Raw genomic sequence first — 288,358 nt, 5'->3', positions numbered from 1 at the left:
AGCAGGGTCTGGCAGTAGCTAGTAAAAAGATTCATTTGGCTACCCTTCTGCCTTGATGTTACATCTTACTAGCATGTCCAGAAAAGTTGGCTCTATGTGTGTCCAGACCTCTGTTTTTGTTCCTCAGTGGGATTTTTATCTTGTGTTATTGTTCCTCATGGCCTTGGCTTCCTGTTTTTAGGGCTTATTTTTGTGGAATCCTGTGGTTATTTTTCAGTAGTGCTTCGACTTCTGAAAAACAGTGGCTATCAGCCTTTATATATTTTGATGCCATTAATATTTTCAGAAGCCTGTTTTTTTCAATCACATTGTTCTCGTAGCAGGGCTGTATCTAATATCTAACATGCTGTACATATACGTTTTCACTTGTTTATTGTTTGATTATATACTTGGAGGCTCACACACAGTGACAAAACATCTGACTTCTTGTATCTTATATAAGATAGCTCAGCGGGTTAATGCTTTTCCCCTACTGCTGCCTGTGCTGTATGTTACATGCAGTATTCCATGCAGCACAGGAAGCAATAGGTGAAAACATTACAGATATTTGCATTGCTTGCCGGTAGTGCTTGAAATGGAAAAATAGAAATGCAGGTACTCTGGTATTTAGTATAGTTTCTGAGAAGTGCTGGTACTCTCCAATTAAAAGTATTGTATGTCTCTGTGAGGTAATTGAAATTTTTTATGGTCAAGTATGTCCCCTAACGTGTACCCCAACGTCTCCATGTACGTGCTTAAAGTACATGTAATTTCCCTCCATGACCGAATATGAAGACGCAAATACATTTGCGTCCAACGTTAACATGTCCTCTTTCAGATCCACCATGAATGGATCGATAATTCAGTTCCTAACCATGCCATGCCAACGTCTTTACATGGTACACTTTTACGTTTTTCCTGGCTCTGCTGAGCTAGGCCCTGATTTCTGCCTCCGAGCCCTTTCTGCTTTCTTTTTCCTGAAAGCTGCAGCATGGACACGTATCCCTGACCTCTGCCTTACTTCCTGCCAAGCGAAGTGGTGCCTGGCTCAACCTGGCCTGCCTGCCAAGACAGTATTTTGCCTTCAAGTTATCTGTTCAGCCTCCTCGAAAATACATTCCTGTCTAGTGATTTAGGTAAACATATCCCTGGCTGCAGAGCAAGGAGCAAGTCTTCCTGTCTCCATGCAAGTAATTTACAGTTCCCGTTGCCATAGTAGGCCCATGGCCCCGCACGTAGACACATATGCACGCACTAGCATTCAGTATAGTATAGCCTCTGCCCGAGAGACCTTTTACTCCAGATAATACATCCTCCAAACATAAGATACCAGATATGTTATAGGTCCAGGTCGTTCTGACATCCCAGACTTCTGTCTCCTCTACTAGTATTGAAGTTCTCCCCAGTTACACGTCTATGTCACGTCATGCTAGCTGCGCGCGCATCCGCACTTCTGCTGACTCTGCAGATTACCTCTGTGCATACACCCACTTATGACACTTTCTGTGACGTCTACCTTACGTCCACATTATACGCCTCCGTGTACGCCTATTACACGCCTTCTTTCACGCCCCCTGCTACGCACATGTGTTCTTATCTTCTCCTTTTCACTTGTTACGCCTCCTATATGCAATGCTAATGTACCGTTTTACTATATATATTGTGCACTGTTAATATAACGTTGACTTGTCCTGACATTGTCTTGTCATTTTCCTGAAACCCTATTGACTTGTCCCGTGGCTCGAGCCATCGAATTAAAGCCCGTATGACTCAGATACCACGGACTCTGCCTCTCATTTGATTGAGCTATTCGTTTACTTATCAGAAATTATATGGAAAAACTTGTACGGTAAATTATATTTACCACATAATTTGGCGCCCGAATAGTGACCCCTCTCCCACCCCACGCGCCGGCGATGCGTCGCAGGCCTTGCCCCCTGCCACAGCCGTGACGGACTCCTATGCGCATCTGCAGGTTTTCCTGTATCTCCCTCAGGCCTACGGAGGTGACGGAGACTGCGGTCGACATCCAGACGAGACGGTGAGGAGTGCGGAGGATCCCGACCAGAGCCCAGCCGAGAGTAGCAGTGTCCGAGGTATCCAGAGGCCCACCTGTTCCGATGTGTCGAGGCGCATGCGTAGTAACCAGTCCAGTCTGAGGCCTTCGAGTTCAAGTTCAAGTATTGCTCCCGGTGAGTACCGTTGCTAGGGACGCATCTAGACGGGTGCATTAGTTTGTGTCCGGTCAAGACAGGTCTGGGTACACAGTCCTGGTCCGTACGTGTTCACTTAGGTGAGCACGGTATGACGTGTCTCTTTATGGGACCGGTCTGTACTGTTTGGCAGTGCATCTAGTGTTTCAGTAATTCAGTGATCCAGTATTCGAGTCTTCTAGCCTTATCTTACACGATTCCAAGTATTGTGTATCTGTTCGAAATGTTTTAATGTATTTTATGTCGTTGTACGAATGACTGTTTGCTTTTCATTACTGTGGTTTTTGTGTTCGAGTCGAAGTAATAATGCCACTGTTTCCGAAGTTACGTCAGATAGGAACCAGGAAAGGGATACTTGAAGAAGCAGTGCCCGTTCCGCCTAGGGACACTCCAGGGCACTTTATGTACCACAAGCACGGCTTAGATGCCATACTGTACTTAGACTTATGGGTCGATTACACGAAACACCTAGACGAGAAATATAGATGGCCTGTTTCAGGAACATGGGATGCTGAATTCATCATGAGAGTAGAAGAAGCATTATGGAAAAAGAAATCCAGACAGTCCCAGAAAGATGCCATAGAATTGTGGCGTAAAGAATCGCATAGAAGGACAGAGAAAGAATTCAGGAAAGCAGAGAAACATAGGGAAGATTCAGAAAAAGACCGAGAAAAAGAATTAATAGAAGAAGCTGAACGAGTAAAAGCAGAACAATTAGATCGACAACGAAATGCACTTGTTAATGGCATGTATCCTCTCCTGACCGAGGGCCTGTCTAAGGCCTACCCGGAAATGCCAAGTAATTTACCGCCACCCTTGGTCCCGGCTAAACTCCATCAGACCGCAGCAGATATATTCCTTTCTTCCTATTTAGATGGTGTAGCTCCAGCATATACCAATGTAACCGTACCACCCGGTAACAATGCACAACAGCATGTTCAAGTCCAGGCCACGACCCCTCCACGTCACCAATTTCCCGTGCATGTTGTCACTTCCCCCGCCACAGGTCCGCCTGCCACTGTTCCCCCTGTTCCTGGTCCGCATAATCCGTTTGGCACAACTGCAACACAGAGTCCAACTCCGTTGCATGTACCTCTTCTACCTGCTATGACATCAACAGCTACACCACAGTCAGGTTATGTTCATGCTTCCGCTTCGGGAGGTGCCGAAGGAGGCCACCACCGAACCCCGCCACAAGTACAGCGACTGACAATGAGAGAATTAGCTACACAGCGTACCCCGAAAGCGACCCCTTCTGAAAAGCTTAAACAATATATTACAGATTGTAGATATGATCCCGTACCAGGCAAGACTGGGACTATGATGTTAGCCTCGTTACGTTTACGACGTGTTGCAGATTATTTGATTACACTACCAGGGATGCCCGAACAATTAGACAGGATATATCATTTTATTCAAACTGGAGAAGGCCCTGAATGTATTCGTGAAGCCATGGCATATCAGAAAGTCGAGACACAAGGGTTAATATTACGATTCTTGATTAATGGTTTGATAAGAGAACGAGATCGACCAGGTTTTGTTCAAGAAGAGATGGATGTATTGACTAGATGGAGTCAGAATATTGCAGATTGTAAGCATGACAGAGAGAAATGTATAGATGCCATGTCTAGAAAAATCCGTAAAGAAATAGTAGCCATACATACCCGACAGAATGCCGAAAGGACAGCCGAGTCAGATAAGAATGAATCCTCAGAAGAAGAAGAATTAGAAAGTCCGGAAGTGCAGCAAGATACGATAGCGTGTGTAGGTAGAGCGAAACCTCCTAAACAGTACCCTTTAGGTAATCCTTTTGACAGACCCATTCGTCTAGAAAACAAAAAACGTTTCCTTTCCCCCATTCCAGAACTATGTTCTCTTGAACAAGTATTCCAACAGACCGATAATATACTGAAAGAAAGATTAGGTTACTACGAACTCCATACAATGCATGAACAGAAACTGGCACGGTCCGCAGTACAGTGGGCTGGTGATAGCCACGAATACAATGATGACGCCGTAGCGCAAACATTTTTAAGTCTTTCCCCAGACGAACAACTATTAGTTGGCACGTATATGATCCAACATCTCATTACACAATATGAAAATCAGCATTCTGATCCAGGTCCCTTATATGATTTATTAGACGACTTACTTCTGAAAAGATGGAGAGGCCTAGGTACTGATTTGATTAATACGATTCTAGAACAACGTCACAAATTCAGAACTTTCTTAACTCCACATTTTGTTCCAGTCCCACCCCCAGTAAGACAGCCATATCACCTAGACAGACAGAATCCCTTAAGAGAAGTACATCCAATTCAGAAGCCAGATAACACGTTTCAACGCGTATTTGTATACACTCCTTTGACTAAAATGGAATTATTGGAAATGAAGAAACTAGTACCTAGTCACGATAAAGACCCTGCAGGGTTCCACCGTGAATTAAAAGATATGTTACTGATGGGAGATTACACGTATTCAGACATCCTTAAAATGTTGAAAGTATTGTTGCCAGCAGGGATTTACGAGAAACTAAAAGAGAAAGAATGGGAGGTGGGAGATAAAAAGATTGTATGGGCTGAATTAGAAGACGAGGAAAAGACACGTACCCCAGGTTTAGGTCTTGGGGACAAAACTAAAGCATTACCAGGATTATTGGTACAAGTCTTGCCCAGATTACTAACAGTTAAGAAAGAGGATTGGGATGCAATTTCAGCCTGTAAGCAGAAACAAGACGAGGACACTAGTGATTTTTATTCGAGATTCGAGAAATGTTTTATTATTAATAGTGGCCTGAAAACAAGTAGCGTGTCATATCCACATCTTTTTGTGACCAAATTGGTCGAAAACTCCTTACCCCAGGTTAAGAATCGTGTATTGAAAGTTGAGAGTACGTGGCAGGCAAATACGCCTTCCCAAATGTTACAAATGTTACAGTACCACCAGAACAGGATTAGAGAGGAACATGATCACGAACAGAGACGTATGAAAGACACGAAAATGAAGGTATTAGTAGCCCAGTCAGTTCCAGCAGATGGTCAGAGAAAGGGTCCGACCCAGTCCAGTCATTCGGCAGCTCCTGTTAAAGGGAACTGTAACTATTGTAAACAGCCAGGCCACTACATAAATGAATGTACCGTTCTGAAACACAATATAGCTACAGGTAAAACGAAAGAAAGACCACGTCCGCCTAGACAGGATCAGGTCCAGCAACTTACTCCGCAAAATGCACAGCCTATGCCTATTCCACAACAGACGGTTGCGGTACCACAGCCCCAGCCCATTGCCGCAGCACAGCATGTCACACAGCAGATGTATCAGTATGCACAGTCAGAGTATCCAGATTACCAACAGTATTCATGAAACAGCCTAGAGAGGGAAGTAGGTTTGCCTCTCATCGAGATTCCTGTAGATCAAGAGGGTCCTTATGTACATAGTCAGGTATTAGGAAAAGACAGAAAATGTTTGATTGACACAGGGGCAAGCAGAACTACAATTAGTCATGACGAGGTTCCAGGGGCACCCCTCTCAGGCTCACAGAATGTTTCCCTTGGATTTTCAGGAAAACCGATTGTTAATGAAGTATCGAAACCAGTTCCCCTTGCAGTTGGTCCATTGTCTCGTACTACAGATGTATTGCTTACGAAATCATGTCCAGAAAACCTGCTTGGTATTAAAACGCTGAAGGCTCTAGGAGCTGTAATTTGTTGTTCTCCGGAAGGAGTGAGATTGTTTTTACGTGACTTTAAGGGTCACTATGTGTTGAGAGATTTTGATCCCCGATTACAGAATGTACCACAGCATTTATGGGCACAAGGTCCGACTGATGTAGGTTGTATGCATATTACACCATATCGTGTTACCCTTAGAGAAGGTGTTGTTCTGCCCAGAATCCGACAATACAAATTGCCACCTGAGGCTGTAGCAGCCTTATTGAAAATCATTGACGAGCTTATTGCTCAAGGAGTAGTTGTAGAAACTGACTCCAATATTTGTAATTCTCCAATCATTCCGATTCTTAAACGTACTGATCCAAATGCACCTCCCGTTTACCGACTAGTAATTGACCTTAGGGAGCTTAACAAATGTATCATCCCTCAGTATCCTGTGGTCCCAGATATTTCATCCCTATTGACTGCCATTGATTCTGAAGCGGTGTTCTTTACTGTAATCGATCTCAAGAATGCCTTCTTTAGTGTTCCTATTGATCCGGAAAGCCAGTACCTTTTCGGATTCAGTTTAAATGGCCGAAGCTTTAAATTTGCACGTGCACCTCAAGGGTTCACGGAAAGTCCGAGTATCTATAGCCAAGCATTGAAAAGACAACTTGACAGTATCCACATGCCTGCTAACACTGCCCTACTCCAGTACGTCGATGATCTATTGATCACCGCCCGAAGTGAACAAGAATGTGAACATGCATCTCTGACAGTCCTATATTTTCTAGCCGACAAGGGACACAAAGTGTCTCCTTCGAAGCTGCAATTCTGTGTTCAGCAAGTTGTTTACCTTGGTCACTTGCTGTCCAAGAGGGGGAGACAGCTAACATCTGACCGCATCCAGTTAATTGTACACATGCCACAGCCCAAGACACAAAAGGAGGTACGGGCCTTCATAGGCCTCACTTCTTACTGTAGACAATGGATTCCTCAGTACGCATATCTAGCCAAGCCCCTAATACAGTTGACAACCCAGGAGGCAGCGTCATCGACTGTCCTCCCTTGGACTCAGGAACATACACAAGCTTTTGACGATTTGAAGAAAGCCCTATGTCAAGCACCTGTTTTAGCGACACCATGTTACAGCAAGCCTTTTACACTTTTTGTCACAGAATGCGAAGGTACTGCATTATCAGTTCTCACCCAAGATCAAGCAGGTTCACACAAACCATGTGCTTATTTTTCCAGTACATTGGATCCAGTAGCCCAGGCCCTGCCTGCGTGCTTGAAATCAGTAGCAGCAACAGCTCTAGCAATCAGACAAAGTGATTCTATAGTATTAGGACACCAATTGACAGTACAGGTTCCACATTCCGTGGAAGTTCTCTTAAACCGAACACAGACTCAACTCTTGACTATAGCACGACTGACAGGTTATGAATTGACGTTATTCCAGCCACACATAGAAATCCGACGCTGCAATACACTGAATCCTGCTACACTTTTACCGTTAAGTACAACAGACCCTATGTCACATGACTGTGTAGAAGTCATTACCACTATGACAAAACCCAGACAAGACTTGACAGAGATCGCATTACCAGATCCGGACCTGACCCTTTATGTGGATGGTTCATGTATGAGAACAAGTACAGGAGAGTTAGTGGCCGCATATGCAGTAACCACTGAAACTGAAGTCATAGAAACACATCGTATTGACACCCTGTCTGCCCAAGCAGCAGAACTCATCGCTCTGACTCAAGCCTGTATTCGAGCCAAGGACAAGAAAGTTAACATATACACAGATTCCCGTTATGCATTCGGAGTTGTACACGACTTCGGAGTCCTTTGGCAAGAGAGAGGTTTCTTAACTTCCCACGGTGCCAAAATACAGCATGGTCCCCTCATTCAAGCTCTGTTAGAAGCAATACATTTGCCCACTGCCATAGCCATCATGAAGTGTAAGGCACACACGAAAGTCACAGATACCATTTCCCAGGGTAACGACCTGGCAGATCGAACAGCCAAGCATACAGCTCAGACTCATACTCATACGATTGATATGACAAAGACAGTAGTTCCGACACCTTGCATGACAGTTAAGGATCCCGCACTAGATGTAATTGACATACAGACACATGCTACTCCAGACGAAATCAAGAAATGGACAGATCTAGGAGGGATCCAGACAGAACAGGGATGGATGACGAAGGGAAAAGCCACATGGTTTCTCCCCGACTCTATGGTTCAAGTTATCATTAACACAGCGCATAGCCCTGCACATTTAGGAGAAAAAGCCATGTTAGACAGTATTCAAAACCTTTGGTTCAATAAGCATTTACGAGCAGCAGCAAAACAGAAAGTGCGTACTTGCATGATCTGTTGTCAGTTCAACCCCGGTAAAGGCATTCCCGTAGAACAAGGTGGATTTCATCCTCCTGATCACCCTTTTGAAGTCCTGCAGATGGATTATATCCAGATGGAACGTTGTCGAGGATTCAAGTATGTCCTCGTAGTTGTATGTGCACTTTCCCGATGGACAGAAGCATATCCAGTCCCAGATTACACTGCCGTGACCACTGCCAAGCAGTTGGTTCGCAAATTTTTCCAGAGGTTTGGTTTGCCTCGTGTCATGTATTCAGATAACGGACAGCCATTCTCGTCCGAGCTAATGAAGCAGGTTTCCCTTTTGCTAGGTTACCAATGGAAGTTCCACTGTGTTCGGCATCCCGAAGCAGCCGGATTAGTAGAGAGACACAATCAGACTCTGAAAACTCGTCTTGCCAAGGTCTGTGCAGAAAAGGGTGTGGACTGGATAGTAGCCCTTCCAGTCGCTCTCTTCTATATGCGAATGGTAGCCCATTCTAGGACAGGGCTATCCCCGTATGAGGTGGTTTTTGGCAGGCCACCGAATATGTGGGGGACGCCTCTGCCCCGTAAATTAACCGATGTTGACAGTACTATGCTGACAGATTACCTTGCTTCCTTGATGTCTGCACTACAATCATGTCGTTCACAGGTCGCAGCAGCCTTTCCAGACAACACCGAAGTGAAGCCACACAAGATCATCCCTGGGGACTTTGTCTACGTCCGCAACTTTGACCGGTCGAGCCCTTTGGAGCCCCGCTGGAAGGAACCTAAGATCGTCTTGAGGACCACGAGGACCGCGGTGAAGCTAGAAGGAAGAAAAGGCTGGCTCCATTCGAGCCACGTCAAAAAGTGTTATGGACTTCCGCCAAAAACTGTTTCCCAGGACTACCGCATTCCAACCACTGATGCTAAACTCCCCCTGGTAGAGAAAACTCCGTCCCAGGAGTACAGATTAAAGTTGAGGTCTAGTAAGTCAGACAGTTTAATTGTTTAAGTCCCCCTCGGGTGAAGCGGTTAGACAGGTTCCTGACATGTACAAGATAGACCCACATAGTGAGAGAGATAGACAGGAGATCAAGAAACAGAAATATTGCAAGAATCTCCGAAGCCGTTGTATTGTAACTTTACTTGTCATGTTTTTTCTGAGTCTTACGATTATATGCCTAAGCTATATGTTACACGTATATTTTCCTATACAAGCACATTCTTCTTTCAATGGCACTGCAGACCACACCTTTAGTGATCTGCCCCCGCACGAACTTTCTTATCGACTTGCACTGCGTAACAATTCTTTCATCCGTATTTTACATCTTTCCCACCAGACCAGCAATGCCACTAATTGCTGGGTATGTGGCCGACTCCCTCCCTACCAGAAAATGACGGGAGCCTTGCCTCTTTTTCCTTACCCGTTTACACATAATGGTTCATGTGGTGCATGGTTTACATTAATGTCCTCGTTAGACAGTAAGTCCAAAGTTTCCCAAGGTAATTGGATATGGGGAGACTTGAATACAGTTCTGAATAAGGCATGTTTCCCAAACAAGGAGGGTCTTCCCCAAATGACAGGTAACAATCTAGAAAACGAAGTATATGGATTAGGTAATTTTACACTTAACCTCATGATTTTGAATGTTCAGTCAGAAAATTCGAACTTACCCTCAATTACAGTTTTCCCAGTAAAAGGTGTCCTATGTGTTAGAAAGACTGGTTCAGTACATCTAGGACACAGCGATTGTAATACGATTATTGAGTTCAGTGATAAAGGCAAGTCTACATTCAAAGCTTCTCGACATTCCTATTTCATTTGCGGCCATACAGCTTATATACGTTTACCTCTAGACTGGGATGGTACCTGTTACATTGCATTCCAACTGCCACCTGTTTTTCTAGCCCCACCTGACTACCATAGAAATTCTCATCTCATTCATGTTAGGCCCAAGAGAGATCTCCCGATTGTCGATCAGACTGAAACCACATGGGAACAATATACAGATTTCAATAAAGGATTCTTTCCTTATTTAGGAACTGTCTCAAATAGTAAGCTGATACGTAAATTGACCAGAACCCTTGAAGCAGTAGTGAATGAAACTACTTTTGCCCTAGGTAACTTAACAGAAGAGCAGTCTGCTATGAGACTCGTTGTCCTTCAAAATCGTCTCGTCCTTGACGTCATCTTGGCAGATAGGGGCAGGGCTTGTAGAGTCATCGGATCCAGTTGTTGCGTTTTCATTCCTAATAACGCACCGTCAGTATATAAAGCCATAACTCGGCTCTACAAGATTGCCTGTCAGATAGACCAGAATCCAGGCACCTGGACCTGGTCCGGTTGGCTCTGGAGCTTGATATCAGCCTGGGGATGGAAAGTCCTATCATTCCTTGGAATAATCCTACTCATAGTATTCAGTTGTTGTCTATGTCTACAATGTGGGCCAGCGATTTGCGGCTTGTGCGCCACATCATGTATTCCCCATCCAAGTCCACGTTCTCGTGCCCGAATGAAAAAAGATGAGCAAATGATGTTATATGAACAGATAGATGGACTCATGAAGATTGATATATCTTGAAGGGAACGTAGGGGACAAGGAGGGAATGAGGTAATTTAAATTTTTTATGGTCAAGTATGTCCCCTAACGTGTACCCCAACGTCTCCATGTACGTGCTTAAAGTACATGTAATTTCCCTCCATGACCGAATATGAAGACGCAAATACATTTGCGTCCAACGTTAACATGTCCTCTTTCAGATCCACCATGAATGGATCGATAATTCAGTTCCTAACCATGCCATGCCAACGTCTTTACATGGTACACTTTTACGTTTTTCCTGGCTCTGCTGAGCTAGGCCCTGATTTCTGCCTCCGAGCCCTTTCTGCTTTCTTTTTCCTGAAAGCTGCAGCATGGACACGTATCCCTGACCTCTGCCTTACTTCCTGCCAAGCGAAGTGGTGCCTGGCTCAACCTGGCCTGCCTGCCAAGACAGTATTTTGCCTTCAAGTTATCTGTTCAGCCTCCTCGAAAATACATTCCTGTCTAGTGATTTAGGTAAACATATCCCTGGCTGCAGAGCAAGGAGCAAGTCTTCCTGTCTCCATGCAAGTAATTTACAGTTCCCGTTGCCATAGTAGGCCCATGGCCCCGCACGTAGACACATATGCACGCACTAGCATTCAGTATAGTATAGCCTCTGCCCGAGAGACCTTTTACTCCAGATAATACATCCTCCAAACATAAGATACCAGATATGTTATAGGTCCAGGTCGTTCTGACATCCCAGACTTCTGTCTCCTCTACTAGTATTGAAGTTCTCCCCAGTTACACGTCTATGTCACGTCATGCTAGCTGCGCGCGCATCCGCACTTCTGCTGACTCTGCAGATTACCTCTGTGCATACACCCACTTATGACACTTTCTGTGACGTCTACCTTACGTCCACATTATACGCCTCCGTGTACGCCTATTACACGCCTTCTTTCACGCCCCCTGCTACGCACATGTGTTCTTATCTTCTCCTTTTCACTTGTTACGCTTCCTATATGCAATGCTAATGTACCGTTTTACTATATATATTGTGCACTGTTAATATAACGTTGACTTGTCCTGACATTGTCTTGTCATTTTCCTGAAACCCTATTGACTTGTCCCGTGGCTCGAGCCATCGAATTAAAGCCCGTATGACTCAGATACCACGGACTCTGCCTCTCATTTGATTGAGCTATTCTTTTACTTATCAGAAATTATATGGAAAAACTTGTACGGTAAATTATATTTACCACATCTTGAGAAGTACCGGTACTCTTCCTCTCAAAAGAAAAAAAAGTTTTGGTGCTACGTACCGGACAGTACCGGCCCATTTAAAGCACTGCTTGTTGGTCAATATTCTAAACGCACCTTTATCCTGAGCATCTCTAACAAGGCTGCAGACAAAGACTGCTCTTTAAAGAACTAGCTGAAGTTTGATGCTCCAGACCCACTCAGCAGCTCCTCTCTCCTCAGCAGTCTGTGGTGAGCCACCGCTTCTTGGGGTGCACATGCCTGCGTTCGCCCGACATTCACGTCACTTCAGCATCCACAAGGAATTGAGGTGCTTAAGGTGCGTTGCAGTTTGGGATGCGCCCTCGTGCTGCCTAGGGTCAGCAGACTTTGGAAAACAGAAACCAGGCCATCCCGCGCACACAGAGTTGGGGCTACAAGATTAAATAGATCAGTCGGCACAGAAGGAGTAACTTGAGAGCGCTCACTAACAGAGAAGACACACAACAAGGCCCTAAGAGGAATTCACTTGTACTTTTTGACACAATCTAATTAAACTGATTTCTGGTAAAAGCTGCAAACTAAAACTACTCTCCTCCGTGTTCTTCTGACTGTCTCTGAAAACCAGGGAGCCTTTTGTACTTAGTGAAAGTACCTGGCTAGCAGTGTAAAAACACAAACAGGACCAGCACTTCCGGGATGCCTGGTCCCTCTGTTCTCTCTCCTCCCTACATTCTTTCATCTTCCTCATAATCACTCTGAGCAGGGACTGTTATTAGGCTTAGGGCGCCCTCTGCTGGATTTGGACTGCATCAATGTTCATTCCTCAGTCACGCACGCATCTTCGGTGTGCAGGCAGGATAGGAAGGACACCTTCTATGCCGTCCTCGTCCAATTTTACCTTTTAAACAGACTACGGATCCTCACAGCCTCCTCTACATTGAGTTTCACAGTATGCTTAACTAACAGACAGAGAGCACAAAACACTGGCGGCCGTACCGCTACGACGGAGGAGCGTCGCCCCACTGCTTTTAAACAGTATAAATAAAGTTATTATAATTTTATGTTTCCGTGCTGCTTTGCAGGTAGGGCGGGTGGGGCTGCTCTGCTCTCAGCACAGGGGAGGAGTTGTTTGCCAAGGCAACGTGCATGATGACTGCTCGGCTAGCGCTCTGGGGCCGACCAAAACAGTCATGCACACTTCACTTGTTCTCCATAAAGCTGCATTACAGCCTGTATGGAGAGCATGCCCAGGCTCCCATTCCCTGGCTGAGCGCCGATCCATGGCGTTCAGACCAATCACAAAGAAGCATTGCAGCGTCGTGATTGGTCAGGGGAACCTGGGTGCTTCCTGACGCCGAGGAGATGCAACGGCGATAAGATAAGTTTTTTTTTTTTTTTTTTACATCTTCCCCCCACGCCCCTGCCCCCGCTCCACCACCCCGATCGATGCCGGCTGTTACTGAGGAACAGGCCCGCTGCAGCCTTCTGAATTAGCACACAGTGAGTGCCCCTATGTGGGGCCTGCGGGGAGGGGGGATGGGGTGTCCTTCAGAGCATCTTTTCACACAAGGGGTGGCCTTGGTCATCAAAGGGCGAATGAAATGTCTTGTCTCGCTTCGTCTTACATTTATTGTGACTTAGGTTGGTAACTGTCCCAGCTCTTGCCTCTTCTGAACTATTGTAGGACAGGAAATGGACTGTCACAGATAACAAGCAATGGCAAAGCCATTTGGGGAGAGAATGTGGCCTTATGGCCGGAGCTGCCAACTTTGGAGTTGGGGAACCCGGTTCGAGCCTCGGCGTTGGCTCAGTATCCTGTGATTCTGGGCAATTCACTTACTCTCCCCGCGTCTACCAAAAAATGGAATGTGTCCTTGTGTAAAAGTACCTGGTGCTCATGTAAAGTGCTCCAATACCTTCAGGTCAAGTTTGCTGTATATCATTTGCAAAAATTTGCCTGGTCCCTACCTCTTCACACAATCTGCTATTGTGTGGCTGAAGTGCCATGCCGTTGATGGCTAATGTACATGGCTGGCCCAAGTTCCCACAGTAAATTGTGCTGTCGTGTCTGGTGGGTGTGCATGTTATTTGGCATGTTGTATGTGAGCTTGTGACGTGTGCATTCCCAGTGTTGTGAGTTGCATGATTGTGGAGTTAAGGTGTGTGGTGTGTTCATGTGGTATTTGCCAACTAGCAGTACATTTCTGTGGGTGCCATCCTGGTATCGCAGGTAGATGATGGACTGTCGGAAGGTGTAGGGATCATGCACACTACCTGGGTGGTTGGCGACAACGTTGCTGGAGATTCCCCGGTGGTCCACTATTGCCTTGATATTGATAGAATACGTGCGCTTTCTGTTGCGGTTGTGTGCCATGTCGGCAGGGGGCACAAGTAGGACATGTGTGCAGTCAATTGCCCCCTAACACATGCAGGATGCCAGATGTGGCGTAGATGCCTTGCTTGGCCTCCGGCTGTTTTCCTGCGCAGTGTGGGGGAAGTATAGATAGTGGGGTACCAAGCTGATGGTGTCATTCATGACCGTTGTTTAGGCTAGCTGTGTGACTCCTCCAACTCAGGCGGTTGTTGGTTGGGGGTACCAGAGGCCAACACGTGCAGCACGGTTAGCAACTTTGTCTGAGGTGGGATGTTGGTTGTCCGCTGTGTCGGTACAGTCAACCTGTGGATAATGGTGGTCAGGATGCGGAGGATGGTTGTCCCTTTGAGCCTGTAGTGGGCAATGACATTCTCTGTTGTTGGGTCTGTGAGGTTGGTGCGTATTCTGATGGTCCCTGTCTTTGTCTGCGCTGCCTCTGTGGTGGTCCGGAGAGGGAATATGGGGGGGGGGTACTGTGGGTGTTGTGGCCCTGTTGAGGCTCCGAGCTGCATGATCGTTGGCTCCATGGCATCTGTTGTTCTTCTGGTGTGGCCCTGGCCTGGGCTTCATTTTGTTGTGCAGGCTGCCATCCGACTTCACAGCAGGTCAGAGCGGGTGTTAATTTCCTGCTGCTAACATGCCTTATCAAATTTTTTGGAATCTTATCGCCTATCTGGCTGGTTGTTGAGAAAGTTGTGGAATGGTGGTGTTGCAGCTTATGGCACGGGGACGCCTACTCTGCATCTCATTAGCAATAGTTGCCGGGGTCATCTATGGCAATGTTTTTTGAGGCTGCTATCACAGGTAAACTGGTGATATGGGCTGTTAGCACCACCTTCTGAAAGGGGCGATAAATCTATTGCCACTTTGGCTGCAATAAAGTGCCGTTAACTCAGCGATAACTCCTTGAGAATATGCCCCAAAGTCTTACCTCCTTAGTTTCTTCCCTTATCAATGCCCTTCCATCTGCTTCTGCTGCTTTCCAGGCTATTGCTATTCGCCGTTTGGCCAGTCTCAATGCCAGTTCTAAAAATCTAGTGCCTACTTTCTTGGAGGCCAGCCTTGGATATAGGATACATGCCTCAAGTGTGCGGGGGCTGTTCGCCCAAGTGTGAGTTCTAAGGTGGACAGTATCTCTAGCCAGTAGAGTTGCAAACGTGCACATTCCCACACCATGTGTGAAAAGTCCACGTCTATGTGCCCACATCGAGGACAAGAATGAGGCTCGCTGCCATATGTAGCTTGTAGCCTGTGTGGTGCCATGTAGGTCATATGAACGTAATTGAATTGGTTATACTTTGGAAATCTTTTTTGGCATTGCTAATATTTTGTGCCACTCCGAGTCTGATAGCTCTCGTTTGAGGGCTCTTTCCCATCTGCCCATTAACACATTTTATGGGCCTCGGGTAATGCCAGCAAAGGATCTATAAAACCAAGTCATCAGATGCGTCGTGGCCCCCATGGATACCACCAGCTGTAAAACGTTGAGTGTCTCAGGCTCTACCCCCTCTCCTCCCAATAGGCCCTGAAATGCTCAGGATATTGCTTCATACATGAGAATCTGGCCAGGGATTAGCTCATAGCAATCCATTTGGTCTGTTGGGAACAAGGCACCCTGTTGGCAACAGTCACCCACTGTGATCAATCCAGCTTCTGTCCAGGCAGATAAATGCCTCTAGGTAAAGTAGGTGAGGGGTCTCCTTGAGGCAGTCCTGCTATGGGTAGTGCTGGTGCATACATGGTCGTTCTCACAGTTTTTATTACACATCTGCACCAGCATTTTAGTGCAGTTGCCAACAATATCCCCAGTATGGGGAACACTATGGAGAAGTTAAGTAAGTTAGCCGTCTAAAGGTCTATTTGTACCACCTGTCTCGACTGCCTTATCTCTTTTTGGTTAACCCCGTCCAACCCCAGTGTAATCCAATTCAAAATTTGGAACCCCAAGGCCTCCCTTTTAAATGGGGTGTCTAAGTGTTGCCAGTGACACCATATGACGATTCACATCCCAGATTCAGTCTTGCAGCAGAATGTCTAGTTGTTTAAACCAGGAAGCCGATATGTACACCGGCATGTTTGTAAAGAAGTATAGTAGCCTCAGTACCATCGCCATCTTGGAGATTGCTATCTAGATCATAATAGGTAATTTCAGAGACCGCCAAAAGGGTACCCAAGCTTTCAGGGAACGCAGTGCTCCTCCCAGATTGCTGTCTCGCAAGTCCTCCGTCGCATGGAATATCTGTATTCCTAAGTACTTAAAGGATCTGGGAGACCAAGTCAGATCTGCTGGCATTCCAGAGGTTTCTCCAGTCCTCGGCAAAGAGGTAACAGATGAGTTTTGAATTTATTAACCTATAGGCATGATACGGACTCAAAGCGTTGTAATTGTTCCATAGCTTTAGGGATGCCTACCACCCGTCTCTGAAGTAGAGGAGAATGTAGTCGGCATATACCGAAATAATATGGTCCTGGGCCTCAACCTTCAGCCACGTCCCACCTGCCTGAATTGTTCTGCAAGAGGGTCAATTGCTTAGGTGAACAGGAGTAGGGAAAGGGGACATCCCTGTCTGGTGCCCTTATGAACCTTGTAGTGTGGCGAGAGTGTGGCGCATGTTCTGACTCTTGCTTTTGGAGCCGTGCATAGTAACCTGACCCATTTGATCTAATCCTCCCCCAGGCCCATTCGTTTCATCACTGCAAACAGAAAACCCCATTGAACCATGTCGAAGGCTTTCTCAAGATTCACTGACATCAGCATCGGTTTGTGGTCTTCCTGCATTATAGGGTGGTACATTACATGGTAAAGCCTCCTAAGGTTGTGAGAAGTGTTGCGTGTAGAAATAAACCCATTTTGGTCTGCATGTACCAGTTCCCTCATATGTGGGACAAGTCTGAGGGATAGCACCTTACTAAGGATTTAGAAGTCTAAGTTTAGCTTGGAAAGGTCTGTGAGTCTTGTTCCCTGCTCCTTGCTTTTAGGTTGAGTTTAGGACTACCGCATCTCTAGTGGTCTCCGGAAGGGTTCCCAATCACCAGGATTTAGCATACAGTTGCTTGAGGCGGGGGGGGCAGTGACCCAATGTATGCTGCTTAAAATTTAGTTGGGAGGCTGTCTGGGCCAGGAGTTTTACCTGTAGCCATCCCCTTAACAGATTTCTTGGGTAGTGACAGGAGCTCCTAGCACCTTATAATGCTCTCCAGCTAATTGTTTTAGGGGTATTTGCGTCAGAAATGTATCTAATGTCTCCTCAGTGAGATAAGAGAGCACGGTGTACAGATTCGTATAATAGTTTCAAAATTCCTGATTTATCAATGTAGGAGCTGGTCGTTTTGGGCATGTATCTTTGTGATTGAGGCACCTCTAGATTCTGGTTTGATGAGCCACGCTAATAGCCTTACCACTTTGCCTTGTTCATGCATTTTCATTATGTGTTGCTTATAATCGTGGGTCCGTAATTTCTCTAAAATGGCATTACACTGTTTCCTCGTATCTTGGGCTTCTGTTAGGGACTTTTGTAGCATATCAACTGTGTTATCTAATATGTATAGTTTCCTTTCCAGGGCCTGTAATTCTTTATGTGGCTCTGCTTGGATTCCTACTGTCTGGCCAATACATTGCCCTCGAGAAATCAATGAAAGATCAAGGGTATAAGGGGCGCGTCCTGTTCCCCAGAAGCATACTATGTTTAAACAATGTGGACGGGCCCATTCTATGTGTGTGTAGTTACTTTAGTCACTGTTTGTGGCCTGACTTTGGACTCATTGGGTGCTATTAAAAGACCCCTCACACACCAACCTGGTTGGTGTCATGCTTCATCATTGGGATCCGAACCAGGCGGCCGAGTGCCACCGGTTGTGCTATGACGCCTGATTACAGCGGAGCTGGTGTGGGTGCAAAAATGTGATGTGATATAATACAGTTAAAAATATCTCCAGGAATCCGTACATATTTATTTTGATATTGGCGGCCCAGGGTATCGTTAAAAATATGTGTGGAGTAATTTACCTATGAGTTGGCTTATGTGTGGCGGTCTACATGTTTCAGCCCCCGCTGTGTTATTAATGGGGATTTCTTCAGGACCAGGGCTGTGAAAAAGTGAGTGGCAAAAGGTGTAGCCACGTGAAAAACCGGTGTTATACCTACACACTCGCTAAGGTGTGTGGGTCTGAAAAATGTCGGCTTACTCACAGACACTTTAAAATAGCAGAAAAATTCCTGTTTTGGGAAAAAAGACAAGACACAACATATAGGTTTTTGCAACATAAAATGCAATCTTAAACATATTTATCAGCGTTATGTATTTGTCCTCGTGGAAGGCCACTGCGATGACTAATGTCTGGCTCATGCAGTAGGTATGCGTAGATACTGTGATGCATGCTCTATTCGAACTCAGCACTGGATAGTGACAAAGATCTGGCTTTGCTATATTCAGGCAATGCTGCGCTGCGTGCAGATATTTACAGTGATGCATGATGTGTGAGGGGTTTTTTAATAGCACTCAATGGGTCCAAACTCAGGCCACAAACAGTGACTAAAGTAACTACACACACATATTGGGCCCGTCCACATTGTTTAAACACGATACATTGCCCTCTCATCACCACTTTAAAGGATTCCCACTCATAGACGCTGATCCCTGATTATTAAGGAAGTAATTGGAAACCACCCCTGCTATTGAGTTACAATAGCATGTATTTTCTAGTGAAGCTGAGTTAAGTTGCCACATCGGGGCCGGTGGTCTCTCCCCTGTGGGGGTGAATCGCAGCAGTTCAGGTCTGTGGACCGAAATGGTCCTCCCCAAGTATTCAGAGTTATACTCTGGGACACTTTATGGGAGCATACAAAGCAATCCATTCTAGTGTGTAGGTTATGCACATGGGAAAAATAGGAGTAAGTGCAGTCCATATCATGCTGCGTCCGCCAGGCATCTATCTATCAGTCCCCAGTGTCCAAGCCAATCTCTCAGCCCTTCAGCCAGTTTCCTTACCACAGTTCCTTTTAGGGGGGAAATGATCTGTCCAAATGTATGTCTAGGACGCAATTAAAATCACCTCCCAGTAGGAATGTTTCTGGGGGTGTATTCGTCATATGTGTAGAGAGTGAATGTAGGAGACAAACACTTCCTTGGGTAATCTCTTTACTGTATAATCTGCCTTCAATTAAAACATATCTGCCATCTCTGACAGAGTGAGTTAAATCAAATGGAGTCCCGGCTTTTATCCAAACTCCTGGCATGTGCCGAGTAGGATGTGGCATATAGTTGGCCTCGCCAACTCCGTCTCAGTCTGTCTATCTCAGGCCCATCTAAATGTGTTTCCTGGAGCATGGCAACCTGGACCCCTCTGTGAGAAGTTGGCCTGGCATATGCTGTCCACTATTCTAGTGGGCACCTTGCACCAGTCCAAATGACACTTATTGATGGTAGGTTAAAGACAACCTTAATCGAAAGCTATCCTAGTGGTAGCTGTAGAGAGCAGCCTTCAGACTAAGTATTGAAGGAATGTAAAGCAGCTTGTTTTACCAGTCTATAATCTTGTGAATGACCAAATGAAAGGAGAACCACACCAGGTATATATATAAAATATATGTATTTATTCTAAACACATCCCTCTAGTCTCTTTATGAGGCTAGAGGCAAAAGTACATGCAGTAAACTTAACAGCACACAGTAAATTAGCACAATATATGTTGAGCCCTAGGGGCGTACCAAACCATAGATCAATAAAGTGGTATAACAACCATGACTTGCATAGATACAAAGCCTAGAGCCTTTAGAACCGCTGGGGCCACCAGGAACCACCCAAGGTAGTGACACAGGGGACCCACGGGGGATGCGTACAGTGTCTAAACTCAGCCGCGAATCACCATTAACTCCTATGAAGAAAGTCGCAGTTGGAAATTCAAAGATAAAGGACACTTAGAAGAGGACTCGGAGCAAACCCCCTTAGAAATAGGAGGTTCTAGAGCCAACACCCAATGGTGATCTGCTGCACAGTGCTGCTGGCGTCCAAGTGGAAAGTGTCCAGATGGATCCACGCCTAGATCGGAGATGTGAAGAACCTGAAAACAGAGGGGACAGAGTCTGGGTCACTTGCCAGTGACCAGGAGGACGATAGGCGGATGCCCACCGATGTCAGATGATTTCAGGCGAAGAAGGGGAAGCTTGGCTCTTCAGCCACGAGGTCCCGGCGACGTTGACGACAACCAGGAGCTGGATTCAAGCCGTCTCACGAAGGATGTCGAGTGCTGCGGTGTCGGTGCCCGGTTTGGACCCAACCAGCTTTGGCAATAGCAACCCACGCAGAATGCAGAGATAGGCTTCGGTGCAGACCAGCAAGGTCTGGGTGACTCACAAGTTGGTAGGGAGTCAGGGCACGTCTGGAGCAACCAGAGAAGCCCAAGGAAAATCAGAGTTACCTTCGAGGGGACCCACCAGTCAACGGACTAGGGATTGCGAAGGAGCCTCGAGCGGAAATGCAAGAAGCAGGCCCACGGAACACTCATGGAGTGTAGGCCCACAATCTTCAGTGCAGATGATGCTCGGGGCTTGGGCTACAAGTAACCCAAAGCACAACTTCAGGAAAGATCAGGAAGTCAATGCACTTAGCAAATGTGCATGGCGTCAGGAGTTCCGGTTCCACGTCACTCGTGAGGGCTGTGGGTCTCAGCTTTGCTGGGGACTCCTGTCGGCCTTCGAGAAGTCTAGAACTCCTCTTCCTGGGCTGCAGGTACTTCAGATTCCGGTGGGAGCTTCGAAGATGCAGACCAGCAAATGCTTTGTTGGTTCCTGTTTGAACAGGGGAGTCACTCCTTGACCCCAAGGGAGATTCTTCCGTCCTCTAATCGTTAGTAGAGCGTCGAAGTTCCAGGATTCTGTTTCAGAGTTTCATCCAGGTGTAATCTGAAGTCCTGTTGGCAGGGGTCCCTTTCTTATACTAAGAAAAGGGGTTGGACACACTTTGGGGACCCAACTATGGGAGGGTTTGGAAAGAGGGGTGGTTACACCCATTTCCTTTGTCCAGTTTCGTGCCAGAGCAGCGGCTGAGTGTCCCTGCTACCGGTTTGAACTGGACTATGCACAGGGACACCAAATGTGCCCCCAGTACAGACTTTCTGGCACTCTCAGAGTGCCCCCACCCAGCCCCAATACACTAAAGCCTGTCTGTGACGTGGTTACACCTCCCTGTGACATGAAACCTATTGTCCAGGCCTCCCCTGCCGGAGTTTCGTCCAGCAGCAGGAGGTCAGACGTGTGTCTGTGGTTGCAGCATCCATTTTGTGATACTGGGGCTCGTTTAAACTATTACAGGGCAGACCAGTGTGTGCATGTCTTCTCCCTCTAGAAGGGTGGAACTCTACCACCGCCACCAGGACTGGCGGAGGGGTAGGATTCCAAAGTGTTTGACACCAAACACGACATGTTTTGATGCAGCCATTCCAAAGTTAGCATTTACCATGAGGTTATAATGCACTTAAGAGTAAATGGTCTGGCTGCATCACAGAACAGTCTCAGAGAATAGATTCCAAAAGCTGCAGAGGGGCTCTGCTCATGCATGGGCACCCTCTCACACAAAACCAAGCGCTCTGCCTTCAGGATTGATAAGGCATGCCATATGAGTGACTGTGAATAAAGGTATATATAGGTAACCTATATCTTAGTAAGGGGTGCATGCACCACCTTACCCAGGCTGCAGTAGCAGACCTGTGGTGTCATTTTGGAAGGCTTCCCAAGGGTGGCATAATACAGGCCTCTGGGGTACCTATGCCCTTAGTACCCAAGGTACCATATACTAGGGACTCACAAGGGTACCCCAGTAACCAAACTGGAGTGTACCTAAAGTACATGCAATCATTTTAGAGAGGAAGCAGCTAGGCTGGGGTCCTGGTTAGCAGGGCCCCAGCCAGACTAAAGTCGAGAAACAGTGAAACAGTGAAACACCAGCAAAACGTGGGGGTAACCATAGTAAGCAGATCCTACTCTCCTACACCCTCTTCCCCTGAGATATCTATGGATGTTATGCCGTTAGGAGGGGGATCTCATTCATTGACATTTCAGGACATAAAGATCACAGCCAGTGTCGCCTTAGGTTTCTGCACCATTCCCGTGTGCCATCACATCTATCCCACGTGGTCTCTCCCACTTCCCTTTCCCAACGCCCGGATTAAGCTTGTGCCCCCTATATGGATTAAGGTGTGAGAGAAGAACAAGGAAAATAAAATAACGAAAGGTATAACCAAACCCCAACAACCACTCCCAAGACCCAGGGCAGTACGGCAATGGACTAACGTCGAAACAATGTATTACAACCATACAATTAGAGAATATCTCCTCTGGCGAGCCTGTTTGGGCTTTACCAGTAGTGGTGTGCCAAGACGGGTACATTAACGTTTCCGATACTTGGCACCAGCCTAGCCTTTAGCGAATAGGTTTCAATTGTCCCGGCTTGGAAATAGTTCCACATAATAGAAAGTGCAAGCAAGAGCCCCCTTTTAGCCCATAATGTTATTGTCGCAAATAATTTCAAGGCTTAATCTAGTCTCTCTCGAGTTCTTACCCCTCACATTCTTTTCAATCAATGAGCCCCGGGTACTTAGCATTAAAAAAGCATATCATATTATATCATCTGAAGTCTGTCCAGTTTCCTCCCCTCAGAGGAAACAGAGTTCGATCTCATCGATTTCTGTTTGGACGAGGATTCTCAGTCTTTGGAGGACTGTTGGGCCGACCCTAACTGAGCTACTGCCTGCACTACCACCACCCTTTTCAGTTCTGTCTGCGATGGTGAAGGACCATTCCTGATATTGTTCTGCAGTTTTCTGTGAAAGCGTCCTCGTTTCCCTCTCCTTTGGTGTAGTACTTTTGAGTGCGGCGTCTGAGGTCACCCCGGCTTTGTTGTCCTCTAGCCATCACCAGGCCAAGTCTGAGGTATCACAGTAGCGCACGGAACCATCCACAATGAGTCTGGAGGGAAACATTGTGGAGTATTATATTCCCTGGTCTCGAAGCGCTTTCTTAACCTCCACATAGGAAGCTCTCCTGGCTTGCACTGACGTTGTATAATCCGGATATATGGAGACGTTTTGATTGGTCACTGCCAAGGGACCATCCATGCAGGCTTTCTGTAGTATAGTGTCTCGGTCCCTGTAATGTAGTAGTCTGGCCACTACTGGTCTAGGTGGCCTGTTCAGGGTCAGCAGCCATGACGGGACACAGTGCGCTCTTTCCAGTGCAAAGAAGGGAGTCAGGGACCCTAGGGCCACTTCAGTCTGCAACCAATTTTCTAAGAAGTCCACGATGTTCCCCATTTCAATTCCTTCTGGAAGACCAACCACCCTTATGTTATTGTGCCTGTTGTAACCTTTTGCGTCTTCAGCATGTTTTTCCAATAGGTTAATTCTGTCCCTCAAGTCCAACATTTGTTTGAAGAGTGTCATGCATTCCGGTTGTATTTCATCGACCTTATTTTCCACTCCTAGTCTGCTAGTTTGTGGTGTTCTGCTCTCAGCAAACCCAGCCCTGCTGACACTGCACCTATATCTGGCTGCAGAGCATTCCTGGTATCCGTTATGGCCTTCAATATATTATCTAGCTGTAATCTTATCCGGTCTATGGGGGGCATTTTGTTTCGAGTCCGATTTCATAGCGCAACATTGGCTGAGATCGGGATGAAGTTGATTCACAGTTGGACATCAGGCTATGAATCGGATTTTCCTGAGTAGACATGTGGTAGCTCAGCACAGGTCAAGGGGGAGTTGGCATTGGACCAGGAATGGGTTCCAAGCGTCCGTTTGCACTGGGTAAGGCCACACAGGTAAACATGACTGGGGGCCCCTGCAGAACCTTCTAGCCTGAAGACTCTCTGGAGGCTGGAGGGAGCCTGAAATGGGCCAAAGATCTGCAGCAATGCCTCCTGAAAAGCCTCAATTTGGTGCAGAGTTGCTGATGGCCCGGGAAACTCAAGATGCATTAGGATCAGCTGGGAAATCAGCTCCATGCTCTGGGACCCAGGAGGAGACCAACTAACATCATGATGCCCTCTCCTTCAGCACTGAGTGGAAGGAACAGGGCAAGTCCTAATTTTCTCTTTTATGTTTTTTCTTCAACTTCGATTTGGACTTACTGAAGGACTTCAACCGTGAGGTGGACCTCTTGCAAGAACAGCCAAGCGAATGAGACTGTGCCCGCACCTGTATCCTGGAGGAGGAGAGGGACTTATGTGAAAGTTCTGACTTCTTCTGATGTTAGGCAATGTACAGCTTCACCTACTGGCCCGATCATGATATGTACATAAGGGTGCACTTGTCACACAACTTTGAGTTGTGCGTCAACCCCCATATCCTAGAGAGACACCCTGTATGGGTCTTTGACCAACATCTGTTTTCTGTGATGGCTTCAAGACTGTTGTTTTAGGAGGAGATATCTTTCTATAGCATACTCAATTTTTGAAATTTGAGAAATCGTAGACTGATGCTAGTCCCATAGAAAGGCTTGAAAAGAAAGACACTGACATGCGTGTGCTGGGATGGCCCTTATATATGGCTCTACTCCATCACTTTGGGGTGGTATGGAACCAGTACAGGATCGCAAAGCACCACCTAGCAGTGCATGGCAGTGTTGCAGAGAACATTCCCGGATCCAGTCGGGTGCCTAGGGAGTATTCTTAAGTGAGGAGTCTGAAGTTAAAAGTATCCACCATAAAGTGGGCAGCTGCAAATCCAGGGCCTCAGCTGCCCGTCATACCACAAAAGAAAAGACACAATGTCTTTAATCAGTGGTCCAATGGTGATGTCCAACCCTGTATCAGGGGAGGTATCAAGCGTACTGTCTTGTAAATCCATATAAAAACCTGTCATCATAATGGGGGAGGTGGGAAGTCACCATCCCCTACCCAGCCATTATCTTCTCCCTCTGGTGGTATACCTTGTTCAGAGTCCGCGCTGAGAGGATAATGGAATCTCTGTTGGCGCAACTGACCTGTTAGAGGCATCAGTGCAGAATCAGGCTGTATAATTACCAGTTGCACTTTAGAGATTTCGTAAATAGGCAATGGTCGAATTCAGGCTGAATTTTGTTTGGGAGCAGATTCGGATCCTCTCCCAGCCATGTCAGCACTAGCGTTGATGAGTAGCTGCCTGGCGAAGGTCCTTGCGCTGGAGTAGACATCTGTACCACACTCGGTGCTAGACCTGAAACTGATTCTATGGAGTAGGCAGCACCAGGTATGGCCCCACCTGCAGTATCCTGATTGGAGGCTCCAATGACTCCTTGTAGCTCACAAGCACACCAGAGGGAGGCAGAAAAGCACTGAAGACCAGCAGCATGGACTCTTTGAAGGCCTGGATCTGCTGAGAAGTTGCTTATATCCTGGGATACTCAGGAGTACCGGCATCATCTGGGGCATTGGCTACATGATCAGACACTCCAGAGGAGACCGACTAAGACCATAAAGACCTTGTGCATTTTCTCAAGACATGGAGTGGTGAAATCGGGTTGAGTCTTGTTGTGCTTTGTTTAGTTTGCGTTTAGACTTAGATTGGGATTTACCAGAATTCTTCGAGGTAGACCTCTCTGGAGAACAGCCCTGTGGGTGAATCCGCGCCTGCGACCTGGAGCAAGAGTGGGACTTACGGTAGGGTCTCAATTGCTTCTTATGTTCAGCAAGGTACAGCTTCACCACATGGTCCTATATTGCCTTAGAGAGCTTGAGGGCGCATTTGTTGCATGACTTCCAGTTGAGCCACAACCCCAAACAACAGAGACACACATTGTACAGATCAGTTACTGACATCTGTTTTCTGCAGTCATTGCATGGCTTGAAGCCTGTCGCTTTTAGGAGAGGACATTGTTCCCTATCAGATGTACATGTTTAAGAAATCATTGTAAAACCGATGAATTTCAGAGCAGAGCTCTGGATCCATGTCAGTAGACGAAGTTGCACTTATATGTGGCACCACACCTTCACTTCTGGAGTAGTACGGAATCATTGCAGTGATACACAGGGGTATTGCTGAGAACGTTTCCAGATCCAGTATAGAATATGGGGAGTATTCCAATATGAAGTATAGGCGTTTAGAAGTGTCAATCAAAAAAAAGAAAAAAAATCACAAGCACTGAAGGCGCACTTTTTCCAAACATTATTTTGGATCCTTTGAGACATTAGGTTATGTAATGTCTTCTCCGGTAAGAATGCATGTGGTCAAAGCTTGAACAAAGCCAGAATGAAATCCTGAGTGAGATAACATTCCATCAATATATTTGGTATTAAAAATTGGAATGCTTAGGGAACCATATTATCATTGTGGAAGAAAATGTAAGGTTTATTAGGAGACCAATCAATCCTTGGGAAGTAAGCTTCCTCTTCTATGTCTAGGTTTGCATCTAAGGGTATTTATGTGGTGTAAATTCTGCAGGGAATTAAAGGAGGACTGAACAGCGGGCAAGAGACTGATGGCCATATTTATTAAAGGGTTGCATCGCTTTTGCACCATGCAACCCGGTGCATGCACAACGTAACTCTTAAGTGCAATTTATCAAACCACGTAAGGCCACCTTGCATGACCCGGAGTGGCTTGATAAATCTGGAGCAAAGCAATGCAGTGCAAACCCCTGCATTACATTTCCCGAGGGAGGCATTCCACGGGTGGTGCGGGGGTGTTCTCATGACATTCCCATGGATTTTAGCACATTCCCAGATTTACCATAAGTGGTAGTCCTGGGAATGTGTCAAAATTGCTATACATTCCCAGGGGGGGCACAACGAGGAGAAATATCAGAGTATGCGAGCTGAAAAAAGCTTTGTACATCTGGCACCTTGCCATCTAGTATATAAAGTTGAGCTAAGGTGCAGCAGGGTTAAAAAATCTGCTCCTCCTTACTCGACTGTGACATCTTGAACCAGTGGAAGAACCTAAAAGGTAAAGGGAGAGGTGGATTAGAACAAAGCTAGCATATAAATATGCAGATGTTGGATACATACTTCTAGAGAGCGCAGGTTATCAGCAGACTCACATAAACGGCACAGAGAAACATTTTTTGACTTGCCTAATGGCACATCGCCTCACAGACTTTTCCCATACCCCCAAACCGTAAGCAAAATCTGAAGCTTGAGCACTATCTTATGTGGCACAAACCCCAATTTTGAAATAGTGTTTGCAATATATCACTACTGATTTTCTGTTTGTGTAGTATAATCTGCTAAGAGCATTTTGCGGCATTTGGACAAAATATTGAGTCAAACAAATATTGAGCATTTAATATTGTGATACATAAATATGAAGCAGAAATATTGTTTACAAAAATATAGATTTTTAAGGTAATATCTTTGTCAAAAATATCTGCATTACTATTGTTTACAAAAATATATTTGCAAAAAATATAGTTTTTTAATTATCTTGAAGTATTTTAGTTTATATTTTAAATGTATGTTATAAATGTATAATTGTTGTTAATGTTTTTTAATATAGTATGTCATTTTTTTTGTTATTTGTATGTTTAATTTAATTGTAATTTATAGTGTTGGACCGGGTTGTGATGTTTATAGGGGTACAGGATGGAAAGTTAATTATAATTGATGTATATTTAATCTGTAATTAATATTATTTAATTGATAATTATGTAAATTGTGTAATTAATATATTTATTAAGTTCTATTTTAGGTGCGGGTTGTTGGGTTTGTAGGGGTAAAGTGTGGGAAGTTAACTACGTATACTTAATAAGTATTTATTAATTGTTTGAGAATTATGTTAATTGTGTAATTATATTTTTCAAGATCTACTTTACATGTGGTTTGTTGTGTTTGTAGGGGTAAAGGGTGGGAAGTTAAGTATAACTTATTAATAATACATTGTTAATGGATAATTTTGTAAACGTTTTAATTATTATATTTTAGGTGTGGTTGTTGGATTTTTAGGGGTACAGGGAGGGAAGGTAATTAAGTATAACTAATTAATAATTATTATTGGACAATTTTGTAAATTATTTATTATATTCTTTGTTATATTTGAGGTGCAGGTTGTTGGGTTTTAGGGGTACAGGGAGGTAAGTTAATTAAGAAATAATTTATTGCTAATTATTAATGTATTTATTGATAATGATGTAAATGGTGTAGTTATCATATTTGCTAAGTTACATTTTTAGTGTGGGTTGTTTAGTTTGTAGAGGAATAGGGTGGGAAGTTAATTGTTATTGACATATTTAATTTATTGATAATTTTGCCAATTATGTTAACATTTATTCTTTTTAGGTTATATATTGGGTGTGTTTTGATGTATTTGTAGGTGAATAGGGTGGGAAGTTTTTAAGAAGTAATACATTAAAAATTATCCATTTATTAATAATGGTTTTATTTATTACATAATATGTTGTTATACTTCTTTATTTCAATTACATTTTAATTGTTGGCTGTTAACTTTGTGGGAATATAGTGTGGCATTTTAATTAAATTGATAATATTTGCTTTAATTGATCATTATTAAACATTGCAATAATTATGTATTTTTTTTAAATTTAGACATATTTTTATATTAAGAATTTAATATTTCTGGTTAATTAATAGAGTTCTTAAAATATGTTATTTGTTTGAAGTGAACTACTCTCTCTACTGCTGCACCGAGTGGAGTGGGAATAGTACATTTTACCCCCTCAGGTGTTGAACCCCTTCCCTACTGTTGCACGGACTGGAGTGGGAATAGTACATTTTACCCTTTTGGAGTCCAACGATTTCCCTACTGTTGCACAGAGTGGAGTGGGAATAGTCAATTTTGCCCCTTCAGTGTACAACGCTCTCCTTACTGTTGCAAAGACTGGAGTGGAAATAGTAAATTTTGTCCCTTCAGTGTCCAACACTTTCCCTACTGCTGCTCAGACTGGAGTGTGAATAGTCCATTTTACCAGTCCGGAGACCAATATCTATTTTTCTCAGATGTTACTGCTTTTTAATATTGTTTAAATATATGTAATAATAATATTTTACATATTATTTTTTATATTTCTATATACATATATGTTTCAATCATTTTAGTTAAATGTTGTATTCATTTAATCTGTTAATTTTATGTGTATATATATATATATATATATATATATACACACACACACGTGCATTTTATACTAGTAAATCAAAAAACAAAATTGTATATTGTGAAATATTTTTAATAATAGTTTGTTAAATATATGTATATATAAATATTCAAATATATTTGTGTGTAGGTTTATGTAGGTATATGTTGATATACAGTATAAACTGTTAATTACATTTATGTATTTTACATTATAGTTATATATATTAAAATATTTACTATTTTAACCTATATATTTCTATTAAAAAAACAATATGCTTTTCTTGTTTGAATGATATTAGTGTGAAACAATGTTTTTTCGATATTTTTATACTTACCTACATATGTATAGGAAAAAATATTTTTGTGATCAATATTTTTCACACAATATTTATGTAACACGATGTTGGTGTTCTCTATATTGTCGCTGAACCTCATTTTCCTTTGCATTTGTCTCTCTAACAGGTGAAATATTGATTCCAAGATCTCAGGTCCAGAGCTGAATTGCTGTATAAAGGGATAGGTCTGATCCTGGCATGCTTGTTAAGACCGGACATGTGTGCATTGTGGCTCATTAGGATTTGTAGGAGAGGAAGAAAAGACCTGCAGCAGCTCAGAAAGGTCTTCTTGAGCTTCATGTGGTCCAGATTTGAGTGTTCTAGAGGTCATGAGCCAGATGATGAAAACAATGAGGCTCCACGCAAAAGTTAAAACACTTGACAGGTACTGCATCTTCTTATGGGTGAGGATGAGCTGACCGGCCTCGGTGTAGAGCCAGATGATGCTGATGAATTTTTATTTTCAGTCTTGTGCAAAGGAACTCCCAAATGCATAAGGCCCTGAATTTGTAGTGTCCCAGCACTAACAGTACTCCTTGTGTGGACTTCGGAGGAAGACACTCTGGAGGTGGAAATGTCAAACAAAAGAAAAGTAGCATGAGTAACGTAAGATTATAAAAACATGTTTTGAAAAGGAAAAAAAGACTCAAAAACCTACATTGCCAAAATATCTCCCTACAATAAATTCTACCTCCACCTAATCCCACCATCACTTGCCCAGAAATGAGCTAGGATTGGAGTTAGAACTGTATGGGAAGCCAGTCCTAATTTATGAAGTGTTTTTTTTAGTATTTAGTAACTCACTACAAGTCCAAATGTTTTAGGGAGATATTTCTGTAAAGGCAAACAGTTTATAATTTGAAGTGTAGAATTTAAGCTAATGCCAATACTGTGGTCCAGATTAACAAAGAATTTGCGTTACTTTTTTAATTACAGACCCGTCACAATATCTAGGTTGGTATTTACAAACCAACACAAATCATGATTTGGTTTGTAACAAAGGGTGACAACTCAGCACAATGTATTAACTTGCGTTAATTTATGTCAAGGGGATGTTCGCATGCGAACGCCCATGAGTTTTAACTCAAATCCATATTTATCAAGAGTTGTAGACGGGGATTTGTGCTTAAAGCATAGCTTTCGAGCAGGAAGGGACAACACTACTCAGACACTCTTGCACTACGGTGTAAGGGAGCTTGGGGCTGATTCACAGAACTAACTTAAGACAAAATCCTAAACTTACTACTTTTGGTATTCACAGAAGTTAGGATTTTGTCTTAAGACAGACTTAAGACAGAATCCTAACTTAAGTCTGTTTTAAGACAAAATCCTAACTTCTGTGAATACCAAAAGTAGTAAGTTTAGGATTCTGTCTTAAGTTAGTTCTGTGAATCGGGCCCATTGTGTTGACATGTGGCTGCCAGAAGCATACCAGCTCAGGAAGAGAGCAGAATTGTATTGTTTCTTAGTAGATATGGAGCAGTTCTGCGCTCTCGCATTAACGCAACGTAACTGAACAACTAGATTTGTAGCCCTGTGTTACATGAACTCTTTGTAAATCAGCACCTGTATGGAAGGTGTCAAATGGTTGGTGTTGAGGAGGTTTTAAAACTTAAGTTGTGTACTGTTGTACAGAGCCAAAGTCTCAAAGTAGGCTGTCTAATCCTAGCAGCCTCCGCATTCTCTTCTAAATAGAAGTAAAGATACGCTCTCGACAAAGAAGGGCAGTTACAACAAAAAAAAAGTATAGTAAACACACAAGGGGCCACATTCTAGGCATCTGCACAGACTGCAGGCCCCCATTAGCAAAGTTACATTTTGCTGCCCTGCCTTCTTGAGCGGAATACAAAAGTATGGACCTAGTCGTCTGCTAAGCACATCCAATTTCTTGTAAACATTTTTCCAAAATCTAATGCAGTTGCCCATGACTAACAACTCCACACAAACATAAGGGGAGTCTGATGTCTTTCTGGTCTTTGTAGATAACACTGTTTCTGGTGGATACTCTATTAACCCTAGATTTCTCTTCTCCCAAATATTCTACAGGCATCAGACTGAGTCCAGAAAATTCACAGCAGTATTTCTGCATGTTAGTAGGTGCGGTCATGTGGCTCTGTCCTAAAATTGTTCTGCTCCAGAAGTGATGAGTGGAGCTGTATACAAGCACCACCCATACATGCCGACAAAAAAGTTACTTACTTTTGGTAACACTTTCTAGTGGATACTCTATCTAACTGCAGATTCCTTACCTTGAGAATCCCCGAGTGCCAGACTGGTTCAGGAGATTTTCTTTTTTCCAGCCACTCCCTTGCATGTCATCGGGTTCATCCTGCCTTGGATGTGATGTCAGGAAACCTACATAGCCAGGCCCTCTTCATGCTACTATCAATTTCTTTTTGATCTATGTCCACACCGTTGGATGCAGGGCCATAGAAAATCAAATTCAACCAGTGTGTGGATCTCTGGATTGGAATCTTATTAACATAGACTAGATAAGTCCATTCTGCAGAACGAGAAGGAGGTTGGCTAAGTGAGGAGTCTGCGGTTATCAACCAAAAATAGAGATACTGAAGGTAACTTTGTATTTTGATGAAAACTTCTAAATGTGGATTTTTCACCTTGTGAACAGATACACAAAGCATTACCTTCCCAGGTGGCGGGTCTGTGGAATGGCTTAAATCAGGAAATCCTGCAGGAAAGATTTGGCAAAATGTTCCTCCCGCCAGACCGGGCTATCCAGGCAATAATTTTCGTAAACATGTGAACCGACTCACACATAGCTGTCGGACAGTGGTCAAAGACTGGCACACCATGCACCAGTGCAGTGTTAGCAGCCTTTGCTCTGGTGGAAAGAGTAAAAAGACGTTCTGGAGGCAGTTTCTTGGCCAGCCCATAAATGCGTGACAATCCATATGGAGGTGGTGGTCTTCTGCACAGCTTTACCTTTATCGTCCCGGAGAAACCCAAAAAAGAACTGACCATCCACTTGATCCTTTGTGAGATCAGTGCAGACGCTCAGGGTCCTCTAGGCATCAAGGCCATGGTGTCTTTCTCCCTCTTTAGAAGGATTAAGTTGGGAGGTAGACTGCCCTATCTGGAAGGCTGTGATGACTGATGGTTGAAAAACGGCTTTTGTCCCGAGTATCAGCTTATCTGGACAGAAGGTGGTATATGGCAGCTGGGCAGAGAGCACGCTTGTAGCTCACTCACACGATGAGCTGTCATGATTGCTATAAGGAAGACAGTCTTCAGACCGAGGAAGTAGAGAAACCAGTTATACATTGGTTCAAATGGGGTACACTTGAGATAAATGAGAAAATTAAACTCTCATTAATGCATCACAAAAGGTATTGGCAGGAACATGTGTCAGCCCTTTAAAATAGCGCATTACAACAGATGATCTTAACAAAGATGGTTGATCAGATTGGCATAAAAAGATGCCAACAAGTAACCTTTAACTTTTGCCACAGCAAGACCCTGATGGGTCAATGAAAGACATAATAATGGTATTTCTGCTAGCATAAGCCTGTAAAGGCTGGACGTTGTGGGAAGAACACCACACAATAAACTACCACAAGGATGAATTGTGTCCAGTCATTCCTGATCTTCACGAGAAATCTAGGCCAGAGCTGTAGAAGCAATAAAGCACACCGGAGTCTTTAGCTCCAATTGAAGCAAAAGGCGTCTCTGAGCTAATACTCTCTGCATACTTCAACACACAAAGGGGCCTATTAGGATGACGGGCGGACTTACTTCCGCCCGCCAACCTAGTACTGCTGGGACCGCCCACCAGTGGTGCAGCGGTCTTGCAACAGCAATTAGGATGCCACCGCCACAGTGGCATCCCCCATCCACATCATTGTGGTGGGCGGTGCACACAGCACCGGCCGCCACAATGCTGGGGCTGCACAACGTGGCAGGCACCACGCGGTACCTGCTACGTCCTGCATGCAAATGCCCCATGTCATCCCCCCCCAACATTCTGGCCCCCATCTGAGAAAACAGCATGCCTTTCCGTGGCGGCGAAAGGCCGCTTCACGCATACATTATAATATGGATGGCAGTGTCTAGCAGCCACCCCCACCATATTCAACCCTTTACCGACCGTCCGCCTCGGTCCCCCCCGCCATCATAATACGGCAAGGGGAAAATGGGAGGCAGGTGGGGGATAATGTCGGGCGGATCACCACCGCCATGGGTGGCGATCCGCCCGACATTCTAATAGACCCCAAAGTTTGGAAACTGCCGGTTAACTACGGAGGTGAAAAGATCGATCCAGGGATCTAACTGTTAGAAGACTCCCTGTGTCACCTCGGAATGCAGCCACTACTCATGGTCCATCCGATAGGCAATGTTGGCTGAGTTTGTCCGTCCTGGCCTTTAAAGATCCAGCCAGGTGCAGCACAACCAGATTTCCGGACAACATTCTCAGAGGAGCAGGGTCTCCGGCCACAAGACTCACAACCTCACTGCACCCTAGTTGTTGCAGTACCATACAGCGGTAATGTTATCTGTAAGAACCTGTACCTGTTACTCGTTGATGTTCGGGAGGAACATATTTAGCGCCCTCAACTCCAGCAAGCAGATGTGCATAAACTAGATTCCTTCAATCTCCTTCTGTCCCAGTTGACTTCCCTACCCCAGCAACGATTTATCTGTTGATGGGGCAGGGAACAGGATCTGATACTGCTCTAGTTGCAGTCTAGCAGCTACCACAGCAGGACCTTTAAGTCTCCTCCGAATCCTGAATGATATCCGTAAGGATCCCTTAGTGCTGAGCCCACAGAGTTCAGATCCCACTGCAGAGCCCATGTGTGCTAGCTGGTGTAGTTCACCAGCAGGAGGCAGGAGGCCAAGAAGTCTCAGAGCCATTCGCCCACAGACCCTAGTCAAAGGTTAAAACAGTGGGATCATAGCCTAAATGTCCGGACACCTCGTTGAGTCAGAGGGAAGGCTTAGAAGAGCACATGTCCAGGATCTCTCTAAAGAATGGCAGCCATTGTGAAGGAGTCAGGCATAACTTAAGCATGTTGACGGAAAAGCCCAATGATGTTAACAGATTAGCTGTCGTCTGGAAGTGGCCTACTACTGTTTGAGGCAAGCCCGCCTTCAGCAGCCAGTTATTGAGGTAGGGAAAAATCACTATTCCCAACCTCCGCCGATAGGAAGTGATCACCATCACCTTTGTGAACACTCGGGGTGCACTTGTAAGTTCAAAGGAGATAAAAAAGAAGTGAAATTGTGTTCCGCTGATGGCAAATTAAAGTTTTCAGCGACTGCAGTGGGTAGGGTGGGGGCAATTGGGTAGTAACCTACCCCTGGATGCTGGACCCCCAAGCTCTGCTTGAAAGGCTTGTTATTTTTGAGGTATGGTGGATGTTGCCTCTGCTGGGATCCCTTTCAGAAGCCTCAAAAGGGGTGAGGTTGCTTGGGAAACTGCCATACAGGTGGTATCAACAGAGCGCCCTGTTGCCTTGCTATCTTTAAAATGCTCCAGGGTTGCCCGTCTCAGTAGAGACGTGTGCCATCAAATGGCATGTCCATAAGGGGCTGTTGAACACAGTTTAGAAAACCAGTGGAGCACATCCTAGAATGGCACCAAGCACCACACTGGTCCTGAATGCCCAACCCAAGCTCCATTCTGAATGAGGTGTTGGAGGTTTGGCCAGATATCATCGGGGGCGGCTGGCAAGCTTGGAGGTATCTCCCCAGAAGGCAGCCAGTGTTCACTGACTGATATCAAGGCTGGATTGTGGGAATATTCTTTTAGCTAATGCCTCCATGCATCATCTCTGCTTGGCGGGATGGTCAAAAGCGCATTTAGGATAAGACGACTTGTGGAGACCTGAACCACCAGGCTCTTTGGGGTGGGGTACTGAAGGAGGATGGCAGGGCCCCTGGACGAGTTCTATGGTGCCTTGCAATCTGCCTTTTTACTAAAGAGTGGTCCTGGCTTTGCCCAGGTAGGTGCCTATGAGGAGGGGCTCATTAGAAGGTAGAAAGGATTCCTGTGCAGTCTCTGCTGGATGGACCACTTCTGTGAGGATATCTGTTTTGACCTCAGTGGTTGTTAATGTAAGGTCTAACACCGCTGCTGCTCTCCTAAAGACAGTGGTAAAGGAGGCAGATTCTTCAGTAGCCGCAGCCAGTAAACTGGAGTGGAGGCTGGTGTCAGGAGCAGGGTCCAGGTCACTTGAGTCTTGCAAGTCAAAAATAGGTCCTTTTCTTCATAAAAGTTACTGTTATCATCAGGATCCTACTGCATCTCCGGATGGGAGTAGGAAAGAGCTTGAGGTGGATGTGACGTCAATGGAAGTCACTCTGAATGGGCTTCAGAGTCTGAGAGGAGTATTGACTCTCAACCTGTCGTCAGTGATGTCAACATAAGAGGTTGTGGCATGGGTTACAACTCCGTAAGAGGAGTAGAGTTTGGCATTGTGCCCAAGGTCAAGGATGACCTCTATGGAGGTCAAATGGCACAGTTAGTATCAGGGACAAATCTGCTGGAAGTAGCCTGACTGGAGGCCACTTCAGATCCTTGGTGCTCAAAGGCATTCAAGAAGAAACCAGACAGATACCAAAAATTGTGTCCATGTCCCACTTGAATTTGCGGAGTTGCTGCAGAGTGCGGGAAATCTGGGCACAATGGAACAAAGGATGGAATCAGCTCAGAAGAGAGTTTGCATCTTAGTGGTATTGGAGGCGTTTTATGGCTCCTCATGAGGACGAAGAGGAACCAAGTTTCGACCACTTATGCTTCTTTAACTTACCTGAAGTCCTTGACCTCGAAGAGGATCATTGAGGACAGCATATACGCCTTCGACAGAGACTGTATCTTTTTGGACTTCTGACAACAGGGATGACCTTCGGGTTCATCTTCACATATTTGTCACACAATCTCGAGTTGTGTTTGAAGCCCAGACACCAGTGACAGCCCTTGTGGAGATCCATCACCAACTATTGGTGGCATTCCATACACCATTTCAAAGCGGTCATTTATGGAGGGGACTTTTCCCTCGCTCACTGGTAAAAGTTGTAGTCTATCAACCTTACAGAATTTGAGGGAGCAATCCGCATCAGAAGGTGTGGAAAGAAAATAAATGTCTTCAGCACTTGGAGGTGACAGTTATGTAGGAGCCCTCAAGTCACATCTGGGGTGGGGCAGACTTGACGAGGAGCCATTTGATGACATCTACCAACATGTGAGGCAATTGCTGAGAAAAATCTCAGGATCTGGTTTGAAACCAGGGGTATTCAGAAGGTAAGGAATCTGCAGTTAGAAGTATTCATCAGAAGCTTATTTCTTGGGCTGTCTATGCCCTCAGTTGCAGTATCAGCAGATTGGCATAACAAGTGTGCACATCTCTCTAGATGGAAAAGAGTCAAGTTCACAAAACAGGGAGATGGGAAGGTTGATGAGGAATCTGCAGTTAGAGTATCCACCAGAAAGAGCACTACTGAAGGTAAGTAATATGTTCTTCTGGTGGATACTTCTAATTGCGGATTCTTCACTTTGTGAATCGATACAAGTGCTACCTCCCCAAGCAGTGGGCCTGTGAAATGGCTCAGACCAAAGAGTCTCTCAGGCAAATGCTGCTCTTGACAGACCTGTCGAGGCAGTAGTGCTTTGTGAACATATGCACAATGCCCATACAGCCACCTGCCAAATGTCCAGGACAGTCAATTCAAGGAGTGGGCCTGCACACCATAAACTCTTCTGATTTATTCTAGCTTTAAAGATATCAGTATTCAATTTTCTAACAAAGTTTTGGTGTGCCTTCATGCTTAAGGGATTTAGCCCTATGTCCCTGTGAGATATGAATTTGTGAAACCAAGGCCGTGGAAAACCAAGGCTGTGGAAGACCACAACCTGCATGAAGCACAGCTAAAGACAGTAATGTCTCTACAAATATAAACACACTTCAAATGTATTTATCAAAAGATTTGTGTATTTGTTAATTTGAAATGAATTAACAAAATTCAGTATATTGCCTATTTTTAAAAACAAGTTCAAGAACTTAATCCAAATGCATTTCGGGTTAATGCTAAACCCTTTATCATGGGATATATGTTAAAGTAGTGATAATCAATGAATCTATCCTGGGGTCTTTCGTCCAGATCTACAACACAAAATCAGAATAATATCCAATGAGAATAGGTTAACATCGTAAAAAAACACAATTAGGATTTGCACTCAAAGGGAGTTTGAGAAGTAGAGAAGTGAAAGAATGGGTGTTATGAAACTGTCCACCCGGAATCAATCTGACCTGAAACCACTGTGCAAAAACTCAAGAGAACTCGAATGACCAGTATTCAACAAAGTGTGACATGAATTTATCCCGAACCGGCAACGTAAAGTGACTCTGTGCATGTGATAATATATAAACTGTATAAACAGCATACCCCAGCGCGTCTTTCAGGACTCTAATGCCTTCGATGATAATTATGCTGCAATAACAGAAATAGCTACTGTTTAAACTTTGGCCACATGATCAAGACAGTACTAAAACAAAGCCCAACACCGCAAAAACGTAAATGTCTTACCCGTCGGTAACAGCAAGCTTCCCAAGGATCACGTAGCGATTCACTCCAAGCAGTCCGTCAGTACTCTGTAAAACATCAAGTGCGCCTCCCGTCAGTGCTCCGCAAGCCGTGCCACATATTCAAAACGAAACCCATGCTAAAAGGCCTCCGACACTTACCGTGTGTTCAAACAGCAAGAAACGTCCGTATGTAACAGAGAGACGCCAGAGTGTACGCAAGGTACGCACATGACGCTGTGCGACGTCGCCATTATATTTAAAGAGCCAAGGTAATCGAAAAATAAAGAGGGCTATTATTTTTCTGACCCGACGGAAAACTTTATTCAACCAAAAGCGTAAGACAAAAGCAAGTTGTGCCCCGCGCTACTGAACTAATATGAGATTCAAGCAAATATGTATCACCTATAGCCCCACACTATGAAAGCTCCACAGGCTACTTAGACAATGAATCAGAAAAGTCTCCCAATGCGTGCAACTAACTATATGCCTCATTGCTGTATTATAGCCTAATAGCCCGCCGCTATACCGGCTATTAAAGGCCCGCAGAATCGTTAAAGGCCCGAGCCGAAGGAGAGGGACTTTAACGAGACAGCGGGACTTTAATTGCCGGTATAGCCCGCTACGAAGGGCTAATAAGGCTATTAGAACATTCTGCCATTAGAGGGCAGAATGTTCTAACAAATTAAACAAAGGGTTCTCGAAGCTCGAGGAGATATAAATCCCCTCGAGCTTCGAGAAGCCTTTGTAGAACATTGGAATGTTGCTCTGCGGGCCTTTACCGGCCCGTAGAAGCAGGGAGCACTCCATTGTCTGCAATTGAGCTCCCAACATTCCAATGTTCTAATAATGCCTATACGATATACAACTAAACACTGGACCTAGATGAAACGACTTATCTCTGAAGTATGATAATAAGCCCAGTACGTGAACTAAACGTTATGCTGGCGATGCTGGCGTGCTCAAAGTGTTGTATAAAAGAAAAGAAACGAGTGCAAATCCTTTACAATGACATACTTTGTTACACATCATGAATTGTTCCAAAAAAAGATGCTGCTTCATAAAAAACATAATAGCTCATAATGATCATTGAGCCCCCCTGGAATCACTGTACCTAGATGCTTAATCCAGTAAGTCTCTCTACGTGCTAGAGCCGTATTTATGTCAATCCCTGAAGTAGTGTGAATTTGCTCAAGAATAGTAAATCTTAACTGGAGAATTGTGTGTGAAGCATTTAACCAATGTGCTACCAAGGAAGAATTGGTGTTTTTATTGCGAATCCTACTTTTGTGTTCCACTATGCGTGTCTTAATTTTGCGACTGGTTCTCCCTCCATTCACTAGCCCACACGGGCACTTTACGGCATAAATTACCCCCGCAGTGTTGCAATCAGATGTGTGGTGAAGCTTTATATGTTGACCAGTCTGAGAGTGTGTAAATGTGTCTCCCAGGATTACATTACCACATTGTCCACAGTTGTAACATTTTTTCATGCCTTTATGTTGTGGTTTTGTGGTGATCTGACTCTTATTTCAAAAGTTCCCTCAAATTTTTAGATCTATTGTGTCGAATAAAGGTAAACCATGAAATATTCCAGCAAAATCTGCTTCTTGTTCGATGATGTCCCACTGTTATCTTATGATGGCTTTAATTTGTGGAGCTTGAGCAGAATGTTTCAAAACAAAGACTTCAGTTTTTTTTTGGATTTTCCTTCATTTGCACAAACAGATCCTCTCGTCTTTTGTGGGTGCCAATCCGTTCAGCTTCCTTGAGCGTTTCTTCTGGGTAACCTCTTGCTTTATATCTGTCCAATTGTTCCCGTATAGAGTTCTTACATGCAAAGTCATTCAAGGCTATTCTCTGGATTCTTATCAATTGAGAAATCGGCAGATGTTTTTTGAGAGACTGTGGGTGTGCACTTGTGTAGTGCAATGCATTATTCACATCCGTAGGCTTTCTATAAACTGCTGTTGCAAGTCCTGAAGAAGATTTCCGAATTTCAATATCCAAAAAGTGAATCTTTTCGGATTGGATTTCATGTGTAAATTGTATTCTTGGGTTGCAAGAATTCAATTCTGCAATGCAGTCTTCCAAAAGTACTTTCGGTCCTTTCCTTGCTCATTACAAGGGAACTTACTTTCTGAGATTCCTCTGTGGTCTGCCTGTGTCAGTTGCCTTTTTTGACTTGTCCCCTACGGATGCGTTGTCTTGAGGTATGTTAGTTTTGTCTGGTGGTGACTTTGAGGGTTGACCACAAAGGAATCTCAGGAAGTAAGTTCTCTTGTAATCACCATGAATGTTACGGTCAAAACCCTTGTTTTTTCAATAGAAATTTGGTATGAATAAAATGAATTGGTTTTAACAGTACTATGAGTAGAGCTCTGAGCCTGTATCTATCATTGAAATGTACAAGTTCTGATTCTCGCCAGATCCTTAGTTGCCTAGGAATGGTATTATTGTAAGTCTAGAGGAAGGGGCTCTTAAGTCCTCTGGAGGCTGCTTCTTTGTCAATGTGTAGCAGATCTTAATACAGAGAACAAAGTATCAAGAGATGGCCCACTTTTGCACTGCCTTGCCCTTCTTTGGCCCAGAGAATCCCATAGAGCTGATCATCCACATGATGTTCTTTGGTGCAATCGATATAAAAGCTTAGCGCTCTCTTGGAGCGAAGCGCATCACAGCAGGCAAATTAAATAAAGAAGGCTGATTCAGCAACCGCAAAAAGAGCTGACAAATAACCTCCACCCGCACCCACAGCAAGTCCTTGCTGGAACAGGGACACCACAAACCACAACACTTCAGATAACTTGGCTTGTAGTGGATCTATTTGGCGGTGCTGCACCTGGCCACAAATTTCTCCCAGCAGCTGGCATACACTGATTTTGTACCAGGATGACTCGTCACCAAGATTACATCAACAGCTTCAGGAGAATGGTTGAAAGCTGTCAACTGCTGCTGCTAAGTCTTCAAGCATGGAGATGTACATTGTGCATGCCCAGGTGTAGGACCCAGCCCTGCTGCTGTGACAGAAGATCCTCCAGAAGCAGCAGCTTGATTGGAGGAGAGAGGCTTATGCCCTGGAGTTTGAGGTGCCACACTCTCCTTGCTCAATTTGGTGCCACTGGGGCAGCTTGGTCGTTCCATATCTTCTTCAGAACTTTGGGCAGGAGAGTAAGCCGCAGGAAGGTATACAGGAGTCCTGAGCACGACTCTAGACTTAATGAGTCTCGGAGAGAGAGCCTTTTGAAATTGAGTGTTCTAGGCAGACGAAAAGATCAATCCATGGCGCTTCTCACTGATGTAAGATGACCTGTACCCAGTCTCTGTAACTGCTATTCATGGTCCACTAAGCATCAATGGTGGCGTCTGTCCATCTTAACGTTTAGAGATCCCATTAGGTGGTTCACCGCCAGAGAAATTCCCTAGCACTCGAGCCACTTCCAGAGGTGCTGAGTCTCCTGGACCGAAGGCCTCTCTCCACCTTGCTTGTTGCAGTAATACATCTGATGGTGGGCAAGAAGGCCTTCAAAAGCAATTAGTCTGTGATCTCCACGTTTCCCAGATCGCCTCCTCAACCCTGAAGCGATGGGTCAGTCACCACTGTGAAAGATGGGTTGGGTAAGGAGAGGGGCTTGCCACGGACCCAGTTGTGGTCCAGCAGCCACCACTGATGGTCTTTTGCAGCCTCCTCCGCCCTCGTTTGGCGCCAGAAAGTAGCAAGAGTAACACCCAGCTTCTACTTTTGATGCCTAAACCCTTGAAGCCTGTCTATTGACTCTTTTGCAAAAAGGGCCTGCACTTCCTGCTGCAAGACAGACATTTGGTACTTTGTTAGATTCCCTAAAAATAGTTTAAGGTGCGTCAGGGTGGAGAGAAATAGTAGGGTGTAGCCCTGATGTACAGTTGCCTGAAGTGATCGCTTGCCACCTTGTATTGAAATATCAGATCCTGCCTCCGAAAGGGAGGCTGTGTGCTGTAAGGACACACAAAAGTAGTTTAAGGCTGCGGGTGCTGGAGGGGTGGGGAACTCTGATATCTGCTCTCCCTACTGTCCAAGGTGTTGTCTTTGTGAGCTGTGGCCTACGGCTAAAAAGCCTACTGGGCTGGTGAAGGGGCCAGGCATTTGGTAAACTGAAACCCCAAGTCATATCCATGAAGGCAGTGAAATTGTTGGAATTGTCTGGTGGGGCAGAAAGACCCAAGGAAAGTGGCTTGGCCCCGCCTTCTCTAAATCAATCCAGGGCTGAGTCTGCCTAGTGCCAAAAAGGTCCATCAGAAAACGACTGGTCATCCCCAGAGAAGCCATTGGCCTCATCCAGGCATGGCGCCAAAATATTAATCACTTGACCTAAGCTGTAGATAGTTTCCAAACCAAATCGGATTAAAAACTGCTATGTTACGGCCATCTTGGAAAGCTTGGTTCCTGGATACCAGAGCAGTGGCCTGGAAGGCAGCTTGCATACAGTAAACCTAGAGCAAGACTTGTAGAAGCCAACATATGTTTTCCAAATGTTTCAATTCTTTTGGACTTCAGGTGAGGTGGTAGTGAATACACTGGGATTTACCTTACTGGTGGATGCTTGCGTCACTAAGCTATCTGCCACACGTTGTGTTAAAAAAAAATCAGGGCCCCTTAGTGCTGGACATTGGCAGAGAGCGACCTGCTAATTAACTGGTGGACCGGAACATGGGCTGGCCTAAATGCCTAAGAGGGTATCCAAAAGGACTTCATTAAATGGCAATAGAGATTTTGTAGAAGGTTGCCCAGGCTGGAGCATTGGTCTTCACCTCTATAGTGGGAAGTTGTAGGTATAGTACTTCTGCTGCCCTTTGCATATTAACCCCTTCGACACTCATGACGAGCTGGGCTCGTCATGGTGTAGCCCGCTCGCACACTGATGACGAGCCCAGCTCGTCACGCAAAGTGCGATTTTGAAAAACCCAGCGCGCTAGCGGAATTCCGCTAGCGCGCATGCGGTTAATGGCAAAGGAGGCGCTTTCCTCAGAGGCAGGGCCCAGAGCAGTGTTGATCGCACCTTAGCTACTATACCGGCAGACGCTCCGCTGATTGGAGGCAACCCTGTCTCAATCTTATTATATGCGGATGACGCCGTTCTTTTATCCCGTACCCAGATAGGTTTACAGCGTCTCATCGATAGTTTTATGCTGTTTATACAAAACAGGAGACTCCGTGTAAATAAATCCAAGACCTATGTTATGTTGTGTGGTCAGTCAGCTAATAAACTGAAGTCCAGCTTCTTCTTAGACAGTGACAAAATGCTACAAGTTAAAACATTCTGTTACCTAGGAATCACCTATGCCAATGATGGGTCATGGAAATCCGAGCTTGACAATATCAGGTTGAAAATGACGTGAACTACTAGCAGCGTATTTCGATTTGCTTCCAAGCTCGGATCGAGAAGCATCCGAGATATGATTAATATCTACAACATTCGCTGTGTTCCCTCAGCATTGTACGGGGCGGGTGTGTGGGGTCACATAGATGGCACTCCTCTACAAAAAGACGAAAATAAGTTTTTAAGAAGAGTGTTATGTGTCCCCCATTCTGCTTCTGTTCAATTAATCCATGACGAGGTTGGGGTCGAGTTTATTTCTGACTTAGCAGCCGTTCGTCCACTCTTATTGTGGCGCTCTATTTGGGCTAAGTCAGAGACTCGATTCACTCAAGAAATTATTCTTGATTGTATAGGATTGCGCTTTTCTTCACGCATCCTTTGGCTGAAATATATCCACTTCTGGTACAAAACTTTGTTTGATATTGACGTCCTCCTTGACCCCGAATTGGCGGTCGAAATCCCCAAAAAAGAAATCAAACAATCTTTTTTAATGCACAAAAAGAAAGGGCGTGATGAGGTATATGGCAAGCTGGATACTGTGAAGTTTTATAAGGAACTTAATTTACCATCGGGGTTCCAAGCCTATCTCTTAACAGTCAGCCGTCCATCTCATCAATTTGTCCTAACTCGTGTCAGGTTGGGTATCGTACATCACCTTGTTGCGTTCCCAGTACAGAAACTTAAATCAGAAACTCCCTGCCCTTGTGACAACGTTTCACGCCAGAGTTGCTGCCATTTTTTACTTTTCTGCAAATTTTATCACTTTTTAAGATTAAGGTACTTAAAACCTATTTTTAACAAATACAATATACGGTCATTTAAGAATGCCCTTGCGTTACTATCAGCCCTAGAAAATGTGGACATCTGTTTTTTTGTTGCTACTTTTATTCTGAAATGTACAGCTGCCAGGAAAAGTATTGTATTGCCATGATTTTATACATTCCTGTCTGTACCTATTTGTCTTTTATAGCATGCGGTAAATAATTATGCAAATGCCTTTTTTATCCGGGGTTTGATGTAAAATGTATAGTTGCCAGGATGAGCACATTGTGCGATTATTACCTTTAATCCTGTCTGTACATGTTTGCCCCCCTGACTTTTCGCATCTATAATGGTACAGCTGCCAGGAAGTGTTTAGTGCTGCTATATCTTTACACCGTCCTGTCTGTACCTACTTGTCTTTTAATTTTGCTTTGCAAATTTACAATGTCCCATGTCTTAGGCTTTGGGTTCGCCTCAAAACGTACAGCTGCCAGGATAAGCATTTTATGCGATAATTTCTTTATTCCTGTCTGTACGCGTATGATCCCCGCACCTTCTAGTTATTTTATATCTTCAATCATGTTTCGATGTCTAGCGCTTGTTATTATATGTTTTTTGCCCATATGAAATATTCCGGATTTCCCTTGTATAACCTTGCATTTTATAATAATTTTAACATAATGAATTGTTTTACATGTTTTGCTTGTATGATTTGTATTCACAAATCGAATAAAAGCTTTTTGAACTGGTGGACCGGAACATGGGCTGGCCTAAATGCCTAAGAGGGTATCCAAAAGGACTTCATTAAATGGCAATAGAGATTTTGTAGAAGGTTGCCCAGGCTGGAGCATTGGTCTTCACCTCTATAGTGGGAAGTTGTAGGTATAGTACTTCTGCTGCCCTTTGCATATTAATGGCAAAGGAGGCGCTTTCCTCAGCGGCAGTGCCCAGAGCAGAAACTAGGCCAGTGCCTTGAGAAGTATCTAGGCCTCTGGCATCTTGGAGTTCTTCATACCAGTAGACTTCATCATAATGGAGGACAAAATCATCTCACTCATCAAAATTGTTAATGGCTGAATTAGTGCCGATACATATTAGAATTCGAGGGATTGCCGACAAGCTGCTCTCTGGTAGAAACTGGGAAGGGACTTAATAGAGGTTGTGGTAGATTCTGCTCAGCTGGAATGCACAATAGGCTGTACATCCTTCTCTGGTGTCGATGGATGGTGGGCCGGCATAGTAGATGGTGTTGGAACCAAATTCTTCACCAGAGCAGGAGCAGAACCTGATGCACAGATGGTGCAGAGAGCAGACCTATTGGTAGAAGCCTGACTCGAGCTCCCAGCGAATCGCTGGGACCGGAAGGCACGCAAAAAAGAACTTGTAAAGTGCCAAAAATGTGCAGCATTTCCTCCCTACGGCCTCCATTCGCTGCTATGTTACCAACTGACCTGGGAATTTGGGATGCATTGAAGACTAGATTCAGAATCGGCTGCGATGGAGAACGAGACCGGGGAACACGTTAACGTCCTTGCACCCTCTCTGGAGTTTGAGAGTGGCAGGAATTGAGGATTCCCGCTTTGAATATGCTTCCAAAATTTTCGACCGCGACAAAGATCAACCACGGAAACAACTTCAGGAAGAGGAACAGGACCTTCCTTTTGCCTTAGATTGGTAAAAGCGTGGAGTGTTCTGATATTTGGTGACATACAATTTCGCCTCACAGTCCTGCCTGGCCTTCAGATTCCTCTGAGCGCTGCAGTCGCAGGTTTTAGAATCCTGCTCTACCCCAGGTACCATAAGCATACTTCGTCAGGGTCCGTCACAGATATCGGTTTGCCACAATGCCTACTCAGCTTGGACCCTGTTGGTTTAGGGGCTAACATTTCCCCTTGCACTGTTGTAAGAATTACGAAAAAGAAAAGGTCAAAGACCTAAAAGTAGCTCCAGATCAGCACCTGAAGGTATGGAAAGAGAGGAACTGATGTCAGTGAACATGGGTGGCACTTATATATGGCTCCGCTCATCACTTCCAGAGTGGAAAGATGTTGATGTGAAGCCACACAATGCCACCACCGAGCAAGCAGGACAACTGCTTTAAATTATTCTAATCTAATATATGCCTGGGGAATATTTGCAAGGTGAGGAATCTATGGTTAGAAGTATCCATCAGAAAAATATATTTTTTTAATAATTGGCATTTTTTTATTTCAAAAACCAATTTAGTTACATCCAAGAGAGACTTGTGACTCATGAAAATTTAGGGAATGGCCATTTTATTTAATTTTCAAGCCACTTTACTCGCACTGCTGAGATGTACTTCATGACAAAAAAGAGCTTCTATCATTGTCAAAAGGAAGATAAGCCCTTCACAAAATCTTGACAGCTTGCATCAGACTTTGTGTAGTATTTTAAATGAAACCTGCAAATCACGTGGTCGCCAGTGCATTTTGTTTTGGATCACTGGTAACAAAAAAAGAATCTACAGTCAATGCATTTTGTCTTCCAGTTCTGAAGATGCCAATAATAATGTTTTCCCATGAAACAGTAAATTTACTTCTGCAGACGAGGCATATTGAACCAATACTAGCTCAATGAAGTATGGCTGCATGGCATTCTTATTTTCCCTAGCACTCTATTCTGTTCCTTGGATGGAAGTTCAATTGTATTTAAAAAAAATAAAACAAAAAATAAAAACCCACAGGAAATCGTGTATTTGCAAACAATGCCTTCAGAAGGATGGTTTAGGCCAGTTAGTGTCAGTGAAACTGTATTTAGGGTTTTGAAGAAAGTGGATATTTTGACTCTTCTTACATACAAGTTTACCTTCTAATCCTCACTGCAGTGAAGATGCAGGGCCTGATTTACAGTCTGGTGGACAGGCTACCCCGTCACAAACATATTAATATCCCGTCGGCCATATTACATACGCATCATGTCCTTGCAATATAGCGGACCCGCAAACCGTCACATTTATGGTGGAGTACCTGTCCACCAAATTCTAATTTAGGCCCTTAGTTTGCTTCCTGACGCTCCACAGCTTAAACCCCACCATCCTAAATCTAGAACCCGTGGTGAAGCCCAAACCACACCATCCTGAACCACGGGTGTAGACAAAATCCCAATAAAATGTATCCTGAACCTGGAGGCACACCTACAATCCACCAATGACAGCACAGGGTAGATACGGTCCTCTCTGAGCAGTCCATATCCTGCATTAGAGCTTTAAAATAGCATCCACTTCTATAAATAAAAAATAAACAAATAAATAGTGAAGCTTAGGTTTACAAACATTTTGTGCAGGGTTTGCATTGTTTTTTTTTTTTAACGCAAACCAGTGGTTGGATTTACAATCCAATGCAAATTGCGATTTGCATTGGAGTATAACCCAAATTAGAACAGTGATAATGTTGAGAGCTCCATTGAGTACAATAGACCAGCAGCGCCTATAAATAGAGGTATAGGCCCGCTGCTCCCAACATTACAATGTCCTAATCCACAGCCTCTCCAGAATATGTGGATTAGGAGGAGGAAAATGAGACGGGGGCTGCCAGCAAGCCTTCCCCCTCAAACTCCCCCCCCCCCCCCCCCCACCCCTCACCCCCGTTGCTCAGTGTCCATGGAGCCTTCGAAGTAGGGTCGGGGGGGAGGGGTATTCTGCTCAGCTCCTATCTCCATTGGCTCTGCCTAGTGATGAGGTTGGCAGGGCCCAAGGAGAAAGGGGCTGACTGTTGCCCACTTTTACAGAATGTGCTAGTGCGCGGGGGTTGTAAAATCCTTGCGTCTCCCACAATCTTTTTTTTCCCTCAACTAGAGCATTCTCCCCTCAGGGGGGTGAATGCTTTAGCAGTCTTATAGTCCGCTGTAGCAGGATATACGTGCCAATCAAGCCACCCTCTTTGTCATAGGCCCTCACTGAATGCTGGAGAAGGCCTTTAATGGCTGGTGCAGGCTGCTACAGCGGGCTAGTATGGTTTAGTAGTGCACCGCTGCGTAATGCGCTATATTGCGTCATATGGGCGTTCCATAGGTGGTACATGGGCATTTCCATGAAATCACCCCTGAGTTTTGATCAAATTCCTATCTACAAAGAGTGGTAGATGTGGATTTCTGCAAAAATCCTGTTCATTAAGGCAGACATAATGAGGAGAAATGTTGAAATGTTTTCTCGTTTTTCCCACTTTGCATGTGCGCTGCATTGTACAGCGCACATGCAAAGTGGGAAATCCCTTAAAGCATAGTTTTTTTGTTTTTGTTTGCTTAAAGGGACCCTTTCCAGCACAAAACCTGTGCTTCCCACAGTGCAGACACCCTTGCACTATTGTGCAGGAGTATCTGCGTTGGTGCCTGGCAGCCAAAAATGCGCCAGCAGGGGAGAGAGCCGACCAGCACACTATAGTAGATATAGCGCTGGTTTGCTATCTCCCATTACCGCAATGCCGCGCAGCAACTTTACTTGCTATTCTGCGTTGCGTCTTCTATGTAAATCTGGGCCTATGTCTCAAGCATGCATGCGCTGCTTTAGACACACACTTGCTAATCCTTTTAGCGAGGAGGTAGTGAGTGTTTTGGGGGGGGGGGGGGGGGATACTTGTCAGGGAGTGAATGCCCACAAATTGACAATCTTCCCTTTATCATCCTGGAGACATATTATACACAATGACTGGAAGATTGACGCTATCCGCGTGTTTCAGCTGGGCTCCTTTACCACCTTGGTGTTTTATGTATGCTATGAAAACCTGTAGTATTTGGATTTTTAGGCTGGACTATATTTGCACATACATATTATCTGCACAACTATAATTTTCTGCCGTCCCCCCGTTTTTTTGGTCTTGCCTACACAGCGCATGCACTCTGCTGCAAAGCGCATAGTTTACACTTCAGTAGGCTTACAACCCGCTCACAGCAAATCATTAGATATTTTCATTGTCCCCTCATTTGCAATCATTTAATTGCTTAACTCCTGTAGGCGCCCCTCCCTTCCTTATGTTAGCTTCTCCCTGAGGCATGGACCAAGTACACATTCTTCCTTGTCATTTTGCAACACATTTTTATTTTATTTCATAAGCAAACGTTTTGGTTATTCCTGGACCTACAAGTGCTTTCCTACTTTTTAACACAGTCATACAGCTTCTTATTTATGTTGCTTTTAGTCTATTTGCGGTCTCTATTGATGCTTTTGTTACTTAAATCCACAACTGTTCTACTCTACAGTGCTGCACTCTACTCCAATCCACACAATGTCACTTTACTCTACGTAGCTCGACACCACACCACTCCACACAATGCAACTCCACTCTTCCTTCAATGCCACACTACTCAATGCACTCTTCTCCACTCCATCCCACTGTACTCTACACCACTCTACTAAGAGCCACTTCACCCTATGCCACACCACTAACGTTTAGCCAAACTGCCCAACAGCCATGTTGTTTTACAATATGGCTAAAAGACATTTGCATAGCCATAGCCAATTGCATAGCCAATAGCTCTCACATAGGTGAGACCTATTGGCTTTGCCAATGTGTGTTGTTTTATTTTCTTGTGTTTTTCTATTCCTCCCAGCTTTTTTTAATCATTTACTTTTAGCCTGTTATTATTATTTCCATCTTAATTCTGGGACATTTAATAAAAAAAATAATTTTAAAAGGTTGGCTAAAACATAAATATTTGTATAATCCATTTATGTATAAATAGATTTTAGAGCATTAGTATACTACTATATCATACAATGCGTTGTAATGAAATGAGTTTGTTTGTTGTAAAATGAGCACTGAACACATTTATCATAACAGTGGCAAAGCCATCTTGCAATTCAATATTTTTGTACTTTACAAAGGTTTTCTTTTTTGGGTTTGTAATCTGCGGGTCTTTTTTTTGTTTGTTACAAGTCATGCTGCCTCCTGCTTTCTCTCCTGAGTCTGAACACAATAGCTGTACTTTGCCTACCTGTAGGGCACTTGCCTGCAGATGATTGGGGCCTCGCGGCCATTCCAGGTCTTGACTTTACTACCCTTCCTAAATTCTCCCAAAGTGCGTCCAGCGCAGGAATCCATGTGAAGGATAATGGAGTTTAAAGGCGTCGCCCCTTTTTTTGTGCCTTGGATCCACAAAGGGATTTCTGCCCAAACCCTCTTACTCTGTGTCTGCTAATTCAAATCCTCTCTTGAAACCTTCTCCTTATCTTTTATCTACATACATTCCTTGAATATGTTTTCACGATGCTCAACTACACAAGCAACTTGTGTCTCCTTTGCTTCTAGATGGTGCACTTTAGACCCTCTAAGGGTTATGTGAATATTATTGGCTAGTGTCTTCAGTGCCTTTGAGTGGACTCCATAGCTTTATAGCTGATACATTATAGATAGGCTTTCCTGTTTTCAGTTTCTATTTTTTGTAAATTCTGGTGGGGTTTTTTCAGTTTTTTCAATACCTTAAAAAACTGTGTTTATCAGTGGTTACACATTTTCGTGCCAATAAAAACAACAGAAACAGTGTTTGTCCGGTGTTTATGGAATTTAAATTTAATTTTAATTATTGCTTGCTTTCTGCACTGATAGTGCATGTGTCTAGGTAGCGTATGCACAGGGTATATAAGTCCAAATACATCTTTACTGTACCAGAATGGACTACAAAGTTAATAGCATTCTTCATTAACTCTGAAGTGGGCTCATCTTAGTGACCACGGTGACTCCAGCTCCCATTAGACCTGCATCGCACTCAGAGGGGGCCATTGATTTTCACTTAACGAGATGTTTCCCTTTCAGTATACCATCTAGCAAGTGACAAGGATCTTTTACAGGGAAGCACTTCAGCTCAGGTATCAATTTTGACAGACCATCATTCAACTTTTTCCTATACGTAGCTGAATTACTGCAAATACAAACAATATCACTCCAGTATTTATTGAACTTGGATGGATTTTTTTTCATCAGCATTCCAAGTGACACTGCGTTCCATGTTTACCAAACACCTGGTATAAAATTTTCATGACTATCTCAGATGATTGGTGACAACATTCATTTTACATATACCTGTCACTAAATCTTGCATTAAATGTTTAAACTCTGGTGTTTGGCAATTCACTTACAATCAATACTGACTCACTAGAAAAGGGGGCTGATGTATCAAAGGATTTCACCCATTCTCTGTCTGTTGGTAAATGTGATGGTACATATTAGGAAAGATTCTTATGAAACCAGCTATTTTACCTATTAGTGAAATTAAATGTAGGCAACATTTTAAATCTCACTTTTATATTTCCTGATTCTCGACAGTTTATAAAATAACTAAATAAGACCTAAAACATGCTTCTGAACACTGCATCTTTAGACCGAACACAAAACAAAAAAAAAAGCAGAAGGAAGAAGAGACAATGCTTTAGTGACATTCCTGAATAACAAAATTCAAGCAGAATAATGTTAGCCCAGTCTTTCTTGATGCTACCTTGTATGACAAAGTTACATTGTATTTGCCCCTTCAGGAAGAAATAAAAAGGACTCTTTCACTCATCCTTTGCAAAGGTGTTTTTTCAGTGCTTATATGTTTACACCAGTGATGGCCATTTTCCTTTCGGTGGGGTTTTATCAGTTATTATAGGTTTAAACCTAAAACCAGATAGCCTAATTATAGACTGTCTAGGGTGTTTGTTAAAATCCTTGGCCTGTGCCATCATCACTTTTGGATGAGTCTCAGAGCCATTGCTGAGTTGTAGACTGAACAAAACAAGCATTTGCAATGCAATAGGTCTCGCATTATGAAAGTTTGAGCTATTGGTCTTGTAAATGACAATTTTTTTATTTATGTGTTGGTTTTCAAAATAGCTAAATTAATAGCTTTGTCATTTTCAATGCTAATAGTTATAACTTTCGCAAATGCGACACCTATAGCATTTGTAATGCAACATGTTTTGTATTTACGTGACTTAGATGTATTGATATTACAAATAACAACGGCTTTTAATTTTTTTAAATAATTAATACTTAAATAAAAGTGATTGTAATTTATAATGGCAATAGCTTAAACTTTTGTAAATAAAGTTTGTAAAGATTATGTTCAGTGTATTTTATTGTGATGAAAATCCAAGAACAGAAGTGAAATAACATCTTTTTGTGACATTTGTAATAAAGCTTGAAACATTGAGAGAACATAATTGAAGCAGTTGTTGTTGAATGGTGGCGCCGAGTGATGCTGTGGTGGCGCCGAGTGATGCTGTGGTGGCGCCGAGTGATGCTGTGGTGGCGCCGAGTGCACTCTGCACTCTGCATCTACTAAAAAGGAACCTGGGGGAGAGGGGTCATGATGCCAACCTCAGACGGTCAAAGACTGCGTGATGTAAAACTCTCAGCTCCCTGAGAAGAAGCCGAAGACTCGCTAAGGCTTCTGCTGCTTTCTGCGAGCACACTGCTGTGCTATCAGGAAGAGAAGGCGGTGTAACAAAGGCCCCCGCAGCGGTAAAAATATGTTTACATTTTGCCAAGAGTGGAGGGACGCGGTCTGCAGAGGTGTTTTAAACCCATCTCTTCGAGTCATGGAGTGGAGTGGCCTTGAAGGGGATCGGTTCAAGGGACGGCGCAGGCCTTACGAACCAGCACAGTCAGAATAGACTGTCCGGCCGTGAAATGGATTAAAAAAATATATATATATTCTTGTACACTCAATTTTACAGTGACTATCAACAACTCATTTATAAATGCCAACACTATAGGCAGCAGTAGTAAATCAGCAAAATCCAGGGTTAAAACAAGCTCTTGGCATTGCTGGAGGGAGGAGAAATGCGAGACACGGCCTGGCGGCCGTGAAGTGTGAAGCAGTCGGTGGGGGGAGGAGAAATGGGAGACACGGCCTGGCGGCCATGAAGTGTGAAGCAGTGGGCGGGGAGCCCTTTGAAGTGAAGCTCTCCGAGGGAAAAGCTCATGCTTGTGCTCACGTGAACCTTCGGAAATCCGCCCGATGGTTTGAGAACGTTTTTGCTCACTAAAATTCTCCCCTATCCATTCCTTGCGGAATGGGATAGGCGAGCCCTAAAAAAATGGCCAAACGACCCATTTGGCAACGAGTATAGCAAGGTTTTAAGGCGCTTTCTAAAAACGGCCACAGCTTCAGCTAGTCTCAAGGAGAGGGGAAGCAGAGCCCAGGCTCTAGATCCTAGAACAGAAAGATCTTCCTCTTTGGTTTTCAACCTGAAACCCATCCTCCATCTACTTCAAAGGAGCCAGTGCATCACAATGACCAGGACATTACTAGATGCTTGGAGTTCTCCCATCTCCCCAGCTTCACAAAGTGGCTGGAAAGGCAACGAGGAAGCGCTGTAAGAAAAAGAACATCTTAAATTTACACAAACTATAGGTGGATACCTACTGTGTGTATGTTTGACTTTTCGCTATGTATTAACATTACTACGTACATACGAATGTATGCCAATCCTGATAGAGCTAATGCACGAACGGACTCTTCTCTCAGCTTTCCTGGCAATGAACGAGCCTCTGCATCGGGACCAGTCACCCTTGACATACATGCACACTTCAAGAACGAACACACGCAACAACCAATCAAGTTTAGGTGATTTTTTGGCACACAAATGTATACCGTGTACATAAGGCATCCAAACAGGACATCAAAGCGGAAATGAAACCAATAACCCGTTTTTCAGGTCTAACCTAGAGCGCGTAGAAAAAAAAAGGATTTAAAATAGAGTTCCTTCACACCCTAGTTGGTGTAAAGCGTCGACTCTAGCACAACCACTTTCCCCTTTCTGTGAGGAGAAATCATGTACAATGCTCAGTCAGGCGGTTTATTTCAAAGATGAACGTGCGAGGGATGTACGTGATAACTTCCCGCAGCATTCGCCAGGCTGCTATTATCCGGACCGAGGGCCGGGGCATGAATGAGCCAGGCTCCCTCGATGAATGAATATTCAGCAGTACATTATGTTCTCCCACCAACAGTAAAGCAGATGTGAAACCCAAGCATCTGTACAGGCAGAAGGGCCGTTTCCTGCGTGGACGCACCACGGATTGCACAACCGCGCTGGGCAGTAACCCCTGCGCAGCCCGAGGCGGGGACAGCGGACGCTGGACTGCATGACGCATGCCTGGCACCGTCGAGAACCAGCACCAGCCTCCTTAGAGCCGCCCGGGCGGCACTTCAGCACGGAAACACCCGTCGAAGGAGCCGGACTGGGCAGGGGAGTACATTTCACACGAGCAGCAGAGCTGCGATACATTAATTCTTCAAATTCCACACACGAATCGGGCAAGAGTGCTTTCACTGCTTGCCAGAAACAGAAGCGCGAGCTCACAACATAATATCGAACGAGACGACATGCTGACAGACGTAGAGAAAGGAGAACAAGTCAAAACGAAACCTAAGAGCCGTGCGCGTGAGCTTCTACAGTAGACAGCTCACGTCGCGCGGCTCTTAGGTTTCGGTTTCCAAGGTGCATGGAAGAGTTGCGCTCGCACACATTCACAGCAAACAGCCAGCAGCAAAAGCGCGCTCACAAGGTCAAATCCGAGACTGAAAAGCGCGCGACCGACTCGTGTCCACATATTCAAGAGCATATAGGCATACTAAAGTATACAAGAGGTCCATTGCTACGCTCGACCTAAAAATACCCAGGAGACAGTGAAAAATCATCGAAGCTAGTTTCTATAAGGTATAATCTTTCAGTTTTTATTGGCCACCTGAGTGTTTTTTTTTTTAGGTTTGATATCACATCACTCCAGATTCCACGTCAGAGGAAGCTCCAACTTAAGTTAAAACTTAACCTATCTTACACCAGTTCACGTTTCATACAGTTTGTGTACACTGCAAACAGAGAACTGCTAGGTCAAAAAGCAAATTAAAGTTCTTGTTGCTATATCTCTAGTCTTACTTTGACCCAATAAATCTTTGAGGATGCTCTCCCACTAAAGTCATGAGTGACTGTGGACTTCCCCCTAGGTCGTCACCTACCCAGCCAGACTTCGGTAAGACCCTCCTTCGTCTCTCCATTCTTTCTAACTCCTACCCCATTTTACCCCACCCACTTACCCCTCTAAACTCCATTTATTTTTCTACACTCTTGAAATGTTTTTCTAGTACTGATGTAACGTGTAACTGAAGTAATTTTATAATTTCTGTTGAACCTTATGTAAAGCGTTCTGATACCTCCGGGTCTAGTCAGCCATATATAAAACTTTTAAAAATAAATAAATGTAAGCTGAACTATATTCACAAACTGATCAGCTCTCACAAGTTAATTAGCGATCCTCTACTAACCGGCAACAAACTATCAGAGGAGATGATCAGTGTATGTTGTGACACCCAAGTGATTCCTCACAATCTTTATTTGCAGCACTGGGCAGCACAAATGGCCAGGGGCAGGCTCTGGACATTATTTTCTGTAGCAGCTCACCAAAACGAGTGCCCCTTGAAGGCCAGTTGTCCTGCCAGTGTGCCATGTTGAATCCAAATTCAAGAAGCAGACCATCATACTAAGTGAGGCTAGGATGACAAAGCATACATGCATACATACATACATTTAAAAAGCCTTGGTGCCAGTAACAAATCGCAAGTATAGGCGACACAAATTAGTTTTTGTTTGTATAAAAAATTAAAAAGGTACCACATTTCCTGCAAACAGTGAATTGAAACGCATATTAAAAATAATAAAAAAATGTTATGCTGGTGCTACCATGAAGAGAGCTTGAAAGAGGCAAAACCAAGATGATAATGTCACACAAATGAGGAAGGCAGGAAAATATGTAAAGAAGAGTGTAAAAACCTGTCAGCGAAGAAAACAAAACAATAGACCGCCTTTTCCCTAGAGAAACAGCAAAACAGGGTTGGCCCCATTATGAAAACAAAATAGAAAATTTAAGGAGAAACTGGAAAGAAATGGATAAGTTAGAGGAGTAACAAAAATTCCAACAAAAAAAAAATCCCAAAGAAATTGAGGTCCCCCCGCAGCACACATAATAGAAATTGAACCATCAATTACAAATCCACTGTGTCAAAATATACGTATGCATCACGTTGACCCAATCACCAGTGAAGATATAGATTTGGTGAGTGCTTGCAATGTTAAACACTCCATTCATCATCCCTTTGGTTTTTCTTTGTTCGCCCTAAGTTGGCAGGGTATGCCCAGATGTGGATCTCTTGCTCCCTTTGCCACTGGATTCAAGCTAGCCTGGCTGATGATGGCCGATTAGCCATAAACTGGTCCTAGGATGCTAGTTTCCGGTCCAGGGAAGACATGGCTTGGCAGTTCAGGCTGGACTGTTCCCATGAGGCACAGGGTCAGACTGATTTGCATATGGCCATGTCTGAACTGGAGTGGCTGAGTGAGCTAAAGAATGATGATGGATTAAACCCAGATCAGTTGACTAGGGGTTTGTGCTTGCAATGTTCAACACTCCGTCCATCATCCCCTTTGGATTTGCTAAGTTAGAGAAATAACAAAAATCCCAACCAAAACAAATCCCAAAGAAATGTAGGTCCCCCTGCAGCACACGCAATAGAAATTTAGAAATTGAACCATCAATTACAAATCCACTGTGTCAAAATATATGTACTCATGGCGTTGACCCAATCCCTATTGACCATATAATCACAAGACTCAAAAAATAAAAAATAAGAATTAGTCAGGTAAGGTTCATCAAGCTAGCATTTGTCAGGAACACACAGTTCACCGGGCAAACAAAGGAATAGGCAGGCATTGAACAGGTGCGGGCTGGTCCGAGGAACATGCTACAATCATACAATCATGAACCCCAGCCTGATAACAAGGATACACAAAGAGGATTCAAGCAGAGAAGAATGCATGACATCTACAATCTTAGGGCGGTGAAGATCCCGGACTCATGAGCTCTGTGATAAAACCAAGCAACAAGGTGGCCATTTCTTCAACTTTCTTCAATTTTAGACAAGCGAGGTGCTTCCCAACATGGCTAGACATATTAAGATTTAATAACTCATCACTTCTGTTTAAGGAAAGAACTACATATAAACACAATATGCATTAGAAAATGAAGAATTCATAAGACGGAGGAGTCATAATATACAGGACACTAGACTTGCAAAATATATTATGTCCCCTACATCGTAAATGCCAGAATCTTCAATTTTATTCATGTCAAAATATTCAGGGTTCATAGTACAATAATTTGCAGTTATTAGGGCTCTTTCAAGCTCACATACTATTTAGCAGAGTGTTAAAGGATATTGAGCTCTACTAAATATCCACGTTACAGCGCATGTCGTTTTTAAAATTTTTGGTCTGGCTTGCATCCTGAGCCCTTCTAGGAGCGGCAGAGGGCACACACTGCTCCTAAAATCCGCAGACATCGCTCCAGCACTAGGGCGCCAGTATGGCTAAGGCTCTTGCAGTACAGTACAGTATTGACACTTATGACACATCGAAGTTTCATTGAAACCAGCCGTCTAATCTGCCGCTGCATTTTTCGACCCAGGTACAGGCTTCTGGAGAAAATGCATCACTGCTTGCAGAACTTTGTCGGGGGCAATGTTGTACACTGGGTGAGTAGGTTGCTGTTTAATGACAAAAAGTAGAGAAAATAGGGTTTAGCACTTGACTTATGCCGTTAACTCAATTTGCAGCACTAAAAAAAGAAGACAGTGCAGTTGCAGAAAATTCTGAGAATTGATACAAGGATGTCTTTAAAGTAAACACCAGAGGAGCGTTGTGGTTATCAAATCTGAAAACCACAATGTGGGCAAACAGCCTGACAGCAAAGCAGGAGACGAACAACAGGAATGTGCGACAATATAGGGAGCAATACAGGCAGTAGAACAAGCACAGACAAAGCCAATAGCTCTTTCCAATGCAAGATCTATTGGCTTTGTCCATTGTTTTTAGCCACAATGTACAACATTGCAGCTGCTGTGCATTCTAGAATATGGTATAGTCTGTCGTTGTATAGTACGGTATCACTTGGTCTGTCATTGTACACTATGATTTGGTATCGGCCGCTCACTGTATAGTACGGTAGTGTATTGCCAGTCATTGTGTAGTTTTGAATGGTGTAGTATGGCCTTCCATTGCTTGGAATGTCATTGTACAATATGATATGGTATAGCCTGTCATTGTATAGTATAGTAAGGTATGGCCTGTCATTGTATAGTATAGTAAGGTATGGCCTGTCATTGTATAGCACGATGTGGCATAGTAACAGAGATTGGGGCCAACAGCCACGGCGGGGGGACAAAAGGCACATGGACAAAGGGTGGGAGGGAAGTAAACACAATGAAGGACAGAGGGAGAGGGCAACACAAAGGAATATCATTTCTGCAATATAACTAAAATAACAAGTCCGAAATATGTTGGTGACATGCACTCTGAAAACAAACGATCTCAACAATGGTGTAGCGTGTTTGAAGTAGTAACTAAGAAAGCGCTATGGAAGCAACAGAGTCAGAGGGAAGGGGGCCAAGGCAACATAAAAAGAGGGAAATAAGGTGTTGGGAAGGGAGGCGAAGGCAAATGGATGGAGGATGGGAGTAGGTAAAGGCAACACAGATGGACAGAAGGCAAAACAATGGAATATCATAGTCAAAATACACCTTAAAAAACACAAGTACAAAAATACATACACCCCGAAAATAAACTTTCAAAACTTTTGGATAGTGTGTTTGAAGCAGTGACTGAGATACAGAGAGAGGGTCAAAAGCCACAGGGACAGAGGCAGGGAGGGAGGGGGCAAAGGCAACACGGACAGAGGGGAGGAAGGAGTGTGGGTGCAAAGCCAACACAGAAGGACAAGTCTGTCTTACATCAAAAACAGCAAAATGCAGAAAAATATAACAAACACGTGCAATCCGAAAATAAACTCTATGCCACGCTGAAGCAGGATGGAAATAGATGGCCTACAGAAAGGTGCAGTATTATGGATTCCTTCCTCAGAAATGCAGTATTCTGAAGTGATTCCTCCAAATGAAATGCAAAATAGGACAGTCGTCAAAGCCAAAGCAGGGGAAGGACACTAAATGGGATCAAAATCACTACTTTGGGCTGGCGCCACAGGAGGGACAAACACATATATAGGAAATAAAACTAGCATGTGCTAACCAAACAAAAGCAGGGAAATAAGAGTGATGATGAAGCCAACCAATGCTAATCAATGGGCGGAATCTACTCCCCCCCCCTTCTTTAAGCGAACAAAATGTCTAGTAAGCAACAGCACTTGTGCAATCTCAGTTGAGACCTAAAAAGGAGCTTTTATTGCCCATGTTGCCTTCACTGGTAAGACATCCACTTCTATATTAAAACGAAATTTCTTGCCACATATCCAAAAAGACTGAGTGTCTCCAGTCTATTGTGCGATAAACTAAACAAGTGTTTGCAAAGGAATTTTTTTTTGTTTTTGGGACCTATTGGATTGGTCAATGCTGTTTGCATATGGAAAAACGCCGAAATATATTGCAATTAATAGTTGCATTATTTTGTACACACCCGCATGCCAGACCTTGGGTACATCTGGAGAAGTGTGGCTCACTGGTTAGAAGCGGCAGACTCTGAAGCAGAGATCAGGCCCGGGACCAGGGTTCAATTCCCAACGCGGCAGGGTCTTGGGCTCAATGTCCGCTGACTCAACAATTCTAACCTCGGCACCTACTCTAATCATGGGTCCCACGCTGCAACTCTGGGCAATAGCTTGCTTAATCTCCACAATGGCCCCTACAACACTGGGATGCCTGGCTTCACCTTGGGGGTGCCCAGGAGGGGCATCTCACAAGGAGAGCCAGGAAGGGTTCCACAGCGTTTACAGCGCCGGGACGCCCCGTTGCTGGGGCAGCTGTGCGCTTTACAAGTATACTACATTTACATCTACAGAATTAATAGAAGCACCATTTTCTTTTTGACAGATCTATGATGATCAACAACATTTAGATGAGAAAAAAATGAATAAAAAAAAAAATGTTAACTGCCCAAAATTTCTTTTTACATTTTTTTGCAGATAAACATCTGGCAGCTAATTGGGAAAAAATTAAATGCCCGCAAGGGGTGAGGGAGACATGGAAGAGCTGGAGAAGTGGGGAAATAACAGAAGGGTGGGGGGATTAAATTAAACACAGTGCATGCAGGGTTGCGGTGGCGGATGTTAGGGGGTGAAAAGCAGCACACGAAGGGAAGAACTAGAAAACATATGCACTCTCATGGAGTCCCAAAAGTGAACTGTGAAGAATACAAATCAGCCAAGCAAAAAAATAATAAATATTCAAGGCTCCAGGGAGAAAAAAACACAATAGACTCGGCAAGCCATTAAATAAGAAGTAAGCAAACAAGAGTGAGAATACAGATAAGCAATGGGCGGGCTTTAAGCCCATTGAAAGTTTCCTTCTGTCCACAATGGGTATTTTGCAACCTGGCTGTCTGATACAAACCATGCACGGACTGAAGCAGAAGAGAGAGGAGGTTCCAAGATATAAGGCGGATATTACAGTGAACAAAGGATAAAGGAAATTCAAAATAGACATTTAGATTCTTCAAGCTAGGAAACATAGCAGCAGAGGAAAGTTCATTTAGAAAACGGTCATTCCTTAACACCTTCGCTGCTAAGGGTTTTCCCGTCCTGCGCTGAGAATTTGGAAAGCTCATCATACATGACGAGTTACCCTTGTCATCCGCACAGGGCAGGTAAGCTCCATGACGAGCCCAGCTCGTCATCAGCTTCGAAGGGGTTAAACAAGGTAATGACATGAGACTGGAAGGACAAAAGTGAGCTCAAGAGCAACATTAGAAAAAAGTTTTTCGAAGAAAACACAGAGAATGCATGGAATGACCTTTCAACAGAAGTGGTGCAAACAAAGCTGTAAAACCATTTAGATAAGCACTGGCAAAGGCAATAGGTTTCATCCATGAAACCTACGGGCTTAGCCAATCCATTTTTTTTGGCCACTTAGAATATGCACATATCCATGATGGTCATCTTTGAATGGTATGCCATTAAATGTAAAGAAACTGGCTGCCATCTTGGAAAGGTTTAAAACATACATATATATATATATATATATATATATATATATATATATATATATGGGCCACCTGCCAATAAAGTGGAGGATGGCGCTGAAAGTTTGATGGGGATTAGTGGGAACAAATGGGGTCAGGGGCTTAATTAAAAGGTAATAATAATAAAGAAGGGGGCTCAGAGGAGACATGGGGGCAAAGAGAGACAGAGAGAAAATAGTTTTTCATATACACTGCAATGAAAGGTCTGACTTATCCGACTTAAAGGGTAATGCCTTTCAATCAAGATGGAGTGATACTGAAATGGTCCTGGTTGGAAAAAATACAAGAATAAGGAGGAAAACTATTAAATAACAATCAAAGAGTAATATGGACAAAAAAATCCACTTCCTGTCGTGAGCAAGGGGCTGGCGCAAAGCCCACTCTGTATTCCAGTATTTACACCAGGCCATCGACAACACACAGCTCAATGTGTCTGGAGGCAAGAGCTAAAAAGGGACAAGATACAATGGAGTTCAAAGCTACAGTAACAAGCATTTGCAATGCAATAAGTCTCGCAGTAGGAATGTTTGAGCTATTGGTGTTGTAAATGATTTTTTTTTAATTTATGTGTTGGTTTTGAAAATAGCGAAATTAATAGCTTTGTCATTTACAATGCCAATATTTTTAATTTTTGCAAATGTGACACCTATAGCATTTGTAATGCAACATATTTTGTATTTACGTGACTTCGATGTATTGATATTACAAATAACAATGGCTTGTAATTTTTTTAAATAATTAATACTTAAATAAAAGTTATTGTAATTTATAATGGCAATAGCTTAAAGTCAGGAGGAAATTTGCTCTTGTAACTAAACAAGTCAAACCTTGTGTAAATGACAGGACAAAAGAGCAAATATGAGCTGTTGCAGACATCGGAATGGCTATAGCATGTTCTTCTGCATTCTAAGGAATGGGGTATTACATGAGGATCTGTTTATTAGCCACCCTGTGCTAATGCTAATTTACACAATCAATGTGTAGGCCTACTGCTGTAATCGAGCCTGTGACGTTCATATTGCAGAATTGATAAAGCCTTGATTAGGCCCTTAAGCTTAAGAGCACCATCAATCTGCACGCGTTGATGTACCACTTAGAATGTTCTAGAGGCCACCTTAACATTCTCAAGCCGATTAGTCACATTGCAACCACGCACACTTCCAACCGTGCAAGGTTGCTCCAGTGTTTGAAACGAAATATGATTGAGTGAGCGATTCGACTCGAGAATGCAAAAGTGGCAGCAGTGCGCTATACAAATGTTGAGTATAATATGAGCTTTTGCAGAAATCGGAATGGCTATAGCATGTTATTCTGCATTCTAAGGAATGGGGTATTACAAGAGGATCTGCTTATTAGCCCACCCCGTGCTAATGCTAATTAGTGGGTGCACAATTTACACATAAGTGTTCTAGTTGTTGTTACTGCTATACTTGCCTCCTACTCAAATGTATGTTGATTGTATGTGAAAGTGGAACACTCAGACTCTAATAGGTATTTATTTATCATAATGAAGCCCCTACAATATATGATCTCCACCCAGAACCTCGGTGGGTTTATTCCATGCAAGCACAGCTCAATATGTAGTGAGATGAGCATTTAAATTAAGTATGGAATCTCAAAATGCAATAACATGTTCGAGGTCTACTCATCTGCTGAACATACATCTGAAACCGAACATGAATTCATAATAAACAGGTTTCACTGTGCAACGTCCCGTTTCACCTCTCCGCCTTTAAAACAACTTACAATGTAGAAGTCTTCATAAAACGTAATTAAGGCTCAATTATCGGTAAAATAAGCTCCTCCGCACAACGTTAATCCGGCCATGCAGGGATCTCATTCCATCAGCATTGACGGCAAAGCAGCAGCTGCCGCGGAGCTGGCGGAACGCACAAGTTTGTATTCGAATATCGTATACCACCACTAAAGGTACCAGCCTTTGCTGCAGACCTTCGTGAGGAGGAAAGGAACTAACAGACACTGCACAGATGTAAGGTTACTCTAACGTTTCCTAGCGTTTAAAAATAGATTTTAATTTTAGAAGCCTTGCTTCTCTACCATACAGATTGGCATTTTCTCAAATGAGTATATGACACTCAACAATGCGACTAGAATGCCAAGCTATTTTAGAATATATAGCATTTATCCCTATCTTCTGATGATGTGATAAATATTCTGAAAGAATTATGATAGTTCGCGTTAGTGCTTAAATCCAGACTTTAAAACTATACCAGCTGAGAGGAGAGGCGGTCCGCTGTGACAGCGGCGGCTGGGACAGTGCACGCACAGCTAGTAGCCAGAAGGAGGCGTGCTCGCGACAGGCTGGGGAGCACGCGCACACGTTCCAGGCAGCCATAGAGGCCTGGTGCGCACCGTGTTGCGCGTCGTGGGTCTCGTCCCCTTTTCCTCTTCCGTTTGGAAGACTCCACTCCTGGTAGTGCCACCCGCCCAGTGTGTGCACTGCTGGGCCTGTTTCCTACACTGGGGGCCTGCAACCGCCGCTCCCTGCGATGTTAGACGGCCGGAGTACGAGGAGGAAGAGGCAGAGATTCCACTGACCGCTCCGGCGCCTAACCAGTAAGTACCGATTCGGGGGTATGGCAGATCTCCCGGTGCATGGAGCGGGTGTGTGTCTGCAGGGGGGGTAGGGGGCGGCGGCGTGTGTATGCGTGTCTGTGTGTGCGTGTCTGTATGTGTGTGTGAGTGTGTGTGTGTGTGTGTGCGCAGGGGGGTGGGGGGGCGGCAGCGTGTGTATGTGTGCGCGCGCCTGTGTGTGTGCAGGGGGGTGGGGGCTGGCTGTGTGTGTGTGTGTGTGTGTGTGTGTGTGTGCGCGCCGTTAGTGCATGCGAGCCAAGCGAAAGCAGGGGCTGTGTGTGCGTCTGCGTCTCAGAAGCGCGCTCCAGCGGTCAAATCTGAGAAAGGAAAAGCGTGCGTCTGACTCGTGTCTACATTCCCAGATACGGGTGACAATAGTTGTCGAGCAGACAGCAATCAATGCTTCGCATTGATTGCACGTCTAGGCTCGACCTAAAAAGGAACTGAAAGCTGGAGACCATATGGTGTCCCCAAGATGACATATGACAAAAATGGGAGAAACTGATGGGCAGCCTCTGACTGCCAAACAATTCCAGGTTTCTATTAAGTCTGTGACTTGTATATGCAGTCGTTATAAGCAATGCAACATTAACAAATAAAACATTGTTTACTGAGGGTTCGATATATGAGACTGTGATCAAGGCAGAAAAACATAAAAAAGGGAAAGGTCAGATAACTAGGCTTCCTGACTGCATTTAATGGTGAGGAAAAATATTTTTACTACTGCAAGGATGACTGCATTGGAATCAACACTAAAGACATAAGACATCTTCATGAATACACATATCCCTATTTATTGCTCAAGTGGCGTCCACTGATTGGCTCCGCAGAAGACAATATTCGGTTGAACATACACCAGCATCACTAAATACTCAGTTAACAGGGGTGGCCATTAATTAATAACAAATCCATACATTTCTACTGAAGTTTTTGCTGCTGCAGAGCATTTTCGCTTACTAGAACTGTGACAGAATCGCGTTACAATTAAACAAAGTACGAGTCTCTGGATAACTAGTTCAGAGTTATAGAAGAGATGCCCCAAATTATGCGAGGTTATTCATACGAGATATAGGGAGATTATTCCTCGCGCCCTCGCCCACACCACTTTTCAAAACTCTACAGCTAACTTTCCTGGTGAGTTACCTCAGTGATGCACTGTGCAGAGGGACATTTTAAACCATACTGGCAATGTAGATGCAAAGAATCCCGTTTCCTAAGTCAGTGTCTGGGAGCAAAGGAAAAAGAGCGGTCCATCGGCACAAGCACCTCACGACTTGCTCTTTGGGTACAAGTTTAAAACCTCGAAGCACAGTCTCTCTGGACACATTACCCAAAACAGCCTCACTAGTGCTGCACGCATAAATCACAATCCAGCTCTATGACACACATGGAAGTCAGAGACTCCAGATGAGCAAGAATGGAACATGCACCATGTTAATTCAGACCATGGCATGACGATGAACAACTACCCTGATTAAGGGATTCTCACAAAAATGAATCAATTTGGCCTTTTGCGTTTTGGGGTGTAGCAAACAGATCTATGCGAGGGACTCCCCAAGCTTGGAAGTATGGGTGGAGAACTTAGGGGTGAATTTCCTATTCCTGTATTTGATAACTCTGCCTGCTGAGGAGGTCTGACATCTGAGTGTTGACTCCTGAGAGGTGTTCCGCTAGAAGATAGATATTGTGGTGAATAGCGCACCTCCAGATGTCTTGGGCTAAGTTGGACAGCTGGAGAGAGTGTGTCTCCCCCGTTTCTGTATATAGTAAATAGCTGTCCTGTTAGTTCAAACCAAGACAGCTCTGCCAGACAGGTGATCTTGAAAGGCTTTGAGAGCTAGAAAGATTGCCATCAGCTGTAAATGATTGATGTGGAGCAACTTTTGCTGGTGGCTCCACAGCCCTTGGACTGTGTGTTGTTGAAGATGAGCTCTCCAGCCAGTTAGGGACGCGTCCGCTGTTAAAACGGTCAGTAGAACCGGGTCTACGAACGGCCGTCCTTTTGACAAATTTTGTGTGTTCCACAACTGCAGCGAGAGAGGAGTACGGCCGCTTACCAACACTAGATCAGTTAATGGACCGTCTGACTGGTTCCACTGACTGGTTAAGCATTCTTGAAGTGGACGCATGTGCAAACTGGCATGGGAGACGCCATCATTTCCAACAACTGCATAAAAACTCGATCTGAAAGTGACTGACTAGCTCAAAACTAGAGAATTAACGCCTGAATGTTTCGAATTCTGGCTGCGTAGGGCAACGCCAGAGCCCTTTGAGTATCTAAAGTGGCTCCTAGATAGTTCTGAGTTTTGGCTTGCTGAAGATGTGATTTTAAAACATTGACTGTATACCCCAGCTGGTGAAGTAACTGGATGGTTAAGGAAGTATGCTTGCAGCATTGTTGATACGTGCTGGCTTTGATGAGCCAATCGTCGAGGTGTGGGAAGACATGGAAGCTTGGTCATCTCAGATGAGCAGCTACTACCGCCAGACATTTTTTGAAAACTCTGGGGGCAGTGGTGACTCCGAATGGGAGTACCTTGAATTGGTAACGTTGACCTACTACCACAAACCTGAGAAATTTGTGGTGAGCCGGGTGGATTGGAATATGAAAGTAGGTGATCTTTAAGTCTACAGTAGACAAAGTCTCCCTTTTGCAATACAGGTAGTACCTGTTGAAGTGTTAACAATGTCGAAATGGTCTGACTGTATGTAAAAATGTAGTTCTACGAGATCTAATATTGGTCTGAGAGAGCCGTCCTTTTTGGGAATTAGGAAGTAAAAGGAATAAATGCCCGACCCTTGATGTTGTTGTGTTACGGGCTCTATAGCTCATTTTAGTAGTAGGGATTGTACCTCTTGTTTGAGGAGGTGCAGGTGATCCGGTGAAAGTTTGTGTGACTTTGGGGGAATGTTTGGAGGAGTGTTGATGAACTCCAGTCAGTAACCAGAATGGATAATTTGTAGAACCCACTTGTCTGTTGTTATTGACTGCCACTTTGGTAGGAATTGTGACAGTCTTCCACTCACATGTGTTAGGTGGTCGGGGGGGAGGGGAACTATGGGCAAGTCACTGCTTTGTATTGGAGGGTGAGGTACGTGTGTTAGAACCTCTACCTCTGCCTTTGCTGTGGTTTCCTCTGTAACCCCTTCTGAAGTAATTTTTGGAACCAGAGGGTTGGTTATTGCCCTTATAGGTGGATGCAGTTTCAGAGAAAGTATTTTTGGACCCTGCCCGATAGAAGGAGTACCGAAAGGAACCACGGCCTTGTGTAGACAGAAGGGCTCCCATAGATTTAGCCACCTCAGTATCTTTTTTCATCGTCTCAAGTGAAGAATCTACCACTGGCCCAAAAAGGTGTTCTTTATCAAAAGGTGTATTCAATACGGAGGTCTGAACCTCAGGTTTGAACCCTGATATAAGTAGCCAGGCGTGTCTTCTTAAAAGTACACTAGTGTTTACTGCTCTGGCAGATGTGTCAGCAGCATCTAGGAAGCACCTAATTTGTCTGCTTGAAATTAATTGTCCCTCACGTACCAGGTCTTGCGCTTTAGAGTTATGTTCTTGCGGTAGAAATTGGAGGAGTTGTTCCATTTCCTCCCAATGCGCACAGTCATATCTGGCTAGCAACGTTTGTGTATTAGATATGCGCCAGAAGTCAGCTGACTGGGAGGCTACCCTTTTCCCTGAAGCATCAAGGAGCTTTGACTTTTGGGGTAGAGTGTCTCCAGTAGTTTGGGAGTTTGCCCTTTTGAGTGCATTGGAAACTACTAACAAGTCTATGGGTAATATTCCTTTTATGTAGAATGAATCAGACTGTGCAGGCTTGTATTTGTTATCCACCGAGGGATAAGGATAAGTGCCCTGACAGGATCCCTAAATATGTTGTCTACATGCCTGGTCATTCCTTTTAGCATGGGCAACATATGTGCTGATTTTTGTGTGCTGTACAATGTTTCAAAAAGAAAATCCTCTTCAAGGGATTCTTTATGGAGCTGGACCTCATGGTAATTGGCAGCCCTGTCTAGAAATTCAATATAGCCTACACTGTTGTCTGGGGCAGAGGGTCTGGTAGGATATAGGTCAGGATCATTGTGCGTGGATGAGTCAGTGTTGTAGTCATCCCACTCATCTGCAGGTCCTGGCTGATGATCATCATCATTATTATTATTATTATTATTACCATCCCCATCTCCCAGACTCTCAGGTGTACGTGTTGGTGAGTGCTCCGGTGAAGTTGGCACAGGTAGAAACTGGAGGCGAAGGTGGTGATGGAAGAGGAGGAGGAAGAGAAGGAGGGGAAGGGTTTGTTCCAATATTTCTCTTTTTCAATGGAATAGGATATTCCTCTTCAGTAGTAGTCCTTTTCTTTAGAGTCACTTTAGTTGTAATATGTCCAGTTTTAGTATGTATGTATGTACAACATTTTCTGTTTCGGGTCCGGTTTTTGGAGCGGATCGTCGAACCAGAGCTTTCTAGGTGACTTTGGTGTATCAGTCTGTTTCGGCGTCGAAGCTTTCGGTACAGACGGCTTCGGGGTTGGTGGTTTAGGATCAGAGGTGGTTTTCGGTGCAGAGTGGTGATGTTCGGAGCCAGACTTTGGCTTCGATCCCGAAGGCTTTGGCTCGGTACCAGACTTGGCGTGGGGCTTTTTGGAGCTCAAAGGCTTTTTGGTAGGCTTAGGTGCAGAGCCAGAAGGGGGGGGTGTCGGAACCGTGGTCTCTGGCCGACCGGGGCCTGAGGGGGCAGGTTGGTCCGGAGCCTTCTTTTTCAATTGACTTGGGATTCGGGGTGAGGTAGGGACTGTACTTACAGTATCTTGTCCATGTGGAATGTCTTCATCCTGGTCGGAGCCGTTGTCAGAAAGGGAAATATGTTCATGTTCCTCCTCGGCTCCAATAGCGTCGCCAGCTTCTTCATCAGATTCAGGTCTGAAGAGGTCCGGAATGGAGCCTGTGTGTTGGCTCTGCATGTCGCGTCGTCGAGCTCGACGGACGCAAAGAGTCTTTTTGGAACGGAAAGCTTGGCATGCGTCGCAGTCCTGTTCACTGTGTTCTGGTGACAAACACAGGTTGCACACTTCGCGCGGGAATGTCATATGGCACCGAGGACAGAATTTAAAGGGAGTTTGTTCCATCGACTGCGAGTCGAACAAGGGGCTAGGCACGACGGCCTACCACAAGCTCTGCAATCAAAATAGGGTATTGTTGTCAATAAACACGAGACGTCAAGAATGGAGTACGCGATCGGAAACAAGACTGTCGAAGGGGAGTATTCTGCGCACAGAGGGAAACGAAGGAACGGCGTCGTACCGGAACGCAGCGAGTAACATCCGAACCCAATGGTGGGCAAGAACAATCTGAAGATGGAGTCAATGACCATGCACTATCACCGAAAAGAGGAGTCACCTACTTCGTGACTAGGAAGACTTCTTTGAAGAAAATAAAAGTGCAAACATCCGGGCCCAACACTAGATGGCGATCTATGCATAAGCATGTGATCTACAGCTCACATGCCTCGAACATATATTTATTACCTACTAGCGGTCGTCAGTAGGCAGTTATACTTAGGACCTAGTTTCCATAGGAAAATAACTTTTTGACTTGCCTAGATCTTTTGCGCCGCTAACACATTTTTTGGAAGCTTTTGTGAAAAAGTGTCAAAGTTAGGTCTAGTTGTCATGGTAATTTTGAAGGTGAACCATCAAGCGGGGGCAGAGAAAAGGGGGGTGGGGTGCGGGGACAGAACAGTTAATTTCCCAGGTTAGCTCACAAAGGAATTTTTAACAGGACTACAGTCGGAACTTCTGGACTGAATTTCGCATAAAAGGTAGCTCTAGATCTAGAAAAGCACTTTTTATTATTTGGTGTAAATCCATTCAGAAGTTTTAAAGTTATTTAAGAAAATAAATTGTACATCTAGGGACTTGACCTCTCTGCGAATCCTCCAGATCTTGTGAGATGATCTCATTGGATGCCAACATTTCAACCTGGAAGTGTTTGCAGCCATCTTGGGTCTCAGACTCAGCTGAGTCCCAAAAGAAAAGGTTGAAAAGAAAAGGGGGCAGAGTAGGAATACCCTGAGCCCCTAGCCTTGGTGATGGGGTCCCTCTGGGACCCTGCCAGGGCAAAAAAGCTTCTATTGTTTCCAGATTTTCAGTTCCTGTGCTTGTTTTTCATGAGCCTCCAGGTGGGCCAGGTCCCGGGGCATACTCTTCAGTGTTGACACATGCGCCCCCCCTCCACAAAAGGGAGTTTTAGCCCAGGGACCACCACCTCCCCGGGGTTTATTTGTATAATAGGAGTAGACCCTCAGAGTTTTTTATTAAAAAAGGGAGGTGGGGGGGAGGCGCACAAACCCCATCTTACTTCATAATTTCCTCAGGGACCACCACCTCCACAGGGCACAAAATAACTGAAAAAAAAGGGAGGGGACCACGTGGCCTCCCCATCCGAGCCATATTCAGTGCGGGGGCCACCACCTCCCTGGGGCACACCCACATTAAAAAGGGGGAGACCGCGCGGCCCTCCTCTTGGGATATATACAGCCCCAGTGACCACCACATCCCCAGGCGGGCCCATGAAAAGAAAAGGAGGGGGCCGTGCGGCCTCCCTCCTGGAGCCCTTAATGGCCCCGGGACCGCCATCCCCTAGGGCCAGCTCCCTATGTCCCGGGGTGCCCACCTCCAGGACACAGCTGTTTGTTCTTGCTTAGCTGGAGCTGCGACAGCTCCTGACAAGCGAGAGTAACTTCGCTCCCAGCAAGCAGGAGCTGTCAAAACTGATCCCGCTTGCTGGGAGCAGACTTTTCATCTGTTTCCTTTCCCGCTGTGAAGCGGGCAGGGAAACCGATGAAAGGATTGCTTCCGTACACAGAGAGCTGCATATTTAGCAGCTCCATGTGTGCGGGAGCAATGTAAGGAACCACGGGGGCTTTGAGGCTCCCCCTGTGGTCCCAAACATTACACACTGGGTACCCGGGGTGGCACATCAGGGACAGAACGGCCTGAGCAAAACTTAATGGGGGAGGCGTCCTACCCCACTGATTTTTGGGCGGGCCTGGTGTCCCCATTAAATTTTGCACGGGCCGTTCTGGCCATGATGCTCATTTCACAGACATTAAACTGCAACAGGAAGCACTTACTAATTTAAACATAATAGGTGCCCGAGTTGAAGCTCCACTTCTGAAAAGGGCAAATAATCCTAACTTCCTGGGCTTGGCGCAGCAGGCTACCTGATTAAGACAGGCAGAGTCTTAGCCAGAGGCTCAATGGGGGCTGCTTGAACTGTCCTTTTAATTGAAGTGAATACCTAAACCCACTGGAGGGTAAAAAATTGCGGAAGTGACTACAGATACCAGCGTGCATTCTAAATGAATTTGAAATTAACGGCTTACCGGAGGGCATTAAAGTGTATTTGAATAGCACGCAGGGGACTGTGAGAGTGCTAATTAAATTCCAGCTACTCACTATGGCCTCTGATGAAGAAGAAGAGAATCTTTGAAACGCGTAAGACCACGAGATTGTAAAATGGGATGGGAAGCTTCCTGCCTGCATAAATAAAGGATGTTCCTTCAACCTGAAAATGGAGTGCGGCCTCATTTGCTGGGCAATGTTGGGAAGATAGACACAGAGACACACACAGAGATACAGACACACACACACACCCACACCTCCCCCCCCACCCTCCCCAGGAGTTTGACCAATCTGTGGAAGAAGACAGCAGTGAACCCACTCTGAGCAGCCAGTCATCAAGGTATGAAAACTCATGCATCCTCCGGCATCCAAAGATCGGCAGCGACAACCGCCATCACTATCGTAATCATCCAAGGGGTTGAGGCTGAGGTAAGGCTGTAAGGAGCATTGCAAAATGAAAGTGTTCTAACCTCACCCTGAACCTCAGATAATGCCTATAGGGCTGCAGGACAGGTATGTGAAAGGAAAATGTTACTTACCCTTTAGCCATCTGTTTGTAGCATCTAGTACTATAGTTTCACATGCTCTGCATACTCCCACCAACTAGTGTTGGGCTTGTGACTTTCGAGTCACAAGGTATTGTGATTCCTCCAATGACCGGTGCTGCGCATGATCATTGGCTCAATTGTTTTCCCGCACAACTGGAGAGGATGGAGATGAAAGAGAAAGTGATAAGAGATGACCATGCAAAAGTGTGTATGAGGAGCAAGGAAAGTAGGATATATATATAGACATTTATATATGTGTAGATATAGGCGTCCAGGCAGGAGGAAGGAAGCATGTGAATCTAAAGCACAACATGCCACGAACAGATGATAAAACACAGTAACTAACATTTTTGTACTTGGCATGTGTAGCTGTAGCTACAAATGCTCTACACAGACTGGAAAGCAACTTCCCCCTATAACGGTGGCTAGCCAGAGGATGTTGTGCAAGATTGAAAAAGTGTTTGTAGTACAGCCTGGCCCACCTGGGCTGGTTGACGAGCCAGGACATCCATACACTAGTGCTTAGTGAATGCCTGTGGTAGGTAGCTGCCTTACTGATAGCTAACAGGATGCTTACCATAGACCATTACCTTAGAAGAAGCCTCCATTCAAGTAGAATGGGACCGGAGTGTAACGAAGAGTTGAAGTTTGGCACTGGCATAGCAGGTCTGAATACACCCGACTAGCCAGCACGCCACCCATGCTTCAGAAATAGCCCTACCTTGGTGTTGCTTAGTGTAGACGACACACAGCTGCACAATGATGTGGCTTTCGTCCTCACAATGTAGAGCATAAGGGCCCCCTTAACGTCTAGAATGTGCAGAGCTCTCTTCGCTACAGAGTCTGGATGCAGAGAAAATATTGGAAGTTCAATGGTTTGGTTAAGGTGGAAGGGGGAGATTACTTTTTGCAAAAACTTTGTGTTAGTTCTAAGGACTACCTATCTGCTTGAGCCTTGAAAAAGTGTTCTTCCAAGGTGAGGGTTTGAATCTCACTGACCTGTCTAAGAGAAGTAATAACAAATAGAAATGTTACTTAAGTGGGGGGACCGCGGTGAAACTGACCCATGTTATGAGGTAACAATGCGGGGGCCGCGACATCAGGAGCGGGCCCCCTGCTGCCCTTTCATCTTCCCCGGTGGGTGCCCGCAGCTGGTGCAGCCCATGATCGCCGGATCTGCATCCTCCATCCGCCTGTGTGGCCCGAACGCAGTGTGTGGATGTTGGCCCGTGGCCACACCAGATGGGCGGGACCGGTTACATGACCGAGAGAGAATTTTAATTACATCGCTCACCCCCTACATATGAAAAAGCCGCTAATGCCCCCCTGGGAGAGCCAAGATAGACATCAGCTTTTTGTCGAGCATGAAAGCTGGGTGGAGACCTGGGGATTTGTTTTAACACCCCTCCAGCTAATGACACTGGTGGACTATGGTGCACTGTACAGGAGCATGGGAGCATTTAGACCAGGGATCATGTGTGTGCAGCAGTGGTGAAAGGAGGTGCAAATACTGAAGATGCTACTCCTTTTGACTGTCTGGCTCCTTTTCCCCTCTTGTTCTTCCTCCGTTGGGTTGGTTCCCTTGTAACTTTTGGACTGGAACTCGTGTGCGCCCCGCCATTTTTGGACCCTCTCCTGTTGTCGCTCTTGTCCTGGGGTGCATCTTGCCATGTTGAGATGGTTTCCATCGATGCCCACGACCCGGTCCGCCATTTTGTGGATTCTGGTCCTTTCCTTTGGTCCATTGGATTCCATCCTGACTACCTTCAGTCATTTCTCTTTTGCTGGACTACCCATCTCTTTCTTCCCCTCAGGTCCCCCTCTCTCCTCTCACCAATCTCAGCCTCTGACTCTTCTCCCCCACATACCGCTCTCTACCCCTTTTTATTTATTTATTTTTACATTTTTATTTCTCTTTTCACTATGTGATATATACTTCAAGCCGAATAAAACTCCCTCGAAGAAAGAGCAGAGGCCACACAGGGGAAGTTTCGGAGCCAGCATTTATTCACAGTTCACACAGCATGGCGAATGCATTTCAGCGTAGTAGCCTTCTTCAGCGCCCGGAGTGTGATCAGGATACAGGTTCACAATCACGGGTTTAAAATACCCTGCCCGTCCTGATAGGTGTTCAGATGCTCCTCCCCCAGGTGAGTCACTTGCGCTGATACCTGATGTGGGCCGCCCAGTGGCAGGCGCCTACATGTCCCAAAATGCAATGTTCTTGTTGGGGAGGTATTGCGAGGGGAACAGCAACGTAATTAAGCACAGCCACTCCAAAAGTCCGTGTTTGTGCGAATTCTGCTTTCTCCTCCGGTCCCCACGCTGCAGCGCCCTTCAGACAGCAGGGATCAATTCAGCGTGAGCAAATGTGTAGGTACACATTGCCACGGTGCAGTCAATGACCGCATACACCGCCCCCTGTCATCCTATATTTCAAACACTTGTTTGGTGTTTGCTCGAGCCTCTCCCCGCAGCGGGCTTCCCGGCGGGATCGCCACTCCCCAATTATCAGCACACTCCTGGTAGTTTTCAAGCTCATAAATCAGCCACACACCAGAGCCGGGGCCCAAATGTTCGTTCAAAGTGCTAAATATTTATAAGGGTTTTGTCCGTGTGCCAATAAATATTTAGCACTTTGAACGAACATTTGGGCCCCGGCTCTGGTGTGTGGCTGATTTATGAGCTTGAAAACTACCAGGAGTGTGCTGATATATATATATATATATATATATATATATATATATATGAGTGAGAGAGAGAGAGAGAGAGAGAGAGAAAGAGATACAACTCTAACCACTCGTATATTTAGTAGACCTTTGTACTCACTACCATTCCTATGTGAATCTTAGTATTTATCCATTTGTATCTCTTCCTTGAGTGACTTTACAACTTGTACATTTGCATTTTTTTCTATTTGTCCCTGTGTGACTTTACAACTTGTGCATTTGCAATTTTTGTCCTGTTTGTATCTTTTACGTAACTCATGTAATCCTAAGTCCTTATGTATTGCAACTGGTTCTTTTGTAAAGCACTCTGACACCTTCGGGTAACGTTTGCGCTATAGAAAATTGTATTAAATAAATAAAATAAAATACTATGATAGGAATTGCGGAGGGCTTGAGTAAAGGGGCTTGAATGGGGATCACATCAGTCTACTGAGAACACATTGATGTTCCAGCAAGGGGCTGGAGGCAACCTAGGAAGGATAACCTTTTTCAATCCCTCCAAAAAGGCTTTAATGACAGGGACTGCAAGACCGCTCCCTGTTTTGCAAGTATGCTGCTACCGCAGCCAAATGTAAGCGAACGGAGATGTAAGTCAGGCCTGAGATTTTGCAAATGTAAAAGATGGTTAACAATATCCTGTATTGCAGGCTTAAGGGGATTAATGTGTTTGGGTAGGCAGTACTGCACAAACCTCTTCTGCTTTGCCGCACAGCAGGCTTGGGTAGTGGAAACCAAGTCTGAGTATGCACATGCCATTTGAGATACTCTAACACGTCAGGAGCAAGATTCTGAGATGGATCCGCCTGGGATTATGGTGCCTGCCCGTACCCTGATGCTGAGTGAGAAGATCCAGCCTGTCAGAAGCTTCTCATTTGGGACTAATGACAGCTCGGGAATGGTTGTGAAATATGGCTGCCTAGCCCACGTGGGAACTACCAGTATGAAGTTATTAGAGGAGATGGTGTGGCCCTTGTCACAAGCTCCTGGGTCCTTTAACTATATTGGTCCAGGAGATCCTGGAAATGTTCCCACATCTCATCCCACTGAGCTTAGTTGTACCTTAAGTAGGCCGATCGAGTTGGCTATGAGCCAAAAGGGTGGCAGATTGCGGGGCCACTCTTTTGCCCAAGGTAGAAGCCTAACACTAGATGGCAAGAACATGCAGTGGATGTGCTTCTACAGGTACATATGACATGAAAAAATGTGTTCTGCAAGTCCAGGACACTATCCTATCTCTTGGGTCCACAGCAAAAAGAATGTAGTACACAGGACCTCCGTCCACTGAATTCCTTTCTGAGGAAAAATAAATTCAAAAATGCCCACCCGTTTTACAGAGACCTCTGTCCTTCTTCAGCACATGGAATTAACACAAATAGCACCCCCTCTCTTCTCTCTGAATCCATCACCTGCTTGAGAGCACCATTGGCCAACAAATGGTTGACTTCTTGCAACAAGATTGCAGAATGGCCTGCTGAGGGTTGCTCTTATATGGTTGGACAATGGCAGTCATTTGTCGCTAAATTGTAAGACCCATCTGTCTCATGAACGGTCTGCAGCCAGGGAGGAATATCATAATATGCCTCCTAGTGGGGGGGAGCATATTTTTCCACCTTCTCATTATCATTGGTGTTGTGGAGATGTTTTTGTGCACCATGAACTCTGTCAGTGTCAGATCTGAGTAAGGTTTCTAGACTCTGATAATACTGGCGCTGAGGACTAGAGTCTGGTTCCATAATGAATGGCTACACTTTTGGAATCTTGTAGTGAAGTATAGGCCTGAAGTAGGCCGACATCAGTTTGGGATCGGAGATATGCACCAGAAAGGTGACTTAGGCTGATACTTGTGGAGCCATCATTGGCCCTGAAGAAACTGGTGTGGACCCAGGTGCTAGGGTGGAAGTCTGGATCAGCATCTTCATAGTCCCAGACCTGGGTCCCAAGAAGTTAGCTGGTACCAGGTAAAGACCTTTGGTGTAAGCCCAACTGGAGGCCCTGGTAGTAGGAGCATTTCAAAGAGTTGCAGTATGGCCTCCTTGAAGGGCCACTATGTGCTGTGGAGTTGGCAACAGTTTTGGAAATGCAGGACTGGGTCGGAGTCAAAAGGCACTTGTGGGATTTTATCTTTTGATTGACCCCTTGCACATTCTTACCAGATTTTGAATAGCAGCATGGGGTCCTGCTTATTTTTATTGCATGTGTGCCGCATATACAACCTTGACTTACTGAATACTTTGCCCCAGATAGGGACTTTGCTCTCGACCGGCCACTTGAATGAGATCACAAGCAGCCCTACGACTTGAAGTGAAAATTGTATTTTAAAAGCAAGGTCTTCTGTTCTGCAATGTAGATTTGCCTCCTGCTCCCTGATCACCTTTAGGAGCACCATTACCAGAGCCCAAGCACCAGAGACACACAGCGTGCAGGTCTGTGAGAGAGCTCTGCTTTGTGAAGTCTCAGTGTAGTTGAAATCCTGTTGTTTTTTGGAGCGACTTCTTATTAGCACGCTGCAAAAGAAATATGAAAGCCGTTGGAAGAAGTACACAGTTGGGAGAGGAGCTTTGGCTCTTCTTCGAAGGGTGACGAAAGAAAGAAATGGACATCAGTATATAGGAATGGTGCTTATAGGCAGCAGCACTCTGACTTACAGAGCAGTACGACGTCATCCCCACCTGTCGGTCCGTGGGAGCACTGCTGACGGATTCTCCGAATCCAGTCTGATGTTGGAGATATTCTAAAGGTAAGGAATCTGCGGTCAGAAGTATCCATAAGTACAAGTATTTCTATAAGTCTATTTCAAACATTTGAGAATTCAAAGTAAGGGAACAAATTGTCTACGGAAGGGATTGTCCACTATGTTGCATCAGCCATTCCCTTCAATCCCATAAAAAGCAGGAAAAAGTCTCTCCTGTGGGCAGTAATTTTAAACCAAGGAGTTGCTACAACAGTAGCACTCTTTGCCGATATTCTGCTTGCATATAACTTCATGGCTGCTACATAGCAGTGCTTAAATGTTTGCACTTAATGGGAAATGTGGAAGGGTTTGGTTTTTTTGTTGCCATGGTGAGACTCCTTACCACCTGCGTATGCGGTTTGTTAAGACCAAGACCTGGTCATTATTTAAGCTTGTGAATCTATAATCTATATGACCTGCATATGCGGTTTACCAAAATTGCTTATGATACTTAGTTTGTGGACTTCACTGGTGCCCTTTCATGAGGCTCTATAAGGAAAATGCTACTCACCATTATGCATCTGTTTTTGGCATGTAGAGCTGCAGAGTTGCACACTGTGCATAGATCGCCACCTAGTGTTGGGCCCGGATGTTTGCAGTTTGTTGTTGTCCTGAAAAGTTCTTTGGAAGTCACAAGATAGGGGACTCCTCCTTTGGACCACATTGCGCATGGGCATCGGCTCCATCCCCAGATTGTTTTTCGCCATTAGGGAAATGATGGCGCTTTGCAAGAAAAAGGAAGGATGTCCATGTAAGTTGTATCTAATTAAGAGAATACTGGAACAGACAACGGTAGACGGGGAGGCGGGTGGGCGTGTGCAACTCTGCAGCTCTACATGCCAAGAACAGATGCATACTGGTAAGTAGAATTTTCCGTTCGAGGCATAGGAGCTGCAGATTGCACACTGTGCATAGATTGTATAGCAGTACCCACTCTTAGCGGCGACCACCCCTATCTGTTGCAGTAGTTTGGAATAATGTTTTGAGAACAGCCTGGCACATTAGCTTGTTGTTTGGTTTGCACATCTACACAATAGTGTTTTGTGAAAGTGTGCGGTGTAGACCATGTGGCTGCTCTGCAGATGTCATCTAGGGGAATGTTCCCTAAAAATGCCATTGAAGCCCCTATCTTTCTTGTAGAGTGGGCTTTAGGAGGAACAGATAATGTACGTTTAGCTTTGTGGTAACAAATCTGTATGCATTTGACAATCCATCTACATATCCCAGATTTTGAAATGGGATTACCCTTGTGTGGTGGTGAGAAAGACACAAAAAGTTATTTTGTTTTTGGAAAGGGTTGTGTCCTTTATATGTAGTATAGCAATGCTCTTTTGACATCGAATGTGTGAAGAGCTCTTTCTGCTACTGTCTGTGGTTGCGAGAAGGAAACGGGCAGTTCCACCCATTGATTGGGATGGAAGGGAGAAAGGACTTTGGATTAGTACGCAGAACTACCTTATTATGATGCATTTGCAAGAAGGGTTCTTGAATGGTTAGTGCTTGTAGTTCACTAACTCTCCGCAGAGAAGTAATAGCTACTAGGAACGCAACTTTCCATGTTAAAAATTGAAATTCACATTTGTGTAAGGGAGGTCCCATTAACTGTGTGAGAACAAGGTTTAAATTCCACACAGGTGAAGGTGGTACTCGGAGAGGAATTATTCTTTTAAGGCCTTCCATAAAGGCTTTAATGGCAGGCACTCTGAACAGAGATAGATGTCTGTTTTGCAGATATGCTGCTATTGCAGCAAGATGTGGTCTAATAGACATATAGGCTAAGTTACATCTTTGGAGATGCAGTAAGTATCCTATGATGTGTTGAATAGACACATCTAGGGGATTAATATTGTTGTGACAATATATGACAACTCGTTTCCACTTGGCTGCATAACATGCCCTAGTGGTTGGACGTCTAGCTTCTTTTATGACATTCATGCAGTCTGGAGGACGGTTCAGATATCCAAATTCTAGGATTTCAGGAGCCAGATCTCAAGGTTGAGCTGAGCTGGGTCCGGGTGTCTGATCTCTCCACAGTTCTGTGTTAAGAGGTGTGGAGACAGGTGCAATTTTTGGTGCGGTACTACAGACATTTGTAGCAGTGTGGTGTACCACGGTTATCTGGTCCACGTTGGAGCAACTAGGAGGAGGGTCAGAGAATGCTGCTGTAGTTTGCGTACTACTAGTGGCATGAGTGTTAGAGGTGGAAAAGCGTACGCAAATCTGTTTGACCAGTTCATCCATATTGCATTGCCTTTGGACAGTGGGTGTGGATATCTGGCGGCGAAGCTTTGGCATTTGGCGTTTGTGGGTGGCAAATAGGTCTATCTGAGGTTGTCCCCACATCTGAAAGAATGGCTGAAGAACTTGCATATGAGTTCCCACTCGTGGGTCTGTTGTGTTAGTTGACTTAACAGATCCGCTATGGTATTTTGTACTCCTGGAACATGCTGGGCTAGAAGGAATATGTTCTGAGGTATAGCCCACCGCCTCCCTGCTTCTGTATGTATGTAATACATGGCTGTCATGTTGTGTGTGCGGACTAACACAGCTTTGTTTGTTACTTGCTTGTGGAAAGCTTTTAGTGCTAGGAATATTGGTAGTAACTCTAGATGATTGATGTGGAGTAATTTTTGTTGCGGTGTCCACCTGCCTTGCATGGTGTGTTGCAGTAGGTGGGCTCCCCGGCCGGAGATAGATGTGTGCGCTGTCAAGATTATCTGAGGAACTGGCTCTAGGAACGGTTGTCCCTTGGAAAGGTTTTTGGTGTTCCACCACTGCAGAGAGCGAGGAGTCCGAACGTCTACCAACACTAGGTCTGTTAAGTGCCCTTGAGCCTTGTTCCATTGACGTGATAAGCACTCTTGTAGCGGACGCATTTGAAGTCTTGCATGGGGTACCATGAAAATGCAAGAGGCCATCATCCCTATGAGTTGCATGAACACTCGTGCTGGAAGGGAGTGTTGTAGCTGAAACTTTGTTAGAAGAGTTTGCATGCTGGCTATCCTTGCTGGAGTGGTATAAGCTAGCGCTGTGGAGGTATTTATTGTGGCACCTAGGTATTGTTGTACTTTGGATGGTTGTAGATGAGACTTGGTGTGGTTTATTGTGAACCCCAAGTTGTGGAGCAGTTGGATTGTGGCATGAGTGGGTTCCAGGCATTGATTGTATGAACTGCCTTTTATGAGCCAGTCGTCGAGGTACAGGAAGACATGGATGTGTGGTCTTCGCAAATGCGCTGCCACTACTGCTAAGCACTTGGTGAATACTCTTGGTGCTGTTGTGACTCCAAATGGGAGTACTTTGAATTCATAATGTTGCAAGTCTATTACAAATCTGAGATACTTCCGATTAGCCTTGTAAATGGGAATGTCGAAGTATGCGTCATTGAGATCTAGAGTATCAAGGAAGTCGTTTTGTAACAGGAGTGGAAGGACCTGTTGGAGTGTGACCATATGAAAATGGTCCGACTGTATGTATATGTTTAGCGGTCTGAGGTCTAAAATAGGCCTTAGAGGGCCGTCCTTCTTTGGAATCAGAAAATATAGAGAGTAAACCCCCTTGTTTTGTTGGTGCACAGGAACTGGTTCTATTGCACTTTTTTGTAGCAGAGATACTACTTCTTGCTTTAACAGTGATAGATGTTCTTGTGGCATTGGACGCTGTTTGGGTGGAATGTGGGGGGGGGGGGGGGGGGGGGGTAGGTGTTAGTTCTAGACAGTAACCTGACTGAATAATTTGTCACACCCACCTGTCTGATGTGATGATGGTCCAGGCAGGAAGGAATTGTTGCAGTCTTCCCCCGCAGGAGTGGAAAAATGGGGGGGGGGGGGGGGGGGCTGGGGAGGAAAGTCATTGGGTAGGGGTAGAGGCAGAGCGGGAGTTGTTGGTTTTGCCTCTGCATTTGTTGTGGTTACCAATGTAACCCCCTCTCTGGTAGCCCTTAGTGAATGTGGATTGGCTAGGGGTTTTGTAAGACGTGGAGGGACTTTCCAAGGAGTAGCCTCTTGTGTTGCCTCTGTATGATGAGCACCGAAAAGAACGTCTGGGAGCTTGCTGCTGCAAGGCTCCCATAGATTTTGTGTATCAGTGTCTTTTTTCATTTTTTCTAAAGACACGTCAACATTTAGGCCAAATTTATGTGTCTCATCAAATGGCTGATTAAGGATAGAGTTTTGTACTCCAGGTTTAAAACATGAAATACGTAGCCAGGCATGTGTACGTAGAAGGGTGCTGGCATTGATTGCCCTTGAGGTGGTATCTGCAGCATCTAGGGCACAACGAATGGAAGTATTAGTAATATTTGTACCTTCCTGTATAAGTTCATTGGCCCTATTTTTGTATTTGTCTGGTAGATGCTGCATTATGGACTCCAGTTCATCATAATGAACTATTATATCTTGCCAGCAACGCCTGGGTGTTGGCAATGCGCCAGATGTTAGCTGCTTGGGACGCTGTTAGTTTGCCGGAGGCGTCAAGGAGCTTAGATTCTTTGTCTGGTGGTAAGGCCTCAACTGATGTCTGAGAATTAGCATGTTTACGTGCATTAGACACTACTAAGTAATCTAATGGTGCTGGACCTTTAATATGAACTGGATCTGTAGGGGCAGCTTTATAATTCTCAATGCGAGGATTGAGGACCCTAGCCCTCACAGGATCCTTAAAAAAGTCTGTTGCATGCTTGAGGACACCCTTACGCATTGGCAAAATGGCAGTAGACCTTTGTGTGTTATCAAAAGTGTCTAATAGGAAATCTTCCTCCACTGTATCGGTGTGTAAGTCCACCCCATGATATTGGGCAGCTCTTTGTACTAGTAGGTTAAAATCTAACGTGTCCTCTGGTGGGGAATGTCTGGAAGGGTATATATTGCCTTGTGGGATGCAAGGCACATCAGGGGTGTTCTAATCATCCTATGCATTAGGGACTGAGGGGGACTATTGGTCCCTGCTGGGTCATGAGCACCCCCACCTGTGTCATCAGAGTCTGTGTCGTACTGTACTCCCCCCATACCCTTGAGCCCTCAGATCTGTCTGTTCTCACCAAGGGTTTATCCTTTGTCCCACATGCAAAAGTAAATACCTTTGAACTCTACCGCGATATCCATTCTTTCTTGAGAAAAATTAGGCTAAAAAAGTTCTTCCAACAAAATGACCCACTGGAGTTAGACAACATAAGCAATAACATTGTAGCCTTACCATCCACATTCACTCCTTCTCTGCAACAAGTAGGTCCCGAAGTGGCTATTTTTGAAAAGGTTGTTCTTAAACGGTTAGATCAGGCTTTAAGATTCATTCCCAAACCGAGGTATAATATCTCAAAAGAGGAACATGATTCCCTTGAAAAACTGAGGAATGATAATACAATCGTGATAAAGAGCAGCGATAAAGGTGGAGGTATAGTCCTATTGGACTGTACCACATATGAAAATAACATGACCAAGATGTTAAGCGACCCGACTTTTTATAAGAAGATCAAATCTAACCCAACAGAGAGAATAGTTAAAACAATAAATAAATTAACCACAAAAGCTTTAAATGACGGAATAATAAATAAGAAAGAATTTGAATTTCTAAATAAATCGGACAGAAAGGTATCTTGCATCTATGGACTACCCAAGATCCATAAGGACAAAAAAATCCACCTTATCGTCCGATCGTCTCGACGATTGGAACGCCTCTGGAAGCCCTTTCGAAATATCTTCATCAGATTTTACGTCCATACATCTCACTTTCGCCATCTTATGTGAAAGACACAGGCGATATAATTGCGAAGGTAGAAAATCTGGCATATAACGAATGTAATGACATCTTAGTGACCCTCGATATCGAGTCGCTTTACAGTAATATACCCCAGGTAGAAGAGATTGAGGCCACAATGTGGTTCATCGACCTACACCAGATCCCCTGTTCCAAATCATTCATTAAAGACTGCTTGACCTTAGTCTTAAAAGAGAATTTTTTTGAATTTCGTGAAGATTTATTCTTACAAACCAAAGGTGTAAGCATGGGGGCCTCTATGGCCCCTTCGATAGCCAATATCTATATGATTCTTTTTGAAAGTAAATTCATTTTCAACGAAGTAGCTCCATTCTTCGAGTCTGTTTCCCATTGGTATCGGTACATAGACGATATCTTTTTCGTATGGACCGATGGGGAACAGACTCTGAAGGAGTTTCTTTCATGGTTAAACCTGACAGATGAAAACTTACGTTTTACTGCACATACCAACAAATCCAAGGTTGAATTTTTAGATATCAACATAAAGAACAAAGATGGTGCCCTCGAAGTGGATTTATATACAAAGCCCACTGCTCGGAATACTCTTTTACATTTTAAAAGTTATCACCCGCGATGTCAAAAAGACAGTATCCCCTTCTCTCAATTTTTGAGAGTAAGGCGTAATTGCACAAGCATAAAAGATTTTGACATCCAAGCTGAGATAATGAAGCAAAAATTTATCCAAAGAGGATACCCACATCGTCTTGTTCGAGTGGCGTACAAGAGAGCTCGCTTCTACGATCGGGATACCCTTTTAAATTCTCAAAAACAAAAATCTGACCCCAAATTGGTATGTATAACCAAACATTCAACAATGGACTCTACAGTCAGACAAATAATTAACTCGAACTGGCATCTGTTAAATGTACTTGACAATCAACAAAAATTACCGAAACCAATGTTTGCCCATAGGCGAAACAAAAATCTAAAGGACCAAATAGTTCACTCCCGCTATAAAGGTAACACAAGAAATATTCCTTTTATTCAAAAATCCATTGATGGAACAAATGCGATTAAAGGCACCTCACGCTGTGGATCTTGCCAGTCTTGTGACACCATTATAACCGGTGAAAATATGCAATTCAATAATACAATGATTCAAGCTAAAGAGTTATGGACTTGCAATACAAAGAATGTAATCTATTTGATTACATGTCCTTGTAACTTAGGATACATAGGGGAGACGTCCCGTATGATAAAAACTAGGCTGACTGAGCATAGGTCAGCCATTAAAACACAGAAGCTATCGGCCCCACTTGTGAACCATTTTATGGAATACAAGCACACACCAGAAGAGTTAAAGTGGCGCATCCTGGAGAAAATCCATTTACAGAAAAACCAAGGAGGTGATGAAATACGCAAAAAAAGAGAGGTTTTCTGGATTTTCACCCTTGGAACATTTAACCTTGGCTTAAACCAAGATTTACCTTGGGAAAAAGCGATAATATAGCAGTAACATCGAATTTATTCCGAAACAGTAGACATGAATAAGGCTCTAGCAATAATAACATAATGATAAATTGCTACTATTTAGGATATTCCGTATACAAATCAAAGTAAAGATACGGATGTTTAACCTACGGCTACATAATCAAAATACCGCTTTAAATAGAGGCGGAGTCTAATCTGGGTATAAATAGGAGTAGAAAAAGGACTTTGTATAATCCTCCTTTTCTACACAAACCGCTGACGGAAGCAGACGTATCTCGAGCCACTGAGCGAAAAAAACGGTAAGAGTCCGACAAACTCCGCAAAAACTTCGCAGTATCTAAACGGAACTCCGCGTAGCCAGGTTGCATCTACTTAACGCCCAATTCTAAACGTAGTTTTTTTCCCTGTTCTTCTTATACCTAGCGGGTGTTGTACCTTTAACGGACGTCAATCCCGTTGAACACAAACATCTGAATCATCGAGTGGAGAAAGAAAAAAGCGCGAAAAGTTCTGTAACCATCCGCTTTTCTCCAGCAAACGAAACGGAGGTAAAAAATTTAAAAACATGAAGGCTTGAGTACAGAGAACTGCTAGATGCCCGAAAACCAAACTGTTACTGATAATATCGTCCCATTCTGTGTTTTAGGACCGGCTACGAACCACACCTACACCGGAGGCAGGCCCCCGAATAAGCCCGTTCGTATTTCACACTGGTGCAACTAACCAACATATATATCTGTTTTGTTCCTCTTTGGGAAATCATCGCCTAGTAAAGGTAAATAACAAAAAAGAGGCAATTCTAAAGAATTTCAAAAAGACGAGGGTCTTAAATGTCAATCAATATAAACCCATACTTTCTCTGATCAAACAGGTGAATAACTATAGTAGCGACAACGCACTGTAGTGGCGAAATGATGGAAAACGCTTGAAGTTTCCTTTTTTAAAACCGGTGAGAATTAGATGAAGGTAGAAGCGAGATGGGAGCAGTGAATACTGTTTAAACAGGTAAAAATATGGGTCTTTGAAATTGAGAACAACAGAGATCAGTAAATAGAAACCTTTTTGAATTTTCCTATAAAATAATAAATCGCTATCTCTCCTTTCACAACAGATATCACATGCCTACTCCGAATATTAAAGGAAAGGTGCCTCACTCCCTTCATCAGTTTGTCTGAATGGTTTATATGAAAATTTGTTTTTAGGTAAGATCATGTTTAAGAAAAGTATTAATAAATAAGAAACGAAGATTGATAAACTAAAGAAGATCTTTTGTAAACTGTTCAAGTAAAATGTATCCTCCTTCGACTCCCTGAACTCAGAAAGGACAAGTGACAAGAAATTTGGTAAAATGAAGTTTTCAAATTAATTAATCCCTGCTTTTTTCAAAAGATATTTAAAAAAAATCGGTTCTTTAAAATGTAAAGAACGTTCCTTTAGAAAAATCTCTTTCTTAAACGTAGGTCTGTTAGTATAAAGAACTTAGCAACCTTCAGAAAATTAAATAGGGACTAAATTTAAAATAATTTTTTGAATATCGAAAAGGACTATTAGCGATATAAAACCCGCTCTTTTTGATGTCAAGCATTAAAATGTTACGCCAATTCCCAGTTAGCACTTTATGCGTGTTTAGTAATGTTCATCTTGTTATGTTAACTATTGAGAAACATCAGAGACTATAAGTATTATGTGATATATATGTTTTCCAACTTCTCTTTTTTAACAGTTCGTAGAAAAATACAAGTCTGGCTAAGAATATTTTTATCAAACAAATGATATTTTATCTTAGAATCGGTTGATATATTTATAATTAACAAAGAAGCAATGCACTGTTCCTTTGATGTCATCTAAAACACTGTTTTATTTCATTTAGAAAAAGTGGTTGAATATTCATTTGTCCTGATGAAGACAAAAGACTTTGTCGAAACGCGTTGACATACACAGCCCAATTCTTCTTTATCAGAGAGAATGTTTTATTGTTAATTGTTATGATTTCTTATGATGTGTTAAAGAAAGGTCACACTAAGAATCAATAGATTTTATTGTGTATATCTTGTATACAGATCTATATGTATTTATTCATTTTTTAATATCAGAATTAAAAATGATTTTTGATATCATTACAGTCCATTGCACTAATTTCTTGATTGATGTTTATATAATATGTTTTCTTAGTAGCCAGTTTCTTGTGTTGTAAGTCTGCCTGGGTATATACCTTTACATAAAAATCAGAGTCTGTGTCTACATCATCGTCTGGATTAGTGGATGGTGTAGGTGAATGATGTGGTGTAGGAGGAGGAACATTATGGGAAGGTGGTGGAGAAGGAACCCTTAATGGAGAGGTTGCAATGTCTCTTCTTTGGGGTGGGGGAGAGGTGCTGGCGCCTCAAGTGGTCTTTTCTTGGAGCTGAGAGTCAATTGACTGGCCTTAGGATCCTTTACAAGAGTTTTCTGATTGCGATCCGGTGTGAAAATTTCCTCTGAGTAGGGCAGATCCTTCGGCGTAGAGGTTTTTGGCTCCGTAGGTTTTTCGGCACCGAGTCGGTAGCTGGTCTTGGGTCTTTTGGCTTAGAAGTGTGCCCTTTTAAAATGTCTTTTACCGGGACCTGTTTTTTAGGTTCCGGTGTGTTTTCGGCTCCGAAGCGTATGAATCCGGAGCTTTAGGTGTTTTTTTACTCGGCTCAGAGTGCGGTTTCGGCATCGATGAGCCGCTGCTAGTCTTCGCACCGAGCGCTTAGGTGTCGGAGCAACGGTCGGCGTGGTTGAGGAAGAGGTCTTCTTTGGTGTCGGTATAGGATCGGCACCAGAGATAGGCTGGCTCGAGCCCGAGGCGTGCTGGTGTTCAGGCACGTCGACTTCCTCTTCAAAGAGGTCGTCGGGGATCGAAGCTGACGAGCGAGCCATAGTTCTCAGAGCTAGTCAGTCCCGAATCGTTTTCTTGGAGCGGAATGAGGCACAAGCGGAACAGTCTTTGGCCTTGTGCTCTGGTGAGAGGCAAAGGTTGCACACTTCAAGTAGGTCGGTGTGGGGAAACTTCGACCCACATCGAGGACACCTCTTGAATGGAGTCCTTTCCATGAGCCAGAAAGTAAGGCCTAGGTAGGCCCGAAGGCCTTCGTCGACGACCAGAATCGAAGACTTTGAATCTGTGAATAATCGAGTCGATGTGGAGCGCGATCGAAACAATACCGTTGAACTGGGTGAGGATTGCGCGCTGAAAAAAAATTGGTTCCAAACCGAAGTGCAGGAAACACATCCAAGCCCGATGGCGGAAAAAACAATCTGGGGATGGAGCCGATGCCCATGCGCAATGTGGTCCAATGGAGGAGTCACCTATCTTGTGACTTCCAAAGAACTTTTCAGGACAACAACAAACTGCAAACATCCTGGCCCAACACTAGGTGGCGATCTATGCACAGTGTGCAATCTGTACCTCATATGCCTCGAACATGCCTTTTTCTACAATGTGGGGAGACTCTTAGCTTTGAAAGATTCTAAGGGGGTGGGCTGTTTAAGTTTAGATCACCTTCTTCTAGTTTGACAAGAGTTAAAGGTTGTACATGGTATTATGTTAAATGGCTAAATGTCAATACTGCTTATTTAACATTTAAACAGAGTGTGGGAAACTATGAAATGTACCAATGGTGAACTGTAGTTGCATGCAAGTAACATTTTGTGATTATTTTGTTTTCTCCGGTATCTCTTGGATTCGGCAGTACTACATTTTTCTGGTGCTTTTTCTCACCTATCTAGTATGTAGGTTACATGATATTTGTTCAGCATAGACGTAGCCAAAAGGCAGTGGAGTACTGTGTAGGGCCAAAGACAAGTAGACAGTCAATGCGTAATAAGAGAGCAGCTGGGTTCTGGAAGCAGAGGTGTCTTGTTTCTACATTGTGGGGTAGTGTTTTTTTAAAGAGATGAGTTTTCAACTCTTTCCTGAATTGGAGCAGCGATAGGTGGTCCTGATGAACACAGGTATGCTGCTACAGATCGTGGGTGCATAGATGGAAAATGTCTACTTTCCATCTATAGTACACTATCCAACTCTATAGTTGGATAGTGTACTGCCTGCAAGTGTGCCAAAAACACCAGAGAGGGTGAGTGGTCCTCAAGATAATCAGGGGCTGCAGGTCAGGACTGCTTCGTAAATGATGGAGCTTGTTTTGAAGTCAGTAAGGAACGCCTTAGGGAGACAATAATTTCAATCAGGATGGGGGTGATACAATCACAATTTGTCAGGTCCTGGAAAAGATGTGCTGTGGCGTTCACAATGCCCTAGAGGTTGGCAATGTGAGGTCTATAAGGTAAAAGAATAGCTCTCCCTCCATCCACTTACAAGAGGAGGAGGAGGCTTAAACAATCGTTCCGAAGATGCGTATGGGAAGAATTTTTTTTTTTTTTTTAAGAGAGCTGTTACCAGGCATTCTTTCTTTTTTTGTCAATGTGTTCCTTGAGGGTGTGGTTGGTGTCCCGGGTCGATGCATGGACTTAGCATTTAGGGTTGGAGCCACAAAGGTTCACTTCATAGAGCCAGGTTTGTACTATTTCTTGCTTGTTGTTCTTAGCAAATAACAAATTCTATTTTATGGTTGAACTGCCGTAAGGTTCTTAGCTCTGGATGAAATGCAGGTAACGTTTGAGGTGTGAGGAGGCATTCAAGCAGAGTTGTATACTGTTATATTAGTGATTTTGATGCGGTTATCTTGGAGTAGAGCCCAAGAGGCCCCATGTAGAGGTTAACATCACAGCTGACCATATATTACTCTGGGGGACTACCACATGGCAGGGACATTAATATGGAGGCCACGTGAATGAACTGCTTACAGATGGAAAGGTTGGAGAAGGAAAGTTGGAGAACAGTGTATTCCATTCGAGACTCCAGGGTGTGGATAAGGGTTGGATGGTCGAATGTGCTGAAGGCAGCCAAGAGGTCCAGCTACATCAGGAGACTCCAGCTTCATATGTAGTCAGACAGCCATCATCTGTGATTTGAAATGTAGTGGTCTCTGTTATTCAGTGCGATCTAAAGCCAGATTGGTGGTTGTGCAAGAGATGGTGAGAACTGATGTGATCTTGGAGTTGAGCATAGACTGTTTTTCAATCATATGCTAATAAGGAGTAGGTTAGGGATGTACCATTAGATGTTTAGTTCAACAGGGTCTAGTACAGGTTTCTTTAGGTGTGGGAGGATCTGGCCCATTTTGAGTGCTTTTGTGAAGCTTCCTTAAGAGGAGGTATTGACGATGGTGAGCAATGGATGAGAAAGCTTTCTCAGAGAGAGCTTTGATGAAGGGCAAGGGTAAGAAATCTCCATAGGAAGTGGCTTAGAAGGAGCTGAGTAGGTCGGTAGGATCTGGGAGAGATAGGGCTCTGGGCAGCAGCCACTATGTATGTTGAGGTTCTTATGTCTTTGAAAACTTTACTCTTGTGTTACAAAAGGCACCTCTCTTTTCTTTTTCTCTATACTGTTTCTGTGCCTTCCATTAGGTATGCTTTTTGATCATCCTGTTAATTCTATGCAGACAGTTCCCAGGCTATCCAACCGTCTTCCTCTCTACAGACTCAGATGATTTCTCACTCATTTCATGTTAACCTTACTTAAAGTGAAATCCTCTCTCAGCATCTTCTTCTCATGCCCTTTCCACTCTCTATTCTATATCGTCCAACCTCCCACATATTTTTCCCCATTCCAACGAATTTGTTCATCTCTACCTTTGTGCTCTCTAATAGTAGTTAGTGCTCCTCTACTATGTGGACTTGCGGTCTATTCTCTTACATCTGAGGTCTACCTTTAATTCTTCCCTTCATCTTTTATTTTTTCACCTTCCTGCGGCACAAAGTACTCCACCTTTTCCCTTTCGTTGCTGGCTCCCCTTTCACTCATGTATTATTGTATTGTTTATGGATTTATTTTAACTTATAAAATCTATTCGCTGCCACACTATTCTGGTTTCAGTCTATTCTACTACCTGTAACAGCTGTTGTGTATCAGCTCCAGCTCCTATCACCTTATTCATCCCACTCTTCTGGTTTTACTCATATTTTCTCCTTGACTAGAACTGGAATTGCATCCCTCTCTATCCACTATATAGCTACTTTACAATTCTTTAACTCTCTACTAAAGGAACACTTGCCTACTGCTATGAGTTTATGGGTTATGTAGACAACTAGTACTCATTTCTCAAATCTGTTCGCTACTGCTTCTTTTTTTCAACTTTTTGAGGAAAATACTGTATAAATTGAATACAATCATGATGGAGAAGCATTGTTACTGATGACAAGGTAGAACGGAGAGACAAAAGGAAAGAATGTTCTGAAGCTCACCAGAATGCAAGTACTTAACAGTTTATTTTCTACAACTCATCTAATCCCCACGGAAGAGTCAAGAGGGAATAGAACCAGAGTGCAACCTCGTGATTACGTCATACCACCTTAGGTACTTGGATGCTGTAGGAATCAAGTCAACCTTGTCCATCCTGTCCTATATGTAACAATAGTAGCCTGCAGAGTCATAAAAAACATTTGGGAGGTTGCCTCATCCATAAATTATCATTGCATGCTTATCCATAGGTGACCTCTCACACTGGAGTAGGACAGTGCCACTCCAGTGGACTCAACCAAATAACATTGGGAGCTCTTAGATATTTGTTTTGCAGGACAAATTCACTGGTCCAGATCAAAAGTAAAATATAACTAGGGTTATACCCAAAGGAGATTTCTTTATTAATGGTTATCCCTGGAAAAGGTTAAAATCTGAATTGTGCTATAAGGGTAGAACATAATTGGTTTGCCTAGCCACTTGAGAATACAAACATGTTTTGATCTAACAATAGTGGCAAAAAACGTTCAAAGGATTACGTCAGGGTAAAAAAAGAAAGAAAACTTCTTCGGACCGTCTTATTTGGAATATCCTAACAACTGGAACACCAAGGTTTGAAAAACGCATGTTCTTCTTCACGCGGGGTAAATCCGTAAAAGATGAATTGGTACACACACCGCCCAAAAGAAACATCCAAGTACCTTAGGTGTTATGAAGTTATCCTCTACAACCACATTAAATGCAGATGTGTTGGCTACGGAAAGAAACAGAGATAAGCACAGACACTACCTTCTTTGCACACAAAATCCACTGTGCTCAATGTTATTTCCTTAGTGACAAACAAACGCACTCTTAAAATGGATTACTAGTAGAATGAATCATAGTAAATCATTATAAGACTTTTTTTATCACACCACATGCATCATTTGGTTATAATCACTTGCCATCAGACAGATGTTTAGAAATAAGAAAAAACCCATGTTGTTGACAATTGCAACTAGGTCATTCATAATGGGCAGGGTAACTTTGTTCTTAGCATCCTTGGTAATTTAAGAATTTTCTGATGTAAGAATGCAGAGATCTAGGCAAAGTAAAAAAAAACATTTTTTTAAATTAACATATATATTGAAGCTCTTTTACACTATACGGTGCGCCCTTTACCAGTATTAAATTTAAATACATTTTTAATAGGTAATGTGGGTGTCTGTAGTGCTGGCTGAACGTAAACTCTTGGTTTTAGGCTGTAGATAACCCTCATGGCTGCTTATAATTTCACAGTTAAATCATATAAACTAATTTTGGACAGAACACCACCACTTTCTGTTCATAATCTTTAGCAAAATTACAGATTGCATCAGACCATCTCCAGTAGCAAAAATAAATGCAGAGGTATTGATCGGTAAAGGTAGACAAATCAAGCATGACCACAAAAGCGGATATCAAAATTCTTGATAGTCAATAGAAAGAAATGTATCGTACACCAGATTACTTTATACTACTGATTGCCATACATAGACCTCAATTTGAGCTAACAAGCACAGGTGTACAGAACTCAGCAAAATAGTTCTTACCAAACGGTTCTCCGGTGCACCAACAATAACTTCATGGAGGATCTCACCACCGCCATAGTGCTGAGCTATAGACAACCCACTCAAGCAATAACAGGTGTGATAAAAATCTCTAGCCCTAGAAAAAAAAATACAAGACTTGTTACATCTTTCCAACATGTTACTTCCATCATTTTGTGCGCAACACTGCAATGTGGAGTAGAGTTTGTAGTTCAATAACACATTGACTAATAGGGACAGGTGAAACTCAAAGGTAAATGCACACTAGACATGTTCCCTTCAAATGTAATTTATTGCCCAGGAAGATACCATCTATTATGCCTGGTGTTTAATCAGCTCTGAGCTTGTTCAAATAAGGTGCTTTACTCCAACCCCCCCCCGCATAGATTACCTTTTGCTCTCAAATCATGTTGTTTTGATTGTCATAAAACTCGCAAAAAGAAAGACTATACAACAGTGGGAAGTCATTCACTGGCTTACAGCGAAAGTGCACATGGAATTTGAGATTTTTAATTAATACACAAAGGACTCTACAAGAAAGTCTTCATGGGATAACAAAAGGCTGTCCTCCATCACCTAAATTTAGCACACATTACATAAAATTTGAATCCTTGTACGCTTCTCTTTCGCCACCCCCAAGAGTGCTGGGAACTGGACTATGCGAGTGCCACATTGGGATACTCTCCCACAGACAACGTAAATAAAGAAAAGGTTCTTTATCTGCAACAAAATTGCTATGTTAGAGCTCCTTTGTTGTGTTAGCATTTTAAGTTGATAAACTTTCATAACTTTTATTCGGAGCCTGGTGTGCATTTACCAATACAAGCTGCCACATGCCTGCACCATGCATGAATATTACTTCCCATGTCCAATCATCAGAGGGTGCAAAACATTGGGTTTGAAGGTTTGGTTTGTTAAAGTGTTTAGAAAGTTGACCTTCGGCAGAATGAGGCATGAAACCCACAATTGTCTCAATACAGACTCCAGCTTCAAGCTGTTATTTATCATAAACGGGTTCACAAGCACAAACGCTTGTTCTATCAGTTATATTTCACCTTCTGGACACACAAGGGAAACAAAATCAAAAGTATCATGCTACAGGTCCCTCCACCATATAACAGTCAGCTCCCTTATTATAGGGAAAGGTTGAAGAGAGATGGTAAACTTGCAAGACTGATGTGGAAGGAACTAAGAGTGGACTGAAATAGCTGCAGGATGCTGGAGAGAAAGAGGGCAAAACACTGAAACTAACTGCTCCCAGCTGATGGAAGAAACATCAAGATGGAGGTGGGGTATTTGCTTTATTGTCCTAAGTAAATAATTACTGGAAACCCACACTTACCATAAGCATCTTTCCTATGGATCGGTCACCATTTTGGGTTGGTCCTTTCCATGGGCATGTCTCATACATTGTAACATGAAAAGCCAATGCATCAATCGCAGAGGCCAGAATAACAACATTACAGATTCATGTCCATTTTTAAACACTGTGAAGATCCAAATAATTTCTTTTTCAGCAATTTTGTCATGACACAAATCTTAGAAAGAGCACAAGTGAAGGCCGTAAACCATTACTAGAAGGAAGGTGTGATGAGTATCTTTAAGAGTTCTCAGAAATTGGGACCGAAAAAAGCCAATTTCATAATAAAAGCTCTGTTGTGCAAACTTACTATTCCTGTGACCAGAGCATAACAATTTGATAAATAATACTAAAAGATGGAAGGGCAGTATTGATGGCATAAGGATATCAGTCAGTGGAGGAATTCAAAAGCAAACATATGGTATAACATCTCCTCACAGCATAGAGGCACCAAACCTGCAACTGCACAAATCCAAAAAACTATACAGCAATGTCACTATTAAATATACTTATTGAATCCCCTACTTAAAAGGAGCTGGATCGATTGCCAAGAAGAAGAAAAAACATCTCAATGGAGAACATGAATGCAGTGTATAGTAGAAGTGATAAAGCATGCTACAAACCAATTATCTTGGAATGATTCGATAGCATACATTGTGGAAACATAATATGGTAGAAACACACAGACATACTTCTCAATACTCTACTCAAAGATGTAGAGCAGCTTTATAACTATGCAAAAGCAGCAGCACAGACTACCCTCTACCCCCAACACAACAGGACATCTGCAGAAGTCAAGCACCCAAGTACATACTGAAAGATGGATATACAAGGTAAGAAGCACAAATATGAGCCTGATGAGAGAAAAAGTAACCTATTTTTAGTAATTTCTGAACTACAGGGAACAGGAGTCTTCATGGGTTACAAAGTCCAAATACTGTTAGGTCCTCATCAAACTCGTGAGTGACCAGTATTAGTCTAGGATTTGCGACCAAACAGAACACTTATCTAATAGGTTGACTTATTTGCAACACATTACCATCACAGTGGCTACAAACGAGTCAATTAGGTCTGGGTAGCGAGCTCTAGACCTTTTGATGCCTGAAGATGGAGTATGTTAGAACCATGATAAAGACCAGATTAATGAGGTGTTAGACAAAGTGAGAAAAGGGATGTGGTTCCATTTGATTTCCATTCTTGACACTTTAAAAAAAAAAAAAAAGATTTCTAGTATGTGGGTGTTTGATATATAAAATTGGCTTATTGATAATCTGTTATTTCTTTAATAGATTGGACCTATTTGATGATTAGAACATACCATTCAAGCCTGATAGCTTGGTTTCTGGATTCTGCAAATACTAGATGGCTTGGTTGTAGGAAGCTGGCTCTTTATGTGATATATCAATAATCTGATATACTGTGTAAAGAGTCCAGGGGTTCCCCTAGTAGGGAACCGGGCTTGCTATGCGACCCCAAAGTGCTATATTAGCGGGTAGTGTGGTCGAGCAGCCTTAGGCTTAACACAGAGGAGTGCAAGACATTTGCAAATACTCACAGTGATCAATAAATGACACAAAAGACTCAAGAAAGAGATCTACACCCTTTTATAAAAATACCAAGTAACGTTATGTATGTTTAGGTATCAGAGAAATATCGTTCAGGTGAGTAGGTTTTCAAATATAAATTCTTTTCGCTTTAAAAAGTGGACACTGCAATTTTGGAGTTCTGCAATGGTATCCTATGGAAGGAAGAACAAGGTCTGCAAACAGGTATAAGACAGCGACTTACAAGACCTATCTCTAGGAGGTGAGTGGTGGGCAACGTCCAAGGTACCACTAGCAGTCCACCACCAGCGGTGGTACGAGGCGGGTGCAGGGTCCAAAAGCATCGGGAGCCCAATAGGTTTCAATTGGGATTGGTCACTGCTAGGAAGCCAGTAGGATTGAGACAACGTGTGGGGCCAGGCCTTGAGATGCTTGGGGACAGAGGGAACCTTTGGTCCTCTTCGCTACGGCCCAGGGATGACAGGTGCAGAGTGTCTTTAGGCCTCTGGTTTTCTAATCAGGGAGCAGTCGTGTTAGAGGGGGCCAATATGCAGAGGCTGCAGATGACATCATGGAGTCCAGGAGAGGTTTGGGGAACCTTGCTGGCACCGGAGACCCACTACAGCTCAGGTTGGAAGAGACAGGTGCAGTGTTTGCTTCAGGTGTCAGGTTTTGGCAGGTCCGGAGGCATCAGAGTATCTTCTTCTTGAACAGGTCCACTGTTCACGAGAGGTCTTGGTCTTTATTGAAAGCAGGCAGTCCTCCCAGGGTTTTGGAGGCGCACAGCTGCAGGATGAGATGTCTTTGGCACAGAATAGATGGGAGAATGGCAGACTGATCAGCTGGGGTCAAGTCAGGTGCTAGATTTCATTTTCTCTGCGTTCACGGCATTTCATCTTCGTATGTCGCCAGGATCCGCCTCTCTTGTGCTAGGGAGTCCTCTAAATGGTGAGTTTTGGGGAGTTAGAGTAGTAGCCAATGGGCTACTGACAATTGGGGTCACTATGCCTCCTTTATGACCACTTCTTGTGGGAAGGAGGCATAACTCCGTCCCAGAATACCTAGGAATACCATCATTAAGATGGCTACCTCTGACCAAATTGAGTCCACCTCACAGTTAGCCCACCTTAGGGGTGGTACTAGCCAGGAGGTGGCACGCCTACGTGACTAGCTAATTGTTCACCCCGTCCAGATGCCAAGGGGGATCTGAACAGGGGGAGGTGGCTTCCTCTTGTCATGTAGTTCCTATACAACCTATATAGGATCTGCGATTTTGGACAACATACACTGCAGGATTGATGTTAGACTGATTCTAGACAACCCCCATCGGGTATGTTGGCCTGTGTACCACCTAGCTCACATTGCCACTAGAAACTCCTCTTATCAGGGAGAGAATAGTTCTTGGCAACTATCGAACTAGACAACCATGATCCCTCAGGAACGTGGAAACAATGTACTACTTTTCGCTCAGTCACTTGTGCTCACTTAGTCTCAAGAGAGATACACAGAATAACCGGTATGGACCATTTTCAATAAGCACTTGTTGAACATTCGTTATTCTAGTGTAAAATAGATTGGCTGAAACAACCATTAGACCATAACCGTTATAAATGATTAGAAGCACTAAGAAAGTAAAAGGATGTTAGATTTCTACCATTTTACTATAACCATAAATACAGGCAAGTATATAAAATACATGACAATAAAATGTGTACGATGCTACCCTAACTAGATGTAGCAAAATGTACCTAGCATGTATTTTCAGCCAAGCATCCCTCTAGGATAAAGTCAACCCCATTACCTGAAGTGAGAGACTGTGGGACCCCATCTTGGTCTGGAGTTGGACACCCCGCAAGGGATGTTAGACCACTGCGAGCTGCAGTATCTGCATGCAGGAACCTCAGCGTCTCCGTGTGTGTGTCGGAAGGGAAATCCAGATCTCCTCTGCTTGTCTCAGCAATATGTGATGTTTTTATACCCAGAGGTCTCCCCAGGGGTTCTACCTTGCTGTGCCACTTGTCAAACTTAGGATGGCATCAAGAATGAACTTAATACATAGTTATTATACAGGAGATGGTAGTCCTGCTGAGTTTCCAAAATCCTCACGCATAATGTATGAGGCTTTTACCAGGGAAAATCCTGTGTTCTGTGTGCAGTGTCGTATCTAAGTAAAATGTCAGTCCCCAAGAATTGTTGGGTGTAATGTAGGGAAGGGTATAGGTGAAAGGTTACGATGTTACCTGAGCCTATGTTGGGGTTCCTATATGGAATATAACATTCTCCTGAGAGGGAGCCAGATTCATATTCCAAAGGGGACAACTCCTTTGAAGCTCGCCATCCCAAAGAGGCTAATCAGCAGGTCATCCTGTAGGAATGATTGCTACACCCTCTTCCCACACAGGCTTTAGTTCTGGGTCTCCTGAGAGCGAAGACTCTCATCCTAGGATGTGAGATCAGTGTCTCGGGTGTCAGGCCTGCAGAATCCAGTCAGCAAGCACATCAGAAGCTGGTAGGTTTTCATAGGGGCACCTCTAAGCTGCCCTCTGGCTGCATGTATTGATAAATCTAACACTGGCATCAGTGTGGGTTTACCAAGACAAGATGTTTGGTACCAAACAGCTCTATTTTCAGTGAAGCCATCATGTAGCTTGGGAAATCATTTTCCCCAATGACCAGTACATGTTAAACAAGCATTGGCATAGCCAATAGGTCTCGCCTTTAGGATCTTAAAAGTGATTAGACATGCAACAGTTGATGTGGATGCTTCCCATAATCCAGAACTTGGGACAGAATAGAAAGCAGATTTTAAATCCACAAAAATGACATAAATACCCTTTTTCCAGCAGGAAGGTTTTCCAATAGATCAGGTTAAACCTAAAAATGTTGTCAAGAGTGCTAACTTTCGGGCGAAGGCCCGCCTGTAAATAACTAAATATATACAGTCTCTATTGCTCAGAGTAAAAAGTAGCATTTAAGTGAGGTCAGCCTTTTTGTCCTTCTCCAGATCACTATCCCGTAAAGCTTTTGATATCCAGATGTAGAAAAAGCACATCTCTTTATGCCTCAGTCAGGGGTGGGGGGGGTTCATGTTGAAGACCCTGTTGAAATGCACAAAGGCTGTGTCTGGAGAGGCCGGAGAAAGAAAAACTACTACAAACCAGTTTTAGTAGTGCAGACAGAATCCACAATCTTCATCTCCTGTGACTCTTTAAAAGTGGGACCCACTGACCCATTTGTTGTTTCAGTTCCAAGTTCTTTGCCCTGCATTTCCCCCGGTACTCTGCAGGAAACTCCCTTGCTTGGTCAACCAGAGCAGACTTCTGCCTGGCTGCCAGCTTCCCAGAGGTGATGGGATACCATATGGAGTCTGACTTGTAAAGAAGCTGCACCCTATCCTGAAGCACCTTGAGGCCAATGTGCCGAGAGAAGGAACCCCAACCCCGCAGGAGGTGGGCCTGTCCAGGACAAGCCAGAAGCCATTGACCCCTTAGCTTGAGCCTGTTCACCCGAGAAGGCAAAAGAGGGCAATCGGAGTTCTCCTGGGACCAAGCGCAAAACTGAAACATTGTGAAGTTGTGCTTGAGTGGAGCATGCAGCTGTGGCAGTGTGAATTTCTGCCCAAGGTACCTTGCTGCTGCAACACTGTGAAGTTGTAAATCTTTTGTATGCCACAAGTATGCCTTTCCACTCAAACACTACCATAGTGGTTATATTTAGTTAAGAGTGGGAAAAAACACCATGAGAACGGTTGGGCCAACTACACCTTCCGTCTTGTTTGTTTCTTTATATAAGAATGTACGTTTCCCCAAAATATATGAAGGTACATTTGGTATTTTAAGCAAATTAACCTACAACCTTCAATTATCAACAATGTTCAATGATTATTATTACAAGAAATTAAGGGTCAAACATTATGATGTAAATAAAGATGAAAATTCTTGATTGTAGAATATATTAGATGGTGCCGGGTGCATGAGTCAGATGCCCCGTATTTGCCTTGTTTTTAATGTTGTTGCATACTTATGCTGCTATAATTTTTAAAATTTGCGTGCTACATGATTAATATGTTGCATAGGAATTTTTAACAATTGGCAAAACTGTGACCTTGACTTTGTGCAAATTCGCGCTCCTTACCGCCTCCACACCGCCTCTGCCAGCGCACCGTTCCACCACGGGATATCCCGCTTGTTGTGGAGGGCGCCGGCAAATATCTACCTCCCCTGCCCTGACGCCAAAGTCCCGCCCCTCTGCGCGGACGGATCAGGGGACGGGGTAGACGGGGAGGAGGCTGAAATTTCCACTGGCCCTCGAGTAAGTTTGGCCTATTCCTATCAGGACTTTGCTGCACTGAAACCCACGATTCTGTCCTGCCATCACATTCTCCCCCCTGAGGCCTTCTTTGGGTCTCCCGGATGCCGTTGCTACACCAGAAATAGTGAGCCTAATATAGCTGATATCTCGATATGTGGTCTCTAGCTAAACCTTCTATTACGTCTACCGCACTCTCGGAGGGGGGCTTTCTTATTAATGCAAGATCATTGGTAAAGAACAATATCGCATTTAGCGATTATGTTTCTCTTAGGAAGCCCACATGGGTTTTCATTACAGAAACTTGGGCCTCCGACTCCTCTGGCCCTGAACTTGTGAATGCTATCCCCGTGGGCTATGCGTTAGCCAGGATGGACAGAGTGAGACGTAAGGGAGGAGGACTGGGTATCCTGTATAAGGTTTCCTCCATCTGTTGCGTCAAAACTCTCTCCTCCCCTTTATATTCCTTTCAGGCCATTCATTTCTCTATAACTTCCTCTTCCTCAGTCTCTTTTTCTGGTCTTCTGATTTATAGACCTCCGGGCCCTAGATTTGATTTTAGTCAGAATTTACTGAAAATTCTAGAACCTTATTTTGGTAGTTCCCATCGGACTGTTATGGGAGATTTGAACTTCCATTTAGAGGACTTAGACTCTAGTGAAGCCCGCCTCTTGGTGGATTCCCTGGCCGCATGCGGTCTTCGGCAACTAGTAGACAGCCCTACTCCTCAGGCTGGCCACACATTAGATGGGGTTTTTTCCAACGACCCCAGACTCTCACGGCAGGTCCCCCCATTCCCCTGGTGTGGTACGACCACCTAGCTGTCCCCTTGGAATTTAAACCCCCCTTTCCTTTCACTCTTCCGAGTGATCCCAGGATAAGGGAACCCAAGCGGAACTATAGGAGAATTTCCAATGACACCGTGGCCCTCTTGATGGCCAATGCCAGGATCGCCCCGTGGGGATGTCAGTGGTGCTGCACTGGAGCTCTCCAACTCCATTGCAGGAGCAGTGGATCTTTTGGCCCCCGCCTCATATCGCTACTCTGCTAGGAAGAGACCCTCAGCCCCCTGGTTTTCAGAAACACTTAGGCTCCTAAGGCAGGGCTGTAGAAAACAGGAGAGGCTCTGGCGAATGAGCTGGGATCTCAGGGAAAGGGAAAAACACAAACTCCTTCTTAGAGAGAAGAAGGCAAAGGTAATCAAGGAAAAACAGGCTCACTTCTCCAATCTAACAGCATCCCACACTTCCCCTAGGGAACTGTTTAAAATGGTTGATTCCCTGTGCACCCTGCAAACTCCTGACCCCGTTGTAGGTTCTCAAGAGCTGTGCGATAAGATATCTCTATTTTTTTTAGTCACAAATAGTTGACATTTATGCCACTCTTGAATCACAAAGGGACTTGTTGGGTTCTCCTCTCCCTCTGGCCACATCTTTCATAGAATGCTGTAAAACGGATCCTCATGTGAGCCTGTCCAATTTGAACCTTCCTCTTTCGCCAAAGCAGTTAGACCTGCTTCTAAATAGGACTAAATATGGATCTCCTCTGGACCCATGCCCTCTCAAGAACCTGAAGGAAGGTAGGAAAGTCTTGATGCCCCTCTTCCTCGAGGTGATGAACCGCGCTATGAAGGAAGGCATCTTCCCATCTTCTTGGAAAAAGGCAGTGGTCAAGCCTTTGCTGAAAAAGCTGATACTAGATCCAGAGATATTAAACAATTTACGCCCAATATCTCTGCTCCCGGCTCCAGCAAAGATGCTAGAGACACACCTCCACCAACATTTAACAGCCTTTCTGGACACCTCTGGGCACCTGGACCTGTCACAACACGGTTTACGGAAGTTCCATAGCACCGAGTCGGCTCTCACTGTGGTCGTAAACAACATTCGCACGAAGGTCGACCAGGGCCAGACCACTTTTCTGGTCCTGCTTGACCTGACAGCAGTTTGACACCCTGTCTCCCTCTATTTTAACAACTCGCCTTAGGGAGATAGGGGTGTAGGGCCCAGCGCTGAGCCTTCTGACCTCCTTCCTCAATCAGAGGGAGCAGAGGGTCAAGCTGGGAGAGTTCCTGTCCCCTGCTACACCTGTGCAATGTGGGGTCCCACAGGGGTCGGCCTTGAGCCCCACGCCCTTTAACATATATGTGGCCCCACTTGCCAGGCTAGTAAGATCCTTTGGGATGGAGGTGGTGTCATACGCCGATGACACCCAAATTATGGTGTCCCTCTCCCACTCGGTGAGTACCTCCGCTCTCAGCTTCAGGAATTGCATGGAGGCAGTCTCACAGTGGATGATCCTGAATTCACTGAAGCTGAACGGAGAGAAAACTGAGGTCCTGATTTTTGGTGGAGATCAGGATATCTGGTGAAGCGACTGGTGGCCCCCTTCTCTTGGAGCCTGCCCATTGCCCACGATATCGGCCTGGAATCTGGGCATGATGATTGACACCTCACTTGCTATGGTCCAGCAGGTAAATAGAACGGTCTCCACTTGCTGGAGTGTTATCAGGATCTTGAGGAAAATCACCCACTACCTTTCCTTGCAAGCCTGCAAACAGATAGTGGGTGCCTTAGTCGCCTCATAGCTAGACTATTGCAACGCGCTCTGCGCGGGCATCAATAAAGGCCTGATACAACGCCTGCAGACTGTCCAAAAGGCGGCAGCTAGGTTTGTGCTTGATGTCCCCAGCTTTTCCTCTACCACAGCAGCTAGGAAGAGCCTGCATTGGCTCCCGATTCAGGCCAGGATCTGTTTTAAGATCCTGTGCCTTGTCTAGGGGGCCCTGTCTGGCGAAAGCTCTGAAGGCATAAAATCTCTGCTGGTTCCATACGCTTCTAGCAGAAACCTTCGCTCCGCCAGCAAGAATCTTCTGTTTGTCCCTCGGGTTCGCAGGTAAGCTGTGGAACACCCTCCCCCCTGAACTGAAAGCACAACCCTCTATCTTGCTTTTCAGGAAAGCATTAAAGACGTGGCTCTTCGCCGAGGAATATCTGTAATCTGGCAATTGGCTCCTATATTATAATTATTCTTTGTTAGGCGCCTTGATGCCCGCTGGGATAAGTTGCGCAATATAAGATGTCTTTCATACATTCATTCATTTTAATTTTTTTTTTCATTTCCATAACTTGAAAAAAGAAGGCTTCGATTAGGATTGTACAGCACTGTGATGTTATTTTGTTAATCCATAAACCGCCTTCTGCTGACATAAGGGAGGAGTGTGGCAACCCTGCAGGAAGTGAGACTATCCAGACCAAGCCAGAAGCAGCTGACCCCATATCATCTTGTTCTGTCCACCCAGAATGATAAAAGGGAGAAACGTGTGTGCTCCAGCAGCCAAAGTGCACTGCTGTAACATCGTGAAGTTGTGCCTGAGCAGAATGTGCTGCTGTGACATCATGAACTTGTGTCCAACTGAACCCTGCTGCTGTGAAATTGAACGTGAGCAGACCCTGCATCTCCAACATTGTGAAGCTGTACCAGTGGGGCTGGACCTCGGATTTTGGATTGCACCCGAGCATTCTGTGCACTGCTAACCAGCAACTTAAGCTGTGGCGGGGTTGTGCCGCTGGAAGAGAGCCTTTAGGCAGGCCAGTGACTACCACTAATGCAGCCCACCACCCTAGTTTACCCAACGCCCAGTTGCAGGCTTGCAACCTGTGAGAGACATCCGATGATGCCAGAGCTTACACAGACTTCTAGTGGAGGCCTTCGTTGCTGCCTTCCACAAACTATGTACCTGGAGCACTCACTGCCAGCAAGTCTGCCAGAAAAATGCAAAACTCCACAGTGGTGAATTATAAGAGCAACTGAGTGCACAAACTTAAGAAAGGGGTTAACACTGCACCTGTGGCTGATACCTGCACGAAATACAACACAAACCCTGGGGGATGTGAGTGAGGGGAAGGCAGAAATGGTAGGGGCGTAAATATTGGCCCCCAGGAATGTTGCCCTACATCAGTGAAGCATCCATATCTAGGACCTATGTAGCATTGAGTTTTCTGGTGTTAAAGTGCTTTCTTTTAACAAAGACACACTGGGTTGGACAATCAGTTATTGCGCTCCTGTGAGCTTGAGTTCTGAGCTTGGAACACCCTCACACCAGATCCCTTAGAAGCCTGTGATTGCTCCTCAACCCTACCACAGAGTCAAGTGCCTGACCCAGTCAGCAGGCCCATAGTGGGACGGACCCAGGCACATCATTATTTAGTATACGCAAACAAAGTTTAGATGACTCTGGATGCTGTGTCATCCTTTTCCAACTCCTGCACAGGGAAAATAATAAACTTTTCATCATTCACAAAAATATATCCAGATGCATGGCTGAGAATACGGACACAGTGCATTTGGTATACACATACAGTTGTGCAGATGTTATGAACTGGTGTGATGAGGTCTTGTCTGCTTCACTACGATTACATGATAGTGCAGGATATCAAATAATGCGTGTGGGGGTAAAACCTAAGTGTAATCGATATCCCGAGGTAGTGTTGAGGTAGTGTTGAGGTAGCTTCCAACACAAAATCGCATCAGAACCCCCTTTGAAAGATGAGAGAAACCCGCTGGGAGACTCCTGCACATAGGTGATGTGTGTGAGTGTTTATTAGCGGAAGAGGTATGTATGTGGCCACTGTCCTAACACATCTAAACTACCATAAGACCAGGAATGCTGGAGAGCGAGGCAGAGAACTGTACGTGCACAACTCGTTACTGATGAAGGCTGTGCGCGTGCCTGCCCGCTGGTTACAATTCACGCGAGGCGACGGTTGACCCCCTCAACCTGGTGGAACACGGCTAGCTGCTGAACAATGAGGTACTGGCTGCTGAACAATGAGGTACAGGCTGCTATTACTTTTCAGTAACGTTTGGCCAGTAAACCAAATAAACATATCAGAAAACAAACCATGCATGCCTGAGATTTTATAGGTCGTTTAGGTTTAAACGTCGGGAAGGAATTTGGTCGAAGGAGGGACGGGTGCACTCGGCTCGTCGCCTCCATTGCCCCGCAGTTTCGGTGGAAAGGTGTCATACTTCTGTCCGGTAAAAGTCTCAGAAACCGGTTTTTCTGGTGCACGCTCGCAGATAATCTGTAGGGTTGAGTCCTTGGAATCGAGGAGTTTCTGCTGTGCAACCAGACCGCAGGCCTCAATAATTACTGTTCATGTTGTAAAACACTTGGGTTTCCGGGTCAGTCCCAGGAATCGACGGAGGGTCGGTGTGTTTAATAGGTCTATAATGTATGGTTCCAAACTGTACAAATTTCCAAGAAAGGTTAAAACAGTTGATAAGTCGGTCAGACAGATTTAAACTGTACGAACAATAACGGCTTAATGTTCGCATAATTGGGAAATGGAGCTTCGAACGTGGCCCTCTTCCCAGTACTAGACTGTACCGCATTTGGTTTCTCTTAAAATACTAACACTGTATTATTCTCAACATCTAGAGTGGAGATGTGACAAAGGCAGTTTAGCAAAGGACTATGTACTCAGAATAAACTCAGAGTTTAGGAAATGTGAGAGATAGGCATCGGAGGGCGGGAAACGCCTGACAGACCTAGCGTGCAGGCGAACGCAGGGGCGCAGCGAGATTCAGAGGGTACGGTTCTCAAATTTCACAACGAACAATCGCTGAAAGACAAGTGCGGCCCCTCTTGCATGTACAGTGTTTATCTTGCGGTAGCGAGCGCAATAGTTGCAAACAGATGGCAAAACATGCACAAGTTTCAACAAGAGCCCGGAGCGATTCCAAGAGGTCACCCCAAAGCAGTGCTTCCGTGCTGCATAGGCGAGACCTAAAAATGGCTTCCCAGATCACTTGCACTGGCAGTAATAAGACTGACCATCACAGGGGCATATCTGCCCTTACATATAATATTAAGCACATTGCCTTAGGGCTGTCAGGCCTACTCTGCTGTAGGGGTGACTTACTGGTCCCACTTAGAGAGCACTAAGTGGAAGGGATGGTAGCATCTAGGAGTAGAGAAGACCAATCCGGAGCCTCTTAATTTCTGAAGGGTTTTGGCACCTTCTCCAGTACTGTCGAACATTTAGAAATATGGTACATAAGACATAATGGACCTTCAGGATTAAAGGCCAGAATTGTGGAATGTATTAAACTATCTACTTGACCAAGGAAATTGACTTGTCCCTAAAGAAAAAAAAGAAAAAATATCAACTTGTCCATTTTGGTGCCATGCAGTGATGTGGCAAACTATAATAACGTTTTCATGTGTCAGAACTCCAATATTAGCCTTTCTGATTATGTTAGGGCCTATTTTCTTAATGTGTTTGAATTCTAGCAAGTCTAATTTTGTCGCCATTCTGTAAATTCACATACAGGAATAGTAAGGAGATGGCAGATAAGGGGCTGAAATGCTCTAGGAGTCTACTTCTGTAAACTTTACTGAATTCCTAAAAAGTCAAAACTCTTCAGCAGTGTAAGGACATATACCTGCAGCTTTTGTAACTTTCTTTAAAGAGGTGGGTCCTTAATATACCGTCATGCAGCCCACAATGGTTTTGCACTGATTCTTTTCAAGTTGCACATTTTTGTATTCAGTAATGCAATCTGAGCTCACATCATTTATGAATTCTCACCCTAATAATAAAGGTTCTGCATTATTAAATCTTAATAGAAGTTTGAACAACTTCTACACGTGGATAAAAAACATGGCTGATCGGCAGAATATAGTCTTTCACAGATTTATGTTGTAGTACTCTAAAGTGGCAACAAAGGGCTCCCACTGCAGTGGATTGGGGCAACGTATTCAGGAGACAAAATTACCATGAAAACCTGTGGTCTTTGACCCCAAACAAAATGTGTTGGGTGTCGGGCAATTGGAATTTCCACCCCTGAAGAGTATTAGAACATCCCTCGAGAAACAAAATAAAGCATCTTTAGTCATAGTAGGTATAGTTGTATTTATTCACTTCAGTTTAGACAGGACACCTATACTAGAAGATTTCTGGGCTCTTTCTGACCCACCACGAATAGCAGACAAACCTTTCCACCAAACAGTAGGTCTTAAACTGTTCGTAGAACATTAAGTAGTTGCTGTGCTGATAAAGGTACTGATGAAGTGGATTGCAAAGGAGGGCTGTTGAACTCCAAAGTCTTGGCCAATTTTTCAAGATTTCCTAAAGAACAAGGTAATGCTCTTTCTCATGGATACTCAATCCACCCATAGGTTTCTCACCTTTTAATAAACCCCCAGGAACCAGACTGGAATGCTAATTGGCGAAATGCAGCTCCTCACAAGTTCCATACTGCCCCGGAAGTGATGGTGCAGAGCCATGGATACTTTTAACTGCAGATTCCTCACCTTAGAATAGATACCAAAGGTGGAGGTTCTGGAATGGGCTAGGGACCAAACATCTTGCAGAACTGAGCAGGCAAACAGTTCATCCTGCCGGACTGGTCTGCACGGACGCCTATATAGTAATGGCATTGTCAAAGACGGGTACTCTGGCGGCAAGATCGACATACACAACTTCAGGGGAAAAAATAAATAATCAAAACGTAGTCACTTGCTGCCACTCTATCGCCATAGACTGTTTAGATGCAGGTGGCGGATCCTGCCCTATTACTGAGACAGAAGTTCTGACTGGAAGACACCTGTTCATGACCAGAAGGTCTAGGTACCATACTCTCCTGACCCAATCAGAAGACCGTAGGATGACTTGGGTCCACTAATCCTCCTCTGTTCCAGAACTCGGGAAAGAAGACATACAGGAGTTCCATGTTCCGTGCCAGCCACAATACATACCCCAATTAATCAGGATTTGCAGAGCGCGGCTGCTTCACCCATGTAGGCCTCGAATCACTGTGGGATCATGCTGCCTGTTCTCCGATTGAACATCCAGGTCTTGGGGTCCTTGCTGAACTGCTGGAGCGTTGGTGAGGCTCGAGGTGCAGGGGGAGGTCTTTATGTGCGTCCTAACTGGCTAAGGGTATGCCCAGACGTGGGTCCCTAGCTTGCTGCGCCACTGGATTCAAGCTAGCCTGGCTAACGAGGGTCAATGCCCTAAAACTGGTCCCTGGATTCTGGTTAACGGACCACGGAGGACCTGGCCTGACATTTCAGGCTGGACTGTTCCCACAGGGAGCAGGGTCAGGACTGATTTTAATATGGCTGGATCCAAACTGGGGAAATGTGGCAAGCAAAATAATGATGGATTAAACCCAGATCTGTGACTGGGGGTGAGTGTTTGAAAAGTTTCAACACTCCATCATTATTTTATGATGTTGCAGGGTAAGATTTTCCAGGCCTTAGCAGCTAGGTGTGAGTAGGAGCGGCCTCCACTGTTCGTCCGGCAGATGCATCGGGTGGCTTCTAGAAAGAGGGATCCAGAATGGCGCTTCCTGGTAGGTTGGTGGATATTCAATAATTTTTTTATTATGCCGGTCCTTCGCTGTGTAGTGCCTCGTATGCATGGGTGAGCAGCCTGACCAGACATCTCCTCGCGACTGGTAGCCAGTGGAGTTTCGGGAGGCGAGGTGTTATGTGCGTCCATCTGGGGAGGTTGAGGAGGAGTTCTGGAAACTCTGGAGTTTCCTCATGAGTTGGGCGGTAATTCCTACGTAGAGGGCGTTGCCGTAGTCAAGTCTGCTGGTGAAGAAGGGTTGCAGGACTGTTCGCCTGGTGGGAGCCATGTGAAGACCTTCATGAGCATTGGGAGGGAGAGGAAGCAAGCGGAGGAGACTGCGCTGACCTGCTTCTTCATGGACAGCTGACTGTTGAGGTTTATGGCGATGTTGCGGGCGTGTTCGGTGGGTATCGGGGTTGGGCCCAGCTCGGGGTTGGCAGGAAGGGGCAACACTCATCCTTCCAGTGTGTGTCCTTGCCTTTCCCGAAGATTAATATTTCTGTCTTGACTGTGTGGAGTTTGAGACAGTTGTTCATCCAGTCAGCAACATCTTGCATGCATCTTTAAAACTTGTCTTTGATGGTTCTTGTAGGGTTAAAGAGAGGATAAGTTGGGTGACATCGGAGTAGGAGATATTGAGTCCATGGCTTTCAACGATGTTGGCCAGGGGGTGTTATGTATGTGTTGAAGAGCGTTGGGCTGAAGGAGGATCCTTGAGGTACCCCGCAGATGATGTTCTTAGGAAGTTAGAAGTAGCGAGGGAGGATGATTTTCTGTGTTCTTCCTGCGACATATGATGTGATTCACTTGAGGGCTGCTCCTTGGATTCTGATCTGGTGGAGCCTGTTGATCAGTGTGTGGTGGGATACAATGTTGAAAGCTGCTGAGAGGTCGAGGAGGATGCACGGTATGGTTTCCCCTTGGTCTAGCAGCATTCGGATGTCATCAGTGTCTGTGACTAGAGCAGTCTCGGTGTTGTGGTTTGTTCTGGAACCGGATTGGGAGGGGTCCAGAAGGTCATGGTTTTCCATATGTCTGGTGTCCTGGATTTTGATTAACTTCTCGATCAACGTGGCTGGGAAGGGGAGCAAAGAGATGGGACATTCGTTTTTCAGTTCTCCTGGGTCTGCGGATGGCTTCTTCAGCAAAGTCTTCATGTCGGCATATTTCCAATTCTGGGGGAAGTGGGCTGTGGTGATTGAGGAGTTTAGGACCTTGGCAAGTTCTTTTCTGACGAGTTGATTGCAAAGGTTGAAAGCATGGTGTGGCAGGGGTCTGCAGGGGCTCTGGAGTGGATGGATCTCATGATGGTTGCCGTTTCCTTTTTGGTGAGTGGGTTCCAGAAGGTGAGCTGGTGTGGGTGGGCATCGGTCGGAGTGATGCGGTCTGCGGCAGGAGGTTGGGGTGCGAAGTCTTGGTAGATGGTGATAATTTTGTTGTGGAAAAGGTCCCCAGGGCATCGCAAAGATCTTGTGAGGGTGTGATGCTGTTTCCTATTGCTGAAGGGGTGGGGGAATTCCTTGACTATGTTGAAGAGTTCCTTGGAGTTGTTGTAGCGGTCATTGATGCAGGTGGCTTGGAGTTTTGCTTGGTGCTTTTCAGGTGGTGGTAGCGGTTGGGGGCAGCTTTGAAGCGTATTCGTTCCTAGAGGTTCTTGCTGGCACGCCCTCTCGTTTCAGTCTGTCTACAGTGGAGTTTTCTGGGTTGTTCCGAGAACCACTAGTGGCGTTTGTTTATTGAGGTTGGTAGGTTCTCTCAGGCAACTTAGTCATTGCTTGCTGTGATCCAGTTTGTGAAGATGTCCACTGCTTGTTCTTTGATCTCAGTGGTGGTGGTAGGTGGGAATTAAGGGTGTTGGTCCAGCATTGTTCTGATTCCTTGGACCAGCTGCGACGTGTTTTGCTGGCGGTGGAAGAGGGGGTATTGAGGAGTTTGAGATGATAAAAGTGGATGCAGTGGTGGTCAGTCAAGGTGAGCTCTTCAGTTTGGGTGTATTTTACACTGTTGCTGGCTGCGAAGATAGGGTCGAGCCTGTGTCCTGTGATGTGGGAGGGCTCAGTGACCAGTTGCTGGAGTCTGAGGTTGGCCATACTTTCTAGGTCAGCCGTGTTGGTGTCGTCAGTGTTCTCTATGTAAAAGCTGCGGTTTCCTAGGAAGATGTACAGATTCAAGTTGATGGAAATAGGAGCCATGAAGTCGTGTTTTTGCTGTTCGTTTGGAGTTGGAAGTTGAGGCGCTCCGTGAAGGGGGTGCTGTCGTCTCTGGTGGTTGTGCATTTGAGGGTCTCTTTGCAGATTATGGCTATGCTTCCGCCGTTCCTACTGGTGCGTCTCGGTGCACAATCTTGTATACGGCCTGGGTGGCTGTGGCGATGTCAGGTGCTAATGCAGGGTTCAGCCAGGTCTCTGTGATGAAGATGGTGTCTGGGGCATGGGTGGTGCCCTAGATTTCTGTGGCATATTTTCTAAGTGAGTGTGTGCTGATCAGCAGGCATTTAATCTTTCCGGAGGTGTTGGCGCCGGCCTTGCTGCTGGGTGTGAGTGCATTGGTTTGGCTGATGGACGTGATATCAGTTGTGTCACTTGTGATGCAGGTAAAGCATCAGTTCAAGCAGGAAAGGGGCCTTCGGTGGTCCTGGGTGCAGCTGTTCTAGCGTCAGGAGTCCAGGGCTTGACATTCTATAATCTTTAACAAAACGAATCTAGTGCAAAATCCTGGATTTCTTTGGAATTATGTCCTCGATTGCTCCTTACAGAAGTAGGATTATTTCAGATCATGCCATATCGGTCAAACATCCAAAAGATGTCTTACAGCAAAGAAAACACCTGCACTGCATGTTACAATTTATTGATTGTAACATGTTTCAGCAACTGCCTTCCTTGGACGATCTTGTATTCAATAACAAATATCAACTTAAATAAAGGACAAGATATATATTTTGTGACAGAATGAATATGATTGTGGCATTTTACATCATTTATTGTGAGGCCTGCCCTTTTCACAATAAATCAGAAAAGTGTTTTTAAGCTTAGTGTTGACAAGTATTAGGCAGAGAAGAATCTTTAACTGTCTTGGAGATTGGTTTGCCGAAGCTGAGCTGCAAACATCCCTAGCGAAGCCCATCGGCTCCTTGTAGCCAGGAGGTTCTAAACTCCAGCCATCTAGGAGCATCCATCTTACATGGATGAACTGCAGGGAATATGCTAATTTAAGAATAGTATTGCAGTTGAGCTCTTGGAGTACATCAGAATGCCTTTCATTTGGGTAGTAAAAAACTAATTATTTTCAAGGAAGGCTTGAGTGTGTGTATATATATATATATATATACGTGCATATATGAGGCAGACTATTAGACCAAAACATTAGCATGTGCACCTTAAACATGCCTCTTGCAGGTACCCACAGAAATTTCCTTCCACCATTAATTCTTTTTTTTTGTCACTGAATGGTTATTTATCGTTCCTTCCACCTCTTCTGGTCCCTGTGCATTTTAACCTGTGAAGGTAACTGACATTTCTCCTTCTAACATACACCACTTTCAGCACAATATGCAGTTGTAAAAGTATTGTGAATGTTATTTCAGCATTCCTTTAATTTCTGTGTACAAAAACAACTCATGGCCAGGTTGAGCCTTGTTGGGATGCATCCGTGAGTTGCAGCTTGCATGCAGCTAGCATGGGACTTGCGTCCACAACAGTGGCTTGAGTCTGCTATACTCCATCATGCAGGAAGATGAAGCTAGAACTCTCCCTTTTATGCAGGACCTTCCAAGTATAACCACTGCTAAGCGCACATCACATGCAAAGCAGTCCAATTAACAAAAAGCACCAAACCATTGGCTATTACACTAATACTCACTTGCCAGGTTTATCCAGTAATCCACCAGATGGACACTGACAGCACAGGAGAATGTATTCTTGTAAAGCCTGCTGGTCAAACATCCAGTGAGTTGGACTGAGTGCATTATCTCCTATAGAAACAAAATCGACAAAAGTAATTACTAAACCGATGAAACATTGCCAGTATCTCCAAGCTGCATCTACTTTTCATTTGTGACAACATAGTACAGAATGTTCTGGATAATTTTAACTATTTATTTTGAAAGTTTTATAGAGCGCGAACAAGACCCTTGCGTATATCAGAGCGCTTTACAAACAGGGGTTATTTATACAACAAAGAGGTTACTTATAAAAACAAATAAAGCAGATAGATCAGGTAAACATAACATCTTGTGCAACGATGAGCAAAACGCACAAGTTACTTACCTTCGGTAACAATATATCTGTAAGAAACAGTAGTTAGTATTAGATTCCTTACCTTACAAATATCCCCAGGCGTCAGTCTGGATCCGGAAACTTTTGCGTAGCAGTACCCCTGCGCGTCGGTAGGCGTCGTCTGCGGCTCCGCGTCAGTCGTCGGCGCCGGGATGACGTCGCCGGAGTACATAGATGCCGCCCTTGCGCGCTGACGTCAGTTCTTATACACAGCTTTTCCACGCCAGAAACGCAGAGCCATGATAAAAACCAACACTGGTGCCATGAAACTAGGGCCCTGAGAAGGGATGACCGTAACCCTAGATATCGGTTCGCAGAACGGGGAGGATGGGTGGGGCGGTAAGGAATCTAATACTAACTACTGTTTCTTACAGATTGAATATGCTACTTACCAGTATGCATCTGTTCTTGGCATGTAGGGCTGCTAACATTCATATCTTTGCATTAGATCGCCACCTAGTGTTGGGTCCGGATGATCGCACATTGTTGTCCTGGAAGAGTCTTCGAAGTATCCTGAGATGGGTGGCTCCTCCCCTGGACTACAGTGCGCATGGGCATCGGCTCCATCCCCAGATTGTTTTTAGCCATTGTGGCAGAGGATGGAGTGGCAAGTGTAAAGGATGTCCATGCTAGTGATTAAATACAATAGTATATCTGCAGCTGCGACAGGCACCGGGGAGGAGGGTGGGCGATATGAATGTTAGCAGCCCTACATGCCAAGAACAGATGCATACTGGTAAGTAGCATATTCAGTTCGAGGCATGTGGGCTGCTAAATTCATATCTTTGCATAGAATACATAGCAGTCCCTCCATCAGCGGCGGTTGCCCGTGCCAGCTGCAGAAACCTGAAAAAGTGTCTTGAGAACAGCCTGCCCTACAGCCGCTTGCTGTTTGGAATGTACATCAACACAGTAGTGTTTTGTAAAGGTATGTGGTGTAACCCACGTGGCTGCTCTGCAAATATCCTCTAGAGGAATGTTTCCCAGGAAAGCCATGGATGCCCCCAACTTGCGTGTGGAATGTGCCTTTGGGGGTATTGTTAAAGTGCGCTTGGCTTTATGATAACAGATTTGGATGCACTTAACAATCCATCTGGCTATTCCTGCTTTGGATATTGGGTTGCCTTTGTGTTGTGGTGAGAAGGCAACAAAGAGTTGTTTTGTCTTCCTAAAGTGTTGTGTCCTGTCTATGTAGTACATCAATGCCCTCCGTACGTCCAAGGTATGGAGCATCCTTTCCGCCACTGTTTGTGGGTTCTGGAAGAATGCAGGCAAATCGATAGTTTGGTTGAGATGAAAATGTGACACCACCTTTGGGAGGAATTTGGGGTTAGTACGTAGTACCACCCTATTTGGATGAATCTGGATGAAAGGCTCTTGTATCGTGAGTGCTTGCAACTCACTTACGCGTCTTAGTGACGTAATGGCAATTAGGAAAGCAACTTTCCACGTTAGGAATTGCAGTTCGCACGAGTGCATTGGCTCAAACGGTGGTCCCATCAGCCTGGTGAGGACCACATTGAGGTTCCACACGGGAGCTGGCGGTGTTCTTGGGGGAATGACTCGTTTCAGTCCTTCAAGAAACGCTTTAATGGCAGGCACCCTGAAGACTGAGAGATGCTGCCTATTTTGAAGGTAAGCTGCGATGGCGGATAGATGTATCCGAATAGAAGTGTACGCTAGTTTGCACTTGTAAAGGTGTAACAGATAGCAAATGATGTTAGGGATAGATGCATCTAGCGGGTTTATGTCATTGTCTGCACAGTAAATGACAAAACGCTTCCACTTTGCGGCATAGCATGCTCTGGTTGACGGCTTCCTTGCCTCCTTGATGATGTTCATGCATTCAGGAGGTAGGTTCAGGTATCCAAACTCTAAGACTTCAGGAGCCAGATCGCTAGGTTGAGCTGTTGCGGATCTGGATGCTGAATTTCTCCATGGTTCTGCGTCAGAAGTCTGGGCGTGAGGCGCAGTCTTTGATGCGGGACCACTGAGAGCTCGAGGAACGTGGTGTACCATGCCTGGCGCGCCCACGTTGGAGCAACTAGGATGAGTGTCATGGAGTGTTGCCGTAGTTTCCTCGCCACCAGTGGTATCAGGGGTGTCGGGGGAAAAGCGTAAGCAAATTTGCCTGACCAGTTCATCCATATCGCATTGCCCTGCGATTGGGGGTGTGGGAACCTGGCGGCGAAGCTTTGGCATTTTGCGTTCTCCCTTGTGGCGAACAGGTCTATGTCTGGACGCCCCCACCTTCGGAAGTACGGCTGGAGTACTGATGGATGTATCTCCCACTCGTGCATTTGATGACTGTATCTGCTGAGCAGATCCGCCATCTGATTGTCCTTCCCCGGGAGGTGTTCTGCCATGAGGAAGATGTTCCTCTGAATGGCCCACTTCCACATGCTCTGAGCCAGGTGAGACAGCTGTGGTGAGTGGGTGCCTCCCTGTTTTTGGATGTAGTACATCGCGGTCATGTTGTCCGTCCGGACTAACACCACCTTGTTGCACAGATGTACAATGAAGGACTTGAGCGCCATGAAGATCGCCATCAGTTCTAGATAGTTGATGTGCATCTTCTGTTGCTGCGTCGTCCATAGTCCCTGCACTGTGTAAGTTAGCAGGTGTGCTCCCCATCCCTGGAGAGATGCGTCCGTTGTCAGGATAACCTGTGGCACTGGCTCCTGGAACAGTCGGCCCTTGCAAAGGTTGTGTGGAGTCCACCAATGCAGAGAGTTGTATGCCCGACTGGTAACCAACACTAGGTCTGTTAATTGTCCCTGAGCCTGTGTCCACTGATTTGCTAAGCACTCCTGGAGCGGGCGCATATGCAACCGTGCGTGAGGGACTATGAAGATGCAGGAGGCCATCATGCCTATCAACTGCATGAACACTCTTGCTGGAAGTGAGTGTCCCGGTCTGAACTTCTGGATTAAAGACTGTATGCCGTCTATCCTGACCTGGTTTGGTTGTGCCGAGGCCGTCAGGGTATTGATTGTCGCACCCAGAAACTGCCGGACGTGTGCCGGCTGAAGGTGTGACTTCGGGTAATTCAACGAGAAACCCAGGTCGTGAAGGAGGTGAATGGTAGTCGACATGTCCGCGGCGCACTGCTGTTCCGATCTGGCTTGAACGAGCCAGTCGTCGAGGTAGGGGTAGACATGGATGTTCTGCCTCCTGAGGTGCGCTGCTACAGTCGCCAGACACTTGGTAAAGACCCTTGGGGCAGTTGTGACTCCGAAGGGTAGGACTTTGAACTGATAATGCGTGCCCTGGATAGTGAACCTGAGGTACTTCCTGTGGGACGGATGTAACGGAATGTGGAAATAAGCATCCTTGAGATCTAAGGTTGCTAAGAAGTCTCCTTTGTTTAACATAGGAAGAATCTGTTGCAGTGTAAGCATGTGGAAATGCTCTGACAGTATGTACAGATTGAGGGGACGGAGATCCAGAATTGGCCGTAGAGATCCATCCTTCTTTGGAATGAGGAAGTACAGGGAATAAACCCCTGTGCCTTCTTCCCCCACTGGCACGAGCTCGATTGCCCCTTTTTGCAGCATTACCAACACTTCTTGCTGCAATAAGTGCAAGTGCTCTGCTGACATAGGTCTTTGCCTTGGTGGAATGTTGGGTGGAGTGGACTTTAACTCTAGACAATAACCGTACTGGATAAGCTGTCGCACCCACCTGTCTGTGGTGATGTTGGTCCAGACGGGCAGGAACTGCTGTATTCTCCCCCCGACAGGTGTTAAATGGTCGGGGGGCAGTGACAGAGAGTCACTGGTTGCTTGGGGCAGAGGAGCGTGAATTGTTGCCTCCTTTGCCACGTCCTTTGTTGCTGTTTCCCCTGTAGCCCCTCTTGTTCTGTTTGGGGTACGAGGACTGTGCTCCACCTCTAGGGAACTGCGACTGTTGACCCATCTGTCCTCTGGTGACTCCACGGGCACCTGAGCGACGAAAATTATTGCCCCGAAACTGCTGAGATTGTAGGGCCCCCATCGATTTAGCAGTTTCAGTGTCCTTTTTAATCTTTTCCAGGGTGGTGTCAACATCTGGACCAAACAGTCTATCCGGATTGACTGGTTGATTAAGTATGGTTGTTTGAATGTCAGGTTTGAAGCCCGATATGCGGAGCCAAGCCTGTCTTCTGAGCATGACACTGGTGTTAACGGCCCTAGCGGCTGTGTCCGCGACATCAAGTGCGCACTTTATGGCCGCGTTGGAGATCAGTTGTCCCTCTTGTATAAGCAGTTTGGTGCCCTCTTGAAACTGCGGAGGCAGGTGTTCTACAATCTGCTCTAGTGTGTCGTAATGTGAACGATCATAACGTGCCAGTAGTGCCTGTGTATTTGCAATACGCCAGAAATTGGCAGCCTGTGCAGCCACTCTTTTGCCCCCTGCCTCTAGCACTTTGGACTCCTTATCCGGGGGAGGAGCTTCACCCGTTGTTTGGGAGTTGGCCCTCTTGCGTGCGTTTGCTACCACCAAGGAGTCAAGCGGCAACTGTCCTCGAATGTATGCAGGGTCTGCAGGCGCTGGTCTGTACTTTTTTTCAATACGTGGGTTGACCACCCTCGCCCTGGTAGGCTCTTTAAAGATGTCCGCAGCGTGCTTGAGGACCCCTTTGAGCATAGGCAGTGTCTTTACATTTCTTTCCGAAACTGAAAACGTGTCGAATAGAAAGTCTTCCTCAACTGGGTCAGCATGCATGTCCACATCATGATTAGCAGCTGCCCTCTCAATTAGTGCATGAAAACCTGCAGAATCCTCCGTAGGGGATGCACGTGTACTGAAGGACTGTGGCTCTTGCCCCACATCTTGGTTGCCTTGGTCCCCAATGCCATAATAAGAATCTGGCTGTGCATCAGGTTCATTTACTGGGAACGTGTATTGTTCATCGTCACCATAGTCCCCACTGTCAGAGTGGTCTGGAGACGGTGTTGGGCTCCTTCCCTGAGGAGGAAGAATAGGTTCCATGAGGACCGGGGCGTCCTGTGGAAACTTCTTCTTCTTTAGAGGAATGACGTAGGATTCCACCGGCTGCGAAGTGATCTTTCTCTTGTAAAGGGTCAACTTCCCCGTGTCCGCATTTATAAAACACTCCGAATCCTCCTCGGGGTCGATCACCTGACCTGAAGATGTCCCCGCCGTAGAAGAATCCGACTTCTTTGGCGTCGATTTAGAGGAAAAAGCCTTTGGCACCACCTTTGGAGGTAGAAGGAAGAGGAGCTTGCTTGCCGACTTGTCCGGGACATCTGCCGCCTTCTGCGTCGATGGCGTTGGCGTCGACGAGGAAAGAACCTTGTCCTTAATTCTTTGTAGCGAAGCCGCCACGAGAGATGCGTCGGTGACCGATGACTTTGGCACCGACGGAGTGGACTTGCCCTCGGATGCGACGTTCCGGAGGTCTTTTAGAGGGATGGACGGCGCCGACCCCGAGTCCTTGGAGCGATGCGCCGATGTCCCCTTTGGAGCCGGTGCTGTGTCGGTTGCTTTAGCAGGCTTCGCCGGCGCCGGCGCGCTTGTCTTGTGCGTGCCACTTTTCTTAGAGGATTTCTCCTCTGGCGCCGATTTCGACCCTGTGGAATCGCCGTGTTTCTTCGACTTCTGCGGACCGGAGGTCGACGGAGTCGATGAGGCCGTCGTCTTACTTGTTTTCGCCGTTGCGACCGCCATCTTAGGGACGTTCGAGTCCTTCACTTTCGGTTTCGGTTTCGGGTCGGCCATTTTAGGTGTAGTCGAGACCGTTGCTTTCAGTTTCGGTTTCGAAACCCTAGGCGCAGCAAGTATGTCCGTGGCCGGGCCGACAGGCGGGGCCGTGGCTTGCGCTACAGGGTCTTGGGTAAGGCCGACAGGCGATCCCGCGACCCCCGTGTGATGTTCTTCAACTTCGGGGCATAGCTCGTCCTCTGAGCTATCTTCCTCGGCCCCATAAACCATGGCGTCGTCCCCTACCTCGTCGACGTATTCAAGGCCCTGACCCACGACTCCGTCGTCGTCATATTCCGGATCGGCCTCGACCTCCGTCTCAGGCGGGGAGATTTGAAGATGATGGCTCTGGTCCTCTTCTTCTTGGTCGCCGAAGATGTTATCTGGATCCGGGGCCGCTTGCTTGGCCCCAAGGCGCACCGCACGCCGAATCATGAGAGTCTTCTTCGACCTGAACTTCGCACAGGCCCGGCAACTTCCTTCGTCATGGTCTGGCGAAAGGCATTTATTACACACCGGGTGTACGTCTATATGTGGGTATTTGGACCCACAGAGCGGACAGAGTTTAAACGGACTCCGCTCCATGTCGGGAACTTAGTGTCGAGTCGCGATGAGAAGGCCTCGACGTCCGAAGAGTTGTAAGAAACTCCGGTGATTCCGGCTCCGGGAGACGGAAGAAACTCGAGACCGTACGCAAACAATACCGACGTGAAGAACCCAAAGCCTTTTGGCCGTGAAAAATGATGTTATTTCGGTTCCGACGGAGAGACGTCGAGACCGCATCCGAACCCAATGGCGGAAAAAAACAATCTGGGGATGGAGCCGATGCCCATGCGCACTGTAGTCCAGGGGAGGAGCCACCCATCTCAGGATACTTCGAAGACTCTTCCAGGACAACAATGTGCGATCATCCGGACCCAACACTAGGTGGCGATCTAATGCAAAGATATGAATTTAGCAGCCCACATGCCTCGAACATATCCTTACCGAAGGTAAGTAACTTGCGCATCTGAAAGAAACAGGTTAGTATTAGATTCCTTACCTTAGAATAGATACCCCAGCAATACCAACCCTGGTGGTGGGTCTGCAAACCAATAATCACACCAGAAAGTCCTGGAGAACGGGACGGCCGAAAAAGCCATCTCTCTAGACTTGGCTGTACAGGCAGTAGTGTCTAGCAAACGTGTGCAGCGAGGCCCACGTAGCTGCCTGACAGATGTCCTGCAAGAGGACTCCCTGACCCAAGACAGTAGTAGCCGCCGTGGCCAGAGTGGAATGGGCACGCAGCCCCACAGGAGGCTCCTTTTTAGCCAGAGAATAACAAGCCTTGATGCACAAGACGACCCATCAAGAAATGGTTAGTTTGTGCGCCGCCCGACCTTTCTTAGCGCCCACATAACCAACAAAGAGTTAGTCATCCACCCGGAACTGGCGAGTGCAATCCAGATAGTATGAGAGCGCACGTTTTGGGTCCAGACGGTGGAGCCTCTCTTCCTCTTTTGAGGGATGCGGAAAGAAGGTGGGCAAGGTGATGGACTGCCCGATGTGGAAGGCTGTGACTACCTTGGGCAGGAAAGAGGGTCGCGTCCGCAACACAACTCTGTCAGGATGGACAGAAAGGAAAGGAGGTTGTGAAGAAAGGAACTGGAGCTCACTCACTCTCCTGGCAGAGGTGATGGCAACCAGGAATGCAGTCTTGAGAGTAAGAAGACTAAGAGGACAGGTATGAAGTCGCTCGAAGGGAGCGCACATCAGATAAGTCAGAACAAGGTTCAAGTCCCACTGCGGCATCATGAAAGTAACAGGGGGGGGGAACATATGAGTGATGCCCTTCAAGAACCTATTTACAACCGGGGACTTGAACAAAGAGGGCTGATAAGGAAGCCTTAAGAAGGCGGAAATGGCAGAGGTAGCCCTTAATAGGGCTCAGAGCAGAGCCCTGCTGGGCAAGAGAAAGAAGAAAGAGGAAAACCTCAGAGAGGGGGGCAGAGAGTGGATCCACAGCCTTTGCTGTGCACCATGCCACAAATTTGTTCCACCTGCAGGCGTATACCGATTTTGTGAAGGGAAGCCTGGCTGCCAGAATTACATCGCAGACTTCAGGAGGCAAATCAAATGGCCTCAACTGTCGCCGCTCAATCTTCATGCATGGAGGTGGAGACTGGACAGGTTCGGGTGGAGGAATGTCCCCTGCTGCTGCGACAGAAGGTCCTCCTGAAGAGGCAGACAAATTGGGGGATCGACTGACATGCTGAGTAGCTCGGGATACCAGTATCTTTGTGCCCAGTCCGTAGGGATGACTTGGGCCCGGTCGCGCCTGATCTTCTTCCGCACTCTGGGCAGAAGTGGTATAGGCGGAAAGGCATACAACAGACCGCAACTCCACTCTCGACGAAAAGCGTCTTCAAGCGAGTGCCGCCTTGTAAATTCCAACGCGTAGAACTGATAATATTGAGAGTTCTCTTCTGTGGCAAATAGATCTAACCAAGGTTCTCTCCACTGCTGAAAGAGACCTTGCCCCACGTCCGAGTTCAGACGCCATACGTGATCCATCATTCACCGACGGCTGAGTTAGTCTGCCCTGGCGTTCAGGGAACCTGCCAGGTGTTGAACCACCAGGGTCACGCCCTGATGTTCCAGCCACTGCCAGAGGCGAAGAGCCTCCTGGCACAGGGTCCACGACCCCACCCCGCCCTGTTTGTTGGAGTATCACATGGCGGTGGAGTTGTCCGTGAACACCTGCACTACACTCCCCCAGACAGAGGGGAGGAATGCCTTCAGTGCAAGCCGGATCGCCCACAGCTCCAGAAGGTTGATGTGGAGCTGGGACTCCGCCGGAGACCAGAGGCCTCTGATCTCCGCCTCTCCCATGTGGCCCCCCCTGCCCAGGAGGGACGCGCCCGTCACAATTACGTGCTCCGGTTGGGGTAGGGAAAGGGATCTGCCGCTGACCCAATCGCGGCCCATGTGCCACCACTGCAACTGTCTTGCAGTGCCCTCCGAGATCAAGACATGGTCGGACAAGTTGCCCTGATGCTGGGCCCACTGAAACTTCAGGTCCAACTGCAAAGCCCGCTTCCGCCACCTGGCGTGATGCACCAGAAGGATGCAGGAGACCATCAGCCCCAGAAGCCGCAGCGTCAACCTGACCAAGACTCGGGATAACGGCTGAAAGATCGGAATCAGAGCCTGAATATCCCGAACCCGCTGTTCGGGAGGATAAACCCGAAAATGCGCTGAGAGGGGCACAGGTGGGACTTCGGCACATTCATGGAGAACCCCAGCAGGTGCAGGAGGTCGGCCCTAGTCTGGAGGTGGCTGACGACTGTTTTTTTTATTTTTGTCTGGCGCGAGCCCGCCTTCAACAATCAGTCGTCGAGATAGGGGAAGACGGACACCCCTAATCTGCGCAGATGAGCTGCGACCACCGCCATCACTTTCATGAACTGCCGAGGGGCGCTGGTAAGGCGGAAGGGGAGCACGGTAAACTGAAAGTGCTCGTGGCCTTCCGTGAACTGCAGGTAGCGCCGCTGGGCCAGCAGGACGGGGATGTGAAAATAAGCGTCCTGCAAGTCCAACGCTACCATCCAGTCTCCTGGGTCTAGGGCAGCCAAGACCAGAGTCAGCATCTTGAACTTCTCTTTCCGGAGGACGCCGTTGACGTTCCGGAGGTCCAAGACAGGGCGTAGGCCCCCTTTGCCCTTCTCAGGAACCAGAAAGTAGTGGGAGTAACAACCACACCCTACTTCTGGCCCAGGAACGCGCTCAATGGCCCCCTTGGCCAAGAGGGCCGTAACTTCCTCTTGTACAAGTTGCAAGTGATCCCCCGACACGCGGTGGTATTGCGGTGTCATGGCTGGAGGGGTCGCCTCGAAGGGGAGGGAGTAGCCCCTTCGGACGATTTGCAGCGCCCACCTGTCCGATGTGATGTCACGCCAGAGGAGGAGGTGATGGCGAACCCTGCCCCCCACTGGCGTTAAATGGGCCTGAAAGCTCGGACTAGGAAGGCTTTGAGGCAGATGCTGCGGGGGTGGATGTGGACTGGCCTCGCTGTTGTCCCCTGGCACCACCAAGGTGGTTACCTTGTCCGCCACGGCGCTGGATGTTAGTCAGCGGCCCGTGGCTGGCAGGACGTGTGGGGGTGCCCCTTCCTTGGCCACGAAAGGAGAGAAAGGCAGCAGTCTGCTGGAGCAGGGCTGACAGGCCCAAGGATTTGGCCGTAGCCCTGGTGTCCTTAAAGCGCACGGTCTGCCTTGTCGCCAAAGAGGCGACAGCCATCAAACAGCATGTCCATAAGGGTGTTCTGGACATCAGCCGAAAAATTGGCGGACCTCAGCCAGGCATGGCGGCAAACCGCCATCGTCGTTGCAATTGCCCTGCCTAGCGAGTCTGTGGTATCCAGCCCACATCGAATGGAATACCGTGCCGCATCTCGCCCCTCCGCAAGGGCTTGGGCGAGTTTAGCCCGGACCTCCTTCGGGCATTGTGGCAGCACGTCCTCGACGGTGTCCCACAGAGAGTGGGTATAACGGCCCAAAAGGCAAGCGGTGTGGACCGACCGCCACCCCAAACTAAAAGGGGAGAACATCTTTTTTCCGTACTGTTCATACCTTTTGGATTCCCGATCAGGGGGAGCTGTCGGAATGCGGTCTGGGAATTAGAGACCTGGATAACCAGGCTCTCTGGGGTGTGGTGGGTGGACAGGAAACAAGGGTCGCCCGGGGCCGGGCGATGGCCTCTGGCCAAAATCCTATCTACAGGGGGACCTGTAGCGGGCCTGGACCAAGTGCCCAACGGAACGTCAGTTAAGGCCTCATTGAACGGCAGTAGAGGTTCTGAAGAGCTTGCCTGCGATTTGAGGACCTCAGGGAAGAGGTTAGTCCTCAAGGCCGCGACGGGTAGCTCAAGAGACAAGGCCTTGGCTGGCCTCGTCAACATCACACTGTAGGCAGCCCCTCCTCCGTAGCCACGGTAGGAGGGGAGACAAATCCAGTGTCGGGCGAAGTGTCCAAACCACTGGCCTCCCCTAGTTCACCTGCCCAGTCCTGAAAAGACTGGTTCTCCCGTGCCAGAGGGTCCTCAGACCCTTCCCAATCCGCCTCGCCTTCCATCTCCTGGTATTCAGGCTCAAATGATGGGGCCGGATCATAGAAGTATTGCACTTCTCTCGATGTCGAATGTGACGCCGAAACCGGATATTGGGCGGGGGCGGGGGGGAATATCGGGGACGACATCGTCCGGGCACGGCGTCGGGGGAGACACCCTAGGAGTCGACGCCGGCGGAGGGGTCGTTAGGTCGACCAGCGGCGACCCGGATCCGACGGGGCCCTGCGGCGTCGGGACCGAAGTCAGCGACGGCGCTGGGGCCGAAGCACCCGACCCGCTTGGCTCCCAGTCGAGACCGCAGGGCCTAAAGGCGCCGCGGAACCAGACGGAGGAGTGAGCGACCTCATGGCCATGAGGAAGGCATCGATCTCCTCCAGCGTCGCGTTCTGACCAGGGACCGGCGGGTATGGAGCAGGCTGCGACGCCTGCTGCTCCGGCGGTGTCGCCCGAACCCCTGGCCGTGTCGTGCAAGCGTTGAGGGGGGGGGGGGGGTGATTCAGCAAAGCGGTGTCGCTTCTTCGACTTCTTGTGCCTCTTACCTGAGAACTTGGAGCCCGACGAGTGGTGTTGACTCGCCGAGCTGTGATGACTCCGGCCCCGCGACCTCCTCCTGGACCGGGACCTCGAGCGGTGCGGGGCCTAGTGCCGGAGCTCGAGTCGCTTACGGGACCGCTCCCGTCTACCTTTCGACGTCAAGGCCTGGCAGTCGGGGCATGACTTGTCATCGCGGTCGGCCCCTAAGCAATACAGGCACCGGCGATGAGGGTCGGTAACCAACATCAGTCGGTTGCAGTCGGCACAGGGCTTGAACCCGGGCATCCCTACTGGCACCGATGGAGTCGTTCGACTCGAAAAATAGATCAAAAAGGATCGAAAAAGTTTAGTCAAAAAATTACTAAAGTACCACTTTTCCGGATCGGCGCTTGCTGGCGAGGAAAAAAGAAGAAGAAGAACAGACGTCAGCGCGCGAGGGCGGCGTCTAAGTATTCCGGCGTAGTCATTCCGGCGCCAACGACGGACGCGGAGCCGCAGAAGACGCCTACCGACGCGCAGGGGTACTGCTACGCAAAAGTTTCCAGATCCAGACTAACGCCTGGGGATATTTGTAAGGTAAGGAATCTAATACTAACCTGTTTCTTTCAGATGGTGCAAGACAATAAAGACCCATTGAGTCAAGGCAAAGGCAGCTATAATGCCTAGGTGGTCTAGTTGACCCTTGTAATAAAAGGAATACTGGTGAAAGTGCCATTGTTCTCAGGATTTCCTTAGTCTATGTTCATGTGAATTTTGCCAGGAGAATCGATTTTACTTCCTTTTTGAAGGATGTAGTGGACGAAAGAAGTCTGGTTTCTGGAGGTAGTGTATTCCAGATCCTGGGCGCCATCCCGAAGGATTGTTTATATGTTTTTTTCTTGTTGAATCTTTGTGGTTTCCGTAGTAGGTTTTCTGCACTTCTTGTGGATCTAGTACCAGCAGAGATTGTCAGTTTCTGTGTGAGGTATCTGGGTGCAATGTGATGTATGGCCTTATGCGTCATACATGCAATTCTCAGGTGAATTCTGTCTTTAGTGTTTGATCCTGACAAGGAAGACCAGTAGTCTGTACAGCTTAATGTGTTTGTGCTAGGTAAAGTACACCTATCAAAATATTGTTCATCCCCTCTATCAAAGCATTTGTTGAACTATCATAGAAGTTCCTAATTCTTTATCTAGGTGCTAAAATTCAAAACATATTGGCGGTGAGAGGCCTCTAGTACAGACTTGTGAACAAAAACCTTACATGATTGGTTCAGCACCTATTAGACCTCTGAAAACAAATCTGAACTCTAAAGTAAATAAATGGCCACATATAAGGTAGTATTATACACTTACATGTAACATAGTTTAAAATAGGCATGTCTTCACTTTCCAGTCCTAAGTCTGGACTCCGATCTCTTGTCGGCAGAAGCCTGAAGCGGCACTGGCTGCACCTAAGGGAATTACACTTCATACAGGGCAAGATGTTTCAAAGTTGCGTGTGATATTACAAATTAGAAATATCTATGGGCCTAAGCTTGTTTATATATCAAGAGAAATTGTAAGGCTGAGAACTACGAAATCACAAATGCTTCTAGAATAAAGTTAATGTACCGTTTTGTTATGGAAACTGAGGAAAACCTCATCTAAAATAGGTTTAATCCATGATTTTAGTACGTTTAGAGTTAAAATTGTATTTTAAATGATTGACGTTGGTTTAACATGAATTGGTCTACATGGACCTTTTTGTCTAATGAACTATTATTAAACCGTAAAAGATAGCTGTTCAATCCTGCTAAGCAGGGGATCAAAATAAAGTAAAGTAAAGGTGAAGGTAAATAGGCAGACATTTTTGGGCTCTGATAGTCAGAGTCTCATTAAAACTTCCTGTGGACAAACCTGTGGACAAACCTCATGAAGGAATAAACAGAGATTTGTGTAAGTTGTCTTCCTTCCAAATACATTTAGTCTGCAGTGTTTCTGATTTTTGGGGATAATTTTGCAGGAGCCTAGAGCTTGGGCTGCACTTACGTTTAATCAGATTGAACCTTGAAACAAGGGGAGGTATTTTACAATAGGTTTAACAGATGGAGGCCTGCAATGGGCTAGAAAATGTTGGTTCCAACCAGAGTGTGGTATTAAGAATCCCACATAAGGCATGTAGCTTGGGATTCCTGTGAGGTTTGCAGGCTTTGAAATGGAGTTGATACTTAAGCCAGTCAGTGACACCACATGAATGAATGAATGATAAAATGTATTGAGCACGAACAAATGTCCGGAGGCGTCTTTGAGCTAAACAGGACAAAAGAGGATTGTGCTAATCTATTTCTGTACAAAGAGCCACGTTTTCAAGGTCCTAAAAACAGAAAGCAGGGGAGCTGTTTTAAGTTCCAACAGCATACTGTTCGAGAGTAGGACTGTGGACTTGAAAAAGCTTCTGCCACCCCATGTAATCCGCCAAAAAGCAGGCACCGCCAAATTCCTGCTAGGGCCACACTGAAGGATCCTACCAGGGGTGTATTGCCCAAGGTTGTTCCTAAGATTCAAGGGACCTTGTCTGTGGAGGGTCTTGTAGGCCACAAACAGCCTTAAAGACAAAGTGTTGTCCAACAGGCAGCCTGCGAAGTTTACAGATGGCCCCTTTTGCTGATTGAAATTTGGGAATCTTTAGGAGAAAGCGTGCCGCTGAGCTTTGCAAAGTCTGGAGCTTCTTCGGTGAGCCTATCGGGAGATTTAGGTAAAAACTATTACAATATTCAAGTCTTGTCAATACAAGAGAAATTACCACATTTTTTTTTATTTTTTATAAAAACCTTTATTGCACCTGTATAATACACAGCGGAATGCCTACAACCCTGTGGGCCGGCCGCTAACACAGTTCGTAATTCAAAATGCAGCATTTTAAAATAGTCAGGCAACCATCAGTCTTTGTATTATTCCAAATAAGGCCGCTGCGAAAGAAAGGTGCATCACAGATATCTGTATCGACGCTGGATGAGGTTTTTGATTTTACTTTTTTGTAAACAATAACATTCAACTTCAAACGTTAGGAATAGTATTTCGATCTTGCGTGAATCAACACAGTCTGAGTTACAAGTACCTCTTGTGAGAGGCCTACTCTAGTCCCATACTCATTTACTCGATCGCACCCCACCAATCTCACCATTACATCCACCCCCTGCCTCCCCATTAGCACTTCAAATAGGAAATCCCGTACAGTAACCTCGGCTTCCCTCCTCCCAACAATTCTCACTTAGTTTTACCCCTCTTCCTCTTCCTCGTCGGAGACATCTTGATCCTCTTCCAGCACAGGGTCACAAATTTCCCCCCTGTACACATTCCATTTCGTCCAAATCTTATTCCACTTCCCCAGGCAGGCCCGATTAGAATACACTGCCCTTTCCGTTACCATCACCCTGTCCATATTTAGACACCATTGTGACTTGGTCGGCATTTCTTCCGCGCCCCAGCGCTGTGCGATGTCTCGTTTTGCCACCATTAATCCTACTGTGACCCAGAGCTGTTCATATCTAGAGAGGTCAGTAGGCTCCCATACGTTTAACAAGCACCTACTTGGGTCAGGTAACAGCGATAGTTCCAACGTTTGTGAGATGGTGCGGAGTATCTGTTTCCAGTATTCCCGAATCTTGGGGCATTCCCATATGGTGTGAAAAAATGTTCCTTCCTCCCCACACCCACGAAGACAGTAAGGATGTGGTATCCTATGGATGCGGTGTAACATGGTCCTGGTGTAATAAACCCTGTGTAGTATCTTGAGTTGTACTAGCCGTAGTCGGGCCGAGATGCCTACTTCCTTAGGGGACCCAAGCGCCTCATTCCATTCATGTTCGTCCATTTCGCTAGTGTCACCCTCCCATTTTGCCTTTAATAGGAGTGTCGGATCTGGGAAGTTATTGAGCAATTTCCGGTACGTGAGTGATGTTGCCCGTTCCATCATAAAATCTGTAAGGAGGCGGTCTTCTAACGGCGAGGACTCAGGCAGTGTTGTGTCGGGGGGCAGGGCTGCGAGCAATGCATGTCGTATCTGGATGTATCTATAAAGTTCCCTGTCACCAAGGTCATATAATTCTTTTAGCCGGTTAAAGGGTATCACCCCGTTCCTCTCCCAGAGATCACCCACCATGGAAATCCCTATAGTATCCCAGTGTGCAAAGCCCTTACTGTTTCTCATGTTGCCCAACATCCGAGAATCCCATAGCGGGGTCATTTTAGTGATCTTCCCCTTCCAACCCAGTGCTGCTGTTGCTGTATGCCACATCTGTACTGTCAGTCTAGTGGGCCCCAGTAGAGCACGAACTTTACTGTGATCGTATAATGGACCCAACAGGCTATTCGTGCCCAGATGCGCCCTGTCCGACTGGAACGCTGGCTCAGTTTGAGGCGTGTGAATCCACTGGTTGATGGGCTTAAGGTGTGCTGCCCAGTAGTACAGTCTTAAGTTTGGTAATGCGATACCACCGTTGTACCAGCCTCTGTGCAGCTTGGATTGTGCAATGCGTGCAGGGAGGTTCCCCCATAGAAGGTTAGAGACCAGCGCTGCCACTTTCTGGAAAAACCTAGGGGCCACAGGATAGGGTGTATTTTCGAGGACGTATAAAAAACGTGGCAACGCCATCATTTTATAGAGTGCAGCTCTACCCAGGAGTGTTAATGGGAGACCCGACCAGAACGCAACGTCTCGTTTAAGTCTATCCAGGTAAGCCTTCAGATTCTTATCCATAAATTCCGCTGGATCCCTAGTAACTTGAATTCGCAGATATTTGAACGACGTGCCCGCTATCGCTAGTGGGCACGCCTCGCCAAGGTTCGGGGCCTGTCCCTGCAAAACATACAGTTCTGACTTATTCCCAATTCAGCGTATAGCCGGAAACGCTGCCGTGTGTGTCACAAATATGCAATAGAGCCGGTACCCCGCATTCGGGGTTTGTTAGATAAATCAACATATCGTCTGCATATAAAGACAGGAGGTCCTCCCATCCCTCACTCCATGATATGCCCTTGAGGAGAGGCGAAGTCCTTATGAGGGTCGCAACGGGTTCCAAGAAGATAGCGAACAGCAGGGGTGACAGGGGGCAACCCTGCCGTGTACCCCTCCCCAGCGGGAACGTGCGCGAAATATGTCCATTAGCTACCACGTGTGCCACCGGGTCAGTGTATAATAGTTTGACCCATGCAATAAAGCGGGGCCCGAATCCCAAGCGCTTCAGTGCCTCAAAAAGATACGCCCATTTCACAAGATCAAAACGCCATTTTTGCGTCAAGTGCTAAAATCACCGCTGGTGCGTTAATAGAATCTGCTCTAGCCAGCACACCGTGCAGCCTTCGCAGATTCAACGCTGTATTTCTGTGTGGCATAAATCCGGATTGATCCGGGTGTATAATCGACGACAGATGGGGCAGGATTCTGGTCGCTAGGAGTTTAGCCAAATCTTAACTTCGGCATTTAACAAGGATATGGGGCGGTAAGAGGAACACTCATCAGGTGGTTTGCCCGGTTTAGGAATAGTTACAATGGTCGCCACACGTTGGTCCGGCGGGAGGGAACCCTTCTCCAGACATTCCCTAAACATTCCCAGTAGATGTTCACTGAGGGTTCCAGGCACTGTTTGGTACCATTCAATGGGTATGCCATTGGGTCCCATTGCTTTGCCCGGGTTTAGTGCCCGAATCGCCAGCTGGATTTCATCGGCGGTGATATCCGCTTCCAGCTCATGTGACGCTTCCGGGGACAATGTTTGGACCTCGATCGGAGCTAGGATGTCTTTGGCCATCTCAGGTGTGATCACATGTTCTGGGGTGTACACCCGTTCAAAGTAGGTCGCGAGTAGTTCAGTGATACGTCTTGGGTCTGTGTGTACCGCCCCTTGGTCGTCTTTCAAGCGTTGGATCCCCCTGGAATTACCCTCCCGTTTATCAAGCCATGCTAACATTCTCCCAGCTTTTTCACCCACCTCGTAGATTCTATTTTGAGTGTCGGCCATGTGCCCTTGTACTCGGATGCGCAGGTGATCGTTGTATAGTTGTTGTTGAAGGGTAAGTGCGTGAAGGGTTGATGGAGAGGGGTGGTGTTCATGGGCTGCGGTCCGTTCCTGTAAGGCCACCTCCAGATCAACTAGTTCCTGTGACAACTGTCTTTTATGACCCGTGATGGAGTTAATGGCTTGTCCCCGCAGGACCGTTTTATAGGCTTCCCAAAGTGTCTCGGGGGAACGCACGGAGTGTATGTTCCCTTGGAAGCATTGCTTTGTTGTTCTCTTAAGGGCCTTGCGAACCTGTGGAACCTTAAAGTAGGTAGCGTGAATGGGGTAAATGCGTTTGCGTAATCGTGCACCACGATCTTTAAGAGCTCAAATGTTAGGTATTTCTCAATTTTCTTGCTCAATCTCAGTGAATAAAAGGAAGCAGAGGTGACCCTGTTGACTTCAGCTTCAGCTCGTTATATAGCATTGCCCCCAGAAGGAAGAATTGTTTCCAAATAAGATGACCTCTGTCTTGGATGAATTTAATTTCAAGCTGTTACCATCCATCCATTTGCCAACCTCACTCATGCAATTTCTCAAAGTATCACCATAATTGCCCCCATCTTTGGAAAGGGACAACAATTTGCACGTCATCTGCATATGATGTCAGAAATAGGCCGAAGGATTTTATGAGCGTGGCCAGCGGAGTAACGTACAGGTTAAACATTGTGGGGCTCAGTGATGAGCCCTTGGAACCCCACTTGGCAGCTTGTAGGGTCTTGAAGTAAAGTCACCCACCTATACCACTTGTTGCCTGTTAGAGAGAAAAGAATGTAGGCGAGCAAGCCCGGATCCCCTATCCCCGGCCTCTGCAAACGGTCAACCAGCACCACATGACTTACCGTAGCAAAGGCCGCTGAATGATCCAGTAGGACAAGAGCAGAGTTCCCTCCGCTGTCCAAAGTTGCTCCAATTTTCCCTGTTGCCACCACCTGTACTAATTCGATACTATGACCGCACCTAAATCCGAACTGGTTGTCGTCAAGGAGATGAGTATAATCGATAAAGGCAGCAAGCAGCTTGTTCATCACTTTCTCCACTAACCTGGCAGGGTAGGGAAGCCTGGAGATGGGATAATAATTCAGATCCATTGCATCAAGATTTGCTTTTTTTCTTCTACTAGGAGCGGAAGGGCTGAGGCGGATTTCCAGTGAGAGGGAAAGACTCCGGTTTCGAACATTGCTGTGAAGATATCGGACAGATGAAGTGGCACTGACTCGGTTGCCATGTGTACTATTTTTGGTGAGCACCGATTATGACGTGAGCTGGATTTGATTATAAGGATTAACTTCCACAGTGGTTCTACTGTAGGGGCTTCAAAGGTCTTCAACCCTGAGTTCCCTGTCCATGGGTTAGGGGACTGTGTGTGGAACGAATGAGCGTATTGCTGGCCGTAAAGTTATTAAAGATGGTTGTGACGTTCTCTTCGAAAAACCTTGCCAACAGAACTTTTGGCTATTAGCTGCGTAATTACTCGTTGTAGGTACGGTCAATTTTTTATTGTTTGAGAAAGGGTTTTGTTGGAATCACAAGTGATTTTAATGTATTCAGAGAAGTATGCTAACTTTTCAGCTATAACCGTTTTTTTATGTTCAGCTAGACGTAGTTTATATTTAGCTTTCTCTGACGGCTCATAATTTTCACGCCATTTCCGTTCTTGCCTGGAGGCTCTAAGATGTACGACAGTTTTTTGCAGTCGCAAACGGGAAATCGGCCAGTTTGTGACTGCCTTATGGACACTTCTGGGATATTGCCCACGTTTTGCCGGTATATATGTTAAGGTAATCGCGTAGGCTAGACTGGGAATTGGCACCATTTTGGCTTCATATAGAACCACCTAAACCTTTTATACTGATAGAGGTCATTACTGTCTGTGGTCTAGAAACGTCCATACTACAAAGTGGTATTCCCAGATCAAAGAGTCTTCATATTTGGGACCCTTTACAAATTTGACTCTTTCAATTGTCACTTGATATGACCCAGACTGATTGAATAAGGTGTTTTGCTATGGCTGTGATGAACATTTCTAGGGCCTGGGTATCACAAAATGGTTTGAACAATTTTGTAATGATAGCTTTATAATACACCCCTGGATGCCAGTCGGGGAAATACAAGTACAAATATGTTCGGCTAAGATATCGCTAATTGCTTAGCCAGATTCCTTTATACTGCCGTATGATGCACTTTCTGATATACATTTACAATTCTTTGTTTAATTTATTTTGGCTGTTTATCTGTAGGACTTCAATCTGCCAATTAAAGAAAGGATTCCTGTGAGAAATTATTAACTGGAAGGCGCAGGTTGAAATAAGAATAAGACCTACACATCAATGCATCAGAGCTAGTGGAGGATTTCTGTGTCTTATGCAGTCTAGCAATTCAGAATATAAATTGCAATGCTGACTCACCCTGAAGATGAACAATGTATCGGCGGTGCAAATGGGGTTTGCCAGGGCAATGACTGTTACATCTGGCTTAACAGTTCTGGAAACTCTGCTTACATAACAAAATGGTGAATGCAAACGGTCCACATCATGAAAGAATCCAATGGGATAGACTTGTTCTAAAGCAATGTCACACAACAGCAACTGGCAATTTTCACCCCCTAATGTTCTTCTAAAGCAATTAACCAAATCCTGATCCACATATCTCCAGGATGTTTAAACCCAGAATCCAGAAGGATCCAACACGTCCATTTTGGATACCAGCGCATGCTGCAATTTGTGCAACCACTTCCACATGACCTTTAATGTAAATAACAGCAGAATTTAGTTTCTATTGTAAAGCAGAACATGAATGAAATAATGGGAAATATGATTTTACATAAATCCATTGGTAGATTGTGTACCATACTATTACTAATTAACAAACAGTAATAAGGCAAACATGTTATAAAATGCTGATAATGAAGGTAAACAGCAGTAACAACACCAAAAAAGCATTTCAAGACATCTGAAAGTTCACCTTCAGCATTGAGTGTTCTCTGAATCAGTGGGAGCAATCCTGCCTGCCAGAATGAATAACACCCATCCACTAGCTTATTGCAGCGACCCTGAAATCCACCTTCAAATCGCATTTGCCTGCTAGTAACCCACCGCTGAAGAAGAAAAAGAAAGAAAAGAATGTGGTTAAAACAGGTTGCATGATAAGGATACATGTTTGGAACTTAAACAAGTAAAATTGAAATAAGTAAACAGACTAATCAGAAAGGCTATTTAACATTGTAATGGAAAATATATTGACAAGCATAAAAAAGAGGCACCCAAATTGCAACTTAGTAAGGAAGAAATCCTTCCAAGCTGTCATCATATTAGAGTGTACATTTCAGTCTTTAAGCTAGAGTTTGAACCTCCGAATCAAGGCATATGCAGAACACTTACTAAAAATATCCATTGTGGACAGTCAATTACTTAATGACACCCCAAACTGATTCAGCACCAATGCCAGCTATTCGAGGGATAACACAAAACATTCAGAATAGAGTTGATCCAATGGTGACCTGGTATACATGGAAACAAAGAATGATGTAAATATGAGCAGCTAATTCTAATAAGTAATATGTGGAGAGAAAGAACCCTATTTTATTATAATGCTTGGGGTCCAAGTCCCAAGACATTTTTAGGCATTTCTTGGTACAGGAAGTTTTTCCTTTGAAGGAGAAAACAAACTGATTCAACAATGAAGAGATGCATTTACAAACCCGTGTTAAACATAAACTTGACAGTTTACATGATGGAGATCAAGGGGAATTGCAAAAGTGGATCAATACATAGCCACTTTCAGGAAGCTTCCCCCTTCTTGTAATGTTAGCAATTTTCTTCTGGGACTTTGCCTGACTACATAACGGTTCATTCCAAGAATTCGAAGATTAGAACAGAGTATGGTTAATAGGAGAGTCAAAGTTGGATGAGGTTATTTGTGCTATAAGTGCTATTTAGCAGTGGCAAAATAAGTCATCACTTCAGAGAAGAGTTAAGATTGAAGTGAAGGGGCAAGTGTGTTGTAGGGGTGTGTTGCATTGAAGATACTAGTGGAAAATACATTGTTTAAAATATGTTACAAGTGTGGTAATAGCCAATTTTAAGGAGTGCTCTATAACTGATAAGGAAACTAATATTTGAGGCAGAAAGGTTCATTTCTCAAAAGTGAGAGGAAAGAAGCCAGTTTTAAACAAGCATTGGAAATGCAACAGGTCTCGCAATAGGAAAGTTGGAGCTATTGGTCTTATAAATGACATTTTTTTTATTTATGTGTTTTTTAAAATAGCGAAATAAATAGCTTTGTCATTTACAATGCCAACAGTTATAACTTTCGCAAATGTGACACCTCTAGCATTTGTAATGCAACATGTTTTGTATTTACGTGACTTAGAAGTATTGATATTACAAATAACAATGGCTTTTAAATAATTAATTCGTAAATAAAAGTGATTTTATTTTATAATTGCAATAGCTTAAACTTTTTTAAATATCTTTAGTTAATTATGTTCTGTGTATTTTATTGTGACGAAAATCCAAGAACAGAAGTGAAATATTAACATCTTTTTTGTCATTTGTAAGAAAGCTTGAAACATTGAGAGAACATATTTGAACCAGTGATGCTGTGGTGATGCTGAGTGAGGCTGTGGTTGCGCTGAGTGAGGCTGTGGTTGCGCTGAGTGAGGCTGTGGTTGAGCTGAGTGAGGCTGTGGTTGAGCTGAGTGAGGCTGTGGTTGAGCTGAGTGAGGCTGTGGTTGAGCTGAGTGAGGCTGTGGTTGAGCTGAGTGAGGCTGTGGTTGAGCTGAGTGAGGCTGTGGTTTGCGCTGAGTGAGGCTGTGGTTTGCGCTGAGTGAGGCTGTGGTTTGCGCTGAGTGAGGCTGTGGTTTGCGCTGAGTGAGGCTGTGGTTTGCGCTGAGTGAGGCTGTGGTTTGCGCTGAGTGAGGCTGTGGTTTGCGCTGAGTGAGGCTGTGGTTTGCGCTGAGTGAGGCTGTGGTTTGCGCTGAGTGAGGCTGTGGTTTGCGCTGAGTGAGGCTGTGGTTTGCGCTGAGTGAGGCTGTGGTTTGCGCTGAGTGAGGCTGTGGTTTGCGCTGAGTGAGGCTGTGGTTTGCGCTGAGTGAGGCTGTGGTTTGCGCTGAGTGAGGCTGTGGTTGCGCTGAGTGCATCCCTGTAAATCAATATGTGCATGCAAAAGTGTGGGGTTTTGAGAATGTATTACAAATGTTCAACAAAGGAATACTCATAATGTATTTATAAACACTTGCAAACATCTAATGTGCTACCACTTGCACTTCTGCGAAGGATTACTGCAGGTCAAGGGTCAACGTTTTAATGAGAGTGTTTGGGATGTCTGCTGCCACCAAACAAACTGGAAGCTTGTTTGATAGTTAGAAGGCTGAAGGCAGAAGAGCAACGGAGAAAGCAAAGGTCATGGAGCAATTTCCCTTCTCTGCATGTAATGACCACACGCTGTGAAGCAGCATAACGTAGATACTATGGATCAATACAGCAGATGCCCTGCACATTGTCACCAGTAATATAAACGCAAACAGATCTAAAGTTGCAGTTGTTTTTGTCTTCAATTGACACGACTAATGTGTGGTACAGAGATGAGTTAAGGGATACGTTTTGAGAGACACACAAACCGCATGTGCTATTATTCTTTCTTACTAACGCAGGCATTTTCCTCTTTCCAAACTTCTAATGGCCCATTTTCGCCATTCTATACTTTTAATTGTAACGTAGATGGTTTTACACTGAAATGTGTCTCTTTGCTCTCCTTAAGAATGAAATTACATAAATGTAGCCACTTGCTCGTTTTAGTTTACGTGTGAAAAGTATTGCTACGTGTCACCGTGGGCTGAGCAGACTGTCTTTGAGATGTGACCAGATATCTATTTGTTTTTTTTCGGTTTGGTGTGCATAAAATCCAGAAGTTCTATGGTGGAGTTGGTCATGCTTCTGTGCTCTCAGGTGAGTTGTTGTCGGCAAAGCACTTAAACACAAGATTGCCTCCCAGTACATCTGTGCGGATGCTTTTTTATAACCAGGCGCCATCACTTAGGACCGTTTGAAGAACGGCGTGTACTGGATGTGTAGGCAAAGGTATGTGCTATGGAAGCATGTGTTACTTATGCCCTATGCTTAGAAATGGTTTCCCCTAAGAAGTTATACTGAGATTTGAAACGTTGCTGTCGTTTTAAGATTTAATAGTATTATTGTTCTCTCACATGAGTCACAGTACAGGTGTAAAACTAACTAACTTGTTGAGCAGCAGCTAGTGACGGTGACCAGTGCCGAAGCACTAAAATTAACAGGCAGCGACGAGCGGGAAGTGGTGGTGGTGGAGGGGAAGGCACGGGGATCTTAAGTGACTGCAACGGGTGCTGCAGCACTGAACAATAATAGGCAGCGATGGGCGCGGAGAGGGGGGACCACGGCATGGGATATTAAGTCACAAAGCATTGAAAATAACAGGCAGTGACGGGCGGAAAGGGGGTGGGGCGGCAGAGGGGCATAATTCCTCAAAAGAAGATTTACAGACATGTTTTCAAGCCGGGGCAAGCTTTGCTTTTGATTGCAAGAAAAATCGCTGCGTCCATGAAGCGGGCTGATACACGAGCCGAGGGAAAGAATAACAAGCAGTAGATTAAATTAAACTCCAGACTGTGTTTCTTCAGGCTGGGGACAACTGCACGGACACTCGCCAGGAAGTAGGAAACTGCAATCAAGGAAGACCACTGAACGGAGGGTCACTTGCGAAGGACATAGTTTACCAACAAGCATTGGCCGTGCGGCCGGGCTGAAAGGAAATAAAAATGGCGGCCGTGAAAATGCAGGGAGAGAGAGGGGAGGTGCTGGCGGCTGGGGAGGGGGGAGGAGAAATGCGAGCGAAGGAAAATCCATGCAAGGCAGGCGGCTGGGGGCATGTGCACGCGCTTTCAAGCTCAATGCGCATTGAGCTTGAATTTCACGGGCACTGCAAGGAATCGCCACGATTCCTTGCAAGTTAGTTAAAGAGTGTTTAAGCCCCCATAGTCTCGCAAGCTCGATGCGCATGCGCATCGACAGGCGACACCTAAAAATGGCAGATTTGTGCAGGGCAATTAGACCTTAAGTGGCTTCAAGTGTTGATAAAGGGAGTGCTGGGTAGAGGTTATGGTGTCTGTAGTGAAAGAAGGAGACACCAGCAGGCAGAGAACATGTATCTGATGTGTGAAGTAGATATAATAGGAGCTGGGGTCAGTTTAATGGAAGATTAGGGTTCACTGTAAACAATCTGGAAGGATTTGATTGTTGAGAGGATTTGTTACAAAGGGATCGATTTTATTCAGCCAGAGTGGGCTTTTGATTCATTTAAGTGAGATAAGATTAATCTTTCTGGATGTTTTAAAACAATAGTGAGGTTTTAGTGAGGAAAGGCAAGGAAAGGAGTGTCAGACCACTAGGAGTGGTGTATAAAACTAGATCATACTGAGTGGAATAAATTGTATCTGTAACTGTTAACAAATCCGAAAATCCGTGGATCCGAAAAACTGAAGGGTTATATCCACAGGGTTTATCTCCAACAGGGAACTGTACCCATGAAACATAGCTTATGAAAGCATTGGAAGGGAATGTTCACACTATAGTAAGATCCTACGAGCTGAGGTGATAGCCACTAGAAAGGCAGTCTTGCAAGAAAGATGCTACAATGAAGTCTTGAGAACAGGCAAAAAGGGAGGAACTATTATTTTTATAAATCCAAATTTTGATCTCAAGGAGGAGGCAGTGTACTTACATGAGGACAGGCTTTTTCTGGCATTTAAAAAATTAATACTAACAGGAATCTTGATAAAATGCTGCCCTATCCGGACCTTTCCTGAAAGTTGCATCAGCTGCATGGTGAACCTTGTGGTAGACAATTGAGATTATGATTGGGCCAGATGTAATAGGGATGGAAGCAAGACTTTCTTCTGGCACACAGCAGGATTGTAGCTACTTTTTATGTAACAGCAAACTCTTGATGAAAGAAGTCTGTCTACTTTCAGAATATCCACACATGACTGGAAGATTTAGATGTACATATCTAATCTCAGGATCCAGGCTGCCACATTCAAGGAAGCCAATGTTGGGTGGAATAACTGATATGGCAAGCTGGTTAACTGGTTCTGTTTGCATGGTTTGCAAACACTTGTAACAGAGACAGTTACTACTAGTGTCTAGGACAGCATGAATTCACGAGGGTCATTGTCGCCGGTTAATGCTGGATGTTCAGTATGACTTTGGGGATCAAAGGAATTGCAGGAAAGACAAAAGAGAATTGCCCAACAAGCCTAGCGCCAATATCCAACACACAAAGACTTAGCATTTTAGATGTTGCGAAGAGATCTATCGTTGGATAGCCCATTCTGCAAAATATTTGTCACCCAGAGACCATTTGTGATTTTCTTAGTAAAATCCATACTGGCCACCATTTAAAAGGCTTGGCGATGTTAAGTCAAAACCTAAATGGCAGAATTGCTGTGTTTCCAGTTTTTCCTCAAGGTCAGGGCCTAGTATTTAAACCCTGCAAATAACACTACCTGGTGCATGGCAATGCTTCTGGGTATTTTCTGCTTTGCTAGTTTCCATGTTTTCCCTTAGTTTTGCCTTGTTGTCAGCCTGCCTGCTTGTGGTTCTACTGGGGTGCTGGTGTTGCTGGCAGCTCTTTGGAGTAGTTTGTTTCTGCCACTGTCTCATTCCTCCTGTTGGAAGTTTTTTAAGAGGGCACCTTTCAGGTTCTTGTTCTTGTTCCAGCTGACTGACTGGCAAAGAAGGTTCCGCAGGAGATTGCCCCCTCTTCAAGTCTAGAACTTTCTGACTAAAGAGCATCTGGTATGCCCAGCATTAGATTTTTAAGCATATGCTCCTAGACCGCTAAGTTGGGCTGCTACTAATGCCATGCATTCTGAACAAGTTTGAGGTGCAGATTTCAGACAAAAAGGAAGTACTGCATATCAGTAGTGTGATGTTCTTACCCCAAGTCTAAGGTACATCCTGTGCTTCTTTGTTATAGTACTGAGGAAGCAGGCATCTTGCAGATCTTAGCGCACAATTATTACCTATGCAGGAGGTGAGGAAAATATGATAAAGGGTTGGCATTTAAATGTTTCCCTTTTGATCTACTTGTTGGCCCTGCGCCAATCCATATATTGGTCTAAATTCTGTATGCTGGCCTTTCTGAACCACAAAATATATCATGTAGCTCCTGCTCCCTCTGTCTAAGGCAGGGACTGGTTGGATTACATGCTTCTTTAGCAGTATGGAGGTCTCTTTTCTTATGCTAACAGAATCTCAATGTTGGCTTAAGTGGAAGAAGTGGTATTTTCCCACTCCTTCAAGTGCAAAGATACTGTTCACTCAAATAGAGTGACGACCGGATAGAGGGGCCATCAAGAAATCACTTATGGCTGTTAGAAAGAAGACACTGAGGTGCTGGCAGCTGCATAGAAACATTTTTTTGGATCCTCCTCCACAGGTAGGGGTTTGTCTGGCCCTCCTGGTGATGGCACTTGCAAGAGGATTGAACCCTCAGAGGGTAGTAGAGGCGGTTTCTGTGTTGGTCTTGAGATCTGAACATTTTTTTCTTCTCGAGACCCACAGCCTTCATGGCCTCATTCTTCATCCTCACCATTTCCTCTTGATACGTTGCACAAACAAGAATGAGACAAAGAAGGAGAGGCTTAGGATTTCAAGTTTGCATCGGGCTTCACTGTATTAAGGGGCAATCAGGATGAATGTCACAAGGTGATTCTAAGGCAATACGCTGATGCTGCCAAGTCAGAGACTAACATGGTACTAATGTGTCAAGAGAGTCTTCTAATATCATCTCTTCGAATTCCTACATACCAAAAACATTTTTAGGAGGTCTTTCATAATATACGTGAGACTACCCCAAATGTCTTGCCTGGAAAGCCTTAGGAGGGCAGTGACATTGGCCATCTTAGGAGTTTGAGGAAGAATATGATCACCTGGAGATCTTAGAGGTGACAGATGCAGTATTCGTTTAGGCAACAGTGATATTAGCAGTGAAATAAATCTGTGAGATAGAGGGAAATTGTGAGGCTGCAGTGAGTCTTCTGCAGGAACGATATAACAGGATGTCAAAGACTTGCTGGAGCGGGGATGATGGTGGAGGAGCATCATCATCTTAGATGGCAAGCCTTTCAGTGCAGAGGTTTTCAACAGGGATGCCCTGCTCATAGATCACAACTCTATTTTAAACCCCAAGGGTCTTTTCTGAATTTTTGTTTCTTTTTACAAACTTCATAATCATTTACAGAATGAGATGAAGAAAAACACACCAAACAATCTTGTCTGAAGAAGCTTTCTTTCTCCAACAGGCAGGGTACTTAAAATGAGAAACAGAAAAGACACTCAGATAGGAAAAAAGCCTCCCGAAAAGGAAGAGAAATGTTTGGCTTGCTTGCGAGAAGTAAAAGATATCAGGTGAAATAAAGAGAATTCTAAACTCAAACGAGCTAAAAAAACATACCCGAATGTGTGGCAACTGGCAGAAATGGCATTATGGGGATTGAACGTGCCTGGGACAGATTGATTTAAATAAAAATAAAAACCTCTTACAAAACAACCCTTTTAAACTGCTCTTTTTCTCATAAGTTAGACAAGCAGGCAGCAGTTGTGGGATGGATGCTGCAATGTAGTTTTGTGACAGGTTTTCTAAATTACTTCCTCACAGAAAGTCTTGCCTGCAATATGCTTTTGAAGGGTGCTCTGCAACATCTGGAGATGCTGGACTCTTCACCCTTTTCTATTTATTTGTTGAAGTCAGACATACCGTGATCTGGGTGTCTGCATGGAGTGAGGAATTATTCTGATGTTTGTGACTACCAAAGAAGATCCTATGATGCATACGTGGATAGCCACCCCCTCCATCCTTTTACAAACTACAATACAAATAGCACAATCTTCATTTATTCTCAAACTTGATATTTTTATGAACGTTTATAATCAACCTTATTACTGTTAAAAGCACCATTCAATGTGTATGGATTTGATTAATGCTATCAAGCATGTAGGTACATGTATAAAATATATCTACAACAGTTCAGTTGCAGCTCTGTTAAATGAATAGCATTTCTTTAATCATTGAAATAACTAGGAAATTATTTCAAAAAAGTTCAAACAATAAGTACAACAAATAGTGACCCCACCTGATTTTTTTAAACACTTGTCTGATCAATGACAGGATTAAAAGAGATAGCAAAATGTAATACCATGGAGGTGGAAAATAGTAGCACCTGTGATTTACAGAGTCACACCACCACAAAAGCGGAGACAGTAAGCACTATATACAACATAAATTAAATTCCTTTCTTGTTATTAGGGACCAAAAATGGGTAAAGTTTAGGCAGGCACAACAGAGGTGCTCAGAGTTGAAAAGGAAAGAAAGCGATAGAAGAAGTTTTAAAAGAGAATACTGTTACAGTCCTCTAGGCAGAAAATTGGCCCAGAAAATGAACATCATTAAAAGCGAAGTAGGATGTTTTATTTCTAATCTCAAACCAGTTGCTAGTATAGGATATACAGTGAGAGTAACACCTGTTTGTAGGCTTGTGAACAACTACCAATGAACACTGCCTACATAGGTTTTACGATTGCAGCCGTAATGCTCCTAATAAAAATAAATTTAAAAAAAAAACACAAAATTACTGTATAATCTAAATGCACCTACCAGCAAACATTTAAGATCCAACAGTCGCTCTTTCTTTAGGATGACCAGTGCTGCAAATCCACAGAACGTGTAACCTCCGTGTGCTTCCATCCCAGGGACACCGCCTATTCCACCCTCCCAGTTCTGGCACCTTGTTTTAAAGCCAGGGTATAAAACAGAATTAATTACTATCTGCACTTTGGAACACAAAATGGTTACATGGACATAATGAAAAAATCATAGAAAATTCACCCAAAACAAATAATTTTATCTTAACAGAGCGCGCGTTGTTGCTCGTTAATTCCTTTTGTTTCAGGAGTAATGCAAAATGTAGTTTTCAGTTATTATTAACACCTTGCTCATTCATGTCTCACTCTTACTATCATCATATTGTCGGTGGAATAACTTCAATTATTAACACCTAATGACCAATAAACTTTGCCTTATTAAAAGTAGGAATACAATATACACTAAAATGTACAGGTGTCCTAATTTGTCAAACAAATTGCATTATTTTCAAAACATGATGATGATGTAACCGTTAGATGTAGTCAGTCAGTTAAATATGGGACATGACTGGCCTAATTGGCTTATGGTTTGAGACAAAGAATATTCATCACATGGCCTCAGAATGGTTGTAGATCTAGACACAGTGGAAGCGGTTGCATCACATGGGCCCCTAATGCCCAGGTGGCACTAATAACAAATCTACATCAAACCCAATAATTACCTTACCTCAAAATCCACTCCGGTGTGCCTTCAAATAAAGTAGGGGTAATGATATTCGTTAAAGAAGCCACTGATGCAGCACAATAAGCGCTCCTAAGAATACAAAAATAGACAAATCAGAATTCACTTAATTTTTTTTACTTTATGAAATCAAAGACCATTTAATGAAAAGTAGCCAATAAATTAGGCTACCTAAACCAAGCAAAACAGTTTTACTAAGAAGCCAAGTGTGACTTATATAGAGGAGATGGTCTAAACAATTATAATAATTTCACTTTGCATTCCGCTCAATGGCGCAATTAGCACGGATCACAGGACCATGGACTAGTATTTTTTGTTAACTTGTCCAGACAGGTAAAATGGAGTGAAAGAAGGTCAACATCACATGTGAACCTTGAAGATAATCCAAAGTTGTCAGTCACAGACATTTCACCCATAAATTCTAACTGTGCTGAAGCAAAGTGGAGAACAGACCATTCAACCTGCCAGGATTTCGGTTTCCCGCAGCTAAAACATATAAAAACATGTGAAGGAAACGAAACCACTCAAAAGCTTAGAGTTCCACATTCTACAGACGTTATGCAAGTCTGAATTATACCATAATAGTTTCTGTATTGTTAGCAAGTCTATAAAATGTTGAGTTTTGAAAAATATAATCCAGTGAGCCAGAAAGTAACAAGCATTTAACCCTCCAGGCCAAGAATTAAAGCTTTTTGATTCGTAAAATGTCACCCTTGCTCCTCCTGGCTATCTTTGGCATTAATTAGTGTAGCATAAACATACCCATCTCACAATAGAGACCGTACAACAAAACGTTTAGGCTTCCATCTGTTTTTAGGGCGTCAAATGCCTCCTCGAATATTAATAAAAAAAATGGTGTATTTTGTCATTCAACATAAGTGGCCACCCGTGGCTCTTCACAATTCACAACCTCTTGATTTTCATGTATGTTGTTATATTGTAAAAAAAAATAAAAAAAAATTAGAAGGTCTACTTCAAAGAAGGCCACATTATACAAAGTTAGGGAGACCAATACATATATCACTTAAGAATAGTGCTGGGTGCCTTTATATGCATACGGTGAACAAGTGCAATAGACCTGGTGAGACAGAGTGAAGGTGCTCAACTTGTAGTGAGAGTGGAGACATTATCAACTATTAAAAGATGCTGACAAGGTTTCCGCAATTTGAACAATAAAATGATTTTATTCAAAAGACAGTCATCATAGATTTCTGCAAGTTTCAAGTTTTTGGAGTAGGGCATCTGTATATCTTGCCAAACACTATACACCAGACAACTTCACAAATCTAGTTGTACATCCAGACATGTATGTATTGCATGCTCACAGAAGGAAGAAAATGGCATTAAAGCATATAAATACATTCCAGGGTTCAAGATGTGAATGAGTTCATAAACGTGAGGTAGGATTTATTCCTCATGAGGCTAGAGTTGCACAGTCACAGATAAGTGCTCTGATAGCTACAGCATTACATGAGTGTTCTACAAGGCCACCAATAAAGCAATACCCACAAACAGTCCCAACCAATGCAAGAAGCTTGTGGGTAATTGCTGAGATTATGAAAATGCGCTCACGACAAACTAAACATTAGACATCTTAAACTAGCACATTACTGGTCTGTGTGAAAAGATATAGTCAGAACTAACCGAACATCAACTTCACCACCGATGTGCATGAGAAAAGAGCCATCTGGCTGTTTCAGCGCAAACAAGAACTCCAAAAGCTTTTCCCTGAAAAACAGAAAAAGAACATTAGATTCTAGTGGACGAACAACTTCTACAATAAAAAGGATGGGCAAAGTTTCAAGTAATAGCCTTTTCATTGTACAATGTATATTTTTTCAAATACATAGAGTGAAACTGAAAATAAATTAACATACATGCCTTTTTAAATTAGATAGTCACTTCAGATCTCAAACTATTTTGATGTGTAATCATAAAAAGAAGGCTCACATTTTCTCCTTCAACTGTGTAAGAAGGGAGAGCTGGTTGCTGTGGAGAGAAGAGGAAGCAGGTCCATCTTGACTCCCAAACAGGACTAACATTCCTACAGCAACTCGCTTTGGAATAATTCACCATCCAAATTACTCTTATGTGGGTATTCCAATTCCCACAAATTGATGGACTACAAATTTCTGGTCTAGAAAATTAACACTATTTTACCTCCTCATAAATTATTACAATTCTTAGTTTCAATCGCTGGGAAGTAATTCCCTGGCCATGATTAAAATAAAATTAAAAAAATCCTCTGAAGTAAGCAAGAGTCAGAGGCTCGCGCGTTATTTAAATTTGGGAGGAAATGTGATTGCAAGCAGGGCATCCCTCTCCGTCCCCGTTTAGGGGTAGGAAGGATGAAGGGAACATATGCTTGTTCAGACAGAAATGGTTATTTGCATGGCTTGGTTGAGCAGCAACACTTGCTCCAAGATCTCTTTAGAGCAAGCCTGTGCGTATTAATTGCATCAACGCATATAACAATCACGCACTGCAAACACATTAGTGAACACTGGAGCCACGTAGAGTTGAACGATATTGAATGGACCCACACCTGCATCAGTGTGGGGTCAGACATGTGCACATCCCATTGTATCTTACTCAAGTTAAAGGAGTACTAGTTTAATGTATTCAAAGTGCTATTAAATCAAGAGTAGATTGTGAAACAGCCATCACGGAAGTAGTGTGGCCACATCCATATTGATTACGAGTAAGAAGGCATGTGAACGGATGCGAGGTAGAAAGGTGGCATCATCTTAAGAGTCCATTTTGGAGAATCAAAGCTTTGAATGTAAAGTTCGAAGAACCGGTTTCCAGTGTTGAGGAGAAATTAGCAAATGATACAGTATACATTTATTGTTTGAGAAAATGTTTTGTGCTCTTAATTACATAGCTTTTTTCAACCTGTGTATTGCAGCTTCTAAAATATGTTTTTATCGAAATAAAGCTAATATGACTGACTGACTATTATACAGTATAAAAAGGCTAAAATGTTAAAAGACGTAAGGATCAGGGACCTTAAGTTTGAGATAGGGCGATTGGGTTGGTATCAAAGAACCCCTATTGTTGAAGAAAGAAGTTTCTAAATTCAGAGATTCCATTCAAATTGTGGACTTCGGGGGACAATAAGTGTAAATATCAAATGGACAGTTTTGGAATGTGTCCCGGATAGCCAAGGTAAAAGTGGGTGAGTGCAAAGAAGAAATGTCCCAGTTGAGCGAGTATGATAATGATAACAAGCAAGCTTCAATGTCTCAAAAAAATACATGAAATTTAGTTATGAGGTTAAAGTGTTATGAATACCCAAAACAAGTTGTGATTGGTGATGTAAGTTATGTCTTGAAGAGACTAGCATCTAACAGATTCTATGGAAAATATGTATTCATAATTTTGAAATGTTATATTGTATTTTATAAGTTTTGTTCTTTTGTCCAGTTTTTGTTTTGTATTGGTATATAGTTTGTGTATTTTGTTCTGTTTTTAGAAAACACAGAGCTGTGTGGCATTGGCGGTTTGCCCTTTGTGCATGGAACATTTAAGATGCATTTGTTATGAGTGTTCCCACTGGTTTATCCTATGTTCTTAAAGGGAATGTTAGTTGTGGATTATTGAACCTGGATAGAATTGATGGAGATATCTTGGGACCTTATACCTCTCGCTCTGACTCTACTGCTAAATAATACATTTCTCGATTGAAAAACTAAAAGTGGATGAAGCTTATTTCCTACAGTTCCTTTCGCCCGATGAGAGACAGGAAGGTACAGAATACAGACAGCATAAGACTCTGGTTTGTATTTCTTTCCCTCCTCAAATGGGACACTAGAGAAAAAGAGATGGCATGCATGAAGAAAAAATAGATATACATTTTTCTGTGAAGAGAAAGCTGGTGTTTAAAGGTTTGGATAGATTTACAAGAAGTAATAAGCTTAAAGATCAAGCTCAGTGCTCCAAGACCCTGGCAGAGGAAATGGAAAACAAGAACTGGCTCAACTGCTACCTACAGAGCATGATTAGGTAGTGGTGGTAGCAGGAGTTTTCCCAGCCTTTCAAGCTTCAACTAATTAGACCACATTGGCCTTCGGTACTCTTATCCCTAATTTAAAAAAGGTTTGTGAAAGTTCCTGGTCAGCGAGTTATTTCTAGACACTATTTTTCAGTATTTGAAATAGTTTTATATTTTAAAGTAAATATGTGCAAATTAACCAATGTAGGCCGCCATAGGTTAAGCTAAGGATTTGTTTTTAGAAGAAAATTGCTTTTCAAATGTATATATTAATTACACAATAGTGGCGGACACCACTGTGTGATTATTCGTAAGTAGTATCCCTAGGAAGAGAGTTTATTATTTAGCTAGTAACTTTGGTGCCATCTGACGAATATTCATTAAACTGTCAAAAATCTTTTTTTTGTTATTTTTTTAAAGAGCTCATACACCTCAAGCTCGTTTCTGGAAGGATCAGGGTGATTCGACAAGTGGGGACAAAGAATGACAAGCATTTGCAATGCAATCGGTCTCACCTTTGGGACCTTATATGTATTTAGATATGCAGCACATTAGCCTGGGTGCTGAAACATCTACTGTTCTTTAACATGGAGGGAAAGTAAGCACAAAACTGCTTGACATGTCTGGTATGGGAACACATTGCCTTTCAGCAGGAAATGGATTAGTCCAAAGCTCTGTTTTGAATATAAAAGCAGGGCCTTCAGCCGTCATATATTTGAAAATACAGGATTCAACAAAAATATTACTGTCTACATAAAGGTGCTTGTGGAAGACAATTTCTACGAATTGGAATTTAGAGATGCTGAAGTGATTCTGGTACTTTACTGACCTCTGCTGGTCGTTTTCTATCAAGAAAGTTAAATAGAGGCAGTTGCCAGAAAAATTTAAAAAAAAGAAAGTCCCTCAGCAGAAAGCAATTCTGGTATTTTACGGACCACTGCTAGTCGTTTTCTATCAAGACAGTTAAATAGAGGCAGTTGAACAGGAAAAAAGTCCCTAAGCGGAAGTAGACTAGTCCTAGGGCTGATCTCCAGTGCCCATAAAAGTGCATACACATTTAAGTATATACTAAAGTATATATACACTAAAGTATATACAAGATGTCTCAAATGCTCGACCTAAAAAAGGTGGGATTGGCTTGATACAAAACACTTTTTCCCCATGCAATTTCCATAGAGAATTTTAGATGATACCAAGTAAATGACTGAAATGAATTGTTCCAAATGTGGGTAGAAAGCTAAATCTTTTCTCAAAAGCGCCCTTTAAGTGATTTGGTGTAAATCTGTTTAGTAGTTTGAGAAATTAAGGGTAAAAGAAATAGCAACATCTAGTGCCGCAGGAGTCCTGCGGGAACAGAATTCAAAATGCATTATTCTGATTAGCGGGTGTGGCAAGACCGATCGCTCTGATTGGTTGGCACAACATGAGGAGAATGGCTGCAGCCACCATCAAAGGACTCAGGCGCTCGGCCCCAGAGTCCTAAAACATATTTAAAAAACAATATAAAGGAGTGGGATAGTGATACTCTGACACCCTAGCCCTAGTTCCCACCACAGAACCCTTTCAATCCTTGGCATTTCTGAAAACTAGAGACACAGGGAATCCAAGGTGCATTTGTCCCAGTAGCTTTTCTTAATTCTCTGAGAACATCAAAGTATGGGTTAAAAGAAGGCCATTTGTCTCATATTTATGCAACCTCGAGATCCTGCACTTCTCCCAGTTGAAACATTACCTCCCATGTATGGGGTCCCTAACATCACATTGGAACTGTCCAAAACTGTATAAAGACCTCATCGAAACCACATTCACTTGGGGGCGTGGTCTGGCCACGCAGGAAGATGGCCGCCTGCTAGGAGAGCTCCACCGAGGGACGGAATCCTGACGAGCTTCTCCGACCTACCTGCTTGAGTGGAACGTCTCTTCGACGATGGCGAGGCTCCGGACAGCGTGAGGATTGCGGCGGTATTCTTCTTTCTTGTGCGGCAGCTCTTCATCCCATGGTAGCGGAGTGACGGTGAGGCGGCCAACTCCCACAGCGTACACCTCTGGACTCGCGCGCTTCTGTGGCCGCGCCTCTCTTCAACTGAGGCGGCGCCTGCGCAACTACAGGGCCGCGCCTCATCCGACGGTGGGGGTGAGCTTTGTACACGCTGAAAGCTGCCTTTTCTTTCACGATGTTAAAGTGAACAATAAGCAGCGCCCTCATCAGGCTGTTCTCATGCTCGTTTTTTTTTTCTTCAAAACCTGCAATTAATACTTTTTGAAGGTGAAAGGCACCACCACAGGAATACAGTGAAACCTAACAGACTGGCACACTTGCTTTCCACGGAAATATGGCTACTTAATTACATGTGCCTAGCGGCTTTATCAGTGCTGGGGGGAAAACTAATATTGCCTGAATTATCACTTCTATTTTTTGATTGTTCCATGTGGCAGTAAACAGCGACTATCATTTACAAGGGCAGACATAATGGTACTGGCATATTCAGGTGCAGGAGTACTGGTTTATTTCTCCCTTTCACTTTTACCAACTGGTTTTGGCATTTTGGCTTAGCTGCTTTTTGTGCCATAAGTGATATTTGTGTCAGATTGACTTGACCTTCCCAGTTTTACTGTCTTATTCCCCTAATATGGTACCTTACCAGTTCTACTACTACAGGGAGAGGCAGACGGAAAAGACGGACGGCTAAATTCTCAATTACAGTCACTATTTTCTATTGTAGGCTCATGTGCTTTGTTTTTCTTTGCAGCCATTTACTGTTTTTACATGCATTGCTTATGAGGTAGTTTACATACGCAGGTTTGGTTATAATTTTCCAATTACAGGAGTTACTTGCCTGCTGTTCGTATTGGCTATTTTCTTGCTGTGTACACCCTATTACCTCATTGTTATTTGATACATTCCTGGCTTCACCATTGCCTCATATTCCAATATTTCCTCCATTCGCTACTGCAGACCATCATTGAAGCGGTGCACAGATATGCCTAACAAGAGAAATGGTGGCCGTGGGCCTAAACAGCCACTTTTCAATGAAGTGGTTAAGCAATCCTCTCCTATGGGAGTTAAAGGTAATGGCTCTACGTCACCTCCTTCATCGCAAGTTGATTGCCTCAGGGTGATAAATCCTTATCTGACACTATGCAACGCATTTTGCAAGAGCTATCTGGGGTCAACCGGCGGTTAGAAGGTCTGGACATTGCTAGGACTTCATTGACTGCAGAAACTAAGTCTATCAGGGCAGAACTTACTGCTTTTCACTCCAGGATTGAGGTCATTGACTCTAAAATAATGGACATAGAGGGTCGTCTGGATTCTGTTCAGGGTTCAGATCAAGACTTGCTTTTCCTACACAGTAAGATCATCGATTTGGAAGATCGCAGTCGTAGGGACAATATCCGTTTTTTTGGTTTTCCAGAAAATATTGAGAAGCAAGACATGAAGTCCTTTCTTTGTGATGCCCTTCCCACTTTTACTGGAATTTCTTTTACTCCTCCTCTTGAGCTCCAATGTGCTCATAGATTGGGCCCACCACGTCCTGGATCTTCTGCAAGACCTAGACCAATCCTTTGACATGAGCAAACCAGACAGGTTCTATCACTGGCTCGCACTCGTGGTTCCTTTCTGTTCCAGGGTCATATCATCTACATGGCTGCAGATTGCTCTAAAGAAACAAATGAACGACGGAAGGCGTTTCTTTCCATGCGACCCCAATTACGGCAAATGAACATCAAATCTGGATTATTTGAACCTGCACGTTTTCGTATTACTAGGAATGGAGAGTCCAAAGACTTTCATGATCCTGCACTACTACAGCAGTTTCTGAATGACATCAGGTCCGACGATATGGACACGCAGTCTCCTTCCTATGCTCACTCTTCTCAGTCCAAATCCTCCTCTATGAATCTTCCAACATCTTAATCGTATTCCTCTCCTGAATCTAGACAATGTGGCAGAGATTTCACTCGTCTGCCTCGCTCTCAGGATGGCAAGGAATCTGCTCTACGTTCTGTCTCTTCTCACACTACTACGCAGCAAAGAGACAAATCCAGATCGCCTCTTAAGACACCTTCTGATGCGGACTGATTTTTTTCGATGTCTTAATGTTTCATTACTTTTTCTTATTCTATAAGTGTATGGCAATGTTTACAGTTCATAATGTTTTCACTGCTCGTTTTGCTCACTGATTTTTTAATGAATGATATAATATAATAAGATCCACCCTCCTTAGTGTCCTATATAGTATACTGTACCCTATTGTTCTTCTATATTTACTAATATGTGATTTACAGTTTGCAGTTATTTAATTATTACAGGTTTTGCTTATTATATACAAGACTGTTCTCTATCCCACAAGAGATCTTTCTCTCCTCCTGTTCGCTCCCCTAGCTATGGTGTTCTGTTGCTACGCCTCTCGCCATTTATTTCATGTATTAACTACTCTGGTTTTATATGATATTCTTTGTTTTACTGTTTTCTCGCTTTAAACTGTTTGATCATTTTTCTTTTGTTTCTTCTCTGTAGTATGGCTTTAGGAGGTCCTTCCTCCTCTTCTTTTACTCCCTATCTCTTTCCTTTTCTATGACAATGTTGGTGTTTCTCATTCCTGTTTTCTTCTCCTTAGAGGTTTTCTCTTTTTTCTTGTCATGTTATTCTTGTCTAGGTTTTATTCTAACGGTGTGTTGTTCTTCTTTGTGGTGTGCTTACCCTTGTTCTCCGTTTCATGTTGTGGCTTATGCCTCCTTGTTCTTTTACGTTTTGTATTAGGTGATTGAAGAAAAGCTGCAATCAAATAAATACTCTAAGGGATTCAAAGTTATTACCTCTTTTATGATTGTTCCTTTTCCAATGCATTGCCCTTCCGATGATGTTGTACTTGTTGTTACATGTGACATTATCTATTTCCTTCATTCTGATGTGGATGGTTTCACATATTTCTTTAAATTGCTCCTAATATTTTCTCCTACGTCTATTACTCCACCTCTCTCACGCTTTTTCTTTTTTGTGCCTTATCTCCCCTTTGCTTTATCCTTATTGCTTCTCTTCACTTTTCTCATGTCTTTCTCATATAATCTTTAGGATGCTTGGGGGTTTTGATGTATTGGTTCCTCTTCTTATTACATTTTGTGACAGTCTCCTGTGGGGACGTACAACAGTTGGTCCAGGCTTTTATGATGATATTTTATTTTCTTATGCTTTATATATTTAATGTTATCATTTATCCTCTAGATCCCCATTCTTCTTTACTCGAAGGGGGTCCGATTTCCCCTTGGCGTTGCTGTAAGTGCGCCCAGACCCGCAGTTAACAGTCCAGGTTGCCCTTTTCTCCTACTGTTCTTACTTAATTTTCTTTTTCCTTCTTTTCTTCTCTTTTTTCCCTCCCAGAGTAGCCTTTCTCCTCTTTCTTCTCTCTGCTTTTCCTCACTTATTGTTAACTTAATCCTATTATCATGCCTTCTATCTATCCGTTGTCTGTGGTTTCTTGGAATGTTCATGGCCTCACCCATTACATAAACCGTAAGAAAGTTCTTTCCTATTTACATTCTAAGCATGTGTTGTTGCTCTATTGCAGGAGACTCATTTGGATGATATGGAGTCTGGTAAGCTCAGCAGAGACTGGGTTGGTAAAGTCATTCATAGTTCAGTCTCCAAACCTGATCCCACCAATCCTAATCCTATTCGTAAATGCGGAGTCGCCATTCTTTTTCGGAAGTCACTTCCTTTCACAATTTTAAAGACATGGTCAGATCGGAAAGGTCGGTATGCTTTTGTTAAATTGAAGCTCGGCAATTCCTTCCTTTGTCTTGGTTCTGTATACGCTCCGCTTGGTTCCAAAAAGCAATGTTTTCTTCGACAAATCGTCTTCTTACGGAAATAAATGCTTCTCATTTTCTCATTGGTGGCGATTGGAACTTGGCACTGGATCCTGCTCTTGACAGAACAGGTTGCAATAACACGGTCAACGCTTCAGACAGGGCCATCTTCGGTGACATTCTTTCGGACGCTGGTCTTGTTGACCACTGGAGGCTAAGTCATCCACAGAATAAAGAATATAGGTTTTTTTCTTCTACTCACGGTACGTTTTTGCGTCTTGACTACTTTCTTCTTTCGCAAGATTCAGTCCGACTGGTTACTGATTCTAAGATTTTAGAAGCAGCTATATCTGATCATTCTCCTGTCCTTTTGTCTCTAGATTTGGGTCTTATGAGTCCAGGGCGCAAACCGTGGCGTTTGAATATCAACAAATACAAATCGCCAGCGGGTAAACTTCTTTTGCAATCCCACTTACATGATTATTTTCTCAATAATGCAGACCCGGTTTCCTCTAGACGAACGGTTTGGGCAGCTGCTAAGGCAACCATTAGAGGCCAAATTATGCGGGATGCTGCTCTTCATAATAAAAAGAAGGCTGCCAAGCAGATTGAACTGGAAAAGGATATTTGCCGACTCTCTCAATTATATATCTCGCAACCATCTCTCCAAAACCGAAAGTTATTGGAACAAGCGCGTATGTCCCTCAATACTCTTTTTACTTCTAAGGCGGAATATGCCTTACAAAAGATGAAAGGCCGCCATTATGAACAAGGAGAGAAAGCTGGTCGGTTATTGGCTGCGCAGTTGCGCCAAAGAGAGGCCGCTATGGCAATTCCAGCAATAAGATCAAGTGGTGGTGATATCCTTACTCGGCCACAAGAGATAGTTGAGGAATTCGCCTCATTTTATAGATCTCTATACTCCCCAGGCAGTCAGGTAGATCCGATAGCGATGTCTAAATTTCTGGATGAAGTTCATCTTCCGCGACTCTCCGATGAGGGTAGGGCTCAACTTGAGGGAACTATCACGAAGGAGGAAATTTCTTCAGCTATATCTGCCTTCCCGTACCATAAAGCCCTGGGAGATGATGGTTTCCCTCCTGAATTTTTTAAATGGACTGGTCGGAGTATGCTTGATACTCTTCATGCTGCCTTTGAGGAAGCTGTGGAGGAGTCTTCTCTTGGTTCTATCTCTAACAAAGCCATCATAGCGGTCTTGCCAAAACCTGGAAAGGATCCTCTATTGTGTAGTGGTTATCGTCCTATATCTCTTTTAAATTCTGATGTTAAGGTTCTTGCCAGCATTCTAGCATCACGGCTGTGCAAGGTTCTGCCTTCCTTAACTCCCAAGTAGGTTTTGTTCCCGGTCGTTCCTCCCGCAATCATTTACGTACTCTCTCCCATGCCCTATGGTCCGCTAAACATCTTGTAGATGATGCCCTCCTTTCTTTAGATGCTGAAAAAGCATTTGACCGTATTGAGTGGAAATACCTTTTTACCATAATGCAGAAATTTGGATTAGGTGATCAGTTCATAGCCAAAGTTAGACTACTTTAGGATAGCCTGTCTGCCCAAGTTAATTGTGGAGGTTTTCTCTCTACTCCATTTCCTATTCGACGGGGTACCCGTCAATGTTGTCCGCTCTCCCCTCTTCTTTTTCTTTTGGCTATGGAACCTCTGGCTGCTGCAATTCGTCAATCGGCTGCTGTGGTGGGTGTTCCTCTTCCAATTGGTCATTCAAAAATGTATTTATATGCAGACAATATTCTTCTTACACTTACTAACCTTTCGCGATCTCTTCCTGATCTCCTCCGTGTCATTCATGATTTTTCTTCTTTTTTTCTGGCTAGAAGATAAACTGGGACAAAAGCGAAGCCTTGCCTATGTCCCTTGATACTAGAAAGGATGCAATCTCTGGTTTTCCATTTCACTGGCAGCCTTATCGGATTAAATACTTAGGAATACTCCTCAATAGGGGATTGGATAACGTTGTCACGGACAATTTAACTCCCTTCCACAAATGCAAAGGGACTTCGATAAATGGAAGGTCTTGGGTTTATCCCTTTGGAGACGGGTTCAGGCGATTAAGATGGTCACCTTACCACATTTTCTTTATGTTTTAGGTATGCTCCCTTTGACTATTCCTCTGGCTACTCTTCGGTCCATTGATTCAAAAATAATTTTTTTTATATGGGGTACAGCTAAGCCGCGTCTCACCTTTGATAAATTAAAATCCCACCAATTGCAGGGAGGTTTGGGTCTTCCCTTGATCGAGCACTACTCCCTTGCCCTATATCTTTCCCATCTTTCTTTCATTTTACCTAAATCTAAGGACATCCCTCAATGGGTGCCACTTGAACGCCATTTATTGGCCTCTGGTCCTGGTTTATCCCTTTTATATGGCAAGGGTTCCAGTTCTCTTGATGCCAAAAATCCTATCTTATCTGCCATGTTTAAGTCTTGGCAAAGAAGTCACGTCTCCTTAAATCTAACTCGCGGCTTCATCTTAATGCTCCTATATGGTCTAATTCGGCTATTCGGGTTCAAGGTCGAACTGTTTCCTGGCCTCTATCGCAGGAAGCTGGTATTATTCCCTGGAACAACTGTTCCATGGTGACAATTTTAAATCCTTTTCCCAATTAAGTGAGGAATTTCATCTACCGCCCATACAATCCTGTAAATACTCTCATCTTCAGCAAACTCTCACAAAACATTTAAGTTCCCCACCTGAGTTGTTGTCCGTCGCTCTTATTTTATCCTATCTGAATTTAGGGGGAACTTTTAAGGGTGTCAATTTTGGTCTTTATGAGACTTTCCTGCTCCCTCTATTTTCGCAACCCCTTTCGAAAGCTCTTCAATTGAAATGGCAAACACGCCTATCTGTGACTTGCTCTGACACTCAATGGGATCTCATTTTGGAAGGATTACATAAGGGTGTTCGAGAAGCTCGCCTTACATTTTGTATTTTTAAAATTCTCCACGAATGGCACTGGTCTCCAGTCAAATTACATCAAGCTAAGTTACTTTCACATTCCTTGTGTTGGAGATGTTCTGCTTCCGGCTGTGATATAACGCACATTATATGTGAGTGCCCTCTTATCAGATCATTTTGGCTTTTTATACGAAACACTTTGGCTCATTCTAGGTCATTGCCCTTACCCTTTACCTCTGCAAATATAATTTTACATGACTTTCGTGGCCTTTCCAAGTTTACTAAACCACAGACTCGTCTCCTCCATACTGCTTCAGCCACGGCAAAAATGTGTATATTGAGTCGTTGGAAGTGGTTGGCAACCCTCTAGACTCCCCTAGGTGTTTCGTTTTTTTGAAATTTCTGGGCCTGGTACATTAGCTTGGGTGCCGTCTGGCCCCAAACACTACATCTACCCACATCACCAGGATGGGTTAATTTGCAAGGCAAAATGTTGATGTCTCTAGGTTACATTTTGAGGGCCTTCCTGTCACAGGCAATAAGCCCAACCAAAGACTTGGGGTACCATTTTTAATCAGAAGTGTGGGAGCATAGAATAGTAAAACATTTGTTATTTCCTATTCAATTTCTCTACATTTTTGTCTTCCAAATGTAAGTCAGTGAGCACGAAAAAACACAAATTACCCTCAGAATCACATGACAGTATGGATGACCCCTAATTCAGAAATGTAGAAATAACCACCATCTCTAAAGTCAATATCTTCTGCACATTTAAAAAATTCATAGGTTTCTTACATATCCATTTTGGCCCATTCTTCTGTTTGAGTTTAATCGAAAAATGTAACCATTTCATTTTTAAAATACGCACCCGCTCCAGGTAAAATAAACAGCATAATGAATACCTTATAAAAAGCACTGTGCATAAAATAAAGCTCAAACAAACTGACAACCTTCATCAACGCTCCAACTATACCTTGGGTAAGGGGCCAGTAAAGAAGAGCTAGGCCAATTAACTACGTTTTCAACAGTTTACAGAAGGAAAGAATATCAAGGGCATTTTGCAGCAATGTAAAGGCCTGGCTCGTGTGCTTGAATTTCCCCAAATGTAATCCATGAAGTCACACAGATAGTCTGATGATATGTATTACTTGGACAAATAATTCATAAACAATATTTTTTTCTAATTATGTCCAAGTAATACCTCAGTTGTAGATTTTGAGGAATGTGGTCTTTGTTCCAAACAGATGCCAAAGAGGCTGGATGCCTCTATATAAACATGCCTGCTAAGCTACCAACCACCCATATGTGCCCTATCCTAATTTGGAGTATTTAAATAAAGAATATGAATGAGATTGGATGCAAATAACCTCAAATTGTTACACAAACCAATAGTTTAATATACATAGGTTTTACCCTGAAGTAAACATTTTTGGCTCTTATTTTATTGGGTACTATTTACAAAAGTGCCAGTGTGCTCTGAACAGCGATGCTCACCTTTTAGCAGGCATACAACAAACAAAAAAACTGGAGAGAAGCAAGCAAGTAAAGTAAACATAGTTTTCGAGGTTGATGCCTACCTGTTGATGACATCATATGCTTCCTGTGTGCCGATGATGCAGAGAGCATTGACAGCTGCATAAGTAGGAGCAAGATGAGGGTGCTGTCCTGGTCCACCGCCAAATCCCCCATTTGGGCCCTGACACCGAGCTAGAAACTGGCACACACTGTTAAGGACAATCACAGGATAGTAAACTTCATGTAAATTAATTTGATATGCACAGCAAAAACTCAAATCAAATTATCCCAGATTACTCCAGCAGCCATGACATCAATTAAGAAAATCAGATCCTGGAAACTGGTCATCAAAGCTAGCTTGGAATCAGCTCGGTCTAGTTCTCGCCATAACCTAATTACTAACACTACATCATGAGGTGGTGCAAACTTTAATAACTGGATATCAAGTTCCCTGGGTGATACTGTGCCTTAAAAACCTGCCCCTTGTCACACACAGCTCCTTCAATGAGGTGGTAGACATAGTATCTTACACAGTGTTGCTGGACAATGCAAACTACTTGTAAAAAAAAAAAGAACTCTACAGCAACTTTGCCTGCGGAGCATATGGGTTAAAAGTAGTGTGCGCTAACCACCAACATGGTCTATTGTATCCTTCCTGCCCATGTGAATAGCTGCACCTCGAGAATCATGTTGTTTGAATCCATAGCGACTATTACCGATAATCGTGCTTCCACTAAAGCTTACATAAAAACCTAATACTGTGTGAAGGGTCTAAGGGAAGTTTATAGACCAGCCTAGGTTACAATCCCCAATTATAATATTCATAACAAGAAAACCTAGGGGTCTAGTCTATGAGGAAAAAGGGGAACCTCAAAAACAGAGTAACGATAGCATACTAGTCAATCAATTACCAGGGTGATTTACTGCTGATACAAGTACATAAATAGTACACACAGAACGAAACAGTGATTGTGGGTGAAACCAATATACAAATGTAGGATTCCCATCAAAGTCTTGTTGTGATCAATACTATCATCTGGTCACCCTTCAGGGATAGTGTGTCTCTAGATCATTGAGACATTTATACCAACCTCCGGTCGGAGTTGGGTTCAGACCCACAGTCACTCCTGGACAGTGTAGATAGTATATTATGATGGGAACTTGTGCTGTGCAAAAACCAACAAGCATTTGCAATGCAATAGGTCTCGCATTAGGAAAGTTTGAGCTATTGGTATTGTAAATGACCATTTTTTTATTTATGTATTGGTTTTGAAAATAGCAAAATTAATATCTTTGTCATTTACAATGCCAATAGTTTTAACTTTCGCAAATGAGACAGCTATAGCATTTGTAACGCAATATGTGTTGTATTTACATGACTTAGATGTATTGATATTACAAATAACAATGGCTTGTAATTTTTTTAATAATTAACACGTAAAAAAAGGTTATTGTAAATTATTATGGCAATAGCTTAAACTTTTGTAAATAACTTTTGTGAAGATTATGTTCACTGTATTTTATTATGATGAAAATGCAAGAACAGAAGTGAAATATTAACATCTTTTTGTGGCATTTGTAATAAAGCTTGAAACATTGGGAGAACATATTTGAATCAGTCGTTGTTGAATGGTTGCACAGATTGATGCTGTGGTGGCGCTGAGTGATGTTGTGGTGGCGACAAGTGATGCTGTGGCATTCAGTGATGCTGTGGTAGTGCATAGTATGTTGTGGTGCCCCTGAGTGATGCTGTGGTGGTGCTGAGTGATGCTGTGGTGGTGCTGAGTGATGCTGTGGCGACGCGATAGATAGATAGAGTGAGTGTGATAGATAGAGTGAGGGCGATACATAGATAGATAGAGTGAGGGCGATACATAGATAGAGTGAGGGCGATAGATAGACAGAGTGAGGCAGATAGACAGAGTGAGGCCGATAGACAGAGTGAGGCCGATAGACAGAGTGAGGCCGATAGACAGAGTGAGGCCGATAGACAGAGTGAGGCCGATAGAGTCAGGGCGATAGAGTCAGGGCGATAGATAGATAGAGTGGTATTGTATGGAGTGTGTGTTGCATTCAGTAGAGTGTAATTATGTGGTGTGTAATTATGTGGCACTAAGTGGTATTTGGAATGTATGGTGCTTTGAGTGCAGTGTAACTATGTTGCATATAACTGTGTGGCACTAAGTGGTATTTGGAGTGTATGTTGCATTGAGTGCTGTGTACTTATGTGGAGTGTAATTATGTGGCACTGAGTGGGATTTGGAGTGTATGTTGCATTGAGTGCTGTGTAATTATGTGGCGTGTAATTATGTGGCACTGAGTGGTATTTCGAGTGTATGTTGCATTGAGTGCAGTGTAATTATGTGGTGTGTAATTATGTGGCACTGTTGGTATTTGGAGTGTGTGCTGCATTGAGTGCAGTGTAATTATGTGGCATGTATTTATGTGGCACTGAGAGGTATTTGGAGTGTATGTTCCATTGAGTGCAGTGTAATTATGTGGCGTGTAATTATGTGGCACTGAGTGGGATTTGGAGTGTATGTTGCATTGAGTGCAGTGTAATTATGTGGCATGTAATTATGTGGCACTGTGTGGTATTTCGAGTATGTTGCATTGAGTGCAGTGTAATTATGTGGCGTGTAATTATGTGGCACGGTTGGTATTTGGAGTGTATGTTGCATTGAGTGCAGTGTAATTCTGTGGTGTGTATTTATGTGGCACTGAGAGGTATTTGGAATGTATGTTCGATTGAGTGCAGTGTAATTATGTGGTGTGTAATTATGTGGTACTGAGTGGTATTTGGAGTGTATGTTGCATTGAGTGCTGTGTAATTATGTGGCGTGTAATTATGTGGCACTGAGTGGGATTTGGAGTGTATATTGCATTGAGTGCAGTGTAATTATGTGGCGTATAGTATAGTGTATGCAGCTCATGTGCAGCTTGTAATCTGTGCCTGAGCTTCACCGCATACCTCGGGCCATGTTTATCTTTAAAGCGACTCTGTATTTATAACTATGTTTTATAGCGCATGCTGCCAACTAACTAATTGCCTCTTGGCACATTACTGACACCTAGTCAGTCCTATTAGCCGAAGGTTATCAATTTTAGGACTCGTTTGCTGTCCTTCTGACCAAACATATGAACTTCAGAATGCACGCACGCTTCCTAAGTAGCTGGTCTGCTCACCATGCCTTTTTACTGACTTTGTGGCTATGATTCTTTTGGAGGCGTCGGGGGGGGGGGGGGGGGGGGGAGGGGGAGGCATAGCTACTAGCCCTCTTTACCACCATCTGTTTGCGGTAACCTTGAGGGTAGGTTGCTTATTAGCAGGCCATGCTGTTGCAAGAGAAGATGGCAGAGGTGAGGGTGAGACTGCAAGGCACCGACAGCCATTAAAAATACGGTAGCTAATAATGGAAATTTAATCTGCTTCTCGGCACAGCAGGATGTGACATTGTGCTGCGTTACCTTATTTCCCAGCATGCCATCTCCCCCTGGCCCCCATTGATACCGGGGGTCCCGCCCCCTAGCTTACCAGCTTCAGATGGGCGGCACAGAGGGGTACGCAGAGGCAGATGTGTTCGTTGGCCGGAGACAATCTCGTGCGGCTGCAGATGGCACTGCCTGGCAGCGGGCTTTGCTCCCTGACACCCCGTCTCACTCCGAGTAGTGCTGGCAAAGAGGGGCCCCATCCCATCCTCTTTAAACATGCAGCGCTTCTTTTCTATTTTTTTTTTTTTAAGTGGAAAGGAAACTAGAATTCTGGCTGACTCGAACAGGGCTAATGTAGTCGGCCTACTCAAAGGTATTTGGACGGATGGTTTCCAGCTACGTCGCACACTGTGCTATGGTTTGGCATTTTGCAGTAACTGTTTTCAAGTACGGTGGGGACCCTCACAGCACTATGTGCCTCGCTATCCACAGGTATAGGTTGGGTGCTGCAAACTCGTGCCAAGTTCTTTAACTTGGGAATGTAACATTTAGAAATATCACGCCCCTCGCTTATCTGTTTGTCTACTGCAGAAGAGATTAACTTCCAGTTATTTATATATCACTTAATAACAACATTTAACCTGTTTCTAAGCTTTTCTAATTTTCACAGATAAAGAAACTGAGGCGGAGGGAGTGAATTTCTCAGGATCTCTGCCATTTGAGTCACGCTTGACATTTTGTCTGTGTTTCTTGTGGGCGAGGGCCCGGGGGAGAGATACTGCAAACTTTTTTTTTTTTTAATGACACCTGTCATGTGATAGAAATTTGGGTTGAACTTGTGAATGTCTAAAGACAACAATAATAATAATACAAGCATGTAGTGTCGTGTGCGGCAGAATTAGGGTTGTGAAGCATGATTGAAAACTTCCAGTAGATACGAAGTGACCATTGGTCAATCAAAGCCTGGCTCTCTGGCATGTGCTTGCAGCCGATTGGCTGAACCTGTTTCACACTGGAGCACCCAAGGCTTCAAATCCGCCTGTCGGGAAGGCCCTGCTGAGAAGAGAGCAGTGGACCCTGGCGCGTCATCGAGAGGGAAGGTTTGGGGCAGGGCCTCTACAGCGAGCGGCTGAGCCGAAAGGAGGCGCTGGACGTGCGAACTGGCCCTCGGCGTTGGAGCGCACAGGGCGTCGGGCTGACTGGCGGCAATGGTGAGTGAAACTCCTGGCAGAACGGACCGCACCTTGAGGGCCAGTGAAGCGTGTGTGTTTTCTGCATGGACCTGGACCCCAGCCACAGCAGTGCATTCACATGTGTGAGAAGCAGTGGGTTCAGGGCCAGGCATTCTTACAAGCCCCAAATGGAGCCCTGTTAAATAAAAGTTTATCTATATTGGACTAACGTTGCGGTAGTCTGTACGAGGAACATTGAACCGTAATTGTGTGCTCCCTACGACATGGGTGCGTCTGTCGGTAATGCTGTTTTGCATTTGTACTTGGATTGCTTTATGCATTTTATATTCCTTAGTTTAGCAAACCACCGCATGCAGCTTTTCTGAATTGATATTTCATAGTTACAGAGCGGTTTTCGAAGTTGAGTGGATGGAAACGGAGCGCGCGTGCGAATTACAAAAACGAAAGTGAGATGTGCACATGCGTGTGTTCACGAGCGCGTACACAGACCCCAATCTGCGGGTGTCCAGTCTGTATCACTTGGCAGGCAAGACAGTAATACAATACGTCCTTCTGCGATACCTAAACAAGCACTGTGGGGGAGAGGTCTGCGGCAGTGAAGGTGCCTGCGAGAGGCTCATGTGGCGTCGCAAAAGTGAAAGCAGGAGCGCGAGAGCAGACGCTGCTGACGCCGCCGTACACGCTCACAGCTCATGCCAGCAGCAAACGCGCGCTCACGAGGCCAAATCCGAGATGGAAAATGCGCGCCCCAGACTCGTGTCCACATATTCAAGCATATAGGTATACTAAAGTATACTTGAGGTCCATCGCTACGCTCGACCTAAAAAGGGGGGTGTATGAAAGTGGCGAGTATAAAATAGGATAGAGGACAAAAGAAGGAACTTTATTAGAGATTGGCCTCTTCCTAATTAAAACCAGGAACAGTGCATGAAAAAACAGTTTCAAACAAATAACTGTGTTAGGGCCAACATGTTTCAGCCGTTTGGGGCAGTGCCCTCGGCTTTCTTCAGGGCCTCTGTTCTTTGAATTTCTTATGCTACTGCATGTGTTAGTCACAAAGAGTGTAAAATATGAAAAAAGGATATATATGACCGGATTTATTCTTTTCTCCGTGCCAATCCGAAATGTCTCACACCCGGTTAGACCGGAGACCAGACCTCACCTCTCCTGGATCAGGCTCAGGAATTGGGAGGCCCCGCTCTGTCCGTCGTTGCCTCTGGCGGATCCTGAGTCAGGGGGAGGCCACTAAAGCTTACACAGCAGACGAAGCGAACAAAATATACAATTTAATCAGGGAAACAAAATCATTTGTTGCACAAAGTGACTCAATTACTCAACAACTTTGCCAACTGGAATACCTTACCAGAAGGGAGCTAAACCAACGCTTACACGCGTCAACACTCAGTCAATATCACCGAGTGAAGAGGATTTCTCGAGGTTTAAGACTAGCAATTAGACCCATGTAGTTTAGACTTCAAAGTAACCAACAATTTATGGAGATGTGGTACTCCATTTTAAATAAATGCTCCTCGGACTTGATACTTTTACTAATAAAGGAATTGTCTAAAATTGTCCATGACTTGGAGGAAGAAATTCATACCATCAAAAGCGATTTATCTAAAAGAATGGAGGATGAACCATGGTTGAAATTCTTGGAGGACCTCAACCTAAAACTTGACAAATATGAAAAAAAAAACTACAAGAAACAAAATTGAGAAAATTCAAAAAGGGACACTATTGATTATAAGCTCAACGAAGCTTATACATGGGCGGAGGTATACGCACAAAAAAGATTCACCAAAAGGAACATACAAACATCTTCTGAAGAAAGCGTTGTTTCTGATTGTGACACAGACACATCTAGAGTACCACTGAAAAGCATACAAGCAGACAAAGGAACAACACAGAAACAGATTGAGGAGAGTTCCGCAGCGACTTCATCCAGTGTGTCTTTTTTAGAAGGGGTCAGGAACTCCGTCCATCCTCCGGAACATACACGAAACAAACAAATCAACGTCCAATCAAAACAAGGAGAGAACAAAGAAAAAGAAAAAAGCAATAAAGGCCTAAGGAGTTAAACCAAAGTTTTATAATCAATATCTCTAGTGTACAACTCACTAAATCACAAGAAGAGGACTTGAACAAGGGAACATCATTTGTCACCACTTACAACACCACAGAACTTGAAACGGAAGTGGCATTTTACAAATTCATGAGGACACTAAGATTACGAAATTATTTCACTAATGTTTGTCCAATTGAATCTTCAAGGGATACACCAATACCCGTTTTCAGGCCAAAAAGTACGTTTATGGCCCCTTTGTCACATGAAACTCTTGACCCATTCGAACTACTGATGAAAAAAGATCTTCAAAAAATTCAATATACCAAAAAACACAAGAACCTCAGTCGAGCTGAACATTGCACTTCATCAACACTGGCCAATAACTCTCATTTAGTCTTCCAAAAGGCGGATAAGGGAGGTGGTCTGGTAATGATGGATATAGAGTATTACAAAAGCAAAGTACTCAAACATGTTAACAGTGAACAAGTTTACGGAAGTATGGATCAAGATCCTACCATGGAAGTAGCGGATACCCGAAGAAGAATCCTAGATAAAGCAGAAGAACTACATTGGATTGACACATCGACAAAAAGATACTTTACCAATCAATTCCAGAGGAAACCTAAAATGTATCCATTACCCAAAATACCCAAAAGTCTGGTTGATCCTCAGTTTAGACCCATCGTGTCAGGGTGCGAATCTTTGTTTGAGAACCTGGTCGGTACATCGACGCCCACCTCCAAGCATTTGTACAAAGTTGGGGAACGTACGTTGAAGACACCACGGATTTCTTGCGGAGCCTTCGCTCTATAAGTGAGGAAGTAACAGAACACTGGATACTGTGCACTATCAACGTGGTAGCATTGTAAACCTCTATACCCCACTCATGCGGACTAGAGGCAGTAGAATGGGCACTTCTCAAGCAAGAGAATCTTGAAGCACCTAAAAGCTTCATATTGCAACTACTCGAATTCGGTTTACAAAATAGCTATTTTTCATGGAATGAGAAGATCTTCATTCAGCTAAATGGAACTTCCATGGGATTTCCAGGAGCGCCTGCCTATGCGAACACTTACATGGCAAAATGTGAAAAGGACTATATTTTGACCGATACAACTTGGCAGGAAGGCCTAGTGATCTTCCGAAGATATATTTATGACATCTTCCTTATTTGGAACAAATCGGAGTAATCATTGATTAACAACATACGAAATCTGGTTGATCCAAGGATACAATTCACGCATACCATCCAAAGAAAAGCACAGTCCTTCTTGGACGTTTGGATGGAACTAGAATCAGGACACATCAACATGTGTGCATTTAAAAAACTGACAAACAAAAATAATGCTTTACTCTCCAGCATCTTTCATCCGCCATCTCTCATTAAGAATCTACCTGTTTCCCAGTTTTTGAGAACTCGACGGATATCGTCTGATGACAAGGCATGCAAAGAAACTCTACTTCGAGGGGCGCTAGAGGGCGCACTGCGGAATGGCTGGCTAGCTTGTCAGCTCCGCCGGACTGTCGCGTAACTAGCGGCCTTTAGCCCCTTGAAACCCCACAAAAATAAGCGGCGATTGCAAATATGGGCATCGGAAGGTGAGGCCATCGTCCCGAGTGAATACTGTAAGGCGATTTCTACGGGGAAAGGAAGAATCAGCCCAAAACTCGGACTCCGGACTACAGCATCGCCAAAATGGCCGCTCCGGACACCTGGCGGATCGGCGCTTACCGAGGCTCCTGCTGCAGTGTGACAACGGTGCACGCCCAGCGCCACCTGGTGTGTGGCCACTGACCACCAGCGCGACGACTGCGAGGCTCGAGTAAGCCCCCGAGACACAGCGCCACAACACACGGGCGTGCGTTCCACCGCGGACAAGATGGCGGCGCCCGTGAAACGCACCAGACTGGAGGCGGCGGCGGGCGCTCCCGCCGGTCGGCTTCCCACCGTAAGCTGCCTGTGCAGAACACACATGTGAACCAGCGACAGAGGGAGGCTCCCGGCGCTTACCAAAGTGCATGCCTGACATCGGCGCTGACAGCGGGACAACGCAGGGGGCCGCCAGTGTGACAACCTCGGAGGTGAGCAGACAGTCCAGATAATACGCGGGACGCCTGTATCCTGTACACGGAAGCGCATAGACATCGGCACAGCGCGGGCTCCACCACCTGCACGGGGACTGCCCCCCTCCACACAGCGGGATGTGAGACAGTGCAACACTGCCCTTGTAGTGCCTCAACGGCCCTGACAACGACACCGCCACCAGTGCATGACGGAGGTGACTTGGTTGGGCGCCAACTTGCATCCAGGCGCTAAGTGGCCGATAGATGACCACTCGAACGACCAGGGGGGGGGCGGCTGTGTCAGTGCCTCGTGCTAACTCCTCAGCCAGCGCAACATCGGGCAGCAGCCCAAAATCAACTGAACTACACCCGACCAAACAGCGCCCTGAAATGGGGAAACCTGACCGGAATCAAACCAAGCTACAGTTTGAAAAGCGGAACCAGGGCAAAAGTAACGCGCCTGACCTGGAGGTAGAAGGGGACCAGGACTCAACAGAGGGGGCAGGCATGGAGTCCGTTCTGCGGGCAATACAGCAAAGTTTGCAGGAGATGCACGGGAAACTCGACAACGTGGTGCAAAGAGTCGACAACATGGCGGCGAAAATCGAACAACACGACGGACGCCTCACGGAGGCAGAGCAGCGGATCTCAAGGCTGGAAGATGACCAGAAAGCCACAACCAAGACCTGTGATAGCCTGGAAAAGACAGTGGTACACCTACGAGCGAGGGTTGAGGACCAGAAAGCCAGGTCCAGGCGGAACAACGTACGGATTTCGGGCCTGCCGGAATCCACAAACACGGGGAAGATGGAGACCTACGTAGAAACCCTGCTGAAAGAAATCTTTGGTGCCGACAAACTATCTTCTGTGTTCCTGGTGGAACGCGCGCATCGATCACTGGCGCCTGTGCCGAAACCCGGAGCCACCCCGCGCATGATCATTGCCCGCATGCTTATTACAGGGACAGGGACACGGTCCTAAGGCTGGCACGAGAGATGGGGAAAATAACGCACCAGGGGAACACGCTAGAGTTTTACCCAGACCACACCATGGCGGTGCAACTAGCTAGGAAGGAATTCGCTCCTGTCAAAAAGAAGCTCAGGGAACTTGGCCTGGAATACGCCATGCTATATCCGGCGAAACTAAAAGTCATAACTGGCGGGAAACCAGTCATACTACAAACGGTGCAGGCAGCACAGGACTATGTCAAGCAACAAGGCAAGCGAAGAAAACAGCACGACAGAACTGAACCAACCAGTGACGTGGAATGAGCGGGGAAGAACACTAACCAGCAACGCGGAATTCTGGACTTCCCCAATGAGTTGCGACTAACTACAAACAGTTTGGCCTGCAGACGATCACATGGACCATATTGGCCGCAATGGTGGCACAGGTTGTACGGGATTGGCGCTTACGGACATAATGTAAGTGTGGCCCCGGTGGCTGTACACCCGAGGAAGTGTCACGTCAACTGTGAGTATGCGAAACGATGTTATAATCATGGAGGGACAGGGTGGCCGGCTGCCAGGATGTGGGGCAGCGAACAAGTAGCCATGACCATGGCCGGCCTGGTGGCACAACTGATCTCCATACAGGGGACGTTACACACGTTACGTGGCGTAGCCCAAGTGCACGCTGGAACTGGAAGCGGGGGGGAGTCTGGAATCATTGAGATGTATCACTGTAGAGATGCCATTATGATTAGTGGGCGACAGGGGGTTGGGGGATGGCGCAATCACGCTACACTCTAACACACACTTGCGACTGTCCACATCCACTACGTGGGTGGAGATGTGTGAACCTGGTGACACCCCCAGGCGGGTGTACCCCGTACTCTGTTGGACACAGAAGTTACTGTTAAAGTTAAAGTTGACTCAGGGATGGCTTTGGCAAAGTTTGGGCGCTAAAGTGGGTGGGGGGAGGGTGGGGGGGATCAGAAGCTAACCGACTGCAACCTCTGTATCTGAGAAGCATGGCGAACTCCTTGGGTCTGTGCTGGCATGTATTTACTGTTTGCAATCAGCGGAAAATGTTGTCAATGTTACAAGAAGCACACCATGGCACCACACATACAGGATATAGCAAGCAGACTGACCAACTGCAGTGTGCACATCATCACCGAATACACGCTCATGTCACGTAATAACACGCTGAAAATTCTAACGTGGAATGTAAGGGGCCTAGGAAACCCAAAGAAGATCCGACGACTATTTGCATATTTTGATAGATTGCACATTAACATTGTTTTCTTGCAGGAAACGCACCTAGACCGAAACAGCACCTCCACGCTGGGGGATAGATGGGCTGAGACAGTGGTTCACTCTAACTACTCCACATATTCGCGGGGAGTGAGCATATTAATCAGGAGGGGTACGGGCTTTGAAGTCACAGATGTGCACAGAGACACGGAAGGGCGAAGCATTATGCTGGCAGGCAGACTTAGACGACAGCAGATTTTATTGGTGAACACATATGGCCCGAATATGGACAACCCGGGGTTTTTTAGCAAGGTCTGGCACAACATTGCAAACATGCAGGCACCTCATGTACTGTGGGGAGGGGATTTTAATGTAACATTGCAGGACACTCTAGACAGAGCAGCTCACACTTTAGACCAACATGGAAATGCCAGGGCTATGGTGAAAGAAGTGATGGAGGATCTAGGGTTGGTAGATCTCTGGCGGGTTCGCAACCCGGGAGTGGCAACAGCGACGCACATAAACGCAGCAAACAATAGTTGGTCCAGGATAGATTTCTGGTTGGGCACACGAGAAGTACTCACTTGGGTTGTGGATACCACACACTTGCCACGCACACTGTCGGACCACAGTCCGGTACTTTTGGAAGTCAATATCCCACACTACGACCCACCACCCTTCACCTGGCGATTTAATGCAGCCTCATTGAAAGACCCAGTGTACGCCTCCACTATACACAAGGCGATAGGGGACTACTTCGATCTCAACGCCCCAACCACGGAGGACCCAGGTCTGCTGTGGGAGGCTTTCAAGGCTACCATCCGGGGAGTCTGCCTCAGTACGGCCTCGGGCATCCTAAAGGATATCAGACACCAATTGCACACAAGGGAACAAGCCATTCAAGCGCTAGAACAATCCTACACACAGACGGGGGACACCAAGCTATTAGGGGACATCCAGTCACTATTGACGGAACATGCTAAATTTGCAACGGACGAACTTAACTACGTCACTAAACGAGCCACAGCGAGAAGGTATGGAGAGGGCGGTAGACCCGGCAGGGAGCTGGCCGCAAAGATATGCGCAGGCAAAACACCACATACTGTCACATCCATAACCACTAGCACCGGGGAGATGGTCACGGACACCAAGGGTATACTGCGAGCATTCATGGACACATATGGCACACTATACGAAGCACGCCCCTCGCCGTCACAACCTGACTTACTGACATACATGGAAGATATTGAATTGGCATGGTTGGCGGATGGACATAGGAAATACCTAGAACGCCCCATAACTGTAGAGGAAGTCGCGGACACCATTAGGCGCCTACCCAACAACAAAGCACCGGGTCCAGATGGCTTTGTGGCGGAATTCTATAAGGCATACGTGGACCTCCTTGCACCGCACTTAGTACGAATGTACGGGATGGCACATGAGGCCCAGAAACTGCCAGCTTCACTAAGGGAAGCCCTGCTTATCACGCTACTAAAACCGGGCAAAGACGCTACTAAATGCGACTCCTACCGTCCGTTATCTTTGTTAAATGTGGATACCAAAATCATAGCTAGTCTGCTGGCAGACAGGCTGAAGCCACTCATGCCACTGTTAATTAGACCCGACCAGTCAGGATTCATTCCAGACAGGGCCACCACACACAACACCCGGACGCTGTTCGCATTGGCGCATTATCTGGCTCCGGAAACGAAGGCTGTGGCAGTGCTCCTAGACGCTGCTAAGGCATTCGACACAATAGGCTGGCCCTTCATACACGCGGTGCTGGTGCGCATGGGGTTCCCCTGGATATTTCGAGGGTGGATAGCGATGCTCTACACAGACTTGACGGCGCGCGTCAGAGTGAACCGATACATATCAGAACCCATACAAATCTGCAGAGGTACTAGACAGGGGTGCCCACTCTCACCGATGCTTTTCGCTTTAGTGCTAGAACCTCTAGCCTGCAAAATCCGACAACACTATCACCACTCAGCGATTCAGATGCCCTCCCGACCCATACACATCTCATTGTACGCAGATGACATGGTGTTGTATGTTAAACACCCGGAACAACACCTGAATCCCCTACTGAGGGAATATATAAAATTTGGTCGCCAAGCAGGCTTACAGATAAACTGGGATAAGTCTCTGGTGTTGGCACTAACTGACAGCACGAAACCAACCAAACTGGACTATCCATTGGAATGGCAAGAAGAACCCACTAAATATTTGGGTATATGGTTCCACAGAGACCCAGAGGTGGTCATTAGGACGAACTACGGGAGGGCGATTGCAACCCTGGAGGATAAAATCAAGAAATGGAACAGACTGCCACTTTCGTTGGCGGACAGGGCAGCGATAATAAAAATGGTGCTCTTGCCAAAATTTCTTTATTTATTTAACAACATCCCGATAAAACCCCCCGCCGCTGTCTTCCGCAATATCAAAACGCTAGTGCTTAATTTACTATGGGCGGGCAAGCAAGCTCGGATGGACCTGCGCACCATGACATTGCCATATGCCAAGGGGGGGTTCAGGGTACCAGACTTCTACCTCTATTACTTGTGCGCGCAAGCGCAATACGCACACTTTTAGTATCATGAAGTACCCTTCCTGACTCATGTAGCGGTGGAGGCGGGCGACACGGACCCGATTCCATTGGCCAGTATACTCCCACACAAACGTACCAGACTACACGATCGGGATATTAACACAGTCAGCGCGACCACTGAGGCTTGGCGGCTAATAGGCAAGGTAGCAAGTTGCCTGCCACTGTACGCACCAGCGCTCCCACTAGCACATCACCCAGCCCTCTCGGTGACACAGGAAAGGGTTGGCATGGATCTGCTCCGGCAGGCGGGAATAGACACAGTAGGGGACCTATACAAAGATGGAGAATTCCAGACGCTAGACAAGCTACATTACATTGTAAATCCATCTCCGCTGTTTACTTTTAACTTCTACAGGCTGCAGCGAGCAATACGAGAAGACTACCCAACATATCCAGAGGAGCCAACAACCCTGGTGCCCCTACAGCTGCTCTTGACTACACCCAAAGCATCACACATGGTGTCCAAACTGTATGCGAGTACACAAGGGGCGGTGGGAAACAACACACACAAGGCCAGGGACAGATGGAGTGCTGGGCTAGCAGAACCCCTGACAGAAGTAGAATGGGACTCCGCATGCATGCTTACGGGTATGCTGACACCCAACGGGAATTTGAAAATTATACATTACAAGTACTTACACCAGGTCTACCACACCCCCCAGAGGCTACACAAGCATGGCTTGCGGGAAGATTCCAACTGCTGCCGGTGTAAACAAGCAGATGCGGACTTCATGCATCTAGCATGGAACTGCAGAAAGGTGGCGGGATATTGGGAACAAGTCATGCAGGTGTTGAATGAAATGTTGGGAGTTAGCTTGCCGTGCGACGCAAAAATTTGTTTATTGGGTATAACTCCACACTTAAGAGCCCTGAAGCGTAAATTCTGTGCTGTTGCCCTCCTGTTAGCTAAGAGGAGGGTGTCCATCCATTGGAATAGTAAAAGGGCACCAGAGGTGAAACGCTGGATTGAAGACATGGTATATTGCCGAGACACGCTCAACACATACGAGGAGGAACTACCAATTGGCTCTAGGCCCAGAGACTACTGGGGGTACCTACGTGACTATTTACTTGAGCATGGTAAGTCAGATTCAGATTCGGAAGCGATGTAATTGGTTTACTGATGGGGACGACACAGGACGAACAAATGTGAAGTGCAGGCACCTGGGAGGGAGGATGCTGTGATGCAGAGGGGAGGATGCAGGGAGGGAACTACAAGTTGGGGGAATGTACAGTTAAGTTACATTTAAGTTAAAAGGAACAAAAAACTGTAAAAAAGTAAGATTATTGATGTATCAGACAGCGGACGTGGCACTGACGTGCGACTGGACTCTAACTGACAAAGCGCCGCCGGTCCTCTGGATGTCGGCTGATGGGCTGTGTGCATCTCACAATGTTGATGATAACAATAGTTGCTGGACGCCGGCCCATGAGGTTGTAGGCAAGCAAACTATTGATGATTATTGATTTGTCTTGTATGAAATGAACAAAAGTGCAATAAAATTCTTACACCAAAAAAAAAAAAATAAAAAAAAAAAAAAAAAAGAAACTCTACTTCACCAGAAGACCAACTACATAAGCAGAGGATACCCCCGAAGAACTACTTAACCAACAACTCAGGACAGCCTTGTCTACACCCAGAGAACAATTGTTACAAAAAGCTCCTAAAAAAATAACCAATAAGGTAGTTTTTGTGTCTACATTTTCCACTGTTTCCACAGAGGTTAAAACTATCATCAACAAACGCTGGGAACTAATGGAGTCAGAGACAGATTTTAAAAATGTGTTTTGTGATAAACCATTATTCGCTTACACACGAGCACGGAATTTGAAAGAATTACTTTCCAGAAAGAAAACCAAAAGATTAACCACAACAGCAACAACTGATAAAGGTGGTACTAAAAAATGCTGAAATTGTATACATTGCAATAATGTCATTCTTGGAGACATTTTAATACATCCCAGGACCGGGGCAAAAATCAAATTACAAGGCAGCACAGATTGCAACTCTGAAAATGTTGTATACGCAATACATCGGAAAAACTGGGAGGAAAATGAAAACACGGCTAACTAAGAATAAAAGCAAAATCAGAACAAAAAACATTACTTCTAGCCTGGCAGTGCATTGGGAAGAACATCGACATAATATCGCACACCTCAAATTTCAAATGATTGAACACGTCCCAAAGACCCCAGGCAAGAACAATTCGAAAATACTTTTACAGAGAGAAGCCTTCTGGATTAAGAAGTGGCATGTTTCCTATAGACTGTTCACATTGAACCATCTGGATTGGCCAGACACCTTTTATCAACATACATGGAAAGACACCTCGGTCATGCACATATGCTCACAACACACTGACACCATCAGGGCACAATTCCGCACATTAGAATACATGAACATCAATGCATCACAAAATTGATACTACAAGTTATTTTGTTGGTAATGTTTTGTATATGCATGTATGTACTAGGAGTATTGTTTTTGTATTTATCAGTCCACATCGTCTTAACATATACATTTATTGATTTTTTTCAATACATGTCCAATTCTGAGCCACCCTTGCTGCAATTGGAGCTAGTTGTGAAAGTGATGATTTTCCATTCAGATATTTGGTTTATCCACATATGTAGGTATTTCATTATTCACCCAATTGTTTTGTGTTTGTAATGTCACATATGCATCTGTTCAACTTTTTCACACGTTACACCAATTTTTATCCACCTTCTTTGCAACTGCAGGTGATTTTGAAAGTGAAGATTTTTCTGACTTGTTTCCTTTGAACTCACGGCATGTCTTAAGTGTTGACGGTATTCCTACCGTCCCATGCGTTCGTCCGACTTTGCTATTATTTTCACACACAACTCGGACTAGATTTATTACTTTAGTACACTTTCTATATTTAACTTGACGCAGACGTGCGATCACGTGACCGCAACTAGGAAGCTAGTTGAAATTGAACGCGCAGCTTAGGTTACTGCTACGCCTGTTGAGTGAGGTGAACGCGGTGATAGGAGAACACGGGTTTGCACGGAAGTCATTTCTAGTGTGACAATCTCTATCACAGAATGCCCACGTGACCTTTTGGTATTTTGGTTTTTGTTCCAGTTCTCGTGTGGGTAACGAGGGCGTCCTCACGCCATTGTCCTTCTGTCCAACATTGCATGTTTCCTTTGATGCCTATACGAACTACATGCTGAGTGCAAATTTGAAACAGCATATACTGTTTTTAAGGTCAGTCACATGGTTTGCATCATCAGAAGTAATACGATAGTGAGAGCTGTCTTCAAAGTATTGTTTTACAAAGGACTCATATGTTTTTGTGTGTTCCACATGCAAATTACTGTGGGATTAATACGATCTCTTGGAATTGTTGTTACAGTTTTTCCGCAGTTGCATCGTGTCTTCCGCTCATCATTTTGCGATGCTGGGTTTTTCTGTGAGCACATGGTGAGATTTAGAATACATCACATAAATAAGTCGTTTGATGGAGTGTTGTGAAAACACATCATGTAACAGTTTCATTCATTCTTTAGGTGTTTCACGTCGCCAGACCACAGTAAGCTACCTCAAGGCAAAACACAAGTTTGCTCATAGTTCTATTAGGTAAGTAGAGTCAACAGTTTATGATACATAAAAACCCGGTCTCTGGTCCTTGCTTGCGCCTTAAACCTCTTTGTTTCATTTATTTTTTTGTTGGTGTAGATTCGTTTGCGTGAAGACAATAAGTGCCTATTTCCTTAGTATCACACGGTGTCACTGATTCTATCACTATATGGTGTAGGGTGAATGACCACCTATATAATTATAAGATGCCTCTCGATTCTTTTCTTTGAAAATCTTCATGTTGATCCAAGTGTGCATTTTTTTAAATGTTTCCTATTTCTTCCCTACAGATTACCCCTGACGAAGGGACTAGGTGTCCCGAAATGCATTGGGTTCTGTCATTTGGTTTTGTTTAAACAAAGTTTGTACTATTAATATTTCGGAAATGTACACATCATCCATGTAAGCATTATATATGCATAAATACATGAAGAATTAATGTGGAAATGTGAAAAGTGTCACAGTACAATTTCTCATTAAAAATGTGTTTTCATATTGAGTATCACACATCAATTTGTAGTGCATGTTAGAGTTCTAGTCGCCGCCCAGAGACTAAGCCACATTATAAGGTTCACACATAGTATCTTAGACATTACAAACACAAGCAGAATAAACACATTTGGAGATGCTCTTGTTTACATCGTGACAGACACTCTTATAAGACAGCACTCAAAGTGGACCATAATAATAATTATGTTTTAAATCTGCCTCACTATCAAAACTATTTAATTACCTGTACAGAAGTAAGCTCTAAGGGCCACATGTACAAAGGACTTTTGTATTTCTTAATGGGTTGAATCACAATTTTGACCATTAAGAAATGCAAAACTGCCTTTTCCTATGTACAAAGGCTTTTAGGGAATAGCAAAATGTGATTTCTACCCAGATGAAAATGCATTTTTAGCAAATAGAGTTTTCCTATTTACAATTTCTTAACACATGTACAAAGCTTTTCCAAAATGCAAAATGAGCATTTAGGAAATGCAATTACCATTGACTGAAAGTGGATGGTCATCATGTGCAATTTTAAACAAGCATTGGCATAGCCAATAGGTCTCGCCTTTGGGACCTTATAAGTGTTTAGTTTTACAGCACAATATCCTTGGTGCAAGAACTTTAGTGTTTGATCCTGACAAGGAAGACCTGTCTGTACAGCTTAACGTTTTTGTGCCAGGTAAATTACACCTATCAAAATATTGCTCATCCCCTCTATCAAAGCATTTGTTGAACTGTCATAGTAGTTCCTAATTCTTTATCTAGGTGCTAAAATTCAAAACATATTGGCGGTGAGAGGCCTCAGTACAGACTTGCGAACAAAAACCTTACCTGATTGGGTTCAGCACCTATTAGACCTCTAAAAACAAATCTGAACTCTAAAGTAAAGAAATGGCCACATATAAGGTAGTATTATACACCTACATGTAACTTAGTTTAAAATAGGCATGTCTTCACTTTCCAGTCCTAAGCCTGGACTCCGATCTCTTGTCAGCAGAAGCCTGAAGCTGCACTGGCTGCACCTAAGGGAATTACACTTCATACAGGGCAAGATGTTTCAAAGTTGCGTGTGACATTACAAATATCTATGGGTCTGAGCTTGTTTTTATATCAAGAAAAATTGTAATGTGAACTACGAAATCACAAATGCTTCTGGAATAAAGTTAATGTACCGTTTTGTTATGGAAACGGAGGAAAACCTCATCTAAAATAGGTTTAATCCATGATTTTAGTACGTCTAGTGTTAAAATTGTATTTTAAATGCTTGACGCTGGTTTAACATGAATTGGTCTACATGGACCTTTTTGTCAAATGAACTATTATTAAACCGTAAAAGATAGCTGTTCAATCCTTCTAAGCAGTGGGCCAAAATAAAGTAAAGGTGAAGGTAAATAGGCAGACATTTTTGGGCTCCGATAGTCAGAGCCTCATTAAAAACTTCCTGTGGACAAATCTGTGGACAAACCTCATGAAGGAATAAACAGAGATTTGGGTAAGTTGTCTTCCTTCCAAATACATTTAGTCTGCAGGGTTTCTGATTTTTGGGGATAATTTTGCAGGAGCCTAGAGCTTGGGATGCATTTAAGTTTAATAAGATTGAACCTTGAAACAAGGGGAGGTATTTTCCAATAGGTTTAACAGATGGAGGCCTGCAATGGGCTAGAAAATGTTGGTTCCAACCAGAGTGTGGTATTAAGAATCCCACATAAGGCATGTAGCTTGGGATTCCTGTGAGGTTTGCAGGCTTTAAAATGGCGTTGATACTTAGGCCTGTCAGTGACACCACATGAATGAATGATAAAATGTATTGAGCGCGAACGAATGTCCGGAGGCATCTTTGAGCTAAACAGGACAAAAGAGGATTGTGCTAATCTCCTATTTCTGTACAAAGAGCCACGTTTCCAAGGTCCTTCTAAAAACAGAAACCAGGGGAGCGGTTTTAAGTTCCAACAGCATACTGTTCGAGAGTAATTAGGACTGTGGACTTGAAAAAGCTTCTGCCACCCCATGTAATCCGCCAAAAAGCAGGCACCACCAAATTATTGCTAGGGCCAGACTGAAGGATCCTACCAGGGGTGTATTGCCCAAGGTTGTTCCTAAAATTCAAGGGACCTTGTCTGGGGAGGGTCTTGTAGGCCACAAACAAAGCCTTAAAGACAAAGCGTTGTCTAACAGGCAGCCTGGGAAGCTTACAGATGGCCCCTTTGCTGATTGAACTTTGGGACTCTTTAGGAGAAAGCGTGCCGCTGAGCTTTGCAGAGTCTGGAGCTTCTTCGGTGAGCCCATCGGGAGATTTAGGAAAAAACTATTACAATATTCAAGTCTTGTCAATACAAGAGAAATTACCACGGTCTTTAAAGGCTCAAATGTTAGGTATTTCTCAATTTTCTTGCTCAATCTCAGTGAATAAAAGGAAGCAGAAGTGACCTTGTTGACTTCAGCTTCTGCTCGTTATCTAACATTGCCTCAATCATTATTGGACAGCCCTAAACAGAGCCATTGATGGCAGTCTGGTACTCGACCCCAAAGTCGCTCTGCTGGGGGTCAGACTACTGGGGGATCACGAAGTACTCGAACACTTTTTGCTATGGGATTCATGGTGGCAAAGAGAGACATTACCCACGACTGGTGAGATGCAAGAGCCCCGCTCCACACCCCCATCACAGAATGGATTAATGGGATGAACCTATGTACAGCAATGGAGAAACTAGAGCTCAAAGACAGAGGGGGTCCAGAAGAAATATGTCAAGATCTGGAAACTGGGAATTCAATTGGCTGCTATAATGATATAAATCCGAACCTTGTGGCTTGCCTAGGCAAGGGGTTTGGGATATGCACATAGACATGTCTAATGGTAATGATTGAGCTGGAACTCGATGTAGGGACTCCAAGCCTGATGGCACATTGGATCGTTTTTCTTTCTATTCTTAGGTTTGCTGGAAAAACAATACCAAGTGTTTCAAAAACAAATTCATCACTACCATGCCCTCCATAAACCTGGGTTTTCTGGACGACCCCCACCCCTAGCGCATCTTTATATTAAGTCATTCGTCAGTGGGAACAGCTCTTTCCACTCTCTTCAACTAATCACTCCCTTCTGCCACTTTCACCACTGCTGGAAGCATGCAACAGTCCTAGCTATCATGAAAAAACTAAAGCTGGCCCCTTTATTCTGTCTAAAATTAGGTAATTCTGCTTGCTGTTGTATCCTGCCAAGGTCCTGCAAAAACTAATTAATGCCCAGCTATCTAAAATCTAACCAGGTATTTGACCACTCAGTCTATCTTCTGTGCTACTTTCGACACGAAGACTACCTTCAAACAAGTGCGCCTTGCCACACAACGCTCCTTCAGTGAACTGGTACACATAGTATCTTAGACATTATAAGCATAAGACATTAAAAACGCAAGCAACTCAAGCATATCTGGGGACGGTCTTGTCAACATCATGACAGACACTCTTAGAAGGCTGCACTCAAGATCAACCATCAGCACAGAGACTACCTTCATTGCTGCCACAGACGACGTACCCTGCCTTATGGACTAGGGAGCTTTTGTGGCCCTGAGCCAATTAAACCTTTCGGTGGCTTTTGGCACAGTACCTTATGCCATGCTGCTCATACGCCTACACTACTTTTGCGTCCGTCTTACTGCCCTCAAATGACTCCATTCTTTTCTGCTTAAGTGCGCTCAACTGGTATGATTTGCTGCTTTCAATCCCACTATTTCAATGTTACCCGTGGATATTCCCTCCACAAGAATCTTCTCTGAGCCCTATTCTTCTTAATCTTGACCTAACCTCTCAGCATCAATTATCAGATTGAGCAGCTTTGAGGTTGTATCCTATTCCACAGACAGGCAACGCATCATCTCCATTTCGGACGGCCGTCGCACTACACAATCCAAATTTAACACTTGTATGCTATAGGTTGCCAGTTGGTTGCCGGCTCGCCGGGGTCTTGAGTCCTAAAAATATCCATGGACTCGAAGATTCTCGCTCTGGTGCCTACTCGACTCACGGGTTCACACTCTGCGACTCTGGGCAATAGCTTGCTTAATCTCCACAACGGCCCCTGGCGGCGGGATGCCCTGCTTTCACCTTGCGGATATCCTGCCGGGGTTATCTCACAGGGTAATACCAGGACGGGTTCCCTAAGCAAGCGCTTAGAAACTGCTCAGTGATTTGCGCTATATAAATTCCTGTACATTTACATTTACATAAAATTAAACTGCGAAAAGAACCAGGTGCTTCTGGTCAGACATAGCACTACACACTGGTCTAGAACCTGGTAGCCCAGAGAATTGACTCCTAAAACCCACCGTGGTAACATCAGCTAAGAACCTTGGTCTAATAATCAAATTTCAATTGTTTCAGTGACTTGCCTTTGCATTCTTAAGTTTTTTCATAAAACCTTCTCTTGGCTGCTCATTCAAAGTAGCAAGACTGTTACACAAGCCCCTATCACCAGTAGACTAGCATGTGGCAATGCCTTCTATGGTCGCATAGCTCACAACCTGATTAAGAGGCTACATGGAGTAAATTAAAATGAGCGGCCAGACTGATACTGAACTACCAGCATGGTCAACAATTACCCTTCATCTTTGGGCCTTTACTAGCTACAGGTGCACAAACATGCTGTCTAAAAAGAATTTGGTCACACAATCCAAGCCCGCAACAACATCAGCCCTAGCTATCTTAAGTACAGAGTCTCCTATCAGAATCACACAGGCTCATTCCATCTCTCCTACTCCATTAAGTCCACACCACTCGGATCAGCAACTTGAGGGTGCTCTGTTTCCTGCTTAGCAACCAAGCACTTGAACAACTTCCATTCACACTACATCTGCCACCTCATTCCAAGAATTCAGAAAGACTAAAAACCTGGAACTCTAAATTTCCGGATTCTTTTCTGCATCTTCGACAATGCAGTAATCTCCGAGCAAATTCCAATAATATAGCACAACAAACATCAATCGACATGTGCATACAAGAGGAAAGTCATAGACGTGCCTCTTTTAGCAGACAGTGGCCTATTTCCTGTTTTAAATATGGTAGTCGCAACCCAGACTCCTATTTCAAAATTGTATGTATTTGTGTGGTAATACACAGCACAAACACAGCCATACAAATTGCTGTTCAGGGTTCACACAGTCGACGTCAACATCCGATAGACAGTGCAGCTGGTTTCTAAGAGAGAAAGTGAACAGTGACTCAATCTTTATTTAGTGTACTAAAAGGATGGGTGTCTTCAGCTCTTTCCTAAATAATTGGTCCCTTGGTGAAAGCTGCAAGGAGGTCCAACTGAAAGGCACTTGCTACGTTTTGAACATGCCAGGTTGGACATGTAAGGAGGAGGCTAGAAATCAAAGACATAAAGACAGAGTATTTTTTGCTCCAGACTTGTAGGTTATGAATACGAAGAAACACTTCAAATCGCTAAACAGGCTACTTGGGTGAGCGGCACGTCAGAAACTGGCTAAACCATGGGAGACCATAGAGAAAGCTCAAGACGGCAAAATGGATAGCCCTCAGATGGCAAGAATGGTAACTTTGTAAGTTCACTGTAAATTGCGACCCATGCCTGTTTGGAATGCAACAAACAACAAAATATATCTACAGGACCGCTTGCAAAAGTACATATGGATACTTGACTTTTGAAGTATGAAACAAATCACACAACTTCAGTTGAAACTTATTTTTAACCAATGATGCACTGAGTGGACTTGTCTACATTTTAAGCTCAACAACACGATATGGCATGCAAATGAAATTCAAAGCATAGAGTATTTAGAAATGAATGAGTGAATTAGTCAATTTACTACCTGACATTTGTGTTATGCAGGCTTGGGGAGGTTGTGGACAAGTGAGAGGAGATTATCAGGAGTGTTAGTCCTAAATACGGGCGGAAGAGCATGTGAACATGCTTCACCTTGAAGGTAGCCTCACTCCTATCCATTTGAGGCTGCTTGATGTAGGGTCATGGTGAAGACTGCCCTCCATTACTCTGCTATGTTCAAAATGAGGTGCAGCGTTAACAGCACTGGGGCTCCAGAAGAAATGACTTACTTACCTGCAACTCTAGTTCTCTGCACCATTACCCAACCTAAGTTGAGATCTATTTTCTAGTTTCTCAAACGGAGAGGCAAATTTATTTCTTAGGATATCCTTCAGGGTTAAAGAAGCTCCAGCGCTAGTCTGACACAATAAAAATTAGATAATTAAACATAATGAGCCCGACTGTGCACACAGATGTTAGGTTACATGTATTTACTCACGGTCCACAGAACTAGTACATTATAGTTAGGCTTTCCTGTTTTCAGTTTCTATTTTTGGTAAATTCTGGTGGGGTTTTTTCAGTGTTTTCAAGTGATTTTAATACTTTAAAAAACAGTGGTTATCAGTGGTTACACATTTTCGCGCCATTAAAAACAGAAACAGTGTTTTTCCGATGCTTTGCTTTTATTATTGCTTGCTTACTGCACTGATACTGTATGTACAGTGTATATGAGATCCAAATACATTTTTGTCAACCAAACTTATTGTAGTACACCATACAATACTTCTTCAGTGAGACTTTTGTCATGCGCGCTCGCTCCTTCCTTCCCATGTAAACTTTTTCTGTGAAAAGGCCCTCTAAAAATTGGCACTTGAGGGGCAACGCCAAAACAGCCTGTACACAATTTGCTAACTCTGACCACTGACATAGCTTTCCATGCCAATCAGCCGTGGTCCGTGCAGGGAACAGTGGTGGAGCAGAGTAAGGGGGGGATTTCGAACTCCCACGATGATGATGGAAGACTCTTAGTCATGCACCTGCAGAGAGGAGATGACCCCATTCATGTAATTAACATATATGGCCCGAACACCGACGTACCCGAGTTCTGGGAGAAGGTCTCCAATAATCTCAAGAGCTTCCCTCAGGAAGATCTCATCATAGTTGGAGGGGACTTCAACTTGCCGTTAGACCTTCACATAGACTGCCAATCTAAAAGGAAAATATCAACCCTCTCGCTCACACGAGATCCTCCAAAAAATATGCTCCAAGTTAAACCTAAGGGACTCATGGCGTCTCCAACATCCAGACGCAAGAGACTACACATTTTACTCTCCCCCTCATAACTCCTACTCTAGGATCGACAACCTACTCTCAGGTTCATTCACACTCCTCATAGACAAAATAGACATAGCTCCCAAACTAGTCTCCAATCATTCCTGCATCAGCGCCAAACTCGGAGGTACCCATACCATTCTATCCCCAAAAAGATGGCGGTTCAACAATGACATACTCTCTGACCCAGCAAACAAAATAAAGATTGAATCCGCAATTAAGAAATACATTGCACTAAATGACCTCCCTGAAACAAGCACATCCACTTTATGAGATGCACTTAAAGCGACTATTAAAGGTGTCATTATCTGTATTAAAGCGCAGTTCAATAAAAAACTAAACCAAGAACTTGATTCGCTAGAGGAAGAAATCAAGTCTCTCGAAATAATTCACTCTGAAAATGTAGATAATTAAGACACCCTCGATCTTTTGATTAAGAAGGAAGACGAATACAATCAAATAGTGAGTAAACGCACTGGTGTGTGGATTAATAAATTCAAGGCACTTAAACTATGTGAGGGGAATAAGGCATGCAAACTGCTGGCATCATACCTCAAACACAAACAGAAACTATTTACCATTTCCTCGATTAAGGACTCCCAAGAACATCGTCAAAACCAAACAAAACGAGCTACTGAGAGCATTCCAAACCTACGAGGATCTATACAAAAATAAACAAACAATAGATCCTGAGAGCTGCACTAAATATCTAGAGTCACTGAACCTACCAAAACTAACACAAACTGATAGCTCAGCGCTAGGGACCCCCTTTCTAAAAAATAACTCTCAATCTCCATTAAATCCCTCAAAAACAATAAAGCCCCAGGCCCAGACGGCTTTTTGGCCTCCTTTTACAAAGAGTTTGATGGGTCACTAAAGCCTACCTTACTAAAATTATTCAACTCGATAGCTAAAGAGGGCTGTGTATTCAATTCAATGGGTGAAGCCAATATCATTGTCATTCACAAAGAAGGGAAAGACCCCCTTTTAACAAAAACAATTAAAGACCAATCTCGCTTATCAACCTGGATTGCAAGCTCTATGCAAAAATCCTAGCTAATAGACTAAATGCGATCCTTCCAAAATTCCTTAAGTTATCGCATGCCTAATGACAATACGCGATTACTTTGCATTTCTTAGAAAAATCTAAGATAACGGCAGTCCCCTCTGTTGCCATTACCCTGGACACAGAAAAAGCGTTTGACAGGGTATCATGGTCATTCTTAAAGCAATGCATGTCATCTTTTAATCTTGGTGAGGCATATATCAATATGGTGCTCGCACTATACTCACAACCTACTGTCCGAATAGCTATTAACGGAACCTTGTCTGAGTCATTTTATTTAGAACAGGGCACCAGGCAGGGCTGCCCTCTCTCTCCTGCATGGTTTCTTTTGGCCCTAGAACCACTAATCACGAATATCAAACGCAATGAAGACATAAGGGGAGTAACAGTCAGTGAAACCAAAGTGATGCTGGCCGCTTACGCGGATGATATCCTGGTGGTTACAGAGAACTCGAGTGACTCAATCAAGGCACTCATGTTCACCAGAGAAAGATACTCAAGACATTCCGGATACAAATTAAACTGAGACAAGTCGAAGTCAAACCTCTGAACATCCTTGGTACCAGAGATATGTTAGGTGATTCTGGCCTTGCATGGCAACCTGGATACATTAAGTAGTTAGGGATTGAATTCAGTAGCACAATACTAGAGACGCTCCAGGGTAAAAAAATTTGCACCCTAGAGAAAATTCAAAATCTTCTTGACGCATGGTCCCCAAGATTTATAACATGGTCGGGTAGGGTTGAGGCCATCTAAATGATGATCTCTTCCCTAGTAAACTATTTAATTACTATGCTCCCCCTCACTTTAACTGAGGACTTCCGCCATAAACTCGACATCTTACTCTCCAAATTTTTATGGCAAGGGAAGAAAGCGAGAATTAGCACGAAAAAACTCAGACTAGATAAATCACTAGGTGGGGTCAACCTCGCCGACTTTAGACTTTACCAGACGGCTTTTCTAGCAAAACAAGGCTCATACTGGCTCGTGCCATCAGAAGATTACACCCCTGTATGGCTCGACATTGAGAAATCAATTATCATGAATCTCTCCCCAGCGGCCCTTCTGACCGCAAATCTTACGGTGTCACCTGCTCAAAGCCCTTATTCAAGAACACAAAATATGCCCTGTTGAAGATTGATAAACTACTAGACACTAGCCTTAAAACCTCTAATCTTCAATCACTATGGAACAATCATAAAATACTTTATAAAGGGAACCCTCTGCACAAAGACTCCTGGGTTAACAAGGGTATCTTTTTCTCCCAGCAACTCTTCAATGGTGCCTACCCTCTTTCGTTCAAAGAAATACATGCTAAATACAATCTGAACCCAATTGAATTCTATAACTTCTTAAAAATAAAATCAGCATTAACTAAAGTGAAACTATCTCTCCTCTCCCCTTCCCTCCCGAGCGATTTATCAAAACTACATAAGTTAGGTCACCAGGTCTCCTGGACTTACAAGCTGATACGCCCTCAACAGTCCACCCTCAATTTGAAGTTGATAGCCTTCTGGGAATCGCACTCCTCCTCCCCAATCTCGGAGATAGATTGGTCCAAATCTTGGGTCTCCACCTTGAGAAACAAAATCAGCCCAGTACTTTCCCAGACAAAGTTTTGATTATTGCATAAGGCCGACTGGACACCAGGCCAACTCCACTCTCACAAAATTAGGGAGGATCCCATCTGTTGGAATTGCAAAGATAAAACAGGTGACCTAGATCATTTACTACTCCAGTGCGATTGTGTGGTACCCTTTTGGGATAAGGTCTTCAAATTCATATCTAATCTCTTCTCCTACTCCCGTAGTAGAGATCTTTCGTCACTAGCTTTTGGTTTCCTTAGAGCAGAATTGCTGAATGAAAAAGATAGGACGCTCCTAGACCTACTCCTAATAGCAGCGGTTAAGGTTATACTCATCAATTAAAGACACACGCAAAGCCTCCTATAATTGCTGGTTAAACTGGATCACCAATCTAAGAGGGGCAGATAATGTAACTCTCCAGAACTCGCCGTGGAAATCTTCTACCAAGCATACGGACACTCTTGATCTATACCTCAGCTCACACAAACTGCATGAATGACACCAAACACGCTAAGCCAATCATCTCGTAAGGTCTGTCAATTACATCAGGGTCCATTGGCTAAGAAAGTTACCTCAGTCGTCCACTCCCTGTGCTAGAACTCTTCCTGCTGCGCATTTGCTCACATCTCTTGTCATCATTAACCTGCTCAGTCGCCTTCTTACAATTCCACTTGACACTACATATGTTTAAAATTTATTAAATTGTGATTTATTGCTGTACCAACTAGCACATTGATGTAATCTGCTTTGTCATTGTAAATATTATTTTCTTCTGTGATTAATTTTGTATGCATTTTCCGTCTGTCCTTTATTTGATATATTGTAGATACTGCTCCATCTGGAATCAACCAATAAAAAACTTTTTGAAATTAAAATGTTCTTTTTTTTTTTTAAACTGAGAAAAGAGGGCGAATACGTGCCCGGTAGAGTAGAACTTTAAACAGACGCAACTTCCGCTTAACATTCAAGGTACAAAGTTAAGGCAAATTAGTTTGAGTAATTCACATTAATACATTGTGCAAATCATTTCTAAGGAATAGGACTTACTCTGAAGCGGCAGACTCAGAAATGGGTTCATCTAGTAGTGCCAAGCTGTGCAAGATCCAATAGCACAACCAGGGACGGCTGGCATCTAGACACTGAGACAATAGAAAAACACAGCCTTTGTGTTACTTCAGGGGTTTCATAATACTGCATTTGTTACACTCTAGCAGGCAAACAGGGAACGCATTGACTGAAAATATTCATGAATGGACTGGCTTTATGTTGCGACACTCAGGAATATGTTAGGGCAGCAATGGAAATGCATTAAAAAGAGAAAAGGCGAGAATCACAAAGCACTTGATTATGAGAGAGAATTATTCAGATGAAAGAGGAAAATGCAAATGTCCTGGTGTGGGTGGAAAGATAAAAAAATGCAACTGTAGCTGACAGCTTTAGCAAAACGAGACCATATTCTTAATATTTCTAGCCAACAGCTGAGACAAAAATTCTAAGCAGCATGGTGAAATGTAAGTATTTCCATGCTTTACCAAGCATGAAAAAGCTTAATAAACTCATGACTAATGCTTTAGATGGCATGTGAATTGCAACTAGGGTCGTTGCGGAGGAAAGATCATTAGGGACCAATCGAGTGGAAAAGGAAATGGAGTCGAATATTAAGATAGTGAGTGTGTCTGCCATAACAATATGCAGAGAGAACAGCACAGGAGGGATTGTCAGAGGGATGCAGCATACATTTACCATGCACACAAGAAACTTTCAACATAAAGAAGAGCTTCTGAAGGGATACATAGCATACAATGTATATTTTACATTCACAACTGTACACAGATTAGTCACTGCCGTATTAAAACGAACTTGTAAGTGCTTTACTATAGCTTTATAGCAATTTGCTGTGGGCAATACAGGTTATTAAAGGCCCTGAACCAGAGTAATAGGCCCGTGCAGCAGGCCTTTAACAATCGGTATAGCCCGAGGGAGAAAGGCTACAAGTCTATTAGAACATTGCACCCATTAAGGGTAGAATGTTCTAAAATATAAAGGGAGAAACATGAAGACAAACATGGTAATGTTGGAGTTCCAGGTTTATTCCAGCCATTATAAGCGCAGAGCTACTCCATTGTCTTCAATGCAGCGCTCAACATTCCAAAGTTATAATAAAAGTATAGGACAGAATTTAAATTCGAAAGTTCTGTAGAGAGGAAAAGTGGTATTTGTGGGGAGTCGATCTACTTGTGCTTGGAAAAATGGAGCTGGGAAGGTACAAGAAACCAACCTCATAGTCAGGCAAATGCTTCAGCCCTCTCTTTAGATAGTGGAAATGTTTCTCTCTGGCCAAAGTAAGTCTAAAATAAAAGAAACATTATCAGAAATGTAAGAAAAATTGAATATTCTCATTACTTCAAGGAAAAGAATTTGGATTCATTTATTGATGAAACAGATCAACAAGAAATATTTTACAATTTATGAGCATGTGATACATGAATACAGGCTCGAAAATGTGAACACACCAGAATAGGAGGGGGAGGTGTGAGAGAAGTATAATCAAGTGAGTGTTGCAAGATAGCATATCTTATGGATGCTACACGCAGCAGTTCATAATATACAGATAATAGGACTGCATAACAAATTTATACATACATTTTCTGAAATGTGATTTTAAGGTAGACGCAACAGCACAATAAAATAGTACAGATATTCACATGCGGAACAGAACTTGTGTGTTAAAGCAGTGAGAAATAATAAATACAAGGACGAAACTATGAAAAATAAGATTTCGGTCTTCTGGAAAAAGTTACTTTTAAGTCTAATTGACACAATATTGACTCTAGATCAATAGGCCCTCAATTGTAAAAAACACAGCCATTCTGAGATTAAAAAAGCGATACTTTAATGCCAATGCTCTTTAACATCTATAGTACTACTCAGTATTCTCTTCAAAAAGGAGGGTATGACAATCGCTCAATACACTAATGATGATACACAGTTATCCCTAAGCATCTTATTATTTCAAAACGCATGTAGCTTAAAAAAAAAAAAAAAGTTCAAAAATGGATGCATCATATTTTTGTCCGAAACAGACGCCTGGAAAAAAACTACACATAACCAATGAAATCCAAAAACAGGTCAACTCTGTGGTTTATTGCTTTTATGCCGGCTTTCTCATTATTCTGTTAATGAATGTTATGTTCCTGCCTAGCGCAGTTTGTCAAGGGTGCATGATAGTCGGTACAAGTGGTCCCGGCCTTCAGGTTTGATTTTGAATTCTGCTCACTTTTGCTATTTGTAGGTTCAGTGTTTAAGGCCACACCCCTTTCTTACAGAGGCATTTTTTAAAAACATTAATGCACGGGTGGAAGTTCGTTCTGGCCCTCACTTGCTGTTCCAGCAAACTCCTCGAATCTGGAAACCCACCGATAAATGAACTGTGTGCTTTCTTTTCCCTGTACTCCGACTCTACAAGATGTGCCTGGCTCCTCGCAGTGGATGCGCTTTGTGTTTCATTCCTTTATTGACTGATTCTCTTGTTATTCTTTTCATTAAATCATGTTTATGCAAGACCAGTGCTAGGGACCCTGCCTCTCAAACTTCAGCTTCCGTCTGTAAATCCTTATTCACAGTTTGTTCTCCGTGCACTCAACCTTCAAGTAAGCGTTGCCCTCACTGCCATTTTTCCTTCTCTCCAGATCTCTATGCTCGCTCCTACCACCGCAGGACAGTCTCTCTGCCCAGCAGACGCACATGGCGTCTCAGCCTCTACCGCCACAAACCACTTCCTTATTAGCATATGATCACCACCTGATCACTAGCTCAATAGTTATGATTTTATCTCACTGCGTTATCCGGATTTTATTTCCTGGCTGCTTGAATGAAGCCTCTGCACCGGACATAGCCTCTTCTAATGATTCTATCCATCATATTCAACATTTGGATATGGGAGGTGGCAATATGGATCCTTCTATACCTGCACCATCCTACCTACTTCACAATCTCTATATGGTGAAATCTTGTTTTCTCAACATCCATCTTACTGACACCACCTGCTACTAGGGTGCTTTGAACTATCGCCCTTCTTATCCCAAAACAGACTTTCCTAAGATGCTTCCAGACTTTTAGCCCCTTTCATTCTTAAATACTCTAACTTCCTGCTTATGTACATCTTGAGGACCCCTGCTCCCCCGACATTTGCTTCCTCATCAGTTCACTGGAGGTAAATTGTGTCTCACTTAAATCCACACTTCCAATGCACAGGTCCAGCTTATCTTTTTCCAAATTGGGAGATCTCTACCTTGCCAACATTTCCGTTAACCTGGACTGCCTGTTCATTTTACTCCCTCTAATGCACTAGTACAAACAATCCCTTTCACCCTAAGCCTTTACTCCACTGTCATCATCCCTGGAAAAGGATCACTCCAGTTAATCCTTCATTAGTCAGGGACTACTGCAAATCATTACAATATATAAGATGTGTGTCTCTACTGTAACTGCCTATCAATAAAAAAAAATATCACCCAATATAAGAAGCCTTCTCCTCCTACTACACCAAGAAAGCAATGCAACTAGTAACTCCTCCTACACATTTTTTTCTTATAGTCAAAGCTCTCCTCTCCCTCTACATCCAGCCTGCAACTATGGGATTCCAGCTTCTGTGGAACAGTGTCATGATATTTTATCCATGGATAACTTGCTGCGTCTTCTGGTAACACTCCCCTCTACATATTCTTCCAGAGGACGAGCTACTCACAACTTAGGGAAAACAAATCTGACTCACCACTCCAGCTGTGTACTACTGGCATTATGTCGAACGTCCCAGAAGTAATCGGTCTCTCACTCACAACCTAAATCATTTTATCATGTGTTCTGCAATCATCCCAGATAGACTGAAACACACTCAAATTATCTCCCTGTTTAAAACCGCATCAGCGGATCAAAAAGCCCTCAAAAATGAATATTTAAAATCTCTCCTTCCTTTCCTATCAAAGAATCTGGAAAGAGCCATAAACAAGCAACTTTCTTCTTTTCTTGAAGCCAACCACCTCCTGTTACATTCCAAGTCTGTCTCTTGTCTGCACCATAACACAGGAAGGATGAGAGACTCAAAGTGTGGACAAATGGAGTGTTCTTTAATGTAAATACTGGGATCCATTTGCTCTGCTTTAACTACCGTCGACAAAGCTATTTTTCCATCTAGAAAAGAAGAACAGACTTGCCTCATCCAGAGCATTCTACCATAAAAATAAAACTTTTAATGTAATCAATTAATGTCTCAGTGCATGGTTTAAACCCCCCCGTTGATAGCTCAGGATGCCTACTTTTAAACCCATCAAATCTGAGGAATTGTCCCAGGTATTGACAGCCGTTAACTCAAGTGCCCCTTTGATCCTGCATCTCCCGCTGTCCTGGAGAGAGAAATAGCAGTTCCATTACCAGAGCCTTGTAACCTACTCAACAGATCTTTCAAGGTTGGGTCCCCCAGCGTTGGAAACATCCAACAATAGTTCCACTTTAAAAAAAAAACACCTTAGCACTGGGACACTTCGGCCGACGTAACTAGGCGCTCTATAACTCATTTTATTATCATCAGTGCATGACAAGAACCTTAAATTCAAACACAAAGTTAGGATGAGAAGAGTGACCAAATGATCAACCAAACCATCAAAAGAAGGAACCCATACAATGTCTTCAAAGACCACCAAATCAAAGGGTGCTCATTTGAAGAGGATTATCTGGTAGTGTAGTGGCAGCCCACAAGTTAAGATTTTCTAAAGACCCCTAGGTCTCCAGTTTCACCTTCCTTCCGAAGAAGGACATGGCAGAGTCAAAACAAGATTACTAGCCTGGGTTAACAGACTAGGCATTAAGTATTTAGAACAATTATGCATGCCTTTTGCATACAATATGCTTCTGAGCAAATAATATCCAACTTGCAAAATATATGCTTAATAGACATTTCCATAAATCTAAGATAAGAGTGCCATTTTTTATGTATTTACCCTGCTTACAAGTTAAATAGTAATGCAGAAACAATCCGTCCAATTTCAATATTACAAGAATAAAGACCAAACAGATCCATTTGAGCTTTATTAATTAAGAAGCGAAAACAGGTTACAATGTGCTCAGAGCTTCAGATGCCAACATGAAAATCTAGACCATAACGCACAATATTGTTTCATGTTGTGTATCATGTGACAATTTTTCCATAAATTTCACTGTGTGGGAAATTTATTGGACGATTTAAATCGATTGCTCTTCTCTGAGTTCTTTGGGGATAAAATATCTCATTTTAAGGTTTCTGACCAGATGACATTAAATTCACATCATTGATATATTATTTTGATTCGATGTAAATAGTACTATAACTACAAGACTGTATTTTATTGACTTGAAAACAAGATTAGGACACAGTCAAATAGTTGTAAATTTACTAATGTTAATTGAGATTTGCAGAATAAAAGTTACCAGCTGACAAAGGAGTGCAAACTAGTCACCCTATGAGGTAATGCACATCAATGCCGTAGGACCATATTTATTTGCAAAGCAGTACCTAGGTACATACAAAATTGGGGGTCACCAGCAACTTGAACCTGAAATGAAATGTATAACGCGCAACTAAGCCCGTGGGCATCAAGGCGCCTAACAAAGAAAATCAAAAAAGGCAGAACCAAAGCTAAGGATAGGCTATGGCAAATAGCCAGGTCTTAAGGGCCTTTCTAAAGGCTTGCTTTGAGGGAAGGCTTTTAATATCAGACGGCAGAGAGTTCCACAATCTTGGGGCCAAAGTTGAGAAGGCTCTGCCACCCCACCTAGCTCTACGGACACGGGGGATTGATAGCAAGACTTCATTGGCCGAGCGCAGGGATCTGGAGGGGGTGTATGGATTTAACAGATCCCTTAGGCCTCCTGACTTATTCGTGGCCAGGGCCCCATAGATCAGACAGAGGGACTTAAATGAAATCTTGGCCTCAATTGGAAGCCAATGCAATGCTTTCCTGGCAGCCGTAGCAGAGGCCCGCCTAGGAAGATCTAACACAAACTTCGCGGCAGCATTCTGCACCATTTGGAGTCGCATTATAAGACTCTTGTTAATGCCAAGGTATAAGGCATTGCAATAATCTAGTCTTGAGCCTATTAATGCTACTACTATCTGCTTTCTGGCTTGAGGGGACAGGTAATGTTTTATTTTCCTCAGGATGTTTATTATGCCCCAGCAGGTGGAAATAGTCCTACTCACTTGCTGGCCCAGCCCCAAATAAGGGTCAATCATGACTCCTAGGTTCCTAGCCAAAGCAGTGGGTGTAGGGCACACTCCCAGAGATGAAGGCCACCATTCCGCCGACCAGATTTCCTCCTTGCCTCCGAACACCAGAATTTCTGTCTTCTCGCCGTTGAGCTTCAATGAATTGCAAATCATCCATTGAGCCACTGCCTCCATACAGTGTCTAAAATTGGAGGCAGCCGAGATGACAGGTTGGGCGAGAGACATCAATATCTGCGTGTCGTCGGCATAGGAGACTACCTCCATCCCATAAGATCTAATAAGCCTGGCAAGTGGGGTCACATAGATGTTGAAAAGGGTCGGACTTAATGCCGACCCCTGAGGGACCCCACACTGCACAGGAAGGGATGGAGATAGGAACTCCCCCAGCTTAACTCTGTTCCCTCTGGCCAAGAAAGGAGGATAGCAAACTAAGTGCAGGCCCCTCAACCCCTATCTCCCTCAGGCGAGATGTTAACACTGAGGGAGACAGGGTATCAAACGCAGCCGTAAGGTCTAACAGGATAAGGAGAGTGGTCTGCAGTGTTTAAAGCGAGATCCCAAACTATAATGACAAGGACAGAGAACCACATTTCTGCCATAGAAAAAAGGTTACACTCAAACAAGAAGAAATGTATAATTATTGCTTATTACATATTACATATTACATATTCTAAAGAAAGTAAACTCACCGTAACCAGCTCTCTGTGATTTTGAATGAATTAAAAACATCTTGAACTTTGTCTTCTACTTTTTCCTGAGTCGTGAAGCAATTTAGATGGGAAAAGTTGAAGAAGAAAAAGAAAGGGGAAAAAACCCATTAACATCAGGAATTATTCATTAAAACGTGTGAAATTCAGATGCTAACCTGGTATCTACACTTCATTTGGAGGGGTATAGCTAAATTGCCACAGACCGCTCTGAAATAGACCACAACAACATATAGAAGACTTTGTGAAGCCTTAAACAGTAATGACGCTAAGTTCCGTCACATAACCAATGCATTACAATGTGCAGGAGAGGTGAGAGATATCATTTTCAATAACTAAGCAGAACTACCTGTATCAAATAAGTATTTGCAAAGCCGATAGGTCTGGCGTTTTTTGGGGGTAAGTGTTTAGTAATAGTTGGGCAGCTTTATGTTTTTTGTATCCCGTTGTCCTTGAAAGAAAATATCACAATAAAGCAAAACTTCCTGGGCTGCAGTATGAAGTAGGGGTGGGGTCCCTTGTCTCAACAGAATGCATTAGCAGAGTAAATCTGCACCGCCAAAGAATAGTGTTTTGGATGCAAAAGATAAAGCTGGTGTGGTAAGAGCAGAAAATAAAAGAAATGCATGGAAAAATACTTCACAGTAAATAGTTTTAACAAAGGGAGATGGGATATTTTTGTTGCATCTCAAAGAAATCCAGCCTGAACACACTTCTTAACTTTGTAAGCAAAAAAACATGCAAATCAAGTGACTGCTCAAGGAAAATTATTGAACAGGCCATATCTTTATGACAGAGTAGACATCCATAGAGCACGCACTACCTAAACAAAAAAAGTAATAAATAAGCATTTAAAATAAAAGTCTTGTTTCTGGGGGTAGGGCGTTCCAAATCCTGGGTGCCATTCCTGAGAAAGTACGGATGTATGTCTTCTTCTTGGAGAACCGTTGTGGCTTGAGAAGGAAATTGTTAGAGCTCCTGATGGATCTGTTACCACCAGATAGAACTAATTTCTCTGCTAAGTATCTCGGGGTTTTTTGATGCAACGCTTTATGTGTCATCACAGCGATTTTCAAGTGGATTCTGGCCTCAAAAGGGAGCCATTTGAGGGCGCGGAGGTCAGGGGAAATGTGGCAGTTTCTTTTGGTGCCGGTGAGGAGTCTGGTGGCTGAGTTGATTGATGCTCTAAGGGTAGCGGTAGTAGATCTTTGGGACAGTTATTCAATACTGGTAACACAAAAAGCGAGATTAGAACCAAGGTGGGCACACAATGTTCAGTTGGAATCCTACTGCAATTTATGGAGTCACACCATTCATTAACAGGGAAGACCCCAGCGGCATCAGCGGCAAAATCAGTGGCCAGGACTATAATCAGAAGAATTATTGTAACCAAAAGCTCTTTAAAGTCAAAGAGGAAGCACTGTAGAGCACTCAACTAAGCACCATCACTGAGCCCCAGAAAAAGCAGATCTTACTTTAAATTCATAACATTTGCAGCAGTGTCTCAGGGAATGAGACTATAAATTGAAACTAGGTCTGCTGGCAAACAAATCTCATCAAAGCATTCACTTTTCATTTCCATTTCACACTTAACCGCTTTGCTGTGGTCGGAATTCCCCAGCAGTGCTAAGAAATTTGACGAGTGCATGGTTCGGGCGGCCCCCGGCCGTCATCCCCACACACCCACCGTGATGTCAGACAGCCGGGGGCCGTACGACGCACGGAAGAGGTTAAAACAGAACATACTTTCACACTGTGAAACGAAGAATACATTCTGATCTTACGTTCCAAGACCAAATGCAAAAATTGACCTGGATTTCGTGAAATATATTCTGGATAAAATGTTAACTGCGCTGGAGTAACTGGAGTAATTTCAGTCATTTTGCCTTGCTCTTAAGTGAAATTTTGGAAAATTACACAATTAAGTCCGGGCTAGAAATGGGGGCCTCTAGTGGCAGACCTTTGTCCAAATAGGGACCCTTGCTTCTAGTCAGGGTAAGAGGGATACACTCCTAAAATAACCCCTGCACACCCCCTTGGAAGCTTGGCACTAGCAGAGAGGCTTATCTCAGAGGCAGTGTGTAAAGCACTTGTGAACCCATACAGTAATACAGTGAAAACACTACAAATGGACACAACACAAGTTTAGAAAAGTAAGTAATCTTTATCTAAACCAAAATCAACAAAAATCCACAATACAGTTATCAAGATATCCTTAAAAATAGGTTATTAACTAAAATACAGTTTGTAGCAACAAATAACTCCACCTGCAGTTATAACGACGTCGGGAGAGGTGCGCGGCGCCGTGCCCACAAAGAACAGTACCTTGGAAACGATGAAAGCAAAGAAGGTGCACAGCTACAGGAAGTGATGCTTCGCTGGCGCCGAGTGACGTTGGTTCCATATGACACCAGGGGAGGTGAAGCCTCTGTTCCTTACTGTGGTGCAGGGAAGGTGAGATGTTGGTTCCTTACTGTATCGGGGAGGTGACGTCACGATGGTGGCGAGGCATCAGTTCCTTACGACGGTGATATGTTGATGGATTCAGGAGTCACCCACGTCGAGGATCGGCTCCGTGTTGATGAAGCACCGACATCGGTGAGGTCAGGGCTACGGTGCGAGTCGGGATGTTGCGTCATGGACGTCACAAGTGGCGTCCTCGGCTCTGGTGTAAGCAGCGGCCTCGATGTCGGCTTCGGAGTCCGTGCGGCATGGCGTCAGGTATATGGTGCAAGTCGGGGCGATGCGTTGTGCTCTTCACGAGCGGTCCCCACCGCTTTGGTGCACTTTCGGCGTCGCTGTTGCAATTTCCTTCTGTGACAGCTGAAACAGCAGCTCCAGATGCAGAGGGATAGACGGGGGCAGAAGGGGGGGCGGGGGGGAGGGTCAGTCTGTGTTCCTGAGACTTCAGAACAGGTGGCAAGTTCAGTTTCAAGCCCTTGGAGGTCTTTTCCTCAAGCAGGTGACAAGGCAAACAGCAAAATCCTTTTCTCCTTTCCTAGTCACTCTCTCGGATCACTCTTCCATACGGATTGAGATGCGGGTGCCCAATCTCCCCCGGCAGTATTACAGGGCCACTTTATTGCCATAACTGCCCCTACAATACGGAGAGGAGGACAACGCAGCTAATACTTGAGAGAAGGGGTAAGAAACTGGGGGGGGGGGGGGGGGGGTCAAACCATCAGACAGGGGCCTGCCAGACCCGCCACCAACTCAATGCAGCTAAAAAAGTAACTCAGAGCATTAGATATGGATAGAGAAGTCGTTAATTTGGGTCTACAAATGCATCACCCAGTCAGAGAGACAGAGAACGGCAACTGTTCGAGATTAAGGGTGGTTTAACTGCAGCGAACACACACGCAGAACTGCAGAAATGGAGAGATCACACGTTGTCCTGGCTTGGACGGCTAGCACCGGTCATGATGACTCTGCTTCCCAAGATACTTTATGTAATGCAAACTGAACCGCTGTTGCCCCAAACTCAAGTTCTTCATAAGCTGCAACATTTGAATGAGCAAAATGTATGGGCTGGCAAGAGGGCTCGTGTCCCTAAACACTTGGCATATCTGTCCCTTGCGGACTGGAGTTTACCTGCCTTAACCTTTACCACCACGAAGCGCAACTCCGCTATATAGTGGAGTGGAGTGGACTAGACCCACCGCCGAGAAACACTGGTGTTTCATTGATCAGGCAATCACTGGGATGATAATATGGAAACTCCCCTGGCTTCCCAGACCCCATCTCCCCCTCCCCAGGCGGCATAAGCATCTCCAGTGCTCGAGGCCACAAAAGGCACCTGGGATGCAGTTAAACTCAAGCGATCCACCCGAATCTCACCCCTTACTTCCATAATTGGGAATCCTGGCTACCCCCAGCGCTCCGAGATATGGCCTACAGGCGAGGCAACGCGCCAACTGTTAGAGAGTGGGCGACCTTTTTCACCACAATGGAATAATGGAATAATGGAATAATGGAATAATGGAATTCCAACAGCTTAGGGAAGGATATGGCAAACCATCGTCAGCATACTGGCAATACTTGACCATCAGGCATTGGGTTACGCAGCCATCCATGAGAACACATGCTAGCAGATCCCTCCTACCATTTGGAAAATGGCTTATCACTAGGTACTCGGATAAACTGCTTCTGTTGCACAATATGCTTTCCTAAACAAAGCACAGACTTAAAAGTCATTGGCACAACTTTGATGGGAGAAGGAATGTGAATGGCCATTTACCACAAAAGAATGGTTGGATATTGAGAAACAGGCCAAAATGACAGCACAGTTGGTAAGGTGACACTACTCCAGATATTGCACTACTGGTACTACACTCCGGAGTGAACTGCGCAATGGAAGCTGGGAGGAGACTCAGCTTTTTGTAGGGGATGTGGAGAACAGGGAACACTAACACACCTCCTGTGGTGCTGCCCCGAATACAGACGTTTTGGAAGGCTGTAATGGATGCGGTTGATGATATTTTTGGCACTACCATACCCATGTTTCCGAGCTATGTCCTGCTGGGCCTCCCAAACGCTTTCACGTATCCCCTCAGGTCACTGAGAGGTCACGCAATAGCATGAGCTTGTGCACAGCCAAGCAGATCCTCCTTAGCAGGTGGGGCACAGATAAGACACCACACCACATAGATTGGCTTCACAAACTCTGGGATTTATTAAGCATGGAAAAACTCAGTGGATTCAGAGAATCAGCTACCACAGTTTTATAAGACATGGGGCTCCCGTCTTAGACTCCTAGGTGCAGAATTTAGGGAACTAGCATGCCAAACATACCTGCGCATGCGACACTTGATACCGGAGAGCACACCATCCAGCTTGCGATCACCCATTGGGTAGACACTCCCTACACAAGAACAACAATCACCATACATTAGATTAAACCAGGCGATCCACTCACAGACTATCAACGCTTACGGACCTCGGACCCTCTCCCTACTTCCCTATCCTGCTCGGTCACTATTTTTGATTTCTTATGTCGATCTTCTCTCTCCCCTGTCTAAGTTGTCCCCCTCACAGAATACTGAATTCAGGGGAGGTGTTTTGCACTGAATATTTTTTCTCTATATGTAAAATCAATAAATATCCTTCAAACCTTAAAAGAAGAACACCACTCAAGAGTGTTGCCAGATTGATGATGTTCACACATTAATACGTCACCGCATGTGCCATGGACATATTTTCTTTTCAAATTAGCTGTTCCAAGATTACCAATAATGTACATTTTAAAAATATAAAAATTGTGTCTGAGTGTATCATTTAGAAAGGAGCAGTCTGGCAGCAATTTGCATCTACCAGGCTCTTCACGCCACAATCATAAACCTGTAACACAGCGAATGAGTTACAAACAAATAATCTGCAAACAAGACCAGAACATAACCCCCAGGCTGCATCATTAACTACTTGCAAAGGAAGCTCAGAACCATTTTAGGTTCATTTGAGCACCGTCTATATTTAAAGGTCGAATGTGCAAGATACAAAGGACAGAAACGTAATAAGCACCATTAGGTCTCTAACTGAATACTGGCATGACGTTGGTCCTGCTGGGGAAAGTTTCACATTTCATTTGGGGGGGGGAGGGGGGGCTGTCAATATAAACCCGTTTTCAGTGCGGAGACATACTTTGAAAAACATTAGCCTTGGGAGTACAGAATTACAACCCTAAGAAACGTCCTCCTAATGCACAAAGGCACGTCTGCACAGGTTGTTTTGGAAACCGCAAATCCCTTGAGGCCTAGGTTTTCCAAAAGCATTAGGCCTACGTTTTCCAAAGTGGTCAGCAATTTTGGTGCTTGCAAAAACACCAAAGAAGGGTTTAAAAAAATCCTGAACCTCTAAGACATAGAATGGGATAAGGTCATAAAAAGTATTCATGGCACTAGATATAATGTATTTTTACATTCTTATTTAGGAAGACTAGTTGTTCACAATATTCCTCCTGGAAACCCTTAGCCACATGCGATTGCGTCGACAATAGGCTTACCTGCAAGTATGTTGCTAGCTTATCTGGTTGATCAAACCTAAATGGCTTTTTGTTCATCTAGTGGCTTCCTTAGTAACAGCCTCTTCAGTAAGTAGCTTTAAACTAAAAATGCTTGTGAGCTGAAATATACTGCTGAAAAAAAAGGCACTTTTTAGAGAGTTCTCCCAATCATCTGCTACCTACAATTTCAGCTGTAGACACCTTTTCCAGTACTTTTTTCTACAAATGTATGAAACAGAGTGTTAAAAATGAACACAGATGTGCTTTCATATTTAGCCTTCAAGCGAATATCAGGCCTCAAAAAATCTATTCGGCCACTTGCTATGGCAAGTGAGATTTTATCAGGTCGAGCTATATTTAGGACCTACTCACCCATTTAGGAGAGTTGACAAAGAACATGTGTTCTGTTCAGTCAGAAAGAGAAGGAGCAATAAAGAATCTTATTTTTATCTTGTCACATTTGCTTTGTGTTCAGAAGTCAGTTTACGATTACTTTAGCTTCCCTGACTGCAGAGTTCCAGTATTTTGTAAAGTGCTGTACAAAGTGTGAAACAAAAGGCTGCAGAGTGTCAGGTTTTTTCTAACACACATATAAATATCTAATAAGTCAACTGTACAAACATTTCAAAATATATTTCAGTACAGGGCTCGAAAAATCCACTCACTATGGTAAACCCGATTTAATCAGGACAAGCTATTTTTAGGGCCTACTCACCCGTACTGGTGAGCCGACAACAGGTATGCTCATTCACAAGTGAATGAGCAATGACGATGCCTTTAAATCTTGTCACATTTGCTCAGCTTTCAGAGACAGTGGTCTAAAGTCAGTTTATCTTCCTACATTTACTTTTCTTTCTGTGACTGAAGTTAGAGGATTTTGTAAAGTGAACTACGTGACAATCGGGCTGTGCAAAGCATGTGAAGTAAAAGGCTGTAAGATTTCTGGCTTTTTCCAAATAACACTGAAATAGCTAATATGTGAACTGTTCAAACATTTCAAATAGATTTCCCAAGTTAAGCAGACACATTTTCAACATTCTGTGATGAAAAGAAGATTTTTATAGGAACAAAACAAATTAAACACTTTACTTGATGATGGGCAAATTTTAAATATTTTTTTGAAACCTAATTTTCAAACAGGTGTATGCGCCATATAGATTTTATAAGTAAAACTATGTGTCAGTGGGAACGTTTTGAGACCATTCCAATGAAAGAAGCGCTATCTGTAAATGACAGTGCACTACCACATCCTGTTTTAGCAATATATTTATGAAAAGTGAAGTGTTGGGAAGGTTTTTGGCCATTTCTTGGAATTTTACTGTCTGTATGTGCACTCCCACATCACGTTTTAGTAATTAATTCATTAAAAGTCAGTGTTTAAACATGAACTGAGAAACACTCCTGCCCCTGCCCTGATGGGAATGCTATTAGTAAAGGGAGAGGAAAGTCATGGATTATGTGTACCCTATATGTGGTCTATATTCTTATTATACATGGAGCAAACGTTTCGTCTATACTTAATCACAGAAAAGAGTTCTGCACAGCAGAATTGCTGAACTCACATATTTGAAGGCATCCTAATTTTTGAGAATGAAGAAAAAAGGTGATTGTCAAATAAAATATTTGCAAATTATCACACAATTTGAGACAATTTTACGGGTCAAGTGCATTACAGTTAGGTCGAGTGGCTTATTCAAGTTACTCGACCTGTAGGTCCAGTAAAATTTTTATGAGGCCCAATTAGTACCTGCAGGGATATACATCAGATCGACGCAACCAAAGAACTGGCAAGACAGGCGCGAAAAATCTACTAAAGTTTGATCAGGTAGAGATATTTTCAGCACCTTCTAGTCCAATCAGGCGAGTAAACTGAAGCTGAAACGGAACAGATGTTCTGTTCATTCAGAAAGTGAATGAGCAATAAAGATGCCATTAAATCTTGTTTTTACGTTGACACATTTGCTGTCTGTCCAAGGAAAGAGGTCAAATGTCAGTTTTCCTTAACTAATAGCTGCTTTGGAAAAATAGGTTTATTTCTCTCTCTCTCTCTCTATTACTAGAGTTAGAGGTTTTTGTCAAGTGAGCCTTCTGAAGATCATCACACAAAAAAGTAAGGACTGTAGAGTCGCAGTTTTGAGATAAAGTACAAAGTGTAGCAAAGTGCAATGCTTTTTAAAAACTGTCCTCACCCACAACGAATTGTGGCATGCTTCATCAGAATGCTGCTGCAACACCTCTGCGCAGACCAATGCTAGAGGTGGAGTAATCGGGTGGGGAAGACAGTACAAGCACAAAGAAAAGGATCCAGAAAATATTAAAGTGCAGATAGTAAGTCTAAAACTAACTAAGGGATATTCTCATAATAATTTTATTCCAGGACTCCCCTGTTAGGGTTAAAAAGGTATCTCCCTACCAAAGGATGGTGGGGAGGTGAGTGTATTTAAGCAGCTGTCACCCCTCCGTTCTGCATACAGGTCAACATGTTTCTGCCGGATTGCGTGTCTCTCCCAGCTTTCGTCAGGATTCGTGTGGAACCCACCATACTTAAAATTAACAGGTGGAGTAATTAGATATACAATTTGTAAATAAATAGAAAGGGATTGAGTACAGGGATCCGACAGTCCTGACGAAAGCCGGGAGAGAAACGCAACCCGACAGAAACATGTTGACCTGTATGCAGAACGGAGGTGCTTAAATACACTCACCACCATCCTTTGGTAGGGAGATACCTTTTTAACCCTAACAAGGGAGTCCAGGATGAAATTATTGTGAGGATATCCCTTAGTTAGTTTCAGACTTAATATCTGCACTTATTATTTTCTGGATCCTTTTCTTTGTGTTTGTACTGTCTTCCCCACCCTATTGCTCCACCTCTAGCGTTGGTTTGCACAGAAGGGTCGCATCAGCCGTATGATGAAGCATGCCAAAATTTGTTGTGGGTGAGGGCAGTTCTTACAAAGCATTGCACTTTGTACTTAATCTAAAAATTGTGACTCTACAGTCCTCACTTCTTTGTGTGTGATGAGGTTTACCCTGAGGAGGTCGAAGTAAGGTAATATCCTCCTCCCCCTTTCTTTTTGTGTTAAGCCGTCTGAAGATGTCAGAAAACTAACAAATAACATTTAAATATATAGCCTGTAAATTAATATTACAAATATTTCAAAATACATTGGTAACTACAAAAGCACATTTTTATGTAATTAAGAAGTGTGATGCAAACAAAGAGTTAAATAGGAGCAAAATAAACCAGAACACTTTACTTGATGATGCTCAAATTACACATTTGCAGAAACTCTATTTCCCAACATTGTTTGTACATTATATAGTTTTATTAGTAAAGCCGCATGTCAGTGGGAAGGTTTGTGGCCATTTCAATGTTAACTCTGTTGATTATAAATGAGTGTGCGCTACCACTTCATGCTTGAGTTATGTATTTATTAAAAGTAATCGTTTTTAAACATGATTGAGAAACATTCCTGCCCCCGCTCTGATGACAATGCTGTTAACCCCTTCGGTGCTCGGGACGGCCCCCAGCCGTCATGCGGTGGGCATGTGCGCACGACAGCTGGAGGCCGTCATAATCCGGTACCCTGTTTAAAACTCCTGCACGGCGCGAACATTTGCGCAGCATGCAAGGGGTTAATGAACTAAGAGGCAAGTCAGGGTCATGTGTATACCCTAGTGGCTAGATTTGCATTACATAATGGAAAAACAAGTTTAGTCTATTAAATCAAACAAGAGTTTTTTGTACAGCTGACATGCTGAACTCGCACATTTGGAGGTGCGATCATATGTGATCATGAAGAAAAAAGGCAGCTCAATAAATTAAAATATTTGCCCACGATCTGATCATTTAAAACCAGTTTATGGGTCAAGAACATTAAAAGTAGGTTGAGTAGATCACTTAAGTCACTAGACTTGCAGGTCTAGTAAAAGTTTGATGGTTTTTCGAGGCCTGCAAGAGAATTTCTCATTTGCTGTGTGGTTGTAATTCACTTGCAATGCGAGTGACAGTAGATTATGTTCAATATACTGAGGGTTGTATCTATGTCACCCATTTTGTTTTAAGAACCAGGATAAACAATCCAAGAACAAGGATTCTGGGTCAAAATACGTTTTCCCCCTCAATATATTTGGTTTCCAAATCTTACTTTTTTCCATGGTTCACTTTCAAGTGTGTCTTTACATCCAAATAGAAATATGAAAGACAAGACAATATAATCCTCTGTAGTGAGACATTTTCAAGAATGTGCAAATACTTTGTTCGGCCACTCATCACAAAACTGTAATAGGTAAATAACTGTGGTGAGAATAAGGGATGGCTCAACAATGGCAACTGTACCATTAGTCCTGTTTGCAACAACAGGACACAGAAGGTTTGATTCTTTATTCCTCTTGCAGGATAGTCAGGCCCATAGGAAATGCTTCTGCTCATCTTACCAGGCGTTCTATACTACATCTTCGAAGGTTCTTATCACACAGAAAAACACCAAGTTCAGAATGATCTCATTTGTTCCAGTTTTCTATCGTTATCAATTGTTTATGGAGCAATTTATGTGGCAGTAGAAGCCTCGAGGCTTCTTGAAACAGTCTGGGTCATCTGCTATCACTCTCCAGGTTTACATAACTCATTTTAATTGTCTGAGTTCTAAATTCTCCCAACTTTAAAATCCATATTCACATTCTGATTTCTTCAATATCACGCAGAAGTCTCTTTAAATACTATACGGTGAATGATATTTCCCATGGTATCACAGCAGGACTTAATCCCTCCAAATCTGCCAGGTGTGGAGGGTATCGCCATCGCTCATCTGCTTTCCTTAATTTGATATTTAAGATATTTTACAAGGTATTGACATTACAGCTAATCGAGCTACAATTATCTTCAAGAGAAGGTGAGTTCCACTACAAAAAGCTAGTTGATCCTGCCACTCTGCTCGCGTTTACTTGCTTCTATTCCTCACAATGGGCCCCATTGTCTGCTGAGTAAAAGGGCTGACTATTCCAATCACTTAGTATGAATTAGAATCAAGCCACCACATTAGAAGTAAATGGTGCTTACATTTAAACCAGTTCTTCAATACTAATAACTTCATAAAAAACATGCAGGCATGTCAAATAGATCAAAATTAACTGATGGACTAACTTCTGCCTGGAACAGCACAGATATGCAGTGTTACTTTCCATGAAGCGGCGTTCGTATGCCTAATACAGCACACACTTTTTTTTACACTCTGGAGAAGAGGGCGAAATGAAAAGGTTTGGAGTGGCATAAATCAAAGTAAATTTTCAATAAGTTGTTGAAACATATATACTACCCAGTGGGGGTCAACACTGGGTCGTTACAATTATGACCACATTTTCATTAAAAAAATATTTTGGGGTTTGCTAATAACTTTGCCAGCTTAACAATTCTTCATGAAACTATTCCCCCCAAAAATGTGTCATCAACCTCAGCTTCTTCTTGGAAAGTTTCAGGATGATCCACCAAGCGGGGCTGAGGAAACTTTGCCTAAAGATTTTTCTGTATCCTCTCGAACTACTTCTGTAAGACCCCTTCAAACTTTTCTAAATCCATATACACCTACTCCCTGGCCGCTGCTGCATTTCCCTAGTCTTCTACAGTGCCTGCATACCTCGTCCTCATCTTCCAAAATATGTTCCAAAGTATCAACTGGCCATCAGGCCAGAATCTTCTCTGGTCCATGGCCCCAGATCCTGTGCATATTAATATCCCACTTCCAGCACACTTCTAAAGCATCAACCCCACCATCAACTCCCTACAGCATTCTCTAAATCTCAAACTAAAACTAATGAACTTGGCTCTCCAGAACTCCCTCATGCTTATACTAGCCATGTGATGCAGACAAGGAACTTTGAATTTCTTAACTAGTGATCCCTCCTCTCAACCTCAGATGCCATTTAATTCTGGCAAATGTTGTTACAGAACATATATTCTACAATATTAGTTTAGAACCCTGTGCACATGAAAGGCTCTTGTCACCCATCTCTACTTGTGAAGCAATCCTGATTCATTTTAATATAAATCATAACTATGCTTTGTATTTCCCTGGTTTTAACACAACCCCAATGTTTACAATGTCATTGATTATTTGCTTGGTCATATTTACCACTTCTGCTTGTAACACTATTTGTATGCAGGTCTTTCTAGGAGGATGTTTGGTTGCACAGCTTCTACTTTTTCTGTACTGCATTATTTTGTTTCTGTACAGCACTTCAATGTTCTTGAAGTCTGGTCCAAGCAATAAACTACTTTTAAATAAACCAATAACTTCTACTCCCTCAATGCACAGGGAAATTGCACCACAGAACATGAAAAGTTCCAGTCTAAGAGGTAGCTGGTAACATTACCCTTTAACTGAACTTTTATTTTCAAGGCTGGGCCATCAATGGCTTTTGTTATCACTGTTGCATCATCAGACCACGGTGGCTGCTTGGCGTGGTCTTATGCCCCTAAAACTATTTGATCTCATCAAGAATACTAACTGCTCTCCCCCAACCTCCAAGCTGGAGGATTCAACAAAGAAAGTAGCGGATTTCACTGTATTCTTCGAGGAAAAAGTGAAAATCACTGGTGGAGCAGGTCGCTCATCCTATCCCTCCATAGGGGCGCAAATCACTAGTCATTTAGCAGATCTTTGACCCCCATCTCTGAAGATGCCGTCATCATTTGCATCTGCGAAACAAAGCCCTCCAACCATTCTCTTGACCCCATCCCTAGTGCCATTGCCATTGACTTCTATACCCATTCTCTTCCCTTTTGGACCACTTTAGTCAACCTCTACCTCTGTCAAGGCTCCCTTCCTGTCCCCTTCAAAACTGGGCAGGTCACCCCTCGGTTTAAAAAACCCACTGCTGATCCGAATGACCTCAACAACTTCCGCCCCATCACTATCCTACCCTTTCTTGCGAAGATCACAGAAAGATGTGTAGCGAAACAACTGTCTCGTCATTTCAAGGACAATGATCTACTTGACAATTTTCAGTCCGGCTTCATCCAAAACTGCAGCACTGAAACAGCCCTGCTGCAAGTGATTGATGACGCGCTGCAGATACTCGATTCAGGAGAGTCTGGTCTTCTAATTCTCCTTGACCTTTCTGCAGCCTTTGACACTGTCAATCACAACACTCTCCTCAACACTTTTCAACAGAGAATGGGCATGGAGGGCACTGTGCTTAAATGGTTTGCTTCCTTCCTCTCTGATAGATCCCAAATTATCAAAATAGCGAACAGTCTTTCACATCCTTCGGCGGTAGGTCAAGGTGTTCCTCAAGGCTCTATACTTGCACCCACGCTGTTCAATCTCTATTTCAGAACCACTGGCAGATCTCCTAAGTAAATCTGGGGTCCACTATCATCTCTACGCAGACGACACTCAAATCTACCTCAAAGTTTCCTCCACTCACAATCTCTCCGTCCTAAGCTCTACTCTGGACTCCATTCAAAACTGGTTGTCAACACATCAACTGATTCTGAATCCCTCCAAAACTGAATTCCTCCTCCTCACTCTCTCCTGCCCCGGTGCAATCATGGATGATCAGTTGAATCTACTTAACAATAAACCCATCATTGTTGACAGCGCAAAATCCCTGGGTGTTATACTCGACAAAAAACTCAATCTAATCTCCCACATCAACTCCATTGCAAAGTCTGCTCGATACCAACTGCCCTGTTTGGGGAATTCGTCGCTTCTTCCCGGAGCAAGAACTTAAAACTCTGGTCCAATCGCTGGTCCTCTCCGGACTGGACTACTGCAATTCTCTTCTCACTGGCCTCCCTAACTCCCACCTGTCCCCCCCTTATATCTATTCTCCATTCAGCAGCTCGCTTCAATTATGGGGCCTAAAGAAGTGACCACACCAAACCCATGCTATCCATTCTCTGCTGGCTTCCCATCGAGGCAAGATCTATCTACAAGACTGCCTCTATCACCCACAAAACCCTGCACTCCTCCTCTCCTTGCAACCTGGCGAATAAACTGAAACCCTCAGGAGTCTCTAGACCATCACGTAATGTGGAAAATGTACTGCTTGAACCTCCCACTCTCATGAAGGAAAGATCGATGGCCCAATCCTTTTCAAGCAACACAGTGAGAATCTGGAACTCACTTCCGCCTCCGCTCCAGACCACCACCTCCTCCTAGGCCTTCAAAACGGACCTCAAAGCTCTCCTCCTTCAAAGACACTTCCAAATGTAATTCATACCCTCTCTATTATCTGAAGGAAGACCCTCCATTATAGAAAATCCTTTTCTCCATGACTATGGAAGTGCCTTCCCAGTGTGTTCTTTCAGCTATTGCAGTATTATCTTTCTACCTGTGTTTGGTACTCGTTTGTAACATGCACACATCACTTTTCTCTTGTAACACACTGTTTGCTACCTCTTACATTTTGTTTGCTTTAGATACTTGCACAAGTGCCACCATTGCCTATGTAACGTTTGTTCTTGTGCTTGAGTGTCTGCCCTTTATTGCAGTATTATACCTCTACTTGTACTTTGTACGCTGTTGTAACCTGCACACATGTCACTTTTTCCTCCTGTAATGCACCGTTTGCTACCTCTTGTATTTTGTTTGCTCACAATTGTCATTTTTGCCTAATGTAACTTAACGTTTGCTTTTGTAATTTGTAATGTTCACTTGTAATGTTCTCCTCATGTATTATCTGTTCCTAGTGTGAAGCGCTCTGACACCTTCGGGTAAAGTCTGCGCTATATAAAACCGCATAAAATAAAAGATGATTTTATTCTCGTCCCCATCCTGTGCCTGAACTCCACCACTAATTGTTTATAGTATCAATGCAAAGGCTCACAATTTCTCTTCAGAAGTTTAGGTGACCACCTCCCTCCAAGTCACCATTGACACCGTTTCCATTCCTGGACTTATGTGATTGCTTAATGCATTATCTGGGGATTATACTTTTGTTTTACTTTCAGTTACGCATTTAGACTAACAACACTGAAATCAAAGATGTTTGGGTGAAAAGTTCAGGACTGGACACAGTGTCCATAATGACGTGGACGTTGGTGTTTACAAGGTGCTAATTTCGGATTTTCTGAATTCGCATAGGAAATACAGCCTGCTGGACAGAAACCTTCAAGAGTAGCGAATCTATTTCCAAGCATTCATTTCCAAGAATAGTTTTACCTGGGTGGTTGATACTGGTGCAAATACCAAAACACACACAGGAACCAACAGTTATATTTGCGACCGATTAGTAAATGCAGTAGACCTTTGTACTCTCTACCATTCCCATGTGACTCTTAGAGTATATCCATTTGTATCTCTTCCTTGAGTGATTTTACTATTTGTACATTTGCTATTTTTCTTTCTCTTTGTATCTCTCCCTTGTGAGACTTTACATCTTGTACATTTGCAATTGTTTCTGTTTGTATCTTTTATGTAACGCATGTAATCCTAAGTCCTTATGTTTTGCAACTGGTTCTTATGTAAAGTGCTCTGAAACCTTCGGGTAAAGTTCGCGCTATATAAAATCGCATTAAATAAATAAAAATTGAACCTCAGGGCTAACCTCTCCATCCTTTCAGATTCAGCCACGGACACGCCCTCTTAACCTCCCAAGCTGCCTACTTCATGACCACATGCCCCTACAGCTCTGCACCAGAGGCCATAGCCTGAGCCATGCCTCTCCTCATGCGGTGCGATACGTAGACCACTCCATCCCTCACGGATCTAGCCCCCCTGAAGCGTCCGGGGCCTGGATACACCTAAAAGCCACATTTCAAACACCATGACAATTGGGAGCGTTGTAGCTCATGAGGGAACCTCGCATCCTGGGAGCTGTAGTCCTTTTCTACTACTCTCCTCGTCCCAGGGAAGACAACAAAACTACAAGCCCCAGAGGCTCACCGCAAGCGCTCAGACACCAGCTCTAGCCAGCTGCCTATGACACCTCTGCCTGAAGCGCTCACCTGCTCGATGGACGTGACCGTCACCAGCCCGTCGTCCCGCACGCGCTCCAGCACGTGCTCCGGGGCCAGGCTGCGCAGCTCCTCCGGATACTCAGCCATGGCCTGGACGGCGGTGAAGGCACCGGGCTGGGAATCCTGCCGCTCCAGGAGGCTCAGAGTGGCTAGGACGGCCTGTGGAAACAAGCACAAAAGCTAGCCCTAAAAGCTCAAACGAGGAAAAAGAAGCACAAAACAGGCCTCGCCCACATAACGACAACAACGGGGCTATAAAAGTGACTAGCGCTCATTGGGAGAGGATGTTTTGCATAGATGTTTATTCGCTCAGTGACAAGTATTGGCTTTCGTTTTCGTTCCCTCCTATCATCGCTGATAGTGACTCGGTGTCTTGTGACATATATAGCCAGATTAATTTAACGTTGTAGCCAACGCTGGTAGGCCTTTCTTGGACACCTAGTGCACTTTTCCCCATTTACAGACGTATGTGCCTAAAATCACAGAACATAACGGGCAGTAGACAAATTACACCTTTGACGCACACTACCATAACTTCTTAGCCAAGAATGCACAGGGTGTTATAGTGTGCAAATGGTAGAATGCGATGCTTGACCACCTCCGACCATTCCAAAATCTCCTAAAATTCAGAAAACAACTGAAAACCTGTTTTTTCCCTCCACCGCTTAAATACCTCATTCTGCCACCTTCTTCCTAAAGGTTAATGCTTGACACTAGTGCCAAGACGCAGATTGGCATTCGTGCACTTTACAAAATATTAACATGACATAATATTTCTTTATTTTAGTCTGACTTGACAGCACAGCTGCTGCTAGACCGTAATTGATTAAAAAAGAAAGCTTTCAGGAGTACTACAGAGCAGGACTAAGCTTCGCCCAGATGCTAGTTCACCTGAGTAGTACTGCTTTTCATTAGACGAAAGTTGTGTACTACTTCCACAGAAAGTGTGCTTATCTTCCTTACAGCTGTGATCATCTTTTTTTATCATGCTACATGAGCAAGCCTGTTATTTTGTAGGTCTGGCTTGACAGCAAAGCTGGCAATTATATTATGTGATCAACAGAAACAGAGCTTTGAGAAGCACTATTGGAGAGGGGACTTTGGCTCCGTGGAAGAGATTTTTTCTTTATTCATGCTCTGCCGCCATGACGCGTTTCAGCCCCTAGAGGCCTTGATCACATGATATATATATATATACTATTCAATCAATCTTTCTTTGTGGCTCTTTAATTGATTGACCTGATCTGGTAATTGGAAACTAGAAACTGTCACCCTCAATGTCCAAGATCTGCGTTGACGGTGGTGAGGCAACAGCAATCACTGGTATATCAGAATCATTCTCTCCTGAAACATGTAGATCTGATGAGCAATAATTAAACTCTATACGTGTTTAATTAAACTCTATAAGTAGGAAGAGTCTCTGGTAAAATGGTAATATATTTCCCAGGGCATGGGCAATCACCATGTGTCGTTTGGTAGACATCACTTGAAAAGGTTCTGCATCAAATGGAGCATCAGATTTTCTTTTCCACAAGCACATGATCACCTCTTCTGGAGACAATGTTTTTCGGATGTCATCTTTTTTTAGCTTAAATTTGATCTTTTGTTTATGAACCAAGTCCTTCTCATGATTTGCTCTATCATCCTTCGTTTTCTGATTGGTCCATTGAGGGATCTTGATTGTTCATTGCTCTCCCGAACATCAATATTGCAGGACTTTCAATTGTGGTTGAGTGAGGTGTGAACAATAAGCTCTTAAGGTAGAATTTAATACAGTTTTTAAATCGAGCTTTTCAAAAGTAGCACGCTGCACTGCTTTCTTTAGCATACCCATAAAACGCTTAACAAGTCAGTTGGCCTGAGGACACAGAGGTGTGATCTTCTGATGTTTTATATGCATATGCTCTTAGAAATCTTTGAATTCACGACAGAGATGCAATCCAGTCTCTAAATGACTCGGTCTTGAGTGGTAGATGAGAGATCCTCAATTAAAGAAAATCACGAGTTTTTGTCCACAATCACCATCAGGTGATGACCATTGTTAAATGGACCAAAACAGTAAATGGCTACTCTCTCTCAAGCATATTTTGGGAGTTCTGACATGTTTATGGTGTGTTGAGTAACTTTAGTAGAAAGGCAGTTGCACACATGACAGGTTTTAATTCCTTTTCAACCTGCTCATCAAGAAGAGGAAATCAGACTCGGTCTCGGAGAGCTCGTTATGTGGCAGCGATTCCACGACGCCCTTCATGAACGACTTAACTCATTTTCTGCTGCAGACTCTCCGGAATCAAGATTCTCGACCCTGCTATATAACACCTTCTTGATTTATGGGCAGTTCATCTTTGATCTTTTTGTATTTTTAATTTTCATGATCACTGGTGAGAAGTTGAGGGTGTTGGTTGGTTCCATGACTGATATGTGATTATATCTTTCAACTTTAGCATATAGCTATAATGGCTCACAGCAGTGATAATCTGGGCTAACAATATGGCAGCTGGTATGTTGGATTTTACGCTGAAATTGATATAGACTTCAGCCTTCTTGCATGGAGTACCATGGCTCGCTGAAAAAGTAGACAGCAGGGTTCTAATCCTTCCCTGGACGATGCGCAATGTTATAATTGTTCTCTTGTAGTCCTAGTCCCCATTGCTTAATGTAAGGAGACATCTCGGCCTTTGGGTGTCCAAATATAGTTAGTAAAGCTTGATGCTCAGAGAACAGCATAAAAGGATTTTCATACAGGAATACTTAGAAATGTAAACAAGACCATATCACAGCCACATTTTCTTTTTCAGGTTGTGATTAAGCACATTCTGTGTTGGACAAACTCCTACTTGCATATGCCACAATATGCCTTCGATCAGTAGGGTGTCTGCTGTGCTGTGCAAGGATGGCCCCTAACCCGACTGGGCTAGCGTTGACAAAAACCTCAGTATGAATTTTCGGATTGACATATGCCGGTTGTTCCGTGAGGAAGAAGGAGCTCCATGGCGGCGGGTTATTGATCGGTTACGAGAGATTGCTTTGAAGATTTCCTCACTGTATATAAGGAGCGTTCGTCGCTTAGAATACTAGTTTGCTGGCTAAACGGTTTTGAACTAGAGGAGCTCAGTGGCTTACTTGAAGAGTATCCTATTTTGTGTATTTGTTGTTGTCTTGCATCTTTCCGAGTGCTTAAGATGCACCAGTCTTCTATGTGGGTTCACCCCCATCTTTTTGGGAATTATATAGATTCATATTTTTAAAGACCGGATGATTGTTGGAAAACAGTACAATAATGATAAAGAACTGCAATGAGCAGACTGATATGTAAATAGCCTTGAAAAAGCCCTGGCGCGAATCGCCATAGGGGGCGAAACACGTGTCGGCTGTTCATGTTTTTACTAGAATCAATAAAGATCCTTTTTCTACATAAAAATGGACTTTGACTCAAATCTATATGAGTGAGGATTCAGCCTGATGATATAAAGAACTGCTGTAAACACACTCACTATCCCCCTAAAGACTTTATTGTTTAAAACTCAAGAGGTCCAGAGTTTTTTTGAGTGTGGCCTTCTTATACAAAACTACGTGAAGACTGATATAGCCTTGGATTCTCCTTTGGACCGCCTCTCCTTTCCAGAAACATATGCCATTTCAGCAGCTTTCTCAATGGCTTGTTTGGTTTTTTTAAAACCTTTCTCACATTCATGTGACCAATGAAATTAAACATTGTTTTACATCATCTCTCTCAATGGAGCAGTTACAGTGGCAAAGTCTTTTGTGGGGGACAGCGCTTGTAGTTTAGCAGGATTCAGTGTCATACTCCCATCAGAAAAGATATGACCAAATAATTTTAACTTTGTCTTGTGTAACTCACATTTATCTGCATTCAAAGGCAAACCTGCATCTGCAAGTAAAGCACATACTTGTGTGAGATCTTTATCATACTCGTTTTGTGTAGCTCCGAAAACGAATATGTCATTGCAATAACTGAACGCATTCATGACAGGCTGTATGATTTGTAGAATGACGTCTTGAAAATTTTCTGCAGCTGATGACACATCAAAAAGTAGTCTTTTTTTTAAACAAGCCAACATGTGTAGAAAAGATTGTAATGTACCAGAAATTTTCTTCAAGTTCCAACTGATAATAGCCTTTATTCAAATCAAGGCGAGAGAACACTTTGGCATGTTTTAATTGTGTTGTTAAGTCAACAATGTGTGGATCTGGCTGTCTTTCTCGTTCAGCTGCCTTATTTGCTTGACACATGGTAACGCATATATGCACATCTCCTTTAATATCCCTTCTTTGCACTACCACTATGGGAGAATCCTATAGCATGGCACCAGTAGACCACTCAATGATTAATGATAATAAATGATGAAGTAGCGATTCAGGTACTTTCTCAACAGCATCTTGTAAATGAAAAGCAATTTGTCTGTGCCTTTGAGCAACAGGACATACATCTTCATTAACATGCAGCTTTACTTTCATAGTCTATGGCTTTCCTAAACCATGAAATAATGAAGGGAATTGACTTACTATTTCATGGTGTGCTGTGATGTTGTAAAGTACAGAAATCAGTTCCTTATCAGTGCTAAGGCACTTGACAATGTACCTTGAAGCATATGGATGGTTGCTTGCACCTTTGTTTTCTTGTGGTTCATCGTCACTATAAATTAACCTTGTCTTTTTAAGGCAGTCAATGCAGCCTTTGTATACTCTTTGGTTTTCAATAGCGTACATTTCGGTAATGGAGACAATTCATTATTTTTCTCCTCTGACATAATGTATATGGAAGTACCACTGTCGATGGTGAAAGGTACTGAACAACGATTTACTTTAAGTGTAATCTATGACGAGGTTTGAATGACTTTGGTGCTTGGGCATGTCAACTTTTCTTGGACTGACATTTTCTTCACATGTGGCCTATCCAACATGCGCAAGCTTTTCTGAGATAAACATCAATTGGGCACAATCAACTTCTTCACTTTCACTTGACAGGTATCTAGACAAACGGTTTAAGGAGGGTTTAGATGGCAATCAACTTCGTTCAATGGTAATTTGTCTTAACTGATGTCACCACTTGACCTTGTGGGTGCACGTCGAACGTTGCTTCTGGAACAATCGGTGGCCATTTTGCCTTTGCGCGTGATGCACTTGCTTTTCCCTTTGCTTTGCAAACCATTACAAAATAGTTCTCCTTCCCACAACCTTTACATATCTGTCCAATGGCAGGACATTTGCCTTTGTGATGAAATGAAAATCCACAGCTAAAACACAAAGTCTTTTTACCTGTAGACATCACCTTGTATCCTTTAGTCTTTGGCTTACTTTTCACACTCATGACTGATTCATTCTGGGCACCTCCGGCCTCCATGTCAGTAGCTTGTCTATCAGCACACTCTTCAGCTCTAGCGCCATTTACACTCGCTCCAGTCTAAGAGTTTCTCTCAGCATTCGTCACCTGAAGCAACCATCAATAACTCTTGGACATATAGCTTCTTTGTCATTAAATGAATTAAACTTACAGTGTTTTATGAGTGTGTCAAGTCTTTCCACAAATTCATCGATTGGTTCAGTAACTTTCTGTTGTCTGACAGAAAATGTATCTTTCAGAATCTACATTCTCCATTAGATTGAACTTAAGATTCAAAGTTTCTTTTTTCTGACGGTATGTGATTTCTACGTCAGTTCACAGCATCTTTCTTATGAATTCTTTTACACCATCACCAACAAGATTTTTAAGTTATTTGATACTTATTTTTTTATCAGTTTCTTCAAGCGCATCAATGAAATCTTCAAATGTCTCTATCCACACAATCCATCTTTATCGCCAATAGTTTGCTTTCGAAGGTGGTGATTGTTTCAAAAAGCCAGTAGTATTTTGACTCTTTATGGGAGTGGCTGCCATTGAGGTTAGAGATTCCTCAGAGGTTGTCGGTTGTCCACTAGTACCTGCGTCATCTGAACCATTTCTGAGGCCCTGCAATGGTTCGGCCTCCGACTTGTACTGGACAGTCCGTGGTATGGCGACCTCCTTCTTAGTCTCCATCGGATAGAAGATTTGCATTTTGATAATCCTTATTTGACCCTCTTTGGAAGACATGTGCATTGTTTGCCAGCTGTAATTGTGTACATATTTATTACCTATAGTATGCCTATTGCCCTGTGGGAAACTTGTTTTTCGATACAGTGGCCCTGCACTGGATATTTTGATGAGTCAGTTACAAAGGCTTTAGGCCTGATTGCTTCACTTGGAAAGGTTATGTCTGATGCCATAGGCCTGATATTTTATTATGAAAGGTTATAACAAAGGCAGTAGTTCTGATAGTGTGAAGGTTCCGACAGTGGTCGACAGTCATGGTGCAGGTCCATAGGGATCCCCACAGCAGCCTTTTTCCTCCAGTGACAATCACGATCAGGACACATTTCTTGATTGGTCTTGGTGGTCCCCTCTGGCATACGAGGTCATCGTCTCTCCACTGCACAGGGCTTCGACCTGATTGGCACTGTAGATTTCCTCATTATGGCCCCTCCTGGCACACATGATGCCTGCTCACTACCGCACAAGGTCTACAGCCCACTCAGCATGCAATTTCTTCCCGGTGGCCCCTTCTGGCCTACGGGGTCACCAGCTTTCTACCGTAGATGGGCAACAGCTTACTCAATATGGCGATCTCTTCACAATGGCCCCTCTTGGCAAACAGAGTCGCAATCTCCTCACTGCTCATGGGCAATGACCTGTTCGGCATAGTGAAGATCACATCTTACTTCACGGCAGACTGCCACAGGCATAGGAGGATCGCTGACTTTCCCTTTACATAGGTGAGGGCCAGATCAGTGTAGCAGCTGTCTCCTCAGACCTCACTAAGGGAATCCACTCAATAGGATTCCCCACTGGACCTCGCTCCCCGATGCTCTCCTCTTCCTCATACGGCACACTATTATGGCAAGCAAGCAGGCGCTGGTGCTCGTGGCCTTGGTTCCCCTCTGTGATGTCCCCTCACCCAGCGGGAAGACTAGGAAGCCTGGTCACAAAGTGTTGTAGCTTCCCTTCCTCACACAGCCCGACCAGCTGTTTGACAGTTGACAATTTTTGGAGTCTCAAGCTACCCTTCTTATATTCCATTTCCAGACACCAAATGCAATTTAGAGTTTGAGTCTTTGAAGTTTATGTTAAGGGGATGCTTTCTTTTGAAGTGTGTATTCTTCTGCCCTCTCTTCCCCCAGAAAGCAGTCTCACAGCAGGAGCGACTCCAAACCTCATAACCCCACAACACAGGCCAGGGGAGTGACTAGGAGGTCACAATATGATGTCAGCTACAGAGATATGTGTATCAAAACGTTATCACAGTGCCCCAAGCCCTTCTCTTCATGATTCTCTTATCAGGCCCATCTCCTTCCTGAGATGTGCCAAGGCCTCTTCCTTGTGACCTCTCACTGAATCAAAGAGCACCCTTTGAAGTATAGTGGAAAAGCTGACTCTGCAGCGTGTCTCACCCAGCTTACACGAATTTAGCACTACACAAATTATGCTAAATCCTCCTGTTTAACCATTCAGCAATGGCTCTCCCAAATTGTAGCCCAAAGTCAGCCATGTACTGTACCATTCACAGGCACACATACACCCAGTACTTGCATATAGAATGCATGCACTGCTGTACATCCTTCATGTATGGTACTGATCGCATGCACACATATACTCAGCACATGCATATAACATACACACACTGCACAGTACTGCATTAGCCCTGTATTGTACCACTCACAGGCACACATATATACAGACTCCTCGAGGGAGTGCTGCGGGGAGGGGCAGGGTGGGAACGGTGTTGTGTATATATATAAATAAATAAATAAAACGAATGACATTGCGAGCTGCATCGCCGATTTGGCGTTGCAGCGCTCGCAATGTAATTCATTGTATTTATTCATTCATCTACACAACTCCGTTTGACCGCATTCCGGAGTTTACTACCCCCCACCCTGCCCTCCGCCACCCCGCAGAACTCCCTCGAGGAGCCGCCACTGAGCACATGTACACCACACATGCACTGTGCAGCACTACACACAAACCGATGTAGGCCAAGGGTGAGTTAAGCACACAGCAATAGAACTTTAAATGAGTGAGCCTGTAGGTCTCTCTCCAGTGACACAGGTAAATAGGACAGTTCACTCCTACTGATAACACACGGTATGCTGCCACCACTGCACTCGTGCTGCTTAATTCCTGTTAAAGGCAGTGGCCTTTCCCCACTGTGAGGGTAGCGCTTAGGGCGCCCCTCCTGATCCAAGAAGACCGCAATCCATGAGACAATTGGAGCACTCAGGTTAGGGGTGTGTGTCCATTACCATGCGGAGGACTTTTCCGTCCCAACAGTGATAAAGTCTATAGACAGGTATTTGTGTCACATGGAATCTTAGAGATTACGCTGGATAGCAAAATATTTTGTGTTGCTTTTTCTTTTGACTAATCATGGAGTTAGATGATTGTCACTGTAATAATCCTTTTAGGCACTTTTAGGAGGGGTAGTATTTTTTTGGCAACTGTAATTTTGTGCAAATGAGTCCCTTCATGGTGGTCTGCCTGATAGTTGCTTTGTAGGGAAGATATATATAGGACCATGTTTTTGTCATGGCAACAAACCAGTGACGAAGGCTTTAGGCATGAATGGTTCATGAAGAAATATTAAGTTAGATCTCATAGGTCTGATTTATTTATTTTGTAAAGTTATATCAAAGGAGGTGGCCTAACATATTTATTATGAAACGTTTAGTTGAAGCCAGTACACCTCTTGGGTAGATTCATCATCTTACACTGTGTTAAATGTCATAAGACAGACGTTCTGACACATGGAATCACACAAATTACCAAGTAAGAGAGTGTTGTTGGCTACCCTCCCTGACAAACCCTGGAAGCAGAAGAGTTGCACCGTAATATTTGGTAGGCCCTCATAGAACAGGTCGTGTGAATATATTTGCCAAATTTAATTTGTAACATATTTGTAATGTTGTATGTCTGATAGCTGCCATGTGAGAACGTTTATGCTCAATACTACAGGTTTGTGTTTGATATGGTGACAAGCCACTGCCTAAATATATTGGCCTAATTGGATCATTAGGAAAAAATGTTGTCAGACGCAACAGGTCTAATCTGTTTATTATAAAATGTTGCGATGAATGCGATGAAGGTGGAAGGTCTCACGTCTTAATTGTAAAAAGCAAATGTTGAAACAAGTACGCCTCTTAGAGTGGATTGTTAATATGTTTGTTAAAACCAGTACACACATATGTTGTTACTTAAACAATCTTACAGATTATGTGGGGGCAAAGGGGGCTGGTGTTGATTACCCTCTCTAACACTGCAAATGTTCTACCATCAGGGCATGACAGAAGATTTGCACTGTGAGAATCCTTATAAGGCCCACTTAGAAGGGGCTTATATGTTGTTTGGCCATCTGTAATTGTATACATATTTGTAATTTGTTCCATGCATGCTTAGTGTTTGTCTTGTAGCAAAGCTTATGCTCAATACCAAATGCCTGTGTTGGTTATGGTGACAAGCTAATAATGAATCCTATAGACCTGATTGGTTAATTAGACATTTTAAGTTCAGTTAGATGTTGTATGGCTTTTCTGTTTATGGTGACAAAGGCAGTAGGGAGTACATATTTATAGCAAAACATATGAAGAAGAGGATAGGTATTTAAGGATAGATTGTTGTTACACTGTGTTAAAACTGTAGACAGGAACTATTTTACATGAAGTCTGACACATTATATGCTAGGCAAAGGATTTGGTGTCTGTTACCCAATCTGCCAAGCCCTAGGGGTAGAAGAATTGCATTTGAAAATCCATGCTATGATTCACAGGAGGGTTTGTATATCGTTTTACCAACAGCAATTTTTTACCTGTTTTTTAAATGTTATGCTTGTCTTTAGCCCTGTATATGTCTGAGAACTTTAGCTATCGTATACACACTTGATAAAAGAAAAATTATATAAATACATGCATACATATACATAAATAGAGGACCATTGGCTCAGTCTTCTACAGCCATTGGTCTGTTTGAGTATCATTTACATTCTGTCTCAGCCAATGACAGCACACAGCATGGAGCAGTGGGTTAGCCCACTTTAACGATTGGCTCTTTTGCCCTATGAGTGACTACACTTTGCCTGATCACATTTACACATACACCTGAAAATGTGTATCCCCAGTGCCAGGGCTTGTGTACCCAGCACTTTAATTTAGCATTTTCCCCTTTTATATGTCCCCCTTTTGTCTTTCTTTATCTCTTATTATTATATATTTTTTAATTTATTTTTCCACCTGGCAGCTTCCTTGACAGTGCTAGCTTACTGCTCATTTCATCAGCCGTGCATTGTAGCCTGCGTGGCCATGTCTTTTAAATAATAAGACAAAGCCAGCAACAATGAAATAGATAAATCTGCCACAGATATAAACACGAATAAAATATATATACTTATGTGTCTATCCCTCCAGAACATATCCAGTTCCTGAGACGAGGAACATAATTCTATGCCCGTCCAAGCAAAGTTTTTAAAATTTGAAGGTAAGATGTGACCAGATGACCAGAGTAAAAACAAATAGACTGACTAGTGCATGTTGACTGCAGGGTAACCCCTTCATCTATCTTATGTCCATAGAGAGATGCAGAAATATGCCATAAGAAGTTAAAATAAAGAGAAGGCACCCCATTCCGGGGTAATACAACATATGAAAATAAGGTAAAATGGATGATAAGCTAACGGGGGGTGATTAGATTACATAAGGGGACCCTAGAGTGTAATATATATGGGCATTCTTCGTAGGACAATCAGCATATCGGAACAGAACCTAGAAGATTTATCCCAAGAACCACGATTAGATCTACTCGGATACTCTCCCAAACCCATGAGGGGTAAGAATGAATTTGGTCTGGAAGATACTGTATGTGAGTGAGTACTATGAGTCTTCTTCCTCTGCCCTCCATCAAATACATCTCCACAACAAAATGGTAACGGAGGGCAAGAATATGTTGATAACAAGGAATGCAATGAGGAATTTAGTAATATAAACCAAAGTGTGCATACTATTGTTAAAATAGACAGACTTTTGTAATTGGCTGTTAATAGAATGACCTCAGAAGGTGCACTTTAGGGAACAGAAGGGGCAGTAGCCAATACCTAAGAAATCGTTGGTGAAGATGTTGTGCGTATATAACAGTATGCAATACAATGTGATGCTCACACTTCTTGTATAAAGTAAGTGATATCCTCCCTTCTCTCCTGTATACCTGCAGAGAAGGTGTAAGCCACCACGCTTTGAAGCAAATAACCCCAATAAACTGAAGTCCTGAGGAAGGTGCTGCTACATCTCTTGTCCTGCACCGAAACGTGTCGATGCATTCTCCAACAGAGAATCCAACTAGGCCTAGCGAACAACCGATATACAGGCATTTTTGATACTGTTGTTCAGCTTTACATATAAAAATTAGAAACCTTTGGATCTACTCATCAGTAGTGGCAAGGACATCTAGAGGCCACAGATAATTAAGGGGGTTTCTTTTTCTTTCGTGTCAGGTTATTGTATATCTGTTTTCATGTGTTACCATTGATTTTACAATATGTCATTTATATATCTCTCCGTGTTTTTTAACTTGATTTTGACAACATGTGCTATGAAATATAATAATTAATTGCTGTATTTTATTCTTTTTCAAAGAAAATCTCTTTGAATCGTTTTAACTGTGTTGCTAAGTGTAAGAATTTTTTTTTATATGTAATGTGTTTTTGATTAAAATTAGATTGTGAACGTTCAAATTTTTGTTGTGGAAATTTATATTTAATCTTCTCAAATCTCTCCTGTATTCCCTGATTAAGTTTGGTAGTGAACCTACAGTGGTGTGAAAGGATAGTGAGCGTGTGCCCAGGGATTTCAATTTGACTTTTAAATAAGGTGGCCACATTTAAGGATATCAACCTTAATATATCATTTTTGTACCATTCCAGGATGACCACCACATTTAGAAGCAACATGTAGGACATTTTGGACTGGTGCAGGGATTTATCACACACCGTTCTGAGATGGTCGCTCAACACTATCTATGCTATGTGTTTTGTTCTTCTTAACTGTAAGCACGTGCCCACCACGTTAAAGTGGCAGCGTTTTTCTTCTTTAAATTTTTCTTGCATATGCTTGTTGAAAGTGTGTGTGTGTGTTTTATTGTTGATGGGTGAGCGAATGAATGTAAGAATGAGTCAGGGGATGGATGACTGGATACATAAAAAGCAAAGATGAGTGATGCAGTGTATATATGATGGGGTTTTCAGTACCTAAGCTTACCAGTAACTGTAGAAGAACTTTCTGTTAGCAGCCAGACCCATTGGCCTTGCCAATGCTTGTTATTTATATTTCCTATTTAGTTTCATCTTTGCAGGTGGCTATTTAGCTGCCAATAAAAAAGTTAGGTTCTTCTACAATTCAGCCGGCTGTTGGCTACTTAACTTGAGTTTATGGCAAAACGCGAGGGCATGTGTTACTACATGACAACTCCAATTACCACCACACACAGGGGCTTGAGCACATGGGCTATTAAGCCAAGGACTGGAAGCACACGTGCAGAAGCATGTCTGTAGCAAAATATATAGGTTTCCAAGGTCCACAGTGCAATTGGAAAGCAGAGAAGAAGGTGTATTATGGCCATGAAATTACTTTTGGGCCTGCAGACTGTGTCCACAGTAGGAATTCAGCTGTGACTCCTCATGGTCTGATGATGCAACCTACAGGTGCTAAAGTTTCCCTGTAGAAATGGCTTTTTCTGAAGTAGTACACAGGCAGTATGTTGAGAAAATATAAGTGCTTTCAAAATGGCCCACTACACTCCCGAGTATAGTTTCTAATAAGCTGAAACACATATGAGGAGCTGCAATGAAACAAACTGAAAGGACATGTATTGCCACGTGAAAAGCTACAGTAACCTAAAAGCTCTAGGACTGCTGTATACTAACTATGAAAATAAAGGTTTAACGCAATTGTGAACTATAAAATGAGCAACAAAATATAAAACGACAAGGTCCAAAATGCAATCGGTGCACAGAAAGCGAAGAATGACTGAAAATCCACTATTAAATGCACCTGCAAGTTAAGCCCTGGTCGATGGAGTGTGGCCACTTTATGTGGTTCAGACACTTGGAGACTAGCCACATAGAAAAAAAAATAATAGTTACACAGCCACTGCCTACATCCTAATATTTGTATTTTCTCTTTTTTAGAATTGTATTCAATACATCTCTTAGAACTTTCCTGACTTCGGACCTTATACACACAATCGTAGATGATGTGCTTCCAAAAGAGTGCTTTTTATATCCAAGGACACTGGAACTATGCGATTGTGCGGCCGCTGCAATTTTCGCATTCATATAGATTTGCCACATTTTCCACATAATCCATCTGCTGTATTATCTGCAGATTTTAACCAAACAAAATCGTTGTTTCTGGCTCAAATGGTTCAAAAGTTACTAAAAACACAGCAACACGTGTTGCCACACAGTTTAAGGCTCTTTACAATGCTTGTCTGGTCACCTTTCTGTTGCTTATTGCTATATTTGTGTGTTAAACTGGTACTAATGAGGTGCATCTAATGCATAGGCAGTGTTAAAAGTGGTAAAATTACAATATAATCAAGTATTACAATCATAAAATGTGCAGCATTACGCCACATAATTTGCCTTTTCCTGCCACATAACTTACTCAACCCTGCCGCATAATTTGGCCCTTCCCTGCCGCATAATTCCAGTGGCCCTACTTTTATCCTGTTAAAGTCATCCTTTGTGCCAGTGAGGTGGAAGTGGACAGGCCCTTTTGGGGCCGACATTCCCAAGATTTTTTTGTTTAATAGAAACGTGCCCTGTTCTTTTTTTCAGATTAGAAAACAATAGTTCCTGAGCAGCTGCAGGCTGAAGATAAGCATGGATGTCCTCCTGACAGCAGGGAGGAGGTATGCACATATAATTAAATAAATAAAGCAGCAGCAGCAGCAGGGAAACTCATTCACCCTCTACTCTCTTAGGTGCCTCCTTTCTGAGAAATACGTGGACATATGGACATACAGAAAGGGATGTCTTGCAGCTACAGTGTTTCTTCTGTGGCTGCAGGTAGCTATAATTAAAACTGTGAACACCAAATCATTACCACTTAAAAGAATACACAGAGAACTTTCGGTACTCACTGAAAACAGCCTTGAGTTTGCCAGCCCGTCCTACCTCCTCCTTGCTGTGAAAAGTCAACATCAAATTCCAACTCGTCTTCATGTCTAACAGGCACATGCATCAAGAAAAGCTTTTGCAAGTCTTTAATTGCGATTATTAAGGAATCGCAATTAAGGACTCTCAAAAGCCTATGCATGTAGGAATCGCTATTAAAATAGCGATTCCTAAATATTCCTTAATTGCGACTCTCAAATTGCAAGTCGCAATTAAGGAATGCCTTCCCATTCATTCCTATGTGCCTGTAGGCCCATAGGAAGGAATGGGAGATTGCATGCGCAACTTGCGAGTACCAATAGGTACTCGCAAATTGCGCTTGCAATTTCAAGGGTGCAAGGGTGTCCAAAGGACACCCTGTTGCACCCCTGAAATAGCTCTGTGCACTCATGTTGCGCACACACATGCCCCAAGGGCATGTGTGTGTGTGTGTGTAACTTACAACTTTGAAAAAAGAACTTTAGTGCATTTTTCAAAGTTTTTGCAAATTAGCATCAAGTTCAACTTCATGGTAATTTGTGCCCCTAATAGTGAAATCACTATTTTGAAGTGGTTCTTGCATTGCATTTAAGGAATCTCAAATTGCGGTTCCTTAAATGCAATCACAATTTGAAAAATCGCGATTATTTGCGAATTCTCAAATTGCGAGTGCCTTGAACCTTGATGCATAGCAATTGCCCTTTTTGCGGGTCCAAACGGCCGATTTTTGCAAGTCGCACCGTTTGCGCCCGCAAAAATGGTTGATGCATGTGCCTGTAAGTTCTTTGGACTTCTTAAATACACACTGTTGTTACCTTACTAATAAAAGTACATTCTTCAGTTGTATTCTTTGCATCGTGGTAAGTCTTTTCAGTGATATTACACCGCATCTCTCAGTCTTTTGACCATAGGATCAGTTTCTCAGTGTCCCCTTTCAGGGCCAGTGACCCCTATGAGTTGAATTCCCTCTTTGACAGCAGTCCACAGTCTCTTGTTACTCCAGGGCACTTAATGCAATCCGTTTAAAGCCGAAGGTGGTATGAAGTCTTTATTCTTACAATGGGGTCCGATCTCGCTGTAAACACAGAAGGGCTACTCAGAGCACGTCCATGGACGTCAATTCACCAATATGCCAGGGGTCGTGGAAGTGACATCACATGCCCTTTGACCTCCACTTTCACTCACACACACGTACTTACACATACACACAAGTTCACACATATACATTCTCTCACACATAAACACACTCTCGCCTGCAAGCACACACACAACATACATTCAAAAGCATTTTTCAAGTTACCTCAGCAGTCATGGAAGGGCATATTCCAGCTTATTGTACTCCATTTCAATTACTATTAGTGAATAATATTATTTATTCACTATTAGTGTAATAAAAAATTGACAGAAAATAAAGAAAGTGGAACCCATGTGTTCATGGCACTGAATTTGCCACCTCTGAGGCAAGGGGTCACAAAGGCAGTGCTAGGGGTGCCAAAGGGCAAGCCAGGTGTAACAGCTGCGACTCCTAAATGACGTCAATGAGTAGGTCTGATCAGATCCTGTGCTCCACCCACCCCAGCATTCCTTTTTCTGAATCCTCCCATCCACCTCCATGTCCCACTTGCCTTTACACACAGAAGGGCTTGCTAGAATACCTCGGGTCAGGTCTGCAGCACTTTTCTCCAAGTCGTCCCCCAGGGGCACAGCAATGAATGCATGTTTTCAAGGTGAAATAGATTATGTAAGAGCCAAGATATCTTTGGCCCTTTAATTCTCTCTCTCCGTTGCACTCTATTTAGAAGGATAGGGAAACAGATAGGAGAAAAGGGAAGGGGTAGAGGGAGAGAAGAGCTACCCAGCTAGAAACAGGAGAAAGGATGAACTGATGAATGGGTGAGTGGCAGAGGGAAAGAGAATAATATGTGTGTGTGTGTGTGTGAGAGAGAGAGAGAGAAAGGAAAGGAAGTGAAGGGGGAATGACAAAGCGAGAGAGAAAGAACAGGCATGGAAAGCAAAAGTTCCTTCAGAATGCATAGTTTGGAGGTCATAAACTCTAATCTCGGACAGAAAAATGAATAGGTAAATGCACCTCCTGCTAAGATCTACATGTATCCTGCATAGGGTGATCAGGTTTGAAGACTAAAAAACTGGTACAGACAGGGAAAAAGGAATTCATGTTGCTCCTGATAAAGGTCACCGAAGGACTACACTGATACATAAACGAAGTTAGCTTGCACTTTATATGACACATCAAAATGAGATAATCGTGCAAAGATTCCAGGGGTTCCTTTATGAGTGGACAGGGGCTTGCTCTAGCGATCCAAATGTGCTCCTCTAGAGAGTAGTGTGGTCAAGCGGCCGTAGGCATATCAGAGAGGAGTGTAGGACATCTGCAGATATCCACAATAGTAAAAAATGATGCACACGACTCAATGAAGAGATCCACACCAATTTATAAAAAATAACAGGTATCTTTATATATATATATATATATTTAGGCACCAAACCAGTTCCATCAGATAAGTATGTTTTTCAATAGAAATGCTTTCGCATTTAAAAAGTGAAAACAGTGCAATTTTCAGAAGCTGCAATGTTATCCTATGGGAAGAAGAACAGGTATGGCATTCAGGTGCAGTAGAGCGACATACGGGACCAATCCCCAAGAGTTAAGGTGAGTGGTGGGCAAGGTCCGAGTCAGCACCAGCAAAACACCACCAGCGGCACTATGGCTGCTGGGTGCAGGGGTGCACAACAGCATCAGTTGCCCAATGTTACCCTATGAGGATCCGTCTCTGCATAAAGAGGCTGCAGGCTTTGACTGGGAGCCCGGTCGGGCTGAACCAACAGGGAGGATCAGGCCTAACAATGCTCGGGGAAGGAGGGACATCTTGGGTCCTCTTCTCTACGGCTCAGTGGCGACAGGTGCAGAGGTGTCTTTAGGCATTGGGTTTCCCTTACGGAGAGCGGTAGCAGTGCAAGGGGGCCTGCGAGCAGAGGCTGCAGGTGGTATCGGGGAGTCCACGAGAGGCAAAACCACAGTGGACTCAGTCCCTGGAGGGCTGGGGGACCACGCTGGCACTGTTAACTCACTTCAACTTGAGCTTGGAGCGACGGGTGCAGTGGTGTCCTTAGGCGTCGGATGTTCGCAATCTTGAAGTCCCCTCAGGTGACTGCAGGATGCAGGGAAGCAGGTCAGCTGTTTCACTGGAGATCTGGGGTCCTGGGTGAAGTGCTGGCTGGTCTCCAGGGCTTTGGGGACTCAGCAGCTGCAGGGCAAGTCATCTTTTGGTGCAATTGTCACAGGTATGAGTGCCATGTGGTATTTTCACTTTTGTCTGCACCAAAACACGCAGCCTGCAGTGGCAGTCTTGCATGTGTTTGGTGAGGGGTCTTTTAGGGTGGCACAAGTCATGCTGCTGCCCTTAGAGACCCTTTTTTAGCACCTCATGCCCTCATGCAACAAAAACTCAGTTTCTCAGAATACACACATATAAGTATATATATTCCAAAAGAAAACACACACTATTTAGTGTCGTGAAACAGGCCCACTAACAGTGCTTCATTTAGATTCCTTTATTCAGAGGCAAGATTAAAGGCATTACGCATTTCTACTCATACGAATCTTAATCATATGTACATGTTTTTGGCGAGTTTGTTAGCTTCTTAAAACATAGCTCAAAACATTGAATATATAGATATATATATATATATATATTCGTTAGCACACAAATAAATCAGGCGTGGCTGTCACTTAAGGGTCTAGTTGGACCTCGTATTTTATATGCAGTTAGTAGGTGGAAAGCCCACACAACAGAGTATATTTTGTTCTTCTTAGCTCCATCTCTTTCTTCACCAACAGTATCCTTTATTGCACTCAGGATCACGATCGCTATACCTTTTTATGCACATTGCTCACTGGTGTTTGGAATGTTAGGAATGAGTTTGCCCCAACATTTGGAAAGGTGCTGGTGCCTTTTTTGTAATGAGGCTGTGCCAACTCGAGGAGAAGCTGTTGCCAGACTCCTACAAACACACTGTAGGCTACAAGAGGGGCAGCCATGCAGGGGCGTAGCTAGAGCTTTTTGCGCCCGGGGCTATCCCTCAGATTGCCACCCCTTGGGGGTGGGGGGTGCTGGGGAAAAAGGACGGTGCACACTTGAAAGATGTCCGAGAGACACGTAGTATTGCTGCTAATAGTTACCTCGATCATGCAAGTTACATGCACATACATGACACGGTCAAAGGCTACACAGTTGAATACACCGGTGACTGGTAGTACAAAAGAAAACACACAGACTGCATGATCTATCTGGGGACTCAGAAAAACCTCATGTGACATCCATCAGAGAGCTGTGTGAACAATTACCCCTCAGCACAATGCAAACATGCACATACATGACACTGTTCAGGGACCCATCATCTACAGCTGACATTAAATGACCATACATCATAGTCCCCCCATTAAAGCAGTGGGGACCTGCACAAACGTGATGTGCTCAGGGGACCCAAAACCAACTTAACATTAATATTGCAGTCTTCACCATCGAGCAAGACATAAAATGCCCTCTGACAGGTATCACTGATAAGTTGCTTAGGAATCCATATTGCTGCACCAGATAAAGTCCATGATTTTGCATTCTAACACGAATTGTAGGTCTGCCAATACAGTAAGTGTGATTTAAAAGTTCTGCAAAACACTTTTTCTCTTCATGTACAACGAGGCTGCGGAACCCTTTATCCCAGCAAGACTGCTTATTGTCACTGCTTTTTTTCACTGGTTAGGTGCTGTACCTGTATGAACTGACTGTCCATAATTTCAAAAATGATTTTTAAAAAATCAGCCTCATTCCAGAACTCCACTTCTCAATCATCTTTCTGTAAATATTCTGGCACGAGTATTTAGTTGATTGTTAATTCCACTAGTAGAGTTTTGGGAGGAGAGAGTGTCTTGGTCTCCCATTCTCTATGATTTAAGCCTAAGGGCTTCTTAGGGCCGGTAATTTACCCCAGGCTGTGCTGGAACACATACATTCCTGGCTGTATAGTACGGTCACAATGCATATACATATTCTGTGTGTGTAATCATCAATGCTGCGCGCTCGCTCCTCTCATACAACTTGAAACACTGCAGGCCTGGGCTGGCACTGCAGCTCTAGCCTCTTTGTAAATAAATAAAAAACTAAAACTAAGCTGCCTGCCTCAATATTTCATGGTGCCGTTGTGTAATCATTCTAATAAACCACCTAATACAATATAGGTAGGACGGTTCTAAATTCTCTCTCACCTCTTATGAATTATAGTGAGTCTGAAAAGGTGCGTGCCTGGCTGCAAGACAGTATAAAGCAGGCAGGCAAGAATGGTCTCCGAGTCTGACTCCTTGACGCGACGAGGGGCGAGCGTAGGGGCGGTGAGCGCGTAACGCGTCACTGCTACCGTTGTGAGGCGAGGTCTGGCCAAACATGTCCTTGCCGGGCCATCATTGGTTGCGATTGCGCGCTACCACTGATTGACGGCCCTGGAGGACTAGTCAGAGCGAGGCTGGGAGGGGGGGGACCCAACAAAGGTCGGAGCGACTCACGCGGCGGTACTTAGGCCACGCTGCACAGCACTGCAGCCTGCACTGATGCACTTCTCCAGTCCTGACCTGCGGTTACGGTAACTACTACAGGCACAGCCGCACAGTGTAAACGCGGGACTTTAAATTGCCAAAACTAAGACCCGCGTTTGTGTGCACTGCATGCAGCGGCAGCCTGCAGTTACCGAAGCTAGTGAAGCAGGTCAGGTCACCTCACTTCACAGAGGCCGCCGTGGCCTGCAATGGGCCTTCAGTGCCGGCCCGCACGGCCGCGGCCGCCTCAAAAATGCTGCTGCCTGGGGCATACTGCCCCACGCCCCCCCCACCTCCCCCCAGCTACGCCACTGCAGCCATGTTGTGCCTTCAGAGCAAAGGCATAGATGACTCAAGTGAATGAATTAATGAAACAGCATTTATGGAGCGCAAGCCTACTCGAAGGAGTGTCCTGGTGCTAGTAGCAGTTTCTCTCTGACACAGGTGACTGGACGGAATTTCCTCATTTTGCTGAAAAGCCAAGTTTTTAATTTCTTTCTAAAAATTTCAGGGGTGGCTGAAGTGCCAGCGGGAATGGATTCCAGGCTTTAGCACCAAGATTCGAGAATGATCTTCCACCAATTCCAGTCCGGTGGATTTTTGGGATGGTGACCAGATGACCATAAGTTGATCGTAATGTCCTGGGGGGCATAAATAAAAAGCCTCCTCCAAAGATACACTGTGCCCTGTCCATGCAGTGCTTTATGTGCCAGGACCGGTGTTTTAAATTGAATCCTGTTTTTCACGGGAAGCCAGTGAAGTTCATAAAGATGCTCAAGACCAAAAACAAAATGTTCGGGTCGGACTGCCATAGTTGTAGGTGGCGCCCTGATTCAGAAAAGTTTGGTGTCATGAGATACATTTAATGAATTCAATCTCTTCTGTGTACAGATTGAAGAGACTGGAGGTGTGCTAGGAGAGGGGCGGGGCCTGAGGAAGAATGACAGATCTCTCCAGTGCCTAGAGTTCCTGTGTGATTATCTAATCAGGCTTGTTTACTTTCATTCTGGTCCTGTTCAGCCTATTCTAAATTCTGTACTACGAGAGCCAGAATGCAATTTAAAAAACCTGGAACTGACCATTTCTTTGTTCATGCTTGTATTTAGGAACCTTGAGAGCTCTGAAGTGGATGCAGAGAGGCAGGAAGGGGCCTAGTAGTGGCAGATTTTTCAGCAGGAGCATGTATCACAGACCAACAACATGATGTAAACATCATATGTACTCCTGTGGGGGAACTCTGGACCATCACATGGGTAGGCGGAGGGGTATTATGCCTAAAGCCCTTTACTTTTTGCCCCTGCTGTACATTGCTTTACAGATTCCAAAGCAACACTATATATTTATGAATCATGTGAGCACTGAGGTCCTTCACTCTCCTACAATCCTCCGGTGTTTGTCTATGAAAACAATGTTTTATGCAGTAATTGTGCTCTGAGATATCTGTTACCTAAATGTGCGGAAAAGAAGCAACTGCATGTCAGTTACTGGAATCTGCAAAATATTGCGGCTAGCGATTAAAAGTTTCCATCTTCTTGATGAGGACAATTCATAACTTCATGCTTTTCCTCCCTACTTTGTATTAAATGTATTGTTTGTGACCTCACTGTCCTGAATAATTCACGAGACAACGTTTTCTATTTGCTCCTCTGTATCTTGTTGTAGGACCCTTTTGATGCTCTACTTCATGGTACTACTAATGCATAGTAAATTATGCAGGTAAACGACTATACACCGAAGACCTAACAAATAATGCAGGAAAGAAATTCAAATTATGTGGCTTATTACGCGTAGAAATTGAATTTGTGTCAGATTTTGTGGCATTGTCATCTAGAAAGTTTGGCATTTTAAACTTTGCAATATTTGTTTTTCTGTACTTACGTGAAATTTTGGGAAAATTCTGCAAAATGACACAATTACACGAAGTACAATTCTGTCATTTAGTGCTATATTTTTCTTAGAAATGCGTCCTCACATCGATTTTTTGCCTGAAGAAGCATTTCTGTAAATAACTCAATAGCTCTGAACAACCTCTCACTTTCTGGTTGTTCTCTTTGTTCCTTTGCCCCCTTGCTAATATGTTTCCGTGACTGGAGCACAATTGGCCTTATTTTAACCCACATTGATTCCAAAAAGGATCCCACCAATATCAAAAACGATATAACTTTCTTGAGGAAAAATTATCTACATTTTACAGAACCTCCTTAAAAAAAACCATTCTTAAAAAAAAAAAAAAATCAACAACAAACTAATGCTTTATATCTTGCATGGAAGTGTAGGAAGATCATTTACTGCAACAAATGATGCACAGAATGCTGAATGATTCAAACATTCTCCCCCAGTCAAAACATCTGGGTTAAATCCATTGTTCCTTTGCCCACTACGCCACTCCAGTTTGGACCCAGCCATATGCAAATCAGTCTTCACCCTGTGCCTCATGGAGTCCAGACCGAACTGCCAAGCCAGGTCCTTTTGGACTGGATACACACATTCTGGGACCGGTTTCGGGGTATGTCACCCTTCATCAGCCACGCTAGCTTGAATCCAGTGGCAAAGTGAGCAAGGGACCCACTTCTGGGCATACCCATCCCACTTAGGACGAAAAGAGTAACTGCCACAAATGATGGACGGAATGCTGAGATTTTCAAGGAAAAAAGATCTACGGTTTACAGCTCCACCTCAAACAAGCATTTGCAATGCAATAGGTCTCGCATTAGTAAAAGTTGAAGCTATTGCAGTTGCAAATGATGTTTCTATCCCTGACCTGGCTCCGGTGACGCTGGAGAAGAAAGATGATGGCAGGAAGCAGTAATGCCTTATGGCGAGCTGCGTACAACTGAAGAAAGGTGCACGCTTGCCATATTTAAAGTTGTTCAAGATGAAGCGACATTATTAAAGTTAAAGCACTGAATGGCACGCTGTTGTAAACACAAATGTTGCAGGGATGTGCTGTGCAGATGATAGGCGCAGATAGTCGCCCAGAATCAATGCCACTTCTAGCTGTAAGTTATTGTGAAGTGTGAACAATTTTGCAAGAGATGACGGAAAAGCAAATAAACTTGTTTACAACTTTGTGCTTTTATCCCTGACATGGATCCGGTGACACTGGAGAACAAAGATGGTGTCAGGAAGCAATAATGATTTGTTTGCGATTACTTAATTTCCATTTCAGTGTTTTTTTTTTTTTAAGGTGAGCTGTGCACAACTAAAGAAAGGTGCGCGGTTGCCATAGTTAAAGTTGTTCAAGATGAAGCGCCATTATTAAAGTTAAAGTGCAGCTTGGCGCACTGTTGGGGGAAAACATTTTTGGGTAAAAGTTAATGTAGGCGAGCTGCTCAGCATAAAAGAAAGGCACACGACTGCCTTATTAAATTTGAAGCGCAGTGCATTTCACTGTTAACAAAAATATAATATTTAAAGTGCGATGTCACAGCGGGCGCTTTTTGTAAATATAAAACGGCCACACATGAGTGAGGTGCTGCTACCATATTTTAAGTCAAAGCTCGATGCCACTGCTCACTTTATATAAATATAAAACGGCCGATAAAGCACAATGTCCAAAGCATCTTTAGGAAAGGAAGGTGTCCGAGTGGTAAACGAAAACAAGCGCTTCCTGGCACACACGGGTCAGAATAGACAAAACACAATGTATGGGATATAAGCGAATCTTACATCTACCTCCACACACGTGGAATACTTTGTTACACTTGGAGTTCGGCATCGTAACACAAAAACTTGAATGCATGGCGGCAGTTGCAAAATACTTTTTTCGGATGATTTTAGCACCCAAGAACTCAAAGACAGCGGTCCTAAAACCTATCTTCACTACTGGGAACAATCTATGGCTCGATTATTTGAACATAGCAGCAGCAAAGCTAAATCTGGCCATAGAAAATTGGGTTTAAGAATGGGTTACTCACACTGCAGTTAAAGCCTCTATAAAAGTATGGTGTCACACGGCTCCAGCAGCACCTCCCTGGCCCCTTTCGTGCTGAAATGAAACTAGTGGTGCACGCGCACCACAGAGGAGCGAGGGCTGGAATTGAAACCAGTGGTGCGCGCGCACTACAGAGGAGCGGCTCTGAGGGAGCCTGTTGTCTGTGCCGCTGATGCGCGTAACAGACACCAATGGGATTGGGCGGAGCAAAGGCAGGACATTCACCCGCCTCTGCCCAATTGCGTGCTGGCTTTTTTTTTAAAACGCACGCAAAAGCCAATTGCAGCCGACAACAACAAAAGCATACGCACAAGCTCCAGCTTTATGACCCCCCTACGTGAGGGCTCTCGCTGCGCGAGCAGTACTGCACACTTCAACACTAGGCTCAAGACCTTATAGGGATTCTTTAAAAAATCATTCAACAACAAACTAATGCTTTATATCTTGCAAGGAAGTGTAGGAAGGTCATTTTACTATCACCCTGTTCACTGCCTCCCACAGTAAAATATTTCAAGAAAAACATATAAAATGCTGCACTCAACAAGAAACAAGCCTGCATGTTTGCACTTACTGTAATATAAGGTTTCATGCTTTAAATGTTTTAAATCTAGATATTCTGGGTAAAACCTAAACTGTCTCTACTATTGTGTATTTACTTTAAAAGACATTTGTAAGTATTTATTTATAGTAAGAAACAGCAATGCAGAACAATAGTGTATAGTACATATTTATCAAATTTGTTAGGAAAATGTCTCACTCAGATGTGCATTAAGATTGAATATGTCAGAAGTTAAAAGAGATGCACATTGCTAAACCCTGTGTGCCCCCTTATAATAATTGCAGCTTTGAATACATGTCTGTGACATAAATATGAATCTGAATGAATACTGAAAGAAAGAATTTTGACAAAGAAAAATAAATCATTCTTTCCACTCTCCTTCAATTACAGTTAAATATTTGAGTATTTTGTTACCTGCTGCCAAGGCAAGCACTTCCACCAGCCTACCGTAAGGGAATAATGACACAAGCCAGGAAAAATGTCAACCTCTTTTATGACGGAGTACTGCAACTAAGAACTGAAAGATGACCAACTAACTTATACCAAGTGTCTTTAACTGTTTATCCGCGTTCACAGTTTTTTTTATTAAGAGGTCTTTTTGACATAGATGTTGAGCTAGGAGCACTTCATTGTTGAAATCTGCAAATGAAGCAGCCAATGGTGTAAGGTGTAAGGTGTGTCAAATCCATTTTCAGCTAAAAGTCTGCAGCTGGTGAAGTGCGTAATTGTATATATATAATGCAAGGGAACCCCTTTTTCTCTGCCCCAGCTTGATAGAGCACCTGATACTTTGCAATTAATCCTAACAAAATTTGAGAATTTCACAAACGTAAGTGAAATGTCAACCAGCCCTAATCATACCCATCTTTGCATGAATTATTATTGGATGGTTAGACAGTTTTTTGGCAAGTATTGTTCACTTGTATCACACATGATTGTGTAATAAAGACTGCAAGTGTGTGTCACCTGATTTCATAGACGTTGAAAATGAATTCGCCAAGTTACCTGGGGTAACGGAAGTGACAAAACACACCCTTTGAAGTCCATCTATCACATCACAACATGACTCCCTCCCACCACTATATCTCCTCATCCTCATTTTTAGGTCTCGCCTAGCGAACGCAGCGCAGCTGCTTCGCTTGACGAGCCTCTATTGTCATCCCTTTCCTTCGCGAAGGGAGACAAACCATGTGCGCACACGGACAGGCGATGAGCACGGGCATGGCGTCTCCCACGACGTGCTTGATTTATTACGGCTCGGCCGTAGACATGGAAAGCCTACCTGTCCTCGCATGCTGCCTGCTGAGAACCTGTCTGTGTAACCGTGTCATCATTTACCAAGTCAGTTTTCCTAATCCCATCAAAGTCGGTGCGGCATATGTTATTGTTATGCACCTTGTTTGTGCTTCTACCTCACTTACTGCATATGACTCGGGTTTCTTTTGTTTCCTTGTCTGTGTCATGCTTGTTGCTGCTGAGAGAAAAGACAAAGGTCAAAGAGTAGAAGTTGCAAAACATAAATAAGTCTTTTAAGACTGATTAACTTCCTGTTCTGTAGCAGGGTTTCCGTTCTCCCACAGAACTGTGCACAGAGATCAGGAACCTCGGTGAATTAGGGTGACCCAAAACCCACCTTAGTATCCAAAATCCCCTTACCGAACTAGCTACAGTGTCTCATTGGTCATAACAAACTCCCAATGATTTAGACAAACCAGAACATGAACTTGGGTTACCTCAGGTATCGTGGAACACATGAACACTCTTTCGCTCTATAATCATTTCAAACCACAACGGGGAGTAAAAGAACACACGTGCAAGTTTGAAATATTTATTTTTCAATGCAAGGTTCTCAAACGCAGTATCTTATATAATACCAGAATACATATTATAAAAATCAGAGTTATCAGCATAGTCACTAATCCATAGTAAGCGAACGATGATAGCATATTATAATGCAAAAATCTATAGAAATCTGTATCACCTATATTTCGAGCACCCTATTTAGCATACTATATTATATCTAAGAAGGTCTCATTTGGGTTTTAGCAGGGCGGGCCCATACCTCTAATTGTCAGTAGGAGAAGATCACATCATCAGCTACCAGCTCTCTGCATGCGAAGCACCATCAAGTGTGTTTTTGCATTCTCAGTAACTCTATCTTAAACCCGCTTAGAGCCCAATGTTGGCAGCAGCCTTGTGTTAGGTTATTCTTAGAGGGGTCAGCTCTCAGTGTGCAGACAGTGTACCAAGTGTACCAAGCACAACTGATATCAGAGCAATAACATATTATTCTCAAATAAATCACATCTTTCGTCTAGGTTGAAAGCTACAATAACAATTATGTGTTGTGTGCAAACTGAAGCCGAAGGAAAATATGTCGTTTAAACATTTAATAAACTCATGCTAACTTAACACAATATATAGAAAAGCAGTAACTATATGACACCCCCCCAATGATCCGAGGACGGTCAAAAAAAAACAAGCCAATAATATAATAAAGGCATAACATGAAAGCAGAGTTCAACAATATTGAGCCAAGCTAAATGTATGTAGATGTATATAAAAAAATAACAATACAAAAATTTGTATGAATGCCTATAGTGGCCAAACAAAATGTAATAAAAGTCTTGAACTTGAGGCCAAATATAAAATCATAGGCCTAGAACATATGAAGTTGAATGTCGTAAGAAAAAGGCACCATTCAGAATTACTAAAAAGTCACGTGCCATTATAAAGAAAGTCTCCAAAGAAATTCATGGGTGGATGGAATATGCAAAATAGGTAACAACAGCTTCCAGCATGAAATCACTGTCATCATCCGAAAACAGTTCAGCCATCCAATTAAGTAATGGGAAAGAACATACGTGCTCCTCCAGCACCGGACCCTCTAGCAACATCAGAGGACAACTCGGTGGGTTCTCAAGAACGCTATGTGCCAGAAACTCATGCGCCGCTGTGGGTATGTCCCACTGACCCATTAGTCCATGCATCGCTGCCAAGGCCATAATCCTTTCGCCAGAACAAATCAACTCGTGAGCAACTACGGGGCCCATCAGGTGATTAAAATCGACTTCAGGAGATAACGGCAAGCAGAGACACAAATCAATGGCCCAGCCAAAATCGCAGCTCAGGCAATGAAACACAGGCTGGACACATGTGAAATAGGAAAATCGAAACGATAATCCAAATGCCGTGCTTAAGGTCGCAAGCGGCAGGGTGCCATAGTAATCAAGCATCCGGTTGTGAAACAATGTCAGAAGGGGCTGAGCGGCTTCTTGCGCAGGATGGGCATCCATGTTTTAGGAAGCAGAATAATATCAAAACGCCTGCAGCCAAAGCCAGCAAAACACGGAATCCTCCAAACAAACTCGAAAATATTGAATGGAAGAAAGCGGGGATGACACCAAAAATCTTTTCAAATGTAGTCACGAGACCACTGCTAACTAATTAAAAAAAATTAGCTAAGCCAAACGTGGAGGAGGCATTAAAGATTTGATGAACTAATTCGCAGAAATGAAACGGCAAGTCAGTATTTAAAAGTGCCTGCACCTCTGTGCGTGTGTTAGCTATGTGAAGGACATAAGTTTCACGGGCCGAGCTCAGGGCCACTTCCTTTTGAGACAAAAGAGCCCTTATTCTGCTCATACCATTGAACTCCGCTTTCAAGGTTGGGATGCGCGGCCAGATGGAAACATCTGAATTCCCATGCGTGGGTGGATATAACATGTTCTTGCAACACACCACACGTTCTGATACAGTAACCACATAGGTGATACCGACCATTAACCCACAACACTCCTCGTTATTCAAAAGTAAATAACTACCATTTGTCAATAAAGTGAATGTGGGAACTATTGCAGGAACTGGTGTGCCTTTTAAAACACAGGCTAAATTAGGCCGGTCCTGATTACAAGAACCATGCAACTGGATGTGCCTGCATATCAGTGAACGGTCAGGCGACTGTACATTCTTCACCATTCATATTCACTTCCTTTCCATCCTTCAGGCATCTGTACGTGTATGGTAAAGACCATGCCTCATGGAGGAAAGCACTGCCTAGTGGTTCATATCGCCCTATTGCAATATACCGCTTACAATTAGTAAATTTATACAAAGCAAATGGTAACGTAATAACACCATGGATAAGCCATGTAGCAGCAGCTGCCTCAGCTACAGAAAAGGGCAAAGATTCTAACTTTTCAATGTGTAACATAGAAAATGATGCATCTCTCATGGAAAGCATGCGCTGCTTGTCAGTCAAATTAAATGGGGCAAATAGGGATGACACGTTCATGTAACTCCAGGGCACGCGACCCGCTTTAAAAGTCTGTAGTGTCCATGCAAACTGCATTACAGAACGCAATTGATTTTGACCATGGTACAATACAGACACCTCATCATTCACAATGTCAACTACAGAAGAGACAATATTGTTCAACGTGTAAATTCGGGAAGAAAGCATGTTAATACTGTTATCGACAATTGCAAGCACTTTTTCCAAATTTGCTTGGTCAATCGCCCTTAGGCATTTAGCAGCCTCAATTTGTGAAAATTTCCAAATTTCATTGTAAACTGCATAAATCCACCGTTTAGACCTACCCTTAGCCGGGCCTTTTATAAAATCATTTAAATCCACATTATCATTTAATTGAGACAGATGTAGTTTAACTGCAGCTACGTGGAATGTTGTAACCAATTCTGACACAGTTTCCCCACAGAGTAAGTAGTGACAGTATAATCAGTTTCAAAACGGGGATCAGGTCTGACTTGTGTGAACCCTTCAGCCAAACCCAGAAAACGACGTTGGCAAGAATCAGCACTTCTTTGCCACATCAGCCAACCCTTCGGATCCCAACTGGATATATTAAAGGATGAATTGTGTAATAGAGTTTGTAACTCAGGAATAGTCAATTCAGTAAAATTATCCCAACCTGAATATTCTTCCAATTCGGGGATAATCGGTGTATTTCATTTTTTAGAAGTAGCCAATCCAAAGCACGTTGTTTGGGAAATAGTAGAATTTAGAAACAACATGTGATTCGGGATGAGACATGCACGGTGCAAAGCCTCAGTGCCTTGTACCTGCCAATCTTTGGTACCCCAAACCGATTTATGGGCAATTATTCCTTTCCAGAATTCGTAGCCATCTACAGCTAATTTGTCTAGAAAGGACTTCGAATACAGCAATTTTGTATCGGTAAGTCTAACTTTGGAAAGGTGCTTTTGTGTCATTTTGAAATAAAACAACTCAGGACTTGATTGATTAAAGTCTGTAAAATAAGTGTATTTTTTCAGAAATGTATTGGAGCTGCCTATTAATGGAGCCGGGCAGTGTTCCCACTGTGTGTAATTCACAGCAACCCTCCTGGAATTTGTCTTATGCAGAAAATGATTACCATAATGTTGGAAGCAAAACAAATCACCATAATTAACAGAATCTAAATATAAATCCTCAGCATCAAAAGCAGCATAATATTTCAAATCAGAGAATAATGCTTCTATGACCTGAATATCCCAATCATCAGAACGTATATTTTGTTTAATCACATCCCCCATGTTTACTCTAAGCACATTCGGAACATTAATCACTTCAGTGGGCCCATGTATTTGAAATCTAACCGCATCCCACACAATCCCATCAAGGACAGGCCAAGCAGTAATGTTGACTGCATTTAAGTCTCGTTTCAGTCTGTGTGCTGAATGTGAAGAGGAAAGAGGGGCCAATGTTCCATTAAGGTACCGAATTCCTGTTCTCTCTTTGACATAGTGGCCATCGATCAGGCGGAAAAAATAAAACACAAAACCAATTGACATAAAAAGGTAAAATGAAAATAGGATCAATCAAATGTATGTCCAAGGGGGAATTAAAAAATGTTTCTTAAATAAAGTGGCATATTTTGCAATAGTTGAGGGTTTCTTTGAAAGTTCCGAAACAGAGTCAAAAGAGAATCTGGACTGGTCGGCCAAACGTGGCTGTAAATCCGGCATTGATAAATCAGCAGGATAGGTGTAGTTCAGCTCATCAATGTAAGTAACAGGAATAGTATTTAATAAAGGACTGGATATAGCAGGCATCTCGAGGGACACCTCCGGTTCTGCACCAGAAGTAATAGCCAGCACAGAATGCCTCACCATGGAAGGACAGGATATAGCCGGTGTCATGCTATGAAGAATCGGCCACCCTGTGTGTCTTGACATTGTCAATAGAGATAAATCTGCTTTCCTTACGACCTGGAAGTGGTGGTAATATGACTGTTCTCGTGCCCCTCACTCCAAGAACTCGAACCGGAGCACGATCTGAGGGACCAAACTCTTTCTTGTTATCGATCTTCTCTCGAACCAGTTCTCCAACTTGGGGTAGCCAGCCAACTACCGGGATCTGCAACGCATCATCCGATGTGGAGGGCAAATGTTCCTTTGCTAGACTGTCTCTGGTCTTTTGTAGATCCTGTAAAACATTGCAATGTTCATCTATGTCAAAGGTCGCGGCCAGGGCCTTGCAGTCTAGACCGTCGAGGTCAGGGACGTACATCTTGATACCAAAGAGCATTTCGTATGGGGTCCGCCCACCCAGAGACCTTCTAGGGAGATTATTAAGAGCACGCTGCACTCCATTGAGGTGGGCTAACCAGTTTCTGCCAGTGCCTATAACTCGAGCTGTCAAAGATTGCTTTAAGTCACGGTTCATTCGTTCCACTACACTGTTTCCCTCGGGTCTGTACGGAGACGAAAACTTGACTTGGACCCCCAACGAAACCATAGCATCCTTATACGCCTTAGAGGCGAAAGCCGGACCCTGATCCGAATGGAAGGTGCCACAGGCAAAAATCCCTACAAAGACTCGCAAATCCTTAATGACAGTCCGTGAATCAGCGCTCCGATGAGGCCAAACCCACACAAAGCGTGTGCATGAATCAACTGCTACTAAGATGTACTTATAGGCAGTATCAGAAGAAAAAGGACCGCAGTGATCCAAATAAACGCACCCAAGCGGTTTATTAGAGATGTACAACTGTGTCTGAGGCGGACGCGCAGCAGTTGAAGGCTTAATCTGCTGGCAAATGTCACATTGGAGGACATAATCACGCGTCTGTTTGTAAAGTCCCCGCCACCAGAACCTCTGTTGTAGCTGTGTTACAGTGGCTGAGACGCCCGCATGCGCAGACGCCACACCCTCATGAGCCACTGTAATCAAAGTAGCCCTGCGATCCGAGTTGGGAATTAAACTTTCGCCAACATCAGGAATTTTCACATAAGGAACCTTATCGGGACTTAAGTGGTATGTGTACTTTGAAGGGAACCCCGCAGTATATTTACCTCCCTTCTCAGTGGCAGCAATAGCTGCCAAGATGTCCTCATCTATCTTACTTTTGGACCGCGTGACTGCTGCAACTAAGTATTTTGATACTGCTGACTTTGCTGCTTCATCAGCAAGCGAATTACCAACAGCGTGGACTCCCACGCGCTGATGGCCAAGAGTATGAATCACAAACACGAGTGGCAACTTTTCTTTGAGTTCCGCTACTCGGACCCAGATCATTTTATGTTTTATTTTGCTAACTTTGGAATCATGAAATTCATTCTGAATCCAAAAGATCAAGTTCTCATTGTAAGACTGGACACAGTAGTATGAGTCACTTACGATCAAAGTCGTTACACCAGGATCCGCGTACTCCAATGCAAGCATCAGAGCACGAAGCTCTGCCAATTGTGCGGTGCAGTCCCCAAGCGTCTGTGTGTGCACGACACTGGACTTGAACTCATCGTTCACCATGGCACCGACCACAATGGCGCATGCGGAAACGTAGGCATGTTTAGAGCCATGCGCAACCTGCGCCGAACCATCAGTGTAAATGATGCAATGGAAATCCTCCAACGGCCGCATCGCTAAAGGAGCAGGATGAACAAATTCATACTGTAAGTACTCCTGCGACCGTAAAGTGGCGTCAAAAATAAACGTGACATCCTGGGATGACAAGGATGCAGCCCATTGAATCCACCGAGGGCGCAAAGCTTTAGAATTTGGTACACTGGCTTTCGTAACTGCCTCCAAGGCAGGACACGGGGTTACAACCAACATGCGTTTTCCATGTGACATGGCACGTTCTTTGAGAATTGCCATCTGCACAGCCGTCAAAACTTTCTTCACAGTGGAAAAGCGTATTTCAGCCGAAGTGTACAAGTGTGACTTGTAAGCCATAGGTACTGTATCTCCTTCATTAAAAGTTAGGTACATGAAACCCACCGTCCCCGGGACAATTCTTATCACCAGGTTGGTCTGGTTATCACAAGTCTGTAAGTATTCAGAAGCGAGCAAATCAGCTTGCAAAGACTGCAGAATAGCCGAATGCTCAGGCAGCCAGCATGACTTGGAAAAAGATGGTTGTATCAAAGCATACAGAGACTTGATACGCTGGGCATATTCCGGAATGTATGTTCTTCCGAAATTCAAAAAGCCCAGTAAAGATTGTAATTTCTTCAGTGTTGTTGGAGAGCGCAACTGTGCGCATTTCTCCAGGAAGTGAGGAGCCAAGCCTTTTCCTTCATTGGTTAGTTCATAGCCTAGAAACAACACTGTGTACTCTGCAATGTGTGATTTTGCAAAATTAAACTTGTAACCCAAGTCTGCAAAGTTACAAATAATACTGTTCACTCGACACAGATGCTCCCAAAGTTCGTCGTCGGTGAGATAGATATCATCCACATAGGAACAAGCATCTGGGTCGACCCTCTCCAACAGAGAGACAATGCGGGCGGAAAATACTCCAGGACTATTCTTATAGCCCATTGGGAGACGCCGAAACATTTTTTGGACACCGCCGCATGTGAAAGAAGTCCATTGGGAACTTAGACTGTCCAATGAATGGGCATAAAAACCATTGGAAATGTCAAGCGTGGTTTTGAACCGCTTACGCACAAGACTATTTACAAGGGCAGAGCCGTGAGTATTCTGTACTGCACAGTTACGGCAATGCGAGTTTAAATGCCGGTAATCCAAAACCAAACGGTAAGAGCCGTCCGGCTTGTTTACAGTAAAAAGGGGGTTATTCATCGGTGACACACATGTTTCAATTACACCTTGATATTCCAATTGTTCAAGGATCGCTGCGACCGAAGCTTTAGCTTCACGTCGTATGGGATATTGAGGTTGTGGCTGCGGCTGAGACCGTAAAGGAATTTCGTGGCTTGGGGACAATTTATCCCAGCCACACTGATTGCGATACACAGCCGGTGCAAGCGCCAGAGCCCACTCTTCTGCAAAGTGCATCGCTTCCACTCTCGAAACAGTGTTCGCGAAACTGGGGAGGATTACCTCCTCCCCACGTGGAGCTGCGAGCACAAAAGGTGGGGGCCAGTCAGCCTCCGAAAGCAAAATGTCATACGTAGACGAAAGATTTTATACAAAATACCCCCCTTTTTTTTTTTTAAAATCTTTATTAACATGAAGGCGGAAGATATATTCACAATATCATATTCGGAGGCCAGTATCATATTAGCATCGGTTATTGTCAAGTTAAACGGATAAAACAAATCACATTCTGGCACGGGGCATTTGTCGTCCCAATATGGACATGGATGGGTGTTGTCAGCAACCATTTCGCACAGATTGTATCTCACATTATACCAAACCCATTGTTCACTCTGAGATCTGTCCACCTTCAGCACAGTTATCTGTTCCTAGCAAATTTTAACTAACAATGAAAACAATAAAACCCAACTAGTGTCATCACTCATCAGAAGGTTTCACCCGCACAAATCCAGTTATCAGCCACTGCACATGATCAGAACGTTATCAAAGGTATTGTCACACTCATGCGCCACCCCAGCATGAACAAGAGCTCATTATTTATGCCCGCCCTCCCTAGTCCTCCTCCTCCTCTGAATCCAAGTCCTCGTCTTCTGGTAAGGGTTCACATGGTTCTCCCCTGTAATCGTTCCAGGGCGTCCACACCTTATTCCATTTACGGGGGCAGGCCCGTAGCACGTAGACCGCCCTTTCCTTCACCATCAGCAGGTCCATATTCCTGATCCACCCAGCCACCGTAGGCAATTCCGGGGCACCCCACTTTTGTGCAATGTCTCGCTTGGCCACTGTCACTGCCAACGTGACCCATAGCTGTCCATATCTGTCCAGGTCATTAGGGTCCCAAATGTTCAATAGGCACTTACGGGGTTCAGGCAGGACTGAGAGTTTAACGGCCTGGGAGACCGTGCGCATAATTTGCTTCCAAAATTCTTGGATCAGTGGGCAATCCCACATTGTGTGGAGCAGAGTTCCCTCCTCCCCGCAACCCCTGAGGCAGAAGGGGTGTGGCGCCCTCTGTATTCTGTGAAGTAGTGTTCTGGTGTAGTAAGTGCGATGTAATATCTTGAGTTGCACTAACCTGAACCTAGCCGAAATGCCTACTTCCCTTGGTGATGCAAGTGCCTCGTTCCACTCTGATTCGTCCATTTCTCCTAGTTCCCCAACCCATCTCTCTCTAAGTTTCCGTGTGGGGTCTGTCAGGTTGTTAACCAGCTTTTTGTAAGTGAGAGAGGTTGCCTTCTGTTCCATAAAATCCGTCAGTAGCCTATCCTCTAGTGGCGATGACTCTGGGAGTGTGGTGTCAGGTGGAATTGCTTGTAGTAGTGCCTGTCGGATCTGCACATATCTAAATGTTTCAGTGGGGCCCAAACCATATTGTTGCTGGTGCTGTGGAAACGCAATTACCGTGCCTTTGTCCCAAAGGTCCCCTACCGTGGAAATTCCTATGTGATCCCACTGTGCGAATCCCTTACAGGACCTTAAGTTTCCCAGTGATCTTGTGTCCCACAATGGCGTCATCCTGGTAATTTTCCCCTTCCAACCCAGTCGAGATTGTGCTGCATGCCACAATGCCGCCGTATGACACGTCGGACCGAACAGGTTCTTAACTTGTGATAAATTATACAGCACAGAGAGCATGCCGTCCGTCCCCAACTGTGACCAGCCCGCCTTGTATGCGAGGTCTCGCCGTGGGACGTGGATCCAATGATTAATTATCTTAAGTTGGGACGCCCAATAGTACAATTGAAGGTTGGGCAGCGTGATCCCCCCCCTCATACCAGCTTTTCACTAGTTTGTCATGCGCTATGCGGGCTGGACCGTTGCTCCACAGTAAGTTGGATACTAGTGCAGCGACTTGTTTGAAGTAACGCGGTGCCACCATATAAGGGGTATTTTCTAGTACATAGAGAAATCTGGGGAGAGCCATCATTTTATATAATGCCGCTCGTCCAAGGAGGGTCAGTGGCAAGGTCGCCCAGTATTTTACATCCGCACGTAGGCGAAGCAGAGGTGGCATCAAATTTTCGGCATAGAAGTCCGCGGCATTATTAGTGAAAATACCCCTTTTATGGTACGCTGTATGCCACCTTCAATTTACAGGACAATTTCAAAAAGTCTATCAGGGGGGGCAACTCTTGTATCAGCTGTTTCAATCACAACATAAGTGTCAGTCGCTGTCACCTTCAGTAGTGGACGGAGGGCCTCTCTCACTATGGTAATCTCCGCCGCGCTGTCCAGCAAGGTCAGAGCCCAAGTCAGATTCCGAAGCCGCGTTCTCACAATCTGGGGCATATCGATGCGCTGTTAAGGCTGCGACTTTCTTCTTGGCAAACTGCGGTCTCTGAGGCGTAGAGCCCTCCTGCTTGTCTGCACCGTTGCGCGGGCGGGGCTGACCACGTCCTTGCTGGCCACCCCAGCCCCTGCCCCCCCCTCCACCACCGGTTGACGGAGCCGATGAGTCCTGAAAGGAACGAGGAGAGCGTTGGTCAGAAGCCTGAAATCTTTCAGGTGACTTAATCATCGCGCGGTCGCGCAAATCATAAACCCGTTCCGACTGCGCAGGCAACGGAGACGCAGGGCGCGAAACCTGTGTTTGTTGTTGTTGCTGTTGCTTACCCTGATTCTGTTTTTTAGGCCAATTTTGTTTCTTGGACTTGTGTTGAACGTCAGTTTCCGAAGCTTGTCCCTGGGGCTGCTTCTTCTCCTTAGTAGAAAAAGGCTTATTACCCTTACTATTGCGACCCACTGTTTTATAAGCCGCCACAATTATCCTTGCTAACTGTCGGGGTTTCTCGGCATTGGGAACCAGCGCCAAAGCGTTAGTCACCTGAAAGTTCACTGCATCCCCCTTGACATTCGCAAGGAGCAGATCGCAAACCACATCAAAGGAGCCACATAGGCGCATACCCAACTCAACAGCCAATTCCGGCCCGTGATCATCTTGAACACGTTTAAGGACCGTAGACAGATTGGACACAGACGGGGAGCCAAAGCACCTCGAATAGACAGCCGCAAAAGTCTTACCCCAGGTCTCACAGTCAACAAGCTCAGGGGCCAAATCTTTCGGCAAACTAAGCGTAAGAATCCGGTGTTTTTCACCAGGAGTCGTATTAGGAAACACCGCCTCCAGCTGGTCAAATTTCTCGGCAAGCCAGAAAGGAAAATCATCCTTATCCTGGGGCTTCTTGCCCATAACGGAATTCGCCATGACAGGTTTGATTTTCGGAAGGGCTGCACCTCTAGGGGCTGCCCCATGAACATTACGACTTGTGTAATGCACAAGGCCTCTAATCACAGCAATGGAGACTACATGAAGACGCCTAAGGTCACCCACGTTACAAGTGGCGTGATTAGGGTGAGGCGTAAATCCAGCCAAAGCGGGCCAATTTGCGCCCAGAATGGACAAAGGACCTAACCTCGGAGCGGTTAAAGAATGGGGTAGGGCGCCACCAAACCAAACTCCATGCTGCCAAACGTCAATAGGTACTTCCTGTGCTCTGTACGGAGCATATTCAGCAGGCACAGCTGATGCAGTGTACGAGTGGAACACACCAGAATTTGCGTCCACTGCCGGAAATGTCACCCACGAATAAAACAGTTTGTACGGGTAAGCATGTTCCGCACTCACCACCAGAACCACAGCCAAGCCTTCAGCAGGTACATCATAAGTCCGCAAATGATCACGCACCGCAATGCGACTATGCAGCGGGATGTCCACGGCTTGTGCCATGACTGCACAGGAACGTGAAAAAACAAAGATTACTTTGTAGCACAACTGGGTAGTAATTCAAGGAAACCGTTTTTAGATAGATTCAAGCTTGAAAAGACCTATTTCAAAAATAGGTAGGTTTTTACGACACTGCCGTTTACCGGAAACGGGAATGAAGGGGTTAAGGTTTGAATGATATACTACTCGAGTGTCATGATATAAGGCCAACAACGTATGGACGCCATGTAGCAGGGTTTCCGTTCTCCCACAGAACTGTGCACAGAGATCAGGAACCTCGGTGAATTAGGGTGACCCAAAACCCACCTTAGTATCCAAAATCCCCTTACCGAACTAGCTACAGTGTCTCATTGGTCATAACAAACTCCCAATGATTTAGACAAACCAGAACAAGAACTTGGGTTACCTCAGGTATCGTGGAACACATGAACACTCTTTCGCTCTATAATCATTTCAAACCACAACGGGGAGTAAAAGAACACACGTGCAAGTTTGAAATATTTATTTTTCAATGCAAGGTTCTCAAACGCAGTATCTTATATAATACCAGAATACATATTATAAAAATCAGAGTTATCAGCATAGTCACTAATCCATAGTAAGCGAACGGTGATAGCATATTATAATGCAAAAATCTATAGAAATCTGTATCACCTATATTTCGCGCACCCTATTTAGCATACTATATTATATCTAAGAAGGTCTCATTTGGGTTTTAGCAGGGCGGGCCCATACCTCTAATTGTCAGTAGGAGAAGATCACATCATCAGCTACCAGCTCTCTGCATGCGAAGCACCATCAAGTGTGTTTTTGCATTCTCAGTAACTCTATCTTAAACCCGCTTAGAGCCCAATGTTGGCAGCAACTTAATTTGTGTTATGTCTAAAGTGGTGCGAGGATCAGGCCTCCCAGCAACCTTGTGTTAGGTTATTCTTAGAGGGGTCAGCTCTCAGTGTGCAGACAGTGTACCAAGCACAACTGATATCAGAGCAATAACATATTATTCTCAAATAAATCACATCTTTCGTCTAGGTTGAAAGCTACAATAACAATTATGTGTCGTGTGCAAACTGAAGCCGAAGGAAAATATGTCGTTTAAACATTTAATAAACTCATGCTAACTTAACACAATATATAGAAAAGCAGTAACTATATGACAGTTCCTTCCACTGCCTTCATGACCCTGAACCCAGGGGTAGAGTGTGCAATGCCAGGGGTACTACCACTCATTAGCCCTAATTTCTGACAAAGCATATTACGGGTTTCTTGGGAAATGCACAGGGAGGCTTGTAAAGCAAGCATGACAAGAAAGCATGATTGCCATATCTGGGCCTGATTACCAAACTACCTATCTTATTATCTGTGGACAGACTCAGCGCTGATAAAGATATTACTTGTAAATCCCTTTGTGAATAGCAAATAATCGTAAACTTACACAAAAGTGTAAGATTACCTTTGTGAATTAGGCCCTTTGTGTTTTTGGAAACGAAACAAAACTAGGGGATTGGACATTTAAATCACTGCTTATGATGCAATCTAATTTCAGAAGACATGGGCGGGGAAAAGTCTTTAAAAATGAAATCTTATGTAATTGTTGCAGTCGTGTACTTCCGTTTCTAGTATATTTGGTTACTAACATAACTTCAGCACAGTTTTTCTCTCAATCAGAAAACATTTACATTGACTTTCTTCTCAAGAGGATTAAGGGTCGTAGCTCAATATTTACATTTGTGGCCAGCACTAAGCCGTTTAGTGACTATTATCCAATTTTTGGAGGCCACATGTTCAACAAATCCAATACACCTGCCTGGTCTTAGCATGCAAAACAAAAATCGTACTGCAAGCATATCAAAAACACCACTTAAATGTTTACTTTATGCTCTAAAAAACGTGATGCAGCTGTTTCCCTAGCAAGCTTTTTGAAGAAAGAAGTACTTCAGGTGTGGCATGCATTTTTCCATTTTTTTTATGAAAGGGGCAAGAAGAGATCATCATTGGGCCAAGCTGTCAAATTAGTGGCAGCTACAGGGCACTTAAAGCCTTTATAAAAGCAATTTTAAGAAGGAGACAATAAATAAATTGCCATCTAACTAGGCATCCGAACCATAAACAAAATAAATAGCTGTTTTTAAAGATAATACACAAAAAAATAAAATGTAAAAAGCACACTTTAAAAGAGCTCTGTTACTGAAAAGAAAGTGACTATTTTAAAGTGACTGAACATTTTGCACTAGCTTTGTGTAGTCACTCAAAGTGAAGCAATCTACTTGGTAAAGCCGCTGAGTAAAGTGGGTTGACCGATTGCTCCATGCTGTGGGGAGAGAAAGCAAAATGTGAATGACAATTTAACAGACCAATGAATGAAGCCTGATAACATTGGAGTAGTGTCATTTTGATTCTATTTAGAGCTATTGTAGGAGTGCATTATAATCGTGAGTAGTCAGCACTCAAATGTATTCTGTTTGATTAAGGCCACACAAAGAAAATGGAATACCGTACATGTAAAGGGCTCCATGTGTAACAGATATGACATTATACGTTGTGTGTTAAAGATACATGACTAATAGAGAAGTTTGGAGTAGTTATTAATTAATACTACACGGAAAATCTAAGTTCCTGACGTGATTTATTTTGAGACTAATGAGACGAGATGTATGCACAACTAATGTTTAGAGGTTCATGTGTAACACAACGCTATATTCACTTCAGTGTATTTTAATTACTATTCTTTACTAGTTTTTTGCATTATTCATGTGTTAAGAAACTTAATTTTGCTATGCATTTACAATTGTGCATGTATTTATTACCTAGTGTGCTGTTCACTGTTAAGTTGATTTAAAGTTTGAGGCCTTTTTGTGTAATTTCAGTGCAAATTCATGTTGCAGTCTAACATTTGATTTGTGTTTAACTTTCAATGTGGAATGTTTTTGTTCACATTTTGTTTCCACTACAGTTGTGGACAAGGCCTCATTAGTTAGTATAGAAGGGTTTTGTTGTCATAAGATAGCGAGGTATGAGAAGATAAAGTTTGGCAAGGAGAAACTTGGTAACGAGCAAGGAGGCGAGTTCTCATGGGGGAGGAAAAGAATGACCCAGAACGAATGAAGTTGCAACTTACCGATGTGGGAGAGGTGCAGCAAGTATCCAATTTGTGCCGAAATCATGGAAGAATACTGGAAAGAGTCACGTGGGATTGTCTACGTTGAATGCGATGAATATTTTATTAGGTAAGTTAGTGAGGGTCAGGTTGGACATTTTAGGACTTCATGAGGTACAGACCTCTGCTTTTGCTTCTGCTCTGAGTGGCTTCTCTTCTGCTTTGAGTGGCTTCATGCTACTTGATTGGAGTTTCTTCTACTGAAGACCGACAGCTGACACCTTTCTAATTCTCATTTTTATACAACGCTTTTAGTTTAGGGTCGTCCCTTTTAAGGCTGTGTCGGGGAAAAGCGTGCACATGCTTACATTTGAGAATCATTCAATTAAATGTAGCTCTCAATTCTTTATCCTGATGTATGGTCATTATAGAATTAGTCGCCTGCTTTCTGTTACATGGAAACAGGAGATTTGCCAAGAGGGGGGAGATTTGGACATATTTTTTGTGAGCTGTATTTCTATACTGAGATTGGTAAACGTAACCCTATTTTTGAATTTATAATGAAACCCTAATAATCTCATATTCAGTTGTGGACTGGATTAGTGAGTGACTAAATTGGTTATTCTGTATTGAAACTATAAATTGCGATTGAGTTTTCCCTCTTACCTCTCATGCAGCTGCAAAGGTCGTCAGGTTGAGATTAAGGGACCCATTAGTATATCGGGCAGATCGCCACTGCCCACATGATGGTGGCGATCTGCCCGCCATATTCCCCCGCCCACATGTAAATTTCACCCTGCCATATTACCATAGCGGGATGTTGGAAAGACCATCCGGCGGTTTTCCGCCCGGTCGAAGAGTCGACCGGGCGGAAAAGCTGTTAATATGGTGGCGGTGTCTGGTAGACACCGCCATCCATATTAGCATACATGCTGGGACATGCCTTTCCGTGGCGGCGTTGCTGCCACAGAAAGGCATGCGATTCTCAGCATTTGGGGCCCATAGCGGCCCCCAGGGATTCTGGGGGGTGGGGGTGCACATGGGGGGGTACCATAGTACCTATGGTACCCCCTGCATTTGACAGTACAATGTGTAAGGCACCGCGCGGTGCCTGTTACGTTGTGCTGTCAATTGCACAACTTGCATTTCTGGCAATGCGGTGGGTGGTGCTGAAAGCACCGCCCGCCGCAATGACAGAAATGCGGGATGCGCCCGCCAGTTTGTTGGGCGCATCCCAATGGGATGTGCTGGACTGCCGCACCCTTAGCGGGCTGTCCCATTTCCCGGGGGTATCCATACTAATGAGCCCCTAAATGTTTAAATGGGCCCAAGCTTTAACCCTCCTGCATTAATCTGCCCAAATAACTGATTAACCTATCCACCACTTAAAATGTACTTGCATGTTTCACTATACTAATTTAACACTAATCCTCTGTGGGTCCCGGAGTAGCGTGCTACCCGCCGAAAAAGCGCTTCGACACCTCGTCAGGGGTAGTAAGCGCTATATGAATGCAATTACAATATAATACAATACAATAAGCATGATATTCTTTGCAAAACAATCATCGCGTGACATTTGAACAAAGGCAAACCTAAAAATGGACACTATGCACTTTTCCAGGCACTGCAAAAAATGTTTCCTACAAACCGAAGAACATATATGGATGTTTTATTTGCGCATAAATAAACATAGGTTGGGCGCAGTCTGCCCTCTAGTGTTCACAGATTGACATTAGTGACCTGGTTTTGATGCCTTTTATTTGACTATTTGAAAACAATGTGTCTCACAGGTGCTCCAAAATATTAGATTTCGAAGTCACACACACCTCTTCTTAATAGCTACCGAAGCACGAAAGTGTGTGAAAGGGGAACACGGTCTTGTTCCCCACACAGACGACAAATTTGCATACAGCTATAGTATACCGGGAGACACAGTATGAATTATCCAGTGCCAGGCATTGGTTCTTCACAGAGGCTCTGTCTGTCTGAACAACTAGACAGATCCATTCAGCAGTTTTGCAACTCTATGTAGTCCACCCTGACTCTGCCACCGAGAACTATGTATCTGTTTCATTCCTACAACTAATAAAGATTGTACTCTAGTAGGGAAAAGAAATAATTTTTCGAGCATGATTCATACAACAAATAAAAATATAAAACAAATAGCAGAGAGATGAACACTAATCTCAATCAGACATAAAGCGAACATATTTCTTGGGCAATGCTGCAATTGTGTGGCTTGTGTTTACGTAAACTATTGTTATTAACGAAGAATGTTAACAAACACAGCAAGTGAAGAGCAGAGCCATCCCCGAGTGAGCAACTTCAGCTAAAATAGTATGAAAGGAATTAAAGGTCTAAAGACTCATTAATATTATTATTATGAAATAGTGTTGTGCTGCATCTGAAATCTTGTGATTAACGGAGATGCATTTATTTATTTGTGATTTTTCAACGCGTGGATTAGATTCAGAGGGTGACAGAGCGCTCAGCACCGCTGTAAGCTCCCAAAATAAGCAAAATATATGGACCATACAAATTACATCTGATACTGGGAAAGGCAGAATGTATACTGAATATGCAAACAGTACAAAGCAATTATTGGTATGATGCATGCAATATGAAACAGAACAGACAAGAAAAGAATGTTAAACAGCACTGCAGACAAATCAACTGTACAACTGCAGTCCCAAAGTCAAACAGGACCAAAGACCCCATTAATGTAAAACGTATTTTTGTTGTGACAGGGACAGGGGTATTAGTTCAACAAGTATCTTAGACAGTGCTTTAAATGGAAAAAAATAAGTGCAGGTACTCACTAAAAAGAGCAGTGGGCGGAGTTTAGGGCGGGGCAAAGGGGGAACAAGGGGCGGGGTTAGCTTTTTGACCTTGCCAAGGTTGTATGCACTAAATCTGCATGCATTTTATCAACCGACTAAGGATTACATGCTGCTTCAGCGTGCCTTAAATCGAACCAGTGGCCTACAGCCCACTGAGCCGTCTGTCCAGTACTGGTACTCTTTTGTAACATGTGCACGTCACTTTTTTCTTGTAACATACTGTTTGCTACCTCTTACATTTTGCTTGCTTTAGATACTTGCGCAAGTGCCACCATTGCCTCATGTAACTTTTGTTCTTATGCTGGCGTGTCTGCCACTTATTGCTGTACTATACCTCTACTTGTACTTTGTATGCTTTTGTAACCTGCACACATATCACTTTTTCCTCCTGTAATGTATCGTTTGCTACCTCTTGTATTGCTCACAATTGTCACTTTTGCCTCATGTAACTTAACGTTTGCTTTTGTAATTTGTTCACTTGTAATTTTCTCCTCATGTATCATTACTGTTCCTAGTGTGAAGCGCTCTGACACCTTCGGGTAAAGTCCGAGCTATATAAAAACGCATAAAATGAATAAACAAGTCTCTCCTGGAACATTTGTAAACCGGAGTTAGGGCCAGAGCTGACAATGTCTGTACTGGGGAACCAGGTGCAAATCTCCACATTTTTGATTGGGCTTAAGGTCTGTCCAAGGTCGATGAAATAGGAATCAGCGAGTGTGGAAGTGGAAGTGTGCAAGAAAGCAATTCAGAAGCGTGGCGACTGTAAAAGCCTTCCCAGACGTTCTTTTATTATGTCCTGAATAGTGCCTCCCACCACCACGCATTAAATTTTACAGCCCCCTCTTAGCACCCACTGTGAAAGATCTTTGGATAAGCAAATGACTCCGCAGACACACCCCTGCTCTGATTTACAAAGCAGCTGACGCTGGGTCCTGGTGACGAGCTCCATTGATTGATTCCGTGCAGTGCTTGAAAGGTGCTGCCGTAGTATAACTTGAGGGATAAAGGGAGCGCGCAACCTTGGTTAAAGTCATATCCCCATGAGTACAGGTACTCTCTTTCTTCTAGAAAAAAGTTCTGGTACTCAAGGGCAGAAAATGAAGAAGTGCCGGTACTCAGTACCGGTGAGTACCGGCCCATTTAAAGCACTGATCTTAGAAGTAAGCCTTGATCGGGTGAAAGCAGTGTGGGCTGGTGAACTTTGGAAGTGGTGGGGCACAAGTACCTGCCTGTGCTGGAATAAACAAGCAAAGCAAACACGTCTTTCAGGAGCATTTAGGGGCATTTCCCCCTAAATTACCCAATTTGACAGGCACACCTTGTCACTATCATCAAGAACTCATAGGTTTTGCTGTTCCACTTGGACAGATTCCCTATTTCTTGCTCGTTTATAATCACATATGTCAGGTATGCCCACCACTGTTATGCCGGGGGGAAGGTGGTGGTGGGGGGGGTTGTTAGAATTTTGTCATGAATGCCCAATAAAGCATTGGCACCAGTGTAACGATATCATGGCAGGCATTTTAATTTCACCCACAGTGTGTTAAGAATTGCCCACTTTTATGCCAGGGCTGCTCTTGAAAAGGATGTGAAACATAATGCGAGAACTACCACTGTGCCAGTACTCGCCAGAACTATGGTGCGAATGTCACCAGTTTGTCAAGAATGAGAGCTATTATGCTGAATATAATATTAATTATGCCAAAAATGCCTGCCATATTTCAGGAATTGACACTATTATGCCAACTTCAGCTCAATCGTGCGAATGCAGGGCTGATGGTATCACTAGTGCAGAGGGGTGTAGTGGCACAAGGTCCCAGAGATCGGAGGTGCCCACTGTACCCCAAACATGATGGGTTTAAGCATCCAGGTAGGGTGTGAGAGGCCCATTTTCCTTTCTTGCCTTAAGAGACATAGGGGCATATTATCAACAACTAGCGATAAGTATCGCTAAATGAGCTTAGCGATATTTTTTTATCGCCGCGCATCGCCGGATTGTATCGCAGAGATAACGTGCTATTAGCAACGTTTATCTCCAAAGCAATAAAATATCCGGCAATAGCTGCGAAATGCGTGAATATCGCTGGAAATCCAGCGATATTCAGGTATTATCGCTAATAGGGTCTTAACCTGAATATCCACCTCCCATTGGATATACAAGCTACGAAGTGGTCTGAGCAGGCATTAGGTTTTGGCGATATTCACGATTCGCCTGCCTTGCTTATAAGCGATAGCTGTGTTAGCGACAGCTTTCAGTTGCTAACAGGTTGGGGACGCCCACTTTGCATGTCATTAGCGATAAATATCGCTGACATGCAAAGCGGGCTCCAAACCGGTCGCTATCGCCTACAAGCTGTCGCTAACTGCTGTTAGCGACAGATTCAAATTTCCAGAGCCATCCCGATAAATAATTTTACTCCTTCCGATCGTTGGTGGCAGGCGAGGTGTTACCTCTCGAACCCGGAGTGGAAAACCATACGAGGACAAACCTTAAAACATCTGAGCGCCCACGAAGGAAGGAGTAAAATCATTTATCAAGGTGGCTCTGGAAATTTGAATCTGCGAATAAATCACAGGCACATTCAGGTCAAGGTGAACAGACTATAGAAACACACTGGCCTATTTTTGGTTAAATGTGAAAACAACAGAGCACAACCTTTGAATTTTTTAAGATGCAATAAGAAACAAGTTGGTGAAATACTCCCACTCCAGCCTTAAGAAAAACTGGTTAAAACAGAAGGTTCATAAGGAAATTAGAGTTATTAATACTCCAGGGTTTAGAGAACAGATGATTTATCTGGAGGGTCCTGATGAAGGTGGTCTACATTGCTGTTTCTTTCCACCAAAACGCGTTGGCCAAATCCGTGTAAAAACTTTACCAATTTGGGTATATGCTGGAGAACAGATGAAGAAATAAATTAGGTTGTTTTGTGATTTCGAGTAATTTAAGTGGTGTATGTGGATGAGTGTGTATGAATGGTTGTGAATAGGGTGTTCTCTACCAGGAATATAATTTTTTAACATGTTGTGTTTTTTGTAGAATTGTGTCTAATAACGTAAACTGAGATGAAAACAAATGATTCTTCAAATGAGAAAATAACATGTTGGTATATGTTGTAATAAGAAAAAAGAATTTAAATGAAAGAAAAATAATTTAAATTAAAAAAAATGCAAAAAAAGTAAAAATATTGTGACGTGTTGTTGCCCTGCAAATCAGAGGTTATACTCTGAAATAATATTTCAAAGGTCACGAGGGATTTCTGTTGATTATTGTATCCAGTGACTTCCGCATATTCACCCACTTATACAGATGTTTGGACTTCGGAAACAAATAAAATAATGTCGTCTACATAAGCTGTGACTCTGTGAAAGTGGCCACTCCTATGTCCCTAAACACCTTCATTTTGTCTAGGGGCACAAAGCAAGTGTTACAGTGATAGAATAAAAAGCAAAGGTGAAAGACAACACCCATGCTTCACCTCTATTCCCAAGTTGTTTTTGCACTCGAATATGGACTACAAAATATTCTGGCCTCAAAATACTGAGACCTAATTATTGAGGGCCAAAATATCCTGAAGGTGTGTCTATATAGGTTTTCTGTACATACTTTCACATATATGTACTCTGAGGCTATATAAATATCTTCAGAGTTAGTAGCTGTGGTATTAGCATTTGCATAGAATAGTAAATGTATACATGCCTATATGCACTTACGTTCACAATACTTTGGTCCTCAATGTTCAGACCTGATTGTTTTGGCCTCTTAATATTTTTGTTCAAGATATTTTGACATAAAACCTCCCAAATAAACTCATTAGTTCTATTCGCAACCCTTTTTTGATACAGTGCCATAGTCCGCCAGCGAAATCCTGCCAGAAGCGTGCATTCAGCATTATTGATCCCAGTAATTTCCTCGAACCCTTGTTGAACACTGTTTTAATGTGTGGGGCTACCTGAAACTCCTGCATTATCAATAATGTCATTTAGTAATCTATTGTTATCACAAAATAATCTATTTTTTAGTTAGTTGGCTAGTATATTAGTATACTTAGCAGTGATATCAGCTGATTACTGGATGCTTCCATGATTTCCTTGTCCTTTTTGGCATTAAAACAAGGACAGCCTCCACAACTGTTGCCTTAACCCTCCCCTTGAGAAGTTCTGTTTCAAGAGTTAAAATAGATTATTCCAGGAACAACTTGTCTGTTGCAACAAGTTGGTTGACTTGCAGAGTCCATGCTATTTTGCTCTCTCTTAATTGGTCACATGGTAGGGGGGCGGGGCAGTTTCACTGACTGACATAGACTCGTGACCTCACCAATCAGGTATGCAAGGCTGGAGCACGGCTGTGTAGTGGCCGCAATGTTTGGCTATACCGATTTCTGATGTAGAGTAACGACCATGGCATCCAGAGCCACCACCTCTGCCCTGGTGAATGGTGCACTGCTTACAGTGGGACATCACAAGGGCAAGTGTGCTCATGAATTCCTGGGAAAACAGTCTCAGACATAAATACAAGTTGAGGAAAGAGGTCAGTAAGCATACATTTGGGACAACAGGAACTCGGGAGATCAGGACTGCTTGTTGGAGCAAGTTCCGGTGAGCGGGCTGTCCTGTGCGAAAGAGACATGCCATTATTCCCCTAATATCTGGCGTTGGCACATGACGGGTGCCAGGCAGCTACAAACAGTGTTGTGCTAGAATAAAAATGTCTGACTCAAAGAGGAAGATCAAGCTGAGATTTATCATAGTTATAGATTACATAAATTCTGCTAGGTCAGCTATGGGGGCTGCGTCGAAGGAGCATTCAGGGTCTAACACCCACATGCATCAAGGTATTTAGGAGTCGCAAACGGTGCGAATCAGTAAATTCGGCCGTTTGCGATTCCTAAATATCTTTTTTGGATGCATCAAACATTTTTGGGAAAATCACTATTTTTAGCGAATTCCAAAAATGCGATTGCTTTTTAGGAATTGCAAATTTGCGATTCCTTAAAAGCAATGCATGATTGCATTTTAAATTGCGAATTCGCAATTAGGGGGTGCAAATTAACCATGAGGGTGAGCCTCGTGGTAATTTGCGAAAAAGTTTAAAAAGCTCCAAATTGCATTTTAAACACTGTAATGTTACAGACACACATGTCCTTAGGACATGTGTGTGTGAAACATGCACTTAAAAATGCATTTCAGGGGTGCAGGGGGAGGTCATTTGGACCCCCCCCTGCACCCATGGAATGCATGAACATTTTGCGAATCGCAAATAGAAATTCGCAAAATGTCAATGCCTTCCCATTGATTCCTTTGGGCCTTTTGGCCCATAGGAATCAATGGGAATTGCGAAATCGCAATTTAGAATTCGCATAATCCTTGCGATTCGGTAAAAATTGCGATTTTCACCGAATCGCAATGCGAATAAATTGATGCATCCCATTTTGCGATTCCTTATTTGCGATTCCCTATTTTTCGCAAATAAGGAATCGCAAAATGTCCCGATGATGCATGTGGCCGTAGGATCTGCTCACAGTTTAAAAGTGCATGCAGCTAGGGTGATTGCCTCATGGAAAGGAAGAGACAATGGTCAGAAAGAGATGTCTCTTAGAGCAGGAGATGACCTCAGGACTGCCCAGCCCTATAGGCACGAGCGATCAACAGTTGTTGAAGATGTGGAGTCTCCGTTTTCCTATTTGGGCCTGGGTTCCATGTCTGTTTGCTTACTAAATGTAGAATGCACCCATGATGGTGAGGTGGAGGTTGTCATGGATTATGGGGGAGCTCACATAACATAAGGCATCTGTGAAGCTGGGGGTAGGTCTAGTCTCCTTCTTGATTACCTTTAGAAAGGGCAATTCCAGCCAGTAGCCGTGGTGACACCTTGCACACATTAGTATGTGGGTTTCAGGTATCTCCGTAACAGTGTTCGATATTTCAGGACAAAGCCCCAACGGGCAAAAACTTCCTTGGCAATCTTATAGCTCTTGATGGAAGATGAGTATTATACAGACGTTAATGAGAAAGGCACCAAACTATCCCTGACTTTCTCCTTTTCCTCCTGCAGACCACAAATACCAGCAGCCTCCGCTATGAGGGGAGAAGACCTGCTGCCTGGTTCCCGCCACTGCCGGCATTAATTGGAAGAGACTTTCTCCTTTCCCTCCCACAAAGCACAACTCCCAGCAGCCTTCGTTACTGTGAGGAGACCTGCTTCCTGGTTCCTGCCACCGCCGGCCTTAATTGGAAGAGCTGACTCCCGCAACACATGACTTTCTCTTTTCCCTCCCACAGTCCACATCTCCAAGCAGCCTCTGCAACTGGGAGGAGACCTGCTGCCTGGTTCCTTTTGGACTTAATTGGAAGAGCTGACTCCTGCATCATGAGCCGCGCGTGGGCCGCGCCTGGGCCTAGGGTGGGCCCGTCCACGCCAGTCCGAGCCTGGAAGAGGATTGGCTTTGCCACCCCGTCTTTCGATTTAGTCTCCAGGTAAGTAGCCTTGCCCTCTCCTCTTTTTCTGCTCCCAGAGTTGGCCCCTCTGCCATCCGGCACCGTTTTGTCTCTCAGCAGCTTGCTGCCCTACAGAGCTCCCCCATCACCCTGAAGCCCCTGCCAACCATGGCCCACTACACGTGATCTTATGTCTACCTGCCCTCCCCCCAGGCCAGCCTTGCCTGCTTTGCCCCACTGCCCCGCAGATGCTCTGGTTTGGCCCCCAATTGAACCCACGAACCAGGAGTCCCCCTCACTCTCACCTCCTGCCCTTCTCACTGCCGTGCCAGTTACCTCCCCCTGCAGAGTAACATCACCACCCCCTTCCTACCCTCCCGATTACCTTCGGCAATGAGACCACAGCACGACACACAAGCTCCCAGATCACGCCCAGAGTCAGGACCCCAACCCCCATGGACTACCATCGCTTCACCTTGGAGGAACTTCGAGTCCTCAATCCGGATGCTAAGACACCAACAACTGTGCCCATACCTCCCACCAGGACCACCGATGGCCCATTCCCAACTTCATCGCCTGTATCGCCATTGACTTGAATCTGTACATCTTCCTAGAAGACCTCAACTTCCACCTAGAGAACACTTACGAAGCCAACACAGCTGACCTCCTAGAAAGGATGGCCAACCTCGGACTCAAACAGCTGGTCACCGACCCCAAACACACCACAGGACACACGCTCGACCCTATCCTCTCAGTAAGCAACTGAGTAAAATAAACCCACACCGAGGAGCTCACCTGGACCGAACCCCACTGTGTCCACTTCATCATCTCGGAGCCCCCAATCGTGCCATCCAGGCATTCCTGGGACGGAGCCAGGCCCGGCCCCCACTCAGCTCCGGCGGCTCGACATTTGGCTTCAATTAGGAGCGGAGAAACATCCAATTCAATTCAATTCAATTTTGCTTTATTTCGATTTTGGTTGCAAATCATAAAAGCATACATTACAAGTCATCCATATATTCATAAATAAATACAATCATATAGCCATTTATAATAATACAGTTAAAAATACAATATTTACAAGATAAAATGTTAAGCGATTAGCAACCTGCAAGTTGAATTTATACAGATGTCTAAGCATTACTTGTTATATTGTTAAAATTCAGGTTTCAATATTATACAGGGAGCAAGCTAAGGTCAAACGATGGCGGACAACGCATTTAAGGAAGCTCGCCACTAGAAAAACCAACCGCTCACCCTGTAACAGTTGTAAAAAAAGCAATGCTGGACGGTATTGTATAAGACCAGTACTCCTAAGTATGGGTATAAGCCATTTTTTCCTAAGGTTGTGATAAAAGGTGCAGAAAAATAAAATATGGGGAGTAGATTGTAACGAGACACCAACACAGGGACAAGGGGGAAATGCTTTTGCCCAATTATTTCTAGTAGGAAATGTGACCAATCTATAAAAGAAATTCATTCTGAACCTTACCAACAGATGGCGTTCATAACTCCTGGTGTTATAGGTGAGGTACGGCTGTATTGTAGGTTCCGTTTGTATGAGCAAGGCATGAGTGATAGAGGGTTTAATAATCTCGCTCGTTAATCTCAAAACCTCTAAGTGGGCCAAACATTTCTTTTTTAGAGCCTTTCTCAGTACCTCGCGAATTAGGGAGGGATTTAAATAATATTGGTCCCACCCCAGATCATGGAAAAATCTTGCTACGTATCGCAGCCACCTTGAGTTATTAGCGTCATCCATTTTCAATCAATCAGAAAGAATAAGCTGGGTAAAGGTTGTCTTGTCTGAGGTCCAGATCCTATGCCACAGTAACAATGGTTCGGTTTTTGCTAGGTCCGTAACATATGGAAGACCTAGCTCGATGTGACAAGCAAGAGTACCCGAGCTACCAGGTACTCCTAAAAGATATCTTAGAAAGGAGTTTTCAACCCGTTGAATACTATCAAGAGCAACAAAACCCCAAAGACCCGCCCCATACAGAGCCACGGAGAGACATTTGGCTTTGTAAATCTTTATCATTTCCAGGGGCGCTCTCTTTCCCAGCTTTCTGGCAAAATTGGTTAAGGCAGCTGTGGTTCTTAGAAAGAGCAGTTTACGTGTATCCACGGCTGCTCTCCATGAAAGTTTATGGTCTATTGTTATGCCTAGATATGAATATTTATCAGTAGTCGCTATTTTTTCTTTGTTGAGGTAGATCCCCCTCATTTTAGTTTTACGACTCGAACCCACCCTCATAACAAAGGTTTTACTGATGTTTATTTTCAAGTCCAGACCAGCCATACACCTTGAATACCTATCCAGATTCTTTTGCAGTTCAATGGGGGTGCGGGCTAGTATTACTGTATCGTCCGCATAGAGTAATGCAGGAATTGGGCGGTTTTCCACCATTGGGAGGTCTTGGGAATCGTTCAACATCTCCCTTTCCAGCCCATTTGTATACAGAGTGAAAAGAAAGGGTGCTAAGATGCATCCTTGCCTCACCCCTCTTTCTATTGGAAAGTCCTCCGTCAACTCTCCACCCATTCCATAGCGGACTCTAGCTGTGGCATTTGAGTAGAGTTCTCTCAGGAACTTTACTTCGTTTGATGGTGCCCCCATATCGATCAACAAGGACCAGAGTTTAGAGTGGGAGACACAATCAAACGCGTATGATAAATCCACATAGACCATATAAAGGTCTCCGCCTTTGATGGAAACATATTTATCAATCAGGAGGGAGAGATTTAAGGCCTGCTCAATAGTCCCTAGGCCTTGGCGGAACCCATATTGTAGGTCTGAGATAATTCTACCTTCCTCCGCCCAATCTTGTAACAGTTCTAAAATGACTCGACCTGCCACTTTTGCCAAGGGAGTCTAAAAGCGAGATTGGGCGGTAGCAAGAAACAGACCCTCTCTCCCCTTTTTTTTTAAATATGGGAACTAATACGGAGCATGACCACGATTCCAATAAACCAACGTTACAGGTTGCATTCAGGACTCTGGTGAGAAGGGGGGTCCATAGATCCATTTGGGCTTTGAACAGATCGATTGGGACGCCATCGGGACCAGGCACCTTCCCATTTTTGCTGACTTTCAGAGCCTGTGCAACCTGTAGCGTTGTAAACTGCAGGTCGATGGGGTAGGAACTGGGTATATCATTAGGTCTGGGGCCCCCTAAATTTTGGGAGTCCAGGCTAAGGGAAAAGATCTTGGTAAAGTGTTGAACCCAGTCTTTCTCTTCTATTGCTACCTCAATTTTCGGGAACTTGGTATTATTATTTAAGAAAGGGGATTTGACCACTTGCCAGAAAGCAGCCGAGTTCTTGTAACTGCAGCATTCATGCAGTTGGTCCCAAAGTTGGTTTTTTAATTCCCTCTTCCTCGATTTGAGTGCTAGATTATATATCTTCCGCAGTTTTTTTTACCTCTTGAGGAATCCTAGCCGACTTCCTAAGGGCACTTTTTAAATTGGAATAGGCCACCGTGCATGCGTGGTTGAACCAGCCTTTTTTCTGCCTAGGTTTTTGCTTGATTTCAATCCAGAGCGCCTCTTTTATTGTTTTTAAAATTACCTCAAAATTAATAATGATTTCTTGATCGGATACATCCGTACTAAGACATTTTCTAAAATGTGGGAGAGCACTTACTACCACTTGCTTTGTTATTTCTGCAGGGTCTATTTTCCCCCATTTCAAAGCATAGCCGTTTATTCTGTTTGAGGCTAAGTTGTTTTGTGTTAAAATGGAGCTATATCCGCTCCTTGGATTCTGGGACAATGGCATGGAGATGCTAATTGGAGTGTGATCACTTAATGGGATTTTATGCGAAGTGAACACTGCTTCTGCCAACATACCACCATTTGAGACCAAGATATAGTCTATGACTTATTGATATCCCCTCCCATGGAATGTTGGAGTGAGTAGCAAGTCTTCCTTATTGGCGTTGTTTGCTATTACTAGGTCTAGATCAAACGATATTTCATTAAGGAGGTTGCCTAAAGTACAATGCCTGAAATGTGTAATTGGATTTCTAGCTTCATCTATAATGCCACAAATACCATTACCCTCAGAGATACATGGACCCAGGTTAAAATCCCCCCCCCCCAAATGATTGTCACATCCTTGTCAGTCTTTCTCATACAAGTTAATAGAGTTGATCGAATCAATGTTCCCGCATTCAATACATCTAGAACTGTCAGATTGTTGTAAAAATTTACCTCAAGAAAACTTTTCTTGTTGTTGAGGCATAGCCATAAGATCTGGAAATTTGGGTCTAATTTGATAGATACAACTTTAGTCGTGTTAAGGAGGTTCGAGACATAAGTTGTTAGGCCTCCTTTCGCTCTGCCCGAAATAGAAGGTTTGGCAGGCGAGAAATAGGTCTTATATCCCTCCATATGTATCGCATCACATGCCCAGAAATTTGGAATAAAATCAATCATTTGTCGTTAGTCACTTTTGCTCGCTGCCCTGCGACATTCCAGAATAAGACAGAGATACAATGTTTAGTCTCAGCCCCATTATGTCCCCCAGTATCTAGTTTCAATCTATTATCAATTCTAGTAGAGAAATCCTGTTTAGAATTGGAAGCTACGGAGGAGTAATTTAGACCTGCGATCGAGGTGGCAGGAACAATCGCTATGTCTTTCAGACAGGCTTGCTTAGGGCATTGGGTAGGCGAGATGCCATTTGATAATTGTTGCTCAATGGTCATCGGGGGGACCTTTTGTGAACTAACAGAACTGTTTTTGTCTGACATCCCTGAATCAAGTCAGTCGATTCCCTCCATGCCTGAAAAAGCGGCGTAACGATTGTAAAGTGGAATGGGATACTTGGGTTGTTGGTAAAACGGATGCCTAGGATAATCTTCCAGGTTTAGGGGCGGGTGCCTAAACCAATCAATCTGTCTTTGGATCGATGACTCTCTGTGATTTCCAATTGGCTGGAACAATGGTCGAACATTATTTACTGGGGGCCTGGGGTAGCCTTCCAGATCTAAGGGTGAATGCCTTAACCAATCATTCTGGTTTCGGGATGGAGGTTCTATGTAATTTGCAGTGGACTGGAACAATGATTGAACGTTGGATGCTGGGGCCGTTGGAATTCTGGGGTAAGGTCACATGTATTTATGGTATTGCTAGCATTGTGTGGGATCCAATTAATAATGTGACTAACAGCTCTTTTATCTTTAAAGTTTATTGTTATTATGTCTCCCTTTATGTCTTTTTTCCTATGTCCTATCCAAGGAAGGCGTCTGACATACAACATGTTACCATTTAAGTTTGGAGGGAGAGGGCGGTTCTGTTTTAGCCAGTATATTACTTTATTCCTTAATTGATATTCGGCTTCATTGGTCCCCTCCTCCAAAGGTGGTACTCCAGTTAGAACCACCATGAATGGAACCGCTTCCGGAGGCAACTCCACAGTGAGCCTTTTCGGTGGAATCTCCCTCGCAAGCTCATTCGCTTTTGGAACACTCCGGGGAGGATTCGATTTCTCACTTGCCAAACCCTCCTTGTCTTTCTGCTTTGTAGTTAAGTTAGTTACTGCTGGTTTAGGGGGAACTAATTTTACAGCTTTTGTTTTGGGTGGGTTCACAGTTTTGGTTACATCTTTGTTTGCAATATTTGGAACTGAGTCAGGTTTCGGGGGAGCAGGCGTGAGCTTTTTAAAATCTTTTGTGGCCTCTTTAATTTCCCCCATGACTTGTTCCAAAATTCCCAATTGCAGACCTATTTTTTTCAACCTCTCTGCTACTGGCAGTATGAGGGATTTGATTGGATGTTCCATGTTGCCCATTAAATCAGTGGATGACGAATCTTTTAGTGGTACGTGCGGTGGTGTAACCACTACAGATGTTAATGATGGGTCATCCACTGTGCCTTTATTGTTCCCAGAGCTAGTATTAGTAATCTTATTTTTATTTTTATTCTGACCACTACCTCTTTTCCGTCTTGTTTTCAGGGGTGGACCCAAAGCGGGAGTGGATTTATTGGTCTTTTTAGCTTTTTGGTTGGATTTATTTTTTGGTGGTGGGGTGTCTAGCAATATTTCAACCTCCGGGGTAGAGTTAGCAGAGAGTGTTGAAACATTTATTGTTGGATGACTGATTAGTGGCAAAATAGGAGATCTATCCTGAAAAATTAGTGGGAATCTATCTTCAGGGGATGCAACAAAACCCTCCTTTTCACAAGTGGAATTAGGAACTGGGGAGACAGCCTGCTGCAACGCGCCTATAGACAAACGTTTGTTCTTAATAAGCTCCACTGAGCGGCGTCTATCGGCATGGCGCTCTGCGAGCATTTTTTCCCTATCAACATCATTACCAACCCTAAAAATGTAGTTATCGAGCGGACCTCGAGTGGTTCCTCCTGGGGGAAGCGATTTTTCTTTTTGAGTAGAGGACATTATGACAACAGGCAGATAATGAGCAGGGGGACCAACAAGACTCCTAGTACAATTCGAACAATAATAATAATGATACAAGACCAATATCTAACCGGACATTTATAGCAAAAATATCAAATGGTAGTTATGTTAGTGTCTGCTTACTTAGAGGACTAACGTTGGAGTCTCTGTATGTCCTGAACATCAGTTAGCCAGGAGGAAGATGAAAGAAAAATGGGCCCAGCCCGGCCTCCTTCGGCCTCTGAGGGCCTAAGAGGGCCCGCCCTTTGCCCGGGCTTTGCCCGGCGCTCCAGCGCAGGGGGAATCAATTCCTAGTAAATAGAGGGTGCAGATGGTAGTGGGCAGGTCTCGCTGCTAGCGCAGGAGCAGGTGGTGTCAATTAAGCAGGGACTCTTGGGAGATTGAGTCCCTGCTCGGCTGCTCCCCGCACCTTGCAAGCCACACACGTTCCTCTGATTGTCGAATGCAGCCACCCTGCGACAGCGGGCCGATGTACAGAGTCCATAGCAGCGCAGCGGCACCCGCGAAGCGGGTGCGGCAAGATGTTGTGGTGAAGCGCTAAGGAACTTCTTACAAATGTAGCGCTGAGGAGCTGGGAAAGTCCTTTCAGCAAAGAGCGTTGAAGCACCAGGGAAATCCTTGCAGATGTAGCGCTGAGGCGCTAGTGAAGTCCTTTCAGAAGAAGCCTTCCTTCGTGAAGCAATCTCACGCAGTGTCCCTCCAAATATAGCAGTCGGGCCTGGTTTATTATTGCTGTAGACCAAAGGGAATGTTTCCAGGGTTTGATTTGCAGCAAGCGTGCCAACCGCAGCATGGAGCATGCATGCGCACTGGAGTAAAGCCCTTTCTAGCCGCTGCCTCCTAGGTTCATCTTGCCGGCCCTGGGACAAACCATGCTTTGATTGCCCAAATAACTTTTGCACACGAGTTGGACGGGCGGTGGGTGCGCACTCGGGGTCCCGGGACGGTGTGAGCTGCACTCCGGCTGCCGACCCCACCCTGCGTGCCACATGACAGCTGCCTCACATACCTTCACCCGGGGCCCACCGTCAGAGCTGTCTGCATCCCACTCCCGAGCTAAAAACAAGTGCAGCGTCCACTGTGACGGTAGAGCCGGGTGGAGAGCACTACAGGAAGTGACGCACATGCGTCCCGGGTAGCTTCCGGTGCCGGATGCGCTGCACCTCCTCCTGCAGAGGCGGACTCGACTCTCCCCGTTCTACCTGGTCACTGCCTCTGCCGTTCCGCTGCCCCCGGCCGCCTGCGGCCCACTAAAACAGCGAAACGGACAGGCTGTGTCACCCAATGGCACTGATGGAGCACAACAGGTGAGAGCGGGCCGAGTTGGAGAGCGTGGGCTGAAACGACCAAAAGCAGGGGGAAAGGGGGGTTGGGGCGTGTGTGGGTGTGTCTGTGTGTGTGTGTGTGTGCATGCGCTCCCCCCAGAGAAAGCGAAAGCAGGGGTGTGGGGGGTGGGTGTGTGGCCTAATTAACGTGAAGCGAAAGCAGGGGTGGGGCTGGCTGTGTGTGTGTGCACGCGCACTTACTGCATGCGAGCCTAAATTAACACGCACCAAGGGAAAGCGAAAGCGGGGGTCTGTGTGTGTGGCCTAATTAACGCAAAGCGAAAGCAGGAGGGGGCTGGATGTGTGTGTGTGTAAGCACATCTGCACAAGCGCGTCTGAGAAGCACGTCCGCGAAGCGAAAGCAGGAGGGGGCTGGCTGTGTGTGTGTAAGAGCGTCTGCTAAGCGTGTCCACAGACCACAATCGGCGCGTGCCCCGGTCTGTACCACTTGGCAGGCAAGTCGATAACAATAGATCTTGCTGGCGACAGCGCTTTCACGCTGCATCGCCAGCCGAGACCTAAAAATGTCAAACCAATAAAGGAGCATGAAGCATCTTCTAAAGAATGCTCATAGATCGATAATGTTTCCAGTAAACCAAGAATTGAAGACAAAACTCAAAGCACTCAGGAATTTCAGATTTCTTGAAAGTCAAATGGGCTTGTCCTTTTATCATAATTCGTGGAGGCTCAGATGAAAACGATCACAAACATATGGTTTCAATTGCGAAGAAGAGCAACAGGATGAGTCCCCCAGGGCAACTTCAAGCAAAGATTCAAGGAAAGGCCACAGAATTAATTTAGTGACTGATGTCAAATGGACAAAAATGTTGAGGTTGAACTATGACAGACAGGACCAGGAAGAAAACAAAATGATAGTCCAACTTTTACTGCAGGAACTAAAGGAGAAGAATCTGCTCTTACTTTGTAGGCAAGTTCCTTCATCTTGACTTAAGAGCAGCATAGACTTTCAAAAGTCGATTATCTCTGTTTATATAATTGATTCAAATAATCATGAGCCACTGAATGAATGTATGAATGAATGAAGGGAGTCGTTTACCATGCAACTTAGCCCAAGGGCATCAAGGCGCTAAGCAGGTCATCCAATCTGTAATCCGCTAGTGTATGCTATTACAGGTATGCTTCAGAGAAAAGCCAAGCTTTTAATGCTTTGCAAAACAGAGCAAGCGAAGATTGCTCTGCAAGTTCGAGGGGGAGCGAGTTCCATAACCTGGGTGCAACCGAGGAGAAAGTTCTGCCTCCCCATCTCGCTCCTACAAACCTTGGAACTACAAGGAGATTTTTGTTAGAGGAATGAAGAGCTCGACAGGGGGAGTAGGAGTGAACAAGTGACCTGATCCCCTGTGGGCCAGTACCATGAAAAGCCCCATGGGCAAGACAAAGAATGTTGAAAGAGATCCTGGGCTGAATGGGAAGACAATGAAGGCTTATTCTGGCTGACGCGGCCGAGGCAGGCCTGGGGAGATTAAGGACCATCTTTGCCGCCCATTCTGGACCATTTGCAAACGATGGATAAAGCTCTTATTTATCCCCATATAAAGGGTGTTGCAGTAGTCCAGTCTTGAGGAAACTAATGCTACAGTGGCTTGTTTCCGAGCGTCGGGGGAAAGATAGTGAGCAATCTTTCTAAGAACTCTGATGATGCCGCAGCAGGTGGAAACGGTCCTGCTGACCTGACGGTCAAAAGAAAGCGTGGTGTCCATTAGCACCCCTAAATTCCTAGCAAACTGGCGGGGAGGGGGCAGTCCCCAAGTGAGGGCCGCCACCAGTCATTTGACCAGATATCCTGATTACGCTCGAAAATCAGCACCTCCGTTTTCTCCACATTTAGCTTCAGGAAGTTCTGTATCATCCATTGGGACACTGCCTCCATACAGTTCCTGAAATTCAGGGCAGAATCCCTCACGGGCTGCCTCTGAGAGACCATTATTTGGGTGTCATCAGTGTACGACAGCACCTCCAGCCCAAAAGATCTGACTACCCTGGCAAGTGGGGCCACATAGATGTTAAACAGTATGGGGCTTAATGAGGAGCCCTGGGGGACCCCGCAATGCACAGGCTTTGGGGAAGATAGAAACTGGCCCAACTTCACCCTTTGTTCCCTTTGATTGAGAAAGGAAGCCAGAAGGCTCAGGGCCGGGCCTCCGACCCCGATCTCCCTGAGACAAGCGACCAAGATAGATGGAGGCAGGGTATCGAAGGCCGCCGTAAGGTGAAGCAGGACCAGAAGGGTAGTGTGGCCCTTATCAACCAGGGAGCGGATGTTGTTGACAACTACAGTAAGGGCGGATTCGGTGCTATGAAATCTCATAAAGCCATGCTGGCAGAAAAGTGCTAAGGTGGCGATTGAGGTGGGATTCCAACATTTTTGCAGGGGCAGGAAGAAGTGAAATAGGGCGGAAGTTTTTCAGAATCCCAGGATCCAAAGTGGGGTTATTTAGGAGAGGTTTAACGACCCCCATCTTCCATGAAGAAGGAAGACTCCCTCCGAAATCACACAATTCATAACCTCCATGAGGGGAGGAATAACTACTTCCCGACAGGCCTTCAAGACCTTGAGCGGGCAAGGGTCTAACGGGGAACCTGATTTAGTATTATCAAGAAGCTGATTGGTCCGTTCGAGAGTAAGGAGGGGGAAGTACAGGAGACTAGGAGAAGATCCATCAGGCAGACTCCCCACTGTAGGAAGGGCAGAAGTAGTAGGAAGTCCCAACTCGAGATTCAAGGATTTTAGGGTGTCGTAGATATCCAAGATTTTTTAATGGAAAAAGGCCGAAATGTTGTCGCACAGCTCCTGGGTTTCCACTATGGGGTCGGCTGACTGAGGGGAGGAAAGAGAATTTATGATCTTAAAAAGGTCTCTAGCAGAATTTAGAGAAGCAGTCATATTGGCAAAGTGGGCCCTCTTTTCCTCCATAATTGCTAGCTTATATTCTTTTAGGAGAGGTTTATGTTGCTCCTTCTCCAGAGGATCCAGCCGAGCCCGCGAGAGCCTCTCCTGTTTACGTCACCCTTTCCTCAGCAACCTGAGTCTGTTCGAAAACCAGGGAGCCGAAGGGCTCTTTCTTGCAGAATAGTGCTGTTTAGGGGGGGGGGGGGGGGGGGGGCAGGGTGTCCAAAGCCCCCAAGATGGTACTTGCAAATTCGAGAGGAGCAGAGTTAGCATCCTGCATTTCAGCGGACCTCAGTTCATTAAAAAAAGTAAAGAGAGCTTTGTTGTTAATAGCTTTAAAATTCCTTCTGAGTTCCCATTTCCTAGCACCTGGAAGTGAAGAGGCTGCTTGCTGATATGACAATTCTAAAGGGATGGCCAGATGGTCGTACCAGGCTAGCGGGATCGGAGGACCCGCCTTCAGCCTAGAGTCGTTGGTGAAGACTCCATCAAGGGTGTGACCAGCCAGGTGGGTGGGGCCTACCACCAGCTGTGTCAGACCACAGGAATCCAGAGTTTCCAGAAGTGTAAGGGTATCTCTAGAGCCCATATTTTCCAGATGGAAATTAAAGTCTCCCAGGAGAGTGATAATAGGCCTCTCAATAAATGGCTCTAACACCTTGATCACATCATGGCTAAAGGCGGATCTTGGGCCCGGCGGCTTGTAAAACAGGAGGCCAGAAAAAGAGACGGAAGGAGTAGAATTGATGAAAAATGCATAGACTGAATGGAGTGTGACGGAGTAGAGAGAAATTCAGTACAACAAGTTGAGGAATCTTTATGTAGTATTCCTATCCCTCCTCCTCGGCGGCCAGTTCTATCCATCCTTGTCAAGGCGTACCCAGTAGGAATTGCATCTACCAAGTCAGGTCCTGAGGCATCGGACGGCCAGGTCTCTGTAATAAACAAAGGCGATGTTGTTTTTTATTAGAGACCTTGCATTAATAAGAAACCCCTCTTCAGTGATTATATTGGGGGAGGGCTTAGATACGCCAGTGGTCGACTGTGCCTTCAAGGGATTCACCTTTCTAGTGCACCTACATTGACATCCGCAGCTAAGCCTCTCTGAGTATGCCTCAGGGAGAGTACTGTGATGACAGGGCTCGATTAATGGTTTCAGCGCCAACAGGGACTGTCTGGAATAATAGACACTTACTTGTAAGCAAGCGGGGGAAAAACCATTTTCCCTGGCACGGACGGGTTCAGACGGGCTTAACTTTGGCGCGACTTTTGGTGCGCGCGTCCGCTGAGCACGGAAGAGATCATGAGGTCTAAATAGGGTGGCACCTAAATTAGGAAGTACCGCGTGACCCTCAGTCTCCAATGAACGAGAGGCCAAGAATGTGTGCCGGCGCCCTCCACAGCAAGCTGGAAAACCCGTGCTGGACCGGGGCGCTGGCAGAAAGTGGCGAAGTGCAGCGAGCCTTACAGCAGGGTAAGTAGAAACACAAGTATTTTACAATTGGTCAAGGTTTAAAAACACAAGTTAAAACGGAGCATAGTCATCATGCAGCCACAGTAGAGTTACGAGATCACAGACCGCTAAGCACTGGGCAGATCGTGAGGTCTAAATAGGGTGGCGCCTAAAGTAGGAAGTAGCGCGTGACCCTCAGTCTCCAATGAACCACTGAAACCAAAGAATCAGGGCCGGATTGAGAACACAAACCAGCCCTGGTAATTCAGTTGGACTGGCTGGGAGGGTGGGAGGCAGAAGGGGTGGCGGTAGAGAGAAGCACTGTTGCTGCTTTTGTCACGGGGGGGGGGCGATATCGTGGCAATGCTGCAAAATCGGCTCACTGTAGCAAAAACAGCCCCACCACTCAAAAACCAGCCTCAACCCTTCCTGCCCACCAGGAAAATGCCCGGTGCCCGCTACGGGCACCGGGCATGGAAAAACTCTTCAATGAAACCTTGCAAACAGAAACAAATGTGAATCCTTAGAGCACCATGTGTTGCATCGAGATAAGAAAATTCTGCACTTTGGATAGAGGAAGCACAATTATCTTGAGTTTCATTACAGTAGCATAGCAGATATCATTCCAAACTCAGTTTGCCCATTAGGCTCTGAATTATAACCAGAGGAAAAAGCTTGTTCTATTCCTAATGACTTACATATAACTTTCCTAAAACAAATAGGATCATGAGTACCTCTGTTAGAAATAATGATATGAGTTAATCGATGAAAACGAAAACAAATATTTCAAAAAACATTGGGGCATTTTTTACTGCTGTAGGTAACTTGCATAGAGGAGAAAAGTTTGTCATCTTCAAATAGGTGTCTCCTGTAATCATTATTACTTGAAATCTTTCTGAAGGCAGAAGATCTGCTATAAAATCTGTAGAAATTGTATTCTAACTTGTCAGACCTTACTCACTGTTTTGACATCCACGAAGGCACGGAACGAAAGAAAACAGCAATCCTAACATATACCCACCACGTCTAAACCTAAAGCAAACCATTAGGCTTCTCCACAAATCAATGAAGGCAATCACAATCCTGTTCTGTCTCTGGAATGCCTGATCAGCCTACTATATACTACATATGGTATCGAACACTTGGACCTCTTCAAGTCCACACTAGCTTTTACTGCTATCGCCAAGACATGAATCAACTGCGTGGACTCAGCCACACCTTCGGCCCTTCATAGTAACCCCACTACCTTCTATCCCACTCCTCTTATTCGTGGCTTGAGAAGAGGAGTGGGGATTATTTGATCAAATTTATTGTCACGACCCCACTCGTGATCAATCTATTGCTTGATTTGTAAACAAAAAAAGAGGTATGTGCCAGGGCTCATCTCAGGAGGTCACTGCACCTTGCACCATCCATTGTCCTTGCTTGCTGATAATGACAGAACCAACACAAGTACTAACCATTGCACTCTTATAATTGTGACAATTCAAGCTAATAGATATCGAAATATTAAAAACTGTTGTCCTGCTTATTTCAAATTTCAATTTGACAGACAGCATCGCCATGTGGTGTACTGTCACTAGAGCCAGAGCTGACAATTGAGAGCTGGTGCCCTGCACAGGAAACCACCTGCTAAAATTAAGCACTGCCATGCCCTCCACCTCTCCTTCATCTTTTGAATATCATCGCACAGCCATCACTGACCTGTTAAAGCAAACATCACCACTAGATACCACCCTCATGATCCACTTGGCCTCTTCTTTCATGAACTTGAGTTTTCACGTTGTATATTGACCCAAAATGCATCTAGTAGTTGTTGGTTACTTCTAACTAACACTCAGCGTTGAACTCCAACGTACCCTCTTCTCACAGCTTCTGTCAGACCACTCCTTAGCCAACACTGACCTTAGTCACACTCTGACTAGGTAAACTCCTAAATCTTAAACTCATATCAAATGTACCCGTTTAAAAGCTACCACAACTCCAACAGAATCTGATCATTGCTTAATCAACATGAAAATCTATTTCCTTCCAGCACCTTCCCTCCACTAGCTTCCTCATGCCACAGAATTAAACATCCACCAGACCCGCTCCCAGCATTTCCTAAGGTTCTACACTAGGACCTACAGTATATGTCATTCGACCACTTTAATTGGCATTTTTAAAGACAGACAGCAACCCCAGTGACCCCGATTCCACCATCCTCCGTGACAACCTTGCCAACATCGGATCCAACCAACTCGTCATCACACTGACACAGAGAGCAGGACACACCCTCAACCCCATCTTTACGGCAGGAAACAGCATCCGCTTCAGCCACACATGTCAACCACCATGGACCGACCACCACTGCATTAATTTCACCGTTGACAAACCCAAAGCACCCAAACCAGCCCCCGCCTACCACGAAGGAACTGGAGCAAAGTTACTGATGAGCAACTGAACTCCACCCTCTCCCAAGACCGCCACACCTGGGCATCCGACGCAAACACCAAAGCCAGAAGACTCCACACGTGGATCTCCAACTGCACAGACGAGCTCGCCCGCTACGCTACTCCGGCAAAAAATGGCCCAGGAAAAGCCACCTGGTTCACCACCGACCTCCAAGACACCAGGCGCACCTGCAGACGCCTGGAAAAGTACTGGAGGAACACCAAGACAACCGACAACTACTCCACCTACAAGGATGCCATCGTGGACTACCACAACCAAATCAGAACAACCAAAAGGAAATTCATCCACAACAAAATCCTCACCAATTCCACCAACTCCAAGGAACTCTTCAATATCATCCAGGAACTCACCAACCCACGCAGCGAAGCCACAGACATCACCCCATCCCAAGACCTCTGCGACAAACTCTGAACCTACTTCCACCTCAAGATCAGAACACTCTATGACAACTTCATTGACCACCCCACGACACCTCAGCCAGCCCCACACCTTCCCAAGACGCCAGCCAGCCCACCATCTCCAACTGGACACCTATCTAGACCGAGGACACCACAACGCCCATGAAAGGCATCCACTCTGGGGCCTCCACCAACCCCTGACCCCCCCACATCTACCACAGAGCCGCAGACACCCTCGCACCCCAACTGCAACATGCCATCAATACCACCTTCTGGGAACAAAAGGGGTTAGGTCCTTTATGTGGTGAGGGCTAGACCTAATATCAATAGTGAACAACACAAAGTACCCAAACCACAGTGACTCAATACGTTTTTTTGATACAGGGTAAGAAACTAATTTATTGTCGCTTCCCTAGACACCATTATTTTGTGTCAATCATTTTGTATTTTTTATATTTTCAAAGAATTGCTGACAGAAAAAGACATTGATTGCAAATATTTACAAGGCTGAACAAACTTTAACAAACATTAAAGGCAAAGACTATTTACACATTTAGAAACCATTATGTCACACATTAGAAAGTATTCTCACATCAGACATTAAATAAAACAATCATTGAAAAAATAATACAAACATTTTTATCACAAACAACAAAAAAATTGCAAACACTGAATGAGAGAAACAAGGGGTTGGGAGAATAGAATATAAGCAATTAAATGACTTATATATATTTTAATGCTGGACCAGCCGGTCCTAGCTTTTGTACAACAATGATACTTTGTATCTCCCAAACAACACTGCCGACGCGTTTCTAGACCAGACTGGAGTCACTGGTCTGTCATCAGGGCTGTATGTGTCTTGTATCTGTAGGATACAAAAGCAATGTTTTGTTTATTCTAGTGTGTGGGCTCCTTATTACCATGAAGTAGCTATAATGACGGTGTGCGCTACATACCAAGGCTGCTCAATGTAGAATTTCAGAGGGGGTCTTTTGGAGGTCCGTTTAAATGAATAGCGTGGCCGAACAGAGAAGCCTAGAAAGATTTTAAGGATGTTTTTTAATTACATGATTGATTCATTCATTATGCTAGTGGCTGAGTCAGTTTGGGGAAGTGAAAGCGTACCTTTTACTTTGAGTAGTGCCGAGTGCTGGCAGGATCCATTAGGAGCGGCGTAACCATCAATTTTGATTCTGAGATATGGGAGAGATTGACATTCAGAGGCTTGGCGGCGTGCAAATGGTCTTTCACACTCGCTTGGACAATTCAAAGAAAGGTGGCCTACCTTGATTTGATCTCTCGTTTGCGCATGAAAGGGGTTGTTAATTTCAGCGTTCTAAAGGGAAAAACAAAGCGCGATCTTAGTGGGATGTTCTTGCTAGTTCAGCGCTAGGCGAGCGCGTGTTAGTGCAGATGGGGCAAATACCTGTAGCTGGAGCTGCTGCTCTGTGCTGCTGGATTCGAATTTCTCTCAATAAAGATGGCCGCCGCCACTTCCTGTTTGTTATATATGCAAAAACTGTGCTGATGCATTATGGGGCATGTAGTTCCATAAATCGCAATTACTTAAAAAAAATGTTGTTATTGTCAGAAAAATCATGAGTGGGTGCTGGGCATATTATCGTCAACACCTTATCGTAGTTTGGAAGTAATGGGTACATCACTCCCAAATATTTGATGTATTGTTTGTTTTAAAGCAAAGAATGACTCTGCTAGGATGTGCTAGCGTTTTGGGTGGCTTCTCGGGGCCAGGGACCTACTCTCATGAGATAGAGGACCAAGACCAGCGGGCAAACCAGGGATGTCTAACCGGTGCAAATCAGGACAGATGTAATTAGATATGCGCTATCTCAGACAGGTTATTCAAACCAGTCTGTGCACTGTTACATTTTAAAATCAGATACGCTTCTTTTTGTAACAGAACGCGCTCGACGTCGTGGCATTTTGACCTGGAATTCATAGTGTACAGAACAGACCATTTGAATTCTTGTTCATTGTGGGACTTCTCACAGAAATGCTCCACCATTGGAGCAGAAATCACCTTTTTCTTAATTCGCGATCGGTGCTGGCTTATTCTTTGGTTGACTTGCTGACTGGTTTTTCCAATGTAAATTAATTGGCACGGACATAGAATCACGTACACAACGTTCTTTGTTCTGCAATTAAAAAATTCTTTGTGCTTCCACTTGATCGCATGATGTACAAACTCGTCGCCTTCTATTGTGCTGGAGCAGGCGACGCAGTTACCACACTTGTGGTGGCCCTCGATAGGCTTGAGATTCCATTGCGCCAATAAGTCGCTCTTGGGCTTAGGAATAGCCACATCAGCTCGGATGAGTTCCTGGCCAATGCTGCGATTTTTTCTGTAGGCAAAAATGGGTTTGGGGAACGGGCAGCTCAACCCCTCCAACAAATGGCAATTCCTTAATACAGCCTGTCTTAGTTTGTGTGTGTCCGGGCAGAAGGTGGTGACGCACACGAGTTTCTCCAAAGGTGCGCGCTGTTTGGTTTGTAATAAACATTCTCTAGGCGTATATTTGGCACGCTTAAGAGAATGTTTGAGGAGCTTCCGTGGATAACCACGCTCTTGCATATCACTGCAAAATGCTTGGGCATGCAGCTCATAGTCTTGTATTTCTGAGCAATTCCGTCTTATTCTTAATAATTGCCCATAGGGTAAATTAGCTTTTAGACTGCGGGGATGTGCACTCCTGTGGTGTAAAATCGTGTTTCTGTCGGTGTCTTTCCTGAACAATAATGAAACCAACCGACCGTCCACACACCTCATTTCAATATCCAAAAAAGTCATCCGGCTAGGGCTATTTTCTATCGAGAATTTTATATCTCTGTGCCTAGTGTTAAGCCATCCGTGAAAGGCCATTAAATCGGTCTGGCTCCCCTGCCACAGGAGCCAGACGTCGTCTATGTACCTGTACCACTGTAGTATTTGATGTTTAAAGGGATTATTCCTGTCCACAAACCTTTCTTCATACTGCGCCATGAAGAGCACCGCCATTTCTGGGGCATAAGGACATCCCATGGCGGTGCCCTTCACTTGCATGTAGAACTGACCGTTAAAGGTGAAGTAATTTCTTTTCAGTGCTATTGCTGCCAATTCTAAAATGAATTTTTTGAAAAAATGAGTGCTGACCATACAAAAAGTTATCTCCTTCTTTGGAGTGACAAAAAATGAATTTTCAGAATTTGTCTGGTATTATTTATTTATACCCTTTCACTTTTAGATTTTTCGATTTAAGAATTCATTTGTACGAGAAAGACATACCATATACATTTGACATACATTTATACATACACTTATTCAACAATACATTATGTATACACACCAGAACATAAATCAGAACATTTCATATATACATTTACACAAATATTTGTGCACCAACATAGATATTCATTATTTGCACTATCTTTCTTTTAAACAAGAAGACGCGTTTCGAACTCGCTATTTTAATTTGCGTGTTTTCATCAGGGCTTTATGACTTTTCCTGCAGGGTTTGTGCAAAATATGAATGAAAAAGAATAATAACGTCAGTTCCTCTTTTGTATTAAATAGCCTCATTATCGCTCTAATATCTGTATTGACTGCTATGTGCATACCTTACAAAAATCGTCACAGAAAGGTGGGGTTCAAATATTTTATACGGAGGTCCCCATCGTAGTGTCTAAAAAGGGAAAAACCAATAGAATGGAATCAATTAGCTGTTCCAATCAGGAGCATAGTGCCCAATGCCAAACAAACACTCCTCAATCCTACCTTGATCGTATGATCCCGTCTTTACTTGGGGTTCAATCAATGTCCTGCATTTGTTCACAGACGCCCCTGTGCCTGTCCGGGGAAATAATGATTTGTAACTCTGCCTTGTGCATCCTGTTTGCATATATTAACATGCCCTGTAAATCCTACACTGTGTACCTGTGCTTCCGAGTCAGTCGCGTTAGTTCTCCTGACTCTGGGCGGGGTCCGCTTAGTGTTTGTTTCCGCGGTCCGTTTCTAAAAAGATTGACAAGCGTTTGGTTACAGACAACTTGTCAGTTTAGTCGCATCTATGCTCAAAAGTTAAAAAACAGAATGTTCACCTACACGATCCCTTCTGTTCAAGCTTCAATCATCACTCGCAGTGGCTTGCCATCAATGCGCCATGTTGGATGGGGGCGTGGATATTTAGGTACATCACATGTTTTAAGGAATTATGGGATATGTAGTCCGTGGCGGATTTCATGGACAGGGAGATACAATCTAGCTTATTCCAGGGCAACTACAGTCTAGAAATTTCTGACATAGAATTAAGCCCAGTCTGTAGACTGTTGAATCGCAATATCAGGTAAGCTTCTTTCTTCAGTAAGACATCATCCACACCCTGGACTCTTTTCATATGCCCTATTGTAAAACCAAGAATGTAGTTTACGCAATTACGTGTAGTTGTGATAAACTAAACATTGACAAAACAAATCAGCAAATCAACACTCGCATCACACAACATAGATCACGTATTAAAAATAAGGTTGTGTCTGCACCCATGGTTCAACACTTCATGGAACAGGGCCATTCAGAGATGGACTTCAAATGGACAGTCCTGTACACAATAGGGCATATGAAAAGAGTCTATGTCTATGATTCTATGTCAGAAATTTCTAGACTGTAGTTGTATTCTCGATAGAAAATAGCCCTAGCCGGATGAGTTTTTTGGATATTGAAATGAGGTGTGTGGACGGTCAGTTGGTTTCATCATTGTTCAGGAAAGACACCGACAGAAACACGATTTTACACCACAGGAGTGCACATCCCCGCAGTCTAAAAGCTAATTTACCCTATGGGCAATTATTAAGAATAAGACGGAATTGCTCAGAAATACAAGACTATGAGCTGCATGCCCAAGCATTTTGCTGTGATATGCAAGAGCGTGGTTATCCACGGAAGCTCCTCAAACATTCTCTTAAGCGTGCCAAATATACGCCTAGAGAATGTTTATTACAAACCAAACAGCGCGCACCTTTGGAGAAACTCGTGTGCGTCACCACCTTCTGCCCGGACACACACAAACTAAGACAGGCTGTATTAAGGAATTGCCATTTGTTGGAGGGGTTGAGCTGCCCGTTCCCCAAACCCATTTTTGCCTACAGAAAAAATCGCAGCATTGGCCAGGAACTCATCCGAGCTGATGTGGTTATTCCTAAGCCCAAGAGCGACTTATTGGCGCAATGGAATCTCAAGCCTATCGAGGGCCACCACAAGTGTGGTAACTGCGTCGCCTGCTCCAGCACAATAGAAGGCGACGAGTTTGTACATCATGCGATCAAGTGGAAGCACAAAGAATTTTTTAATTGCAGAACAAAGAACGTTGTGTACGTGATTCTATGTCCGTGCCAATTAATTTACATTGGAAAAACCAGTCAGCAAGTCAACCAAAGAATAAGCCAGCACCGATCGCGAATTAAGAAAAAGGTGATTTCTGCTCCAATGGTGGAGCATTTCTGTGAGAAGTCCCACAATGAACAAGAATTCAAATGGTCTGTTCTGTACACTATGAATTCCAGGTCAAAATGCCACGACGTCGAGCGCGTTCTGTTACAAAAAGAAGCGTATCTGATTTTAAAATTTAACAGTGCACAGACTGGTTTGAATAACCTGTCTGAGATAACGCATATCTAATTACATCTGTCCTGATTTGCACCGGTTAGACATCCCTGGTTTGCCCGCTGGTCTTGGTCCTCTATCTCATGAGAATAGGTCTCTGGCCCCGAGAAGCCACCCAAAACGCTAGCACATCCTAGCAGAGTCATTCTTTGCTTTAAAACAAACAATACATCAAATATTTGGGAGTGATGTACCCATTACTTCCAAACTACGATAAGGTGTTGACGATAATATGCCCAGCACCCACTCATGATTTTTCTGACAATAACAATTTTTTTTTTAAGTAATTGCGATTTATGGGACTACATGCCCCATAATGCATCAGCACAGTTTTTGCATATATAACAAATAGGAAGTGGCGGCGGCCATCTTTATTGAGAGAAATTCGAGTCCAGCAGCACAGAGCAGCAGCTCCAGCTACAGGTATTTGCCCCATCTGCACTAACACGCGCTCGCCTAGTGCTGAACTAGCAAGAACATCCCACTAAGATCGCGCTTTTTTTTTCCCTTTAGAACGCTGAAATTAACCACCCCTTTCATGCGCAAACGAGAGATCAAATCAAGGTAGGCAACCTTTCTTTGAATTGTCCAAGCAAGTTTGAAAGACCATTTGCATGCCGCTAAGCCTCTGAATGTCAATCTCTCCCCTATCTCAGAATCAAAATTGATGGTTACTCCGCTCCTAATGGATCCTGCCAGCACTTGGCACTACCCAAAGTAAAAGTTACGCTTTCACTTCCCCAAACTGACTCAGCCACTAGCATAATGAATGAATCAATCATGTAATTAAAAAACATCCTTAAAATCTTTCTAGGCTTCTCTGTTCGGCCACGCTATTCATTTAAACGGACCTCCAAAAGACCCCCTCTGAAATTCTACATTGAGCAGCCTTGGTATGTAGCGCACACCGTCCTCATAGCTACTTCATGGTAATAAGGAGCCCACACACTAGACTAAGCAAAACATTGCTTTTGTATCCTACAGATACAAGACACATACAGCCCTGATGACAGACCAGTGACTCCAGTCTGGTCTAGAAACGCGTCGGCAGTGTTGTTTGGGAGATACAAAGTATCATTGTTGTACAAAAGCTAGGACCGGCTGGTCCAGCATTAAAATATATATAAGTCATTTAATTACTTATAGTCTATTCTCCCAACCCCTAGTTTCTCTCATTCAGTGTTTGCAATTTTTTTGTTGTTTGTGATAAAAATGTTTGTATTATTTTTTCAATAATTGTTTTATTTAATGTCTGATGTGAGAATACTTTCTAATGTGTGACATAATGGTTTCTAAATGTGTAAATAGTCTTTGCCTTTAATGTTTGTTAAAGTTTGTTTAGCCTTGTAAATATTTGCAATCAATGTCTTTTTCTGTCAGCAATTCTTTGAAAATATAGAAAATACAAAATGATTGACACTAAATAATGGTGACTAGGGAAGCGACAATAAATTGGTTTCTTACCCTGTATCAAAAAAACGTATTGAGTCACTGTGGTTTGGGTACTTTGTGCTGTTCACTATCAATACCACCTTCAGCACAGGCACCTTCCCATACAACTGGAAGCGCGCTGAAGTCAGGCCCCTGATCAAGAAGCCCACTGCTGACCCAACCGATCTCAAAAACCACCTGCCCATCTCGCTCCTCCCCTTGCAGCCAAAGTGGCAGAGGCAACAGTTAACAGGAAACTGACATGAATCATCAAAGAGCACGCCATCCTCGACCCGTCCCAATAAGCATTCCGAGCCAACCACAGCACCTAGATAGCCCTACTCGCCACCACAGATGACATCCGCACCCTCTTGGACCAAGGCCACTCCGCAGCCCTCAACCTCCTCGACCTGTCTGCAGCCTTCGATACCATCTCTCACCGCACACTAGCCTCTAGACTACACAACAGCGGCATACAAGGAACTGCCCTAGATTGGATCAGCTCGTTCCTCACCGGAAAAAGCCAAAGGATCAGACTAATGGCCTTCCTTTCCACACCCACGGAAATCACCTACAGAGTCCCACAGTAGTCATCTCTCAGCACGACCCTCTTCAACATCTACATGGCCCCCCTCGCATATCGTATCCTACACCGATGACACCCAGCTCATCCTCTCCCTCCCCAAGGACACCACCACCGCAAAACTCAACTTCCATAGAGAATGCAAGAAGTCGCAGTATGGCTGACCAACAGCTGCCTAAAACTCAACGCAGAGAAGACTGAAGTCCTCGTCCTGGGCACCACCCCTTCAGCATGGGACAACACCTGGTGGCCCACCGCCCTTGGAAGCGCCCCTACCCCCTCAGACTGCGATAAGAACCTAAGCATCGTCCTCGATTCATCACTCAACATGAACCGACAGGTCAATGTCGTCACCTCCTGCTGCTTCAACAACCTCTGCATCCTCCAAAGACCTTCAAATGGATCCCCACCGAGTCGAGGAAAACAGTCACCCACGCACTCATCACCAGCAGACTGGACTATGGCAATGCACTCTAAATCGGCATCAACAAGTCTCTACTCCGCAAACTCCAAATAATACAGAACATCATGGCCAGACTCGTCCTCGGCATCCCCCGGCTTGAACAAATCAGCCAACACCTGCGGCGACTCCACTAGCTCCCCTTGGAGAAGAGAGTCACCTTCAAAATCCTCACTCACACCTACAAATGCCTGCACAACAACTGACCCAAATACCTCACTGACAGAATAAACGTACATGTACCCAAAAGGAACCTGCGATCGTCCAGCCTTGCACTAGCTGAAATCCCGCTCATCCACAGAGCCAGAGCAGGCGGAAGATCGTTCTCTCACATTGTGGCCAAGAACTGGAACAAGTTACCAGCAGACATCAGACGCACCCCCTCCCTGAACACCTTCAGACCAAGACCTGGCTCTTCGGCTGAACAGAGAGGCGCACCCACCCCCTCCCTCCCCCCCTCAGCGCCTTGGACCTTCATGGGTGAGTAGCGTCTTCATAATTCCCTGATTGATTGATTGACAGCACACATTGCCAACTGCAAACTTTCACCGTCACCACTTCCAACCCACACCCATGGATCACTCCAAGTATCAGATCCCTTAGACCAAAATGAGAGGCACAACTGTGCGAGAAATGGAAAAATAAAGCTTAGATCTTAATCAACTTGGAAGAATATGAACTAGCCATTCGAACCGTTTGTAATGCTCTAGACAGTGCACAACCCTCAAATTTTTTACTCTTATCACCTCCCTCCAACCACACACCCAACGTCTTGCACACATCTTGAGTACCATTGAGTTGGGTAACAATAAACATCTGTTATTCAGCGCCAAGATACCCTTTTGTGTGAATGTGCGCTTTACAAATACACCTGTTATGTTATGTACATCTTAAATTCCCGGTCTCACTCCCGTGGGCACAAATCAACATTTGGTGTCAGCCAGCGACATTTAGCCATATACTTCTCTTCAGAAGCATCTACTATCACAGAGAGGCTGTCCACACTACTGAAAGTGCTGCTCACCATCTTGCACACCACTCCTGTCCCAGCAAAACTGTGTAACACTGAGACACTGAGCACATCTCCAACTAAACTCATCCCATTAATCGAGGCAGCTAATCTATCCTGTGCCCTTTTTAACTCCTTCAGCATCAGGCCCCTTGGCCTTCTGCCTATTTATGCCTCATGTCGCTGTTCAATCGCTCACTCACCCTCGACTCTTTCAAATCACATTTCAAATTGACAATGGTATTGCCCCTCTTAAAACAACCCACCGCTCCCCCTCCTCCCATGCCAACTATCATCCAGTATCTCAGCTTTACTTATTCTCAAATATACTGGAAGGCCTCAGGAGTGCAGCTTGGTCAGGAAGATTGGGGGGTGTTAGCTACAGATTTACAAGCGGGGCGCATGAGTGGGGCGTAAGGGGTACTGGAAAGGGCGAGGAATGCAGATTGGTAGGGGTGTGACTTGAGTGAAAAGATGATATTTTGCAAAGTAACCAACGTTTAAGACTTTAAAAACAGAGAGATGGAGAGTATGTGTGTGCGCTTCTGCCTGTGTGTTGTCAAAAGTCCTGGTGAAATCCGACAGAGACATCACCATACCAGACGGAAAGCACCAGTACCCAATTATTTACCAGAACATAGATTTATTAGGGGGAATATAACACCCCAAAACCCACTCCTTCCCCCCTGAAGCTACGCCCCTGGAACGTCTGGTCCTCAATTGAGTCACAATTTACCTTTCCGCCAACAATCTACTCAACCCCTTGCAGTCTGGCTTTCATGCCCTCCAATCCGCAGAAACAGCGACGGCCCATGCATTCAGTGAATCTCAAAAACACCACATATCACAATCGTCTCTCCCACAGTCTCATACTCTTTAGATCTTTCTGTTGTGTTTGTCACATGTCTAATACTAATACCCTCACTTCACTCACTAGGCTATCAGCCCCCTCAAGTCCTGCCTTACCAACAACTCGTCCTCAGTCACGAGGAACAATGACTAACCATTTTCAACACCACTCCCTACTATATGTCCATCAAGGATCAGTCCTGCCCCCCCCCCTCATGTTCTCAGTTTACATCTTTATATATATATTTATTTATTTATACATTTTCAAAGAGTAACGAAAAACAGTATACATATATACAGTGCATGGCAAGTAAAAAGGAAAAGTTAAAAAAAAGACCCTTATAAAAGTTTACATCTTTAATACTGGTGACATTACCTCATTTGACTTATTCTATCGTCTCTACCCTGATGACTCCATGTCATTTATTTTCCAGTTCATTCACGCATAGGAAGCTGTCTTACCACTATTTGCCACTGGATGGCACTGTAGTCTACTTTCATGCACACCCACCTTCCACTAGTGCCATCTATTTTCCCCCAGACCTACTAGCATTTGCAACATCAATCAGACACCCAGGTGATCTAGTCAGTAAATCGATGAAGATAGAGAGGTTCATTTATAAAAACAACCACTGCTGCATGCCCCCCACTACTCAAAAGAAGCAAGGTTCATTCATTTCTACCTTTTATCAGCATCGAAACACCTAACAGCAGAGCCATTATTGTAACAGCCTTCTAGCTGACTTACTAAATGACTACTGTAAAGGTGCTGTTGTGCTAAATGAAGACAGGACACAGTGTGAGGGTGTTGTATCTTGAGTCTTCCTGCTGCTCAGCTAGAATGTCTGTGTTGTGGAGTGTTGGATGGTTGGAATGTGAGTACTTTGTGAATGTCAGTTGGGTGAGGGCTGAGCAGCAGGACAGCTGCTCCTGATGGGGTTATCATTTATATCTTAACAACTACATCTTAAATAAAGTAACTTATTATTCTACGGTTCTTGCTCCTTATTGATTACATCATTTGGCGACAAGGCCCAGCTGTTACAAGAATTGCTTCTTAGTCTTAAAATAAAAGCGAGTCGGCGTACACAGAGGAAGCTGTGGAAAATCATAAGGCGCAGTTATAAGACGATGGTCCCAGTAATAGTGGCGGCTGAGATTGACCTTGTTGGGGCTATGCCCAGGGACAAGAATTGTTTTGGAAGCTTGAAGACGGGGTGGAAGAGCCAACGTCAGCAACATGTGTAGCATCCCTGGGTGTTATTTTTGAGTGGAGTCTGGTTGTTAGTCCACCCTTGTTTGTGTTATGTATGAGGTGACTGCGGCATACTCTCTCAGTTTTGGTGTAGTTTGGTAGCAGGTGAATAAGCCACTAAGTGATGTCCCACAACAGAGGTTGTGTATGAGTGGTTTGCACAGTGTATGAATGAGTTATGTAAGTGCTCGTTCTGGTGTGTGAATGAGTTATGTAAGTGCTCGTTCTGGTGAATGATTGAGTTATGTAAGTGCTCTATCTGGTGTATGAATGAGTTATGTAAGTGCTCGTTCTGGTGTGTGAATGAGTTATGTAAGTGCTTGATCTGGTGTATGAATGAGTTATGTAAGTGCTCCTTCTGGTGTATGATTGAGTTATGTAAGTGCTTGATCTGGTGTATGAATGAGTTATGTAAGTGCTTGTTCTGGTATGTGAATGAGTTATGCAAGTGCTCGTTCTGGTGTATGATAGAGTTTTGTAAGTGCTTGATCTGGTGTATGAATGAGTTATGCAGGTGCTCGTTCTGGTATGTGTATGAGTTATGTAAGTGCTCGTTCTGGTGTGTGAGTGAGTTATTTGTTGCTTGTTCATTTGTCTGTAGCATACACGTTGATTCCTGATATTTTTAGTGTTATGGTTGGTTCCTGTGGGTGCTGCTTGTTGTTCTGGTCTGGCCAACTGGTATGATTTGAGGCTTTTGGATTTGATGGTGTGTGACGAAGGATAGTGCTTTATTTCAGGGACCTATATGACGTTCTGCTCAGACTGTGGTATGCGAGTTGAGATGTTACATAGCGTCTCGGGTTGTATTCTTTTTGTTAGTTGGGTGAATCGTGGGATAGCGATTCAGGATGTATCTTCTTTGTAAGTTGGTGAGTTGTGGTATAGTATGTCATGCGAGGCGAGTAGAATAGTATTGCATATATTGCATATTCATTATATGTGCATTGTTTTAAGTTTGTGACTATGTGTACTTTACATGTGGTCATTATCTTAACTGATTCATCTGTTATATTTCACAATGCTATTGTTCCTATAACGAAGGGAGATATGTTGTATCTTGAGTCTTCCTGCTGCTCAGCTAGAATGTCTGTGTTGTGGAGTGTTGGATGGTTGGAATGTGAGTACTTTGTGAATGTCAGTTGGGTGAGGGCTGAGCAGCAGGACAGCTGCTCCTGATGGGGTTATCATTTATATCTTAACAACTACATCTTAAATAAAGTAACTTATTATTCTACGGTTCATGCTCCTTATTGATTACATCAGAGGGTTTACTCGCTTTTATCTAAATACAATCACTTAGAGAGCGCCGAGCCGATGCACGCTCTTCCTCGATTTTCACGCCTCTGTCCTAGGATGCGCGCCCAGCCGCCTAAAATGGCCGCCGGCACGTCGCGTCACTACGCGACGTGCATACACCAGAGCGCTACACCACATATCTCCCTTTTTTCCCAAACAATGAAACTTTTTAACTTATAGTCCGCCGCTCATATCAAAGACTCTAAACCTGGCCGGTCTCATCACGGTTCTTCACCTCCGGGTCAGTCTTACCGGGGTGGGTTTGGCCTCCTTCTCCTGAGTCTCTACACCGCCCCCTTCATTTCTCAGCGCGGCCGCGCTCTCTCCTTGTCTCTCCATGTCCATTTCTCTCGCCGTTCCCTGGCTGCTGTTGTCACCTTGCTCCTCGTTCCGTTCTCTTCTCCTCTCGTCCAATTCCTCCTCCGCTTGTTCCAGCTCTACGTTAGGTTCCCCCACTCCTTTTAACTCTAATCCCTCTTGGCTCCATCGCAGTACCTTGTTGCATCTCGCCATGCGGTCTTGGGACCACACGTTTCCGTCGCTCAACAAGGCCGCTCTGTCATACACCTCCTTGACCTGCATAGGTTTACTGTACTTGCTGTCCCCTTTTCTTTGCAATGTAGCTAACTTGACTTGCACCCACTCGCCTTCTTCCAGTCCAGTATTCTTCACATTCCTGCGGTTGTTGTAGTGTTTGGCATAGATTGCCTGTGCCTTTCCAAGTTGGCTTGGACCACTGTTGGGGACCATTTACTCGTTATGGTTTTCTCTTTCCATACTCGGTTGTCCCTTGTGAAGGGTTCACGACCCCTCAATATTTGGAAGGGGCTATAACCTGTCCCTGTGGGAGTAATTCTATAGGCCCACACCATATGCCATATCTCCTTCTCCCGGTCCTTGTTGTTTGATATCGCTGCTTGCACTGACCCCATCACTACTGTATTGAAACGTTCTACCAGACCGTTTCCAGCGGGTGGTAGATGGAAGTATGTTTGGAGAGGATGCCATTTCTCTGCATAAAGCTGCTCCACTTGTCTGAAGTAAACTGGGGGCCGTTATCACTCAAAATGGATTTGGGAATGCCTTCCCTCACGAAAGTGTCGGTCAGAAACTTTAAGATCGTCTCTGTGTCCATCACCTCTTCCACTTTCATTTCGGGCCATTTCGAATATCTGTCAATGAGTACACACACGTACTTTTGGATGCCTAGTCCATCTAAAATCGGGCCCAAGATGTCTATGGACAGTTCCTCCCACGGATTCTGTGGGGGGTCGAATTTTCCCAGCGCTGGTCGTAGGAGTTTGAGTGTCTTGTCTGCTCCTTGGCACTGTAAGCAATCTCTTACGTGCCGCTCAGCTCGTAGGTCCATGCCTGCCCACCAGTAATTTTGTTTTGTTCTCAATTTCATCTTTCCTATTCCCAAATGACCTTCGTGGAGCATTGTCAATAATTTGGAAATTATGCCTGTCGGGGGAATGACCTTGTCCCCCCTGTACAAGAAACACCCCTTGATCGTCCATTGACAGCTCTTCCATGACCTCTTAGTACGGTTTTAGGCTCTCGTCGGTTTGTCTTTTGTCCCGCCAGCCCTTTGTGATGTATGTTTTCACCTTCTGTATGATCTGGTCTTCGTCGTAGGCTTCCTTCCATTCCTGATTGCAGATAACTCTTTCCTGGTCCTCCATAAGTGCCACCATTTCTTCTCTCCCTGCTTGGTCTTCTTCCCCCGGTTCCATGGCCGCCGCCCTGCTTAAGTAGTCCGCCACTCTGTTCCGACTGCCTGGTGTTGGACAGGCCACATGAAGGACCCGCTCCCCCTCTGCCCGACCAGGCCCGAGCCCGGTCCCTCAAGTATTACCCACCACCACTTCACGTTTTCCGTCCCCTCCGGGACCCCTGCCTCTGAACATCTCGACCCCTTGGGCCCGATCCACTACTGGGCCGTGCGCCCGACCTGGGCGCCATCTTGGACACTGCACCACGAGGCCGCGTGGCCTCCGACCGACCCTAACCCTGGGCCTGGCCAGGCCTCAGACATCCCGGCACCAACATCCACCCAGGAGGTGAGTGGACTACTTGGCAGGTCAATGGGAGAAAGAGGTGTCGATGGCTCTCCCCCGCCAGGTACCGCTCGCCCCCAGCCTCCCCGGGCGTTGGCTCCACCCCCCTGCTGGGTGTCTGGACTCCCTCATCCCGGACCCCCCGATCTCCAAGTGCGAGGGTCCGGACATCAAAGGGCATCAGCCCTATAACTGAGGCAGCTCCAGAGCAGGAAGGCAGTTGTATCTTGGAGTCGAGAGACGCAAAGAAGAACTCATCCTTGACGGACTACTGGCGCTGCCGTAGCCCTACCTTGTGAACTATCGTCCTGCCTGCTGGCGCTGCCGTAACCTCCGTAAACCTTCATCGTCGTCGGGACCTGCTGGCGTGGCCGCGGACCGTTTGTACCTCCATCTTCATCGGGACCTGCTGGCTCCGCCGCGGACCGTCGCCACCTTCAACCATCTCGGGACCTGCTGGCTCCGCCGCGGCCCGATCATCTAGAACGCCGAGCTCGAGGATTGAGAGCTATCCATCCATCCATTTGGTAACAAGACTGTCCCGCTACCCCTTTTCCCCACCAGAGACCCGAACCGAGGGGACCCCTGAGTCCAGACCTCCTTGTACCATTTGACCGTACTCGAAGAATTGCTGATAAAGTATCGTTTAACCTTATCCTTGTGTGGTGTCCGTCTGTGGGGGGGAAGTTACTTGTCTGTACGATCGCTGGAGACGGCTCTCCCTGGAGACCTCTCCCCTTCTACTCGGCCGACCCTCCCGGTCCGTCTAACATTGGTGGCAGCGGCGGGATCCGAATCACCGCATAATCGTACAGAGAGTAGCTCACCCCACGACGAAATCACGATGACTACCAAAGAAAGCGGATCCACCGAGAAATTTCAGATGGAGAAAGTGGAAGAATACAGCCATCGTGAATTAAAACAGTTCTGCATCGAACTAGGTATCGCTACCACCGGTCTAAGTACCAAAGATGATTTCAAACAGGCCCTGGAGTCCTGGGCAGAAACCGGGGCCGTCAGACCCCCGGACCAGACTATCGCAGCAGTAGAAAAAGACACCGCGGCTCCCGAGGAGCGAAGAACGGGTCTCTCGCAAAACGAGATCCAGGAACGAGAAAGAACAAGACTACATGAACTAGAAATGGCCCGGCTCAAAATGGATGGTGAACTCAAGTTGGCCGAACAGAAACTGAACTTAGAACATCTGAGGCTCAGAGAAGAGAGGAAAAACAGAGACAAAGAGAGCTCGAGGAAAAAAGACTGGCATAT

At 44.2% G+C, this 288,358-nt stretch overlaps 1 protein-coding gene across 1 annotated transcript; it reads right to left on the bottom strand.

Annotated features, from left to right (window-relative positions):
• Positions 1-57,403: 57,403 nt before the first annotated feature.
• Positions 57,404-208,005, bottom strand: FNTB (farnesyltransferase, CAAX box, subunit beta). The gene is made up of 12 exons (XM_086937107.1): positions 207,762-208,005; positions 191,794-191,858; positions 186,122-186,191; positions 184,891-184,982; positions 156,481-156,627; positions 143,811-143,894; positions 142,152-142,238; positions 141,438-141,567; positions 132,711-132,843; positions 111,963-112,074; positions 92,530-92,644; positions 57,404-57,937 (listed from the first exon to the last, which is right to left on the bottom strand). Exons 1-12 carry the CDS (start codon positions 207,858-207,860, stop codon positions 57,830-57,832), a joined length of 1,242 nt encoding a protein of 413 aa, XP_086793233.1. The 5' UTR covers positions 207,861-208,005; the 3' UTR covers positions 57,404-57,829.
• Positions 208,006-288,358: the final 80,353 nt, after the last annotated feature.

The sequence above is a fragment of the Lissotriton vulgaris genome, chromosome 9 (assembly GCF_964263255.1).
Source record: "Lissotriton vulgaris chromosome 9, aLisVul1.2, whole genome shotgun sequence".
In the NCBI taxonomy this organism is placed as follows: Eukaryota; Metazoa; Chordata; class Amphibia; order Caudata; family Salamandridae; genus Lissotriton; species Lissotriton vulgaris.
This window is presented reverse-complemented; position numbering and strand designations above follow the sequence as displayed.

Bases quoted from the DNA above. Each gene is read 5' to 3' on its own strand.
- FNTB (XM_086937107.1), bottom strand. From the start codon at position 207,860: ATGGCTGAGTATCCGGAGGAGCTGCGCAGCCTGGCCCCGGAGCACGTG. The intron at 112,075-132,710 runs GTGAACTTTCAG...TTGTTTCTATAG, and splicing joins GAGAACACTCAATGCTGAAG to GAGATAATGCACTCAGTCCA. The intron at 57,938-92,529 runs GTAAGAACTATT...GTCATTAAACAG, and splicing joins GTGCACCGGAGAACCGTTTG to CAACCTACTCACCCAGTGTA.